At 41.6% G+C, this 227,563-nt stretch overlaps 1 protein-coding gene across 10 annotated transcripts; it reads left to right on the top strand.

Annotated features, from left to right (window-relative positions):
* Nucleotides 1-10,958: 10,958 nt before the first annotated feature.
* ABLIM2 (actin binding LIM protein family member 2) lies at nt 10,959-226,504 on the top strand (the record flags this gene model as incomplete). 10 transcript variants are annotated; one of them, XM_084625594.1, is made up of 22 exons in its annotated part: nt 10,959-11,302; nt 65,776-65,910; nt 83,521-83,704; nt 93,479-93,594; nt 103,184-103,310; nt 107,015-107,108; nt 140,167-140,254; nt 142,984-143,042; nt 152,303-152,380; nt 157,085-157,231; nt 160,767-160,799; nt 164,098-164,239; nt 166,670-166,768; nt 172,694-172,795; nt 173,441-173,494; nt 183,143-183,192; nt 183,862-184,009; nt 193,553-193,611; nt 199,874-199,928; nt 202,290-202,354; nt 202,512-202,592; nt 217,856-218,372. In XM_084625594.1, the coding sequence occupies 22 exons, from the start codon at nt 11,287-11,289 to the stop codon at nt 217,877-217,879; spliced, it is 1,956 nt and encodes a 651-aa protein (XP_084481720.1). In that variant the 3' UTR covers nt 217,880-218,372. The 10 variants fall into 10 exon arrangements, with proteins under 10 accessions (XP_084481720.1, XP_084481716.1, XP_084481719.1 ...); XM_084625590.1 differs by lacking the exon at nt 217,856-218,372 and adding an exon at nt 225,143-226,503 and having other exon boundaries at nt 10,960-11,302; XM_084625591.1 differs by lacking the exons at nt 10,959-11,302; nt 217,856-218,372 and adding exons at nt 57,342-57,490; nt 225,143-226,503.
* Between the last annotated feature and the right edge of the window lie 1,059 nt (nt 226,505-227,563).

Below are 227,563 nucleotides of genomic sequence, written 5' to 3'. Positions count from 1 at the left end.
GAAGCTGGGAATGGGCTACAGGGGATGGATTACTTGATCATTACCTGTTCTATTCATTCCCTCTGGAGCACCTGGCTTTGGCAACTGTTGGAAGACAGGATACTGGGCTAGATGGACCTTTGGTCTGACCCAGCATGGCCATTCTTATGTTCTTATGTGATACTTTCTCAGACAAGTGTTGTTTCTCTGATAGACAACCTTGGAGACAAATGCCCACACTTACTTTCCTCTCTTGAATTACTTCCAGATAGGAGAACTAAGGGCTTATAGTTAAAGCACTGGACTGGGACAGAGGAGATCCAGGTTGAATTTCTGGCTCTGCTACAGACTTCCTGTGTAACTTTGAGCAAGCTTCTGAACTTCTCTGTTTGAGAAGCAAGCTTCTTAACATAAATTCTATAAAATGGGTATAGTTTTTCCTCCCCTGCTTCTTTGTCTTATCTATTTAGATTACAAATTCTCCAGTGAAGAGATTTTGTCTTGTACAATGTACAGTCTAGAAATAGTTGGCCAGATTTACTGCTGGCTTAATTGCATTGTCTTCAGTGGAGTTACACTTCTTTCAGGCCAATATTGAATTTGACTCGTGCAAATAATGAATTCTTGCAAAGCTTCATAGGATATCTGGCTTGTCAATGGGCATGAAAGGTCCCAGAAGTCTACCTGCCCATTATCATACGATGATTTTTATCAGCTCACTAAAAATGCCTACTTCTCTCATTCAGGAGATACTGTAATATTTAATGCAACATTTAATTTTTCTACATTTAGTAAAAGTTGAATGACTGTAAATTATGGTGGTGAGGGTGTCATGTAATCTTTCATGATGGCTCAGAATAATGTTCTCTTACTTTAAATCTGGTTTAACATCTCTATGGTCAACTAAATTTCCAATAGTAAAGACACTACCTTTCCTTAGTAACTTTGACTTCACCAAACACAGCGGACAACTCAGTCCTTTAAAACATTTCTCTGCAAGTCTGCACTTGAATGGAATAATTCCAGCCTGTTACTGACCTCTAGTTGAAACTGCAAGAAAATAAAAGTATTGCAATAAACGTAGCAGGTCTTATGCTTCAATACTCTGCCCTGCGTCTTCCCGGAAGGTCTCATAAAATATTTCTAAGGGGAAGAAAACTAAAAAAAAGATGATGCAGTCTAAAGTTATGTGAAATTGAACAGTGGTGGTGCAGAATAATTGCCTTGCCTGTTAATTCCCTCAAAGACATCAGTAGGACGAGTAAACATATCATCTTCCAAAAACATCAGAAAAAACTAGCTGGCCATGAGATCTCCACATCTTCCTTTCTTGCATAGACAATGCCACTTTGTGCAGTAGGTTTGATGGGGGTTCTGTCTCAGGGGTCTTAAGCAGAAGAATTCTGGGGTGGGTGGAAGACTGCAAGGTCCAGGAAGGGCATCCATAAGTATGGATACTTTAGAGAAGCATCCAAATTGTTGGACACAGATTTGAACTCCAGTTCTGGAGCTCTTTATCACTAGATTTATACGGATTTTTTTGCTCGGGTGGAAGCTGGTTTATTCTAGTATGTAGCTTGTTGTTGTGAGGCTGAAACTGCATAATTCTTATTTCCTTTAGCCCTATAAACAGGGCAAGAATTAGGTAAATGTGTGTATGTCACTTGTGCATAAATCAGACCTAGTAATGCATTCCACATGTATGAACAGTAATAGGAAGGGATCCTGGTGGGGAACCACTTATATTTTTTATCTCATTCCTGAAACTCTCTAATCTTGGCAGTCTGTTGTCTGAGAATCATAGAATATCAGGGTTGGAAGGGACCTCAGGAGGTCATCTAGCCCAACCCCCTGCTCAAAGCAGGACCAATCTCCAATTTTTGCCCCAGATCCCTAAATGGCCCCCTCAAGGATTGAACTCACAACCCTGGGTTTAGTAGGCCAATGCTCAAACCACTGAGCTATCCCTCCCCCCCAATCAGTAATGGTTGGGATTCATTGTGGAGATCAGGATAGCTTATTTGCTGTTGAGGCTCAAGATTGTTCCCTGTATGAAATTGCTTCCCTCTTTCACAACAGTGTTTAGGATCTTTTCTCATATTTTATAATCTTCAATTCTATAATCCCTTATGTCAGTCATTTGATATGGTATTGTACTCGACTTCTACTGAAGAACTCTTTGCGGCCATGATACATGGAATGGATCCAGTTCTGCACTTGAACAAAAGGGGGAAAGAGTGGCTGGTCTAATGGCTAAGACCCTGGTCTGGAGTGTAGGAGCTGTGGGTTCAGCTCTGCCTTTAGACTTTTATAATCTCTCTCTGCCTAAATTTGCCATCTGTAAAATGGGAGGATATTTCCTTTCTCTCACCCTGTCTTTGAATATAATCTTTTTGGGGTACCACACCTACTGTAGTGGGGGATAATCATTTTTGTAATACAATTTTGTGTTCTGTTAGAGCAGTGTAAATTTGGAGTGTTGTAACTCCATTGCCTGTAATTGAGCTACTCCAGATTTGCACCAGCTCCCATTGGCCTGGAGCAGCGAATCGCGGCCACTGGGAGCCGTGATCAGCCGAACCTGCGGATGCAGCAGGTAAATAAACCAGCCCGGCCTGCCAGGGGCTTTCCCCACACAAACGGCGGAACAGGTTTGGGAACCACTGAATTTTAAGTAAATCACAAAGGAATTAATTTAGTTGCTTTCAACCCTTCACTCCCACCCCCACCAATTTTAATGTGTTGTTATAGTGCAGTGAATGAAGTAATACTAGTAATTGTAGAATAGATAAAGTATCATAATTGTACCAAGGTTCTTATACTGCCTTCACCCCTGTAGTGCCTGACCACCTTCCAGTAGTTCATTAAGTGAGGTAAGTAAAATTCAATCTCTCCTCATCTCTCAAGGTGGAGGGCTCAGTGTGCAGTGTAATGTTTAGGTTTGGAAGTGGTTGTGTTTGGGTTTGGTATTTAATTTTTTATATATCTGCATGTTGACCGTTACTGGAGACAGGACAAAGAAGTGCATCATGCACTTGGAGAGGACGGGGGCAAGGTATGTGATGGTCTTCAGTTCCTGTGACAGTTCATTCCACAGTCTGGGAGCAGCCCCTGAGAAAGCTCTGTTTCCCACACAGATGAGCTTTACCCTTGTGGTAGAAAGTTCCATTGTGCCTGAGGAGCAGAGCTGTTGCCTACAGTATTCACTCTAGAGTTTTAGGAGATCTTTTAGAAAGCCTTGTCCCGGGCCCACTGAGAATGTTGAAGATAAAGACCAAGACCTTCCAGGTGAGTCTTTAATCTATGGGAAGCTAGTGTAAGGAGCAGAGGACAGGTTTAATGTGCTCACAGTAGCCCATGATGTGGAGGGGGTGCACTACAGCATTCTGTTTTGGTTGGATTATCCAAAGAACTGAGGTCTTCATGCCTTGGCATACTGTAGTCTAGCCAGTGGCGGATTAGCCACTGGGCCAATAGGGCCGGAGCCCAGGGGCCCCGGCCAATTGGAGAATCCCTGGAAAAATGGGTGCCCCCGAGCTTCGACCCACTCTCCTTACTCAGCGCTCTAAGCCCGCTTCCCGGCAGGAGCACCAGGTGGGGCAGGGAAAGTCCCTGTGCCCCAACCCTGCTCCCTGGCAGGAGCACCAGGCAGGGAGGGGAAGGCCCTTGTGCCCTGACCCCATTTCCCCAGCAGGAGCGCCGGGGGAGAGGGGCAGGAGGGGCTGCAGTGGAAGGGGTGGGGAGGGGCCCCCCACTTGCTTAGGGCCCCCCACTTGGTCTTGCTCAGGGCCCCACAAACCCCTAATCTGCCTCTGAGTCTAGCCAGGAGGCAATGAGAGCATGTATAACTGAGGCCAGGACCTCATCTGCTCAAATAAGGTAGCATCTACTAGCCTTAGGTTGGACAGTGCTATGTGAGAACCTAGCATCAGCAAAGAATCTAGGATCTGCTAAATATGGTAACCAGAGTGATGCCAGATACAGAGTATAGGCTAAACAAGAGGAAATTAGGACACCTGTGCAGGGAAATGTAGAGTTAAACCTTCTGGTACAATGAAAGTCCAATAGACTATATTCCTATCCATTGGCTAAAGAAAATTATGGCTTCATATAAAGAGCAGTTTTCTAGTGAGTCATATTTAAGGGAGGTTGCAATATATTTACATCACACACACACACAAGGGACAGCAATGCAATTATAGGGTGGTATTTACTATAGAAAGCACAAAATTGCAATACCATAGTTAGTATGATAGTCACAAACATTTATTGACTGACTGTATTAAGCATTTGCTAAAGTTTTGCACTATCTTGTCATTGCCCTGTCTCGTCTACCATTACATTTATTCAAATCTCATTTTTTTCCCCAACATATGATGTTTGGCTGTGCTTCGCGGACCAGCCATTTGTGAGGTTGCTCATGTTCTTACTGGTATTCCCCACAGGTGAGTCAGTGGTTTTATTTTTCTTTGCATTTCTATTGGTCTTTCTTGCTTACTGTTCTTTCTTGTGTATAATTTATACATAGCTATTGGTTAATACCTGTTATGCTTCATGTCACATTAAGCAACTGCTTTGCAGATATTAAGGTTGGTTTGTTTTGACCAACTTTCTTAAAGCTGACTATTGACAAGATTGAATAAATCCTGAGTGTCCCCTTCTAACAAAGATTTATTTTATTCTCCTTAGTTGTTCCCTTTGATGTTGTTTTCATTCTTTCTGTTTTCAAAGTTTGCTTTGGAATTGTATTATGAGCTATAGGTCAAACATATTTAGATGCCTAAAAGGTAATTACGGCAGCTGGACAATGTCTTAAACTTATAACTGCTGCTGTAATATTTATATATGAATCACAGAAAGAGACGTGCTTAACAAAAGTTTATCACACAGATGCACTCTCCTTAATATTACACTCTGGTACTATTTCAGTGTTACTGTAATGTAGCCATAACGATGTAACTGTAGCTCATGAAAGCTTATGCTCAAATAAATTGGTTAGTCTCTATGGTGCCACAAGTCCTCCTTTTCTCTTTGCGGATACAGACTAACACGGCTGCTACTCTGAAACCTGTATAATGAAATAATAACTCATTATTCATAGACAAATTGATAAATTGTTGGAAATTTGTTGCCATATCCAGAAGCTTACAGCAATTAAGATCTTTGGCATGTTATTCTTTTGAGAGCAGTCTTATAATTTTGTTGATTATATTAACATCCAAAAGCTTCAAGAAGGATCAGAGCTCCATAATCCAAGATGTTAGACAGAAGGGCAGGTACTGCCTCTTCCCCAAAGAGCTTACAATTGAAGGCATTGTGTCCATTGGGAATTTGCTCTGATTCCAGCAGTTGATGGCCATTTTCCAATGTAGCTGCCTGGGATTTGTAATGGTGCAGCTACATTGGTTGCTGCTTATTGATTACTGGAATCAGAGTGAATTACCTCTATAGTCAAGGCCTATAAAGATAAGCAACACATGACTGGGGGAGAGTAAGACAAATATATTCAACATATGTCTTTTCAGGGAGATTTCTTCATGCAAAAGGAGAGATGTGGAAGAAAGCACAGATATTTGTGGAAGGTTCAGACAAGTAAGTGTCCAATCACTGATAGGGAGGAAGAGCTGGATTTTCAGACCCAATCATAGGGTCTTTATACAAATAAAACTCTCATTCCACTAAGCCACGAGATTCTTTTACATAAATGGCATTGCAATAGTTCTAAAAACATACCTTTTGTGTTCACACTGCTGCAAGCACATTTTTCATTCTGTCTCTGACGGCCTATTTGTTTAAGTCAAAAATGTCATTTGGATATGAATTCTGTACTGGCGTTCTTTTGCTAAATCCATCCCCAATTTCTCTACCATCAGTTTATGAGAATGAAGATTTCATTCTAAGCTTCATAAAAAGGTTCAAATATTAGGGAAAAGCAGGTAGATACATTCCAGGCCCAATACGAACTCTCCCCCCACCCACCCCTTATGTTTAATAGTACTTTGCTGGACTCCTGCCCAAAGAACTTCAGCATATGCTTAACTCTAAGGATGTAAATAGTCTCACTGATTTAGACAGGCATATTTGTGGGGTAAAATATCACTCAAATTGAGTAAGGCTGGTAGAATTCAATGACAAATATAAAAAATTGAACTTTATTAGGTTTAAAACAAAATAGTTTTCAAGTGATAATATTTACAACTCAGAGAATGTCAGTCAAGCTGAAAATAAAGAAGCTTTAAATAGAGATCTTTCAGTAACAGAAAAATTATATTGTTGTTGAATTGAACATAAATGGAGCAGTATCTCATTCTAAGCTCCGAATAGTTGTGATACAAAAGAATAATTGCCTTTCATAAAGAAATGAGAAAGTGATGATGCAGAAATTAAAAAATACATTAAAGGAATGGAGACAGATATGGAGAATGGGTTTCTCATCTAAATTACATTTTGTCACAAAAGGAAATGATTACAAACCACTGAATCAATAGTATCTTTATAAAGATGTACTAGTTGGAAAGGGGAAACAACTGGAGAGAATGTGAGGTGGGGATTTCAGGTAAAATTTTCTAAAGCACCTAAGTTCCATTTTCAAAAGTCACTTTTGCAAATGGGATGTGGGCTTCTAAATCACTTAGGCACTTTTGAAAATTTGACCTTTGATACGTATTTGGTAATGACCTAAACTGGAAACATTTTTTGAAACAAACATGCTAACAAGTAAAAGAAATACAAATTTTATTTTACCAATGGATTTATTGGCAAGACTGTTGGGCTTTTTATATTTCAAATAAATATTGTTGATTTTTCTATCAAGAAATAATATCCCCCTTATTAGTTGCAGCTAGCTTTTCTATAGCAAATCAATGGAAGGAAAAACAACCATCCAACATCTTTCTAGTTCACTATAATTTAGAAGTTTTGGTGATGGAAAAATTCATTAAACAAACAAAAGGGAAACCAAATTTCAAGACACTTTGATTGAATTCATGGGGGGGAAATAACTTTCCAGGAGCCTAACACACAGAGTTATGCCAGCTTCTCTGAAGCAGTTATGTTTGGTCAATGCAGAAATCTACAACCCACCTATTGGAGAGCAGAGCTGGATAAGTAACTGATTTTTCAGTTTGCTGGCAGTTCTGAAAAATTGACAGAAACAAAATGGGTTTGGTGCAAACAAACTGAAATACTGACAAATTTTGGTGAATCAAAAAAGTCAACATTTCTTTTTGAGTTGAACAAAAATGTTTTGCTTAATGTTGGTCACTTTTCAAAATTAAAGCAAAGGAAAAGGCTATATTCACAAATCAGGAGGAAGAGGTGATAAGTCCCTTTTAACCTTTAGCCCAACAGCTATAGCTCTTACCCAAGATGTATTAGACCTATCTGTGTTCACTTCTCCCCTCTGCTTGATGAAGAGCAGGAATTTGAACTTGCATTCTCCTACATGGTAGGGAAGGGTCCTATGATTAGGGGGCTGGGGCATATTACTTATGAGGAGAGGCTGGGGGAACTGGGATTATTTAGTCTGCAGAAGAGAAGAGTGAGGGGGGATTTGATAGTAGCCTTCAACTACCTGAAGAGGGGTTCCAAAGAGGATGGAACTAGGCTGTTCTCAGTGGTGGAAAATGACAGAACAAGGAGCAAAGGTCTCAAGTGGCAGTGTGGGAGGTCTAGGTTGGATATTAGGAAAAAATATTTCACTAGGAGGGTGATGAAGCACTGGAATGGGTTACCTAAGGAAGTAGTGGAATCTCCATCCTTAGAGGTTTTTAAGGCCCGGCTTGACAAAGCCCTGGCTGGGATGATTTAGTTGGGATTGGTCCTGCTTTGAGCAGGAGGTTGGACTAGATTACCTCCTGAGGTCTCTTCCAACCCTAATCTTCTATGATTCTATCCACTGGGCTATGGGATATCCTGGGCCAGAGGTCTCGTGAACTGTTATAAAGGAGGAGCTCCCTCATCCTCCTGCTGTCATTTTGTGAATGACTCCTAAGCCTGAGGGGAAACATTGAGACCAAAACTATTTGGTGAACTTCTGTCAAATTTGCAAAAGGTTTTGGGTTGACCAGAACTTCATTTTTTGGCAAATAAACTATTTATCTGATACTTTTTGTCCAGCCCTAATAGAGAGATTAACTTTTCCCTGTATGATACTGCCACAGTTGCAACAACAGAGATTCTTGGAGTCCCTTTCCTTTAAACAAAATGGTGTGGATGGTGCAGCCTTCTCTTTGAGGGGCCCTCTGGTTTGGCAGTTACTTCCCCCTTTGCCCAAAATAGCTTAAATCTGTTGACCTTTAAGTCATGTTACAAGGTCCATTTTTCTGTATTAGCCATTGAGTAGGGAAGGGAAGGTTAATGTTTAGAGAGACTTTGGTTGGGGGTTGTGAGTTACCCGTTGCTCTTAGCTGGATTATTTTTCTAAATAATAGTCAAAGGGTCCTGGAGTAATAGGCACTTTATTGAGAGAGAGAGAGAGAGAGAGAGAGATTCTTTTGTATGCTCCAGCTTCTGTGTGTGTCTCCAGTAATGCAGAGCCAGCCAAAACCAAATTTAGTACATCTTTGTGTCACTGGAGCAGTGCTGAGCAGCCAGAGTGTAATGCTGAATCTGACCATTTGAATTTTTTGTTATAAAATCTAAATCGTTTTTGCTTTAGCATGATGTGGTCTTAATATATTCAATACAGTTAGTTGCAATGAGCTATTAACATGTCTTAGTCACAAATATGAAAGATTAGTCAGCAGGGTTCATCTACTTGTGGGAGAGGTTCTGACCTCCTCCACCTAATATGGAAACTTCGCTGCCTGAGATCTCTAACTCAAAGCAGGTGCTGGGTTTCAAGAAGCCACACTAATATAATTACAGGTTTCAGAGTAACAGCCGTGTTAGTCTGTATTCGCAAAAAGAAAAGGAGTACTTGTGGCACCTTAGAGACTAACCAATTTATTTGAGCATGAGCTTTCGTGAGCTACAGCTCACTTCATCGGATGCATGTGATGCACTTCATCCGATGAAGTAAGCTGTAGCTCACGAAAGCTCATGCTCAAATAAATTGGTTAGTCTCTAAGGTGCCACAAGTACTCCTTTTCTTTTTACTAACATAATTGAGTTGGTAAATAGTGTAAACTTGGTCGTTTTCCTTTACTGTGTTTTTATTACAGAAATGTGAAAGTGGTACATTAAAACAGTAAGAACTCTGCATTTTCTTAGCAGCTTTCATGTGAATATCTCAGAGGTGCACGTACATTAACTAACAGAGCCTAGTAGGAAAGGGCTATAGAGAGGGACCACAATATGTGTCACTGGAATGCAGTAGCAGCTGTTTAAACTCTACAAAACATCCGAGGGGGAAAAATTGAAGAACAAACCATGCCCACCTAAAATAAGAGGGGGATTTAGAGCCCAGTTCTGCAATGTGCTGAGTGCCCTCAACTGCCTGAAGCGTTCTGTGTGGCTCGAAAGCTTGTCTCTCTCACCAACAGAAGCTGGTCCAATAAAAGATATTACCTCACCTACCTTGTCTCTTTAATCTCCTGGGACATACATAGCTACAACTACATTGCATATGATGAATCCAGTGGGAGTTAAGGATACTTAGCACCTTGCAAGTTCAAACACTGGGGGAGACAGAATCTTTTATCCGTTAGAAATTGGAGTGATCAGTGAGTTAACACTACTATTCTACAAAATGTGCAATGGATGTCTGAGGGCTTGCTCCTGGGAGGTGTTGAGCACCCTTAGCTTCTATTGATTTCAGGGCGAGGTAAGGGCACTTAGCACATCACAGGATTTGAGGCCCCTGTTGATCAAAAATAAGGGTCAGTACCTGGGTTGTATGAGCTATCCAAAAGATAAATTCTGCTCACTGTTACGCAAGTGTCCATGAGTAACTCTACCTAAAAATGGAGTTACTCTGGAATGATAGTGGTGTAACAGGGAGAAGAATTTGGCTCAGAAGGTAGAATGTTTTGCCTTCCTATTATTTTTCCCCTGTGGTGGTAGTATTTTTTTCATTGTTTACATTATAAATGAAGCACCCCTTAACAGTGTATTGAATCTTTCATACAAGCCATGTTCCAAGAGGCTTCTCAGGCTTGCTCTATACTACACTGTTAGGTTGACATGAGCTGCTTTGCGTGCAAGTGTCTTCACTGAAATTTGGCTCCCACTGCTGTAAGTGCCTCTATGACAACTGAAAAACACCACCTTCCCCAAGGGATGATAGAGTGGTGGTTGATGTAATGAGGTCGACACCATGTCAGTGCGGCCACTGCATTCCATTGACTATTCCTGCCTTTCAGGAGCTGTCCCACGCTAAGAAAACAATCGCTACAAATGTTCCAGGGGAGGACGAGAGCTGCCAACCTCAAGAGCCAAGTGTGCGCACCCACAAGCGATTGAATAACTGCTGCGGCTGTTTGCCCCCCTAAGGTAAGTCGACATAATTTTGTAGTGTAGACCTGGCTTCAGACGTGCTGAGCATAAATAAAGAGGACCAGCTTCCCAGCGCTTGGTGTCTACATCGTTTGCTGAGGTATCAGCCGCTGAAGCAGAGAGAGGGGTGCTCCCGGCATCCCTTCCACTCGCTCCCCCTGGAGTTTACAAGCTAGGTATTTTTATTTACTAGGCGGGATGCCGGATTAAAGCATGGGGGCTCTTAAACGGTGCTGACCATCGCTGCGGCTGCTTCTCTTAGAGGGTGTGGCCTTGGCAGAGAAGCCCAGTTCCCAGCGCGGCTCGGGTGTGCATCACAGAAGTTGGCATCGCAACGGGGCACAAGCCCACCAGCTGCCCCACCCGCTCCTTCTTGGGGCTCGCTGGCGCAAAGCATTGCGGGGGATGTAGTCCCTCGCCGCGCCTTAGGCGGCTGCTCTCTGGCGGAGCAGCCTACACTTCCCAGGGCCCCCCCCCGCCCCTCTCCCTCTGCGCCAGAGCTGTCAGAGAGCCGCGGTGGTCACCTGGCCGGGGGGCAGGAGCGGGAGCCGCACGGCGGGGCAGGGCTGCGCCGCGCCGGGCTTGCGCTCTGCCTTGCGCCGCGCGCGGGGCGTTTGCAGGGCAGCTGCGGGGCCGGGACGCCGCCGCTCTCGGGCAGTCGGGGATGCGCCACCAGGGAGCGGGGCGTTGAATGAGGCTGCGCTGCCTGGGGAGGCGGCGGCGGCGGCGGCGGCGGCTCAGGGGCGCTTCTGATGTGCACCGGGGGCAGGTGGCTCGGCCCGCCCCTGGCGCTGCGCGCACCATCCGCCCGGGCCGGAGCGGGGACTTGCGGCTCCCGGGGCGGCTGAGAGCAGCTCGCGCGGCCAGACCATGAGCACCGGCACAGGTAGGCGCGCGCCGGGGGGGCTGGCGTGCTCGGGGGCTCGCGGGGCAGGGTGGCTCTTGCTGCCAGCGTTTGGCAGAGTTGTCCCATGTTTATGCGAGAGGTAGACGAGCCCCCGGGGTTCTGGGAGTAGCGTGCAGGAGAGGGGGGCATCATGCGGCTAATTTCCTCCCCCCCCCCCGCAGCCTGGAGGTTTGAACGCCAGGAGGCTGGGTGGGGGGAAGGGGTGCAGGGCATTAATTGCGGCTGCTTCCAGTCGTTTCATTAAGCTACTGAAAAAAGCTTCTGCATCATTTATGTTTTTTAGGCGGAGATTTCCCTCCCTTTCGGCAGGTTCAGTCACGTTACAATGCAGCTTTTCTTCGCGGGGGGGGGGGGGGGAGAGCTGGTGCTGAAAAATATTCCCAACCGATTCCCCCCTCCAAACATCAAATGCGGGCATCCTCTTGCAAGCAGCCGGGTGAGGGTGGGAGCTTCTGCTGCGTCCAGTGCTGGATGCAAGGCGGGTTGCAGAGCCCAGCCGGCGCTGCGCTTCCTAGCGTGCTGGCAGCCTTGGTGTTCATCCACCCGCCGCCAGCCCTCGTGTGGGGGGCTCGTGAGGACTGAATCCCAGTGGTCTAGGTGCGAATCGAACTTTTTAAGGTGTGGTTTTGCTTTTTTTTGCGGTCACGATTAAAAGCAGGGTCTGTAAACTTTTGGCCAGCGGATACCGCAGTGTTGCTGGGAGAGGAGAGCAGCGCAGCCCCCTGGATAGATGGGCAGTGCGCTCAAACACACACACGCCCCTTGTCACAGGCCAGTAATAAGGAGCCAGCCGTACGTGTGTAAAGCCTGCTTGTTGTGAAGAAGAAAAAATCCGTGTCAAAAGAGCGTCCCCGTTCCTCCTACGTGCAGCTGCTTTCTGCAGCAGAAATATGGGTCAGATCTATTGCTGCAAACTCGCTGCCTACCTTCCCACCCTGCAAGTTGCTGCTGGAAAGTGAACACATATTTGCAAAGGGAAATGTATGGGTTTAAATTCTCAGCCTTTGCAGACCTGGCCCAGACTATATGGTAGTGCACAAGATGAAAATTGGAATGTCTTCTTGGGATCCACAGAATTATATAGAAGTCTGGGTAGCATTCTGTCTCATTCCATGCAATGAAGAAATAAATTGCAATGCATTATATTCACACATGACACCTGTTTAAAATAATATATGCAGCTTCATATAGTCAGATATTTGTGTGGAAGAATTTAATTTGGGAGTCCACTTGAAATGTTATTTTAAAAAGATTAAGCATTCACCTGCTTTGCATGGCACTGAAGTACGGGTTAGTCTGGAGCAGAGTTGATTGCAAAATGTTACACAGCTTTACCAGAAAATGTAGGTTTGCAGGGGGGAAAAAACCTTTAAGAGTTGATTGGGGGTATTTCACTCCTGAGGATAGCAATGACTGCTAAATATACATTTTTTCCCCCACAATAATTATATGTTGAATAGTTACAATTAGATGGTGACTCTGTATGTCAACAGCTGAGTCTAAAGAGGAAGGATGGTGTAGTGGTTAGAGCACATGTCTAGGCATTGGGTGACCTGAGTTCAAACCGCTTTGGGGAAGTCACTTAGCTACTCTGTACCTCAGTTCCTCATACGTAAATTGTGGATGATTCTTTCCTATAGGGGTAATGTGAAGATAAATACGTTAAAGAGTGTGAGGTACTACAGGAATGGGGTCAGGTAGGTACCTAAAATTCACAGAGAATACTACGGAATTCAAGGGATGTCTTTCCAGTTATATTAGTTGGTTTTGGATCAAGGGCACAATTTCATCTTTATAATTTTAATATAAATTGAATATAATGATAAACAAGTTTTATATATATACCTACGTGTGTGTGTGTGTATACACACACACACACATAACACTGCAGAAATGTCAGTGGACAGCAGCCTGGTGCAGATTAAATCTCAAAAATGTGTATCCCAGCCATATTGAAACAAACAAATTTCCTTAGTTATATTTAAAAAATCCCCAAACAAAAACAACCCTCCCAAAACTGACAGAATTTTAAAAAACATTTTTCCCCCTGCATTTCTCTGTCTGGACATGAAAACAAACAAGCAAGCTTATAATCAGTTTCTACTAATAATTACATTTCAAGCCCAAACTTTTCTCCACTGAAGTCAATTGTTTTTTTTTTACACAGGTATTAATAATAATCATAATCTATTTTTATAGAAGGGGAAAATGCTGCTTAAAGCATCTGCCCCCTAGCCACTACCCTGCTTCACAAAGGGGACAGAGATAAGAGTGGAAACAACTTCCGTTGCTTTGTTTGCTCCCCTTGCTCATTTCTACAGGATTAAGGTGCTCAGCAAAGGGGAGTATATATGCCTTTATGTTGTTGGACAATTTGTATGCACCCCTCAACACATCCTTTTGGGTGGATACTACCGAATTTCGTTTCTTCCCTATGTCAAGATGTATTAGCATTGTGTCAAGGCATTTAACTATTGTTCTTTGAAATGCTGGAATAGTTTTGTCACAACCTGTCAGTTGATGTTCATGCTGTGAAATGTAGACAGAATATTTGTTTTGGATAAAGCACACTTATTTGTTGTTACATGTTTTAGAAAAGGGCATGAGATGAAAATTTGTATTGAACAAATGAAGGTTTTTATCATGATTTTTAGAATCGTTTCCATCTTCTGAAGAGCAAATGTTTCTTTCACTGGTATTAGAAACCACATTGGTGCATCCATTTGGGAGACTATCATAATTTCATATTTCAAGTCCTTTTATGTGTAGAGAAGGAATAAAAATCTAAAATGCAACCAAGTTTGCTCCAAGGAAACATGAAACTGCTGAATTAATTGAGAGGATATGATTCCTGATGTGTAATAAAAAGTATCATTTTAAAAACACTTTATGGATTTTTTTGTATGGATTTTTTCACTATTTAGAAGCTGTTAATTTTAGACTCAAGCACAGTGGTGGCCATTAAACAGTCAATATTTGGTAACATGTGTCGCATGAGACGTGTTAAGTATCTGAAACACCATTGTGTGATGCCTGTTGGCAGATGCTGAGGTTTCAGTGGTGACCCTCCTGCCTCCCAGGACCTAGTTACTTTTGTTGACAAGATGAAGATGTGGTCAATCTTTATGTATTTTCAGTAGATGAACTAGAGGTGGTTATGTAGTGAAAATCCTGATTTATGGTTTCAGTTGGGGGGGAAGGGAGGGTACAGTTTCATTGGATCTCATTACACACCAAAAGAAAAATTCACCCCTGTGCAGAGCACCAGCTTAAGGCATATGCATCATTTAACTCTTCAGAATAGGAGGAGGTAAGTAGTTCATTGCACGAAGTCCTAGCCCATTGCACCAGGGTGAATTTTATCCTATTTGCAAGAATTTGGATATTCATGGCTGTAATCAAGAATTCCAAACTTTAGCATGCATTATTTTGTCGTCCTCTTGTTGTATTTTTAAAAGTTTTGGCTATGCAGTTTGAAAGGCTAAATACCATGTGATGTCGATGACAACACAAATAACAGGTAGCAAACAGGTAAAGTGAACAGCTCAGAAAACCCACAGACTGAAAATCATTTGGTGCATACTTCTGAATAATGAAAATAATTAGCAGAAGTTGGGATCCATTTACAAACTATTAGCTAATGCCCAATGGGGCTAAATTAGCGATGAATATTATTTGTAATGATTGATTAATTCATGCACTTCTAATATGGACACAGATTATTTGGGTGTTTTTCTTTGACCATTGTCTGAAAGGTTTGAGAGATTAGAGCTTTCTAAACTCCTGCAAGTATTGCACTTATGCTAAGATGGTCTGGAAGTCATAAAAATGACTTTTAGGGTTTCATCTTTATTTTTTCAGTTTACTTACACTGTTAATTTTGCTCAGTTTACAAGCAAATCTACAAGTTGAGTAGATTTTTTTCCCCCCCTCCTACTATGGTTCCCAGCACTGCAAACTCAGCCTGGGATCTGAAAATGAAATTGAGGGTTTTTTTCTGCACCCTACATCCTGCTTAGTAATAAAGTTTCTTGCATGGGAGCTTAGCTGATATCTTTGATGTTGTGTGAAGTCAGATTCTTCACAGCTTATACCACCATGGCTTTGGTTTTGCAATACTAGCAGCTGTAAAAAACTCATTGGTAAAGTAATTAACTATAACTCAGCTGCAAAGGGTCAAATTGTGTAGACTATTTACAGAGCTGTATGAGGCACATTGTTAGCTTTCTTGGATTCTGGTCTCATTCTACCCTAAGGAGATTACTGCACCCCTGGGGCTGCAATAAGCCCTGTAGACTTGCTGCAGAGGGATAGCAAGTACCAGTCTAGAGTCCCTTGCATGACACTGTTTCCCATTCAGTCTCCTTGGTTGTGATTCAGCATTACCTTCCCATCTCAGGATGCTGGAGATGCACTGCTTCCTTTGCTCCATATGTGGAAGTTATGAGCTTAGCCATGGCCACAGCTTATGGGGAAGGGGCAGAGTTGGTCAGTCACAAAGTTGTTTCACAGTGGCCCCTAGGGCAGTTACCCCTCTCCACTTGGAGTACGGGGTAGAGCTGTATAGTCAGTGAGCCCATACATGATGTGTGACTTCCACTCTACACCGAGGGGCAGGTGTAGATAACCTTCCTGAATGTAGACATTAATCTCTTGGCGACTTCCACCTTTATGTTCTACCCATGATTATTTTCAGACTGGGAGATCCACAAGCTCCTAGGCCAAGATTGTTAAAAATGGGTGTCTAAAATTAGGCTCCTAAATAACTAGCCTGATTTTCAAAGGTGCTGAGCACCCACTATCTCCCACTGAAGTGACTGGGGGCTGCTCATTGTGCAGCACCATTGGAAATCAGGCTAATTATTTAGGTGCCCTTGTATCAATTTGGGTGCCTAACTTTATGCACCCATTTCCTTAAAATCTTCGTCCTAATATCTATAGCTTTTGTGGTATAATAACACAGTAAAATTAATCTGGAAGACCACTGGGATTTTTTAATGGGTCACATGTCTGTAACAACCATCACCACTCTCCCAAGGCCTTTTGTTAGGTTTTATCTGCAGATGGCATTCAAAATATACCACTTGATCTTTCCTAAAGTGCGCCCCCCCCAAAAGAAGTATTGTGACGAGTGGCCCAGTGCTCCTGTTCAAGTGAATGTCTTTGAAATACAGTTTCACTACCTTGGGACCCAGTCCTGATTGTTTTGAAGTCAGTAGAAGTTTTGCCATTGACTTCAACAGGAGCAGAATTGGGCCCTTGTTCTCTTGGCAGAAGTTATATGTTGAATAGTTTTATTTAAGACAGCTGGAGTTTCCTTTTGAAGTAGAATGATTTCCATGTGAGATTTGCTCCATAAACAGGATTATAATAGACAGCATTCCATACCAAACATGAGACATTTAGTAACAGGCATTAACATTTTAGTTGCAGTTTGTCATGCTTATTTTCTACTCAATAATTTTGCTTTTGTTTTAGTGGGCCAGGGTTCCATGTATAGTCCCGGGGAAATATACAGGTAAAATACCAGTTAGCATTATATCCACTAGTAAAACTCAATATGGTTTGGTGTGCTTCCCAGTGTGAATGAAAATTATGTCTACAAAACTATTCTGAAAAGCAATTACGTTGCTGTTCAGTGCCACATTTTATTTTCTTACTGATGGTCTTCAAGTTAAATGACCTAAGACATGATCCTGGGAAGTGCTGAGCTTCTCCAGCTCCCACTGACTTCAAAGGCAGTAGGATCAAACCATGACTCCTTTTTAAAATGAAATAATTGGCTAGTTATGTGCTTCATGGAGGAAAAAAAATAGTAGAAGTGATTTGTTCCAAGTTCATATTAATTAGCTGTAAATTTCAGTGAGTAGGAGCAGGCGCAGGATTAGGCTCATGCTGCTAATCCAAAGGTATTTTAGATTACACAAACTTTTTGCCTGAATATTTACTTGATCCCAGATTTATCTGACCTATTTTAAAGTGAAAAATAAAATTCTCAAAGTCTATAAATACATACTATGTAGATTAGTGCAAGTGTCACTTACTGGTCAGTGAGTGTTACAGCCCCCCACTGGGCCAATCCATGGGGGATATGGGGCTGTCATCTCCTATGTGACAGGCAGGGATACTTACCCCCATCCCTAGCAGGGGCCGTGGTAAACTCATGTCCGCTGTGGTTTGGACATAGATGGGGCCTGAAACACACTCCCACCTGTAGATTACACAAGTTGTTAATTTTGGAAACATAGTGTTCAAATGTTAAAGACTGCTTCAGGGCCAGTCATTTTGGTCTTGTATGAGTCTTTAGTACATATTGAAACAAAACATCATAACAGCACTAAAGGTGGTTTAAACGTTCTAATAAATGTTTCCAAAATTGATATTTGCATTAAAATATGCATCTTCTTGATAACACATTGCAGTCTGCCAGGTAAATATAAGTACAGTAGAACCTCAGAGTCATGAACACCTTGGGAATGGAGGTTGTTCGTAACTCTGAACAAAACATTATGGTTGTTCTTTCAAAAGTTTAAACTGACCATTGACTTAATACAGCTTTGAAACTTTATTATGCAGAAGAAAAATGCTGCCCATAACCATCTTAACTAAAATGGAACAAGCACAGAAACAGTTTCCTTATCAAATCTTTTTTTTAATTTTCCCTTTATTTTTAGTAGTTTATGTTTAACACAGTGTTTGTTTGTTTTTGTCTCTGCTGCTGCCTGATTGCATACTTCCTGTTCCAAATGAGGTGTGTGACTGACTGGGCAATTTATAACTCTGGTGTTTGTCACTCTGAAGTTCTACTGTAATCCACAAAACTAAAGAGTCTCATCTTTCTGATTCCATGTTTACAGCCAATTTTTGGATGTGTATATCAAACCCTTCACAAATTTCAGTTCTGAGACTCAGCCCCATCTTCGTTGTGGAAAAACAGTGCCAGTCACTTGGTTGAATAATGTTACCCCTTTTGACCTGAGCAGTTAACCAAAGTTTCGGACTGTGCAGGTTGTTAGGAGGAGAAATTGATGACAGAGTCAAGCATCTTTGATGCAGTCTTGTTTGTTTACAAGGAATGTACAAAGTCCCGTTTCCCTGAACAAAGGAGCAATCCAGCAGAAGGAGCTCAGAGCTCTAGGCCCCTTCCCTCAAAAGCTCCCTCTGTAAGGATTTCTCACATTGCTGGTTCAGCCTGTGTTTGGCTTTCTGCTCCTTCTCTATCTCTGTTTTTGTGCATTTCTTTTGCTTCTTTCTGACTCTCACACACGTGTACATCTCTGCTAAAAGCCATACCCAGCCAAGTCCTTCTCCCTCATCATTCAAATTCCTGAGCAGCCTCACCTGTGCTTTATTTTGCATGGTGACATGTGCCTATATTTGGGGGTGTAGGCTGTTATTGTTTCACAAAGGACCTTAAGTGTTTCTTACTGGTATCTTAAATGAAGGGCAGTGATTATATTTCCCCCCCCACACCATTTTCAATGAGGTTTAGTCCAACCTATAACAATAGTATGTACTGCTTCACTTTTGCTAAAACATTTCCTTTTCCTTCCCAGAAATATCAATAAATCTGCAAATATAAACAAAAATCTGTTGACACAGTATTATGCTATTGTGAGCCCAATACTGCACTGAATCTGAGCGTTACCCACCCCACAGAAGCTACATTTTCAAGGTCGAAAGTATTAAGGACGTTAATAGTCACTGACCAAAAAAGAGGTCATTGCACCTATTGTATTCCTTGATGGTGCAGAAGATATCCAACAACCCTATTACTCAGCATTTGTTGCAGGGTTAAGGTTTAGCATTCATTCACTGAATCTTCTGGCTTTTTTTAGAGTAATGCCTCACTATTTTCCAGTAGTGTGACAGCATTGATTTGTCAAATGTTAGACACAACTGTCGGGTTGAAATACCAAATAGCTTGCTTCATATAACAAATCTGCGACTGCTAATCTTGCATATTTTAATAATGTCCAAGTCTTATGGCTGTTTGTGAACTCTAAAAGTTACACTTATGGAAAAGAGGCATCAAGATAAGCCATAAAATTCTTTCATGCCCTCCACCTACTCCGTCTCCATAGTGTTGTCTCCAGGACTCCTCCTCTGTAAATCAGTGTCAGGAGTCTGCACCCAGCCTCTGATTTTGTTGTCCTAATTTCATTCTCCCCTCTACAAATTAGTCCAGAAAAGAGACTCATTCCTAAAGGCCTGTAAAACCTAGTCATGTCCTTAAGGAATTATTAACAAAATACCCAATAAACTCAAATACCCCCCCATTAACAAAAATTGTGCAGTTAATAAGATGGCTGTTAACATCATCTGCGTGTGGTCCATTTAGTCTGTAAACTTTTAGGGACATGGATATTGCCTCTCTCTTCATCTGTGAATCTGGTGCGTTATAAACAATAATACTGTTATGTTTATCCCCGAACAAAACCCCCCCTAAGATAGAACTTTCTGTATGGAAATCCCTGCTATACTTTGCAAAATTTGCTATATTTTGCTACTCTTCTCCCACTAAAACTCTAAAAAGTAAAGTCTGGCCCATAATATGACCAAAAAAAAAAAAAAATGGTGCACACAAACGAGCAGTAAATGTGAAGAGTTTACTGCTGTAAAATCAATGGAGGAATCCTGGCAAATCTAGATATTCCACCCAAGGAGTTTAGTTTCCTTTCTGGATCCTATCTATGATGCTATTTCATTCCAAATAGAAGTCAAGATTGTATCTAATGTTGCCAGTTAGGTAAGGGGGGGTTACAGATTTGAAATATAAACAGAAGCCCCAGGAAAATGCTTATATTTTTATATGGTATAAAAAGTTACATGTACAAGTGTGCGCTATCTGCAACAATGCAGCCCCGCCAAGGAATCTCTGTTTAACATATATTAAAGCTCTCCCCATCAGACCTCAGCCAGCAGCTGTTACTGTCAATTGGGGAGTTGTTTAAAGTGGTATGTGACCTAATGGTCCAAAAAGACAACAAGGGACTCGGTCATTCTAGAAGCACTGACTGGGGCATGTTCTCCAAAATGCAAAAAGGCAATATTTACATATTTTAAACAAGGCTTTCTAGTACTAGATGGACGTGTTATTGCCCCACTCCCTGAGCACCACCCACATTTATAACTATGTGGGAAAGTAGGGGTCCAGGCCAATAAACTGGTTGAGTAGCCACAGAAGCATTCCTCATTCCCAATATCATGGTGACTAAGGATTAGCAGTAAAAGAGAGGTGAAGCCAGGGCTCTGCTGCCTGGTGCTGCATATCTTAAGGGCTTTATTGATCCAACTGAAATCAGTGGCCAGCTATCGAACCAGTTGCTGTGTATTTTACAACTCTGATATCTGCAATATCTAACATGGAAAATATTTCTGATAGATTCCAGGCCTGACTAAATAATGCTCCCACTTCTGCAGCCCTCAGTGTGCGTCAGCAATGTGAAAGCTTGGCAATGCTTTATTGGTGCGAAAATCATCCCAGACCTGGGGGCCTGCACATAGGTTCAGTGTACATATTATTTGTTAATTAATTTTGACTTGCTACATTGGTCAGTAGGTCAAGACACACTGGTCATCTTTGTTACAAACCCATAGAAATAACTAGATCCAATCTCTGAAAGATAAAATCTCCATTTTTTGGTCCCTCGTTGGCATCTCCCTCTTGAATAACCATGGGAGCACAGGTCAGCTTTACAGCTTGATATGAGGGTCCCCACTGATTCTGCAATGGAGGAAGTGAATGTCATGCTTAAGAACCCTCTACTGAATGAGGAGATTGCCAGAGTACCTCACTTGAGCTTTACTGCCACCGTTTCTCACACATTGTTATTCTATGTATTGTTGGTAGCTCGTATAAAGTTCTGGCTTATGAACCTCTCCCTAATGACTGACAGTTTCATGATTCCAGAGGAACATAGCTGTGGATGGAGGTTGTGGCTGTGGAGGGAGACCTAAGCTCTGTGAGGAAGGGGAGGTGGCTAGGCCCTGTCAAATGAAGGGCATGACGTTTCAGATTTGTACCAGGCTCTTTAGCCGCAGGGGAGCCAACACAAAGCAGAGTACCCGGGTAATGTATTCAGAGACCTGTGTTGCTGAGCAGACATTCTTCTGTATTGTGTGTCAGCTGAAGATTTTTCTGGTTATTAGGTTTTGCTCCCAGATAGGAGTTGCAACAATCGAGTGTGGAGGTCACAAATGTGTGGATTCCTGCATCTGATACAAATGGGGTGCTGTCATTTGGCCATTCGTAAATGAAGAGGGTGTTTTTTATAACTTTTGACATTTGGGCATCCCAATGCAGGGGAGAATCCAGGAGTCCTTTTCCCTAACTAGTGCTCATTCATCTCTCTCTCTCTCTCTCCCAGGTTTATTTTCCATATCACTGGGGTTCTCAAGCTTTTCATAGTGTGGCTCACATCTCCACCTATTTGCGTTAGTGGAGACCGTTTCCCCTCCCATTGGGTGATGAAATGGCATTCTTCTGGCAACTACAGCAGGTGCTTACACAGAAAAGGGATATTGGTAAAGTATTTAATTTAGGTATAGTTTCTTTTAATTGCGAATGAAAACGAGGAGGAGGAGACAGCAGTATAAGAGCAGCCAGCTATGCGTTGGTCTCAGATAGTTTGTGGTTTGGGAGCCGTTACTTATCATATCCACTCTCAGTCCATTTTCTCCCACTTAGCTTCCTTTGGTTCCCTCTCAGCCCCAATACCCCATCACAGTACCTCTGGTGCAGGGGAGATGAGCGGAAACACGGACATCAGCTTCCAATCTGGGCCAGTAGCCAACTGCATGCAGCTACAGCTGAGCTGGCCTTGATTCTGTGGGTTGGGTTGAGGTGAGAGCTCACTAGGACACTTCATGGGAGGAGGGGCAGAGGAGCAACCACATTATATGACAGGCCTGGGAGCTGTACTTGAGCTCACTCAGTCTGATGTCAATTTCATCAGCTCTGTTGCTTGATAGTTCCTTCCGCTGCCAGTCTACTGGGTTGTGTAAAACCCAGACAAAACACTATTTTCTGTTTTGTTTTTAAAGGGGGCGGGGGGAGGGGGAATATGGACAATCCCTGAAAACAGCTTTCAGGGAATCGCAGTGACTCTGTTCATTTATTATAGTGAGATTGTGGTGTTTGTTCACATTGATGCACAGTGGGATGTAGGCAAGTTGGTTAATTTTTTTTGTGGGGACAGGTAATAGAATAGGATGAAAACATTCATGGAAAATATTTTACTGGCTTGGCAAAAAAATGCTATAGGGATGTGTCCATAATAATTTACATGGTTAATTTATTTCCATCTACATTGGTACTATTGATCAATTTTGAAGACAGAAAGCTTGTTCTGATCTTACTTATACTAGTGTCAGTCAGGAGTAACCCAGCTGAATTCATGAGTTAGACTGGTGCAAAATTGCTGTGATGGACAATGGAATCTGGTGTCAGTGAAAATCAGGGCCAGTTTTGTTTTAATAAATATATTTCAAATAAACTGTAATTCTGCAGTCTTCATTAGAGACTTACTATCCCTCATACTAAACGATAGTTGAATTTCAGTGAGAACATAAGTGTAATTTTCAAAACAGATGTCTTGTAGCATTTCTTGTCTCTAAAACACAGTTTAATGCATCCGATGAAGTGAGCTGTAGCTCACGAAAGCTTATGCTCAAATACATTTGTTAGTTTCTAAGGTGCCACAAGTCCTCCTTTTTTTTTTTTCAGTTTAAACTCAGTTTATGTTAAGAAAGTCTTGAAAGTTATTTTCAGAACTGTAGTAGTGAACTCACTGATGAAGCACTTAGCAGCTAGTCTTAAATCCTATGATCCCCATAGGGAATGCCTGTTATAATACACTTTGGCAGAGCTTCAGAATTAAGCTTTGATAAGCTAAATTTATCTTGCGCATGTCCAGAGACCCTTGGGGAAACACAAGTGCGAATGATATGGAGGCCAACTTATCCAAGAAATTCAGCTACACACAAGAAGATTAATTTGACTAATACATGCTTATATTCCATCAACCTAAGGAAGCTCCTCAAAAATTTGATGAAGAGTGACAGCTGAGTTTGATTTAATAGCTATAATGATATAAGTTTACTTTTGAAATAAACATGTCCTGTTTAATGACATTGAAGCTGTTTGCCTTTGGGCCTGACTCATTCAAGGAGGTCTGACTAATATTACCAGTGTGATTCTAAAACAACTTACAGGAACCAATCCTGTAAACCTTTAATACTTGATGTAGTGCTTTCCATCATGAATAATCCCACTGATGTTCATGGGACTACTCGCTTCATGATAAACATGAAGTCCCAGCTACAGCAGCAAGCTCTGCTTGGGGCAGAGCCCCATTAAAGTCAGTGGAGCTCAGTATGGGGCAGAGGTCTACCCATATAGAACTCATTGCAGGATGGAGACCTAGCGTGATAGCAACTGTTTGCTGGATCAGGCCCCGAACGATTTTATCCCCAGCAAAGGAACCTAATTGCACCTAATTTCAAGCACCTAACTGCATTGTGGGTGATTATTTAAAATATATAAAAAATAAAATCTCTTTACCAATTTTTGATTGGTACTATACATAAATAAATAGTACTTAGTGTAAACCAGTTAAAGTCAATGCTGATAAATAAATAAATAATAACTGTGACAGGATCGGGCCAGATGGTTATAGGAGAGTAATAGAAAGCAGATATATTAGCCCCAGGCTAAGTAGGTCCCTTTTTCCTGGGTAAGGTAACAGGGAAGGTTCCAGAACAATCAGGAACCTTCTGGAGATAATTAAGACAGGCTGATTAGAACACCTGCAGCCAATCAAGAAGCTGCTAGAATCAATTAAGGCAGGCTAATCAGGGCACCTGGGTTTTAAAAAGGAGCTCACTTCAGTTTATGGTGTGCGTGTGAGGAGCTGGGAGCAAGAGGCACTAGGAGCTGAGAGTGAGAACGCAGACTGTTGGAGGACTGAGGTGTACAAGCATTATCAGACACCAGGAGGGAGGTCCTATGTTGAGGATAAAGAAGGTGTTGGGAGGAGGCCATGGAGAAGTAGCTCAGGGAGTTGTAGCTGTCGCACAGCTGTTCCAGGAGACACTCTAGACAGCTGCATTCCACAGGGCCCTGGACTGGAACCCGGAGTAGAGGGCAGGCCCGGGTTCCCCCCAAATCCTCCCAACTCCTGGTCAGACACAGGAGGAGTCAACCAGGACTGTGTCTTCAGAAAAACGGCCAAGCTGAGGGTTGCCGTGAAGCTCCAAGGCGAGCAAATCCACCAATAAGCGCAAGACCCACCAAGGTAGAGCGGGAACTTTGTCACATAACATAAAATAAATACTAAGATAAATGCAGATAAATCACAGATAAATACGACCCATTACACCTCAGTATTTTCACCTAGAAACTTGTAAAAATAGCAAATATTTTTGTGAAACTTTATGAAATAATTTTTGCAATTTCATTCCAAATCATTTTTTAGGCTACACATTTTATTTTTTTCTGTGAATTTTTTGCAAAATGGTAACTTCCGAAACTACTTTATGCATTGAAACATGTAGAAATGCAGGTGTTTCCATGCAAAAATTTAGCTTTAGCTAAAATTTCAAAAAGTTATATTTTTTTAAGAAGTTGAAAATAGGATCCTTTTAAAATGAAATGAGCCCATTATCATACAAAAGGTCCTGTTTTTAGTTTTAAAAACTGAACTTTTTGAAGTTTTTCACAAAATTTGACCAGTTTGGTTGAGCCAAACATGTATATCTCAGATTTCAAAGCTTGTTGTATTTTTAATGTAACCCACAAACTTATTTCGGATATTACTTTGGACAACATTCTCTTACAGAGATAAGCAAATATTACAATAATTTCCTGTAAATTTCACTGAAAATAACTCATTGCTCAGCAGCAATGCAGCAAATTATTCAATAGAGTGTATTCTAAATATTTACTGCTGTTTGTGTCATTTAATGTAAACTAAGCTAAAATATGCTGGAAAATTAAGTATTTTAAGTATTCATTTGAGATAGTTGGGTTGTACTTACTCAGCATCAGGAGACTGAAGATAAGGATTGGGGTATTTAAAATAAATGCTATGTATGAAAAGCAGAGAAACAGAAGGCTTCAGCTCCCATCTAGAGTAAATTCTATATGCTAAATTGGAGTAGACTATAATTAAAAGGACTGCTTTAGTGTTCTCAAGTAGTAGTTCTCAATGCATCTGATGAAGTGAGTTGTAGCTCCTGAAAGCTTATGCTCAAATAAATTTTGCTAGTCTCTAAGGTGCCACAAGTCCTCCTTTTCTTTTTTAAAGTAGTAGAGTAACATACTTAACTGTTTTGAGTATACCACATTTTCCACATCAGAATAAAAGAAATATCAGTTCAATTAACTAAGTCATTTCAGTAACTAAGTACTATAACAGTACATTGTATTAGTAGGTGAGGGAACCCAGGGCTTAATAATGGATTGAACAACCCATGTTCTGGGTCATTAGAGGCTAGATGCATGGAACAGGTGACCTAATATGCAACAGTTACTCTTCACATCTGTTTTTTTTTTCCTTCTGCGTCTAGGTTACTGCAGTGACTGGTGCTATATAAATACCTTGGTTAGATATTGTAGCTCCTCTAGATGTCTCAAAAAGGTTCATTGTTGTTTAAACAAAACGTGTGTCTGTCATTCTCAGCATGGACTCAAGGTGCTTTAATAGTATCTATAGGGACCTGACAGGAGTTTTTAAAATAATTATGATTTAATTTTATTTGTGCTCTACAAATGGGTATGAAGGCATGCACTCTGCCCCAGAGACCAGGACAATGTGCAATTGAAGAAGGGGAATGGGAGACCGTGCCAGTGAGTGGGCAAAATGTAGGACAGGTCTTGGTAGTTGCACAGGTATGACTACAGAAGAACCCCTATGAAAGTAACAGTTTCAAGTTGTCTAGTATGTTCCATGTCTCAACCACCATTTCCTCAAAAGTCTGGGAGAACAGCAAGGCCTTTCAACGTGCCCCGGTCAAGAAGCTCTGAATCTGTCTGACCAAGGGCACAAGAGTATTGCAGAGATGAGGGCTCCTTGCTGAGAATGCCTAGCCAGCAGTCCACTTCATATAAACACGTTGATGTGCCTCAACTGATCTCAACTGCAGGGAGACTTGGTTTCTCAGGACTCAAACCATTTAGAGCCATTCATGCTCTCAGAGGACAGGAGTAAGGTAGAAAGGCCTTTTTAGAAGAAGCCTGTTTCAGTGGCAGTGAAAGAAAGGGTGAGTGTGAAGGCTTCACAGAGGAGGGCCAAGAAGGTCATCCATGTATAGGGGGTACACATGGAAAACTATCTGGAGCAAGAGTGTGAGAAAGACACAACATTGTAAGCTAGCCTTGAGCCTCAGGAGGAGCAATGGAGCAACATGGGAAGTTGAGAGAGAGAGAGAGAGAGAGAGAGATCAGAGGGGAATATCAGAGGCAGGTTGTGTAAGGTCGCAGTCGCAGCTGTCAGCATCTTTATTTCCATTTATTTAGAGTAGAAAATACCTTGGAAACTAGCAGAACTAATTCCAGGAGACAGCCCCCTGTAATAAATAACCACTTAAAAGTCTCTGTAAGGTATTCAGTGGGCTGTTAGCTGAACACTGCTTCTGCACTAAAGACAATATACATAATAAAAGAGATCTGAGTTGCACATACCCAAAACACTGGATACCAGGGATAAAATCATGCCCCTATTGAAGTAAATGGGAGTTTCATCATTGATTTCAAAGGTGCCAGGATCTCATCCCCAATATTTTAGGGTATTGAGAATATGAACATCCAATAAACATTACCATTCAACCTTAGATACTGGTTACATTGCCCAGGACATCATCTTTCCAGCAGTACACTGCATAGAACATAGTAGGACAATATGATTTATTTAGTGGCTGGAGGAAAGCATCAAAACAGTTTAAAACAAGAGCTGAAACATTTTAAAAGCTACACATGACAGACTGTTCTGGCTCAGTGAACTGCAAGCAATGTTCTGCCCATCATTTCCTCATGATGGGGAGAGGCTGACTGTTTTTACCGATATTTGTTACATATCTAAACCTAGAAATATTCCAAATTATGCAACACAGAAATTAGAGTAAAAGGGCCACATTATCACTGGTTTAAAGAGGCACAACTCTATTTAAATCTGCTTATGCTAATAATGAATTTGCCCCTGTAATAGTAGCGCACATTTGGCTTTATTTTCTAGTCTACTTTCATGGGAGCCGGAGGGACTGAATTTCAAATACTGTAGTGGAGAAGCACCAGGACTCCCCTCAGAAGACTAAGTGGGGCTAGGAAGAAGACAGGATGGAATACAGTGCATAGGTCCATATAGCGCATTATGTAGGTCAATCACTGATTAGGGCACAACATTAGTCGCATATTTTATATCAGAAAAGTTAAAATATTTCAATCATTTTATTGTTGGTACTTGTATTTTTTACAGATTTGTACATTTTTCCTCAAGATTTGTCACTCTCCTGTGTAGTGTGAGGACATAAACCTTTGGAAACAGACAGCCTGCTCAACAAGAGAGAGTGAGAAAAGCTGTGGCTGCAGTGTAAAAATAAAGGGCTAGATCCTCTGCTGGGATAAATCAATCCATGGAAATCAATGCTCACCCCACCTAACAATCTGTTCTTTGACAAACTTTGTATCCCATGACCCATATGTGACAGAGCGCTGGCTGTAGCACCCTGGTCACTGAGATTACTGCCCCACAGAAAAGGCTGCAGGCTCAACTGGGAGCAACTGAACATTTCTGCTGGGGGATTATGAACACCTGGGTGGTAATTGCTGGGCTAAATGATACATTAGTAGTAATTAGGAGGATCAGAGGGGGAGAGTTCAGAGGGTGAGCTGGGCAGAAAAGTCTCCTCAGGTAGTATACACGTGTCATGTCTGTTTGCAGGAGAACCGAGGAATACCAGTACATGTGACGAAAGGGACACAGCCTGGGGGTGTTTATCACCGTGAGGTGACAGAAACAGGCAAGGCAGCGCAGCACACCGGGTAACCGAAGAAGCACTCTGTAATGCAACACTAATAAGATGACTGTGTCAGAATTGCCTATTTAAAATCTCAAAAAATCGTCTGTCAGACCATCCCCCAAAATCATGAAAAATCATGAGATTTTAAAAATGTAATAGGTTTGGGGTGTTTTTATTTACCCTCTGGTTTTTGAACTTTTAAGGGGCGGGGTGGGGGGTGTCACATTTTCAAGCTTTTCTGGGCAAACATGAGAGCTGGAAACATCACTTTCATGTAAAAAAATGAGTCTCCTGTGCTTTGGCTAACGAGAGATAGGTGAACTTTAAATAAAACACCAAATATTGCAAGACTCACCATATAATTGTGAGAACTGATAACACTACTGTATTTCAAAGAGTCACAAACTCCTGTTTGTGGAAGAGTCAGACAAGTTTCAAAATTCACCCAGGCTAACAGTGATAGTCAGTTTCCTTGTTGTTTAAATTGTGAGGCATCTACACAGTCTGTCAAGACTGGAAACTGGATATCCATACAGTAATGTACGTGCCTGAGAATCTGACTCATAGGACATGTGGATGAGTAGGATTGGCATTTACTCATGACAGAGTGTCAGCATGCAACTTTACTAAGATTAGGCTCTGAATGTTGTATATGCAGGATATGTATGTATGTTTACATAGGAGCCCTTCTTTCTGTGAAATTTTATGGAATATCAAGCTCATGCCAATTTACTCCTGGTACTTTATTTGTGGACTTACAGTAAAATCTCTATTGAAAAATAGAAATAGTCAAATTGAACTGTACTTCTCAACTCTTGACATGCTCCCTGCAGCAAAGAGATTGAAAATTCAAGGGAAAAATGTTTAAGTGGAAATAGGCACGTTTGGTATTTTGTCATGATTGGCAGCACAGCAGGGGCACAAAATAGCTCTTGATCCCTGACAATATTTGCAACAAAGAAACAAAAACTTAGTTTTATCTACTCAGGCCAACATTTTCCAACATGGTTTCCTAAAATTAGGTGCCTACATGGGGAATCTAGGAGTCTAAAATAAGTCTCTCTCTTCAGAAATGAAAACCATCCAGCAGCTCCTGAAATGACTGTCACTCTTGCCAACTGCAGAATCCATCTCTTCAGCTTAGCTTTTCCACAATTTCAGTTATGCCAGTATCCTCACCCCAGGCACGTACTACCACCCGTGCTGCTGATGCTACACTATATTTTTAGCGCAATAGCTTGATCAGAGCTAACATGGTTATGTCTCCTCAAACAGAGAATCGCACCCCCAGCTCCAAGTGTAGACAAAAGGATTTTTAGGTTCCGAGCCACATGATGGCTTTTAAAGTCCCAGCTAGATCGCTGGGTGTAGGGAGCAGAAGTGCACTTTGGCAGTGGCTGGACTTAATTCCATGTGTCATGAATTCATCAAACAGATTCAAGACTTTTCCACTTGCCTTTTTATAACAGATAATTAAAAAATCTAATCTCTTGTACAGCTGGCTTGAAAATAAGGCCAGTGCATTTCTGGGATTCTTTGTGTCTTTTGCAAACCAGAGTACACAGCAGCTTAGTTTTTGTTTAATATGTCATAATTACAAGTAAGCCAATTTTAACATCGTTTCTTTATTTAAAGTTTAAATGCGGAACTCTTATGAATTGGGAATAAAATGATATTTAGTTACCTAATAGATGTCTGTATATAACAATTCAGATAAAATATCATTAATATGACCTGTAGGAAAGTAATTGTCTGTAAAAAGATAATGCAGGAAAGAAGCTAATATATTGTTTCTTAAGATCCACTAGTTTCTTCCAGTTTCTGATAAGAAGGTTTATCTTTTGAAAATATTTATTTTTATTATATGCAAATATAATTAAAAGTCAGGATACCTTCCAAATAGTGGGGAATAGGATAAGCATAGAATCGTGACAATTTAAAAACAGATCTGGAAGAGCCTAGACTTTTTTTTGGTGTACAGTCACCTTTAAAAATAAATATATTTACAGTGGTGTATTAATTTTAAACTGATGGTTCTTAGTCTACTCTTTGTTATACAGATGTAACCTCACTGATTTAAGTGGGATTGCAGTTGTGTGAATGAAAGAAGACTTTGGCTCAATAGATCTAAAATCAATTAAAAGTTAATTTCTTTTTACATCTTTTTGCCTGTTTCTAAAAATTACTATACTTATTTTATGACCAGTTTTTTCCCCCTCTTCTCCTTGCCACTGCTGTTCTGACCTTCTGAAATATTAGGCTTCTGGTTCTATTCCTTCTGTAGGGCTCTAGCAGCGCAAAAGGGATGGCGAGCCACCTTAGCAGGGCAGCTGGGGATGCAGTTGATGTAGGGGACATTTGAAGGTAGTGCAGAAATATCGTAGTTGGGTCTATGCCACACTCTCTGCTCCCACTTCAGGCTGTAAGGGGCATTGTTGGATAGGCCAGAAGTCACGCGGGGTTGGGGAGCCAAACTACATTGCACTCCTCAGCAGGTGGAATGGTTCCTAGAGGACTGTTCTATCCAGAGCAACTTTGAGCAGCTAGGGTATTTGTTAGGAGAGCAGAAAGATGACTTGCAGCCACTTTCCTTCGCCGCCGCCAGAAACCACCACGAAGCAGAACTCAACTGGACTGATGGAATTGGCCAATAACTTTGTAAAACTTTGTTGCTGACATCATTATAGGCCTAATCCTGCTAGCTTTCCATGAGTAGTCAGACTAATCGTGTGAGTGAGGTGAGCAGGGTTTGACCCGCCCTTTGGTAAGAGCTCCATGTATGGAGCTGCACAGAAGAAGCGATTTGTATGTCACAAGAAGTAGTATTGGTCCTAGAAACCCAGGAACTGTGCTACATATTCTTGAGCACCATCTACTGGCATATTACCTATTAACTAAGTTTGTACATATGTAGACAACTCTTATTTATAGACCACTTCTTTGACACTATCTTGCCATAAGAATGACTACTACAAATACTTCTAGGTATAAGGAAAAGATGGATGACAATACAGAATGACTCTTACAGTGTATACCATTGTCCCTTTTTGCTCGAGTGACTATCCAATATTTGGAGACTTGTGAGTTGTTTCCATTAGGAGAAGAAATTGATGAGTTAGGAATTTCTTTGGTGCAACTTGTTTATTTACAAAAAATGTATACACAGTCCTGTTTCCCTTAACACAGTAGGAACAAACAACAAGAGGCAGTTTCCTTGTTCAGATATCCAAGCCTGTTTTCAGCCATCATTGCACAAATGAAGCTTTCTTTCAGGGTTTTAGTTTACTACCTGTGTGTCTCTGATTTTAGTCCTGGCTTTTCTGTCTGCTTTCTGTTGGCTTTTTTCTTCTCCCACACACAGCTGAAATCCAATCAATGCCACAGCCCCTGCATTTGTAATCAGTTGTCAGGGAAATCCCTCTTATTCTCCCGGAGTTAATTCTTGCACAGGCCTTCCATGTGGCCAGTGCTTTGTGTGGTGGCATCTGTTGTTCCATCTATCTTCAGAAAGCACCTTAATTGTTTCTCCCATTTAGCCAAAATAATGGGTTTCTAGCATGCTCACAAGCTTCAACAAAGTCAAAGATTGCCTATAGGTCAAGACATGCCTACTGACAACAACCATCAACCCCCAGCAGAACCATACAAAAACACGATGATGTGACTAATCTATGCTGTATTTATTCAGATGTTTAGATAGCTGAAATGCTTTGGAGGTTCAATTTAATATGACATTTATAAAGTAAATTGCTGTACTACACCACTAATTATCGCTAAACAGAAGGGGAGCTTTCCATTTGTTCAGATCAAACACATTCTGCTCTATTTCACTGTTCATTTTAATAACTAAAGAAAGTGTTTTGAAATGTAAATGGTCAGTCTTTTCATAAATGTTTTCTGTAATCTTATTCTCATTATAAAAGTAAACCCTTTAGGTTCCTAAAAGATGAATGAATCAGTCATCTGATTTTATATTTCAATTACAGGCCTGTCACAGGGCGTGGCTTCTCTACTGCCCTCTTTGCCTTCGCCAAACCCTTTTAAGTTCCCTCCAACATTTCCCCAACAATCCCTGTGTAACAGTCTATATATACAGCACCACCATGATTTTTGGCCTTCTCCCCAGGACCTAAGGGGAAAAGAGGTTTTCTTCCCCTGAGTCCTCCGTGTAACTGGGCTCAACTAGCTCTGGTCCCCCCTCCCTCTCCTCTTGCCACTTTCTTCCTGCTTCTTTATCAGCCTTGGGCAGATAAGGTAATTGGTTCCTTATTTCATCCAGCTGGCCAGCCTGATTGTCTAATTACCCTGTCAGCTTTCTCAAGGGGAGCTAATTAATATTTGAGAGATCAGAGTGCAGGCTCACTGTTCATCCCCTGCACTTAGTCACAAGGCCCTAAATGTTGTGTGAAGTAAATGTTGAACACTGTCATATCCATCTGTCATAGGTACTTACATAGCCCCATCACCATAGTATCTGAGCACCCAGTATCTGAGCATCCCATAGTCTTTATTTATCCTCACCACGCTCCTGTGAGCTGGGGAAGTGCTGCTGTTCCCATTTTACAGATGGGGAGCTGAGGCACAGAGAGACAATAGGTAGGATTCACAAGGGGGGACTTAGGTGCTGCAATGCTGTCACTTTTTAGGCGTTCTGCCACCTCATGGAATTCACGACCCTGAGTTAGGGGCGTGGGCTCCCTATACAATGCATGGGGAGAGTTAGGTGCCTAAGAATGGGATGCACAGAAGCCAGCAATTTGGGCGGGGAGTTGCCTATGCTAGCCAGTAGGAAAAGCCATGGGGAGGAGTGTGCCCGCCCCTCAGAGGGACTTAGTCACCTAACTCCAGACTGAGGCCATGTCTACACTACAGATTTATGTCAGCATACAGCCACTGCAGTTACTACATTGCTTGTGCATGTGCTCACCTGGCTCCTTGTGCTGGCCCTGCACCTTGTCAGGAGCACTTGTACTGATGCAGAGTGCAGTGCACCATTGGTAGCTATCCCACTGCGCAACTCGCCACTTCCCAGCGTAGGGTCTTTTGGAAAGTTTTTGCAGTGCCTGATGGGGCTGAAATGAGTTGCGCAACGGGGACTGGGAGCAGGGGTCAACTTCCCATAATGCATTGTTCTCCGTACCATAATTGCATCAGCATAATTTCCACACTTTTGTTTTTTTCCAAAATCCCGCAAACCTGCCTGTCCCTCCTCGCTGTCCGCCATCTCTGACGGAAGCATGGAGCTTGCACAACTCTGCACTATTGTCACGTGTGGTGCAAGCACAGGGTGTGATCCTGCAGTATTTATAGAGCTACAAGAGAAGCTGCAGGAAACATGATGATTCCTTGGAGGCTAGATTGCTCTGGGACATGGGAAAAAAAATCAAGGTTGTTGATGGTGTTCACAGAGCAGCTGGAGATAGTGGAATGCTAGTTTTGGGTCTGAGAAACAAGCACTGACTGGTGGGATCGCATCGTCATGCAGGTTTGGGACAATGAGCTGTGGCTGCAGAACTTTCGGATGAGCCAGGCGCCACTCCTGAATCTGAGCAGGGTGATCAGACAGTAAATGTGAAAAATCGGGACAGGGGGTGGAGGGTAATAGGAGCCTATGTAAGAAAAAGACCCAAAAATGGGGACTGTCCCTATAAAATTGGGACATCTGGTCACCCTAAATCTGAGTGCTGAACTTGCCCCAGCCCTTCAGCACAGGGACACTAAAATGAGAGCTTCACTGACAGTTGAGAAGTGAGTAGCGATCGCTGTGTGGAAACTTGCAACACCGGATTGCTACCAGTCAGTCAGGAATCAGTATGGAATCGGGAAACCCACCGCAGGCGCCATTAATCATCTCCTTCTACACAGGGCTGCGACTCTCAGCAATGTGCAGAACACAGTGGATAATTTTGCACCAGTGAGTTACTGAACTTCAGTGGAACACACACATCCGTATTTTGGCCCAGATCACCTTGACACGGAAGACATCAACAGAAAGGGTTACTTTTCTATGGTCATGCAAGTGCTGGTGATCACCGGGAATACTTTACTGACATCACTTTGGGCTGGTCAGGGAAGGTACATGATGGGTGAATCTTTAAGAACACAGGACTGTTGAGAAAGCTGCAAGCAGGGACTTTCTTTCCCAGGCAGTGGATTACCATTGGTAATGTTGAAATGCCACTAGTGATCCTGAGCAACCCAGCCTACCCCTTGCTCCCATGTGTCATAAAGCCATACACCAGCCACCTCAACAGCACCAAGGAGTGCTTCAACTACAAGCTCAGCAGGTGCAGAATGACCGTTGAATGTGCCTTTGGTCATTTGAAGGGTCACTGGCATTGTTTACTTACAAGATTGGACCTCAGTGAGAAAAATATCCCAGTGGTTATAGCTGCCTGCTGTGTCCTGCATAATATCTGTGACGCAAAGGGGGAAAAGTTTCCGTCAGGGTGGAGGTGGACTGACTGACTGCTGAATTTGACCAGCCACACACAAGAGCTATTAGAAGAGCTCAGCGTGGAGCTATATGGCTCAGGGAGGCTTTGAAAGACTATTTTAATAGTGAGCCAGAATAGTGTGTTTGCTGTAGTGTGCTCTACCTGGCCTTGCTCTTTTGCGGTCCAGTATGAATCTTGTAGTGATTGCTGCGTACGTTGGTGTATGTAACATTGTCAGTGCACCTATTAATATTGTCTGTGAATTATGTTCTGGGTTGTGTGACTCAATGCAGTAACAGGTAGTTGATCTCTGTCAGGCCCTCTCATCACCAGCCAGCATATGTTGTGAACTAATAAAGATGAATTATCTTCCAAAAAATAGAATTTTATTCTGTAACATGAAACAGAGAATTAAATAGAACATTTAAAACTTAATTTATTAAGGGAACAGAACTTATGAAGGGGAAAGAACAGACATTTCCATTTCAGGCACACATACACCAACCAGGGCTTTCACAGGTCAGTGTGCGTGATGCTATAATTGTCTTTAATGTCCCCCGGGGTGGACAAAAAAGTGAAGGAGGGGACTGAGGTTGGGGTGGGGAAAGGGAAGGAAAAAGGCAGAGAGCTGAGGGGGAATGGAAGTCTGGCATTATTTGGACCATCTCAGCATTCTTTATCCAAGTGTGTCAAGAAATAGAGTTCAAATTTCTTTGAATTCATATAATTTCTTTCTACGTTGATCAGCTATTTTTTGTTTTGTGGCTAACTTAGGACAGGCATACGCCTACTCCTCCATTTTTGACACATCATGTGCTTGATAATCATTGCAACCCTCAAGAACCAAAGTCTTTGTGGTGGAGTTAAACTCAGCATAGTAGGTACCTAACCTAGGATGTAATTTTCAGCTGCTGAAGTCAGGCACTATTTTCACCCCCTCTTTCCGTAGCTTGTGCCCCTTCTTTCCATAGCTGCCTGACTGTTGGACAGTATATGCACCAGGGTTCCCTTTTCTTTATTTCTGCACAAACAAACAAGCAGAGGACAACACCCTCATCTTGCACAACCTCTGTGGCATCCAGTACATTTTAAAATTAATCTTTTGCTGTATCAAATGTATCCTGAGATCCACAGAAGCATTTTTAACATTCCGTAATATGCTCTGCCATTGGGTTCTTTTATGGGCTATGATAACCCATGCCCCTTCCTGTACTTTCATGCAGAACTCCAAACCCAGTGAAGTTCATCGTCCTTAGTAAAGTATATATAATGGGCATGGGGAGTTTATGAAGCATTTCCAAGGTCCCCACAGTAGCTCTGGGACCTCTGGCAATATTAGGGCATCAGGACCAAACTGATATGTTAGTAGGTGTTTTAGTTGTAAGTACTGCCACTCTGCTGAAGGAGACAGGTGATATCATTGTTTTAGTATTAGAAAAGAGACAAAACCCTCATCCTTGACTAATTTACAAATCCATAGGATGCCCCATCTCAGCCAGGTCTTCCAAATTATAGGGTTTTTTTCCGCAATTTGCAAGTCTGGATTGCCCCAGTGTTGGATCATATTAAAGAAGTTCTGTATTAAAATCACAAATGAGTTTGATTCCCCAGAGTTTAAATTCCAGGGTATTACTAATTAAGAGGTCTCTTGGTTTTTGGTACTGTTTCTCTCCCTCTATGTGTGAAACTTGCAAGCTGCTAATTGTGTTAGTACATTCTAAAACAGAGTCTGTTCTCAAAACAATTCACAGAGAGAGAGAGACTCAAAGCAATACTCTAACAACAGAAACAACACCCAGAGACTCCCCGCCCTTTTGTTGTATTAACAATTGTGATTAAAATAGAGATAGAGGATGTATGTGGATGGATGCTTGGTGTGGATAATAACTGAATGATCAGGGAGGTGCCAGCCTAAGAATCCAGTGTCCATCGGCTGAAGAAGGCGTCAAGTGGAAATAACCAGAGGACCCCCGGAGGGCAGACTGGAATCCACCCAACAGCCGCAAGAATGGGAGAACCAAAGAACAAGATAACATCTAGCAGCACGGAGCCGTCAGGAATGTGCTATCTGCTGATTGATTCAGAAACAGCATGATGAAGCAATTCCCATAGACTGGCATAGGAAGAAATTCCTATAAAAATAGACTCTAAAAAGTGAGAACTTCGGGGTCTGATTCTGCAAACCAACTTCCAGGAGCATCAGATGAGCATCTGACAAAGCTCTGCTCCCTCCTCATGTCCAGGCCACCTGGCCAGTGGCTTGGCATGAGCAACTCTAAGGCTGGTAACTATGATAACAACCTTGCAGACAACCTGTGTGTGTGTGTTTGTATGAATGAATGTGTGAATAAATATGAGATTGAATGGAATGTTATAGCTATCATAGAATATCAGGGTTGGAAGGGACCTTAGGAGGTCATCTAGTCCAACCCCCTGTTCAAAGCAGGACCAATCCCCAATTAAATCATCCCAGCCAGGGCTTTGTCAAGCCTGACCTTAAAAATATCTAAGGAAGGAGATTCTACCACCTCCCTAGGTAATGCATTCCAGTGTTTCACCACCCTCCTAGTGAAAAAGTTTTTCCTAATATCCAACCTAAACCTCCCCCACTGCAACTTGAGACCATTACTCCTTGTCCTGTCCTCTTCTACCACTGAGAATAGTCTAGAACCATCCTCTCTGGAACCACCTCTCAGGTAGTTGAAAGCAGCTATCAAATCCCCCCTCATTCTTCTCTTCCGCAGACTAAACAATCCCAGTTCCCTCAGCCTCTCCTCATAAGTCATGTGTTCCAGACCCCTAATCATTTTTGTTGCCCTTCGCTGGACTCTTTCCAATTTTTCCACATCCTTCTTGTAGTGTGGGGCCCAAAACTGGACACAGTACTCCAGATGAGGCCTCACCAATGTCGAATAGAGGGGAACGATCACGTCCCTCGATCTGCTTGCTATGCCCCTACTTATACATCCCAAAATGCCATTGGCCTTCTTGGCAACAAGGGCACACTGCTGACTCATATCCAGCCTCTCGTCCACTGTCACCCCCAGGTCCTTTTCCGCAGAACAGCTGCCTAGCCATTCGGTCCCTAGTCTGTAGCTGTGCATTGGGTTCTTCCATCCTAAGTGCAGGACCCTGCACTTATCCTTATTGAACCTCATCAGATTTCTTTTGGCCCACTCCTCCAATTTGTTTAGGTCCCTCTGTATCCTATCCCTGCCCTCCAGCGTATCTACCACTCCTCCCAGTTTAGTATCATCCGCAAATTTGCTGAGAGTGCAATCCACACCATCCTCCAGATCATTTATGAAGATATTGAACAAAACCGGCCCCAGGACCTACCCCTGGGGCACTCCACTTGACACCGGCTGCCAACTAGACATGGAGCCATTGATCACTACCCGTTGAGCCCGACAATCTAGCCAACTTTCTACCCACCTTATAGTGCATTCATCCAACCCATACTTCTTTAACTTGCTGACAAGAATACTGTGGGAGACCGTGTCAAAAGCTTTGCTAAAGTCAAGAAACAATACATCCACTGCTTTCCCTTCATCCACAGAACCAGTAATCTCATCATAGAAGGCGATTAGATTAGTCAGGCATGACCTTCCCTTGGTGAATCCTTGCTGACTGTTCCTGATCACTTTCCTCTCATGTAAGTGCTTCAGGATTGATTCTTTGAGGACCTGCTCCATGATTTTTCCGGGGACTGAGGTGAGGTGAAGTAAACTATAACTAACTGCTTACTATGATTCTTTCTGTATTCACAATAAATGTGGTATTTTGCCTTTTTCCCTTTAATAAAGATCCTGCTCATTTTTATTTTATTGGTATAACACAAGCTAGGTGCTTTTGCATGAGGGTGAAGAAGAAATTAGTACCTCTTAACTAGAATAGCCCAGACCCTTCACGCAGCCACCACCATAGATACCTTATTTTTCTCCATCAGACAGAATGAAATCCCAAGGAGACCCATAGTGGGAATTGGATGTGTTAATACTCATAAATTTTCCACCATGTGAACATAAGGGTGTTAGCATGCTGGAACCAGTTTGATATCTGTGACATGATAAAAGTGTAATAGTAATTGTCTAGGTCTGGGAGCCAAAGCCCCCTTGGCTGTAGGTGGTTGGAGTTTTTTAAGAGATAGTCATGGGCATTGACGAGGGTCCCACAGAAGTTTCTTAAAATCAGATACAGGCTGCTTAGAATATAGAGGAGCCTAGGCAGAATATTCATTTTTATTGTATTAACCTTCCCCCACAGAATAAGGGAGAAAGAATGTATCACTAGTTATTTGAGAGAGTACAGGATCTAAATTTATCTTCATTGGTTTGTTAATTGGTCTTGGAACTTTTATACCCAGGTCCTTAACTGCATCTGTTTGCTGATGGAAAGTCCATTGAGAAAAAGCCCCCCTACATGAAAACTGGGAGATTTCCTCTAGTTCTGATTTTTCCCAATTTATTTTGTAACCAGAGATTGCTCTGAATTTTAGAATTAGTGACAGGAGGGCTGGAATGGTGGTTTCTTGTTTGGACATATTAAAAAGGGCATTGTCTGCATATAACATCAATGTATACACCCTGGAACCAAGTTGTATGCCTCAGCTATCTGGATGAGCTATTGCCAGAGGCTAAAGATTCAAATAAAAAAGTAATGGTGTCAGAGGCCACCCTTGCCTAGATAGGCAGAAGGTATCCGAAGTCACATTGCTGGTGGTGATGTGAAAGTTTAGGTGGGAATATAGTAATTGGGTTCAAGAACTAAATATGGATCCAAATCTAAATTTTTGCAAAGTATAAAAGATATACATCCAGCCCAGTCTATCAAAACCTTTTGCCTTGCTTATTTCTAGAATTAAGAGTCTAAAAAGGCATGTTATAACCCTGCTACATGATTTTTAAATCTTTGTCCAAGATTCATTCTTGAATCCTACAAGTATGATATATGTACCATAGTTCCATTTGACATGGTTTAGCTAGATGTTTGAATTGTTTGAAAATAATTTACCTTGTTACCCGTGTTTTGTGTTTACTGTGCGATAGTAGCAATAGTAGGCAGTAGTATTTAGGCAAAAGTGTGTTAACCACCATACAGACCCACAAAAGTAGACACTATCCCTACTCCAGAAAGTTTTTACAGTTTGAGCCTACAAACACCTATGCAGGTATTTAACTTTACCCAATCAATTGATTTCAATGTTACTGAAACATAGATCCCATACTGGCACAGATCACAAACTATAGTAAGAGACTTAGGTCTTCAGTGTGTAGAATTGAGAAGAGAAAGTCCAAAAGGATGAAACATAGTCTGGCTAAGGCACAGTTAAGAGAGTTAACTATCTACAGATACTTGACATATAGCATGGAGGGAGAGAATTATATAAGTTGCTACAGGGAAGTAAAGCTTGAAGTAATGGGTTAAAGTTAGTAAAGGAAAATATACATTAAATTTCAGGGGAAATGTTGTGAGTGCTGTATTTAACAAAGCCTGTGATTTTCATATATTCGTGTTACTCCTGCAGCTGTGACTTGAAGACAAACTCACAACGAAAATCGTAAGAGTTGACAATAGTGTGACAATAGCGTGACAGCGAGATCTGTAAGATTGTGGAATGGTCTAACATGGGAAATAATGAAACCCTCAACCCAGACGACTTTTGAAACCTAGTACAAAAAACGGAACTGTAGGGAACAATTGCACACAGGCTGTCAAATGGACCAAATTATTTGATAACTTTGCCCAACTTGTGTTCATATTTGTATGAAACCTGTATTCTCCTATGGTAAAGAATGAAAACCCATTTTTATTGTCACACCTAGATAACTCAGCTGCGGCTTTGATGATGTCAGGGCAGGACTCATGGTAATTAGTTAATGTTTGTACAGTATTTTGAAACTGCAAAGCACTCTGTAAGTGTTGAGAATTATTATCAAGTGAACTCAAGCCTCAGGTGCATAAAGTCAAAACTTACCTGCCTCCAAGCAACAGTGTGTTTTTTCACCCTGATGTAATTGTGACAAGGCGCATTTTACAAAGCCAGCTGCCCTGGGGTACAACTTAGTGAATTCAGCTTCAAAACGTGAATTAGGGCCTGCCAGCCTATTTAAGCCAGTGGAATCAGACACTTAGTCCCTGGGATCAGCACGGGAAGAGGTGTTAAAAGAGATGGAAAATGGGATTCATAGGAGCCAGTGATCCACAAAAGGGGTCTTGTGTGCTTTCTCCTCTTACACAAGAGGAACTGTTTTCCTGGGAGTGTGGCTGGTCAGTCAGTTACATTCCATCGTTTTCCACACCCTCAGAGGACCTCAAAGGATGTTATGTTTTCAATAGGAAATTGAATATTCTCTTCTTACAGAAAGTTAGAGCAGTTGACTGAACGTTAGACAATGTGCGTTTCTTAAAGAGCTTTTTTATGATTAGGTCCATGTCCAAGTTTTAAAAAAGCACAGAAAGAAAAATGACCTTTTGGAAGTTCAGATCTTTTCCTACAGTAAGACTAATGGGGGCGGGGGGGGGAAGGGAACGGCAAGATAGAGGCATCAACAGTGCTTAGCAGTGCAGAAAAAATTCCCTGGGCGACAGTGAATGTTGATTTCATTCATTGCAAAGCAGAACCATTGCAGCACTTTTCAATCAGTGAGAGCAACAGTGTCACTCTAAATAATGGAGAGAAACAGGATGCCAGAGCATGGAATTTAGCATCTGAGTCACCATGTACTTTATGAATGTTTGGATGGGGAGAAGAATTGTCTTTGATTACTTTCTATTTTAGAAATAAATACTGGAAACATGCTGCTGTGGGTGTAGATTGCTAAGCTTTTTGTTTATTGTCTCTATCAAAAATTATGGCTAATTCTTATTAAAGCCAATACCTTTGTGAGATATTTTATGAGAAAGACACCTTAGAAATATCTAAAGGCCAGATCATGTCCTACTGCTCCCTGGGTCCATGGTCTGGATGGGGGTAGGGTATAAGGAGTTCCCCTCCTGCACCCCTACAAAGCAGTCAGGCATGGTTGCTTCCTCCTGGGGCACATAGCACACCAAAGTGGGCAGGGAGGAGACAGAGCCATGGCTGTTCAGAGGGAGGAACTCCGTCCCCAGAAAGGAGTATAGCATTGGGTGAACTAACTTTGGGGTCCTGTGGCTTCACACTTCCCCAGATGTGGAGCTGTGTCCCTAGTGGTCAGATTGAACCACAAAATAGAGAGGAAGCATTTTGCCATATTTTATTTTTGAATTTTATGAAGCACATCTTGTAAGATTGGATTATTTGCGCAGAAGACTGATAAATTCTGACTGTCAGATTGGTATTTACTTATCAGCCATTCATGCCAACAGTGAAAAGATAATGAAGAAGGAAGGTTGAAATAGCGGAGGAAGGATGGACTTGAATTGGAAAGTCTTGCTGTCGGCCACAAATCCAGCAATAAATAGATTCATTGAGACAAGCTCAGGCAGGGAATTACATACACTGGCTCCTTGAACTAAGCAGGCCCCATCAAGATCGGATCTTAGATGGAGAGCAAGAAAAGGTTGGCTGATTCCAGCTGTCTTGGTAGGACAAAAGTCAAGGACTAGGATGATCCGAGGAATGGAAAACTTGTTTTATGAAAGGAGACTCAGGGAGCTTGGCTTGTTTAGCCTAACTAAAAGAAGGTTGAGGGGAGATATGATTGCTCTCTATAAATATATCAGAGGGATAAATACCAGAGAGGGAGAGGAATTATTTAAGCTCAGTACCAATGTGGACACAAGAACAAATGGATATAAACTGGCCACTAGGAAATTTAGACTAGAAATTAGACGAAGGTTTTTAACTATCAGAGGAGTGAAGTTTTGGAATAGCCTTCCAAGGGAAGGAGTGGGGGCAAAAGATCTATCTGGCTTTAAGATTAAACTCAATAAGTTTATGGAGGAGATGGTATGATGGGATAACATGGTTTTGGTAATTAAATATTCATGGTAAATAGGCCCAATGGCCTGTGATGGGCTATTAGATGGGGTGAGATCCGAGTTACCCAGGAAAGAATTTTCTGTAGTATCTGGCTGATGAATCTTGCCCATATGCTCAGGGTTTAGCTGATCGCCATATTTGGGGTCGGGAAGGAATTTTCCTCCAGGGCAGATTGGAAGAGGCCCTGGAGGTTTTTCGCCTTCCTCTGTAGCATGGGGCACGGGTCACTTGCTAGAGGATTCTCTGCTCCTTGAAGTCTTTAAACTACGATTTGAGGACTTCAATAGCACAGATATAGGTGTGAGGTTTTTTTTGTAGGAGTGGTGGGTGAAATTCTGTGGCCTGCGTTGTGCAGGAGGTCAGACTAGATGATCATAATGGTCCCTTCTGACCTAAATATCTCTGAATCTATGAATAGTCACTCATATTTCCTAGCCATAAGTTATTGTGAGCTTAATATGCTGCTACCAAAATATTGAATCAGATCTGTAGGCTTATTGGCAACTGGCACAGAATGAAGGAGTCTGGAACTTCCTTGCCCTTTACACAAAATAGTGATGACCTTTATCTGTCTATATGATCTATGTATATCAGACTATCAAAACTTATATAGAGGATAAGAACAACCTGCAGCATAAGAAAAACTGGTTAGCTGAAGCCCTCTGGGTGCTATTGTAATAGAAATAAAAAGAGAAGCTTCTGTGGTGGGTGGAAAAAAACTTTGTTCTCAAAGACAAACCACTGAAATGGCACAGGTTAGGCTCACTGTATTTTTTCCATGTGATGATAGTGCTAATCTGATTCAGTCTCAGTGAAACTAAATGCCATTTAGATTTTTCAAGAAGGGTCCCTAAAATAGAATACCCTTTCCTTGTGTTCGGACTTTATTTTCTTTTAATACTTATTTGGTCTTATAAAACTGTCTCAAATACCAGCTCCTCTTTCCACCAACCATATGTTACAATGTTCCCTCCTGGTGAACAAAATGCAAAATATATTCTTTCTGAACAGCGTTTATCAGTGTTCTTCCTGAAATATATCATGCACATAAACATTTTTTCAGTGAATCCGATAAAGTTGGTATAATAGTAATTCATTTCTGTTTTTAATGTCACGGAAATAAGTAGAGTTACAATAATATAGAATTTGGTCTAGGATTTTGATCTAATCCTGCAACAGACAGAAATGGAGCAGTATTAAAATATCACTCATATATATGAAAAATAGTGTGTATCTTGTTATTATTAGGCTAAATCTGCTTATTCCTGGGCTTTCTGCTAAGGGTTAATATGAAGTTTCTTTCTGTCTAGAGTTATTCTGGTCTGACCTGAAATTGATTCAGCTTTTGAAGAGGATGTCAGGTTGCAAAGTGAACAGAGCAAAATTCTTTCCCATCTGTTCAAAGAATTTGCTGTCTGGGCAGTTTTAAATGTTATCTGCTGCAGATAAATGGAGGTTTTGGTTACGGAGATCTGCAGAAAGTAGCACAGGAGTTCCAGGTTCAGATCTGATGCTTATGTGAATATTACACATTTCTCTGATGAAAGTACTTTTGAAGGACAGTTGATTCCTGAAATTGTATAGCCTGTATGTGAAAATGAAAACTATGTGCTGATGTGTTCTATAGGGATAAACAATAGCTTCATTTGTACATATATAATAAAATTATAAGTGTGTATTGCTCCTGGTTGTATGCAGTCACAATTTCATTGAAATCAATTAATTTGTACCCACTTATCGCAAGGCTCAATTTATTTCCAACATGTTTGCAAGTCCAAGACAAGCAAGCAATTGAAGTGACTAAGTGAATGCAACAAAACAATGGTTAATCCCTTCATTTATGTCAGAATTAAACACAGAAATAAAACCTAGGAAAAGATCAGACCCACATTCTTGACTTTTTTTTTCCAAACTTTTTCACTGCAAACTGTAAAAAAAGGGCACACACTTCTGGAAGATGAGATTAATGTTTGTAGTGCCTGCTGGTGCAGCATAAATCTGACATTTTATACGGGTTTAGTGGCAGATTAGCAAATGTTTAAATAGTGTTTGGGGCAGTTCATCATGACTTAGCTAGCAGTATAAAAACATTCTTCAACTTGATTTTATTTCTCTTTTGCTTTTGGAGTTACTATAACACATAGGCAGTATTATTGTTTTGTTTTCAGCTGGGAGAGGATGAAGAGCTTAGCCATGGAAATTCCCTCTAAACTATTTTTTTTTTCCCCTGGCTCTAAATGTTTGTTCGGTTCCTAGCCAGGGAATGTGTTTTTTTCCCCCTCTGTTGTCTGACCTCCATTCAGTAAGACAGATGGGAGCAAATACACATAATTAGCATGAAAACAGGGCCAGGACTGAAGATTAGAGGAAAGAGAAATGAGGCACACAGCCCTTTTTTCCCAAGCTGGAATCAGTCCTCCACATAAGCAAAGGACATTTTCATGGAGAGGCTGAGGTGAAGTGCAAACTATCCAGGCACCATGTTCCCAACACAATTTAAGGCAGCATTAATTTCTGCTCCATGGCATATACTGCTCTCTGTATGTGTAGGTTAGTGTGCTTACCGTGCAGCAGAACAGAGAACCAACAAGAGAGTGACCACCAAGTCAGCTGTGCTGCTAGGAGCTACATGTCTTAGGACAGCAAGGAGTCTGCTGGCACCTTAAAGACTAACAGATTTATTTGGGCATAAACTTTCATGGGTAAAACACCACTTCTTCAGATGCATGGAATGAAAATTATAGATGCAGGCATTATATAATGACACATGAAGGGAAGGGAGTTACCTCACAGTGGAGAACCAATTTTGACAGGGCCAGTTTGATCAGGGTGGATGTAGTCCACTTCCAATAATAGATGAGGAGGTGTCAATTCCAGGAGAGGCAAAGCTGTTTTTGTAGTGAGCCAACCACTCCCAGTCCCTGTTCAAGCCCAAATTAATGGTGTTAAATTTGCAAATGAATTTTAGTTCTGCTGTTTCTCTTTGAAGTCTGTTTTTGAAGTTTTTTTGTTGAAGTAAAGCTACTTTTAAATCTGTTATAGAATGTCCAGAAAGATTGAAGTGTTCTCCTACTGGCTTTTGAATGTTACCATTCCTGATGTCCGATTTGTGTCCATTTATTCTTTTATGTAGGGACTGTTCGGTTTGGCCAATGTACATGGCAGAGGGGCATTGCTGGCACACGATGGCATATATAACATTAGTAGATGTGCAGGTGAATGAGCCCCTGATGGTATGGCTCATGTGGTTGAGTCCTCTGATGGTGTCACTAGAGTAGATATGGGGACAGAGTAGGCAATGAGGTTTGCTACAGGGATTGGTTCCTGGGTTAGTGTTTCTGTGGTGTGGTATGTAGTTGCTTGTGAGTATTTGCTTCAAGTTGGGGGGCTGTCTATAAGTGAGGACTGGCCTGCCTCCCAAGGTCTGTGAGAGTGAGGGATTGTTTTCCAGAATAGGTTGTAGATTGTTGATAATGTGCTGGAGAGGTTTTAGCTGGGGGCTGTACGTGATGACCAGTGGCGTTCTGTTATTTTCCTTGTTGGGCCTGTCCTGTAGTAGGTGATTTCTGGGTACCTGTCTCGCTCTGTCAGTCTGTTTCCTCACTTCCCCAGGTGGGTATTGTAGTTCTAAGAATGCTTGATAAAGATCTTGTAGGTGTTTGTCTCTGTCTGAGGGATTGGAGCAAATTGCATTAGGGACTGGGAGTGGCTGGCTCATTACAAAAACAGCTTTGCCTCTCCTGGAATTGACCCCTCCTCATCTATTATTGGGAGTGGACTACATCCACCCTGATCAAATTGGCCCTGTCAACACTGGTTCTCCACTTGTGAGGTAAATCCCTTCCCTTCATGTGCCATTATATAATGCCTGTATCTGTAATTTTCACTCCATGCATCTGAAGAAGTGGAGTTTTACCCACGAAAGCTTATGCCCAAATAAATCCGTTAGTCTTTAAGGTGCCACCAGAGTCCTTGTTGTTTTTGTGGATACAGACTAACACGGCTATGCCCTGATACTTGACACCATGCAGGGCCTTAGGACGGATATGCAGATGACCAGTAATCTATAAAGTTGGGTCACAGTTCCCAAGTCCCTCAAGCTCCATGCAGTTCCATGCCATGACCATCTCTTTCCACAAGACCACTGAGCAGAGAGTGAGTCAGCATTTCCACACCTTTATCCTGGGACTCCAATTACATAACTTTTGTACTTTTGCCATGGAAAGGAGTTATTTGATTCCACATTTTTATGTGGTTTGCATTGTTAGCATTTGCTATATTAGGACATATTGCAAATGTTAGTCTGTAGCTTCAGGGCTTTGTGTGGCTTCCACATAGGCTTTTACAGACAAATTACTGGATGGTATTAGTATCTTTCTGTAGTTCTAATATTTTGATTATTTCAGGTTCACCTTGACCTCTGTGGAGACACCAATTAGTAATTTAAAGAGATCATGCCATTTTACCTCTATTTCTAATTGGTTCCTAAAAAGGGAGAGCTAATAATTCCAGAAACTAGTCTGTTTGAAACTCATGCTTATACGGCTGGAATACTGCTTTATTTAAACAGCTATGAGGACAAATATTTCTAGATTTTGTTTCTTCGTACTTTAGTGTGCCCATAGGCATTATTTCACTTAAGATGGAGCTGAGGGAAAATAGTAGCCACGGCAAAATAGGGAACAGTTTAAACTTTGTAGCAAAGTAATAAGAAAATACAACTACTGAGATCAGAAATGGTTTATATTTTAAAAATTATTAGGGCGTGGAGTTGCTCCCATTGGAACAATGAGATTTTTGCCATTGATTTCAATGGGAGCAGACTTGAGTTTGCCCAACATACATACTTGGCCATTTCCTCAACTAGAGTAAATCAATGTTGCTTCAGTTACACAAATTGAGGATCTGGCCTGCTGTTTTTCACATCCGATGAAGTGAGCTGTAGCTCACGAAAGCTTATGCTCAAATAAATTGGTTAGTCTCTAAGGTGCCACAAGTACTCCTTTTCTTTTTGTTTTTCAGCTGTATCCCTTTATAAAGAAAGAAGTTTTGCAAAACAAGCAGTGTGCTGTGTCCTGACTTTGCATTTGTCACCAGGTCTCTTAATCCACAATTTTTCTGATTTATTGATTGATTTGTGTGCTCTCTTAAATTAGTTTCTAGAAAAAACCCTTGAGGGGGACAATGCAATTAGATGCTTTTTGTCTGTAGAATCTGGTACTTACGAGCATCTGCTATTCTTGGGGCATGGGTAGCTCAAAACAGCAGAATTACAGGAATATCTACATAACATTCAAGGACAGAAGAAGGCTGCAAAGTTTATTTAAGTCCATCTGATTAGTTAGCTAGTACCTTGTTTTTTATTGTCTATTTAAGGGTCCTGACTTGCCATTGACTTTTTTTTCAAAGGCAAAACTCCAGTTGACTTAATGTGTGTGGACCAATGGAGAGCTAGCATCTAGTTCTTTATGAATAATCACATTTGCTTCTTCAACCGTACCCTTTAACCATCTATTCTGCACATTAATTTCCCTCCATGTAAAAAACATTCTCAAAATAGTCTTACTGTTTTTACAGAGCCTGCCACCTTTTCTACACCCTTCATGATCACATATATACCAAAGTCATACTGGTTTTTAACGGATGCAGATTCCTAAATTCTTTGCTTACTGTGTAGAACTTTGAACATCCCAGCTGACTGCCCATGTGCTCACTCTGGCTCTTCACTATCTCGCTTATAAAATGGAATCGAAGTCTGTGCTCATAACTATAGATATTATTGCACCAGTGCTTTGAACAGTGCCATTGCAATCACTTATGTTATGCCTTCCATTAACACATTACATCCCATTAGCCTGTTAGCTTTGCTGATTTACTGCCAGATATTCAGCAGATGGGTTTAGTTTCTCTCCTGCTATTGCTGTCAAATCCTTTCCCTGATTAGTGTCTTGTAGTGCCTGACCTTTTAGGAAATAATCTCTTTTGTTAATTGTTTCCCTTATCCTCATTACTTGGCACTAAATTGCTCTTGTCAGCCCATAACCCCATTTGACCAGGTCTCCTTTGATCCAATCTCTTTCCTATTTTGTACTGACTATCCTTCTCAGTTTCATAGGTTCAGCAAATTTCTCCTTGCAGCATGTGCATTTGTGAGGGTTGTTGATATGCTGTATGTAGCATCAAAATAAAAGGCTCTCTAAAGGCTAAGCACGCCGTAACTTCACCCTATCATTTCTTCCTACTGAATCACTTTTAAGCTAGGTTGTTTTCTTATCCTATTTAGCCACTCAGTTGAGTAAAAGGGCATTCAACTCTCCCCTCCTTCACTCAGCCAAGTAAGACCTTCTTGGGTAAAGTGTGGAGAACCACTCCTCCTCTCTGTTTACTTCCCTCTGCACGTGAGTGGGAGTTGGGAGTTCGCAGAGTATTGGCTCCATCCACCCTGCTTGCCAGCAGAGCAGGGTCCACATAATGGGCAAGGTAAATGCACCCTTAGGGGAACTGCAGTAGGTTCCTTTTTCCCCAACAGTAATTGCGGATCAGGTAAGGAATTGTGACCTGCTGAGTCACAATTACTTCTGAGGTCAGCACAGCCCCTTACTCAGGGCAGAGAGTAAACTCTCAATCTAGTCCCAGATTTTAAGATCTACTGCTTCATAAAATTATGATGCAAACTATGGTATACTTACACTGGGCCCCCATATTGCAAAAGCCACAGGTGATTTCAGTTTTCTGTAGATGAGTGGTATGCAAATTATAATTAACACAGTTCCCATATGTTTCATTGTCGTGTACATGACGAGGAATGCTTCTCTGCAGGTGAATTTTCAGAGCTTACCTATTTGGACAATCACAGATGCATTTTTCCCTTCAGCATGAGTGCTCTCTTCTGTGCAGACTGGCTTTTGACAGGGTCTAATTGTTCTGCTATGGTATTTTCAACCTACTCTAGAATGACTAGTAACTTTCAGATGTAAACTTTCTTGGCCTAGTCTTCAAGGGACACTGTTACTATTGTTGGACCTAACATATGACTTGCAAGACTTTTACAGTCAGTCCATGTGGGTGGGCTTTTAGCTTGTATGCCTAAGGACTAAGCTTATTGGCAAGGTTGAACACCACTTTGCAAGTATGGTAGGATAACCAAATGGATCTAAGCTCCAGAATAAATAAGATCCTTGTCTGATGCCCTCAAGAGAGAAAGTATAGTCTAATAGATAAGTCACTGGGAGTCAGGAGACCAGATTGTGTTCCTGGTTCTGCCACTTACCTATTCTGAGACGTTAGGCAAGTCACTTACCCTCTCTATGGCTGTGTTTTCTCTACCACAATTGTCCATCTTGTAAGCTCCTTCTGTCTCCTGTGTGTGCACATGTCTAGAACAATGGGACCCCAGTTACTGAATGGTAACTATAACAATGATAACTAAAGAGGAAAGATCTTACATTCCAGTAAATCAAATTGAAGATGGGAACAGGAACCAGCATAAAATGATTAAAGAATTAGAAAACATGCAATAAACTCCAGGAATTCAATCTGTTTAGCATAACAAAGACAAGGTTAAGGGGTGACTTGATCACAATCTATAAGTACCTACATGGGGAAAAATATTTTGATAAAACAGGCCTTGTCAGTCTAGCAGACAAAGGTATAACAAGATCTAATGAGTGGAAGTTGAAGCTACCCAAATTCAGATTAATAGAGGTAATTAACCAATGGAACAATTCACTATTGGGTGTGGTTGATTTTCCATCCTTGGCAATTCTTAAATGAAGATTATTTTTTTTTTATCAGGGATAGGGCATGTTCACATATGCACACATACATACACACACACACAGAGGCAGGCCTATGACACTTCTATTCATTTATTTAAGTGTCAGATTATCTTTAATGCAAGAAAAGAGCAAGGGAAGTAAAACTCAAAATGATAGTGAATCTGAAGCAGTGCAGTGACTATGGAGGGAAATGACTTAAAGAGCACAGAGAGAAACACCTAATAAATACAGCTTCAATGTGTTCTCCAGCTGATACAGGGTGAAATTCACCCCAGAGCTGAGGCTCTGTGAAAGGCACCATCAAGATCTGTGGAAGAAGTAGCTGCATCTGGTGGGAGGGACTCTGCAACAGTGTGCTGTGTAAAGAGTATACACACCAGTTTTGAATAGGCTGGAGAGCTAAGGAAGTTCATGAAATCCACGGCTACACAGACTCAGCTGCTTAAAAAGACACAGCCTCCTGCATAAGAGGACATGGGGGCTATTTATTGCAGAGGTGCTATGACTTAGCTCTGTTCAAAAATACCTGATAGAATTTCTTTTATTTCTTTTACAGTGGGGAAAACAAGCTTACTTGTTTCGCTCTCCCCCAGCTCAAGTGGTGAAGGAAGTTTGCTTTAGTGTAAAATAACTAAGCAGGGGCCAAGGATGGAAAACTTCAGTTCACAAATGGATATTGCAGAAAGCTCTGAACATGTGAACACAGGGTTACATTATATTTTGAAACCTTAATTATTCCCTATTTTTGTTGAGATGGGGAATTGCATGTGGTGAGTGTGAAAGATATAATTTATTCAGAGGTGAAAGTAATAATAAATTCTTACTGGCACAGGGTCCGGCTCCTTGGGCGGAAGGGGCAGGGCTGGGGGGGCACTTTAACATCATTCCCCTTTTGGCTCACCTGTCGGCAGCCCGACCGGTAGGGTCCCTGCCGACAGAGCTGCCAACGAGGGTGGGGAAGGGGCAGCACTTTAACCTTGGTGCCCCTTCTCCTCTCCCACCCCCCCGTCGGCCATCCTGCCGGTATGGACCCTACCAGCAGGGCCGCCGACGGGTGAGCCAAAAGGCCGGCAGCACTTTACTATGGGCTGCATACGGGTCAGTACCGGCTTCTTACCGGTACACTGTACCGGCCCGTACCGGCTCACTTTCACCCCTGAATTGATTTCAGAACAGACTTAAAAAAACCCCTACATCATTTAAAACCACTGCTGCCATGACAAGGAGTTCCCATCAGTCAATTGCATTTCAGTGTCCTAAATTCATTGCTAAACTGTCTACTGATACTTTTGCAAAAAAAGAAAATTAAGGCAACGAACTGAGCAATGTAACCTTGGTTAAGTGAATCCTGCAACAAAGATGGGTAAGGGATACAGCGAGGCCATTACTGCAGTGCCCAGGATTTGACTGCAAATTGGAAAATGAACTGAGTTGATTGTCCTTTTTTGCAGTGTTGATTATATGGCAGGTGTTCATCATACCTGTAAGTTGCTATCATTTTTAATGTCAGGATGTTAAAAGTGTCTGGCTTGGTTGGTTTGAAAAAGTCTTTTCAATGAGTGAAATCAGTCTAAGTTCATAACCCTGACTGCTTGCTTTTATGGTTCATCAAATGCAGGAATGTTGTCCCTGTGTCTTGAAGAACTTTCTTGTTTGTATCGTTGGCACTGTTCTTTCCTATCAAGTTCAGCTGAGTCAGTGGCACATCTGCCACACCTGTGCTCCTGGAGAGTAATAACTTCTGTGGCATCGCTTTCCTGAAACCGCACTGACAGCCCTAAAGCTCTTGAAGTATGATTTGCCTTTGCAATAGCCACACTGTGAGATTGCGGGGGAGGCTCCAAGATTACATACATTAAATGCTGTTGTAAGTAGAATTGTAAATACAAATTAGCTCATTATTTGACTGCACCATACATAGTATAATATCTAAATACAGGTTATTTACTTACAGTTCAGACTTTTGATAGAGAATGAAGCTGACAGCAGAGGGAAGAGCTGTGATTTTTTTCCTGAAAGCTCATACACGTTTTCTGCCTATTAATTTTTGTTCTTTTGAGTGTTGCTCTTTAGCAGAGTGATTTCTGCCAAACTGAAAGTGTCTCAGGGAAAACTGAATGGGCCAAATCCTGGAACCCTCTGCAGTGTCCAACCAGAGTGTCTTCAAAGTGACTTCAAAGGGACTACTCATGTGAGTAATGGGAGGAAGGATATGGTCCAGTGCCGGTAGCACATAAATATTTAACACAATAAAGTCATACTGCCTTAGAATTTTAAAGTCAATTACATCAGCTGCATTTACTACCTGCTAGTGTGTATATAACTGGAAATTATAGTTTAGAAATTGAATAATTCTAAAACCAAAGAGATGAGGTAAATTATAAATGTCATTCAGCTGTTCCTGGCAGTGAGTTCAGTTACTTGCTGTGTCAATCAGAAGCAGAAGTGGTCTCAAGCTACAGCATTCTGATCTGGTCCTGAATCTGGATTTTGAACACCCAAAAATTCTGGGTAGGAGGTGGGATTTTTGGATCTGCTGCTCTGGTTTCAGCCCATTGTCAGTCAGAGGCTGGCTCAAGTTACAGATGACAGGTCAGTCTTGTTTCAGTTTACTGAAGTGTTCACCACTGAGAGATTGATTTACAGCAAGACTTTCTTTATCATTATTGTAAAAGGAAGCTTACAAGAAGTGGAAGCTTGGACAGATGACTAAGGAGGAGTATAAAATTATCGATTGAGCATGCAGGGGTGTAATCAGGAAGGCCAAAGCACAATTGGAGTTGTGGCTCGCAAAGGATGTGAAATGGTAACAAGAAGGTCAGGGAAAGTGTGGGACCCTTACTGAAAGGGGGAGGTAATCTAGTAACAGATGATGTGGAAAAAGCTGAAGTACTCAATGCTTTTTTTGCCTTGGTCTTCACAGACAAGGTCAGTTCCCAGACTGCTGCACTGGGCAGCACAGTATGGGGAGGAGGTGAGCAGCCCTCAGTGGTGAAGAACAGGTTAAGGACTATTTAGAAAACTGGACATGCACAAATCCATGGGGCTGGGGGATGCATTGGTCCTGAGGGAGTTGGCTGATGTGATTGCAGAGCCATTAGCCATTATCTTTGAAAACTCGTGGTGGTTGGTGGAGGTCCCGGATGACTAGAAAAAGGCAAATATGGTGCCTGTCTTTAAAAAAGGGAAGAAGGAGAATCCGGGGAACTACAGACCTGTCAACCTCACCTCAGTCCCCGGAAAAATCATGGAGCAGGTCCTCAAGGAATCCACTGTGGAGCACTTGGAGGAGAAGAAGGTGATCAGGAACAGTGAGCATGGATTTACAAAGGGCAAGTCATGCCTGACCAACCTGATTGGCTCTGTGGATATGGGAAAAGCGATGGAGATGATATATCTTGACTTCAGCAAAGCTTTTGATATGATTTCCCACAGTATTCTTTCCAGCAAGTTAAAAAAGTATGGATTGGATGAATGGACTATACAGTGGATAGAAAGCTGGTGAGATCGTTGGGCTCAACGGGTAGTGATCAACGGCTTGATGTTTAGTTAACAGCCGGTGTAAAGCGGTGTGCCCCAGGGGTCAGTCCTGGGGCCAGTTTTGTTCAACATCTTCATTAATGATCTGGATGATGGGATGGATTGCACTCTCAGCAAGTTTGTGGGTGACACTAAGCTGGGGGAGAGGTAGATATGCTGGAGGGTAGGGATAGGGTCCAGAGTGACCTAGACAAATTGGAGGAGTGGGCCAAAAGAAAGCTGATGAGGTTCAACAAGGACAAGTGCAGAATCCTGCACTTAGGACGGAAGAATCCCATGCACTGCTACAGGCTGGGGACCGACTGGCTAAGTGGCAGCTCCGCAGAAAAGGACCTGGGGATTACAGTGGACAAGAAGCTGGATATGAGTCAACAGTATGCCCATTTTGCCAAGAAGGCTAATGGCATATTGGGCTGCATTAGTAGAAGCATTGCCAGCAGATCGAGGGAAGTGATTATTCCCCCTATATGGCACTGGTGAGGCCACATCTGGAGTATTGCGTCTAGTTTTGGGCCCCCCACTACAGAAAGGATGTGGACAAATTGAAGAGAGTCCAGTGGAGGGCAACAAAAATGATTAGGGGGCTGGGGCCCATGACTTATGAGGAGAGGATGAGGAAACTGGGCTTATTTAGTCTGCAGAAGAGAAAATTGAGGGGGGGATTTGATAGCAGCCTTCAACTACCTGAACGGGGGTTCCAAGGAAGATGGAGCTAGGTTGTTCTCAGTGGTAGCAGACGACAAAACAAGGAGCCAGGAACCCTGGCCGGGATGATTTAGTTGGGGTTGGTCCTGCTTTGAGCATAGGGTTGGACTAGATGATTGCCTTCGGCCTCTTCCAACCCTAATCTTCTGTGATTCTGTGATAACAGTTGTTCTATTCCCTGCAGTCAGTATTGGACTAACAAAACAATATGCTTTACTCTGTTTCCATTAATAACTGATGAAATCATGGATATTTCCTGTAAATAATATATCAAAGGGAAACATTTTCAAGGGGCTTCTCCCTTTGTTAGAATTTCTCATTTCCATCTAGTGCACTGGGATTTCTGCAGTATCTAAGAACTATCAGCTGTTCCTACCAGGACATCAAGAAATGTCCTTTTTCTCGATCACACATTCATAGATTAAAAGTCCAGAAGGGACCACTGGGATAATCTCGTCTGACCTCCTGTATTACAAGTCATAGGATTTCCCTGAATTAATTTTTGTTTGAACTAGAACATGTTTTTAAGAATAACATCTAATCTTGATTTTAAAATTGTCAGTGATGAAGAATCCACCACAACCATTGGTAATTTATTCCCAGTGGTTAATCATAATTATGTAGGTACTGTGTATATATGAAGGATGGGGGTGTTGTTTTGTTTTTAGGTTTTTTTTTAAAGGCTATTCATTCATTCATTGATAAAATAATGTCTAGAAACTTACCAAGACAGATTGACCTAAATAATAATGGCATATATTTTGTCCTCTGGAATGTCCTCTGGAATGGTGGTTGAAGCATGAAGAGACCTATGAATCTTTAGCGCATCTGGCACGTAAATATCTTGTGATGCCACCTACAACGGTGCCCTGTGAATGCCTGTTCTCACTTTCAGGTGACATCGTAAATAAGAAGCAGGCAGCAATATCTCCCGTAAATGTAAACAAACTTTTTTTGTCTTGGCGATCGGCTGAACAAGAAATAGGACTGAGTGGACTTGTAGGCCCTAATGTTTTACATTGGCTTGTTTTTGAGTGCAGTTATGTAACAACAAAAATCTACATTTGCAAGTTACACTTTCACGATAAAGAGATTACACTACAGTACTTGTATGAATTGAAAAATACTATTTCTATAGTACTATTTCACACATAGTACTATCGATTTCTGGTTGCCAGACGATTTTTGAACACAACCTCCCTCTAGAATTCTAGGAATTATAAAGAAAAAGCAACCTTTACGGCAAGATGCCACCACTATGCTAATATTCAGTAGTTAGTTACTCCGCTAGCAGCTCCATTTATTTCAGAGGGACTACTCATGAAGTAAGGTACTGCTCATCATGAGTAAGGGTGTCTGGTGTGTGTGTGTGTGTGTGTGTGTGTGTGTGTGTGTGTGTGTAGAGAAAAGGGAGTTCTACCAGCTTCCCTAGCAGGCCCTTTATACCAGGTGGCTCCCTAAAGAGTCTGCTGGAATGGAATGGCACGGAGTACTGCTTGAAGAGTTAGTTATGCATCCTGCCCCCTGAGTACATTAGGGTGGTTCCTACTGGGTGTTGGGAGGTAGATGTGTACATGTTTGGAAGAGGCAGGGATACTGGCTAACAGGAGAGGTTTTGCAGGTTTCCCATTCATGCCAACAACCACAGCCCATGTTGTCTTTGTGGCCATGAATTTCACAAACACAACCAGTCCCAAACTCAAGTTGATTAGAGGTTTAGTCCAAGTGTTCTGCTCCTCTCTTTTTACTTGGAGCTCATTATCCTTGTTGTTCTTTGTCTGCTGTAGAGAGTGATCTTGGTGGATACGCACAGTACTATGGTTTGCATAATGCTGTGCTGTTATGAGTTGGGTGAAAGCTTCTTAGTGGTCAAGTTAAAACCTTGCTGAGTTTGATGAGGGTGTATGTACCCTTCAGTTAACTTAACTGTAGGAACAAGTTAGTCACAGGCCCCCACCTGAGACAAAAGGGTTATGTGAATGCACTGAAGAGTTTTGGACTGTGTGGACGGAAAGGCTTTGCTGCGTATTGTTTTGGATCAGGGTGGGTAGGTGTGTGTATGTGTGGATAAAAGGTAGACCATGGAGGGCAGGGAGTAACACAGACAGCCTGAAGGAGCAGCTGTAAGCATGATGTATGGGCCGGGGTGCAGGCGAAAAAGTATATATATTTTTGGTGCTGTGAGCAAAAGAAGCTGTTTCCTGCTCTTTGATTCCTTCTGTGTTCAGAGACACAGGACTTTGTACATTCTTTGTCAGTAAGCAAAACTGCATCAAAGAAATACCTGACTGTCACCAATTTCTCCTCCTAACTGGAATGACCAACTAGATCCTGAATTTTTGGGTCAAAAAAGGATAACAACACTAAGGCCAATGTATATTTGGGCCTGTTTGTAAGAGATGGATGTCCTGTGAATGTGGGAATTTTGAGGTCTCTGTAGAGTTCTGTTTTTACTAGGCAGTAAGTTCTTGGCTATAATCCTGTTTATGTGTGGGAGCTGCAGGAGTCAGATGACCCTTGCCACATTTCTCTCAGGAAGGAGCTCCAGTGGGAGAGCCCAGCTGCAGTTTCACTCGGCTGTTGAAGTACTCTTCAAATTCACGTGTTCAACAGCTGCTTTAACTGTGCTCCTTGCAGATTATAGGTACTTGGAGTGGTGATATGCCTGGCAGTAGTTCTTGTGTCACCGACTGAATTAATGCTGGAATGCCGGATGATACAGGTACAGTGTGACGACTCCACATTTGGGGGATTTACACAAGAAATGACTCGCCTCTCATATGGAATTTTCTGTGATTAAATTGTTAAGTGGATTGTCATCAGAATGTACTATTGCATGTAAGTGTTGCAGAGTGCAGAAGGATGGTTAAATGTGAACTGCTTTATTTTAAATTGTACTAAGTATTCTTGTTAATTGGAAAAATACTGAGTTACAAATTAGCATGACTGTCATTCTGTTAACTACGTTTCATGTTGGTAGTTGAATGGGTGATCCATTTTAAAACTCCATGGCTTTAACATATTAGATGTTTTTAAATCTCATATTAAATCCTATTGATGAAAAGTGTTGTACTTTATGCAGCTACATTGGGAGTGCTGTTCAGTATCCTTATGCAGTGCAAACTCACTAAAATGTACAAATCCACAATTTATGTTGAAAACTAGCAGAGGGTCGGTCATATGAACTGAAATGATGAATGTTAAAGACATTTATTTAATCATAAATATAACAGGCTTGCTTGCACTAGCCTCCTTGCAGTGTCTTGTGTATCTTGCATGTGAACATATTGGCAGATTTGAAACTGTTTGGCACTGAGCACTTTGCATTGTATCTGTGTCTTACTGTGTGTGTTTGCACGAGCCTATTTTGCATTGTGCAAGGTAACCTCTCTCCCTTTTTTCTGCCATCTCCCGTGCAAGGTATTCAGGAATCAGTAGTAGTGTCACATGGTGTTTCAGGCTTACAGTTTTAAGAATCTGGTCTCCTATGCCAGACAACACTGTAAATCTACGACTTGATTTTGATCCTTCGGCAGTACGGAATGAGACTTCAAAACCTTCTGTTAGTGCCTTTGGAAGAGATACTACAGTCAATTATTAATAATAAATATTTAATATATCTACATAGTGCAAAGATAAAAGATTGCTAATCTGGACTCTTGGATTAATACATTAAATTACTGTATTTTAGTTTTAGAAAAGAATTGGAGACTTCATTGAACATGAAGTTTGTTTGGGCTTTTTTCTACGTAATTCATTGGACTGCAAAGAAATATGTCAGATAAACTGCAAAACAAAGGATAATGCTGCTTGCTTCACTGCGGTGCAGTGTAGGAACAACTGACAAGAATTCCTTGGAAGAACTGTACCCAGCACTTCAGAAAGTACACTACTTGAACGTCAGTATAAAAGATCTCTTTAGGAAGTCAGTAGTTAGTATACAGCAAAGTAGTCAGATTTCAAACCCCCGGAGAACTGGATGCAATTTTGAGGTCTTTTTGTGGATGGGTCATTGCCAAGTGGACAAACTTCTCTAACCCTTTATTTTACTGTCAAATTTAAGATGAAAAAATCTTTTGAGGGGTCAGTTAACATGAGAGGGTTATCTTGAAAAAGACTGTGAACATAAACCTCTAGCTGATGGATATGTTCTGGGGCTTGAAGGGGAGGGATGGCGAGGCCTGGAGGAGTCACCACTCTGTGATCCCTTAGCCCTTCTGTCTTCCTCCTCCCTTCAGTGGAGAGGGAAAGGAATCACAAGGGCGATGAAGGCTGGAGGAGCATCTATGCAGGGGCTCTGCTCTGCAGCCCCCTGCAGGAAAGTTAGAGGGACATCCCCAGTACCCAGCAAAGTTCCAGAGGGTCTCAAGGATTTTTAAAGGAAAAATCTATTTTGGGTGCTTATCTGGCCGCCATTACCAGAGTATGCACCTCACAGTCTCTAATGTATTTATCCTCACAACCCTCTGATGAGGTAGGGAAGTACTGTGTAGTACTTTGCTTTGCAGATGTGAAATTAAGGCAGAGAGAGGCTAAGAGCCAGATTTCCAAAGGTAATTTACATGTCTAAAGATGCAGATAGGCACCTAGTGGGATTTTCAAAAGTGCAAGGTGTTTACTTTCCATTGGTTTTTGTTTTGTTTTTTGGTGTTTAAGACACCTAAATAACTTTTGAAAATCTGGACCTAAGGAACGTGCCCAAAGTCACACAGGAAGTCTCTGGCAGAGCTAGCAATTGATCTGAGGTCTCTCACGTCCTAGGCTAGGGCCCTAAGACATTTGTCCTTCTAACGTTTAATGAATGACTGGCATTCCCATCTCTCATTTATCTGCTTTGCACTTTCTATGCGTCCAGGCGTGTGCAGTAGTAGTCCTCACTAGAGCTGCTCATTGGTGTTCAAAGCTGGGAGTGCCGTCTGTGTCTGTTTTGTTGTTCATATTTTCATATGAACTAGGGAATGGCCATTGATTCTTTCAGACCTCGGTCATTGCTTTGCCAGATTATCCCATATCCCCTCAGCTGTGGCTCAGCCATATTGTAAATCAGTACCTCAACTGCTCTAACAACGTACTCCCTCCTGTTCATCTTTATATTTCCAGTATTGAGGTGTGCACAACTCAGTGCAGTATTCCAGGGTCAGCCTTATCAGGGCCATATAGATGGTCATCATATTAATAGTTGTATGTGAGTGAAAATCTTACTTCTTTTCAATGAGTCACTGCTAATTCAATAAACCTTATTTAATACTAGAATTAATTGGAGCATCACCTCACTCCTGCTGGGTGCTCAGTAGGTAACCTGTGATTCCTCTGGCTGTCTTGAGTTTTCGTATCAGAAATATGTTGATACTGGATTGTCACAGGACATCTCCATTGCTACCCAGTGAACCTCACTGTCTGGCCAGTTCAGATGGTTTTCCAGTCACAAATACGCACACTAGGCTGTTTATCTTACACCAATGTGTATATTTATTTCCCTCTTACATAGTAATACTTGTGCAATACACGCTTACAGCAAGGTAGGCTTCCTTACAGCCCTCACTTCCGAATCCAAGGTTCTCTCTGAGCTTCCTCCTGAGCTCCTCTTGAGCTCCCCTTGCTTCCTGTTTCCTCCCCCTCATATTTTCCCCAGTTACCTTGTTAGCCCAGTGATTGCCACCCAGGTGCTCACAATCCACCCCCCCGAAAATGTATAATTGTCCTCAGCCTTCCCCAGGCTGCAGCACTGTCAGTGATCAAGGTGTCCTGTCACATGGATATTTAGCAAGAATATCAGCAATAAAGTTCCCGACACCAGATAGTGCCCATGTGGCAATGCTATGGAAATGTGTCCTACTCTTACTCATTTCTTTATAATCTGTTGTTTTTCTTGTGGGAACATACATGCAATAAATTCTTCGTTGGGCTTTGAAGAAGCAAGTAAGGATGCAGGAACCTTCAGTGACTTTCTAATATGGGTAGTTATAATCTGCTTCCTCATCCAGACCTGTGGAGGTACCAGATCCAGGCACAGCAGAACATCAGCAAGATTTTGGGCTCCATGCATGCTATCGTCACCAACACAACAAGGGCTCCCTCTATATTTCCATTCAGCAGAGGCTATTTTCAGTGTAGAGTAAATAAAGGCGAATTTCAAATTTCATTCAGTTCAGTAATCTAAGAAAAGTACGTGATCACTCAAACTTTAAATGAGAACTTTAATCAGGACGATACTACGCCAAATGCCCTAATATACTGTATAATCATTAAACTCCACAAAGGATGACAGCATATTGCTAGCAAAATATGTTGATATTTTGAAGCTAAACTTTGACACATAAAGACAAAAGTAAAATGATCAGAATTACTATATAAAGAGACTAGATTCAAAATGTTATTGAAATGCATGTAAGTTAAAAATGTATTAGGACTTGAATAAAAGAAGCGTTCTCTAGTCTGAAGGAGTTATTTCTCATGTTCTATCATTATGGTATTCCAGATGAAAGAGACAGTGTTTAAACTATATGAAGAAACATAAAAGCGGCAAAGAGTCCTGTGGCACCTTATAGACTAACAGATGTGTTGGAGCATAAGTTTTTGTGGGTGAATACCCACTTCGTCGGATGTATTCACCCATGAAAGTTTAGGCTCCAATACATCTGTTAGTCTGTAAGGTGCCACAGGACCCTTTGCCGCTTTTACAGATCCAGACTAATCCGGCTACTCCTCTGGTACATGAAGAAACATAGTTTTATTATGACCTCACAGAGGTTACATTTCTACTCTGATCCACAGAGAATGTTGGGTGAAACACTGATCAGTTTTAATGTAGTAAATTAATTAATTCCTTTTGAATTGAGAGGAAAATAAAGCACCCTGTTAGTTTTTGTTGTTTGTTCATTCATGCTTGTTTAACATGGTTATTTTTGAATGTCAAATGCATCCTTGTGAGATTTAAAAAATGGAACGCAAGCAAAAAGTTATAGTTGTTGTACAGTTTGTTGCATATCTGTGCTTTAGGCTAAATATAATTCTTTACTTTTCATTTCCACTCATGGCTTGGAAACTGTTGTTAAACAAGATATGCTAAGACATCAAAAAGATGGCAAGAACATGCCAGATAGGTTCCCCCCGCGCCTTTTTTTTTTGAGTCCTACTGTAACAAAAAAGGCTTCTGTGTTGATTTCCAGATACATTGCAGGTTAGGTATTACAGGGAGCTATGCAGAGCCCTTGGCCCTAATGCACGTTTCTGAATCAATGCTAGCATTCAAGGGAAACCATCTGCATGCAGTAAGTCTTGCTGCCCCAAAGGAGGTGGGACTGTAAGCATGGGTGCAGTTGACAACAACCTTTCCATAGTGTTTCTTTTTAACAAACATGACATGAAATTTCCGTGTAAGCATCCAGAGTTCAAGCAACAGCTACAGCCAATTCCAAATGAGGAAACCCTTTCATAAAAATCTATAGTTATTTATGAGACAAGATGTTCATAATTTTCACGCAGAGGAAACATCTGCATGGTTGGCTGCATTAATGTCTTTCTGCTCTGAAAAACTGCTACATAAAAAGTTACTTGCACAAATATTTGGAGGATCGGAGCATTAGAGTAAATACAGGGAGACAACTTTTAGCCCTGAAATAGTTATAAAGGAAAATTAAGGGGTAATTGGCTGATAGCACTTTTACTAAATCTCTAAAAGGAAATACACCAAATTCCCTTTCACAGTTAATTTATTGGTCAATCTGAGAGGACATAACACCACTGATTTATTTTTATTTTTAAGTTGCATTTGTTTTCTTCTTGTGAGACTGTACGGAAACCGGAAACCTTTTTAAAGCTGATTTGGAATCACTTTGGGGGAAAAAAACGCAACTTTAGAATGATGTGCTGAATCCCCCGAGTAAGAAGAGGGACATTCAGTATGTAATTTACTCTCCCTTGTTCACTCTATTAGTTCCCTGTATTAATCTGTTGCTGGGTGGAAAAGCTACTATGGGTGTGGCGAGTCATGATTCAAGCCTGTTACAATTTGATTTAATAATTCAGCCCAAAGACACTGTTACCTAACATATTAAAAAGTAAAAATAAAAAATGTACTGTAGCAAAATAACAAGAACTAGAAAGTTTGTGTTCAACATTTCATACAATACTTTGGAATGCCTTTTTGCATAAACAACCTAATAGGTGAGGTGCAATTTCTATTTTATATCACAAGATGGCAGCAAATTTTTAATTTGCTCGATATTTTGCTAGCCTAAATGAGCTCAGTTCTGCAGCCTTCATATACTTGCATCTCTTGTGGAAGTCAATAGGCATTTGCTTGCAGAAGGACAGCAGGATTAGAGCCTTTATTTGTTACCATGATGCACAGGATAAAGACCCTTAGAATACCTTTTTGACACTAACCTAGCAACTCTTTTTAACCTGGAACATACACAGAATAAAGAGTGGGTGGGGAGTTGCTTTTGGGGGGTGGGGTGTTTGTTTTTATCACAATAAGATTTTACTTAGTTTAAAATGACATTTACCTTCAGTGCTGACAATCTTGAAAGTTCCCAATGTGCTATTTACTAAACGTAATAAAAAATATCTTTGGCTGGAAGTCACAAAACGTAGAAAAACGAAGTTTGTGCATGCATCCCTAGCATATTACACATGATTTCTTTTAGATGTAAACTTAAAGCTTGATCATGAACATCCTTACTCAAGTGAGTAGTCCTTACATGAATACTTGTGTGAGGCTTTGGCTTTTAGAGTTGGCAGGCTTTGGCTTTTAGAGATTAGAAATAGAAAACACCTGTTAGATCATCTCTCTTCCAGTGCAGGATCCTTCCTCCAGTATTAAGTATTTGCAGTACAAATGGCTAGTCAGTTGCATGTTTCATAATAAATGCCCTGCTCAACATTTTGATATATACTGCTGGGAAAGCACAACAACATCTTACCTTTGTTTTTCCTATTCTAAAAGGGTGACTGTGTCTGGGAGTCTGAAGAAAGTGCCTGGATAGGTTGTTTAGCATAGAATCTGATTTGTAAGATTACATGATACTTTATATGAGAATAAGTATTTTAACCATCCTGGATCAATTCCAACATAAGTGGTTGTAATCTTGCTTGCCAGAAATTCTGCCATAGGTTCAGTTGGCTAAGTCCCATTAACTTTTCATGAGACGTAGGCCCCGAGAGAGTTAGGCACTTGTGAAAATTTTATCCTGGTCTTTATTTTGGCAAATTTTGTGATAGAAGAATCCATATTTGTTGTATGTGGCTATGATGAGCAAAGTTACTATGTAACTGTCTTACTTTTCTGCCACAGAGTTGTCAATGAAGTTCTGATTGGAGACTCTTTATCACTAATGATGATGTAAGGGGCAAATTGCACTGTGATTTTCCTCCCCACACCCCATTTCAATTTGAGTTTGCAAACTATTGGTTAGAAGCAGTCATATTTTGACTTCTCAGCTGAGAACATTTGCTCTGGATGTCAATAAGTGAGATCAGAGCTCCACTCACCAAGTCATATTTATTATAGTTATTCCTTTAGTGGCTTCAAATGCATTTTAATGTAGTAATAAATTAATCACTATCTTGGTGCTTCAGTGCCACATACAGAAGAAAGCGTCTGCTGACTAAGCACAGTTATATAAGTACCAAGGTTACCAAGCATGTACCAGACCAGAACTCTGTAGTAATGTCATAGTGCTTAACATTCTTTAAAATTCCCAAAACTTTCTGTGTCTCCTGGCTGGAAATTTGCGATATACAGTATATTGGTGTTTTCCAAACTGTGGGATTAACATGGGCGAAGGACTAGCTGGGAGCACAGGCCTCTTAGTTCTTCTCCAGATTCTCAGCCTTAGTTTGAAAAAAGTCTGTCATGGTTACAAAGAAACCTTCAAACATAAAGTGCCACTGATGTAGAGACATCTCTCTGAGTTTGCAGAACCCACGAAAAATAGCTGTGAGCCCATTCATAGCAATGGGTGCTAATGTTGATGCTAATGATGGTGCTTTATATGTCAACATTTTAAGCTATTTCAATTCTCATCAAAGCATGTAACAAAGGGGAGGAAGGGTCATCTGAAGATCTATGTCAGTGTTTTCCAAAGAGTTGTGTTTAGGGGGATGTGGAGGGAAGACTAGCCATGAGAGGGAACATGGAGGATGTATAATTAATATGTGTAAGCTTTTAACAGCGCATGGTGAGGTTGCAGGAAAAGGAGGAGTGCATTTGGTTTTATTTTGCTGAGGAGGAGCTCAGCATTCAAAAGTTAGAGAAACCTTACAATATCTTTGTAATATCTTCAGTATCTTTCATTGCATAATAATATTGTAATAAAAGTGGAACCAGAACTTAGATCCTCTGGTTCTAAAAGCATAATCACTTACCAGTTGAGCTAAAGGAAAATCTTTTGTAATTTCTTACAGTCTGGGGTGGAATCAGGTGCTTGAGATCCTATGAGACATTAGTTTCAGCAAATAATTTGTAACTAGAGCTGGTTGATTTGATTTTTTTTGTTTTTTGAAATTGACAGAATGTTTAAACTTGTAATTAAACAGTGTGATGCAAACTGTTGAAAAAAAAAAGGCAGTTGAATTTTCAAAAAAAAGTTTTACCATTTTTTTGTACAGTTCTCTTTATACAACCCTTGATCCAAAATGTTTTTGTTCAAGTTGGTTGTGAAATTCATAAGCCATGTACAATTCTTTTGCATTATTGCAGTGGTAACCTATATGGAAATGAAAATCAGCAGTGATGCTTACATTTGTGAGCAGACTGTTTACACTGACATATAACTTCAAAGGGAATTCAATTAAAATAAAGTTTTAAAAGACCACATCAGGAGCTGGCCAATACCAGAAAGTGAGACCATTTTGGCCCAGGTGTCATGTTCATGGCATGTTTTGACTGAAATGTCAATTTTCATTATTTGTTTCTCTGACAAGATTATCATTTTATCTAATTTGTCCACCAGAAGTTTTTAATCTACTGTATGTTCTTATACAACTTGTCTTTCTTTTCAGTTTCTCAACCACAGGCTGTACATAGCAACCTGGACAAACCATCAATTCTCTGCAATAACTGTGGAAACCCATGCAAAGGGGAAGTTTTGAGAGTTCAGAACAAATATTTTCATATTAAGTGCTTTGTTTGTAAAGGTAAGTGTTTACTATTTATTACTGCTGTTATTGATTTTATATATATATATATAAAAGGATACAGTAACTCCCTGGAGATTGTGGCCCCATTGTTTTGGAAATGGCACAGAACTATAGTACAAGACAGTCCTCACATCAAAGAGTTTATGGTCCTAAGACCCTGACATGCAGTGAGTTCCAAGTGCAAGGGTTCACCCAGATGGAGCTTTTTGTAAGACTGGGGCCTAAATAGGGACAAGATGGGAGAGGAACACAGCGTAGGGGGAGGAAGTCAAGGGTAACAACAAAGAAACACAAGATTCCATAGATTAGCTATGTCCAATTTGCAGGATAACTTTGTAGACTTTATGGGTCTGTTTTGTTTTAAACATATAAGTGAACAAATTGATAATTAATCTTTAATAGGCCATTTGCCTAGCTATTGCCAGTCAGCAGTTTACTGCAACTTTACTTCCAAACACCACATACAAAACAGGTGCTCTATTCTTTAGGCTGTAAGTTATAGAGGCCCCAACTTAGATCTGAAACCCACTGTGCAAGGCAATGTACAAACTCATTGTAAAAGACTATCTTCCTAGAAGAGCTGACAGATTTAGGGTGAAAGGGGAAATCAAAACACAGAAAGATGAAGTGAATTGCTAAAGGTCACATGCTGGTTAAAGGCAGAGCCAGGCTCAGAACTCATGTCTCCTAACTCCTAGACCAATTCTTTATCCACTAGGCTATGTGTGCAGTTTGTTTAATTTTTAATTCTGCTCAAAATATAGATGAGCGCATTTCAAGGGCCCATTAAATGAGTATCTCCTTCATATTGTTCCCTCTGTCAAATACAATTACGTCTTTACTAATCCTGTGGAACAAAGCTTACAGCATGTAATATTCAATACCTGGATGAATCTTTAATGAAATAGTGAGAGTATTAGATATTATAATGTGACTTAATTCAGTTTGATGATATATCACTCTGTGGAAGGATTATACAGGAAGACATGTAAGCAATAATACAGTGTTCTAAATGGAACAAATATTTTAGTTACATACTCAGAGCTAGAGGAATAAAGGTCAGAACTTAAAGTATTTAAATTGGACTAAAATCGGTACATAATTTTCCACGTTAATATAATTATAATATGCATTAAATAGTAATACTACTATGATAAATTTCACTTTCAAAACACTTTTCAGGCATTAACTAATAAGTAGGCTTAGAATAGTTGTTGTTCAGAGTGAAATTCTTGCCTCTTACATAAAGCCTCAGTAATGTATGTGCTCTACACTGATGAAATCCAAGGCCTTACCCTGGAGGCCCCAGTGCTGCAGTAGGGAATCACAGCAGACCTTCACAATCACAACTCGAGCAGAAAGAAGAACCAGTAGTGATTGCTATCGCTCAGTGTCTTCATTGCACAGGCGATTTCCATGTAATTTCCATGGATCTACTGACACTTCCACCTGCCTGTTCCTAATGCTCTCCTCAATCAGTTCATAGCTAGTGCAGAACCCATGTCTCAGTGGGATGCTGAGACCCCCTTACATGGCCACCTACATCCCTAATCCCACCTCATGCAAGTGTAACGCCAACAGACCTTGGTCGTCATCGGGCAGGATTGAACCGGGGAACTCTGAAGCTTAGTCCTGGTCTACACGAGGACTTTAGGTCAAATTTAGCAGCGTTAAATCAATGTAAACCTGCACCCGTCCACATGATGAAGCCCTTTTTTTTTGACTTAAAGGGCTCTTAAAATCGATTTCCTTACTCCACCCCTGACAAGTGGATTAGCGCTTAAATCGGCCTTGCCGGCTCGAATTTGGGATACTGTGGACACAATTCGACGGTATTGGCCTCCGGGAGCTATCCCAGAGTGCTCCATTGTGACCACTCTGGACAACACTCTCAACTCAGATGCACTGGCCAGGTAGACAGGAAAAGAACCGTGAATGCGGTGCTTGTTTCCTGAGCCCAGAATCGGCATTCCACAGCATGAACCTGCCCCATTAGCACCATGATGCATGCATTGGCAGGGCCCATGCTTTCAGAGAAATCTGTGTCCATGTCCTGATCACTCACGTGACCGCGCTGACGTCGCCTCCTCGCCCGGTATCGCTCTGCCAGGTTCTGGTGCTGCATATACTGCTGGATAATGCGTGTGGTGTTTAATGTGCTCCTAATTGTCAAAGTGAGCTGAGCGGCCTCCATGCTTGCCGTGGTGTGGCATCCCCACAGAAAAAAGGCGCGGAACGATTGTCTGCCATTGCTCTGATGGAGGGAGGGGCGACTGACGACATGGCTTACAGGGTTGGCTTACAGGGAATTAAAATCAACAAAGGGGGTGGCTTTACATCAATGAGTATTTCAGGCAGGACTTCACGGAGGGTTCCAATAAGAAATGGTGCACCTAAGTAATTGTTCTTATTGGAACAAGCAGGTTAGTCTGGCCTCTGATTGATACGTGGCTAGATTTACCTCGCTGCACCTTCTCTGTGACGGACTGCAGTGTGACCTAGAGAAATAAGTGCCCTGATGCGGGAGTGGGGGAAGCAAATGAGTACAAAACAAATCTGGTCTATTTCTTGTTTTGATCCACTCCATCTATCTTTTACATCTTTGGCTGGCAGCAGACGGTGCAGAAGGACTGCAAGCCATCCACATCTCATGGCTGCTCGGCAGAAGATGGTGCAGTAGGACTGCTAGCCATCCTCATCTCTTGCCTGCCTAGCAGAAGATGGTACAGTAGAACTGCTAGCAATCCGTATTGCCTGCCTGCTCACCATAAGACAGTTCAATAGGACTGACTGCAGGACTAAAGAGAATGACCTGGTCATGTCACTTCTAATGTAGTCCCTGCACCCATGTCTGCCCAGGCGCTCCTGGCCGACGTGGCCGGGAGCACCTTGGACATGATGATGACAGCTACCAGTCGTACTGCACCGTCTGCTGCCACAAGGCAAGGGGCTGCTGCTGCTGTGTAGCAATGCAGTACCACGTCTGCCAGCACCCAGGAGACATACGGTGACGGTTACCTGAGCGGGCTCCATGCTTGCCATGGTATGGCATCTGCACAGGTAACTCAAGAAAAAAGGCGCAAAACAATTGTCTGCTGCTGCTTTCACGGAGGGAGAGAAGGAACGGCGGCCTGACGATATGTACCCAGGACCACCCGCGACAATGTTTTAGCCCCAGCAGGCATTGGGATCTCAACCCAGAATTCCAATGGGCAGCGGAGACTGCGGGAACTGTGGGATAGCTACCCACAGTGCAACGCTCCGGAAGTCGACGCTTGCCTTGGTACTGTGGAAGCACTCCACTGAGTTAATGCACTTAGAGCATTTTCTGTGGGGACACACACACTCGAATATATAAAAACTATTTCTAAAACACCAACTTCTATAAATTCGACCTAATTTCATAGTGTAGACATACCCTTAGCAGACCTCACACACACACACACACGTCTCGGTGTCACTAGATGGGTCAGAATACCACACCCAGAAGGTGTGTGAGTTATACAAGGTTACTGTGAGTGTTTTGTGGTGTATGTAGGCGACCTTCTGCCAATGGGTGAATTTCACCATAGGTGATTTATCGCATTGCTAGAGTGTCCTGAAATCAGAAGAAAACATGTAATGGTACCTTATGACTGGAGTATTTCAGATGTCATGTACAATTCAGAAAACTCTCAACTAACAGACATTGCTGCTGAATTGTAACTAAATTATAGTTGAAATAAACTGATTAGAGAACAGAACACATGAACCTGGGCTGAACCAATTGCCAAAACCACCCTAAACTGGCAGTTTTCCTTGTGGACAGACCTTCAGCTGGTTTAAATTATCATAACACCAGTGAAGACAATGGAGGTATGACACTTTACTCCAGCTGATAACCAGTCCCTTGGTGTTTAGACCCTTCAAATACTTGTAGACATTTATCATATTTTACCTTAGTCATCATTTAGCCCAGCTTATATCTATTTAGGTCTTTTAATCTTTCCTCATAAATCAAATTTCATGATAATTTTGTTGCTTGTTTGTGAACTCCTTCCAATTCATTGACATCTTTCTGGTGTCTAGTTTTTCAGAACTGTAGACAGTATTCTAGTGCAGACTTACCACTTCAGTATGGGATGGAAGGTAAAGGAACCATTGGCTATAGGTAGCACAGGCTAAATAAATAATTAAATAAATAAACTTTACACAAGTTGTTAGGCCAACTTCGAGTGGTTATTTTTAATAACGTGACAAACTCAGTGGATGAAGGGAACACAATAGACGTGTTAGGATTTAATAAAGCATCTGATAACATTACTCACAAAATCATACCTGAAAAAGCTCATTCAGGTAGCTTTGGACACGAACACTGTCATGAAGATTGTAAACTAGCTAAAAGCCCATGAACAAAGGGTATAACTGAATCTATACTGAGTTTAGGGGAGGTGTGCAATGAGGTACAGCATGGTCTTATCGAGCTACTTTTTTTAATGGCAGATGATGTTACATTGGGAGGAGTTACAGTTACTTGTGAGCACATAAGTGATATATAGAACCAATGTATTTGATAGAGTGTTAGTTGTGGGCAAGGGAGGGTAGGAGGTTTGAGTGGGGTGGAATGAGGTATATTCTGCTGCCTGGCTTACTAGCTATCAAAACAATTGAATGTAGTATCATATTGCTACATGTTATCCTTATGTGGATTGTGAGTTTCATAAATTATCCAGGTGCCAACAGCTTGCTTATAGACATCTTTTGTTTGAAATGACACATATAAATATATAAAAATAATAAAACTGGCACCAAAGGTTCAAAGTCCCACCCTGTCTCTGTCAAGTTCCCCAGATAAAGCTCCGCTATGTTCCAAAACAGAGAGAAGTGTCAAGAAGATAGGGTGGAAAAGCTAATAATCAGTTAATGATTTCTCCGACTTAAAACTGTGAGGAAACAGATCCAGGTTAAAGATAATAATAACAATGCTATGAATGCCAGGAACTCTCAGTAAAATCAGTGGTGTCAGTAATATGTTCCAGACTGATGTACTGAAGATGCAGCAGCATCTTTTGTAGACCAAGTAAAATATCTAATTTCTGCAGCTCAGCCTATCAGTCTGGAACTACGGAACATCTGTCTACATGTCCCTTGCACTGGGCCCAGTACCTAAGTCTTTACTCTGTTTTTACTCCGACAGAGTCCCATTCAAGTCAGTTTTAATAAAAGGATAATCATAACAGGATTTAAACTTTGTGCCATTGAAATATAAGGCAATGCTGTTTTCTTTAGGCTGTAAATCCTTTGGTTAACAGCTATGAGAATGCTGTTTTATTTTTTTCATTAAAGCAGTAGAAAAATATGAAAGAGAACGACAAAACATGATAAAATATTGACTATTACGGCTATATCCGTTTTCTAGTTCACTCCTAGGGCATCTGTCACAATAGCTTTTCATACGGTATGTGATGTTAGAGAAATTCTGGTCATCTGGGCCAACTGCAGGACAGATTGTTAAAGAACAGGGCACAGACACCAAATTGGTTTTGAGTTCTAACACTTAGATTTCACCAACCAACTGTACCAAGTGCAAACTCCTGAAGCACTTTAACAGCCTTAACATGGAGTCACAGACAGTCCCCTTGGGTACTCCAGTCTGTCTTGCCCCCGGGGTGAGTGTATCTCTGTGGTAGGTGATCCCTTACACCAAGAATCACAGCAATATTCAGGTTACTCCTAATCCCAAAGGACCAGTCACTTACTGCAGGTCAGTTGCATTTCAGGTCTCACACCAGAGACAGTGCTTTTAGCCAATTCTATGATAAACTATATGAAGATTTATTAAATAGGAAAAGGAAATTAGAGAGTTATTTACAAGGTTAAAGCAAGCAAACACAGATACACAATTGAGTTACAGTCTTAGGTTTTCAAACGTCTATCGGCTTCTATAATCATCAAGCTCTATTTGTCTTTTTGGGCTAACCCAGGCTAAGCAGCTGGGGAATCTCTTGTTTATGCCTAGAAGCAGCTTGCTGACCCAGCATCTCCAAGCAGCACAGAGATACCTAGTTGCATTTTATTCCCCTCCTGCTATGTGATGTGAGGTGCAAACTCATCTGATGGGACGAGTTCACTTGCATGACTCCTGTTTACAGGGAGCAGAGCAGAACAACAATAAGTTTTAAGTCCTTTTGTTGACAATTCCTCAATCCAGATGTGGGGATTTCCAGCTGTAAGAACCACTCATAGCCTGTCTGGTATTGATGGGTCTCCTCCTTCAGAAGGGGCATAATTTCTGTTGAAGAGCAGCTCTTCACACTAATTAATATCCCTCTTCAGTATGGCGATTCACACAGTCACAAAGGCTCACAATACAACCGTTCAAATATTACATTACAACATGGAGCACAGATATTACAAGTAGGATTAAAGCATGCAGCATCTCACGAGCATTCAAATGAATCTAAACACTAAATTCTTTCTCATAATTCTAATACCTATTTTATCAATATCCACCCACAAGTGAGCCAGACAAATGACAGCTATGTATCTGTTTGTGTCCAGCTGAGACACGGGGACCTTGGCATGAGCTGGCACTTGGCCTGCCAGTGTCATGGTGCCATTACAGTACCCCGGACAACTTAAGTTTGATCCCATACAGATAATAAAGATAGGGATCATCTTTATTTTGGCTCTCAATGTTTATGGTATGATATCTTTCTAACAATTACAGCATAACATTGAACTGCATCAAGCATTACTATTTAGGAAATTGTTCAGGTGCATATACAAGCCCAATGTATCCGTGGTGCACAGAAAATTTGGTGATGACTGGCATAGATTTGACTATAAATTAAAAAGAAACAGAGGGCGTGACTCTTCTGCTTTAAATGATCAGCTCTAGCATGCTGTGGAAGGAACAAATCCACACAACTTCCATGAACGCTGCTCTGTAAACTTACAGTGACTGTGTGTGGAGTCCTGCCGTTTCCCTACCAAATAAATAGGGCCATGCAAAACCCTACTATAAAGTTACACAGATGTAAGTGGAATGTGCTGTGCATTGTTTCGCTGTCCTTAGCCAGGTTTCAGTCAAAGACAAGGCAGTGAGCTTCCAGCCTGAACCTCAGATGTGGAAAAACAAGGCTGCTATACAGGATCAGCTTTACCATATATCCACCCATCTTTTCTTTAGGTCTTGCTGCTCAATCTTTAATCAAAACCTATTGGACCCTGGATTGCTATCGTGCTGTATGTGCCTTGGAAACAGTAGCTCTGCTCCTCCATGGTGAAATAGTCCGCTCTTTTGTATATGCATCCTCCTAGGTATTTATCCTTGCACGCTGGGTTTAACTGATCAAAGTGGGTTAGATCCTCAACTTGTGTAAATTGGTGTAGCTCTGTAAGCCAGTGTGCCTGTTTCACATTTGCACTAATGCCTCCTTTATACAACTGTGGCAGTGAAAAGGGGGTCTTGGAGTGGGTATTCATTACAGCTTCACCCATGTTAAGGCCCCTTTAACGTGACTGGAGTGATGGAAAGCACCCTTAGTGTAAATGGGAATTGGAGCCAATGATTTTAACTGCATTGGATTCAGATGAGAAGATGGGCAGAGCTAGGATAGAGAGTATTCACTAGAGAAGGAAATAATTAGAAGGTATCTGTAACTTGGTAACAGGGCGTAGTTTGTTTATGACATCAAACCCATCTGCTGGGCTATAAATAAGCATGTTAAAAGCTCCCATGTGAAATGTGAGGGATTTGCATTTGAACATAGTGTAAAACCAAAGAGTCTCAGGTTGCAGGAGAGGAGCCATTTACAAAAAACTTGAAAGTAAGATTAAAGCCCAAAACAAAGTTAACAAAGCAGGTGTGGTTCATTACCTTGCATTCTTGGTGACTGCCCTGGAATATCCGTAACTGCTGTTGTTCCATAGACAACACCAGCAGTATGTTCATCACTGGCTAAATCCTTCGGGCCCTGTGGGGCCCCGAACGTGTTAAATAGATATACCAGGAATAAGTGAGCAGTGGACATGGCACTCTCACAATCTGTCTTGAAGAGTTTAGTGGCTTTGGGCCTGATTTACCACTCTGTCGCACCAGATTTACAGTGGTGTGACTCTGTTAATTGATTTCATTGGAGTCATGCCAGTGTAAAACTGATGTAATACAGTGGTCAATCAGATCCTGTGCTGGGATTTTCAGATCATTTTTAGACCATAGCTTTTTAAAAATTCTATAATGTATATCAGGCTGAAAGCTTATTTATTTCTCTGATTTGCCTTGTTTCTTTCCTACCTTCACCTTCTTTGTCATAGGTTTTCTTTACTAGTGCACAAGTAATTGTTGATGATGATTAGGTACAGCGTTCAATATAGAGCCCAGCAAATTCTAGTCATTACTCAAGTAATATCACAAAACTCCTGATCTGCCAAGCACTTAAGCATTTGCTTAACTTTTAACACATAAATAGTCCAATTCAAATCCAACTGAAAATTAAACACATGCTTCAGTGGCTTGCTGGACTGGGACAATGGACTATGTGTAAAACTTTCATAGGTAAATACATAAAAAAATAAGAATGTCCATACTAGGTCAGACCAATGGTCCATTTAGCCCAGTATGCTGTCTTCTGACAGTGGCCAATGCCAGATGGTTCAGAGGAAGTGAACAAAACAGGGCAATTTATCGAGTGATCTGTCCCCTGTCATCCAGTCCCAGCTTCTAGCTGTCAGAGGTTTAGGAACATCCAGAGCAAGGGGTTGCGTCCGTGACCGTCTTGGCTGATAGCCATTGATGGACCTATCCTCCATGACTTATTTAATCCTTTTTTAAACCCAAGTATACTTTTAGCCTTCAACATCCCCTGGCAATGAGTTCCGCAGGTTGACTGTGCATTGTCTGAAGAAGTGCTTCCTTGTGTTTGTTTTAAGCCTACTGCCTATTAATTTCAATGGGTGACTCCTAGTTCTTGTGTTATATGAAGGGGTAAATAGCACTTTTTCTCCACACCATTCATGATTTTATAGTCCTCCATCATATCCCTCCACAGTAGTCTTTTTCCAAGCTGAACAGTCTGTCTTTTTAGTCTCCCTTCATACAGAAGCTGTTCCATAACCCTAATCACTTTTGTTGCCCTTCTCTGTCCTTTTTCCAATTCTGATGTATCTTTTTTGAGATGGGGCAACCAGAACTGTAGACAGTATTAAAGGTGTGGGCATACCATGGATTATTATAGTGGCATTATGATATTTTCTGTCTTATTATCTATCCCTTACCTAATGCTTCGTAATATTCTGTTAGCGTTTTGACTGCTGGCCCTTTGAGCAGATGTTTTCAAAGAACTGTCCACTTATGTGTCTCTTCATTCTATTCCTTACTACAGTTTCAATTTGCCTAATACTAAAGTTAGGTTTACTGGCCTGTAATTGTCAGGATCATGTCTGGAGCCTTTTTAAAAAATCTGTGTCACATTAGCTATCCTCCAGTCATCTGGAATGGAGGCTGATTTTAATTAATAGGTTGCATACCACAATTAGTAGTTCTGCAATTTCATATCTGAGTTCCTTGAGAACTCTAGGGTGAATACCGTCAGGCCTGGGTGGCGGTATCAAAGGCAAGGGAAGGCTCAGCCTACCCAAACTGCCTGCGTGGCCCTGGCCACGCTCCACCTCCAGACCCCCTCCTCTTCCCGCCATGGTTCTTCTTTCCCATGTGGCGAGCCCTGGGCCAGTGGCACCAGAACATGGGGAAGGGCCAGGGGGCCATAGCCCTCCTACTTTTTGAAAGTGAAGAGGCCTGACCTGTCCACTTTTCGTCGGGGCAGACCCCGCCCGCTTCCCCTTCTCTTCCCCCTGAGGCCTCACCCCCAGGCCAGGCCAGCATGGAGCCTGGCTGGGGAGCCTGGGCAGCTTTGGGGAGCCGCGGCGGACCCTCCACCTGCCCAGGGTGTGGGGGGGCTGAAAGCAGCCCCTTGCTCATGTCCCCACCCCTTGGATTCCCCAGTCTCCTGGGGCAGGAGGAGGGTCTGTGACTCCATGCCAGCTGTCCATGCAGCTCTTCCCGACCTCGCTCCGGCCGGGGGGAAGGGCCTCGGAGCTACAGCCCGGTGATGGTAAGAGCCGTGCAGTTGTGGGACATGGGACGGGGGCTGCTCTGGCCCCCCACATCGCGGGCAGGTGGAGGGTCTGCGGTGGTTCCCCACAGCTGCCCACCTGGCTCTTAGCATGGCTGGGCGGTGGAGCCGGGTCAGGAGAGCTGCATTGGCAGCTGTGGGGAGCCTGGGTCCCTCCACCTGCTGTGGGGGGGGGGCCTGGGACACGGGCAGTGGGCTACCTTTGCCTCCACCTCTGGTGGGGGCCCCCTGCTCCTCCCCACTTTTGGGAGGGTTCTGGCACCCTTCCCCTGGGCTGGGGCTAGTGGGGGCCGGCCTGCAGCCAGGAGCTCTCGGCGGTTGAAACCAGTGCTTGCGCTGCCCGCCCACCTGGCGCACCGGGGCTGGGGGCCGTGCTGCCCACCCACCCGGCACTCCGGGGTTGGGGCGGGTACACTGCGGTGCTGGGGGAGGCTCTGGGCTCCAGCCGGGGAAGGGGGGCAGGAGGGGTAGGGCCCTGGGCTGAAGGTGTGGGCCAGCCAGGAGCTAGCCTCCCCAAGACTGCTGGTCACTCACTGCCCATGCCATCAGGTTCTGGTGATATATTACTGTTTAATTTATCAGTTTGTTACAAAGCCTCTACTATTGGCACCTCAATCTGGGACAGTTCCTCTGACCTGTCACCTAAGAAGAATGACTCAGGTGTGGGAATCTCCCTTGTATCCTCTGCAGTGAAGATCGATGTAAAGAATTCATGTAGCTTCTCTGCAACAGCCTTGTCTTTCCTGGTCGCTCCTTTAGCATCTCAATCATCTAATGACCCCACTGATTATTTGGCCCATGTGCTTGAGGGCCAGATTTTTAAAGGTAGTTAGTTTCCTAAAAATGCAGGTAGGTGCCTAGTGGGGTTTTCAAGAGCATCTAACCTTGTTTGCAAGGGGAGTTAGGTGCCTAGCCTGTGTAGGAGCTCTTGAATATCCAATAGGTATCTATCTGCATCTTTAGGTGTCTACATCCCTTTGCAAATCTGGCCTTTAGTCCCTGAGGGTGGATCTACACTGGAAAAAATATACCCTACAGTTGCGAGTCTCAGAATCTGAGTCAATTGACTCAGGCTTGCGGGCTTGTGTTACGGGGCTAAAAATAGCAGGGTAGAATTTACTACTCAGGCTGGATGCTGGCCTCTGAGACCTTCCTCCATCACCAGCTTTCAGAGCCTAATTTAACTCGAGGAGGAACATGTACATTACTACGTTTAGCCCCATAGTGTGAGCCTGAGACAGTTGACCTGGACTCTAAGACTCACTGCCAAAGCGGGGGTTTGGCAGTGAGTCACTTCAAAATGAAAAGTCCAAGATTGTTTTTTGAGCTGGCTGGTTTGTAAAAAAACAGAGAGGAATAGCGAGAGGAATGGATATCTGTTATAATCCCCAACCAGTCCCTCGTTGCCGACCCCACAATTTGCCCGCCTGGTTTTGACCTGCCCTGTCGCCAGTGGTCCCTGTCGAACAGGTTCCGGACCTGGCAAGGTCTCTGTGCAGCCAACCAGTATCGCTGGGGCCTTCGTGACAGCCCTTTGTGCAGCTGCGGTGCAACACAGCCGGTGACGTACATTGTCAAGGAATGCCTGCTAACTAGGGTCAGCGGTGGCCTAGAAGAACTGCATCACACCAATGAAGATGCCATCATTTGGCTAGACAACTATGCACACGAAAAATAAATGTAAAACTATAATGAGAAATGTTGCTATGTTTTTACCAACATTTGACAAGCATTGACCGGTGGTTGACGTTTTTTGAAAATACATATTCATATTTTGACCAGTGCTAATAGGTTTCTTGTTGGAGGTCATTTTATCTGAAGTTAAAAGATCCTGTGGTACCATGGAAGTTTTACTAGACTTGGAGCTGAAGTACTGTGTATAAATAGCTCGTAAATGACAAGATACCAGAATTAATGTTTCCATTCACTAGGAGGTGAAGAATCTTCGTGTGGCTGACAATATATTCCTTAGAGAACCCCCCGGTCATTAAATTATTTTTAATTTTTCTTCTACATTTATCGTCTTCTCTAATTAGTCTCCTCTGTTGTTTGGGGGCATAAAGAACATTCTGCAACTTCTCAAATGTCTTGATCAAATATCACTTATCATATAGCTATTCTAGCTGGCACTTTGTTAAAGGGGGCATACACTTCACCTAGAGTCTGCTGGATTGAATTTTAAGAACACCTGCTGCATAAATTTGTGTGATTAATAAAATGCAAAGGGGAGGGTGGGGCTTGCCGTGTAACTATATGTGGGAAAAGACTATCTGCTTGAAAGCAGAATCCAAACATTTTATTCTTTGAAATTCACAAATGGATTAGTTTAATTTTAAGAGGTAAAGTTTCTGTTTTGATAGGGTTTTTCTTATAACTTCCTTAGTTTCCTGTTAAATGTGCATCAAAAGGTGTATAGCAAAACTACGGTTGCTTAATGTAGTCTTCTAAACTTCTACACACTTCATAAAATGAGAAGCATACACATCTCTCCTTAATCTTTCACTGTCTAGCTTTTAGCTTATGTTACATCTTCTTGGTCCATGATGGAGGTTTGAACCTTCATTATAGTAAATTAAACACATATAGAACAGTGGGTGGGATTTTCAAAAGAACTCCGACTTGGCCCAACTCTTCTCCCATTGGAATCAATGGTGTAAAACTCACTGACTTTGTGGGAAGTAGAATCATAGAATCATAGAATATCAGGGTTGGAAGGGACCTCAGGAGGTCGTCTAGTCCAACTCCCTGTTCAAAGCAGGACCAATCCCCAACTAAATCATCCCAGCCGGGGCTTTGTCAAGCCTGACCTTAAAAATATCTAAGGAAGGAGATTCCACTACCTCCCTAGGTAAAGCATTCCAGTGTTTCACCACCCTCCTAGTGAAAAAGTTTTTCCTAATATCCAACCTAAACCTCCCCCACTGCAACTTGAGACCATTACTCCTTGTTCTGTCATTAGCTACCACTGAGAACAGGCTAGATCCATCCTCTTTGGAACCCCTTTTCAGGTAGTTGAAAGCAGCTATCAAATCCCCCCTCATTCTTTTCTTCCGCAGACTAAACAATCCCAGTTCCCTCAGCCTCTCCTCATAAGTCATGTGTTCCAGTCCCCTAATCATTTTTGTTGCCCTCCACTGGACGTTTTCCAGTTTTTCCACATCCTTCTTGTAGTGTGGGGCCCAAAACTGGACACAGTACTCCAGATGAGGCCTCACCAGTGTTGAATAGAGGGGAACGATCACGTCCCTCGATCTGCTGGCAATGCCCCCACGTATACATCCCAAAATGCCATTGGCCTTCTTGGCAACAAGGGCACACTGTTAACTCATATCCAGCTTCTCGTCCACTGTAACCCCTAGGTCCTTTTCTGCAGAACTGCTGCCATTCGGTCCCTAGTCTGTAGCGGTTCATGGGATTCTTCCATCCTAAGTGCAGGACTCTGCACTTGTCCTTGTTGAACCTCATCAGATTTCTTTTGGCCCAATCCTCTAATTTGTCTAGGTCCCTCTGTATCCTATCCCTACCCTCCAGCGTATCTACCTCTACTCACAGTTTAGTGTCATCTGCAAACTTGCTGAGGGTGCAATCCACACCATCCTCCAGATCATTTATGAAGATATTGAACAAAACCGGCCCCAGAACCGACCCTTGGGACACTCCACTTGATACCAGCTGCCAGCTAGACATGCAGCCATTGATCACTACCCGTTGAGCCTGACAATCTAGCCAACTTTCTATTCACCTTATAGTCCATTCATCTAGCCCATACTTCTTTAACTTGCTGGCAAGAATACTGTGGGAGACCATGTCAAAAGCTTTGCTAAAGTCAAGGAACAACACATCCACTGCTTTCCCCTCATCTACAGAGCCAGTTATCTCGTCATAGAAGGCAATTAGATTAGTCAGGCATGACTTGCCTTTGGTGAATCCATGCTGACTGTTCCTGATCACTTTCCTCTCCTCTAAGTGCTTCAGAATTGAAGTAGTTAGGATAGTGGTGAGTTCTTTTAAATATCACACCCATTATTGCTAAGTAATGATAAGAGTTGGGTGGAAATGCACAAATTCAAAGACATTAAAATTTCTTGCTGATCTAAGATAAGCTTTAAATACACAGGGTCAAATTTAGCCCTCAGTTAGATGTGTGCAATCCCACTGAAATTAGGTCCCTTGGTTCAGATGAATCATTCAAGTTCTGCTTTTGAGAGTCAGATTTTCCAATCAGCTAAGGCCACTTTAGATTCTATTGAATGCTTGTGAGTTGCTGCCTGCTCTAATCTTACTTGTCATGTCTGTTCCATGTTGTACTGTAATATTTGAGCGGTTGTGTTGTGATCCTCTGTGATTGTGTAAATTGCCATGCAGAAGAGGGATATTAGTGTGAAGAGCTGCTCTTCTACAGAAATTGGTACACCCCTTCTGACCCATCAATGCCAGAGATAGCCAATTCTGTTTATATACAGCTTAACTCTCTGCCTACATCAGGTTTCTCCTCCCAGCCATATCCCTATAGCTTGGGGCAGAGTGTGATTGGGTCTATGGGGAAGGGGCGTGATAGAGTGAAGAAAGAAGGCGATGAGAGAACTGCTCAACAAAAGCCACCACCTCTCAGTAGATCCATTATTTGCCACTTTTTTCTGGGAATCATTGACACAATGGACCATCTGTCATGTCAGTGTATAGTTAGAGCGAGTCTTTAGTTTGCAGATCTTTTACTGTGTTGTAACTGGGTACACAAAACTTCTTTCATGAAAAATTAATCTGTGGAATGGTATATGACTGCAATATTTCCTTTCTAAAGGCTAAAACCATGATTAGATTACAGAACTGTAAAATTCAACACCTGGACGCACAACACTTTGTTTTTAAATTCTTTTTAGCTCCTTTGTAAATTACAAATTGCCATTGTTTGTTTTGGTTTTAAAGCAAGAAAGCAATCCTGAATGGAGGCCAGATTTTTATATTTTTTCCCCAGTGGGCTGTTGCAGCAGCCTAGAATAGTCAGTGTGCAATGTGCTCTGACTACATGCTCTCCCCGCTTCCCTTCCAATATACCCAGTGTGCTGCATGGGAGGGGCTTGTGTAGGGCTATAACACTGTCCTTGAGCCACTGGGAAATCCTCTTTGTTCTGGGGGAAATTTTGCAGTGCCCTTCAATAGAGCCGGCCTACAAGGTACACAGGAAACACACAGATCAGCTCTTCTTTTACACTAGGGCACCTGAGTCTTAGACTCTTTGTGAATTTCACAAGACCTTCCTCAACCACTAAGATAAGGTATTGAGGGAAGAGTAGCAGCCGTGTTAGTCTGTATCCACAAAAAGAAAAGGAGTACTTGTAGCACCATAAATAACAAATTTATTTGAGCATAAGCTTTCGTGAGCTACAGCTCACTTCATCTTCTAGCAATTTTAAAATGTAACATTAGCGTCATTAATTTAAAAAAGTCCAGAACGGCAGTTCCTATTCACACCTTTAAATCCGTATTTGATTTATGCTTCTGTCACGCTACTGTATACATAACAGAAAGCTGATGTGTAGCTAGCCATGCGCTATTGCTCAAAAAATATGTTCAGGAGTGATATATACTTCTGAATGAACTTAAAAGTTAGAATGAGGATTTCATTGTTGACCTTAAGTGAGACAAAGAACAAGGCTAATGTAAATCAATCAATATACTGTAAATGCTGACTTAAAAATTAAGCCACACTGGATAGCTCTGCTGTTAATATTACATGCACACAACTCAGTGAAGTTTATGAGCATCACCTGCACTTTCCTTCTGTGGGCTGTGTGACTGGTAGCATTGCCTGGGTGACACACTTACCTCTTCCATCCTTCTTACATCTTGAATTTCAGCCTAATTTGACCTTGAACATTGTAGGTTATTGCAGGTACTGCTCCTAAAAGTAGTTCTTCCAGAAGTGGCATCAGAGCACGTGACAACAAGGATGCTGCGGTGACTCAAGATAGGTCTGACAGTCCTCCTAGCATAAGAACCAGTTTGAACATCTCCCCTTTCTCTCAACCAAATCCAAGCCTTTTTGAAGGTTCAGAGCAGACATTCCTCTCTTCCTGTGATTTCAAGCAGACAGCTTTTGGCTCTCTCCTTCCCCTCCTCCCCTGTAACCTCAAAACATGATCCTGGCTCCGTCCCTGTTTGTACTGATGAACTGGCGGGAGCTCCTGAGGTTGCACATGCTTTTTGTTAGCAGGGCCAGCCTTAGGCTTTGCGAAGGAGAATCTCAGCTTGTTTTGTTTTTTTAAAAATGCCAGTCTCTAATCCTTTTCCCATGCAGTCGTAGCCATGGAAAGCTGAACTGATTGCTAGAGTTGCAAAAAAACAATCGGCTGGGCTCCACTTCTGCCGCAGGCGGTTTGGGGAAGGCTGGCCCTAAAGATCCCTCTCATGCACACGCTTTGTATGTAGTGTGTATCAGTTACATTGAGAGTGCCTTCCCAAGACGTCATCTTGCTCACTCTCCCCAATGTCCTTACACCATCCTTGTACACAGGAACACAGGAATTGCCGTACCACAGCAGACCAGTCGTCTATCCAGGTTGCTGTTCTGTCTCTGTCATTTGCCAGTACTGGATGCCTCATAGGAATCCTGTAATGGGCAGTTATGGAATAAACAATAGGAAAAGTTTCTAATCTCTAAATTACTGACTGGTTTTTGCTTTGGAGAATGAGGGTTTAAATCCCTTCCTTTTGTAAATCTTGTTGACGGCAATGGTGGGTGTTGCATGTGGTGGTCAAGGGGCATCTCCTAACAGCATCCCAAAGTAGCCCCTCATCTAGAGGCTTATCTCTCTGCACTCAGGCCATGTTTATGCTACAAAATTATGTTGACCTAATTTATGTCTGCATACAGCCACTGCAGTTATTAAACCACTTGTGTGTGGGCACAGTTGGCTCCTTGTGTTGGTGGTGCGTGTCCTCACCAGGAGTGCTTGCATCAGTTGTATTGTCAGTGTGGGGCATTGTGGGATGTCTCCTGAAAGTCAGTAACAGTTGATGTAAAAGTGCAGTGCCTACCATGACTCAACACCGCTCGGGGAGGTGCTGATACCAAATGGGCATAGAGAGGCATTTATGTCAGCAGAAGCCAAATTTAAGCGAAGACACTTCCACAGGTAGGTCAACACAAGGCAGCTTACATCGACCTAAACCTGGAGTGTAGACCAGGCCTCAGGCTCTCTGCTGTGATGTTAGTTTTTCTATATGGAATAAAACAAGCTTATTTATTGTAGATCACAGATGAAAACCATAAGCGTAGCAACCTTCTGACTCATTGGTGTCTTGTGTTCAGGAGCCCCAAATATTAAGATGCCTGTGCTTGAAGATCTGATATATATATATATATATATATATATATATATATATATATATATATATATATATGTGCTGATCGTGAATGAAGATTCATCTTATTATAGATACAGTTCCACTCTTTCAGTCCTCTAAATCTTTTCCATTTCTCTCCATGTAGCTTGTGGATGTGACCTGGCTCAAGGAGGATTTTTTGTGAGACAGGGAGACTACATCTGTACTTTGGACTATCAAAGACTCTATGGCACACGGTGCATCAGCTGTGATGAATTCATTGAGGGGGAAGTGGTTTCAGCACTGGGGAAAACCTACCACCCAGCCTGTTTTGTGTGTGCTCTTTGCAGGTATGTGTTCCAAATAAAAAAAATTATTTTTAGACTATAAAAAAGTATATTTTGAAAGAGACAAAAGCCAGGAATCCACGGGGAGGCTCATAAGCAAAACATCTTCCATAGGCCATCAAGGAGGTACCCCTCTTATTCATTTGGTTCTACCATTCTGCCCCCGTTACATTTATGGGGTTTTGAACTGAAATAGTTCAGCTTTTCTACACCATCTACTAGTGCTACTTAATAATTACTTAATTAATTATTGCAGCGACACTTTTAGAAGTGTTTACTAATTCCATGTGCCACAGTGTATCCAACTTTGAGATATCTTATTCCCAGTTTGCTGAGGTACTTGGGATCTGCAGCTGCTGTTGTAGTCAGACCTCTTTTCCCCAGACACGACTGCTGCCTGACCTCTCTGGTGTCCACTGGACTGCCCTAGAATGTCACTCTGCTGCAGTTACAGTTAACAGACTGTGAAAATCAATACATTAAAACGTATTTACGAAAGCAGATGAATACTCTCAGAAAATATGGAAATCAAAAATACACAGTGAAGTCTTGATCCTGCACACATTTAAACATGGGAGTAATGTTAAAAACGTGGGGTTCATATACCTGTGAGCAGAGAACAAGCACTGGTCTGTGTACCACCATAACCTCCAAAATAGATGTTCAGTTGAACTTCAGTAGCCAAAAGGCCTAGTGCTGGCCCTCTTCGCAGTAGTGAGTTTTACTCATGAGTTCCATTGAGTTCAATGAGACTATCCACATGCATGTATTTGCAGGATCGGGACCTAACCCTGTAACTGAAGTTTTTTGTGGGCGGTGCTAGAGTAAGACTGATACTGAATTGTAGCTTGATTCCCTTTTGTGCAAATAACTAGATGCCTATATATCAATGGTTTAAGACTTTAGTGAGAACTTGTAAGAAATACCGTTTTATAATAACAATTCAAAGTAAATGGAAATACAGTATTATTCTTTACAACTAATTATGAACATTTACTGATAAGATAAGAACAGAGAAAGCCTTATGAAGAGAAAAAACAGAGAAAACCAGAACAAAAACAGGCAATAATATCAATCCAGATATAACTGAGCGGACAGATTAAAGCGAAGTCACTTTTAAAACCCTCCTTCCATTGAATCCTGTCTCTTTAGATTTATCTCATTTATCCCAAACCATATTCTCTTTGGAGACTGTAAATAAAAAGGACAAAAGGGAAAAAGAAAAAGAACATCAGAAAAACTTAGAAAGAAACAATTTGTATCTCCAGTCTATTATTAGTAACATAAATAAGTTCAAAGGGTGGATGGAGGATATCACACATTTGCCCTGAGCCTTCTCAGTCTACACATACATTAATGGCTCCATCTATAAACAAACCTACTAGATACCAAATTTCTGGTGCCTTTCTTCTTGGCACCAGTGTTATTCAGACCCAGAGTCAATTAAGAAAAGAAGAAAAATTCCTTGAGATTATTTTCTCATCAAGTAGGATTGACTTCTGAATTAGGATTTTGTTAGGATTTTGTTTATAATTGAAACCTAAATTATTTACCAAGCTGTACTTAGCCCTTTATTGTGGTCTGGATATTTACGGTTCCAGCTGAAACAATTCCCTGAAAGTTCAGAATAAGCTTCTACAATGAGTAAACTACTTAACTTCTTGCTCCCTAACAAAGCAAACTGAACCACAGCACTGAGAAAACCATAAATATAATCTGCTACATAGATTACTATTAAATGCAGACATTCAAAAGTGGAATTGCTCTTTAAAACATCAGATCTCTACACGACAGTACTTCACCCAAATAAATTCTGTCAACCTCCCTGCTCAGTTCTTTATCTAGCATACCAAATGGTTGGATTAAAAAGGAGTCAAGGCAAAACGTTTATTTGGCTGAGCCTCCCAACTGCTATTGTCTCAACAACAGCGCAAGCTTGCTATAGTCTTCCCCTAGGATGGCACTTCACCTCATGTTGCCTCCATCCAGTTCAGCCCTCCAAGTTGCAAGCAGGAATCAATTAGCCTTCACCGGCAAGGTTCTAGCATCTGCTTATCAAGTCGGCCAACAGAAGAACCCTGTCGTCCTGTTACATTAGAAATACCAGGCCAGATCCTCAGCTGGTGTAAATCAACATAGCTCCATATGGCCCAGTCTTTGCAAACCAGGCATGCTTTATACTTCCTGTAAGAAAGAGTGTCTTTATCAAAACACCAGGAGACTTTCTTCATCAATATTTGATTTTCTACTAAAGCTCAGTGAAAGTAATATGAAGTAGGCAATAAGTATAGTATATTCAAATAAAGATGGGTTTTGGTGTAAAAGAAAATGGCTGGAAATAGAATAATTTTTCAACAAGTTGATTCAGGGCCAGGATTTTAAAGTCATCTTTACCTTCAGAAAATCAGATCTCTTTTTAGAAGTCTGATTTTGAGGGCACGCTGCACTCCTTCAAGATGTGTTCAGCACATTCCAGGATTAGTCATCAAATAAACAGCTTTATAATCTGTGCTCTCTGTAACTGCTAAAGTGACACATATTGTTTTAATTGTTAATACGTTGAATAGCAAACCAATGATTTTTGAACCAACACTTCTAATAGTGGCACTTCCAACAGTGTTTTCTCAGCTTCAGAAAAGACAAGATTATAATAGCAAGCAGTGGGATGTGGAAGCATTTCACTCAAATATTTCTCTCAAATAGTAAAAGCAGGTAGTAAACCAAAGCAGATGTAAATCAGAGCAAGGAAAACAAAAAGCAACGGACAAAAAATTTGGTCATATGCTTTTTCTGGCCCTGTTGACAATGCTGCTATTGGAATATCTTGTCACTGGATGTCCCAGAACAGGGGCTGGATTATCTGTTGCTCCCCACTTTTGTGTTGATAAGCCTTGGCTTCTCTATAAAGCAGGCATGTCAGTAAACTAAGTCTTTCATGAGGTATCCAACTGGGATTAGTATGTCACTACCATGGAGTGCTGGTACTTCAGTGAGTAGAATAAAATGAAGTAACAGACATTGTATATGTGAAAAGTGAGAATTAAACCTGAAATAGTGCAGTAGGTAATACATTGGCATGTTAGGGCTTTGAGGACATTTAAAGGTTGTAGATTTGGGTCCTTCCAGGCTCAGGTTTTTTACTTGGTCCTTCCATAATGAAAAACAGTATAATGGAATTAATGTCTTGCATCCTTGTTTCCTTATATCTTGCTCTGACCACATGGCTCTTAATTACACAAATGCAGGTTCTAAATTGCATATTTTCTCTGACTGCAAAAAATGATGGCTTATGCTATTGCTATAGTCCAGTCCAACTATTCCCTGCTGATGTTATTGCCTATAACTAGGAATGAATGGAAGAGTAAGAGAATAAATTCAAACATTTGCAGAACAACTGATTCCATTGAATTCCAATGGTGTCTGAGCAGCTTTATTTTTATGGCTGCTCTGATAAATATATCTGGCTCCAATCAGTAGCTCTCAATTCACTTTACAATCTTTTAAGGTATTTATCCTCTCAACCACCCATGTGAGGTTGGGAAGTACTGTTATCCCGATTTTACAGGTGGGGACCTGAGGCACAGGGAGGCTAAGTAAATTTTTCAAGATTGCACAAGAAGTCTGTGGCGGAGCAGCGAATAGAACCCAAGTCCTAAGCTAGTGCCCTAACCATTGGCCCATCCTTCTTTCCATTAGAAGGGGCTGTAGGCCACTGAAGCTCCCAAAGACATTTCCCCTGAGGGGAGGAGGCAGGGCATCAAGCTGTTAACAGTCCATAGTAAAAGCTATGTCATCTGTGCCACTAGAGGTTGAGATTTAGTGAAGCCGTTCAAAAGATTGCTGTGGGGCAGGGCTGTGAGACAGAGCATTGAGAGAGGCCCCCAGGGGGAGGGGATCCCAAAGACTTATCTCAACCTCTGCCCCTAGAAAAGAAAGACAAAAACACTACCTGTGGTGATCTGTATTCTCTCTGTGAAGACTATATGTATATAGTCACACTTCCTCCATAAATACTAGTAACTAAAGTCGTGGAAGACAATGCTTTCTGTGGAGAGAAAAGAAGCAGTTAACTTGCCCTTAATTGGAGGATAAACTATGGTGCAGAGACCCAGGTGCAAAGACAAAGACAAACAATTCCATGTATGGTTTATAGGACTCTGAATTCTGAGTCTTCACATCTCATCAAAGATTAGGAAGCCCCTCTGTAGGTGTATAATAACAACAGAAATGGAACAAAGCCACTGTGGAAATGAATAGAGCCAATGTTCGAGATGGGCCAGATGTGCAGTCACTCATTAATCATTATTATTAGTGCCAATCCAAATGTAAAGCAAAAAAGAGGTTTCCTTTGTAAATTAAGTAAAGAATGCCCTCCCTGAATTAAGCTGTTAGACTAATACTACCTTCTCCGCCTTCAAATTTCTCCTCAAGACCCACTTTTACTTCTAATACCTACAAGAAATTAACCAACTCACCATGAGTAGGCAGAGGGGCAGTTAGACATACACAATTAGGCAGCAGTGCACCTTGTAGAATGGAGTCGCTTGTTTTTGTTCATAGAAAATGAGTGAACCAACCTGGGGCAGGGGAGTTGGCATGGGCCTTGTTTATAATGTTCTGCTGTTTCTAGGAAAAGCCAATTCTTTTTTTATGGGAGCAGGAGACCATGGGAGGTTTGAAGTCAAAACTGAAGCTATCCGGAGCATAAAACGTGCTCATCGTGCCAAAATCATACTGAATTGTAAAAGGGCTTAGCTCCCATTCAGGAAGCTCCCAGCTGCTGAACACTTTTACAGATCTGGCTTCTTAATTTGGGTGTCTGCATAGAAGCTGTTGGATGCACTCTTGGAAAATCTGGCCATTAGTTTTTGTATGGGCATTGCCCATATTTCTTACAGAAATAAAGATTTTTCTGGAGTTCAGGAAGCAAAGGACTTGTGTATTTGGTGTGTGTAGTGAAACACCCAGATATTTAATTAGTTTCCCTATAAACTACTTGCGTGATGCATGCTAAGAAATAAATATTATTGTTTGCTGTGCCTCTTGGGGAGAAGCAAGAAGCCTCTGTCACTTGCATAAACTGTGTACCCCTAGGTACTCAGGCTAAATATGCCCAGCCACAACTGGCTTGATGGCTTAGGGGTCAGCTTCAGTGCCGGACACTAGCGGTGCCCTGCCAATGGGGGAACTATGACTCCTTTAATTCTGAGGTCAGACTATATGATCACGTTGGTCCTTTCTGACTTTATAATCTATGAATATCTGGATACCTGGTGCATCCTGTGTCAGGCAGTCTTCGCTGCGTTCTCATAGTTCCTTTCAATCAGCCTGTCTAGGATTTAATAATGTACAGAGGCCTGTAGCAAGCAATGTTTGCCTCATTCGTTCCCAGTATTCAATACCCTGGGCCAAATTCTGCCCTGACTAACATCCTGTGCAACAGCTTTCATGTCTGTGTGGTTGTACAAGGCATAAATCAGCACAGGATTTGATCCCTGGAGTCTTACTTACTATTAAGCCTCCATCAGAAATGTACGTTGAGCAGTGCTTGAGTTTGTGTTGAGGGGGAAAATAGAATAATCTATGAAGTTGGTTTAAAACCAAAATCCATTGGTAAGGAAAGTGACAGTGATAAAATATGCTAATAAAAGACACTACAAGTCATCTCAGAGTGTTGCATGGACCGAATCAAGAATCATTGGCTTAAAAATATATTTAACCCCTTGCCTCACCATGAAATCACACTGAATGCTTAAGTGCGAATAACTAATGAAATCCTGTAGCCAAAGGCATTTGGTAGGTAAGAGTTGTGTGGAACTGTCAAGAAACAGCATATCTGCATTTGTGCATAACCTACAGTTCTGTACATGTTGCGGACTTTAAGCTAAAGAGCTCAAAAACTAAAACGTTGCTAACTGACCTTTATCTCTTTCTCATGAACTATCATGCTTGCTGGCTTGTAAATCCATGAGCCTAGTTGCTTGTGAAAGAAAAAAGATAGTCAGGTATTAAAGGGATACTGTCAAAGATGGTAGATATCAAATTTGGGCTCCAATTCAGCAAGGTACGTAAGCAAATGCCCAAGTTTAAGCAAGTGAGTTTTGTCCCATTGAAGGCAAGAGCCTTACTGAATCAGGGCCTTGCTGCCCACCTTTTCCCCTTTATATCTGCAAACTCCTTTTTATGTCTTCTCTCAACTTTCAAACAATTTTGAAGGCTTTTTTTTTTTTTTTTTTGGACGGAAAAAAAATGGCTTTCTGTATCTTTGTCAAAGTCCTACAGAGCTTCGTTGTTTCCTGCTTTTCAACCCCACCCTTGAAGTCCCGTTGCTTGTCCACCATCCTTCGGCTCTGAAGAAATGAATGAAACTTCTTTTGGAGATTGTCCTCACCCCTCTTTAAAGGAAGCCTGCTGTCATTAGTTACTGCACTTTAGAAAGTTTATAAATATTTACTAAATTAGAAAAATATATATATATATATATATGGAGTGTTTCTTTGTAGGAATTTTTCAAACCAATTTATTTATTATACATGCCTGCTACTACCTCCATAACTGTAACTGGTGCTGATGCCACTCAGAGAGACCTGCCATTTTACTGAAACTCCCAAGCAGAAAGTTCAGTTAGATGATTTAACTTTGTTTATGGTGTGAAATCATGATCTCCTTAAGTCAATGGCAAAGCTCCCATTGTCTCCAATGGGGCCATGATTTTGCCCCGAAAATGTAGCTGTTCATATGAATGCAAGAATAAGACAGAAATTTTTTTGTGTAATTGTAAAATGGGTTCTGTTATCTTTGTTTGTTTGTAAGGGTGGGGGGTTAATTTGGAGCAGATTACCAAGGACTGTAATAAATTCTCCTTTATACAGAGTCTATAAATCAAGCTTGGATGTCTTCCTAAACAATATGGTCTACCTCAGCTAGAAGCTAGTGAGTTTGATGCAGAAAATCTGGGCGAAATTCTTTGATCTTCGTTTTACAGGAAATTTAATTAGAAGATCAACATGCTGACTTCTGGCCTTAATGTCTGCTATTTTATTAAAATAATAAAATTATATAGTGGATTTCACATTTACAATGGTACTGCAGCTCAGTATTTGAATTAAACTAAGGTACATCATTTTACAATTAAGATGGCACCTTTTTTGTAATTAGTCATTCCTTTGCATTATATGTAAAACATGGAGATGTGGTTAGTGATTTCTCTTCCTATTAGATGCACTGTTTACAATATTTTCTTATTATTTCATATTGGTATTGCAGCACGTCCTAGGAACCCCAGCTAAGATCATAGCCCCACTGTGTTATACATACTATACAAACACATAGTAAGAAACATTCCCTGCCCCCCAAGAAGGTTTTTATACTACTCTGGGAGCAAACCAATCTGTCTACTGTACTTAGCAAGGAGTGTATATAAAGCCTTTATATGGAAAAAAATCTTTCAGAGAGCCTTTTATATTCTGTTTCATAATTTGTAAAAAAAATTTGGGGTGGTGGTGAATATAATGCAGAATTTTCTTAATTATATTTCAGTGAAATACACCCCTCAGATGGAATTCACCACTGGGCAGAAGGTATGCATTATGCCGATGCACCACTTAATACCCACTACAGTTATATTTTGATGTTTCATTTGGGATTTAGTGGTACATAAGCCTTCTATGAGGTGAATTTCACCCTGATAGAAATGTGTTATAAGCCCTCTTCATCATTCCCTGCAGTATAAAGTGATTTTCCCAGCTCTTCCTTCCCAAACCTCTCTAGTTTCTGTGCACAAGCAATATCTAACAAAGGTAGCCTTTTAGTTGACAGGTTTCAGAGTAGCAGCCGTGTTAGTCTGTATTCGCAAAAAGAAAAGGAGTACTTGTGGCACCTTAGAGACTAACCAATTTATTAAAGCATAAGCTTTCGTGAGCTACAGCTCACTTCATCGGATGTATAGAATGGAACATATAGTAAGATAGATATAGATATATACATACAGATAAGGTGGAAATTACCATACAAACTGTAAGAGGTTAATTAATTAAGATGAGCTATTATCAGCAGGAGAAAAAAACTTTTGTAGGGATAATCAAGATGGCCCATTTAGACAGTTGACAAGAAGGTGTGAGGATACTTAACATAGGGAAATAGATTCAATATGTGTAATGACCCAGCCACTCCCAGTCTCTGTTCAAACCCAAATTAATGGTATCTAGTTTGCATATTAATTCAAGCTCAGCAGTTTCTCGTTGGAGTCTCTTTTTGAAGCTTTTCTGTTGCAAAATTGCCACCCTTAAATCTTTTACTGAGTGGCCACAGAAGTTGAAGTTTCAGAGTAGCAGTGTTAGTCTGTATTCGCAAAAAGAAAAGGAGTACTTGTGGCACCTTAGAGACTAACAAATTTATTTGAGCATAAGCTTTTGTGAGCTACAGCTCCTACCGGTGGACATCAGGAATCAAGGAATCATAACATTCAAAAACCAGTAGGAGAACACTTCAACCTCTGTGGCCACTCAGTAAAAGATTTAAGGGTGGCAATTTTGCAACAGAAAAACTTCAAAAACAGACTCCAAGGAGAAACCGTTGAGCTTGAATTAATATGCAAACTAGATATCATTAACTTGGGTTTGAATAGAGACTGGGAGTGGCTGGGTCATTACACATATTGAATCTACTTCCTTAAGCTAAGTATCCTCACACCTTCTTTCAGAGTAACAGCCGTGTTAGTCTGTATTCGCAAAAAGAAAAGGAGTACTTGTGGCACCTTAGAGACTAACCAATTTATGTAGCTCACGAAAGCTCATGCTCAAATAAATTGGTTAGTCTCTAAGGTGCCACAAGTACTCCTTTTCTTTTCACACCTTCTTGTTAACTGTCTGAATGGGCCATCTTGATTACCACTACAAAAGTTTTTTTTCTCCTGCTGATAATAGCTCATCTTAACTAATTAGCCTCTCACAGTTTGTAACTTCCAAGGTATCTGTATATGTGTGTGTGTGTGTGTGTGTGTATAATATGTTCCATTCTGTGCATCTGGTGAAGTGAGCTTTAGCTCACGAAAGCTTATGCTCTAATAAATTTGCTTTTAGTTGAGAAGATGTTAATAGGTGGAACCATTTAATTAAATGTAAAGAGAGCTCTAGTTCAATGGAAAAGAAACTTTATGCACTTGCATCCGGTTCTTTAATTGTGGTATATTTCCTCCAAGGAGTATTTGCAAGCATTTGATTTCTGAATAAATCGATTCAGCGGAGAACTTTGATATGATCAGAGCTGGTCAGGATTACATTTTTCAAAAGTTTTTTTCAAAAAGAAAACTCATAGCTTTCTTCAACATTTTAACAGCCTGGTGTAGTCTCTGCAAAAGCAATTACACTTGTATATATTTAAAAACAAATGATTCTAGCTCTCCCTCAATTCCAAGACTGATATTGGTGGTTATCAGTCACCAGTCCCCGCGTTTCCAGGAAACACTGGACTTTGCCTTGGCTTTTGAGTATTTTCTCCTGTCTTGGGCAAGTTTTCTCTGCGTAGCTTTAGCTTATGCATCGAAGTTGCCAGTTTGCTACTTACCTTTGATATTTTAGCCTCCCGGTGATGATGATTGGATGTGTGAACGAAAAGTATGTGTGAATGAAAAGTATTGGATACGTGAATGAAAAGACACACACACCCAGCTCCCTCCCCACCAAAAAATGATTGGTTCCTGTAAGGAAAGTGATGTCTGACCTCAGTAAGGGAAGTGAGGATTTTCTGTTTGTCATGTTTTCATTTTTCCTGCTGCAGGCTGCCTTTTCCTCCTGGGGACCGGGTGACTTTCAATGGGAAAGAGTGTGTCTGCCAGAAGTGTTCACTGCCCCCTGCTGGCAGCAATAGCACTTTCCTCGTCCAGGCCCTGCGAAGTAAGTAGTTCTTTTTAGAAACAATCTATTTGTCGTTTAGTGAATAAAGCCAAGTGGCTGTACAATTCCCTTAACTTACAGCCTGTAAGGAGTTACAGGTAGGAACCTGCCCTGGGAAGAAGCTATAAAAGCAAAAGGGAATCTACCATACTGGTGGATACCTAGGGGAAAGGGCTTATTGTATCCCCTCCCAACTAGCTGGAAGCTGGGAAACCTCTTTTGGTTGTTACCAGTGACCTTTGTTACTTTGATCCTGTCTTAAAATCTTTATATTACTAAAGTTGACTTGGAGGAAAGAGAATTGAACTGAACTAAAGTTCACTGTCATGGGCCCTGACATAAGTTGGCTGAAGTCATTGTAAACCAGGAGTGAATCTAGCCCATCTTTTCTACAGTTCTCATTAAAGATAATTGGAAGACACACATTTAGTGAATGGGAGTTGGATCGGGCCCAAGGTGCCTGGCAGAACAAGTTCATTTAATTATCTATAAATAAGTCAACATGATTGAATCTACCATGCTGTACATGTCATTGAGAAAATCTCTTAGGGGCCAGCCCTTACACAGTGCTCACTGTACTGTCATGAGTAGGCCAAAACACTGCTCGATTGTAAGGGTTTGCAGGATTGAGCATGAGAAACAGTGTCTTTTTGATGCAGTCTGGATTTGCCTTTTTACTTTTCAGACAAACTGGTTTTACAGTATGCCTGCCTGCAGAAGGGGTTCACTATTGCCATTTGCAGGATATTATGCAGATCTCAACAAACGTGATGTCTGTAAATGCAATAGGCCAGCCAGCAGTCCTGAGCGTTCCATGCTGGTTATTTGTGAAACCTTAAGTATATCGCTTTTTTGTGCAATTGGGAATTTTGCCAAATCCTGCCTCAGTGACCGTTTACCTGATTTTGCCCACTGTGGTTATTTCTGTATTGTTTTAAAGGGCACAGACCATCAAAGCATATTCTCTTTTGATATTAAATCTTTCCTATTGAATTGCCTTTGTATTTTGATTTTTCTCAATGTTTTTGCCCAAGGCTGACCCTCGGGGTACTATGTGTGTGGCATGGATCTATGATTGCATTAAAATACTGCTGTTTTCAGATCTTTTCATTTCCATTTCCTTTATGACCATTTATCTTTATGTAAAGCATATTTCATATGCTGCTGTCAAATTACCCTCAAAACCATATTTTAATAGGTGACATATGGTAGATGCAGTTGCATAAACTTGCATCGCTTACTACTTTTTATTTGTTCTGAGCTTCATTTCGTTTACCATAAATCCTGTAGCATTTTACTGAGCAGTGACATCAGCTGAACACAGTGTGCTGAGTGACTTTTACTCAGGATGCTGTGATTCTCAGCAAACCTCCTTGGCAATATATTCTGGGCCAGACCCTCTGCTTGCAGAAATCAGCACAGTGCCATTGATTTCAGTGGAATTTTCTGCTTGTAGAAACTTGGTGAAAGGGATGTCCACCATTCCTCTGAGTACTTTTCCAAATCCCTATGTGGACAGTGGTGGTCTCCTCCTGCTCCAAATAAAATCTACCCAGGCTGTGTAAAGTCAAATTTACCCCCTTTCCTGCTGTTTGGCTTTTCTGGTAACTCAAATTATAACAGAACATAAATTTTAGCCAAAGCTTATTCCCCAGAATTGGCTGTTCCTAGTATTTACTGCAGGGTCTGTCCATTCTTGTTTCTAGTTCCCTCTGACCGGAGCGTCGTCTCTCCTTTCCATATCTTGATGGAGTTCAACATGCCATGTCTTTCTCAATAAGCCACCAGAATTTGCATAGCAGTTTTTAGTAGGGGTCTAGCTCTTGCTGAAAGGGTTGATTGACAGAACAACCCTAATCCCCTAGGGTTCATAAATCCTGCCACCCTTCTCCTCCTTTTCACTCAGAATTCATGTTTTACTTCCCGTTTTATTGAAATTGCTTCATGTTCCATAAACTGAGTGTTTTACAGTAATTGTTGAGGTTTAGGACTGTGTTGTACCTTTGACGTCCATGGATCCTAGGAGCACATTCCGGGGAAAATTTGGCCTTTAAAAACAAAAGTGTCCTTTCCTTGACTATATCCTCAAACATGTGCAAGTATTAAATATCCAAATATAGGCCTGAGCCAGCTCCCATTAAAGTCAATGGGAGTCTTTCCACGAACTTGACTTTGGGAGTTGGATCAGGCCCTATATGTTCAAATTTTCAGACATTCTCTATCGCAGGGAGTTGGTCTTAGACCCCAGTGGATACTGTGAGGCCAGGGATCAGGTGATACCTTGAAGATCACCTGGTCTTCATAAGAGCCAGTAAGTACATTAGTTGTTAGTGAAAAATTCAGGGAATAGGAAGGCTCCTGCAGGAGTCCCTGGATCAGGGGACAGAACCCATTTCATATGTGACTCTCAGGTAGATGGAGTGTAAGAGCTGCAGGGAAATAGAGCTTCTGGAGTGAAACCTTCAGGGAGCAGGCTAGGATGGAGTGTAAGAGCTGCAGGGAATAGACAGGCTTCTGCAGAAGACCCTGGGTCCGGGGAAGAAACATGAGTGAGATGCTGAACTTGTGTTAAACAGTTTTATTTAAAGAAATAAAACTGAAGTTCTGAAGGAAAGAAATTGAAATCCTGTGGCTGGAGAGTGTACTTTTGTGCACAAGCTGGTGAGGTAGCCTGCTGGCTTTCATTGCCCCTCACAAGATCTATTACACACCAGTCATTTTGAGAGTAACAAAATTGGAAAGAAACAACTAGGGAAAACCACAAAAACAACAAAAGTTTGAAAGTTTTATAATCCCATGTGTTACTTTCATATCCTCCACTTGATCTTATAGTTCATATTGTAGGGAAATACAATCTAGGATGGAGATACTATACGGTGGGTGTATAACTGGTTGGAAAACCATTCCCAGAGAGTAGTTATCAGTGGTTCACAGTCAAGCTGGAAGGGCATATTGAGTGGGGTCCCGTAGGGATCAGTTCTGGGTCGGGTTCTGTTCAATATCTTCATCAATGATTTAGATAATGGCATAGAGAGCACACTTATAAAGTTTGCAGACGATACCTAGCTGGGAGGTGTTGCAAGTACTTTGGAGAATAGGATTAAAATTCAAACTGATCTGGATGGTCTGAAGAAAATAGGATGAAATTCAGTAAAAAGAAATGCAAAATACTCCACTTAGGGAGGAACAATCAGTTGCAGACATACAAAATGGGAAATGACTGCCTAGGAAGGAGTGTTGCAGAAAGGGATCTGGGGGTTGTACTGGATCACAAGCTAAATATGAGTCAACGTTGTAACACTGTTACAAAAAAGGAAACATAATTCTGGGATGTATTAGCAGGAGTCTAAGCAAGACATGAGAAGTTCTGCTCCATTAGGCCTCAAGTGGGCCAAAAGAAATCTGATGAGGTTCAATAAGGATAAGTGCAGGGTCCTGCACTTAGGACGGAAGAACCCAATGCACAGCTACAGACTAGGGACCGAATGGCTAGGCAGCAGTTCTGCGGAAAAGGACCTAGGGGTGACAGTGGACGAGAAGCTGGATATGAGCCAGCAGAGTGCCCTTGTTGCCAAGAAGGCCAATGGCATTTTGGGATGTATAAGTAGGGGCATAGCAAGCAGATCGAGGGACGTGATCGTCCCCCTCTATTCGACATTGGTGAGGCCTCATCTGGAGTACTGTGTCCAGTTTTGGGCCCCACACTACAAGAAGGATGTGGACAAATTGGAGAAAGTCCAGAGAAGAGCAACAAAAATGATTAAAGGTCTAGAAAACATGACCTCTGAGGGAAGATTGAAAAAATTCGGTGTATTTAGTCTGGAGAAGAGAAGAATGAGAGGGGACATGATAACAGTTTTCAAGTACATAAAAGGTTGTTACAACCAGGAGGGAGAAAAATTGTTCTCCTTAACCTCTGAGGATAGGACAAGAAGCAATGGGCTTAAATTACAGCAAGAGCGGTTTAGGTTGGACATTAGGAAAAATTTCCTAACTGTCAGGGTGGGTAAGCACTGGAATAAATTGCCTAGGGAGGTTGTGGAATCTCCATCATTGGAGATTTTTAAGAGCAGGTTAGACAAACACCTGTCAAGGATGGTCTAGATAATACTTATTCCTGCCATGAGTGCAGGGGACTGGAGTAGATGACCTGATAGGAAAACAGCTCAACATCTGCTGTAATAAAGATGTGTATATATATAACTGAAAAGGAAAAACAACAGGAACTTAGTCAAAAGTCTGATAACAAATATTATAAAGACAACCACTAGATCAAGTAGTAATAGAGAGATTGTAAAAAATAACTTGGAAAATCTGAGCGAGAAAGAAGGCAGCATGCCATTTGCTTTAGCTACTTCTCCAGCATTTAGTAAATATCAGGAAGGAGCGATTCTTTCCAAAATGGCAGAAATGGACAAACATATTCAGAAATCTGTTAGCTGAATTTGAAACTGAAAGTCCAGAATGACAAATTGTAGTTATGCTTCATAAGGCAATAAATGGCACTTAGGATTCACTGTCTAAAAAACAACTGAAAGAGTTTCACCATGAAAAAGGCTTAGTGTTTTAACATAAGAATGGCCATAGTGGGTCAGACCAAAGATCCATCTAGCCCAGTATCCTGTCTTCCAACAGTGGCCAATGCCAGGTGCCCCAGACGGAATGAACAGAACAGGGAATCATCAAGTGATTCATCCCCTGTTGCCCATTCCCAGCTTCTGGCAAACAGAGGCTAGGTACCCCATCCCCGCCCATCCTGGCTAATAGCCATTGATGGACCTATCCTCCATTAATTTATCTAGTTCTTATTTGAACTCTGTTATAGTCTTGGCCTTCACAGCATCCTCTGGCAAGGAGTTCCACAGGTTGACTCTGCGTTGTGTGGAAAAAATACTTCCTTTTGTTCATTTTAAATCTGCTGCCGATTAATTTAATTTGGTGGCCCCTAGTTCTTGTGTTATGAGGAGTAAATAACACTTCCTTATTTACTTTCTCCACACTACTCTTGATTTTATAGATCTCTATCATATCCCCCCTTAGTTGTCCCTTTTCCAAGCTGAAAAGTCCCCGTCTTATTAATCTCTCCTCATACAGCAGCCGTTCCTACCTGTAATAATTTTTGTTGCCCTTTTCTGAACCTTTTCCAAGTCCAATATATCTTTTTTGAGATGGGGTAACCACATTTACTCATAGTATTCAATATGTGGGCGTACCATGGATTTATATAGAGGCAATATGATATTTTCTGTCTTATTATCTATCCCTTTCTTAATGATTCCTAACATTTTGTTAGCTTTTTTGACTGTCACTGCACGTTGAGTGGATGTTTTTAGAGAACTCTTCACAATGACTCCAAGATCTCTTTCTTGAGTTGGAACAGCTAATTTAGACCCTATCATTTGATATGTATAGTTGGAATTATGTTTTCCAATGTGCACTAGTTTGCATTTATCAACATTGATTTTCATCTGCCATTTTGTTGCCCAGTCACCCAGTTTTGAGAGATCCTTTTGTAGCTCTTCGCAGTCTGCCTGGGACTTAACTATCTTGAGTAGTTTTGTATCATCTGCAAATTTTGACACTTTACTGTTTACCTCTTTTTCCAGATCATTTATGAATATATTGAATAGGTCTGGTTCCAGTATAGACCCCTGGGGGACACCACTATTTACCTCTCTCCATTCTGAAAACTGACCATTTATTTATTCCTACCCTCTGTTTTCTATCTTTTAATCAGTTACCACTCCATGAGAGGAGCTTCCCTCTTATCCCATGACAGCTTACTTTGCTTAAGAGCCTTTGATGAAGGACCTTGTCAAAGGCTTTCTGAAAATGTAAGCACACTATATCCACTGGATCCCCCTTGTCCACATGCTTGTTGACCCCCTTAAAGAATTCTAGTAGATTGATGAGGCATGATTTCCCTTTACAAAAACCATGTTGACTCTTCCCCAACAAATTATGTTCGTCTATGTGTCTGACAATTTTGTTCTTTATTGTAGTTTCAACCAGTTTGCCCGGTACTGAAGTCAGGTTTACTAGCCTGTAATTGCCAAGGTCACTGCTGTAGCCCTTTTTAAAAATTGGCATCACATTAGCTATCCTCCAGTCACTTGGTACAGAAGCTGATTTAAATGATAGGTTACAGATGACAGTTAGTAGTCCTGCAATTTCACATTTGAGTTCCTTCATCACTCTTGGGCGAATACCATCTGGTCCTGGTGACTTATTACTGTTTAGTTTATCAGTTTGTTCCAACAACTCCTCTAATGACACCCCAATCTGCGACAGTTCCTCAGATTTGTCACCTAAAAAGAATGACTCAGGTTTGGGAATCTCCCTCACATCCTCAGCCGTGAAGATCGATGCAAATAATTAATTTAGTTTCTCCACAATGGCCTTATTGTCCTTGAGTGCTCCTTTAGCATCTTGATCATCCAGTGGCCCCACTGGCTTCCTGCTTCTGATGTACTTAAAACATTTTTTGCTATTACTTTTTGAGTCTTTGGCTAGCTGTTCTTCAAATTCTTTTTTGGCCTTACTAATTATATTTTTACACTTCATTTGCCAGAGTTTATGCTCCTTTCTATTTTCCTCATTAGGATTTAACTTCCATTTTTTAAAGTATGCCTTTTCGCCTCTCAGTGCTTTCTTTACTTTGTTGTTTAGCCATGGTGGCCTTTTTTTTTTTGGTTCTCTTACTATGTTTTTTAATGTAGGGTATACATTTAATTTGAGCCTCTATTATGATGTCTTTTAAAAGTTTCCATGCGGCTTGCAGGATTTTACTTTTGGTGCTGTACCTTTGAATTTCTGTTTAACTAACCTCCACATTTTTGTGTAGTTCCCCTTTCTGAAATTAAATGCTACAGTGTTGGGCCGCTGAGGTGTTTTCCCCACCACAGGGGAGTTAATTATATTATGGTCAGTTATTACCAAGCGGTCCAGCTATATTCACCTGTAGACCCCAGTCAGGATGATAACCCTTTTGTGCTGAATACTATGCAAACACAGACAAAGATACAGTCCCTACACAGAAGAGACATTGTGAATGGCTTTTTCTTTTAGTGTCCTGAGTTTGAATTCTGTCATCAGTGATGGGCGTTGTTGCAGGAATAGTTTAACTTAGAAACGCAGGCATCTTTTCTCCAACCCACATGATCTGACCTTCCTGTAGCACAGCCAGCAGTAGTAACCACTGTGAAAATACCTTTAATTGAATTCATGTCTTTTTTTTTAAGTTGGTGTACTAGGGCTTGAATCCAGCATTATGTGAACTGTCACAGTATGACTCTGAGTGCCAACCTCATGGAAATCTTCCTAAACCCAGTGGAGCACCCAGAGAGGATAGGACTGGGAGCTGTGAACTTCTGTCTCTGAGGCTTTGGGAAAGACCTTTTCACCTTTCTGCCTAGTGATAATTGCCTATTGCCTACAGCACAAGGATGGTGTTATGCATTAACTGATGAATGTTTGTAAAGTGCTATGTGACAGCCACCATCTTGGCCAACATGCTGGGGATTGAACTGGGGACCTTCACAACTAAATGAAGGAGCCACTACAGCTTTAGCTGAAGCTCCATAACTGGGGAATGTAACAACTCGTGTTGTCTGTGGGTTGGCACCAAGAGGGACTTGTAACACACACTTACCAGTGGGTTACACTTCAAAGATGAGACATGTTCTATGAGCATACTGTTATAAGTATTATTGTGATCCCAGAACTAAGCACGAGCATTACGCTTTGGGTATATTGGAGTCCTGTTACCACACTCTCAACCGTGAAAGTAGTCCCCTCTGAAAATAAAAACACACCACTCATGTATCTTCTCTGCCTCTTAAAAAATTCTACTCTGAGCACCACTGCTTCTTGAATCCATTTAAATCCATAGAGACATTAGTGTTTTAATAGTACTGACCTGAATACAAGATAACTGGGAACATCTAGTCCTCTTTTAATTTATTGCACTCCTAAGCAATGGAAGCTTTCATTAGTTTGAGACTTTTATGGGACTCTGAAAGTAGTGAATGAGGAAGAGTACCTTGTATTTTGCATGCTAATTAGAAGTGACGGTGTTTTTCTAGGTTGGTATCATTCATGAGATTTGCCCTGGGAAGAGCTGAGAGTGCTCTCCAAGGCAACATGTTTGCCCAGTTCCATTCTTTCGCAAATTGTTTTTCTTTTATACAGCTCTTCATAGTGATTATCTACTTATATGTTTTTTGTTGCTTTTAAACTTTTATGGCAAGTTTCATCTGCTCCTAGGGACTTAAAGCAAAGTTTTTCTTATTTACTCAGTGTTCAAACTGAGCTGGTAATATCAGAAGAGGGCTGATTCAATATAAATCTTCTTACTACTTCACTTAGGGTTTGTCTACACATATAATGCTGCAGCGGTGCAGCTGCACCGATACAGCTGTGCTGCTGTAGCACTCAGTGCAGAAGCTACCTATGCCGTTGCCGTAGGTACTCCACCTCCCTGAGAGGCGGTAGCTATGTCAACAGGAGAAGCCCTCCCATCGACTCTGGTGGTTAGGTCAGTATAACGGCATCACTGTGGATTTTGCACACTCCCAAGCAACGTAGTTATACCGACGTAAGTCTGTAGTGTAGACCAAGCCTCAGACAAAAAAAAATGCTTCGTATTTTTCTTCCAAATTTGAGTGATGAATTTGCCTAGTGGGAATTCAGTGGGAGCAGCTGGATACTCCGCACTTAAGTAAATCAGATTATTTAGGTGCCTAAATAAGGCCTTGGAAGCTTTAAAAACCAACTTTTGAAGTCTTACCTGAATCTTTGTGCTGGAATGAATGAGTGTAGGTGGGGTGTGGTACTACTTGGACATAGTCTATTTTGCTAATATTAATAAGTTGTGTGAGGCTGTAATTTTTGTATATGTGCTTAGAACTTTGTTATTGTTGGTAAGTGCATTTTATAAATAAGTAAAAAAATATGTAGTTAGTGATTAACTTTTACATGTGGTACATTCTGTGTTACCAACCCTCATGTTTTGTTAGTGAGCCTTATGAAACTTGGTGTTTTTTCTTAAAACCCCAGCTCCTGGAGGCAAGCTATTACATGAAACTTTCAGCTTTCCTATTCTAAATAAGTTTCTGACCCTCATGGTTGCAGAAAAAAGCCTGAAAACATGACCCGAGTGTAACCTAAACACTCAAAAAACAGGGCAAATAATAAGAACCTGAAATTTATTATTTTTAAAAATTGGATTGTTTTTCGGACAATTTCATGACTTTGAGGGGACCTGACTTAGAAGTTTTGAAAAGCTTGGAGTTGGCAATACTGCATATTGTATACATACACTGCAAATGTATTAAAGTACCTTCAAAATCCACCTCATTAGAAAAACTAATGTTTCTTTTAAGTAGTCACCCTGTCAGTGATATTATATCTATCCAACTTGCCACCCCAGAATGAAGCACACATGGGTGGGCAGCAGGTAATGAGATTCAAAATTTCCTGTGAGAACACTAATGGATATTTGTCTTGCAGTAACCTGTACTATTGCACACTCATGATCAGTTACGCATAAAGCATATGATTAATTTTACAGAGGATTTTTCTTTTACAGATTGTGGGGGCTGTGGTTCAGAAATAAGAAATGGACAGTCGTTGGTAGCTTTGGACAAATATTGGCATTTGGGCTGTTTTAAATGCAAGACATGTGGCAAACTTCTGAGTGCAGAGTACATCAGCAAGTAAGTTGGAATGAGAGAAGCCAACCAATCCTTGTACTCTCTGGCAAATTTTCAGCATTTGTTAGCAAAAAGGTGTTTGTTTAGCCTGTGGTTGCATGTTCTTAAGACTGTACTTGCATTCTTTGGTAATAATAAAAGCATAGATTTTTCTTTCTCAAATTTTCAAATTGTTAGTGAAAGTGAAGAAATAATACTGCTAGCTTCAGCCAGGCATACTGGAGAAAGGGTAAGTGAAATCTTCTACCCAAAACTTTGCCTATGCACCTAAGTGATTTAGGACCACAATATTTAGGACCACAATATTCATGGGTCTTATGCTGCTATGTTACTTTGGTGCTATTGCAAATCCAGCCCCTCAGTCCTTACCTAGACCAGTCCTGCTCTTCTAGTCCTGGCCCTCTTTTCAGCAGACTCTGCTATCCGTGTTTGACAAATTATGCTTGTGCTGGGATGTGAACAAAAAGATTGTCCCTTCCCACAGTGTTTCCTACTAGGAAGAATATCCTAAAAATGTTCATTAAGGTGATACATTTCTGGTCTTTGTGTCACTCCAAATCCTTGTGATCACAGAGGATTTGACTGCTTATACTGAATTTAACAGCTATGCTGAGAGGCATCTCAAAGCCAGTTCAAGTTCCACTGAGGCCCTGTTTTGAGGGCTTAAGTGGGACATAGTTCTTTTACTGGTCTTCAGAAGAGGGGTTAATTTCTCCCTAAGAGACTGAGGTACATAATGAAATGATTTGCCCAAGGTTACCTGGGATGTCTGTGGTAAGCTTGGGCAAGTCACTTACCTATGTGTTTCAATTTCTCCATCCGTTAAAATGGTAGGAAATATTTGCTGCATCACCTGTGTTAGGGGATTAATTTGCTAATGTTTATAAAGCATTCTGAGCTTCTTGGAAGGAATTTAGGTACATGACTATCCTTTCCCCTCAACATGACTAACTTATAGTGCAGAGGTGAATTAGGAGGTTAGAAGAGGGTGACATTTACCTAACTCCATAGTTAAAATGAAGCAAGATTACTGTAGGACTAATTCTTTCTAATATTTTCTGTTCACCAAGTCAAAAATAGTTTTTTGAAATACGCAAATGAACAGTAATTTTGGAATGTGTTTATTCGATAAACAAGAAAGGCTTCTGGTGAGATTAATTGCTAAAAGTCTAGTAGTAATATGAAATGACTTTTTCCTGCCATATGGACACATAAAATATGCAGGGGGTGGGTTTGAGCAGGCTGTATTCTACCATTCCGACTCATAAATACCAGAAATATGTTCACCTCTCAGGGTTTATCTTTATTTAATAAGAGAAAAGGGCCAGACCCAAGTTGACTAGTGATTAAGTATTTCGTGTCCCCTTTTATCAAAAATTCCAATGAGAGTGGGTTGAAATATGGAGGGTAAATTGTAAAAGTGTATCCTTTTCTTGTCAAAAATCTTTAAGTTTTGTAATTTTTTGAATAGCTCTAATTCCAATTCGGGTGTCATAAAGTTTGCATATGTCAGAATGCAGCTTGTTGTTTTTACTGTAAGGAGCAAGGTGAAATGTAGTCATGGGTTGAGCTAAAACCCCACTGAGATTGATAGGTGTGAGCTCACCCTTCAGTTAACATAACTAACTATGCATAACTGTAACTATGCATCTGATGAAATGGGCTGTAGCCCACGAAAGCTTATGCTCAAATAAATGTGTTAGTCTCTAAGGTGCCACAAGTACTCCTGTTCTTATAACTATAAGCAGAAGCCCCTACCTAAGACAAAAGATGAGTGTGAACCTGTCCAGGAGCTTTTGGCTGAGAATTGTTTTGGGTAGAGGAGGGTAAAGGGACAAAAAGACTGAAAAAGACAAGAACAGTGAGAGAGAGAGAGAGAGCGCAAAAATCATAGAAGCCTACTGTGCCCACAGTGTGAACCTGGAAAAGCTAGACAGCTTTTGGGTCAGTTGCCTAAAGAGGCTTGGGCCTGTAAGTTAAGAAACTGCTCCTGTTGTTCTTTGTTTCTCCTGCATTTGTAGAAGGAGGATTTTTTTATATTCCTTGTAAACTAATATGATTGCATCAAAGAAAATACCAGACTCCATCAATTTCTGTTTCCAAGGGGAACATCCACAGCGCCCTGAACTTTGACTAGGCGCTCAGGTCTAAAAGGGGCAAAATTGCTGCAGTTTAGCTCCATGCATGCCTCCCCTAAATTAATTGATTTTTTTCCTCCTCTTACCTACATTCTGGGTATGTCTACACAGGAAAGAAAAACCCATGGCTGAGTCAGGCTCACGGGGCTCGGGCTCTGGGGCTGTTTCATTTCCCTTCTGGACTGAGGCTGGAGCCTGGGTGCCAGCCCGAGCTCGGAAGTCTACACAGCAATGAAACAGCCTCAGAGCCTGAGCCCTGCAAGGCTGAGTTGGCTGGCACGGGCTATTCGGGGGGGGGGGGGTTCTTTGCTGTGTAGACATACTCTCTGGGGCTAAAACTCTTCCCTTATCCATGCCATTCTTCATTTGGTATGGATTTTGCACTATATGTTTGACAGAGAAGAACATCTTAAGCAATTAGTGTAAGGCCCGTAGGCTGTGGAGGAACCTTCAGGGATTTGTCTCCAAACTTGCTATGGGGATGAGAAAGTAGGAAGCACAAAGAGTAATAAAATAATATCTGCCTACCTTACAGGGGTTTGGCGAGAACAAATGTAAAATGCATTGAAAATGAAAGGAGCTTTGTGTTACCTCATGACATTGTATTGTATAAAATAGCTTCTATATATTTCACACACAAACACTCCCTAACCTGTGAAAATAAGGCTGTTTGGTCTTAGTTTAGGTGTAGCACAATGGATGGAAATGATCCAGAGATTTGCCTCTTGTATGAGGTTATTTTAAACAGTGGTTGGCACTCTTTACTGTAGATCAGTTAGGATCCAAGTAGATTTCTGTTGAGTTATTTGCAGTGTAATATAATCGGTTTTCATTAATTAGGGTAACATAAATGGCTAAGATTTATTTAGAGCCAAAAGCTGAGATTAGAGCTCCCATTGCATGTCTTTGTAAGTTTGGATTGTTCATAATTTTAAATCCTGCAAATAAAACCACCCAAAAATCTGCTGTTTACTGCATGCCTTGGGCATATTTCCAAGACCTTTCTGTCACTTAGATTGAGCTCTGCATAGTCACCTTCTACAGAGAAGACATTGGCATCTTGATGCACTTTGAAAGTTCCTAACTCAAAAGAGTGTCCATGGAATTAAGCATTAGCAAATGAGCAATTATTCCTGTGCAGTTCAGGCTCAAAGTGAGTTTAGATGACAATAAAAAAGGATAGAAAAGTAAATGGAAATTGGGACTGAGTTATTTCTCAGAGTGGGAAACACATGGAATAAGTTAATGAGAAAGTCCATCAAAGTAAGTACTGTAATATTTGAGCGTAAGAGACGTTTGATCTTATTATGGAGAAAGAGGGAACTGCTGAATACAGTGAGGAAGAAGGAAAGTGGGATTGAGATCAATTTGGCAGAGTCAGATTTGGATGAGCCAAGTGTAATTTCCTGTTCATCAATTATTGAGGTCTTTACCACATTAATAAATGGGAGGGAAAAGAAGTCTGTAATCAACCTCTCCTGAAATGCCAACAAGGTTTAGCTGTGTAATCTGCTAGCGAAACCATAGGCATCTTTGAAGCTATCCAAGTATTGTCTGTTTTTTCTCTAGGGATGGCATTCCATACTGTGAAATGGACTATCATGCTAAGTTTGGCATAAGATGTGACAACTGTGAGAAGTACATCACTGGAAGAGTGCTGGAGGTAAGAATATTCTGTCAAGCAGACAGACATCCATTCTCAAAATTTGAGAGAACTCCTTTGTTTAGGTTATTCATATGCAAGAGCTAAATGTTAACATTTTTATTAACTACTTTTCTCTTCCCATTTCACTTCCAGAACCATTGTGTTAAACGTTAAATCATTCATGTAATTTTTTATGAACCATCAGGAAGTATTTCTATAACTCTGTGCACACCTCTTTGCTTGATGCTTTGCTAAAATATATATTTTAAATGGAGTATTCTAAGTTATTGCAAGGTGGCAAGGCAGCAGAGTAAAGGTCATATGGGGGCTGTCTGGCATGTAACAATGTAAGTGTGTTGTGAAGTTATAAATTCCATTATTTCATACGCAGTTATCTGTTCTGTATTTTTCAGAGTTCACAGTGAAGCTATTGGAAAACTAAAATGAATCTTTCAGTACTTTTGTCTCTGGTCATAAATGAGCCATGTTGTAGTTTCACCAAGCCTGTTCGTTGTTCTGAAAAAAGTTTGGGAATATGATGTGTGTGTGCATATGCTGTACGCAAAAATCTTGTTATGGGCCCCACATAACTAAAGACCAAACTGAACCAAGATTAAATTCAAAACAAAGTCTTTGGTTCTGGGTGGATGGTTATCCAATTGATCTATAAAGGTGTGTTTTTCTTTCTGTTCCTCTGCCATATCTCCAGTTATATGCAGTCTTGTTGTAGCCATTTTGGTCCCAGGAATTAGAGAGACAAGTTGGGTGAGGTAATATCTTTTTATTGGTCCAACTTCTGTTGGTGAGAGAGACAAGCTTACACAGAGCTCTCTCTCACCAATAGAATTTGGTCCAATAAAAGATATTACCTCACCCAACTTGTCTCTCTACTATCTCCGGTTTGTTCACTCAGCACTGAAGTCAGGAGGAGTTCTGCCCATCACTCAATAGTGACCCCCTTCTGGTAGATAAGAACGAGTAATGAAAGGTTGTGAAGGAAGTCTCCTTCTTCCAGCTGAGGTGCTCATGAGGCAGAGTTTCCAGTATCCAAAATAGGCGCTGATGGTTCCAGCAGGAAATATACAGTACTAGTACTTGAGCAGGAAAAAGTGTTCCTGTGCATTATATATACTGCATTGTCAAGCAATATATGTGTTTTTTCCCTCCAGCAAATCTTCCCCATCCTTCTGAACAAAGAAACTAGAATTTACTGCACATGAATTAGCAGTGCTTTTCTTGCATCTTTGTTAATCTGGCACACACATGTCTCAGAGTGTACTGACTTGCTAGCCAGCAGAGGAGAATTCCTACTTATTGCCCTATGGCAGTAGTAATATATATTTTTTCCATAACAGGATCAGTGCTTGAACCACATCCACTCTTGTTACCCCTCCTTGGTTGAGTTTGTATCTCTCTCCATGGCAGGTTGGGGAGAAGGGTGACAGAACAGACCCCTGTTTTCACACCCAGCACACTATTGTAATAATCTTTGTACAAGGTATGCTATGTAAAGTATCATTTAAAAACTCAGAATTTGTTGGTCAGTATTGTCCTGATAAAATGTGAGGCAACATTGTATGTGAAATTACAAGATTTCCCTGTATGATGTTATTAACACATGTTCCAAACCCCACAGTCCTACCCAAGCAGTAGTCAGCAAACAGGTCTGTCCTAAACAAAGGAATGTGTGCTTGCCTTAATTTGCACTTAAGCAATAAACAGAGTCATCAAGCAGGAAGGGAAAACAAAGAAAGCTCAAACTGAAAAAAGCCAGCAGGGAACATCCTTCCACATGGACTGTTTGCCTCTTGGTTCTCAGCTGGAAATGTTTTTCAAGTGGGGGACTGGAACTATAAAAAGGAGGGACAAACACCCCCAGGCACATACACGCCTTCTGTCTCTGGCATCACACCTAAGAAGACATAGGACCTCTGTGAGGGGTGGGCGGTCCTGACCTAAAGGGTTTTGTCAATAATCTTGCTGGAAGCATGTGGTGAGAAATTTTGCTTGACTCTAATATAGTTTAAGTTAGGCATTTTATCTTTATTTTTTTTAATCATTTCTGACTTTTATGCCTCATAACTTGTACTCTGTTAAACTCTCTCTCTCTCTTTGTAGTTAATAAACTTTTTTTACAGTTTTATCTAATCCAGTGTGTTTAAATTGAAGTATCTCACCTCCGTCCCTGGAAAAATCATGGAGCAGGTCCTCAAAGAATCAATCCTGAAGCACTTGCATGAGAGGAAAGTGATCAGGAACAGCCAGCATGGATTCACCAAGGGAAGGTCATGCCTGACTAATCTAATCGCCTTTTATGATGAGATTACTGGTTCTGTGGATGAAGGGAAAGCAGTGGATGTATTGTTTCTTGACTTTAGCAAAGCTTTTGACACGGTCTCCCACAGTATTCTTGGCAGGCTGAAGTTACACAGCGACACTGAGGGTGTGACTTGCGTGTGGGAAGGCTGTTTGTGCGGAGCCCAGGAGGGAGCTATTTCAGCAAGGCATTGCAAGGCACCCAGGGTTGCAGGGCAAGGATAACACAGCCCCAAACTGGTCTGAATTGTAGCCGGGTATGTCACAGGGGGTTGTTGGACAAAAGTGGCACCACCTGCTTCTTGAATTCGTGTTGGCTCTGCAATACATAAAGGTCTTTTTAGGGCCTGATTCTCTCTCAGCATCGGTGAAAAGTGAGTTTAAATTTCTTCTGTTCTCATTTGATAGCATTTTACACCCAATTTTCACAGAAGTCAATGATGACACAAGGTGCCAGGCAGTTGAGAATCAGGCTCTTAATGTTTTGGTTGATGAGGAAAGGTTGAAAAGAGCCTTTGATGTATAGCAGCAGCAGCACTGGTTTTGGTAGACTGGGAACATGGGTGCATCTACCTCTTGCAGTTTGCTGATGAGAGCAGATACATCAGGATGAGTCCATTCTCTGGCACTATTTTATTGGCACGTATTGGCCGTAATAAACCTGAGAAAGTGTCACACTTTTAAGATGTTCTAGGAGTTTTGCCGTGATCAGTTGCACGTGGCCTTTCCAAAGAAGCTGTAAAAGTCCTTCCTTTTGTTTTTAGTTTCTGTTAACTTTTTGGGGGGGTGTGTGTTTGTTTTGTTTTGTTCTTTTGTTTTTAAAGTGCTTTAAAGAAAATACAGCAGGGCTGATTTGCCTCTTGTCGATATCAGTGTAAATCTTGAGTAATTCTGCCAAAATCAGTGGAATTACACTGGTGACAAAAAGAAAAGGAGTACTTGTGGCACCTTAGAGACTAACCAATTTATTTGAGCATGAGCTTTCGTGAGCTACAGCTCACTTCATCGGATGCATACTGTGAAACTGCAGAAGACATTATATACACAGAGACCAAGAAACAATACCTCCTCCCACCCCTCTCTCCTGCTGGTAATAGCTTATCTAAAGTGATCATCAAGTTGGGCCATTTCCAGCACAAATCCAAGTTTTCTCACCCTCCGCCCCCCCCCACACAAACTCACTCTCCTGCTGGTAATAGCCCATCCAAAGTGACCACTCTCTTTAAAATGTGTATGGTAATCAAGGTGGACCATTTCCAGCACAAATCTAGGTTTTCTCACCCCCCCCATCCCCCTCCAAAAACCACACACACAAACTCACTCTCCTGCTTGGTAATAGCTCATCCAAAGTGACCACCAATGTGATATATGCCATCATGTGCCAGCAATGCCCCTCTGCCATGTACATTGGTCAAACTGGACAATCTCTACGTAAAAGAATAAATGGACACAAAACAGATGTCAAGAATTATAACATTCATAAACCAGTCGGAGAACACTTCAATCTCTCTGGTCACGCAATCACAGACATGAAGGTCACTGTCTTACAACAAAAAAACTTCAAATCCAGACTCCAGCGAGAAACTGCTGAATTGGAATTCATTTGCAAATTGGATACTATTAATTTAGGCTTAAATAGAGACTGGGAGTGGCTAAGTCATTATGCAAGGTAGCCTATTTTCCCTTGTTTTTTTCTACCCCTCCCCCCCCCCCCCCCCCCGACGTTCTGGTTAAACTTGGATTTATGCTGGAAATGGCCCACCTTGATTATCATGCACATTGTAAGGAGAGTGGTTAGTTTGGATGAGCTATTGCCAGCAGGAGAGTGAGTTTGTGTGTGTGGTTTTTGGAGGGGGGTGGGGGGGTGAGAAAACCTGGATTTGTGCTGGAAATGGCCCACCTTGATTATCATACACATTTTAAAGAGAGTGGTCACTTTGGATGGGCTATTACCAGCAGGAGAGTGAGTTTGTGTGTGTGTGTGGGGGGGGGGGGGGCGGAGGGTGAGAAAACCTGGATTTGTGCTGGAAATGGCCCAACTTGATGATCACTTTAGATAAGCTATTACCAGCAGGAGAGTGGGGTGGGAGGAGGTATTGTTTCATGGTCTCTGTGTATATAATGTCTTCTGCAGTTTCCACAGTATGCAGCCGATGAAGTGAGCTGTAGCTCACGAAAGTTCATGCTCAAATAAATTGGTTAGTCTCTAAGGTGCCACAAGTACTCCTTTTCTTTTTGCAAATACAGACTAACATGGCTGTTACTCTGAAACTGGTGACAAATACTCTTGAGAAAGGAGATGGGGGCCTAAATGCTTTAAAAAGTAAGGGAGAATGATTCTTGCAGTACCTAAAAAGCCCAGGAATCCCAGATGAAAAAAAAACAACAGGCACAGTGTTACCAGGAAGCAAGCAATGGATTTGAACAAGTAAATTAATCTACAGAATCTTTGCAGCAATGATCATAAATAATATCCTCAAAAGATCACATTTTTCCACGAGGATAAGATATTTTAAAAATTCCTGACAAAAGGCAGTAAAAAAACATGAATACAAAAGAAACCTGAATCCATATCCAATGTAAACAGCCTTGTATTCTGTACTTCTGATGTCTGACTGACCTAGAAGTAGCACAGATATCTCAATTCCAGTTTAGTATCTAATCGCGTTTGTTTTCCCCCGCCTATATAGATGATCTGTCATGTGTTTACATAGTTCTTAGATAGATACAAAAATGAAGCAGCCAAGGCTGCTTCTAACGTTTGTCATCTTTGAAAACGTTAGCAGCACTTCCGTTTTTTTCAATACTCTTTTGTTTTCTTTTTATGATCTTGAATATATTGTGAGGATTCACAAGTGTGATCATGGACAATTGCTGCTAAATAGGGGAAATGCAGAATAGTTTCCCAAGGGAAGTGCTGGAAGATATCACTTAGGTCATACTAAAATTAGACTGGACAACCTACTGGAAATGTACATTAGGGAACAATCCTGCACTGACAAAGGAAAGGACTAGATGACTTTAATATAATTTTTTCCATGTCTGATTTCTGTGGTAATTAACAGTCAGCAGGACAGCTGTTTCCATGCCTAATCTCTGTGGCCAGATTATATACTTTAGTCTCCCTCTCCTACAGTTCTTGGTCCATGTTAAGTATTTATTCAGAAGAGAAGGAAGAGAGAGATTAGTAGTGCAAACTGCTGATAACTTATAATATTATAGTTGTTTTCTTATGCTGGAAGCCAAATATCATGCATGATTTGTTTACTTAAGTTCTTCCTGTGGCCTATTTTCTGAGGGTCAAATCCTCATTCCCTATGTAAAGTCAGAGCAAAATGGATCTCGGACAGGATATCTCTGTGTAGATAAGGGGAATAGACTCCCCCAGGATGTGGAGTATCAGAGCAGCCTGTCTGTGTACTGCCTTCACTTTTATGCAGTATTGTACGGGTTGTTGTCGCTGATTGCAGAGGTCTGGGCAACTGAAATGGCCTATTTGTTCTGATCTCACCTACTCTGCCTCATCTCACCCCCAAAGCTCCCTTTGAATGGTTGCACAAGAATCCACAATAGAATTGGTGTGGCTGTCGCTAGGTTTGCCAGGTGGCTGGTTTTCAACTGGAATGTCCAGTCGAAAAGGGTACCTGGCAGGGATCTACTGACCGGACATTAAAAGTCCGGTTACTGCGGGCAGAGGGGGAAGAGGCAGCCTGTCACCCGCCCCGGAAGCGGCAGTTGCTGTGGCCGCACACATGCACCAGCTTGGGCAGCAGGCCGCCCCTTTGAGAAGCATGGTTTGCAGGGCTGAGGCAGAGGACAGAATGCGGGGGCCCATGGCGAGCAGGGTAAAAGGCTCCCAGTTGAAATGAAACATGCCCCAGGAGGGAAAGAATGTGACCTGTCTCACCAGCCAGCACTTCCCCCGGCCACGCTGTCAGGCAGCACTGGGGCGGGGAGGGCTCAAGTAGGTGGGGGTGGGGGGCTGCCGGGCAGATAGCTCAGAGGGAGGTGGGGGGCTGCTAGGCAGGAGGTCCCCATCCTAGCTCACCAGCAGGGCTGCCTGGCTGTTACTGTGTGGCCGCAGCGCTCTTCTGACCTACACTGCCGGGCAGGCTGCTGGAGCTGGGGTTTGCAAGTCCCTTGGGGCTGCTCATGCTGGAGTTGCGGGGGGAGAGCAGCAAACGACAGAGGAGAGAAGGGAGAGGGGTGAGTAGTGAGCAGAGCATTGAGGGAAGAGGCGGGGCAGTGGTGGGGCCTTCGGAGAAGAAGCAGGACTGGGGTGGGGCCTCCAAAGAAAAGGCAGAGCAGGGGCAGGGCCTAGGGCAGTATTCTTCATTGCAAGGCCCGCAAGCCAGTGGCAGCTTCCATCAACCCTAAGTGCGCTCCTTGTCGATCGCGATCTCCGGCAATCTCTGGTGCTGCAGTGGGGTTGCTGCTAAGACAGGCTCCCAGCCCCACGCTATACCCAGAAGTGGCCAGCATGACCCCATGGCCACGGGGGAGGGAGGGGCGAGGGGAAGCAGAAATCTCTGCGCGCTGCTCCTGCCTGCAAGCACCGCCCCCACAGCTCCCATTGTCGGGAACAGGGAACTGTGGCCAATGGAAGTTGTGGGGGCGGTACCTGCAGAAAGGGATAGTGCGCAGAGCCACATGCCGCCCCCCCCAGGGGCCGCAAGGGTGCATTGACCCCTTCTGGGAGCAGTGTGGGGCCGGGGCTGCCTGAAGTAAGTTCCGCCCCCTTCAGTGAGCAAGTTCTGAATAGCTCTTCATCATTAAGACCAGGAGTAGCATGAATATAGGAGGCCCATTTCTTTTCCACCACTCAACCTGCAGCCTCCCGGGGCCAGCCCCCCATTCCCTCTCCTGCACCACAAAACAATGCCCCAGCCCTGAGCCCCTTCCCAGAGCTAGCCAATAAAAAGAGAAAGGTAAGTGCTTTGGAAGATGAAAACTGAAAGTTTCAAGAAAAGTGGACTGACGAGGTTTGATTTGTGCTTAATGAAACATGCATGAAGCCTGTTTAATTTGTCAGCAGACGTGTTCAGCTTTTAAGCGCAGCGATTTAGAACGCCAATACACAACAGCGCATGCAGATTTCAGTGAAAATTACCCACCTGGAAGTAACCTAAGAAAAAGGAAAATTGAACAACTTGCTGCTTCACTACAAGGCCAGCAAAAAATAATACAGAGATCGAGGTCTGTTGCAGAATGTTTGACAGGCATCTTTTGAAATTGCATGGATTTTAGCAAGACATAAAAAGTCATTTACTCACACAGAGATCATTAAAGAGTGTTTTCTGGCTTCTGTGGAAATCCCGTGTGCAGGTTTCAATAGCAAAAATGCAATCCTAAAGCAAATAAAAAGGCTGCAACTGTCGGACACAATCATAATGAGAAGGGTGGAGGAAATTGGAAAAGAAATCCGACAACAGTTAACTGCAGATGTTTTGGCAGCACCATGTTTTAGCATAGCATGAAAGTACAGATATATGAAAGTATAAATATATGTGACATCTCACAATTGTGTGTTTGGGTTCGTTTCCCCAAAGAAGAATTATTCTGGTAAGAACTGCTGTGTTTAATATCTTTGAAAGGTCAAACAAAAGGGGAAAACATTTTGACTGCCCTACTCGATTTTTTTGCTGAGAATAACTTGGACTGGACAAAGCTAACTTCCGTGTGTACAGACGGTGCACCAAATATGTGAGGGAAGGAGACTGGATTGATTGGCCAGATGATGAAACGAAAAGAAATACCCAAATTTGCCATGTTTCATTGCATTATAGACCAAGAAGCAATTGTGGGTAGACTAGAAAATAATGAAATGCGAAGTGTCATGCAGTTGGTTGTAAAGGTGGTCAATTTTATTGTTTCAAGAGTGCTGAATCACCGGCAGTTTCGAGCATTACTGGAAGAATATGAGACAGAATATGGTGAGCTAATGATGCACAGTGAAGTGAGATGGTTATCTTGTGGCAGGGTCCTTGAAAGATTTTTGGGTCTCCTTCCTCAGATTCGTGAATTCCTTGAAAGCAAGGGGTAGAAGGAGAAAGACTTAGAAAATCCAGAGTGGATAATTAAGGCATTTTTGACTGACATCACTTTCCATTTGAATGAGCTAAATCTCCAGTTACAAGGGAAACAGAAATGTCCTAGTAACATGTTGCGTGTTGTAACTGCTTTTCAAAACAAGATTACAACATTATTCATTCCCATCGTGCAGTTTGTTCACTTTCCGAAATTCAGAGCAGTGAGCTCAGAAAATCCCGAGCTTTTGAAACACTTCAGTTACAATTCATTTGTACAAGTATTGGGAGAATTGAGGGTGGAATTCAAGTCTCGATTCAAAAATGTAATGGAGTACAAGGAGTTTTTTAATTTAATTGAAAACCCCTTCCATGTATCAGTGACATCTCTGTCACCAGTTATCACAGACATTTGTTCTGACCATGCTAAACTGAACAGTGAAATTGTGGAACTTCAGACAAATGGCATCATGAAGTCTGAACTTAAGACAGGTGTTTATAATTTCTGGAACATGGTCCCTGATACACAATACCCATCTCTGAAACATTGTGTGCAAAAAATGCTGTCATTTTTTGTCAGTACATATACTTGCGAATCCACATTTTCAACAATGAATATTGTGAAAAGAAAACAGAGGAATAAATTGACCAACGAACGTTTGGACTGCTTTACTACGATTGTGATGACAGATTACAAATACTGCATGAACAAAGTCAAGGAGGAACAGGCACACTTTCGCTCATCCAGCTTTTAAAGTAAGTGTTGCATTGTTCTATTCTTAAAAAGTTTACTCTCATAGGTGCCTTTTTAATTTCATACATGTCAAGGGAGTGTCAAGGTTCCTCCCCCACTCTGAACTCTAGGGTACAGATGTGGGGACCTGCATGAAAACTTCCTAAGCTTACTTTTACCAGCTTAGGTTAAAACTTCCCCAAGGTACAAACTATTTTACCTTTTGCCCTTGGACTTTATCGCTGCCACCACCAAACGTCTGACCGGTATATTACTGGGAAAGAGTCCATTTAGTAACATCTTTCCCTCCAAAATCCTCCCAACCCTTACACCCCCTTTCCTGGAGAAGGCTTGATAAAAATCCTCACCAATTTGCATAGGTGAACACAGACCCAAACCCTTGGATCTTAAGAACAATGAAAAAGCAATCAGGTTCTTAAAAGAAGAATTTTAATAGAAGAAAAAGTAAAAAGAATCACCTCTGTAAAATCAGGATGATAAATACCTTACAGGGTAATTAGATTCAAAACATAGAGAATCCCTCTAGGCAAAACCTTAAGTTACAAAAAGACACAAAAACAGGAATCTATATTCCGTTCAGCACAGCTTATTTTCTCAGCCATTTAAAGGAATCAGAATCTAACGCATATCTAGCTAGATTACTTACTAAGTTCTAAGATTCCATTCCTGTTCTGTCCCCGGCAAAAGCATCATACAGACAGAGAGAGAGGCTTTGTTTCTCACTCCCCCCAGCTTTTGAAAGTATCTTGTCTCCTCATTGGTCATTTTGGTCAGGTGCCAGCGAGGTTATCCTAGCTTGTTAACCCTTTACAGGTGAAAGGGTTTTTCCTCTGGCCAGGAGGGATTTTAAAAGTGTTTACCCTTCCCTTTATATTATAAATATATTATATATATAGACTTTGTTTTAGTTACACGACTGGCTCTGTACCATTACCTTATTAAGGAATAGTAAGCAATGTGTTAATTTAGTAGTTGATATGGCTCTCACATTGAAGTTTTTTTGCCCAAGTGGCCCCCACTTCAAAAATAGTGAAGAACACTGGCCTAAGGGAAAGAGGCAGGGTGGGGCCTTGAAGGGGGAAGAGGTGGGTGGGGGGTCCGGTTGTCAGACATTGGAAAGTTGGCCACCCTATCTGTCACCCTTTGGTTTCTTCCCCTCCCCCACCCCCACCCCCCACTGCAGAGATCACTGTGCTGTTACTTGAAAGCTTTTGCACATCCATGCTGGGCCTGGTAAAATTAGGCCCTTGCAATGAATAAGAAAAGGCAGCAGTGTCCAGTACAGTATCAGGGCTGCCCTTGTGGAAATTGCCGTGTGGTTTCTGTATGCATTTGTTCCAAGCTGCTATCTTGATGTGGAAGCCCAGAGTGGATGGAGGTTGCTTTACAACAGCTGAGTTTGGTTTAAGAAAGGAGTGCTAGAATGGTAAAACTGCTTAGAAAAAAATTATTTATTTTAGTATCTGCAGAATGGCCTTGCTCCCAATACAGCAGCAAACGACATCAGGGAAGAACACAGAAAATAAACATTATAATCCCAAGCTGTTAATTTTTAGAATCAGCCATTTTGTTTCTGTCACAGTGCAGAAGGCTTCTCTGTGTTTTGGCACCAAGAAAATGTTGGTTTCTGTTTTTATGTCCCAAGCAGCTATTTGTGAATTTAATACTTGAATTTGCACTAATAACGTATCATAAAGACAGACATTAAACATAATTAAACTTTTTAAACAATACACAGTGTTCTGTATCAGGGTCTAATCCAAACCCCATGGAAGTTGATGGGTCTTTCCATTCGCTTGAGTGGCTTCTCCTGTTCCCAGCCAGAATAGGGGCAGATTCTCCATTCTGACCACATTATGCTTGGTACAAGAATGGAAGGCTGAGGGTCAGCAGCAGCTTTGAGAAGCCTTAAGATTACTCAGAGTCCCAAAGTGCCATTCTAGCAGCAGGGGATTGTTTGGATGCAGTAGTGTCCTGCCCACATCTCTGTTTGCCCTGCCACAATCCCTGACCAGATCTGGAAGGTGGTGGCATAGGAGCAGCTATGATGGTGCTATGCCACTGGAAGATTCAGTCATACAGCGGGAGTCCTCTTTTTTTTTGGATTTGCTGGAAACAAGGCAATTGTGCACTGCAGACCAGAATAAATAAGATGTATTGTATTATGGCCATGAATTTGGCTCATAATGCTCATTCTTAATTGGGTGACAATTTGACAAGGTCCTTCACCAAAGGCTCTTACGTAAATTAAGTTGTCATGGGATAAGAGGAAAGATCCTTTCATGGATTGAGAACTGGTTAAAAGACAGGGAACAAAGGGTAGGAATAAATGGTAAATTTTCAGAATGGAGAAGGGTAACTAGTGGTGTTCCCCAAGGGTCAGTCCTAGGACCAATCCTATTCAATTTACTCATAAATGATCTGGAGAAAGGGGTAAACAGTGAGGTGGCAAAGTTTGCAGATGATACTAAACTGCTCAAGATAGTTAAGACCAAAGCAGACTGTGAAGAACTTCAAAAAGATCTCACAAAACTAGGTGATTGGGCAACAAAATGACAAACTAAATTTAATGTGGATAAATGTAAAGTAATGCACATTGGAAAAAATAACCTCAACTATACATACAATATGTTGGGGACTAATTTAGCTACAGCTAACCAAGAGAAAGATCTTGGAGTCATTGTGGATAGTTCTCTAAAGACATCCACTCAGTGTGCAGCGGCAGTCAAAAAAGCAAACAGGATGTTAGGAATCATTAAAAAAGGGATAGAGAATAAGACAGAGAATATCTTATTGCCCTTATATAAATCCATTGTACGCTCACATCTTGAATACTGCATACAGATGTGGTCCCCTCATCTCAAAAAAGATATACTGGCATTAGAAAAGGTTCAGAAAAGGGCAACTAAAATGATTAGGGGTTTGGAACGGGTCCCATATGAGGAGAGATTAAAGAGGCTAGGATTTTTCAGCTTGAAAAAGAGAAGACTAAGGGGGGATATGATAGAGGTATATAAAATCATGAGTGGTATGGAGTTCGTGAATAAGGAAAAGTTATTTACTTGTTCACATAATATAAGAACAAGGGGCCACCTAATGAAATTAATGGGCAGCAGGTTTAAAACAAATAAAAGGAAGTTCTTCTTCACATAGTGCACAGTCAACTTGTGGAACTCCTTGCCTAAGAAGGTTGTGAAGGTTAGGACTAGAACAAAGTTTAAAAGAGAACTGGATAAATTCATGGAGGTTAAGTGCATAAATGGCTATTAGCCAGGATGGGTAAGGAATGGTGTCCCTAGCCTCTGTTTGTCAGAGGGTGGAGATGGATGGCAGGAGAGAGATCACTTGATCATTACCTGTTAGGTTCACTCCCTCTGGGGCGCCTGGCATTGGCCACTGTCGGTAGACAGGATACTGGACTGGATGGACCTTTGGTCAGACCCAGTATGGCCATTCTTATGTTCTTATGTTGGGTGAGTAGAGTCAAATAAGATGTGTATCAACAGAAAAACCCCCATCTATGGGCTATCTCCTCTTCTTTGGGATTGTTGATGCTTTAAGAAGCAGTTGCAAAATACTCCATCTCACTGAGAGGAGCGCAAGTTACTCCTGTGCTCTGTTTAGTGAGAAGAGCCAAACAGCATTATACACACACACGCACAAACACTTTTTTCATTGCTTCATTCAGACAAACTTCTGTTGATTTCAGGATTTGTTCCCATAATAGGAAGAAGGAGACATCCTAGTGGAAGCAAGCTGTGCTGGTTCCCCCTCCCCCCCCGCCCATGTCTGCCCTAGCCACTGGACTGTGGAGTGATGTTTGCCTTTTCTCTGGACCAGTTAATAATTAATTATTCAATTGAGGTAGCCCCACATCAGAATTTCCCCTAACCCAGACTTCAGGGCTCTCATCTGAGAGGTGGCAGATCCCTGTTTAAATCCTGTGCCATGTCAAGCAGAGGGAGGACTTGAATCAGGTCCCCCACATCCTGAGTATCCTAACCAGTAAGCTAAAGGCCTCCTTTTTCCCCTCCAGCTACCCCCTGCTTTGTGTAGAGTTAAGTAGTCTCTGACCACTCCTGCCAGATTGAGCCCAGTATGTGAGTAAGGCACTTCTCCAACTATCTTCCTCTGGTTCATAAGAATGGCCATACTGGGTCATATCAGTGTCCATCTAGCCCAGTATCCTGTCTTCCAACAGTCTCCAATGCCAGATGCTTCAGAGGGAATGAACAGAACAGGGCAATTTATCGAGTACTTCATCCCGTCATACAGTCTCAGCTTCTGGCAGTCAGAGGTTTAGGGTCACTCAGCGCATGGAGTTGCATCTGTGACTATCTTATCTAATCACCATTGGTGGACCTATGCTCCATGAACTTATCTAAATCTTTTTCATACCCATTTATACTTTTGGATTCACAACATCCCATGGCAATGAGTTCCACAGGTTGACTGTGCATTATGAAGAAGTAGATCTTCATGGTTTTTTAAACCTGCTGCCTACTAATTTCATTGGGTGACTTCTGGTTCTTGTGTTACGTGAAGGAGTAAGCAACACTTCCTTATTCACTTTTCCACACCATTCATGATTTTATAGATCTCTGTCAACCCCCTTTCCCCCCTTAGTCATCTCTTTTCTAATCTGAACAGTCCCAGTGTTTTTTAATCTCTCCTCATATGGAAGTGGTTCCATACCCCTAATCTATCATGGATTGTCCTGGGAATTAAGCAGAAGCGAGGTGTCCAGACACCTGGAGTGAGGCAGCACTTTGCATGCCTAGAGGCAGAATCATAGGCTTGGAAGGAATGTTGTGAGGATAAATGTATTAAAGATTGTGAGGCGCTCGGATACCACAGTAATGGGAGGCCATATAACTACTTTAGTTTGATAGCAGGGGTGCACAATAGCATGATAGGCTGAGCTAAGTGGTAATAGAGCCTCATGTGTGTTGCCAGTTATCGAGAGGCAAGTCCGAGCCTCCTCCAGTGGTAAACACTACAGATGGATTGCTTTGTCATTCATCTGAATAAACAGCTTAAGCAGTTTTGCATGGATGCATTTGAAAGGGTTTACCTGGACCTGTTTGCACCACACCCCAATCCTTCTCTGATGATGATAAATCCTTCTCTCAGCAATGGGTCACTTTGTTTTCCACTCTGGATTAGCCATCTATAGATTCCACATTATTCACAAATACACTTAGGGCTCAAGTATGCCCCGCAGTAGGTGGTGTACATTGTCCTGCAGTGTCCACATGTGTCCCGTGGCTGTAGATGGCTTCCTAAAATATGCTGTACTCTGGCAGGCAATATGTCTTTCATCAAAAGGAGTTAATAGTTACGTAGTAAATCTATATTGTTGGTTTTTTTAAACATTAACGAATTCGGGAAATCAAAGCCATAAGGTCTAATAAAAGAAGAGAAGAAATGCATGAGTTACCAAATGGTGATGAGACAGGAAATGTCTGAAGTTGCAAAAGAGAAGTAAAAATTATAATCAAATGATTTATACACTAAAGAAAAAATTCCCCTGGCTTGGTAGCCCAATGTTTTTGCTTTGCTGTGAGCCTATGTTGTTTTAGTTTACAGTCTAGTTTGTAAATCAAATGCTTTCCCCTTTTTCAAAATCTTTGTATAGTACTGAGATGAGACTAATTCCCTACAGCAGGGTGTGCAAATTTCTGCCTGCAGTGTGGAATAATGGTTTATTCTGAAATGTCTATTATCCTGCTGTTTCACTAACAACAAAACCTAGTGATGTGTAAAATGTACTGGAGGGGGTTATAATACAGATGATAACACTGAATAATGAAATAATAAAAGCAAAGGTTCTATATGATCAAGGCATTTCCTATAGAATGGCCAGCCTTTGAAAAGCTGGCAAGAAAGGCAAAAGGACTCAAGTGTCAGAATTAATCATCAGTTACAAACTGCTGCCAAAGCCAGTTTTCTCTATCACGAGAGAAGGAAGCAAAACCTGTTGGGGAAACGATATGTCTTAATAAATCAGCATTAGCTTTTGCAAGAGGAAAACAGCTAAGGTAGGAAATATTAAACAGCACTTGCAAAGAGCATTATGTACGGAGGTTCAGTGCATTTTGCAGTTCGGGAATGATCCTTTGGTTTTGGTGTTTTGGGGGCTGCTGGTTTACAAAACTGTGTTAATCTGTAGTGCGTTCCACCTGAATTTGGCTGGTTAAGTGTACATTGGTACTCAGAAGCCTTAATTTGAATATTATGATCACAATTCACAGTCACTTGTTGCTTTTAAACAGGCTTCATCCAAACATAAACACATAAATAGCAATGAAAATGCCTTTAATCATGGCTTTAGCCTGTTCAGTGCTTTAGCTAATTCTGCTATTTTGGATTTGTTCATCCAGTGTTTCTTTTTCTTTCATGTATTTTTAGTAGTCTCTTCCTTCCAGGATCCAGCACTATCAATATGCATTATCTTTTTCTGTAAGGTGACATAAAAAACCATCAGAACTGTCGAAAACCTGCTGAATGTTAAAATGAGCTTTTGCATAACTGTTACCCTACACATCAATTACGTGTTTTGTTTAGCAAGCAGTTTGGCTTATAACATTTACTGATATCTTAATCGTCTACATTTTTTAACCAGTGTGCTAGATGCTGCTGAATATTTTGAATAACATGAAACTATATTTGAAACTTAAGAGAAAATGGTTTCAGAGTAGCAGCCGTATTAGTCTGTATCTGAAAAAGGAACAGGAGTACTTGTGGCACCTTAGAGACTAACAAATTTATTAGAGCATAAGCTTTCGTGAGCTGCAGCTCATCTGATGAAGTGAGCTGTAGCTCACAAAAGCTTATGCTCTAATAAATTTGTTAGTCTCTAAGGTGCCACATGTACTCCTGTTCTTTTTAAGAAAAAATGGAATCTCCATGAGAATGGTCATTGCAGTTCTTTGCAGTTGCTTGCTTTTGTTTTACATGTGGTAGAGGTCACTGATTAGAGGTCTGTGCACTATTTTGTGTGTGTGTGTGATTGGTACATGGTTTGAATTGTGGGGACAGGTGTATATCATCTGCTTTGCATCATGCAAAAGTGATGTATTATGACAAATTAAGACAGTTCTGCTACAAAATGAATTATTTCTGGTTTTAGTAGCCGCCTTGTTCCTTCTAACTTTAAATATAAACTGCTTACAGTTTACCAGGTAGGCTGCCTTTCTTAGCTCTGTGTTGCTGTGGTGATGCATCAATATTGTCAGAGCATTTAGTGCTTCTTTCCACTTAATGAATGTCTCAGCTAGATAAAATTTAAAATTGGGTATTTTTAATCCCTCGCCCTTCTGCTTTACAAAATTCCCTTCATTTCTGTTTGGCATCTGACTGACTGCCCCTAGAGTCAGCAAGGCTGCTTCACTGCAGTGCCTGGCGACGTAGCAATGGATCCAGCCAACACTGGAACATCCTCCCTCTAACTCTCTGCAGTAACCATGGCCGTGGTGTAGCATTAAGCTTTGTTTTGCTTTAACTTCAGTTAGTGGCACTTGGTTTTGTTGATAAAATATCTCCAGTATGTTGTGATCCTCTGAAGTATGTATTGTGTATCTACTGCAAGCAGGAAAACAGGCTCCGTGGGGTAAAATATTGTATGTCTTATTCTGATTTTCCTCCTTCCAGCCTTCAGTCTATTTTTGTTTTATTTAGGTTGTTTTTAAACTAAAATAAGAACTTTGAACTTACGCTTTGCTGTAGCAGCGCATTAATGCAACTGAAACTGGAAACTTGCCACTGGTTGGCAATATTATTATAAAGAAGAAGTATTTGTATTACGGTCGTGCCACAGAGTTAGCCCCTGTACAGACACCTAGTGAGAGACAACCCCTGCCCTGAAGATCTTGCAGTCTAGATCAGGGGTTCTCAAACTTCATTGCACCGCGACCCCCTTCTGACAACAAAAACTACTACATGACTCCAGGATGGGGGACTGAAGCCTGAACCCACCCAAGCTCCACCAGCAGCGGGGGACAAAGCCAAAGCCCAAGGGCTTCAGCCCCAGGCAAGGGGCCTATAACCTGAGCCTCACCGCCCAGGGCTAAAGTCCTCAGGCTTTGGCCCCGGGTGGTGAGGCTTCGGCTTTGGCCGTGTGCCACAGCAAGTCTAAGCCAGCTCTGGCGACTCCGTTAAAATGGGGTCGTGACCCATTTTGGGGTCCCAACCCACAGTTTGAGAACCGCTGGTCTAGATCGACAAGGCAAATAAAGGGTGTGAAGGATAACAGAGGCACAGAAAGGATAACAGATAAGTGACTGTGGGCATGTCTATATTGCAAACCAAAACCAAAAAAAACCCAGCCCTGCAGCAATGAGTCTCAGAGCCAGAGTCAACTGACTCAGGCTTGTGCTATGGAGCCATGGTGTGGGGTGAAGGTCTCAGTGGCTAGGCTCCAGCTCAGGCAGGAAGGTCTACGTTGCAGTTTTTAGCCATGTAGCATGAGCCCTGCAAGCTGCTGTCAGTTGACCCAGGCTCTGAGGCTGGCTGACGTGGTTTTGGGAGGAGTTTTTTGGTTTTGGGGTTTTTCTTGTTTTTATTTTTGTTTTGTGTTTTGTTTTGGTGGTGGGGTTTTTTGTTTGTTTTGCTGTTTTTTGCAATGTAGATGTACCCAGACCTAGCAGCCAGAAATCGTACTTCAGGCCTGCTGACTCCCATTCTAGCCTCCAATCCAGTGCTCCGTGCTGCCTTTCCAGTACTGTTCAATATTATTTCCTGTTTCAGTAATTTCACTCTGCCTCCCGAAAATTAATGGGCTAGATCCTCAACTGCACTGGAGCAGAGCTTGGCACAGCTGAGGTGAAGAAGAAAAAGTGACTCTCTGCCACCTTTATGCCTTGTTCCATCTTGGATGTGGCAAAAGTTAGAGAAGCTGGCAACTCTAACTTGCTGCAGCTTGTATTGGCCCCCAAGAGGATTTTAAGGAAAGCTGCACAACAGCCCTGGGGCCAAAGCCTCTGCTACATTGAGGTCAATGAAGCTGAGGCAATTTGCACTAGGAGAGAATCAGGCCCATGGAATTTAAGGGTGGATTGGGAAGAGGTGAGAGCGATTCGTTAGCAAATGGGAAGCAGAAGTCTATTCCAGGCATAATGGGTGGCACGAAAAAGATGGAAAGCCAAGAGTGGGAGAAAAAGACAAAGGTTGTAGGTCATTTATTGTGAAATATATGCAACCGAGCGACAGAACCAGTAACTTTATCCAGACTATTTTAATAAATAGAAATATGGGCCAAATTCAGCTGTGATATAAGCGGACAGAGCATAATTGACTTCATCCAAGTTACACCTGCCTCCACCCAGGCTAAATTTGGCCCTGCGAGTCAAAACTTGGCCCTCGAAGTCACAAATTAAGATCTGAATTATATTTATACTATTTTCTTTTACATAATTCCTTTAACCGTTGTTTTCTGTGGCTGGTACACAGTGAGCTACTTTCTTTAGAAGATAAATCTCCCCATTTGTACATCTGTCTCTGCACTCTATACCTGGAAGAATAAAGAAACTGTGGGAGGCAGTAAGTATGACTCAGATGTATCCACCGTGGGTGGGAAAACTCAGAGCTTTGCAAAGCACATGGGGATGAGCCAGAGCTCACACAAAATAAAATAATTGTACATGTGAGCTCGCTGAAGTGGTGCTGCAGGTGCACATGCAGACCATTATAAATGACAGATTCTTGGCTTAGTGTGGGTTGACAGATGACTCCAGTGAAGAAAGGGAGGGGGAGTGTCAGATTCAGCACTGTGTTACTCCACTTTAACGCTGGTGTAACTCCACTGAAATCAGTTCAGTTCCACTGGCATAAAGCTGGAGTGACACAATGGTGAATAGGGTCACTGAGGCTATAGAACAGTTAGTAAGAATTGCTCCTCCACATATTTCTCCTGGTACCTACTCTTTCACAGATTTTTCCTCCTCTGATTTATTGCCTACTGTACAAAATAAATAGTTCTTAGAATTATAGGACTGTAGGGCGGGAAGGAGCCTTGAGAAGTCATCAAGTCCAACCCCTTGCATTGATGCAGGACCAAGCAAAATCTAGACCATCTCTGACATGTATTGGTCCAGCCTGTTCTTAAAACCTCCAAGGATGGGGATTCCATGACCTCCCTTGGAAGCCTATTTCCGAGCTTAACTCCTCTTATAGGTAGAAAGTTTTTCCTAATCTCTAACCTAAACTTCCCTTGCTGCAGATTAAGACCATTACTTCTTGTCCTTCCTTCAGTGGACATGGAAAACAGTTGATCACTGTCTTTCTTATAACAGCCTTTAACATATTTGAAGATTGTTGTGAGGTTCCCCCTTCCCCCCCCACACTGTTCTTTTCTCAAAACTAAACATGCCCAGTTTTTTTAACCTTTCCTCATAGGTCAGGTTTTATAAACCTTTCCTTATTTTTATTGCTCTCCTCCGGACTCTCTAGTTTGTCCACACCCTTCTTAAAGTGTGGGGCCCAGAACTGGACTCACTACTCCAGCTGAAGCCAAGTAGAGCGGGACTGTTACCTCCCATAGCTTATATACAACAGTCCTGTTAATACATCCCAGAATGATATTAGCCTTTTTCGTAGCTGTATCACATTGTTGACTCATTCAGTTTGTGGTACACTATAACCCACAGATCCTTTTCTGCCGTACTAACATCTAATTAGCCAGTTATTCCCTATTTTGTAATCATACATCTGATTTTTCATTCCTAAATGCAGTACTTTGCACTTGCCTTTATTTAATTGAGTCTTGTTGATTTCAGACCAATTCTCCAATTTGTCAAGGTTGTTTTGAATTCGAATCCTGTCCTCCAAAGTGCTTGCGACCCCTTCCAACTTGGTATCGGCCACAAATTGTATAAGCATATTCTCCACTCCATTATTCAAGTTATTAATATAAATATTGAATAGTACTGGATTCAAGACTAACCTCTGTGGGACCCCACTAGATACACCTTCCCAATTTGACAGCGAAATATTTTGTAGCCACTCTTTGAGTATGGTCTTTCAACCAGTTATGCACGCACCTTATAATCATTTCATCTAGATCTCCTTTCCCTAATTTGCTTATGTGGGACTATGTCAAAAGCCTCACAACAATCAAGATATCACATTAACTGTTTCCCCTTTATCTACTAGACCAGTAACCATGTCACAGAAGGACATTAGGTTGTTTTGGCATGATTTGTTCTTGACAAATCCATGCTGGCTATTTATACTATAAATGTTTACAGATTGATTATTTAATAATTTGTTCCAGCATCTTTACAGGTATTGAAGTCTAGCGTTCCTCTGATCCTTCCTCCCCCTCCTTAAAAATAAGTACAATGTTTGCCCAACACAACTAATTGGGTGATCTTACACCACTTCAAATACAGTAGAAGCCATTATAAATGTTTGCTAGTCTAGCCAGTACCACCTGCAAGTTATTGGTTGATATATAAGGTTGTTGCATTCTAGTTTGTGTGACTGGAGATTCCATGTGGCTTCAAATAGGGTTAATGTCTGGGCATAATCCTCTGCTCTGACCAGTGGTAGATATTCACCCCCCCATGCACCCACTCCCTTAATTGCAAATACAATTACAAATGGAGAGCAGGGAATGACCACGTCTGAGTGGCCAAGGGTTTACATGTAAATCTGTATATTTGGAGAGGGGCTTAGCTATGCATCCCCCCCAAGGCTCAGTTCCCACACTCATTGAAATCAATAGTAAATGTGACTTCAATGATTGCAGGATCAGGACCCAAAGTGTTAATCCTGCTTCTAGGTGGAGTAACTTGATGGGCCTGCAGCAGCTCACGTATTAATGGAGAATGATCTCCCTATGCTACTCATCACTTTTTATCTTACACGCTTCTCTGCTCAGCACTCCATACCTTTACTATGGAGGATCAAGCCTATTATCATAAATATTTTCTGTTCTGAGAACAGGGGGAAATGATGGTTATCCCGGGAATTGTAGGTGGTGTGAGCTAGCTGATCACATGTCTGCATTTTAGTGGTGAAGGTTGGAAATTTCTGTCTCAAATAATAGTATAATGAGTCTGAACCTCTGCCTAAGTTTGATATGGGTTAGAAGATGGTCTAAGAATCACATTAAACTATGTAACAAAACAGCTGTTACTTCTAAGATGCTGAGTGTCAGTTCCTTAGCTGATGTAAATCAGCGTGGCTTCATTAAAGTCAGTGGTGCTTCACTAACTTATGCCACTTGTGAATTTGGCCCTGTGAGTCAATACAGTTTTGATAATGGCTTCTCTTCAATTACATTGGATTCCTAGAAGTTAAGTGCAGCATGAGATTCAAAAATGATTAGAGTTTATACAGAAAAGAAACCAATGTGTTCAAAACACACAATTCAGCTATCTTGGGGGGGAAAAACAGTTCACCCACGTAAAGATGTTCTATCTATAAAAACAACCATTTTAGAAAAGGGACAATGATCAAATTTAAACAAGACACAGTGAAAGGTGCATATTATCTTATAGGCTAGATGATGCATGTTTCAAGGGGTGATTTTTAAAAATGATATATCTATTTTATTATGAATAGCTTCAAACTTTTCTTGCACTTATTTCAATCTGTTTTGTGTACGTTTGATTTGTTCTCTATCTTTGAGTAGATAACATCTATTTCAGTGTGGCATATATTTGCACACTTTCTGAATTTTAAACCTGAACAGCATTCTGTCTATAAGCACTATGTAATCAAATGAAACTTGAGAAGAATACATTTTCAGATGAAAAGTTGAGTTTTGTTTTGGTCTGAACTATTAAAAGGAGACAAAACCAAGAAAAAAGAGGAAACCCAGAATCTATTTTAGGTTTTATACTGCCACCCATCACCATAGCGTCTGAACTCCTTCCACATAAAATAGCAGTAGGAAGTCGCTAGTGGACTTTATGGAGTCTCTGCTCTTCTCAAGATGGAAACTCTGCTTCGGTTAGGATTTTTAACTGGTTGGTTGATTTGTTTTCAGATGTTTTTAGGAAGGGAAGGTCTTGTGTAGAAAAGAGCCAATATTGGAGCACCAGTCTTGCTGTAGTGGAAAGGCCTTTTTGAAGACGAAGGTTTTGCAGTGTATCTTGAAGCTGTTCTGGCTCTGGGTTTGCCTGATCTTCTCTAGATGTTCATTCCTTCTACCTAGAGCTTTTTGTCCCCAGCTTTGATGGGCTTTGTTATCTGCATTGTCCTAGAGGAGCTCAGCTGCCTCAATATTTCATATGTCAAAATTCAATTACTGCAGACTAACGCCTGTAATCCTTCCTCGAGCAGTCAATAGGAGTCTTGCATTAGCAAAGACAATAGAATGTGAATCTACCTGAACAGATAAGATTCAGCACTACTGGTACTCCTCTACAGCTACCTACATTTGTATTATGTCAGCTGAAATGTAAAATATGCAACACTGTAATGGAATCATTGAATCAACCTGAATTCTCTTCTCGTTTCTATGAGCTTGCTGCTCTCAGCAGAAAAAGATTTCAGCCCTTATTAGTCATACCTATATTGTTGTTAGTTATGGTCAGTGTTCCCTCTAATTTTTTCCATCTACGTGTGGAATGAATTTTGTTATGTGCACCATATCGAGGTAATGTGCGGATGTGCACCACGATTAGAAATGGATATTTTTTTTAAAAAAGTTAGCGTAGGGACAATTACTCCAGCCAGGACAGTTTAGGCATTTTAGAACTCACTACTCAAAGAATTAAATTTAAGTGTGTAACCCTTCTGCCAGGTCAAGTTGATAGCAGCAAGGGCCGGGTTCAATACACAGGGGTTCCCTCTCATCAAAGCAAATGCAAAACTGGCTCGAGCCCCCACCCAGTGACCTGGGAAAATCTTACACACCCCATGGGTGCCTCAAAGAGGCCATACTTCCCCTCTTGCAAGCACAGAGTCTCGGTGTAGCAGAGAATCTTTAATAACATGAGGTAAACGACATCAGCATTAAATTGGGAAAACACCACAACTAGTGTTCATTAACCAAACCATGAGCAAAGACTCACCCCAACAAATTAGGCCACATCCTTTCCCTCGGGTTCTTGAGTCCCACAACCCAAACGTCTATTGAGTCCAGCAATCCAAAAATCACCCAAAGTCCAAAAAGTCCAGCCCCAGAGTTCAAAAGTTCATCTGCAGAGTGTTACTCCCCAGTCTGGGTAAAAATGTGCCTGTGTAGGCGGGAAAGAGGTAAGGGGCACCTTACGTGACCTGAAGCTGACTGTCCCACAGCTCTACAGCGCTCCACTCCGCTTGCTGTCTCACGAACGGCTCCGCTCCGCTCGCCGTCTCACGAATGCTCCGCCAGCCTATCCATGAACAGCACCACTGAACTCTAGATCTTCAGGCTCCCCCCTACTTGACACAGCGCTCAGTGATTTCAGCTCGCAGTAATTTTAGCTCTTTAGTGATTTCAGCTTGTAGTAGTGGGAGCCTTAGTGCTGGTGCACCATACGGCCAAAGTGAATTCAGCACAGTACCTGTAGGGAGACTCTTAATAGACCCAAAATTAGCTCTGATATTCCACAGTGGAGAGAGACAGAGGTGCAATTGGTGTTTCAGGCCCTCACAAAGGGGCCCACACCACCAGGTACTAATACCTGTCTCAAGCCTCTCTCAAGTCACAGTTTTGGAACCCATGTCCCTTGCCGAGTGAGTGCTACTTAGTTGATGGTGAGTCTCTCCATCATACAAAAGGCCAAGTACAATTCCACTGTCCTTGATTCCCATAATCAGGGTAATAACAATTTATTCTTCCTGCCCCAATAACAGAGACACTGGGGATCCCACATCAGCCAAAGTGACCATTTGGGCAGCTGTGGCCTCATTCTAGGCGGGGTGGGTATGCCTATGCAAATGAGATCAGCCCCTGAAGTTCTTTTCCACAACTTGCCACACCTCACCACCAGATGTCAGGGTGGAGCTCATCCTGACTCTGCTTACAAGCGTAAGAGAGAAATAAAAATTATGAAATGCATAGATCAGTCAAAAAACTAAAATAACACACTTTGAAAGAAGTAACAAGAACAACAACAATACACATATGGGTTGGGAGGTGAGTGTGAAATCCAGTATGTGTGTGTGAGTGACAAAGATGTGTGTGGCCCCTTTAAGTATGATGATCCCACTTTAAGTACACTGCCCTTTTAAGTAGATCAGCAAGTTCAGACGCAGCAGCAGCTGCCAGAAAGCTCCCTCCATCTTGAGGACTGTCCTGTCTCCCCCACACCCTGCTCTGTGGAGATGGAGTACAGGAGCTGGGGGAACGGAAAACCCTGACATCAGCAGCCCTCTACCTCCCCCTCCACTCTGCGCAGCAAGCAGGAGGCTCCTGGGAGCAGCTCCAAGACAGAGGGCAGGAGCAGCACATGGCAGTGCGAGGAGGAACACATGAACTGCAAGGCACTTGATAGTGCAAGTTCCCAGCCACACAGCTTACAGGGAACTTAGGTTATAGTCATGGGGGAAAAAGTGTACTAAAAAGATTACGGACTTGTCTTCATGGTGCGTTAGTGTACATCAGCTTCAGCATAAATTCTCATGCCCACCAGCTTGTCATCCACTAACTTTCTGTGTGGACCCTGCTGGCATGCACTAAAAATTCCCTGATGCACTTTGACATAGTACTGGTTGAAATAGGACAACATCAGTGCACCCTAAGGAACTTTCAGTGAGCATCACCTAGTGTGCACTAGAATTTATAGCCCAGCTGGTTTGCATTAACGCACAATCTAAAAAAGCCTTAAGTCACCTTTCCATTGTCTGTGCCTGGGAAACAACTCAGTGTATCTGGGATCTAAACACATGTAGTCGGGTCTCACCCTTTAATGCACCCCTCATGTTGGGTGTAGTGCTGTAGGTGAGCCTGCCTCAGTTCCCCTCACTTAGGGTATAAACAAGTCCAGCCAGGCTTTCAGGTTCTAAAGAGAACCCTCTACAGGGTCTAATTTATTTAACAGAAAAGAACAACCTCTGGGTTAAACAGTCTTATGTCCTGGCCCTTTAGCCAGGAAGCACTCTCCGGCTGAATTCCTTGTCTGGAGCTTGGGCCTCGGCAGGGCCTCCTGTCACTGCCATTCTTCCCCCGACAGTATGTTTCTTTGCTGAGTAAATGTTTGGTAGCTCCTTGGGAGGTCCCACACCCAGTTCCGTCTCCTTGGCTGCTTTTGTCCCTCCCTGGGAGAACTTTCTCTCTGGGACTGCTCATCTTTACATCAGCCCCTTCTTTCTAGAAGCACCTCTCCTTGGGAGGAGCTTCCGGGGAGGCTGGCTTTCCTGGCATAGTTTTGCTGAGAGTAGCCCTTCCTGTATGCCTGCCTTCTGAAGCTCTCTCGTTAGGAATCCCCAGAATCCAGGAGCACCTTCTGGACTCCCTGCTTGGGGGGGCTCACTGGAGAGTTCCCTTTCTCCAGGAGCACACCTTCTAGACTCCCTGATCTGATGAGCTCTTCTGGGAGCCTCACTCCTCAGGAGCTCCCTATCTCCTTGGCAATGCCTTCCCTAACTAAGCTCAGGTAGCCTTTTATTAGATCCAGGTGCTTATTGACCAATTAACCGTTAAGTGGCCACCTGGGACAGTCAGTTACCCTCAGGTGGACCTTCAAAAGGCAGCGGCAGGCAGACATGAGCCTGATTCCCCTTAAAGGGCCCGTCGCCCTGTGACACAACACCGTGGGCAAAATTCTTCCCTTGATTTAGGGCCTAATCCTCTGAGGTGTGGTGCTCCACTGCAATAAGAGTTTACTTCAGTCGGAGTTATAGCTACAGGTGAGGGCATGCCAGTGATTCATATAATGTCATTATAATAGCTCCAGTATTACCTTTATCCATCCTTACACTTTATCCATCTGCTACTGCATATTTAGCAGGTGTTTTCACTGAGACATCCATAACGATACCAAGGTCTTTTTCCTGAGTGGTGACAGTTAATTTAGAACCCACTGATGAGTAATTCAAGTTACTCTTTCCAATATGCATTTTGCATATGTCAACATGGAATTACATCTGCCGCTGCATCTAGTCTATTCTATGCTATTCCTTTCTAGTCTGTATTCAACACAATTTGTTGTACTACCATCATCATTACCTTCAAGTAGTACATTAAGTGACGTAATTAACATTTTTCATATCTGATTAATTATTTTTCTCGCCTACTCCCCAAGGGAGAAATTGTATGAGTAGGGTAGGCATTTTGTTGCTTTGTTTGTTTTTATAAATTAGATGTGTTGAGCTGTCTGGAGTAGCTCATGAGCATGAGTGCCAGCCGCAGGCAAACTGTCAAGAAGCAGGGCACAACCCCCAAATTGGTTGTGAGTTCTATACTTAGATTTCACCAAGAAAGTAACAAGTGTGAACTCCTCAAGTACTATAGCAGCCTAACCATGGAATCACAGACAGTCCCCTCGGGTACTCTGGTCTGTCTTGCACCCAAGCAAGCTTGTCTTTGTGATAGATTGTCCCTTACACAAAAATCACAACAATATTCAGGTTACTCCCAGTCCCCAAGGACCAATTACACATCACAGGTCAGTTACACTTAAAGACAATGCTTGTAGCCAATCCTATAATAAACTAACAAAAGATTCATTAACTAAGAAAAAATTAGTCATTTACAAAGTTAAAGCCGGTCAACAGACACACAAATGAGTTACAGTCTTAGATTCCAAAAGGTAATAGAAACTGCTGCGATATGCAAGTTTTCTGTGTCCTTTAGAGCTAACCGAAGCATAGCACCTTGGGGATCCCTTGCTTATGCTGAGAAATATTGCCCTCTCCAAATTCCAAGCAGCATAGTGATGCAGTTCCTTCTGGTCAGGAACTGTGTCACTGTACCAGCATTTTTATTCCCTTCCCTTAGACTTTAAACTGATGGGACAAGAGTTGGTGCCCATCTCCTCTTCCTGGGCACAGGGATAGGGGCAATCAGCTAAGCCTTTGTCCTTTGATGTCTAAAAAGGCTCATTTGTTTTCAGTGGGCCTTCATGTGTGCAGGACCAGCACTTTACACTGATTAATGGTTCTTTCCTGTTTGGTGTGTTACGCAGTTACAGAGGTTTACAGTGCAAACACTCAATATAACTTTTTACAATGGGATACAGATGTTTATAAGTGAGATCAATATATGCAGCATCCTACAAGCGTTTAATCAAATCTAAACACATTCTAACAAACTTAATATCAGTTTTAAAAATGCTAACACACAGGTGAGCTAAACTGGTTTCCAGCTATGCACTTGTCAGTGTCCAGTGAGGTCTTGGGGCCTTGGTGTAATCTGGCACCTGGCCTGGTAGCGTCACAATATGTACCCTGTGCTGTGCATTTATATTAAAGAAAGCAAGATCAGAAAAGTGCTCCATGCACTTGGAGCAGAAGGCGATGAGATTTGTGGTGGTTTTTAGTTCCTGTTGGAGTTAATTCCACAGCCTTTCACTAGCCCTGAGAAAGCTCTGCCTACTGCACATTCAAATTTTTTATATTTACACTGAACAGTTCGTTTGTGCCTGAGGAGTGCAGTTGTTGACCATATTCCTCTTTAGATGATCTTTTAGGAATCCTGGGCCCCAACTATTGACTGACTCAAAAATAAAAACCAAGCCCTTGACTCTCTGTTCTATAAGAAGCCAGCGTAGAGAATGAAGGACAGGTTAGATGGGCTCATGGTAGCCTGTGTTGCCTAGGAGAGACATTGCCATTCTACATGGCCTATTGCCCTCAGACTAGGAGGATTTAATAAATGCTAGTCCCACTTATTCCTGCATGCACAGGTTGCTGGAGTAGGGTATTAGAGGGTCAAGCTCAAAAACAATAAGGGATTCATGAGAACAACAAATTGTCACTTACACGCATTGCATGTGTGTTTGTTGTCCCAGTGTTGCCCATTTTATAAAATACAATCTGGCAAACTAAGCTTCCAAACTGCAATGAAGAAACAGCCATATGGTTAGGAATTTGTTTGCCACATTAGACACCCTCACATCAGTGCAACAAACAGAAATAAGGAAAATCACAAGGCCATCTTTTCAACTTAAGCTGATAATACACACAATTTACGTTTTAAGGTCACAAAATTTCTAGGTTCTGCTGGAACTGGTAGTCCAGCTTTGGTTCAAGATGTGGCATCTGTTGAGCAAAGTCTTTTTGAGGTAGTCCTGCCTCTGCCTCAGGCTGCTCTTGGAGAAACTGGTGGTGCATTTTTGTTATCCCTTTTCTCTAATCAATAGGGCAATAGATTTACACTATAAACCTCAACTCCAGCAGGTACACTTTGAAGTGTCATAAAAATACACAGTGCTTTTAATCATTATGGGGCAGATTCCTGATTAATATAACTTGTCATAGCTCCAACTAAATGGAGCTATGACAGCTTACATCAGATGAGGTCTGGCCCTATATCTCTAAATGATTGCAAGGATTCTTACGTATGCTGAACAAATTATGATGGGCCAGATTCTGGGACACTTATTTTGCAGGCACTTTAGTACATTATTCAGTGAGTATTTCCATCTGTTTCGGTGGGGCTACATAGAGAGAAACATTCTACTCAACACGAGTAAGGGTGAATCTGGTCTGATACATACCTCACACCGTCTTGTCAACTGTCTAAATGGGCCATCTTGATTATCACTACAAAAGGTTTTTTTTTCTCCTGCTGATAATAGCTCATCTTAATTAATTAGCCTCTTACAGTTTGTATGGCAACTTCCACCTTCATATATATCTTCTTACTATATGTTCCATTCTATGCATCCGATGAAGTGGGCTGTAGCCCATGAAAGCTTATGCTCTAATAAATTTGTTAAAGTCTCTAAGGTGTCACAAGTACCCCTGTTCTTTTTCGTTAGAGTTTAGTTATTGTACATGTAAGTGGTCTGAAATGATGGACTTAGGTTGTCTTTTTAAAATTTTTGGAAATCAATTCTAGTTTAATGATGCTGCCAAGTTATCATTTCAGAACTTTTTTAAACAGTTTCTTTGGGGAAAAAAGTCATTGAATTCCCCTAGATATTTTTAGCCAGGGTTTAAATTGTACCTGCTAGACCAAATCAATCAAATTTACTGAGATTTTGCTCTGCATTAGCATTTGCCCATATAATACCAACCTCCCAAGGGAAATGGTCCTCTTTTTTTTTTTTTTTGCTTTTAAATCCCAACTTTAGGTTTTTCTGATTTACTTTCTGTGTCCATCTATGCTAAACCTATGGACACAAACAAGCAATATTAGACCTAAAGGCCTGATACTAAGTGCTGAATGCCTTCAGTCCCTAGGGTTACAGGAGTCACTCAGCATTTTGTAAGACGGAGCACTAAAAAAGAAGTAGAAGGTCTCATTAGTGTAACTATAGGGACCTCCATCGGCCAATTTATTATTGTATATTTGTGTATATACAAAGTTCTGTATGTTTTTGTTATAAAAGGTATAACATTAAAAGAAATACAAATATCTGAACTGAAAAAAGCTAAACTCTATGATCAGATATTGTGATACCACACCGATGAAATAAAAAAACAGAATTGACCTTTATATCTGTTCAGTAGCTAAGTGATACATGTAATGTCACTACTCTGCTTATATTAGTGTTTTCTCCAGATGACATTGTTCAGCAAAAAGGTCTACCACCTGACAGTGCCATTGTCTTCTTTTATACCTGATTCATTCTATGGCTTAAATTGTCATTTTGCGTCAGGAAACATATTTTTAAGGGCTGTTATTGCACCTCAGAGTTATAGTAACTCTCTTCTATAGACACAAGTCTTCCAAACATTTCAGTAGCACCTTCCTTATCAGTGTTGATGTAATTCTCCCATATCCGCTGAAAGGATCCAAAGCATTCAGTTAATGGATTGTTTTCTTTCTTAGCACTAGTGTTACACATCTGTATGGTAATAGGTTTTCATGGGTTAAACAAGGCCTACATTAGTGAAGTAAAAAACAGAGACTATTTAAACTTGAGTTCATCAGACCCAAGTACTGAGTAGTTAGAAAGCAACTACTGGACCAGGATTATGCTTTGTGGTACATTTGCTGAACCCTTCGACTTTGTCAGTTATAAGTAATCAGGCAGATCCTCCACCTAGTCACAGTTACATTTCTAACAGCATGCCATTATTAGCATTGATTAATTATTATTGCCTGGATGCTGGAACTGCACAGAATAAAGAGACTTACAGACCATGTTGTAATGTAGTACTGTAGAAACACTTCAACAGCAACAATACTTGATACTAATTGTATTAGTTTTCAACCACACTTTCCCAAGGAAACAGGATATGAAACACTTTACATAGAGCCAAATCATGTGCTCACTCCTAATTCAGAGAAAACTCCGTCTGAACTCATACTTGACTTCAGCAGACTCACAGACTTTAAGGTCAGAAGGGACCATTATGATCATCTAGTCTGACCTCCTGCACAATGCAGGCCACATAATCCCACCCACCCACTCCTGTAACAAACCCCTGACCTATGTCTGAGCCATTGAAGTCCTCAACTCATGGTTTAAAGACTTCAAGGTGCAGAGAATCCTCCAGCAAGTGACCCATGCCCCATGCTGCAGAGGAAGGCGAAAAACCCCCAGGGCCTCTGCCAATCTGCTCTGGAGGAAAATTCCTTCCCGACTCCAAATATGGCAATCAGCTAAACCCTGAGCATGTGAGCAAGACTCACCAGCTAGACACCCAGGAAAGAATTCTCTGTAGTAACTCAGATCCCACCCCATCTAACATCCCATCACAGGCCATTGGGCATATTTACCGCTAATAGTCAAAGATCAATTAATTGACAAAATTAGGCTATCCCATCACACCATCCCTTCCATAAATTTATCAAGCTTAGTCTTGAAGCCAGATACGTCTTTTGCCCCCACTGCTTCCCTTGGAAGGCTGTTCCAGAACTTCAGTCCTCTGATGGTTAGAAATCTTTGTCTAATTTCAAGTCTAAACTTCCTGATGGTCAGTTTATATCCATTTGTTCTTGTGTCCACATTGGTACTAAGTTTAAATAATTCCTCTCCCTCCCTGGTATGTATCCCTCTCATATATTTATAGAGAACAATCATATCTCCCCTCAGCCTTCTTTTGGTTAGGCTAAACAAGCCAAGCTCTTTGAGTCTCCTTTCATAAGACAGGTTTTCCATTCCTTGGATCATGCTAGTAGCCCTTCTCTGTACCTGTTCCAGTTTGAATTCATCCTTCTTAAATTTGGGAGACCAGAACTGCACACAATATTCCAGATGAGGTCTCACCAGTGCCTTGTATAATGGTACTAACACCTCCTTATCTCTACTGAAAATACCTCGCCTGAGGCATCCCAAGACTGCATTCGTTTTTTTCACAGCCATATCACATTGGCGGCTCATAGTCATCCTGTGATCAACCAATACTCCAAGAACCTTTTCCTCCTCCGTTACTTCTAATTGATGCGTCCCTAGCTTATAACCAAAATTCTTGTTATTAATCCCTAACTGCATGACCTTGCACTTTTCACTATCAAATTTCATCCTATTACTATTACTCCAGTTTACAAGGTCATCCAGATCTTCCTGTATGATATCCCGGTCCCTCTCTCTATTGTCAATGCCTCCCAGCTTCATGGCATCTGCAGACTTTATTAGCACATTCCCACTTTTTGTGCCAAGGTCAGGAATAAAAAGATTAAATAAGATTGGTCCCAAAACCAATCCCTGAGGAACTCCACTAGTGACCTCCTTCCAGCCTGACAGTTCACCTTTCATTGTGACCCATTGTAATCTCCCCTTTAACCAATTCCTTATCCACCTTTCAATTTCCATATTGATCCCCATCTTTTCCAATTTAGCTCATAATTCCCCATGTGGAATCATATCAAATGCCTTACTGAAATCAAGGTAAATTAGATCCACTGCGTTTCCTTTGTCTTAAAAATCTGTTACCTTCTCAAAGAAGGTGATTAGGTTGGTTTGGCACGATCTACCTTTTGTAAAACCATGGGGTTTTTTTTTGTAAAACCAGTAGTGTTTTGCCTGAGTCAGGTCTGCTGTACTCGATGCATAATGTTTCATGTGGTCCATGGCAAAGCCTTTTTTTACACTCGTACTTCACTTGTCAATATTTAGTTGTCTCCCTTCATGTGATGTAATTGAATGGGTCTCTTTTTGTGGATTGCTTCTCTGTAGTTCTCCCCTGTACTTTACCAACTTCTATCCTCCGCCCTTTACTAGGATATAGAGTAACCTCTTTGAAAAGTGTCTCCCAAGGAATGTTTCTGTCCAACCCATGTGCTCCTCTGCACCTGTCGGCTATCTCCCAGTCCTTAGTTTAAAAACTTCTCGGTGACCTTTATAATTTTATATGCTAGCAGTCTGTTTCCATTTTGGTTTAGGTGAAGGCCATCCCTCTTGTATCAGCTCCTCCTTTCCCAAAAGGTTCCCCAGTTCCTAATAAATCTAACCCCCTCCTAACACCATTGTCTCATCCACACATTGAGACCTCGTTGTTCTGCCTGTCTAACTGGCCCTTTGTGTGGAACCGGAAGCATATCAGAGAACACTATTATGGAGGTCCTGGACTTCAATCTCTTACCTAGTAGCCAAAATGTGGCCTCCAGGACTGCTCTCCTATCTTTCCCTATGTCACTGGAACCTGCAACCACTGGCTTCTATCAACAGTTTGGAGTATGTTATGGTCAATTCAAGTCAATGGGAATTTTTTCATTCATTTAAATGGGGTCAGATCAGACCTACTATCAAAACTATATTTCATTTTTAAAGGTGTATCTTCTGTAACTAAAATCAGCATTGCGGTTTTAATAACTTGATTTAACTGATTAATAATAATTTACTTAATTAAAAGTTTGAAAGAAAATTACCTGTAATAAAATATTTTCTTCAGAAACATAATATGAAATCTGAAGGTGTAATCACTGAATAAGCTGCAGTGCTGTCTAGAGTTTGCATTATCCATAATTACCTTTTCTTTTCCCCAACAGGCCGGAGAAAAACATTATCACCCAGCTTGTGCACGATGTGTCAGATGCAGTCAGATGTTTGCAGAAGGAGAAGAAATGTATCTGCAAGGTAAACAAACAAAAGTTATTGTTAGTATTGATCCTTAATGTATTTATTAAAACAATATCTTGCATTTATAACACAGCCCCCTCTAGCATAAACATCTGGGCACAGCCGCTCTGGCAGTACATTTTCATGGCAAAACAGAAAGAGAAACTAAGTGGGCAGAGGGAACTAGCAAGTTGATGTATGAACCCAAGATTAATGTTTTTTACCCAGCTTGGTTCTATAACCTGCAAGTATCAGTAGTACACTTAAATCGTTCTTTGTGTTTATTCTTTAAACAGAGAAAATTAGACACTACCTACATAAGATTTGCTGTTACATTATTTAAAATCACAAATGCCGCTATTCTAGTGTCACATTGATTTAGAGCAAATTATAGTAGTTCACTGAGTGCCAATGTGATCCATGACTTTACTCACTGCAGAAGCCAGGGAATGTTGTGATTCCTTGGTTAATGACAAGCCAATTTGCTCAGCAGTAGTAGGAATCTGTGAAATCCTGTAACAAATCAATGCTAAAACCAGTCTTGGAGATGATACCAAACCACAAAATTTGAATTTAGATTTCAAACACTCCAGTTGTGTCTGAATCCAGATTTTCAGTTTAATCCTTTATAAAGACATTAAAAGATGGATGTTTGCTGATTTTTGTTCTGATTCAAACAGTCCCAAAGTTCAGAGTTTTGCTTTTGGACCCATCTTGTTTTCTGCAGTTACTGATATATTCAGTATAGTTATCTGTATACAGCTTACCTCTAAATTCTGAACATACTGATGTTATGTTTGACTTTTCAGATTTTACTTTGTTTTTGACTCTTAAGTTTCTGTGCTAATTTTCTCTTTCTCTCTCCCTTTCTCTTTGTTGCATATATGTTTATCTTATTTAAATTTTAATTTTCACCCCCACAGACACCCAGTCCTCCCTCTGAAAATGCTCTTCATGAAACAGCACTGAACAGTTTTACCAGCTCAATTTCATTAACCTGCAATACCCCAAAAATACTTTCTCCACAGTATTTCAATGATCTTCATGCCCAGAAAGTCTGTGAAGGTCACATTATTGTAACAGCATTGCTTCCTGTTCCTATTTGGAACATAAATATAAATCAACCCTGATATCCTGTTCCCAAATTATTAAATTAATGTAGCCAAATTCAGGTGAAATATTCCAGACCAAATGTGGTGCATAGGGACACAAGATTGTCCTGTCTTGGAAACCTCATTGACTTGGATTCTGCACGTTTGGGTTTTTTTACTATTACTGTGCTACTGTTTATAAAACAGAGGTAAATATAAAACATAAGTAACACAGCAGCACTTCATATTATCCTTATTTGAGATAATGAATTTGGCCTGTAGTCTGTTTCCTTAAGGAAGCTCACTCATGCTGACATTTTATTGAAACACTTGCACCCTTTTGATTGTTTATAGGTGATTTGTTGTTGTTGTATATATCAAGCAAATTGCTCTGGTTCAAATGGTCGATTCTCCTGTTCTCTGCAGATGAAGCTTTTCCATTTTTCTGTTTGATAATGTGCTTGCTATAGCAGTTATATTGCTAGTTTAGTTATTGCTCAGAGAAAACCACACACACTTATTTAGCTAAAAGAAAAAGACCATAACAGTCTAGCATCTTGTGTTAACTTCATGGACATAGTTTTTAAATTTAAATTCTCCAGGTAGAGTTATGCTCTTTTTTGAAGTTTGATTGCTAATATGTTACAAAATAAGACTACTTTGTGTAGTTTTTTTCTAATGTCTACTGCACCATGGCCTTCTGGTTTCAATGTATTGTATTTCTAGGCTGGCTTCATTCTATATTTGTTTGCTGTTCTCTTTGCCTTATTCCTGTGATACTCAAACTGTGGCTTGCGAGCCGCAAGTGGCTGTTCAATGTGTCTCCTGTAGCTCTTTGCAACACACGATATTAAAACACTGTGTGATTTAATTATTAACCAATCAGGATGCTTTACTATTTTATTAATCAATCCAAGTTATCAACTTGCACTAAATTATTAACTTGTTTGCTGTGAGAATATGTATATATATATATGTATATATAAACTAAATATTTCCCCATCGAACTGTTTAAATATGAATACTACTCTAGTAAATGAAACAATGAATTCACACTACTGTGGCTCTTTTGGGTAATGCTGATTGATAATTTGGCTCCTGAACCACTGAGGTCTGAGTGTCACTGCCTTATACAATCTCCCTGAATTAATTTCGTGTGGTAGTATTTAACTTACGTCCCACTTATAAGTAGGGAATGCAAGATGAATGTTAATTTCATGAGCAATTAAGATAGCAGGCCAGATTATCTGCTAATGTAAATCAGCATAAATCAATAGAACTATGGCATTTTACACCAGCTGAGAATCTAGACCAAAGTGTGTACATTATTCGGAGGATAATGAGGAACATAGAGAGTTTTTTTGTTTGTTTTGGTGAGTAGGGGGTTGTTATAGTTTAAAGAATTTTCAAAGAATTTAAAAAAGAGCTAAGCCTGTTTAATGATTTCTGAGTATCCCAAAGTTGTCATATTTTGACTTAGAAACCATGGGTGAAATCCTAGCCCTGTTGAAGTTAATAGCAAAACTCCCACTGACTTCAGTGAGGCCAGGATTTCACCCTGGTTTCTATGATTATTGGAGATCAGTGTTCTGCCCTTCATGCTGAAAGCTGCATTTACAGGACAGAATTCACCAAAGTGCTGGCTTTTATTTTCAGGTACTTCCATCTGGCATCCAGCCTGTAGACAGGCAGCCAAGACTGAAGAAAAAAGCAAGGTAAATGAAACATCTTTTAAGCCAGTTTTAATTTATTACATTGTCTTATTGTTCTACTGGCCACTGAGATTGTTAACCACAGTACTTTAAATGACAATACAATTGGCGCAGTAGTAATTTATTTATTAGAGTCTGTATTTTAGCTAGTCGGTGATTAAACCTATCCTTTAAGGAAATTCTTGGCCTGAGGTATATGAATGAACTCTTTGTCATTAGATTAGTATGTAACGAAAGATTAGTGCACTGGCAGCCTCTCTGTTTAGATGGCTATAAATAAAACATCATTGGAATCTCGCTATATTTTCCTTACATAAAAATCTCTTTCTAGCACCTTTTTTTTGCTTTTTTAGAGCTGTCACACTTACTCAACCTAATTTAACCTCTGATATTAAATAAATACTAACTACGATGATTTGTGTGGTGGAAAGGGGATGATCTCTCTCTGTGTGTAGTGGAAAGAAGAAGGAGTTCTGGGAATCTTAATAATTAAAAGAACAGTTGATGGATGAGCTGACTCTGAAAAATGGAAAATTAATCAATAATTAGGGACATGGTCTGTCTCAAGTAGTGGGACTGAGACACCACCGTCTTGCTTAATGGAGTGAGGCCAAATGTGGGGTCTTTTGGATTGTTTTCTCTAGATGCATCAAGCGGTGGTCTTGTTTGAAAGAGCTTTGATTTGGCTTGAGAAAAATTATACTCCAAACGCATGGGACAGGACAGGACAGAATTCAGGGCAGCAACTATGAAAGGAGAATGCCCACACATCTGGTGTGTTAGCAATTACATCTCTGACCGAAGTACAGCTTTGAAAAACATTATTTTCGGCTTCATCCTAAAAGGTCATGGCCCCATGTATTGTACCCATGTATTTAGGAGAGGTAAATGATTGCTCTGATCCATCATTTTGGAGAGCTCTGAACTCAAGTGAGTGTTTAAAATGTAAAGTAGCCAATTAACCTTTTGCCTCATAAATTTCAGTCAATAGCAAGTGGTATTTCAGGATAGAAAACAAAAACAAAAAAATTTCCAAATGACCTTTTTTGACAACCAAGTATTTTAGTTGGTAGAAGAGCTTTTGATTCAGCATAACAGTATATCCTACATTTTCAGACTTGCACCTCATTTTACTCTCAATTCATTAATGGAAGTTGCTGGCTAAAACTCCATGCAACTTTTTGAAAATGTAGAGACTGATAAATTTAGGAGTGGGATTATATGATGGGGCGCCTGTGATAGCAGGGAACTGGACTTGCTTACATAGGATGTGCTTCTAGTAGGGCACCAGGAAATTTGTGCTTCTCCAGCCCCCGCCCTCTTCCCCATGCCCCCGCCTCCGTCCCAGCTCCACCTCTTCCCTCCCCTGCTCTGCCTCAACCCCGCCCCCACTCCACTCCTTCCCTAAAGCCCCAGCCCTGCTCCGTCCACACCCTCTTCCCCGCCCCAGTCCTGCCCCGACTCCCCTGAGGACTGCAGCAGGGTCGGGCCTGCACGCAACGGCAGCAGGAAGTGCAGCAGCCCAGCCCCAGTCGTGCTGCTGGGGAGTGCTGGGGTGTGGTTCCCCGCTGCCCCCCAAGCCAGCCCCACCCCTCACCATGGAGGCCTGCCCGCCTGCCCCCCCGCGGGGGGGGGGCCTGCATAGGACCCCAGAAGAGCTAGGGATGGCCCTGCTTCTAGTCATATGTTCCTATGTAGTTAAATATTTTTTCCTCTTTAAAAGAACAGTAGACACTGTTGTGCTGGCCAGGTGCTAGCTGGGCTTCCCCCTAAGGCACAGAAAGCACCCTCTTAGGACTTTGTTTAAAGACTGACGGATTAGCCACACATCTCAAGTGCTATGCAAGTGCCCCTAATCTTGAGCAGAGTGAAAGAGGCTCTCTATGAGTAAACCTCATAAAAGTCAGGGCGAGTTTTGCTTCAGTAAGAAATACAGAACCGGACCAAAAAGTTGTTTAGCACTAACTCTCATTTACTTTGCTTTTTGTTTTAATTTACCAGCGCCTTTTTATATAGGAGAAACAAAAGAGAAGGAGGGAATTTTATAAAGGGTAGGGGTGAACCGTTAGCACAGCTTGTGAAGGTGACTGTGTGGGATGTGGCAATTGATTGACATTCTAGTACAGGGGTAGGCAACCTTTTAGAAGTGGTGTGCCAGGTCTTCATTTATTCACTTTAATGTAAAGTTTCGCATGCCAATAATACATTTTAATGTTTTTTAGAAGGTCTCTCTCTATAAGTCCATACATTATATAACTAAACTATTGTCGTATGTAAACAAGGTTTTCAAAATGTTTAAGAAGCTTCATTTAAAATTAAATTAAAATGCTGATCTTATGCTGCCGGCCCGCTCAGCCGACTGCCGGCCTGGGGTTCCGTTCACCTAGGCTGGCAGCAGGCTGAGTGGGGCCTGCGGCCGGGACCCTGGCTGGCCCTACTGGGATCAGGGAAGTGGGTGGGCAGGCAGCCAGAACCCCAGACCGGCAGCCTGTCGGTCTGGAGTTCCGTCCGCCGGCTCCTGCCAGCCCAGGCAGCTGCCGGCCCCGCTCAGCCCACTGCGGTCTGGGGTCCTGGCTCTGTCCCCACAGAGTAGGTACCTACCTTCTCCCTGGTTCTAACCATTCTCTTCCTCTCTCCGCATTGAGATGAGGGTGGGAGTGTGCTGAGAACAGGGCGGGGGGTGAAGGAGCAGGCTGGGGGTTGGGGTGCAGGGTCTGACCAGGAGCTAGAATGAGGGAGGGGGCTCAGGGTTGGGGCAGGAGGTTTGGGTGTGGAGTGCTTACCTGGGCAGCTCCCATTTGGTGCGAGGGGTGCAGGTGGGAATGTGTGTGTGTATATAGGAGCTCCCGTTTGGTGCTCAGGGTGGGGATGTGTGGGGTGCAAGAGTCAGGGCAGGGGGCTGGGGGTGTGTGAGGAGGGTGCAGGAGTCAGGGCAGGGGACTGGGGGGGCTGGGTATGTGTGGGGGGTGCCGGAATCAGGGCTGGGGTTGGGGGGGTGCAGGGGTCAGGGCATGGGGCTGAGGTGTGGGGGGGTGCAGGGGTGAGGGCAGAGGGCTGGGGGTATGTGAGGGGGGTGCAGGGGTCAGGCCAGAGGGCTGGGGTGTGTGGGTGGGGTCAGGGCAGAGGGCTGGGGGTGTGGTCTGGGGTCATGGAGGTGCTCCCAGCCCCCTGCCCTGAGCGGCTCACAGCAGGGGGCTGGAGGGAATATGCCCTGATTCTACCCCCTTCCCTAAGGTCCCCGGAGCAGAGAGCGCACTGCAGCTCCGCTTTTACCTCTCCCCTCTGTAGCAAGGGCTGTCAGCTGATCGGCCGCAGGGAGAGAGAGAAGGAGCAGCAGGAACCCAGCACGCTGGGGGAAGAGGCCGGGGGGTGGGGTGGGGGGGGGTAGCTTGCCTGCCCTGCAAGGAGAGAGCGGGGGGCGGAAAACAGCGGGCCGGGCAGGATTTTTAGTGGCATGATACTGTCCGGGTCCGGCAGATAGCAGCATGCCATTAAAAATTGGCTCGCATGCCATGTTTGGCACACATGCCATAGGTTGCCGACCCCGTTCTAGTAGATGAAGGAGAGCATCCTCAGGGTGATCGTTTTAAAAGAATGGTTATTTTCTATGTACTGAGCACAATAAATGTATGTGAAGAAGGCAGAAAGAGTATCAGAGGGGTAGCAGTGTTAGTCTGTATCCACAAAAACAATGAGGAGTCCAGTGGAACCTTAAAGACTAAGAGATTTATTTGGGCAGAAGCTTTCGTGGGTAAAATACCCACTTCCTCTTATGCATCTGAAGAAAGAGTGGGTGGACGCATGCTCCAGGGCTTTAGAGAAGAAAGAGTGGAGGGGAAAAGGTTGGGGAGAAACAGGTGGAGCTGAGGGATATTTTTTTCCTCTAAGAGATATAAGAACAAGCTTGCATGCAGACAGGAAGGAGCCAGAAGAACAAGAAAAATTGCAAATAAGGGAGAGGAAGGGCAAGAGTCATCACAGGAGGGGTGGGGTTGAAGGCTGGCGGATAGATGAGTGGGCAGAATGCTGGAAGCAGGGAGCAAAAAGGTCAAGTATATAGAGGAGCAAAAAGTAAAAGGAGCAGGAGTACTTGTGGCACCTTAGAGACTAACAAGTTTATTTGAGCACAAGCTTTCGTGGGCTACAGCCCACTTCATCGGATGCATGCAGTGGAAAATACAGTAGGACAATTTTATATACACAGAGAACATGAAACAATGGGTGTTACCATACACACTGTAACGAGAGTGATCAGTTAAGGTGAGCTATAACCAGCTGGAGAGAAAAAAACCTTTTGTAGTGATAATCAAAATGGACCATTTCCAGCAGTTGACAAGAACGTGTGAGGAACAGTAGGGGGGAAAAATAAACATAGGGAAATAGTGTTACTTTGTGTAATGACACATCCACTCCCAGTTTTTATTCAAGCCTAATTTAATGGTGTCCAGTTTGCAAATTAATTCCAATTCAGCAGTCTCTCGATGGAGTCTGTTTTTGAAGTTTTTTTGTTGTAATATTGCGACTTTTAGGTCTGTAATCAAGTGACCACAGAGATTGAAGTGTTTTCCAACTGGTTTTTGAATGTTATAATTCTTGACGTCTGATTTGTGTCCATTTATTCTTTTACGCAGAGACTGTCCAGTTTGACCAATGTACATGGCAGAGGGGCATTGCTGGCACATGATGGCATATATCACATTGGTGGATGTGCAGGTGAATGAGCCTGTGATAGTGTGGCTGATGTGATTAGGCCCTATGATGGTGTCCCCTGAATAGATATGTGGACACAGTTGGCAATGGGCTTTGTTGCAAGGATAGGTTCCTGGGTTAGTGTTTTTGTTGTGTGGTGTGTGGTTGCTGGTGAGTATTTGCTTCAGGTTGCAGGGCTCTCTGTAAGCAAGGACTGGCCTGTCTCACAAGATCTGTGAGAGTGATGGGTCGTCCTTCAGGATAGGTTGTAGATCCTTGATGATGCACTGGAGAGGCTTTAGTTGGGGGCTGAAGTTGATGGCTAGTGGCATTCTGTTATTTTCTTTGTTGGGCCTGTCCGGTAGTAGGTGACTTTTGGGTACTCTTCTGGTTCTGTCAATCAGTTTCTTCATTTCAGCAGGTGGGTATTGTAGTTTGTAAGAATGCTTGATAGAGATCTTGTAGGTGTTTGTCTCTGTCTGAGGGGTTGGAGCAAATGCGGTTGTATCGTAGAGCTTGGCTGTAGACAATGGATCGTGTGGTGTGGTCTGGATGAAAGCTGGAGGCATGTCAGTAAGTATAGCGGTCAGTAGGTTTCCGGTATAGGGTGGTGTTTATGTGACCATCACTTATTAGCACTGTAGTGTCCAGGAAGTGGCTCTCTTGTGTGGACTGGTCCAGGCTGAGGTTGATGGTGGGATGGTTATAATAGTATCAACTGAGAGGATTGAGTTTTGGAGGAGAGAAGTGGGGGCTAAAAGTGACAGAAATCAGAGCTTGATAGAGAAGAGATTTCAAGAAGAGTAATGGACAATGCAGAGAGCAAGGGAAGTTTGTGTGAGCAGATACTGATCAGAAAGGGGGAAAATGGAAATGGGAGAGTATAGTATCGAGTAAAGAGCGGGTCACAGGAGTGACTGAATCGGCTAGTAGAATTAACCGCATTGGAAGGAAATCTACTGGGATTGCTCCTCAAAATGAGGAGCCAGAGGTTGCCTGCAAAAGGCAGGAATTTAATAGATCATCCTTCTCTTAGGGAAACAAGATAGCATCTTTAAAGTCAGAAAAGTCACCAACGGAGGTGCCCAGCTGAGTTTTATTAAATATATTCTACCCAATTTTTTGTGCTCTTAATTTAGTCAAAGCAGATTTGACTATGTACACACAGACTGGGGCTTCATTCAAAGCTCACTGAAGTCAATCAGAGTCTGTACATTTGACCTCAAAGGAATTTGGATCAGGCACTTGTTGCATGCTTAATTCCTTTTCCGACTAGAACTGAACTTTAAACTCTGCAGTACTGGAGCTTAAGCAAAAACCTAATGGCAGTTGAGGTAAGAGGAGGCCGTAGAGTATATGGGTTACATGTTGGCGACACTTTCAGGCCCCTTACCCAAGTTGGAGAAAGATGTGATGTACCCAACAACACAGGTTGAGAAACTTTCAAATACAGAACTGTACTGCCACTATTATAGGGTCTTTTATGTCACCACACTCTCCAAACATTATCTAATAATACTCTACTTACATACCTGTTTTTGGAGTCTTTTTAGCCGTGTAATGGAAATATCCAATGACGCACACCCTTGTGCTGATGTCCTGGTGAGAAAAGGCTTTCAGTATAAATTTGAGAAGTAAACAGGGTGATGAAACTCCTCTAAAGCACTTCATAATCAGCCAGATATTCCAAAATAGATCGATTGTTTCTTTTTTATATAACTGTTTGTTTAGTGATCCGTTACTGACACTGAATAGTGCCTTACTCCACAAGTTGTCCCAAAGTAATGAGACTACTTGTGGAATGAGGCACTACTTAGTGTGAGGAAGGATCTCACAATCTAGCTCTTAAGACATATAAGAAAATCATAGAAGCGGCAAAAATGCAATATTAACAATGACAAATAGGAATGTATCACTATTTTGGTAGAGACACATTATATAGAGCCATCAAGTATTTTCTCTTTGGTAAGGTAATGTCATGTTAGAGATCAAAGATTTATTGTAAAATTCTTAATCAAATTCTATAAATTATTTAGTCAGGGCCTTTTTGAAGACAATTATACTGGATGATTCCTACAGACAACTGTGAAATTAGACCCATTCTGTGGTTGTACCTATAAGGTAGAAGCTACTATCAGTAATGAACAGGGATAGCTCGGACAATAACTAGATCTGACAGCTTAACACTACTAACAATATGTCACCCCCAGACAAGACATTTCTGGCTTTAGGAATACTGTGCATGACTATCACTGTACTCATGGCAAAATTCACATCCACTTGCAGTCAAGCACAGGTTTCTCCATACAAGCAGAAAATATTTTATGAGGAGCTAAGGTACATGGCTGAAGGATAATGTAGGGAATAAATGTTATTTTCATTCTTTTATCATTTAAATGTGGATCCCACAGGTTGGTTTCAATTTGAATAACAACTTCAAGATCATTCATTTCTAGTTGTTCTTGTGTCTCGCTGACCTTCTTTTTTGTTTATAATTGATGCTACTTCTCACAATAAAGGAAACTACCAAAAACATTGCAGTAAAGTTCTGTCATGACTTAGATGACATTCTAAATGCAGTAACTAGTTTAAAAAAAACAGGGAATACGTGCCATACTAAGATTGGCATGAATATTAATCTGTTGTACTCAAAATAAGAGAGCAAAAGAGACAGAGTCCCAGATCCTCGAAGGTGGTTAGGCCTCCAACCCCCATTTTTCCCTGGAAAAATCATGGAGCAGGTCCTCAAGGAATCAATTCTGAAGCACTTAGAGGAGATGAAAGTGATCAGGAACAGTCAGCATGGATTCACCAAGGGCAAGTCATGCCTGACTAATCTAATTGCCTTCTATGACGAGATAACTGGCTCTGTGGATGAGGGGAAAGCGGTGGACATGTTGTTCCTTGACTTTAGCAAAGCTTTTAACACGGTCTCCCACAGTATTCTTGCCAGCAAGTTAAAGAAGTATGGGCTGGATGAATGGACGATGAGGTGGATAGAAAGTTGGCTAGATTGTTGGGCTCAACGGATAGTGATCAATGGCTCCATGTCTAGTTGGCAGCTGGTATCAAGTGGAGTGCCCCAAGGGTCGGTCCTGGGGCCAGTTTTGTTCAATATCTTCATAAATGATCTGGAGGATGGTGTGGATTGCACCCTCAGCAAGTTTGCAGATGACACTAAACTGGGAGGAGAGATAGATACGCTGGAGGGTAGGGATAGGATACAGAGGGACCTAGACAAATTAGAGGATTGGGCCAAAAGAAATCTGATGAGGTTCAACAAGGACAAGTGCAGAGTCCTGCACTTAGGACAGAAGAATCCCATGCACCGCTACGGACTAGGGACCGAATGGCTAGGCAGCAGTTCTGCAGAAAAGGATCTAGGGGTTACAGTGGACGAGAAGCTGGATATGAGTCAACAGTGTGCCCTTGTTGCCAAGAAGGCCAATGGCATTTTGGGATATATAAGTAGGGGCATTGCCAGCAGATCAAGGGACGTGATCGTTCCCCTCTATTCGACATTGGTGAGGCCTCATCTGGAGTACTGTGTCCAGTTTTGGGCCCCACACTACAAGAAGGATGTGGAAAAATTGGAGAGAGTCCAGTGGAGGGCAACAAAAATGATTAGGGGACTGGAACACATGACTTATGAGGAGAGGCTGAGGGAACTGGGATTGTTTAGTCTGCGGAAGAGAAGAATGAGCGGGGATTTGATAACTGCTTTCAACTACCTGAAAGAGGGTTCCAAAGAGGATGGCTCTAGACTGTTCTCAGTGGTAGCAGATGACAGAACAAGGAGTAATGGTCTCAAGTAGCAACGGGGAAGGTTTAGGTTGGAGATTAGGAAAATCTTTTTCACTAGGAGGGTGGTGAAACACTGGAATGCGTTACCTAGGGAGGTGGTGGAATCTTCTTCCTTAGAAGTTTTTAAGGTCAGGCTTGACAAAGCCCTGGCTGGGATGATTTAGTTGGGGATCGGTCCTGCTTTGAGCAGGGGGTTGGACTAGATGACCTCCTGAGGTCCCTCCCAACCCTGATATTCTATGATTAATTTCAATAGAAGTTAGAAATCTAAATACCTTAGAGCATCTGGGCCTGAGTCTTTTTTGCAGTCTGTCTGCTTTATTTGCAGTGCTCTAAGTGCTGTTTGCTGGCTGCCAATTAATTACCTAGCACCATGAGACATTGTGAAAAACAAATACGAAAATTTGACAACATACACATAGGGACTCAAATTCTTCCCTTATGCACCCACATGACCCCAGCCTCAAAGCTGCTGTAACTGCAACAGCATTAGCAGCCCTCTGGGACCATTCTGGTAGCCCAGGATCACACCACTGGGGCTCATTCTGGTGGGGGGAAGGTAAATGGTACATGAGATAACTTACTGACCTGCGCAAAAATTAATTATTTTGATGATTGACTAGTGCTCTTTGATGTTTATGTTAGTTTTAGCTAGAGTAGACCATAGCATTTTATTTTTAAGTTGCAAAGCTGAGCTTAAATGAAAGACCTTTTACACTCTTTCTTTCTTAGGAAGCCATGGATAAATTTCCTTTTGATTTTTGTCCTAGGAAACTAGAACTTCCTCTGAGAGTGTTATTTCCATTCCTGCTTCAAGTACATCAGGTTCCCCAAGCCGTGTGATCTATGTAAGTATCCCCTTCTGCAGTCCCTGCTATAAGACAGAAAGAAAGGTGTACCACTTTTTACTAACTGTTGTTTAACAAATTCTGTTATTGCACAGAAAGTTGATATCTTCAAAACCTCTTCATTTGTTGATTCTTGCAAATCAGAATTGACGTTGTCCCATTAAATCTTTTGAATACCATAGTTAAAAATAACAGGATATTGGCCATTTTATTCTTTTCCTTTGCTGTATATTTTTAGGTCTTAGATTACCACTTAGATTTAGATTGTACCAAACATGCAAAGTATCTACAAAGGAAAGAAAAGTTCAAGTAAACAGCAGTCTCAAAGCAGATTACAAATTTAGACTTGAACACTACTGATTTAGCAGATCTAATTTTGACATGGTGAGATTTTTACAAACATAGGTCCTGATTCTGCAATTGATTGCATGCAAGTGCACCTCTGCATGCACATGTTGCGTTTCCAGGATCACACTCTTTCTAACCTGAAAGGAATTAGGGACCCGCTTCTAATGTCAGTGAAGTCAGTGAGAGATTTGCCTCTGAGTTCAATGGGAACAGATTTGGGACTTTTTACTAATAATGCAGTTGGAAGGGTCTCAGGCGTGAACATGATATCCTAAGGATATAAAGAACCAAGAGGTTCCAGCTGAGAGAGTAGCTGTAATGAGTATTAAAATAGTTAAATAAATGCTGAAAAAGCTTCTATTGCTTAATTTTTCCAGCCCATGGTGGGTGTTACTCTCAGTACCTGCTGTGACAGCCATCTGGAGATCATGTTCATAAGCACGTCCTCAAGGTCACAAAACGGTCAAAGCAGCAAATATCAGCACAGCTGGCACTCGCCAGGCCTGTGCCTCTGGGAACGCTGCAGGATTCCACTTCCTAACCTGCCTGTCCCATGCAGTGTCCCTGAGGCACACAGGTCTTGCTCATTGCACACTAGCAACCCCAGAGCGAATAGCTGCAGACAGCAGGTTACCAATTTATAACTTGACGTTTATTATACGGAGCGGAGGTGTCTGTACTTATCACACAGAGACCAACAGAGAGATACCTTGGAGCCAAAGGCTGCTGTCTTTCCTGAGGTAAAATTTCTATTCCTATGAATGGGAATTTTGCTTGACTAAAGCCTGTGTGAGGACAGTAGGGTTTGGCTCATGTAAAGGTGCCTGCTGGTATTTCCGCTTGCCTTTCTGGCAGGAACTCCATAGGGCTGCAGACTGACATGTTTTTGAAACGTTGCCTGTAATAATGGCATGGCCACAACCATCATCAGCACGGACATATTCACTGTACATTGGGACTGTTCTCTCCTAAGCATATTTTCCTTGACTAGATGTGAGATATTTCTCTAGCCTTATGCCTTTCTCTTACTTTTTTACATTCTTCTATTTATTTATACCTGTAGTGGCAAATATGTAGCTGTGGTACAGTACTTGCTTTCAAGCATTTTTCTTGAAGCATATGATTACTTTAAGTATATTTCATGGGCTGCTAATAGTCTAGGACAAACCTCTGTTTTCATTCTCTGTCTAAACTATGTTTTTCAAAATGTCTCATTAAGTCAGTATCTGTGACATAGCTATTTAGGGGGAGTTGATACTTCAAAAGAAGCAAGCTTGCTGTGTCAGTCAGAAAAAAAGATTCCCCTGGGGAATGCCACGTCTCTCATTCTCACATTATTAATTGTCAGTAAGCTCTGAGATTGTATAACTCCCATGTAGATATCCAGGAGGAGAATTCAAACCAGTTGTTATTGAATTCAAACGTTATCTCAGGGTATTCCCTACACACTTCTTACAGTGGCGTGTAGAATATATACACTGCATTTCTCCCTAGCACAGGTATAAATAGCAGTGTGGATGGTGAGGCACTGATTAGGCCAGTAGAGTAAAGACACGCTTGACCCCTGAGGGTATGTACCCTACATGGCTCTTTACACACCCAAGCAGCGTCTCCCCCATCTACACTGCTGTTTCTAGCCGTGTATTGTCCTGCTGCTGGAGCTTTCCATTGTCATGGGTAGCTGCACCCTGCAGTGAGGACACAGCCTTCTTCTCCCTGCAACGTACAGCTACATGCACCCTGCACGCTGCCGCCAGTAGTGTGCAGTGTAAACATACCTTAAAGGAGTAGTCTCTACCACTCTCATACTCCCTTCCAGCAAAGGATTTAGCATGGCATGCATATATTCCACTTTACATGCAAAACTCAACTTAGCCTGAACAACAGAGCTGTGACCAGTACCTCTGTAATGTGTCAGAGCAGAAGGATGGCATGAAAGAAAGAGTACAGAGAGAAGATTGGGAGGTTAGAAGCTGTGAACTGATAGTTCTCACACTTTTGAATGTGTCACATTAAAACAGAACAGTAAATCTTAACTATTTAGGGACATGGGGCTATATTATGGCTTTTGAGGTACAGTCCTTGAGGAGGTGCACATAGGCCATGAAGCAGTGAGAATCCCCAGACGTGTTGTAACTAAGACTGGATGCCCGTGGAGTCCCTGAGCTACCTGTTAAAAGAATGCAACAAGCACCATCCCTTCCCTAAACACACATACTTCCCTTCCCCCTTTACTGACACTAAACTAAACTTCACTGGTTTCTTGCACTCACAGAGGGCTCGATCAAGTGCCCATTGAAGTTAATGGGAATCTTTCCATTAACTTCACTGGTCACAGGATTATGTCCAGAGTGAACTGCACTCTAGTGCAGAGGGTCCCACAGAGCACCCTGTGTACCACTTAAATACCGACTGCCTTCTGCATTAATGTCTTTGGTGGTGCGTAAGTACAAAGTACATTGTTGGGGTGAATTTCACAGAGAGAGAATTAGGTCTGAGCTCTGCTCAGAGATACCTGAACCTGGAAGACTGCTTTCACGCTGCATAAAGCGTCACTCAACATGTCAAATTTTAGCATACTAGGAGTGGAAATCATAATACACAATTGTAAAATAACATATTCCAAAATAATTTTATGTGAATCGTTTAGTACTTCTGAACAGTGGGGATGATTTTTGAAAAACCTAATACTCTAGATCATTAATGAATCTTATTTATGTTGTATTTTAATATCTATGCCTTTCAGCTTGAATCTGAGTTTTTCCCCCACTATTTTAAATATCACCCACACTGTTAGAATGGGTAATCATTTTGAACTGAATGATTGCAGAAAATAATGGAATGGTTTTAAAAGGTATTGAGAGCAGAGCTGAGCCATGTTGTCTGTAACAAAATGTGTTTTCATCCACATTTCCTATATTTGGATGGGCAGCGTAGAAAGAATTATACTAAAATATAATATTTTCCAATGAGGCTTGGTATCTTTTGGTTCATAATCAGGAATGAGGACTCTGTGAAATAGATAGTGAAGGAGCTAAAGGTGGGACACATCTGGAGTAGTGTGTTTAGGATCAGTTACTCATTGAGATAGCTTTATGGAAGGAAGAATAGATATTTGTTTACCCCAGACTCCGGATATACTCACCAAAGAGAAGACCTGGAGGTGGGGAGGGGGGAAGGAGGGTTTGAGAAGCAGCTAACAGCTGTAAGGGTTAGATTACCTGAGACAAAATATATTCTGTGTGAGTCAAAGCAGTGGGAAGAAATGTATTTTCTCTTTCAATTGTTTTAAGTGATTTTTAGGAGGATGGTTGTTTTCCATTTTATCTGCAGTTTCTTCCTTTCGTGGATATTGTTCCTGGGATTTTGTTTTATACAGTGTTCCTGGAATTTTATAAGGTGTTTTGTATGTTTGCTCCAGTACAGAAATAAATTCTTCTTTTGTTCTGTGTTCTCCAGGGTGGTATTGCATACAGATAAGATGTATAAAAAAATAGAGAAATTGCTTGCTTACATTGATCCACCTCAAAATCATGCTCCATCCAAACTGAGGCATAAGAGGGGTCAGGGCAACCCACTCTGAGTTGTGTAGCTACAGCTATGGAGCGTTGTGAAAATCACAGGTTTTGCGGAAGACTTATAGCCAGAGTCTCAGCCCTCGTTTAAACTGGTTTGGCTTCATTGGATTCCATGGAGCTACACCTGTATTTACAGGCCAAGGATCTTAGTTTGGTGCCTTTCAAATATAAATCTTGATCTTGCAAAGAGCTCCATGGAGGTGGAGCCTAACTTCAGTTGCAGGGTAGGGATCGTACACTGTAATGCAATTTTACTGCAGATCAGTTATGCGGGAACTGTAGGATAGAATAAGCAGCTCTTTTGAATGGGAGAAATTACTGACTAGCAGCATTTCAGCATCTGGACAGGGGATAGTTAGTATTGGAAATTAGTTTATGATTATTCATTACCATCTGTAATGAAAAAGAAAACAAACACTGCAATCCAAAATCACCTTAGAAGAAATGGACTTTTGCCTGGCCAAGGATTGCAAGATTAGCCCTGCTGTCTCTTTGCATAGCTAATAGTCAGCAGGATGTAAATGGAAGAAAACTAGGATTATCCAACATTACAACTATACACTAAACTTGAATGGCAGAGAAGTCATCAACATATATAAAGAAAACAACCATGTGCATTTAAGATCTTGTGGTAAGCACTGAAAAGATATTTACATTCTCAGTCATAAAAGAGTTAAATATTTATTGGTTCTTCTGCCTATATGGGTCTGTCCTTTTCTGATTTTATCCTGATCACATTCCTTCTTATCTTTACTGCTTTCTTTCCTCCTTTTCTTAGGCAAAGCTTGGAGATGAAATTCTTGACTACAAGGATTTGGCTGCTCTTCCTAAAAATAAAGCCATCTATAACATTGACCGCCCAGATATGATCTCCTATTCTCCATATATCAGTTATTCTTCAGATGACAGGCATAGTTATGGGGAGGTACTGAAACCTACGATTTTTTTAAATTTGTGAATCTAAAAATTAATATGCATCATTAAACACATCACTGTGTCTAAGTTGTTAGACACACTTGCAATTTTTGTAATTACTTTGTAAACTTGGATTAATGGGAGTTATTTTATGCATTCACAGTCACTTGAATTGTTCACAAAAAAAGTGGGATTTACATTTCACTCTTTAGTTCATGGGAAATAAAAGGATAGCTTTTTGTGATCAAATATTTTTTAAAAACAAATGAGATTAATAAAAGTATGTTTTTCTGCCAAAGAAATAATACTTGCATGTGGTAGGAAACAGGAACCATTGCTAATTATAACACAAAGATCAGAAGCCAAACCAAATACCCTTCGTACTTTTGTTATATGCAGCATGTTATTTTGGTAACAAAAAAAGGTATCATTTTTCTGTGCACAAATGCCTTTCAACCACCTCGTGATAAGGTTAATTTTCATGCCATGCATACATATTGCCCTTTCCATTTGCAGAGCTAATGTCATAACATTTTTGCTAATGTCATTTTATATTAATGCTGTTTTATGTGAAACATATTTTTACATAACTCCTGCCATAAAAGGTAGGGTTTCTTCTTCACTCATGTCTGCCTTTCATTTCCTTTTCTAATTTCTTTTATAGGTTTAGATTTTTTAAATTAAAATCTCTATGAAAAATTAATTGCTGTGAACACTAGCTTAACTTGGTTATAAATAGATGGGTAAAAATAAATGCTTGAAATAATAGCAATAGAATAATAAAGTCCTAAATTCTGCGAGCATTTATGTTTGTACGTTATGCACATGACTCTTAGTTCTGTTCAAAAGGGCACAAGTAAAGGTACTGTAGGGAACAATCCGGCATTGACAGGGAACTATAAGCACCGTAACTGGCCTTTTCTGCTTTGTTTCTACATAAGAAGATTTCTTCAAGATTTACAAAATGCTGACCTCTCCCCGAATTCTAGACAAGCTCATTTAGCCCTTTTCAGTTTCACATCAATTCCAAACAAAAATATGACTTGAAGGATAATTTCTATGCTCCTAATAATAATCCACCTGGGAAATGGGCTAGCAGCTCTGGAACCATCGCTTCATTGCTGCTGTTCCCCGTGATCCCACCTGCTGGAGGTCTTGCTAGTGGGAATGATGTTGCTACATTGACAGTTTGGCTTTCTAGCATCTGCCCAGGTATTTTAAGGGTGCCTATGAATAGTGGTGATGAATGGGTATTTTGTTGCCAACCCATAACTAAGATATAACCCTGAATAGCCCTACATGAGTGGTTCAGCAGTTGAATCACAACATATTCAACATGAAAGAATTTGCTCTAATGGGAAACTGGGACTCTTTTTATATGCATCAGACTTAGATTAATTCATTCAGCATCTTAACCTAATTTTCTCCTCAGGATCCAAATATTTCCAGTATCACATGCCCAGATTCTGCCATCCTTGCTCACAGTGGATAGCACCTTATTCCATGAACTGGCCTGCTGAAACTGTGGAGTAAGGTACTGTTCGATGGCAGTAAGGGTATCAGACTCTTCCCATTAAAGAGGGCACTGAAAGGTGTAGATGGAAGGTATAGTACAGAGGTGGCCAAACTGTGGCTCGTGAGCTGCATGCAGCTCTTTTACAGTTAAAATGCAGCTTGCAGAGCCCCTACTTCCACCCCCATTCTCCACCTATCAGACTGCGGGGGGGAGGGAGAGCTTGGGGCTTCTGCCCTGTGGCAGTGTGGGGGGTTTAGAGGCTTCTTCTGCCCTGCAGGGAGGTGTTCTCAGGGCTTCAGCCCCATGGGGCATGTCAGCCAGGGCTCAGGGCTTCAGCAGGAGTGGGCTTGAAGCTCTGAGCCTCAGAAGGTGCCTCCCGAGTGGCTGAAGCCTTGGCAGGCGCTCTCCGGCTCTCAAACTTCTGAAGATCGGAGGGTCAGTAAGTTTGGTGACTCCTGGTATAGTAATCTAGGAAGAGAGTGAGTGTTGTAACAGAAAGCATAATAAAGCAGTAGGCAGAAGAGTGTGATTTTAATAATAAGCATGAGAATATGCATAAAATCTGTAAATCCCTTGTAGGCATTGAATAAGATTAAAGGTCGTATCCTGGCTCCCCTGAAGCCAGTGGCAAAACCCACATTGTCCGCAGTAGGGTCAAGATTTCACCTTCAGTGTAGCCTGGGTTACTGAAAAAACACAGGGCCCCTTAAATTTCTTCCCATAGGGAGCAGTTCTTGCTAGGGGAATTGGGGAGGTACTTCATGTGTGGAGCCATAATCTGTTCAATGACACCTTCATTCACCATTAATCATTTGACATGCTATCACCTAATGGTAGTCCTGCTTTTTACCAATACAACAATGCCATTCCATAGCTTTCGTTGCCTTATAAAACTGATACCACTTGTTCTTTCCAAGGTTAGGATGTGAGTTGTATGTCCTTGTCCCTGCAAACATCCATGTGTGCCCCTTTACCTGATGGACATTATGCATCCTTAGCTATTGAAAAGGGTTTTTAAACAGACTCCTTTTAGTTTCAAGACCAAATAAAATGTTTTTAAATGAATAGAAACATTTCTGTGAGTGCTACAGTTATTTTTAGACTGGTGTTAGCCAAACTATTTAGTCATAAATGCCCTTATAAACTGAGCTGTCAGTCAGAACCTTCTGTTTCAGAGATGATATGTAGAGAAAACAAAAGAGCATATAAAATGTTTCTAAAAGTTTCTAATGCTAAAATTCTTCGCTATCAATATTTCCTTGTAGTGTTTTACTCAGTTACATTTGGGTATTATTAAGTTACCTTAAACTAAACCAACTATGCCAATGTCAGCATAGTTTAGTGCTAGGCATAAGTAACATGTATGCTTAATTGCCTGTGACTTAACTAAGATATTTTAAAAATAGGGTCTAATTATGCTCTGTTGTACCAGTTTCTTTATTGGCTTCAATAAAATTACTCTGGATTTACAACAGTGTAGCAGAAAGCAGAATTTCTCTCTCAATTGTGAATGAAAAATGAGGGAACAGCAAAAATTAGTTGCCAAGTAAAGATGTTCTTTATTTAAAGATTAGGGGGGGGGAAATGTACTGATATGTTGAAATACTTTAAAGCAAAGATGGGCTGAGCTTCAAAATTCCAATCCAAACTTCAGCTGTATTTAGACAGAGGGTTTGGCATAGGCTTATCTCTGTTTTAAAGTGGTTGCTTTAAACAAGGGTTTTTTTTCTATTAAAGGTGCAGTCCTTAGTGTAGGATTCAATAGAGTGCAACCTGCCCATGGGATTCTCTTTTAACATGAAATAATTTTACAGCTGTGTAAGGAAGATGTTTCCATTTTACTCCTCATTTTTATTTAAAAAATCTAACTTAGTATTTTTGACCTACTTGGTGGAGGTCCTGTTTTAACTGTATATGTCATATGTGTTACACATGGATGTTGATACCGTTAACATAGCATTTCTCACAAATAGCATCCTGCATGAATTTTGTATGACTAATTTGTTACTTTGTGTGTTGCCGTTTGCAGTCACCTCAATTGCTCTCTTCAACACCTACTGAGGTAATCCCCAGTGCCTTTGTTCTTTTCTGATCTGTTTCATGATGCATTAAACTTGTTTATAAAGATAATCACCAGAGCCTGAAATGGTGGTGGTTTGCCCCCTGCGTCTGCAGAGCCATGTTATCTTTATAAAGAGGTTTATTTAATACTGTTACTTATACCAAACAACTGCTGTGCTTCTATATTGTCATCTGAATGCATCTGTCTCATTGGCTGTCATCTGCATTTCTACTTCAGAAATAGTTACTTCACAAAATAAAGTTTAGATGATCATAACTTTTTCAAATGTTACCAAATAAATTATATTCTGAATTGTAATCTGCTTTTACATTTACAACTAGCATTTTTAATTACTTGGACTAGGGCCTTAATGTGCCTCTTTCTGTCCACTTTTTCCCCGGTTCAACTACCTGTATATACATGTAATTATATTGCCTATATGTATATAGGCACACAGCTGATCTGTATAGTTCCATTGACTTTAATGGAACTATACCAATACCCAGGACCATCATTGTTAAAGATGCCAGTTCAAGAATTACCACTTTGGAAGCAGCACAAGGACATCACACCCAAGAAATACCACTTTCAGGAGCAGTAATTCCTAGTTTATGTAGTTGGAAAATAAATACAGCAGGCCTGACTCATTACTCCATTACACCAGTTTTATGTCCTCATAACTTCACTGACCTGAGTGGAATTACACTGTTGTAAAATTTTTGTAATAAATTGGAGATTTGGGCCCAATAATTAATTGATAGTTTCCCTTAAATATCAAAAATTGCAAACTGTCACTAGAACTGTTGGTTCAGAGAAAAAAGTAGAGTTCTCAATTAGAAATGAAATTTATCTGATATTTTTCTTTTAAAAGGAATATATCACTCATTGTGTTCCACAGATTTAGCTTGCTGTTTCTTACAGAGACAAAAACATGCAGAAACATGCATGAGATAGTCAAAGTGGAAATACCAGTGTTTCAGAAATACAATAACTTCACTTACTGCCCATCTGTTATGCTGCATAATAGTAAACTCCAGAGGATACATTGGTACTGTTCTTGGAACTGCTGTGATTCACAAAGTCACATGAATTCTTTAAGGATGTTCAGATATGCCCACAGTTTGCCCTCGCTCTGCAGAGTGTATTTTCTGTGCTAAGGATGGTACTTGTTACTTACAAAGCTATTCAGCCTGCTTAGAAATGAGCGGCGCTACAGGACTTTTCTCAATATTAATAAACTGCACTGTCCTGTCCACTTTTTATTTAGCTCATTAAGTGACACTGTTTTGGTCTATAAAGAACTGTACTTATTAAGATTCTACTTCATAAAGATTGCCTTCCAAAGACATTATGCTCTTTTGCCTGGAATACATTATGCAGAAGTAAGAATGTAGATGATATGTAGCTAGTTAGGAAAGGACATGCAGAAGTATTTCAACATGACCATGGGATTTAAGTGAACATGGAGTAGTTGGTGGCAATCAGAAGTGAAGGCTACGAAATGCCTACAGTGTGCTACCTGTTTAGGCAGGCATAAATTATTCTCCCTTTTTGTTTGGACAATTTTGAATTCTTATACAGGCGTTTAAAAAAAATTGCAGATAGCTCTTCTCTTAAGGGCTCGGTTCTATCTTCAAATACATGGTCGTCCATTGCCATGTACCGTCATAAAAATCATTTGCTCTGCATGACCATGTTTTTGATGGCACAATAGGCCCCTAAATCTCCATGTCATGCTCTTTCCGGGTCAAATCTTCAAATGCTTATTCAGACCCTGATCGTTCTTTACTTTCCCATCCCGGAGATACACCTGGAGGGAATCCATTGGACACAGATCACCTTCCATCCATGTGGAAGGGAGCAAAGGTGTCCCTTTGGCACTGCAGCCTCTCTTTTGGCCCTACAAAGGGTATTCTGTGAGTCTGGGGTCTGCCCGGGGGAGAGAGAATAGGGAATACGTTGGCTAGGGGGAAAGGAATTGATGGCTGAACTGGGGCCAATGATACATGTTGTCCCCACTCTGGACCCTGGAATAATATTAGGACTCAGGACAACTCAGGGGACAGCTGTGGCCAGGAGTCATCCTGGCTGTGTTTTTGTGATGGAGCGGCACTGCCTTAAACTTAGGAGAGGATGTTGGGGCAGGGTGGAAGCAGATATGGAGATGCAAGGCCTCCATGTGAATGTTCCTGGCCATCAGCTGGTCCCCTAGAATTCAGACAGATCCCTGGGGATCTCCCAGGTTTGGAGGGTGGCTCTGTGACATTCCGTAGAGGAGCACTCTCTCCCCCTCCCACCCCAATGATGGAATATTGGGGGAATAATTCTGCAAGGGTATCTCTCAGGACTCCCTCCCACAGTGTTTTCTGCAGGAGAGATTGATCTGAGACTGTTTTCTTTTTAATTCAACCTTACTCAGGTAAATTCTGATTTTCCTATATAAGGACTGAGAAAAATGAATTCCAAAGTGATGCTAGTTATCCAAAGGTGATTTCTACATAATGGGGGCTTTTGCTTCCTAAGAAAATAATACTTTTTCAGTCACCAATTTGTAATTTTCAGTCACCAACTTGCTACAAAACGAATTAAAATCTCGGCAGTGATTGTGGGAGAAGTGGCCTAAGTCTGCAAAAGGGAACAGCCCTGTGAGGTATATTTGCAGGAATTAAAGTATTTAGGATATAGGTTTAAATAGAAAGTGGTAATGCTAGAACATTAAATCTAATGATACATATTCATACATAAATTGATCACCTGAGTATTATAGAATGTGTTTTGCTTATAGTACAGCATGTGTTGTACAGAGAAGGCACAACAGATCTGCATAGCATAATTAAACAGATGAGGCCTGATTCTACACTGTCTGGCACCTTGTCTGACTATTTGCACATGTACATGTACAAAATGAATGTAAAATGCTGTCATCTTACATTCATTTTGCTTGTGTTTAAACAAATAAAAGGTACAAACAAATTGGGAATTCTGCCCATAGTGCTAAAACAACATTTCAGATATAGTACATTCTTTTCAAACTGTGTTTTCATTTTAGACGCATTTCTTATATGCTGCCTCCCATGTTTATATGACTATTCTCTGATATGATGTCTGGCAATTCCGGAACTGCTCTAATCATAACCGATTTTAGATGTTTATGGTTGTATTCTGCCCTCATTTCATTATGATTGCACGGAGCATGAAGACAGAATTGGGCCCTTTGCATATAGGGCAAAAAAACAACAATGGATATGGATAACTTCTGAATATCTTGTAATTCACTCTGTCTTTGCTATTGATTTAGGTTTTCCCCCTTTCCTCTCAGGGCGACCAAGATGATAGATCTTTCAAACAGTATAGGACATCAAGTCCTAGTTCTACTGGATCTCTGGGTTATGGTCGCTACACTCCAACATCCCATTCTCCTCAGCATTATAGCAGACCAGGTAATCGACAAGCAGGCTCATTTAATCTCTCTTTCCCCTCCTCCCCCTTTGGCCTATTTAGTAACTGTAGAAGATACCAAGAGAAAGGTTTACAGTGTGGAAAGCAATTCCAGCCTCCCTTTTCAAGTGTATTACAACATGCTGGTTAATGTGAACAGAGGTGCCCAGGGGGACAAACAAACAAGTACTTTCGATTATGCACATGTGGTGATTTTTTTTTTTCATAAAACTTAATAGGCATCAGGAAATTATGTGTTGGTGGTAGCTGAAAACAGAAAATGTAATGGAGTAAGGTCTTAATCCTGCCCCTAGCCTTACCGATCATGGGAATCTAAACAACAAAACCACAATTATTCCACCACACAGTGTGGGAAGCGGACATGCAGCCAAGAGACTGCACAGCTGCACTTTGTACCCCCTTTCAACTGCAGAGTAATGTTTCATGGTGGTTCTCTTCGCTGCTTTGGGTGGGCTGAGGACCAGGCTGGAGGAGTGGCCAGTTTGCTGGTCAAAACTCTCCTATAGTAGTGGCTGCAGAAGCCTCTTTTACGCCAAGGGTCACGGTAGCAGCAGTGATACGCCTCTGGGCCCCTTCTGATTTTTGTCAGGATACCCTGCGTTTATAGTGGGGCTTTTGCAGGATTTGACCCTTTAAAAAATAGGTAATAAAGCTCCTCAATAAAGAGTTATATAATTTCCTGGGTCACTCTATCATCTTAACAAAAATATTGATGAATGACTGGGGCCTAAAAAGTGTTTTACTACAAGACCAGAAACTCATTGTGAAAATCAATAAGCTTTCATTCAAATGGAAATCTTAATGCAAATGAAAGTTTTATGGGTTACAGAAATCATTTACAGAAGATTGTGTCTCATAATTCATACAGTCTTTGATGGGGATGGAAAAAAGTAAAGTATCGAAGATCTATTGAGGAGAGTAAATTAGTCTCTGCTGAGACTCTAGCAGTTCCATCAGGATTCTGCTTGGTTGCACGCTATGGGAGTAAGATGGGGAGGGGAAGGAAAACAAACAATTCCCAACCCAAAGTGAGCTATAAAGCTGTACAACTTTGGTGGGAGGGGGAGACTGCAAGAATTTTTAACCTGTATTTGTTGTTTTGACAGTATTAGCCCTCAGAGCGAGGTGTTGCAACAAAAAAGGGCTTCAGTGGGGCTCCTCAGATGCTTAAAGTTAGGCATGTGCTTAACAATGCATTTTCCTGCATTGTGGGCTTGATCCTGTATCCTTTAAACTAATAGCAAAATAGCAACTTCAGTGGGAGCTGGACCTTGCCCTAACAAAGTTCCTAGCAAAGAAAGAGATGATGTATCTCCCCATTTCATTCCACTGTGACCCTTTATAAACACGTCATCCCTTTTGCAGCTTTTGAAAACACTGATTTTCCTCAGTGTGCTTTATAGTAAGGTTTTGCTCTTCTGGAATATTTTCTGATGTTCCACCTATTAAATTCATAGGTTCCAAGGCCAGATGGGATCATTCTGATCATCAGGGCCAGATTTCCAATTAGGCACAGTAGGCATGTGCCTAGGGGTGCCTAAAAGTTAAAAGTGGGTTAAAAGTTAATACATACCACTCTCCTACAGGCAGCCAGGCTCCTGGCATGGGCTGGTAGCCGCCCAGTTGGAGCAGAGTGGGGTGGGCCAGAGTGAGCGTCCAAGTCAGTCCGTCTGGGGGGTGCTGTGAGCTGCGGCTGGGTGGGGAGGCTGCTGAAGTAGCTGGGAGTGTCCCAGCCCCTTCCTAATCTCAGCCACCCCACTCCCTCCGCCCCATGCCGTGGAGGAAGAGGGAGGGATGTAGCCAGCACCCCATTCAGTTGCACGGGATGAGCCGGAGCATGGCTGCCATGCTGGGCTGCAGGAGGGAATGGAAGACACTTGGGGACCGCTCACTGTGGGGAGAGGAACAGTCCCCCCCTTACGCCTAGCCTGGGGCGGGTGGGCTGTGCCCTGGTTCAGGCTGGGAGCGCTGTGCATGACGGAGGGTCTCGTGCCTTCCCGGGGAGGCTGTGTTTTTTTATTTATTTATTTATTTCATTTTTTACGGCAAACACAAAAGTCAGCTGTAGGCAGGGGGGTGCTGAAGATGTTGTGCCTAGTGGCATGTAAGGTGTAAATCTGGCCCTGCTGATATCTAGTCTGACCTCCTGTGTAACCCAGGACATAGTTATCAGTTGTGTGTTGTTCTCTTTCCATTCATGGAAAGTCTCTGTCCCTTACCAAACTGTGTACTATGACCTGCGTTATTTTGGAAACAAGAAGACAGACTGGAGCTAAAATATACTTTCCAAATTCGTATGTCATCAAGAGAAAACTGCTCCTGTGAGAAGGATGTTGTTGCTAGGAATATTTTGTGGCTTTCAGTAAGTGAACAAAATAGTTTATTTTCACTTACTCTTTGTTGCCCCCTAGCTGGTACTCAGACTCTTGGTACCAGTAGCTGCATCTCCCTGCCCCAACACCCAAGCCCTACATCTGCATTCAGACATCATTACATCCCTTTCTTCAAAGGTAAGGTCCAGGAATGCCGACTGTGCTGTGATAACTGTAGACCTCTCCAAATGTGTTTTGACTTTCTTTGTGCAAGCATGGCTTCCAACAGGATAGTCTGTCTTAACTTTGTGTGAGTGCTTTCTTGACATACCATGTAAGTCTCTGGGACCTGCTGTGTTTTTTTCAATCAATGTTCAGTGTTTTTTCCAAAGGGAAAAAAAAAATCTGAAGATGGGGGAGGGGAGAATAATTGTAAATTTTGTTTATTATCGTTTACAGAAACATTTAACCTTGTTTCCATGTTTTAGTGAAGCTAACTGGATATTGGAATAAGGGACATTAACACCCTAGAGGATCAAATATCCATCCATCTTTTTTACAAAACATTTAGAGATCTAGTCCATTTTTAATACTGTTAACATCTATTGGGCCAGATCCACAGCTGGTTAAATCAGCATAGCTCCACTGATCAGCTGTGAATCTGGCCCATATACTTTAAAGCACAGAAACTTTATTGTTATTTATTTGAATAAATTAATGCTCATTCCTGTCAAACTATTTCACAAAGGCACATTAATTGTTAATGTTCTGCATGCTGGAGACAGGCCACTGTGATGGGGGAATCTCTGGAACCTTTGAGGCAGAGTGTACTTTTGCTTGGCATGTTGTTTAAACGTTAGAGAGGAAGGCGGGGTGTTGAATGATCACAACAATGTCCTTCCACTAGGATTAATGTGGGGAGGAAGGGGAAGCAAATGGGCACAAATCACAAGCATTTTCAGTTACTTTTGTATCCTCTATCTTTGTGTCCTATTTGAGTTGAAGAAGCAAAGCTTTGTCATCGGAGCAGTGCAAAGGAAAGGATGTGACTCCCTGCAGGTGCATTGTACATTGGTGTAAATAAGAGCAGAATCAGGTCCATACCCTGCAAATGTGACCCCCAAAAGAGAATTCTGGAGAAAAATAATAAGTTTAAACAAAGTGATGCCATTTTAACAGACAATCTACCTACAAAGATTCTGTCCCCCAACTTCTAGGAGGGCTGAAGCACATTCTTGTATCACATGAGTCTCTGCTTGGATACAGTTTTATGTGTACTGTAAAGCTGGACAGTTTTATCAGAAGTTGATGCATTTAGCTAGAAAACCTCTCTGTGTACTGCACTGCATGATTACACAGTGTGGAATGTTCTCATTTGAAAGTCAATTGACAGTTGCTCAGCCGCACTTCTATTTGATCACACTTAAACCAGTATATGTTCACGGCTACCTGTCATTGCCATTTGCGGCAGCAATTATTTGTTGCTGTTGTTTGGAAAACAATCCATCAAGCAGTAGCCTGTTGTTACAAAATAAAAATTAGTAAAACAACCAAAATAATAATATTTTGCACTTCTGTAGCACCTGTTATCAAGGAGCTTAGAGCCCTTTGCAAACATATATTAACTAAGCCTCACAACTCTCCTATGAGGTGTCGGTAAGTATTTTTATACAATTTACATATGGGTTAAATAAGTATTACATAGTTTCCCCTTGTTGTACATTCAATTAGTGTCACAGCAAATAATAATAAAAAAGGAGATCTGAGATCCCCAAGTGCCTTGTTCTAAATACTAGGATGCCCTCCTTCTTTATCTTGATAAATGTTTGACGTTACCTTCCCTGTTTTTAAAAATGTAGGCAACGCTATGGAGAGATCATAGTGAGAAGAGCAAAAGTCATGGAAATATAGATAAACTATTGTCAAATGCCATGTGCTCAAAATAAGATTTTTTTTTTTTTTTTTTTTTTTTTTGCCATTTCAGTTCAAAATAATTAGAGATGTGCTTGGCTGATAGACTTGAACATGTCTGAATGTAATACACTAGTTACAGTACTACACCTGAACTTTTTAAACTCAAAATTAACTCTCCACATTTATTTAATAATATTTTTCTTTAAACTTCTGAGTGAGAGAAACCTCACCACACTAATAGGCTTTTCTCTTGACTATGGGCTTTGCCATAGGCCCTCACTGACAATTCACTGGGTTGGCCCTTTTTTTAGCCATAAGAATGTTGTCACTGAGTTTCTGCTTTCCCTCTTTACCACCCAGAGTTTATCTTGGCGGGTGTAATATGTTTGACCCTCCACTATCACATTTACTCACACACAAAAGTCCTCAAATCATTTGGATATGTCTAGGCTTGGTGTTTTTTGTTTGTTTTTAATCAGAAAAGTGACTTCTGTGACAGCCTAGGTAAGAATGCAGCTTTACTTATCTCACAGTTAGTGCCCATCACAATTCAGAAATGTAAAGATTTTCAAAAACACTTGGGATTGGTCTAACTATGCTCCCATTGATGCAATGGAGTCAGTGAGAGTTAGGCCAATGCTGAGAGCTTTGGAAAATCCCACCTTCACAGTGCAGTGGAGAGTGCCTTGCCTTTTTTAATTTAAGAACCAGATTTTTCAGGACATGTCCTTTTTATTCCACTTTAGTACTCACTGGCTTTGAAAGCTTGGAAAGAATCATTGCTGTTTTCAAGATTTCAGATAAAAAACAAGTTCATGTGCTTAACATATGGATATATAAAATGACCCAACTTCAGAAATAATTTCTGGAATCGCCATTTTTGGGCCAGTGGTGACAGTGCGTGTTGCAGAGTTCCAGGGCAGGAAGGATTTTCAGGCATATTGCCCTTACAATAGCTTTCTAACTGCTTTATGAATCTGCAAAATTCTTGCCAGACCCCCCATCCTCTAAGACAAAAATACAATTCTGCAGTGTCAATGGCTAGATTGGAAATGTAAGGGACTGACAATAAGCAGCATGCTGCTGAGAATGAGGAGCTACAAAAAGACATTCTATTCTTCCTGACCAGCCATGTAACGGCATGAGAGAGGACGATGTTTTGAGGTCTGGTCATTACAGTGCAAACATACTAGGTTAAAAGGGCAGCCTGTCTTGTTAAGAGCCAAGAGACATGAGTATGTTTCTGTGGTTGGTACTTAAGTTCAAAGTAAGCCTTTCAGGATTCTTTCCAAATAAATTAAAATGAAATCCAGGAAAGAGTTCATGATTCTATTTTTTCATCCTGCTAATGGCAGAGAACCAAAGCAAAACTTTGTAAAACTGCTCTCTCCAGTAGTTGTATATTCTATGGGATCTGACATGGAGTCTTTACTCAGTTTTTACCCAGGGAAACTTCAGGCAAGAGACAATTATATAGGATCTTAGGGGTTGTTGTAAGCTAGATAATGGGACCTTTTACTTTGCCCTTCAGTTTGATTTATTGCTAAATATTCATAATTTTGCATGTAAATTGCAAAATCCAGCTACACTCTCTCAGAATCAGTGGCAAATTTTTGACATAATTTTAATAATTTAAATGGTGGATCAGCTTGTATGGTATAATGTGCCCCAAGAATAGCTTGCCTCCTTCTTTTCTTTTAATAGAAATCTAGGCCGTGATCTTAAAAACTACTCCACACAAGTGGATCCCACACAGAGCAGTTGGCAGAATTGCAGCCTTCAGTTCCATGTGTTTGCATTCCCTGCCTCTGTCCTCTCTTCCCAAGTTCTCACCTCCTGTTCCATGCTTCCTTCTGGTCCCTTGAACGTAACAGGAAAATAATGCCTGCCTGAAAGATTTCTGTCTCTGTTTATGATTCCCAGAATGATGGGGCCCCGATCCTGTCTGGTGAGGCTTTTATCCACGTGGACTATTTTAAGTGCCCAAAGTATGTGATGTATTAAGGGCCATGCCTTCCAGTACCCCAATTATAAATGTTTAGTGATACAGGAATTTTGAGCAAGCAAAGGACAGGCATTTTTTGAAAACAACATAACTTTAAAACGCCCTTTCTGATTTTTTCGCAACCTTTCCAGGCAAACTCTACCCTGGGATGTGACATTCCAGGGGGGTGGTAATAACTGGGATACAATGGGGTGCATAGACCTTAACCAGGAAGCAGCTATTTCCCATGCCATGCTCCCACTGCAAGGGGGTCAAGGAGTATAAGACACTCCCTGGCTATCTGCATTGTGTGTAAAGGGTAGAGGTGTTTCTACGGGGCTGCTACTCCCCATCCACTGCATAGGTGGTTAGTAGTGACAGGGAGTGGGTGAAGTGCAGCAGGTGAGCTGGCATAGAGGGGGAAGTAATCTGATCCTGGTAAATGGATGGCACACCTATCTTTCTCCCTGGAGCAGGATGGGAACCAGAAACCAAACTGTGATTCTGTCAGTCACGGTTTAGCTTCTGGTTTGCTCCTAGGGCAGCATGTTGATACTTGCCCCTTACTCAGGGCTTGCAGTAACTCCACAATCAAGCCCTCAGTTCTTGGTAGTACTTGAAGAATATCAACTAATGTTGTTCTAATTTCAGTCTCTGAACTATGCAGAATACTTTTTTAAAAATTGTTACCATCTTATCAAGTCATTGCTACCAGAGAAACAATGGCAGTGACTCCTAATTTTGTAGTTTCAATGATCTTCATTTAAATCCGCACTGTACAGGGAAGTAACACTCCCACAATAAAATGGATTAATTAGCAGGAATATTCATGGGATGCACAGCACTCTCCTCTGTTCTCATGGGGCCTTCTCCTGCTCCTATTAAGGTCAATAGCAATACTCCCATCAGCGGCAGGCCCATGGTTAAAATGATGGAATATATGACATTCTCTGGGGCTGTATTTAATGTCTCTCCAGTACTCCTCAACAGAGGCTACCCAGCTTTGTGAATGGTTAGCAATCCCCTGTTCCATCCCCAGTTTACCAGATTTTTCACCTTTGCTCTGGGCTTTCTACTAACTCAAAGTTACCCATAAACCCCTCTCTCCCACATGGCAGTGCTAAATGATACATCTAAAGCTATACTCTGGGCTGCTGGCCTTTCTTCAAAAGAACTGCTGTATTGTCATCATTAATATCCATTAATTCTGCGCTCCATCCTCTCTAAAATGGTTACTGCAAATTGTCAGCAGCTCTGTGTTTTGTAAAAATATCATGTTTAGCTACCAGTTGCTTAACAATGCTACACATGAACTGGATTTTACAAGTCCCCAAAAAGTGCTTTACTTTTTCGTTTGCCAAGCAGCATTATAATGCCATAGAGTACGCCCTGAGGATTAATTGACAGGAAATAAATGGAGTATTTGAAGAGTATTTTACAAAATAAGAGTATAAATGGGTACGGATCAATAGTATATTCTGTACCTTTAAATTCTGCCAAGTTGGCTATGGCATTATAGATCCATGACTTGATAATCCAACCCTGTCTGCATATAAATAAAATCCTGTGGAGAGTTATCGGGGGGAAAGTTAGAATAAACCTAGTACAAGATCTCAACAGCAGTCTATTTTGTAATTTATATATCCAATAAGACATGACTCAGCTATAGCAGCTGCTTTTTGGTGCAGTCCTGCTTTGAACTAACTTAACATCACTGAATGATTTCACTGATGGTTTTAAGGGCAGGCTATAATTTAACACCATAACCTTAAACTTTGCTAAAATTCCCTAATATATTTGCTCAGTTAAGGCTACGAAGGAGCCGTTTGAAAAAAAAGGACCTACAGATTCCTGAAGCTGCTTTTGTTTTATCTTTTTAACAGCATCACATTCTGAGAAGAGAATGTTAGATTTCAAAGCAGAGCTACAGGGCTGATGCTTGTACCTGATGTTATCCATCAAGTATGCGTTATTGCTGATATAGCACACTCCAGTTCCTAGATCTGTTTATCGTTTGACCCACTGTTCGGTATTGCCTTTGCTAAGAGAGTCACATCAGAAACCAGACATGGTGCCAATAAGGAAGTTGAGGTTTTACAAAGAACTATTTATTTTAAAATGTTGGATTAACAAGTCATTTTGAGTAAGCTTTTTATGCTTGAAGTACTCTACTTTGCTTTCCATTTTTTTTCTTTTATCTGCTTTCTTTGCTCTTCCCCTTGGAGGCAGTGAAAGTGGTCGGAGCACTCCAAGCTTATCCATGTATTCAGACAGCAAATCTTCGCCTTCTGCCTATCAGCAGGCTCCTAGACATTTCCATGTTCCAGGTAGGCATTCACAGCTTAGTTTTTAATCTTCAATTAAAGATGGCATATGTTCATTTTCTCCTAAATTGTCAATGGATTTTGCATTGCTTTGTGAACTGTAGAACAACAATAACAAAAAACCTTATTTCTTCTGAAGAGTGAAAATATGTTAGCTGTTAAACATGATCTCAGAAGTGAATGAGTTACACGCTTCACATTTTTCTGTGTATCAACAAGTTTGCACTAGGAGAAGCCCAAAGAGACAACTTTATTTTATGTTAAACCTAGAAGATGTTGTTGTCTTAAATGTTACTGCTGGTTGCACAGGCCTGTTCAATTTACGGATATGATGTAAGGCTGAATTTTTTAAGTACCCATCTACTAAATGAACTGATGGGTAAGGAGCCATATTAATGTATCCCTTTAGGATTGATAGAAAATTTTGGGCTACCATGCAGCCCAGAATGTTTTAAGTGTGTACTAATGATGAGAAATGTTGCATTGTATTGTAATAGCAGTTACTACACATTAAAATGAATGAATGGTCTCTGCTCAAGTGATTTTTTTTTTCCTTTTTTTTTTTTTTTTAAGAATTAAACAGAAGAAGCACAGTCTAAACTGCTTGCTTACTCTTTTGTTCTTTCCTTTTTCTTTCCTCTTTCTCAGACACTGGAGTAAAAGATAACATCTATAGGAAACCCCCTATCTACAGACAGCATGGTACAGTCTGCTTTTCTCGGCTGCAGTGTTTTCTACGCATGCCCTTGTTAAGGAAGTGCATATTTACCACTGAACTAGTTGTGCTATTGTATTCTCATTTAATTATGCCAGAATCCCTATTATCTAAAAACAAAAAGGAAAAGAATTAAGTAACACAGAAAATTGATAACTCTCTGCATAACATGAAGTCTGAAGACTCAGTAAGTGGCTGGCATAGTGATGTCTTGCTGTACATTATTAATTTAAAGCTAATACTGATCTTAAAGCAATTTGTTTATTATCAGAATGATACAATAGTATGTTAAATATAGTACATTACTATACTGCTTTCAGGTGATCCTGGGGAATATCTAAATTTTAAGGTAATTTTTGCGTCTATATTACAGCAAAAAATAAACTTTTAGGTTCATTGATATATGGTGCATATTGAATATCCATCTTTCATCAGCAAGATTTTTTTACTTTATCATAATATCAGAACAATTCTTTAATGAGGTTATATCCGCTGAGGACAAATTCCTTTTTAAGGCAGTAACCTGACTGAAGATGGCTTCTGATCTGCACCATACAATTGGAACTGAATGGGCAGACCCAATTGCAAGATTGGCACCTAAGTCACTAAACAACAGAACTATACAGAAAATGTTTTTGTGGCACATAATAATCTGACACAACACATGACTTCGAAAAGAACTGTATAAATCATGAATGCTTCAAATGAAGCAGTAAAATAGAAATTCCCCATGTTTCTTTTCAGGGAGAGCATTGACTCTTCTGGTTTGTATCATGTTCTGCCTCACACCTGACTGATTTAAGGATGTGGAGAAATAAATAAATAAATAAGGGCTTCTCTCTGGATGCTGCTGATTCATAGATTCCAAGGTCAGAAGAGTGTGATCATCTAGTCTGACCTTCTATAAAACACAGGCCATACAACTTCCCCAAAATAATTTCCTTTGAACTAGAGTGTATATTTTTTTTAAATTTCAGTCATGATTTTAAAATTGCCCGTGATGTAGAATCTACCACAACCTTTGGTAAATGACTCCAACTGTTAATTACTCTCACTGATAAATATTTATGTCTTCTATATTAAGTCTGAATTTGTCTAGCTTCAACTTCCACCATTTGGATCTTGTTATACCTTTGTTATTTACTCCTTCTCATAATACAAGAACAAGGGGCCACCAAATGAAATTAATAGGTAGCAGGTTTAAAACAAACACAAGAATGTATTTTTTCACGCAACGCACTGTCAACCTCTGGAACTCCTTGCCAGAGGGTGTTGTGAAGGCCAATACTATAATGGGGTTCAAAAGTGAGCTAGGTAGATTCATGGAAGATAGGTCCATCAGTGGCTATTAGTCAGGATGGGCAGGAATGGTGTCCCTAGCCTCTGTCTGCCAGAAGCTGGGATTGGGTGACACGGTATGGATCACTTGATGATAACCTGTCTGTTTATTTCCTTTGGGGCACCTGGCATTGGCCACTGTCCGACGACAGGATACTGGGCTTGATGGACCTTTGATCTGATCCAGTACGGCCGTTCTTATGTTCTTTCCCTGCTAGACTGAAAAAGCCTATTATCAAATATTTTTCCCCATGGAGGTACTTATAGACTTTGATCAAGTCACCCCTGAGCTGAATAAATTGAGCTTCTTGAGTTTGTCATTGTCAGGTATATTTCTAACCTTTTAATTGTTTTTATGGCTCTTATCTGTGCCCTCTCCAAATTTTTCAACATCCTTCTTGAATTGTTGACACCAGAACTTCATAGCATATTCCAGCAGCAGTCACACCAGCACCAAATAGAGAGGTTAAAAACCCTCTGTGCTCTTGATTCCCCCTTTTATACATCCAAGGATTGTGTTAGCCCTTTTGGCCACAGTATCACATTGGGAATTCATATTCAGCTGATTATCCACCATGATCCCCAAATCTTTTTCAAGAGTCACTGCTTCCCACGAATAGAGTCCCCTATCCTGTAAGTTCTTAGTTCTTACATTCTTTGTTCTTAGATGGATACATTTACCTTTAGCTATATTAAAATGCATATTGTTTGCTTGTGGCCAGTTTATTAAGCGATCCAGATTGCTCTGAATAAGTGACCCCTTTTCTTTATTCTTTTCCACTCCTCCAATCATTGTGTTGTCTGCAAACTTTAGCAGTGATGACTTTACGTTTTCTTCTAGGTCATTAATAAAAATGTTAGTGTAGGGCCAAGAACCATCCTGCAGGACCCAACTAGAAATAAACCTGCTGGATGATGATTTCCCACGTACAGTTACATTTAGATACCTATCAGTTAGCCAGTTTTTAATCCATTTAATGTGTGCCATGTTCATTTTGTATCATTCTAGTTTTTTAATCAAAATGTCATGTGGCACAAAGTCAAATGCCTTATAGAAATTTAAGTATATTGCATCAGCACTATTGCCGATATCAGTCAAACTGACATTGAGTACAGTGAGTCAGCGTGCACACATTCTCCATAACTGAAGTGTCTGATGCTAAGCAATTGCATAGACAGGTTTAAATCACTGACATTTAAATAACCTATTAGACTGTTCTGGTTAAGCTTCAGAACAAAGCAAGGTCCAGTGGTGCTTTAATATGCTTTATCACATACAAGGGTCACCTCGGTGTCAATGAGATGGAATCCATTTATATGAGCACTTGGCTTTAGGATAAATAGCAAACATTAAAGTCTATCCAAAGCCTTTAATTTCTCCTCCTCTGCAGAGCTACAAATCATTGGTAATAAATAGTCAAAAAAAGCAAAAAAGCTACTGACAAGGCAAAAAGGTCTGAATCATTAGAGAGAGTTTTGGGAAAATCACAAGCAAAACAGAAAGCCAAATCCTCAGCTGTTGTAAATCGGGATAGCTTCATTGACTTCAGTAGAACATTGATTTACACCAGCTGAGGATCTGGCCCTAACATCCTGTTCCCTGAGCATGTCATCCTTAATTATTTTATAGCTACCTCTAGTTTGCCAAAATGACTCTGAAAAAGGGAGTTTTTCTTCATGGCCATATGTTTTCTATGTCAGCCGCCATGCTGATGTACACAACCAAGGCCCAGATTTTCCTCTGTCAGTTTTATACTGGTGTAACTACACTGACTTCAGCAAAGTTATTCCTGATATACATTGGTGTGAGAGGCCCTGTATGTTAATATGCAGGTCAGTCAGACATCTCTGCGGATACCCTGAGGAGATGTATTTTAATCTTTGTTTTACATATAAACAAGGTTCTGAAAAGGAGTGTAGAAAATGGAGGCTGGCTGGGATTCTACAGGAGTGCACCTACTAATTTATTCTAAATGAAAACAAAAATTGAGAGTGATGAAGTATCCATTTCTGTGTAGAGGCTAATGGAAACAACCTTTTGTTCCCAGCAGAAGTTGTGTAAATCTTTTGCTAAAGAAGAAACACATTAGCAACTGATGATTCAGCTTCTTAAGCTAAAGGGGCATTGAAGTAGGACATTCAGGAGTTGGAGCCAGAAAACATTCTCTTGTTGAAGAAACCAAGTTTGAACAAACAAGCGCAAAAATGTTCTCTAAAACAAAAAGTGCAAGAAACTCTTCCAAAACATTTGACTTTGAAAGGTCTCAATTACAGCGGTGCCCAGCAGATTTGTTGTAGCTAAGAGCCTCTGTGTTCCTGTTATAAACTCCTAGATTCAGAATAAAAATGAGCTGGGAAAATGTCACATGCATGATTTCAGGCTGTGAATTTGGATGGGAAAGCTGGGGAGGGTGGTATTGCATTTTTCTTTTTTAGTATCTTCATATTTTCAAAACATTTGATTCAATATTAAACCTTTTAAAAAGAGTTTGGCCTTCATCAATTTTATCACTGATCCAAACAGAGAGCTCAAATGGTTGAACTTGGGTTCCTGGAGTCCATATTTAGACATCCATATAAAAAGGACCTGATTTTCAGAGGGGTTGAGTAGCCCAATTTTCACAGAAGCCAATGCTCAGCAGCTCTACAAGTCAGGTCACTTTGATGTAGGTGCCTTAATATAGATTTAGGTGCCTAAGATTCAAGGAACGCTGCATGTGCAGACCCTGGCATTCATGCTTTGCTCCATTGACTTTGACTGGATTCCTAGCAAGTGCTGGGGTCTGCCCACTGGAGTTCCAAGCAGCATCAGACCCTATGTTTGAATATTTTGACCACTGTTTTCAAGGTTCAGGTTAAAATGTATGGATTCTTTGCTTAGAAATATACTGTAAGATTAAGCTCCTCCTGTTCTCTGTTAGCATTTCATACAGCATTAATCTTGACAAAAGGCTCATGTGGGACCGCTAAACACTGAGGATGGAGTGGAGGTCAAAGATAATCTAAGCATAGCCCAATATTTAAACAAATACTTTGCCGCAGTCTTTAATAAGACTAAAGAGGATCTTAGGGATAATGGTAGCATGACAAATGGGAATGAGGATATGGAGGTAGACATTACATATTTGAGGTAGAAGCGAAACTCAGACAGCTTAATGGGACTAAATCAGGGGGCCCAGATAATCTTCATCCAAGAATATTAAAGGAATTGGCACAAGAAATTGCAAGCCCATTAGCAAGAATTTTTAATGAATCTGTAAACTCAGGGGTTGTACCGTATGATTGGAGAATTGCTAACATAGTTCCTATTTTTAAGAAAGGGAAAAAAAGTGATCCGGGTAATTATCTGTAGTATGCAAGGTCTTGGAAAAAATTTTGAAGGAGAAGGTAGTTAAGGACATTGAAGTCAATGGTAAATGGGACAAAATACAACATGGTTTTACAAAAGGTAGATGGTGCTAAACCAACCTGATCTCCTTCTTTGAGAAAGTAACAGATTTTTTAGACAAAGGAAACGCAGTGGATCTAATTTACCTAGATTTTAGTAAGGCATTTGATACCGTGCCACATGGGGAATTATTAGTTAAATTGGAAAAGATGGGGATCAATAGGAAAATTGAAAGGTGGATAAGGAATTGGTTAAAGGGGAGACTACAACGGGTCCTACTGAAAGGTGAACTGTTAGGCTGGAGGGAGGTTACCAGTGGAGTTCCTCAAGGATCGGTTTTGGGACCAATCTTATTTAATCTTTTTATTACTGACATTGGCACAAAAAGTGGGAGTGTGCTAATAAAGTTTGTGGATGATACAAAGCTGGGAGGTATTGCCAATATAGAGAAGGACAGAGATACCCTACAGGAGGATCTGGATGACCTTGTAAACTGGAGCAATAGTAATAGGATGAAATTTAATAGTGAGAAGTGTAAGGTCATGCATTTAGGGATTAATAACAAGAATTTTAGTTATAAGCTAGGGACGCATCAATTAGAAGTAACGGAGGAGGAAAAGGACCTTGGAGTATTGGTTGATCATAGGATGACTATGAGCCGCCAATGTGATATGGCTGTGAAAAAAGCTAATGCGGTCTTGGGATGCATCAGGAGAGGTATTTCCAGTAGGGATAAGGAGGTTTTAGTACTGTTATACAAGGCACTGGTGAGACCTCACCTGGAATACTGTGTGCAGTTCTGGTCTCCCATGTTTAAGAAGGATGAATTCAAACTGGAACAGGTACAGAGAAGGGCTACTAGGATGATCCGAGGAATGGAAAACTTGTCTTATGAAAGGAGACTCAGGGAGCTTGGCTTGTTTAGCCTAACTAAAAGAAGGTTGAGGGGAGATATGATTGCTCTCTATAAATATATCAGAGGGATAAATAGAATCATAGAATCATAGAATATCAGGGTTGGAAGGGACCCCAGAAGGTCATCTAGTCCAACCCCCTGCTCGAAGCAGGACCAATTCCCAGTTAAATCATCCCAGCCAGGGCTTTGTCAAGCCTGACCTTAAAAACCTCTAAGGAAGGAGATTCTACCACCTCCCTAGGTAACGCATTCCAGTGTTTCACCACCCTTTTAGTGAAAAAGTTTTTCCTAATATCCAATCTAAACCTCCCCCACTGCAACTTGAGACCATTACTCCTCGTTCTGTCATCCGCTACCATTGAGAACAGTCTAGAGCCATCCTCTTTGGAACCCCCTTTCAGGTAGTTGAAAGCAGCTATCAAATCCCCCCTCATTCTTCTCTTCTGCAGACTAAACAATCCCAGCTCCCTCAGCCTCTCCTCATAAGTCATGTGTTCTAGACCCCTAATCATTTTTGTTGCCCTTCGCTGGACTCTCTCCAATTTATCCACATCCTTCTTGTAGTGTGGGGCCCAAAACTGGACACAGTACTCCAGATGAGGCCTCACCAATGTCGAATAGAGGGGAACAATCACGTCCCTCGATCTGCTCGCTATGCCCCTACTTATACATCCCAAAATGCCATTGGCCTTCTTGGCAACAAGGGCACACTGCTGACTCATATCCAGCTTCTCGTCCACTGTCACCCCTCGGTCCTTTTCCGCAGAACTGCTGCCTAGCCATTCGGTCCCTAGTCTGTAGCTGTGCATTGGGTTCTTCCGTCTAAGTGCAGGACCCTGCACTTATCCTTATTGAACCTCATCAGATTTCTTTTGGCCCAATCCTCCAATTTGTCTCGGTCCTTCTGTATCCTATCCCTCCCCTCCAACGTATCTACCACTCCTCCCAGTTTAGTATCATCCGCAAATTTGCTGAGAGTGCAATCCACACCATCCTCCAGATCATTTATGAAGATATTGAACAAAACCGGCCCCAGGACCGACCCTTGGGGCACTCCACTTGATACCGGCTGCCAACTAGACATGGAGCCATTGATCACTACCCGTTGAGCCCGACAATCTAGCCAGCTTTCTACCTACCTTATAGTGCATTCATCCAGCCCATACTTCCTTAACTTGCTGACAAGAATACTGTGGGAGACCGTGTCAAAAGCTTTGCTAAAGTCAAGAAACAATACATCCACTGCTTTCCCTTCATCCACAGAACCAGTAATCTCATCATAAAAGGCGATTAGATTAGTCAGGCATGACCTTCCCTTGGTGAATCCATGCTGGCTGTTCCTGATCACTTTCCTCTTATGCAAGTGCTTCTGTACCAGAGAGGGAGAGGAATTATTTAAGCTCAGTACCAGTGTGGACACAAGAACAAATGGATATAAACTGGCCACTAGGAAATTTAGACTAGAAATTAGATGAAGGTTTTTAACCATCAGAGGAGTGAAGTTTTGGAATAGGCTTCCAAGGGAAGGAGTGGGGGGCAAAAGATCTATCTGGCTTTAAGATTAAACTCGGTAAGTTTATGGAGGAGATGGTATGATGGGATAACATGGTTTTGGTAATTAAATATTCATGGTAAATAGGCCCAATGGCCTGTGATGGGCTATTAGATGGGGTGAGATCTGAGTTACCCAGGAAAGAATTTTCTCTAGTATCTGGCTGATGAAACTTGCCCATATGCTCAGGGTTTAGCTGATCGCCATATTTGGGGTCGGGAAGGAATTTTCCTCCAGGGCAGATTGGAAGAGGCCCTGGAGGTTTTTCGCCTTCCTCTGTAGCATGGGGCACGGGTCACTTGCTAGAGGATTCTCTGTTCCTTGAAGTCTTTAAACTACGATTTGAGGACTTCAATAGCACAGATATAGGTGTGAGGTTTTTTTTGTAGGAGTGGTGGGTGAAATTCTGTGGCCTGCGTTGTGCAGGAGGTCAGACTAGATGATCATAATGGTCCCTTCTGACCTAAATATCTATGAATCTATGAAAGCACCTCCAGGAAGGGGATGATGTAATGGAATGCTAAACTGTATTATACCCTTCAACCACTAGGCAGTGCTCTGTGTAATATACCTTATCAGCGGTACCATGCAGTACATTAAAAGATCTTATAGTGAAGTGCATCTGGTGTGTATCTCTGAGAAGGAAGTTCTGTGGCCAGTCCATACCTGGTACAGAAGCCTGACCAGCCCTGCATCCTATTGTGTACAAGGTGCACATGACAAGAGCTGTCTTTCAAACTTCTTTTCCACTTGCCCTGTGCTGCATGCATGGGACAATATAATGTTCACCGTTTCCAACTTTTAGGGGTAGGAGTTTCACTCCGCTACATACTGATACAAACATAGATCAAAATTTTGCCTTTATGTGGGGGTTTAGGGGGTGCAGAGGTATAGCAGCTGAGTGCTAATGGCAGATGCAGTCTGCCCAGGAAGGGCAGAAGCTGTATGAAATATCTGCAGACATGCTGGGTCAGGGGCCGAAGGCTAGGTAGGGAAGAGTTGCTGCCACCCCACAGTGACCCTTATGACACCTTTTAAAAGGTGCATCCATCAATGTTTTAAAACGCTGAATCTCACGGGCCCAAACTGTGGCAAGTTGTCTGTGCAATTTGGCGTGTGTATGTCTGCAAAATCTGCTGGTTGTGAAATCATTTTTGGGGTGCAGATCAGTATCATTTACAGGCACATCTGTACCTGTCTGGAAATAAAGGGCACAAAATGGCCAGAAAAGCAGGGGGAGAGGAGAATGCTGGGACCTTCTAGTGGCAAGATTTTTTTTCTCAGCAGACTTGGTAACTCAATACAAAGTACTACATAGTGGCACGTTAGTGTCAGCAAAAAAATTTCAACAGACAATTCTTTAGCAAATAGATAAATTCAGAAAATACAGGCTGCACTTTGGTTGTCTTTTTCTGCAGTAGTGTTGGTAATTGCAACCCTTCTGCAGACCCTGCTCTCGCTAATGCCATGATGTTGATTATTAAGGGCTGGACTGAAATTTTTGTCTCTGCCTTGTGTCAGGGTAACACATAGCCCAGGAGGAGCCTGGGGAAGGAATTGTGACTCAGAATGTGACTCTGCTCCTGATGGTGAAATGATTTACTGCAGCCCTTTATAGGGGGACAGCTAACTCCCTACCCCTAACCCTCCCACAGTGGTTTAGCTTTGCTGGCTGACATTTTGAGGTGGCGGATCCATTTGCTGTACCCTCCCTGCCTATCTCCTGGGGGAGAGGAATGAGGACCAGGTGTAAAACCTGCTTATATCCAAGATACCATGTGGAGAGCATTAACATGGCAACAGAGGAAAGGAGGGACTTGCTCCCCTGGACAGCTGTGTTAGGCTGAGTCACAATCTGTTTCTAAGGCTAGGTCTACACTACAGCTTATGTAAGCATAATTTATGTCACTCGAGGGTGAATAAATCACCCCCCTGAGCAACATACGTTACACTGACGTAAGTGCCAGTGTGGAAGCGCTGTGTCAGCAGGCATGGGGGCTGGACTAGTTCAGCTGATGAGAGAGCTCTCTCCCGTCAGCCCAGAGAGGCTACATTAGAGAGCTCACAGCAGCACAGCTGCATTGGTGGAGCTGCACCACTGTCAACTCTGTAGTGTAGCCGTGCAATAAATTATGGTTTTTTTCCCTTCAGTCAAGCTCAAGAAAGTAGCATCTTTCCTAGAAAAATGGTACTTTAAAATGCTTGGAAGAGTAGATTTTATGCATATACTGTGTATTTACAGCATTAAACCATTTTAATAATTTCATAATGGCTTAAATGGGTCGATGATATCGTACCAGTACACTTCCAACTTCTCATATCCCTTTGTTTGTGTGGATCATTTTATTCTTTTAAGAAACCTGCAATATGATGACAGTCAAAATGGAAACAAATGATATGATGCTGTTTTAACTCTTACAATGCATTTTATATTCTAACAGTAAGAAGATCAGAGGGGGAGGATGGAAGTTTTGATCAGGACAATAGGAAGGTAATGACCAGAATGCAGGAAAAACATGCAGGGTGTTAATGTTTCTCAAGGGTACCATTTTAAAATCTCTCTTATTTTTTAGATATTTTATTTTTATTTATCATTATTCTAGTTAGTTAATAGCAGCAAATGTGTGTTTGGTCCTTCACAGAAGATATACCAGTCTTGCACCTCCCCCAAAGTGCTTACAATCTAAATTTTACAAGTGATGGAACTAGTAGGGGAGGCAAAAAGTAGGGAGAATTGAACTAATGCAATAAGTGCATGCATTTACTCAATCTAGGCATGCTCCTTGGTGGTTCAGTGGAGGTGTTTTTATTCCATGTATTTATTTTAAAATGAGAAAAAGTAATAAAGTAACATTGATTCACTTGTGGGCATTAATAGCTTAATTTTAAAAAATTCACATATTCTGAAACAAGGACAGAGTAACAGCGGTAATTAAGAGGAAACCCATTCTCAACTAGCTGGATCATGTTAAGTATCTGATACTAGAACTTCGAACAGACAGTCCCATGATGCATTGCATAGGATCTGTCTTCCACTTTTGTGACTGAGTGGATGATTGGTATAAAATTACAATAAATAAAAATTGATCATAGAATTCCCATGTGGGGGAATTTGCAAGAATAAATCCAAACGTTAAAAGTTCGGTTTTGTTCTGTTCAGCTAAAGACCAGTTGGCTGATTCTGAAGGGGGAGACAGACACCAGAGCTAATTCTCCAGATTTGGATACTCAGTCACTATCACATGGTCCTGGAACTGACAGAGAACAACTCCAGCAAATGCAAGAGAATGCAACCACCGTATATTCAAGTAAGTATTTACTTTACACAGTTAGTCGTGGATGTAGGATTGCAGCTTGACTGAGAGAGACAGCCATGCCACAGGCTTCTCTGCACATTTTCATTCTTTGCCTTGGGCCTCCACCCAAACAGTCCATATATGTAAATTGGAATAGCCAGCAGATCATTGTTTTGAAATGCCGCTCTCACTAGCTGTCAGTACTGAAAGTGTTCTCCACATTCTCTTCATTTAACTTGACAGGAAGTGGGGGAGTACAGGGACGTAGTCATCAGGAATAAAGGAACCTACATTTTGCTCTTAGTACATGAATCACAAAATGATAGATAACTTTAGAGGAAAATACCTTTGAAGAGCAGCTGTCCTAAGAGAGGGTCCCCTGCTACACCGTGCTGGAGATACAGGTCAACTGGGGTAAACAATTTGGCGAAGCAGTTTTTTCAAAAGCTTTCATCCCATTGCAAGGCACATCTGGCAGCAAAGGTAATGTGCCAGTCATTGGTAATATGATAGCTGGTTCCATCATCTTTATATTAAGGAAATTATGACTCAGCAATACAAGAGAGGGGGAAAAACTGATGCAGCAGAATCTGTCACTAGAGTGAACCAAGTGGAAAGAAACAAGTAGTTTTGGATCCTACTGAACCAAAGCAAGGGGATTTCCCTTCTCAAATACCATCAGACTTTTCCCACACAGGGAATGTTTCACAAATGCCCTTGTACATGTGAAGCTGTTTCTGAATGCCACAAACTCCTCACATCCAGAAGCAACTGGCAGAAATGAGCATAGACTATGCAAATAAATGGTGTAGGCACATGCGCCATGAGAAGGCTGACTGATGGGTTGATATGCCGCTTATCTATACGTGTTTTGAGATAACAGGCTTTATTTGAAACCCTTATGAGGCAAAAACCTCTCCCATAAAAATGTCTGTAACATACAGTAAACTTTTTTTCTATACAAGCAATGTACTGTAACATAGGTTTCTCCATGTGACATAGGTTTCTACCATTCTGCTTCCACTCACTCATTTATCTTATATTTTCTAATATCACACACACAAATTCAGAGCCACAGAAGTCAGAGATAGAAAAGACCCTGTGGGTTATGTGGTGACCTCCTTGCTGATGCAAGTTGTTCCTTATGTTACATTTTTAGATGTTTTGCCCAGTGTAGTTTTCAGTGTACCCAGTGCGGGTTTCCACCACTTGTCTCAGAAGGCCATTTAACAGCCAAATTGTTCTGGCTTTGAAAGTTTTTTTCCTGATATTCACTCTCTTTTATTCCCTTCCTTAATTTTATCCAGTTACTCCTAGTTCTATCCCCCATGCTGTCCTAAATAATTCCTTTCCTTCTTTATTGTTTACACCTTTCAAGTGTTTGTAGGCTACCGAGTGCCCCACTGATCATTCCTTAGCTATTCTCCCTTTCACATGTGGATGGGGAGCGAAGAGAACCTTAGCCCCACCCCTATACCCGATGAGCTGGTCAGTGCAGTTTAGTTGGCACAGCAAGGGAAATTATGTATTTCAGGTGTAGGTCTGGCACAGATTATTTCCCCCACAGAGCAAGAGGGGACTGCAGGTGACTCGCTGAATCACAGTCTGGTTGCAGATCTGCTTCTGGGGCAGTGCAACAATGCCTTGGCCATTACAGAGGTCTTGTGGCAAAGCCACAATTGAACTCTGTAGTAACTAGACATCATAGTAATGATTGCTCCACCCTAGTTCATTTTTTTTTCTGTCTGGTATTAATATTGTAGGCTAGGTGTCGAAATGTCTTAGGGCTTGTATGCCCACTGAGCTCTCTTAGTGGGAGAGATTTTATTCATGGATACCATTTCATGCATCACCTTGTCAAGTTGAAAAAAAGGCTAGGGCATTAAGATGCTGAACTCACCTTCCCCTCCAACCCTTGTGTATAATTTGGAAAGTGCTGAATATCCAAATACTGGTACGTTATCAACTCTATTTGGTTGTGTATGCGTGTGTAAACATTTATCTGGAGAGAGGCATATATTTAGTGTCAGTAATGATTATCTCTGTTCCATGCAAAACATTTCTCTCATTCAAAAATCATGGGCACTTTGGGCACCAATGGTGTATCAGACCACTTCATGTATTGGTGTGATCTGTTGTATTCAAGACTCAATCATTGTCCAAAGTTTTGTTTCTCTTTTCTTGCTTACATACATGTCTACATAAATATCTTGCTATATGTAACTGAGATATACATCTGTATATTATGGTAGGCAGGTTTAGTAACTGGTGTTTATAACATTTCAGAATAACATAATAGTAACTGAATATGATTCCTCGGTGCATTTAAACTTTTTTTTTTTGAAGGTTGATTGCTACAAATAGCTCTTCTAAGAAAATCTGTACTGATTTACAAAAACACAGTGTCTGTAAATGGTTCGACATAGATTTCTGGTGCATTGTACTGCCACTCATTTAACATGAGAAGTTAAAGGGAATTCAGCAGTTACTATTTCCTGAACCACAGACATTCTTGAATTTGAGGTCTGAGATAGTGCAAAAGAAGCTCTACAAATGATTGTATAACCTACTTCCCAGAGGACCCTTCAATGCTTAGCTTGTTACTATTATTACTTATTCCTTGTATTGCGGTGGCACTTAGAGGCCCCAAAACAGAATCAGGGGTCCACTGAACCCTGACATAGTGAGAGACAGTCTCTGTCCAAAAGAGCTTACAGTCTAATCTAAGGCAAGATGAAACATACAGTTGGAGGTGATAAAAGAAGAACAAGAGTAACAGTGTCAGGAACACGTGGATACATACACTCGCTGGGCATAGAGTTAGTTAAAAGACAATACTACTATCAAGTTTCTGTAGTTTTCAATGTTTTAATAGTTCCCTTTCTTCAGTGACATGCTGGTTACCATGTAGCAGGAAGTATACATTGTGCATATATAAAGCTTTTTTGCTTTGTGGTTATATTATTGGACCAGGACTTGGGATACCTGGTCCTGGTTCTAATCCTGGCTCTGCTTCTGGCCTGTTGGGTGACCCTGGACAAGTCGCCTCTCTGTGCTTCAGTTTCTCCATCTGTAAAATTGGCTCTTGTGTAAAGCGCTTTGAGATCTGTGATTGAAAAAAGCTATATAAGAGCTAGATGCTATTATTATTTTCTTGTGGTGTAAAGTAGTCGTGCCCTATATTTTCCTCTCAAATAAAGCTGTTGAATATTTTGGCTGTCAAATATACATTCACTTTTTTATTTATCATCTATAAGTATAGATTGTTTCTGTTATTCTTTACCATAATTCTTCATTTTAAAGACCAAAGGCCAGATTTGCAAAAGTATTAAGGTGCCTAAAGATGCAGATAGGCACTTCTGAAAATCCCGTTAAGTACCTATTTGCATTTTTAGACACCTAAACGCCTTCGTAAATCTGGCCCCAATTAGCCTATGCTGAAATGTAGTCTCATCACATTTCAAATTAGCATGAATGGCATGAAAGGAGCCATATCAATTTACAATATAGCTGATGAGTCTGTAGTATCTTCATTGGTAAGAACAGATTGTCACATATCAGTCAAAAAGAAAAGGAGTACTTGTGGCACCTTAGAGACTAACCAATTTATTTGAGCATGTTTGGTTAGTCTCTAAGGTGCCACAAGTACTCCTTTTCTTTTTGCGAATACAGACTAACACGGCTGTTACTCTGAAACATATCAGTCAAGTACTCGAAAACGGAAGCATTTAGCATATGATGTTTGCAGGTGTTACAAGTATGTTGGCTAGTTCAGTCTAGATTGTTTCATTCAAAGAAGAGCAATCGGGAATAAGGTAATATACCTGAGAACTTCCTATGGAATGAAGACCTGGGTGAAATGCTGTCCCCGGTAGAAGTCAGTGGAAGTTTTCCCGTTGACTTTAATTAGGCCAGGATTTCACCCCTGGAAGTTTTCCAAATGGCCACAAGATGTCGCCTGTACTTTACTTCTCTGATTTTCACACACAATTCATCATGTTCATCCTGAAATGAATGTTTGTCCTCATTAAAGTTTAGGATATAAAACTCCCAAACTGTTAAGTGTTAAAGAAAGTTTGTTAATTCTAAACTGTTTCCTTTAACCCAAAGTCTTTGGTGCTATAATATTCTACCATTAACCAGGAGCATGGTGGGAAAGTCCCACTGGAAATTTCACAAATCAGAAGAGGCCACCTTTAGAAGCAGGAAACAGCATGAGACAGACCTTTGATCCCCTCTGACACTGCAATTCCTATGGTCCTAAATAATTTGAATATAGGACTTTACACCTTTTCATTATTCCTATTTTAACCTATCCCTTTAGATATGCAGTAAAGTCAAAATATTTTGAGATAACACTAAACCATGTCAGCCATCTACTCAGTGTCACTGCTCTGCAGGGCAGAGAGGTCAGAGGAATTGGTCTCCCCAGCAGTGTTCTTCACTAATCTGTTTGATAGGCCAGGACAGGGACTGTAATTTTATTATTTGCATGTTCAGTGCCTAATGCAGTGTGGTCTGGATTCCTGATTGGGGCCTTTAGGTGCTACTGCAATACAAAATAGTAGCTAATAATAAATAATGCACTTTGTTCTTTAAGTAGGAACGTGGAGTTTGCCATATTGGATCAGCAAAAAGAAAAGGAGTACTTGTGGCACCTTAGAGACTAACCAATTTATTAGAGCATAAGCTTTCGTGAGCTACAGCTCACTTCCTCAGATGCATATCGTGGAAACTGCAGCAGGCTTTATATCTACACAGAGAATATGAAACAATACCTACTCCCACCCCACTGTCCTGCTGGTAATAGCTTATCTAAAGTGATCATCAGGTGGGCCATTTCTAGCACAAATCCAGGTTTTCTCACCCTCCACCCCCCCACACAAATTCACTCTCCTGCTGGTGATAGCCCATCCAAAGTGACAACTCTTTACACAATCTGCATGACAATCAAGTTGGGCTATTTCCTGCACAAATCCAGGTTTTCTCACATCCCCCCCACCCCCATACACACACAAACTCACTCTCCTGCTGGTAATAGCTCATCCAAACTGACCACTCTTCAACTTTAAATCCAAGTTAAACCAGAACATCTGGGGGGGGGCGGGGTAGGAAAAAACAAGAGGAAACAGGCTACCTTGCATAATGACTTAGCCACTCCCAGTCTCTATTTAAGCCTAAATTAATAGTATCCAATTTGCAAATGAATTCCAATTCAGCAGTTTCTCGCTGGAGTCTGGATTTGAAGTTTTTTTGTTTTAAGATAGCGACCTTCATGTCTGTGATTGCGTGACCAGAGAGATTGAAGTGTTCTCCGACTGGTTTATGAATGTTATAATTCTTGACATCTGATTTGTGTCCATTTATTCTTTTACGTAGAGACTGTCCAGTTTGACCAATGTATATGGCAGAGGGGCATTGCTGGCACATGATGGCATATATCACATTGGTGGATGTGCAGGTGAACGAGCCTCTGATAGTGTGGCTGATGTTATTAGGCCCTGTGATGGTGTCCCCTGAATAGATATGTGGGCACAATTGGCAACGGGCTTTGTTGCAAGGATAAGTTCCTGGGTTAGTGGTTCTGTTGTGTGGTATGTGGTTGTTGGTGAGTATTTGCTTCAGGTTGCGGGGCTGTCTGTAGGCAAGGACTGGCCTGTCTCCCAAGATTTGTGAGAGTGTTGGGTCATCCCTTAGGATAGGTTGTAGATCCTTAATAATGCGTTGGAGGGGGCATACTAATCCACAGAGTTCTCCCTACCAACACTACAGAAAGAGGGATTCTAGGTGGACTCCTCCTGAAGGTCGAAACAGCAGACTGGACTTCTACATAGAGTGCTTCCGCCGACGTGCACGGGCTGAAATTGTGGAAAAGCAGCATCACTTGCCCCATAACCTCAGCCATGCGGAACGCAATGCCATCCACAGCCTCAGAAACAACTCTGACATCATAATCAAAAAGGCTGATAAAGGAGGTGCTGTTGTCATCATGAATAGGTCGGAATATGAACAAGAGGCTGCTCGGCAGCTCTCCAACACGAGTTTCTACAAGCCATTACCCTCTGATCCCACTGAGAGTTACCAAAAGCAACTACAGCATTTGCTCAAGAAACTTCCTGAAAAAGCACAAGATCAAATCCGCACAGACACACCCCTGGAACCCCGACCTGGGATATTCTATCTACTACCCAAGATCCATAAACCTGGAAATCCTGGGCGCCCCATCATCTCAGGCATTGGCACCCTGACAGCAGGATTGTCTGGCTATGTAGACTCCCTCCTCAGGCCCTACGCTACCAGCACTCCCAGCTACCTTCGAGACACCACTGACTTCCTGAGGAAACTTCAATCCATTGGTGATCTTCCTGATAACACCATCCTGGCCACTATGGATGTAGAAGCCCTCTACACCAACATTCCACACAAAGATGGACTACAAGCCGTCAAGAACACTATCCCCGATAATGTCACGGCTAACCTGGTGGCTGAACTTTGTGACTTTGTCCTTACCCATAACTACTTCACATTTGGGGACAATGTATACCTTCAGATCAGCGGCACTGCTATGGGTACCCGCATGGCCCCACAGTATGCCAACATTTTTATGGCTGATTTAGAACAACGCTTCCTCAGCTCTCGTCCCCTAAAGCCCCTACTCTACTTGCGCTATATTGATGACATCTTCATCATCTGGACCCATGGAAAAGAAGCCCTTGAGGAATTCCACCATGATTTCAACAATTTCCATCCCACCACCAACCTCAGCCTGGTCCAGTCCACACAAGAGATCCACTTCCTGGACACTACAGTGCTAATAAACAATGGTCACATAAACACCACCCTATACCGGAAACCTACTGACCGCTATTCCTACCTGCATGCCTCCAGCTTTCACCCTGACCACACCACACGATCCATCGTCTACAGCCAAGCTCTGCGATACAACCGCATTTGCTCCAACCCCTCAGACAGAGACAAACACCTACAAGATCTCTGTCAAGCTTTCTTACAACTACAATACCCACCTGCAGAAGTAAAGAAACAGATTGATAGAGCCAGAAGAGTTCCCAGAAGTTACCTACTACAGGACAGGCCTAACAAAGAAAATAACAGAACGCCGCTAGCCGTCACCTTCAGCCCCCAACTAAAACCCCTCCAACGCATTATTAAGGATCTACAACCTATCCTAAGGGATGACCCAACACTCTCACAAATCTTGGGAGACAGGCCAGTCCTTGCCTACAGACAGCCCCGCAACCTGAAGCAAATACTCACCAACAACCACATACCACACAACAGAACCACTAACCCAGGAACTTATCCTTGCAACAAAGCCCGTTGCCAATTGTGCCCACATATCTATTCAGGGGACACCATCACAGGGCCTAATAACATCAGCCACACTATCAGAGGCTCGTTCACCTGCACATCCACCAATGTGATATATGCCATCATGTGCCAGCAATGCCCCTCTGCCATATACATTGGTCAAACTGGACAGTCTCTACGTAAAAGAATAAATGGACACAAATCAGATGTCAAGAATTATAACATTCATAAACCAGTCGGAGAACACTTCAATCTCTCTGGTCACGCAATCACAGACATGAAGGTCGCTATCTTAAAACAAAAAAACTTCAAATCCAGACTCCAGCGAGAAACTGCTGAATTGGAATTCATTTGCAAATTGGATACTATTAATTTAGGCTTAAATAGAGACTGGGAGTGGCTAAGTCATTATGCAAGGTAGCCTGTTTCCTCTTGTTTTTTCCTACCCCGCCCCCCCCCAGATGTTCTGGTTTAACTTGGATTTAAAGTTGAAGAGTGGTCAGTTTGGATGAGCTATTACCAGCAGGAGAGTGAGTTTGTGTGTGTATGGGGGTGGGGGGGATGTGAGAAAACCTGGATTTGTGCAGGAAATAGCCCAACTTGATTGTCATGCAGATTGTGTAAAGAGTTGTCACTTTGGATGGGCTATCACCAGCAGGAGAGTGAATTTGTGTGGGGGGGTGGAGGGTGAGAAAACCTGGATTTGTGCTAGAAATGGCCCACCTGATGATCACTTTAGATAAGCTATTACCAGCAGGACAGTGGGGTGGGAGTAGGTATTGTTTCATATTCTCTGTGTAGATATAAAGCCTGCTGCAGTTTCCACGATATGCATCTGAGGAAGTGAGCTGTAGCTCACGAAAGCTTATGCTCTAATAAATTGGTTAGTCTCTAAGGTGCCACAAGTACTCCTTTTCTTTTTGCGAATACAGACTAACACGGCTGTTACTCTGAAACCTGTCATATTGGATCAGATAACTGGTCCATAGAATTCAATATCCTGTCACTAATAGTGGCCAGTACCACTTTCTTCAGAGGAAGGTGCAAGAATCCTCCATAATGGACAATTATAGTATAATTTCTTCCTGATCCCATGAATCAGTAGCTAGTTTATACCCTTTTTTTTAATGAACCCTGTCTACTGTACCTGTGGATTTTCACATTACTCCTATAAATGCCTTTATCTTTCTGGCATCCTGCCAAGCTTCTGGTCACAATGAGATCTTGTGGCAATGAGTTCCACAGGTGGTGCAGGCACCTTTTTCCTTTTATCATTTTAAAATATTTAGCTTTTCAGTTCCATCGACCATCTCCTCAGTCTCATATGAGAAGGAAATGTAAATAGGCGTGCCCAGTTTATTTTCTCTTACACCATTCATTGTTTTCTCTACCAATAGTGTGTCCCCTCTTATTCATCTCCTCTCTAAACATACAGGACTAGATCTTCTGCTGCTGTAAAGTGGCAAAGAACTAGTGAACTACAGATTTATACCTTCTAAAGATCTGGCTAATAGTTTAGACTGATTATTTAAGAAGGAGGTTTGAAAGTGGCAGTTTAAAGAGATCAGAGCATCTCTAGTGATGCCAGAGAATCTGAACAGTACCTGAAGATCATTTTACCCACCGCTGAAATGCAGTCACCTCGGGGAGAAATTAAATAACTATTTAACAGCACCTAACAACACTATTCACCAGTTTAAGACTGAAAATAGAAAATACCTTTTCCAGTTGAAACTGTAGAGCAAATTTATAGATGGCAAAAAGCTGTTCTTAAACTGGAATTTCACCAGGACCATAGTCTTACAAAAGGTGCCAGGAACACAAGTTGACAGAACCTCTGAAATAATGGCATGTTTATTACCATTCTGGGGTAGTAGCTCAGCACTGAGCCAGAGAGAAGGTTACCTCTTACTGAGTCCTCAGTACCACTCTCTACTGCACCAAATTGTTCCTTAGAGGTCTTCCCCATCACCGTCTGCGAAAAGCATGCAGTCTTCTGAGATATCGGATGATCCCCTCCTGACGTGATATGAATTATAGATGCGGACATATTTCTCTTTTTAAAATCCTCCTGCAAGACTGAGATAAACCATACACAGCTCTATGTATCTCAGAGACCGGGCAAAAGTTCTTGCAAATTGTTTCTTGTATTCTCTGCTTGTTTTTATTAATTTGATTGTAAAGGTTTTTGCAAAAATCTCTTGATACATATTGTGTCTTTTACAGGATTCCCATATGCCAAATCTGCCTCTCTTCCTGGCTACGGAAAGAACGGATTGCACCAGGTAGGTATTAGTATAGAATGTGTTACACTTGCTGATATTGTACCATAAATACAGCTTAGTAACCAGGTAGATAATCACAAATAACATAGAGCTCTTTAAAGATTTTTGGCTATCAGCTATGCATAACATATTCATATGCCAAGGGAGTTCAGCCATGTCTGTCTTCAACAAGCAGTCAGCCAGATTGAGGCTTCTCTTTAATTGTGTGTCCCATGAGCATTAAGAGTCCTATTTTTCTCCGAAAACAAACACAGATCCAAAAATGTAGTCTTGATATATTAACAGAACTCAGTAAGTGTTAAATCATAGAGAAAGGCTGGCATCTATTTAAAGCAAGCTAGCTCTCCTATGTTAGAAGAAAGGGGGAGCAACCCACAGATGGGTTGCATTTCCTGAAGTGGGTAATCTGATTTTTTCCAGTGTTCATATATGTAGGTTTCCCAGATTTTGTTTTATTTTCTTTTTTTTTTGTCAAAAAAAAGGGGGAGGGATCGGGGGAGGAGGAGCGAGAGAAGAACAGGTATCTAATGATAGTTATTGTAGGTTCTTTAAGGCAGTGACTATCTTGTTGTTTTGTGTTTGTACAGCACCTAGCACAATGGGTTCCTTGTCCACGATGGGGCTCCTAGGCACTACAGTAGAACCTCATAGTTATGGCCACCAGAGTTACAAACTGAGCACTCAACCACACACCTCTTTTGGAACCGGAAGTATGCAATTAGGTAACAGCAGAGACAACCCAAACCTCCGAATACAGTACAGTGATCTGTTAAACATAAATACTAAAAAAATAAAGGGAAAGCAGCATTTTTTCTTCCACATAGTAAAGTTTCAAAGCTGTATTAAATCAATGTTCAGTTGTAAACATTTGAAAGAACAACCCTAACGTTTTGTTCTGAGTTACGAATAACCTCCATTCCTGAGTTGTTTGTAACTCTGAGGTTCTACTGTACAGTTGACAATGATAGTCATTACACGAGTGTCTCCAAAAGGAAGTTTGAAAAGAGATACAGTATGTGATCTAGGCTGTATTTTATTCAAGACAAGAGAATGACCTCCAATTAATCATGGGGAGCAGCAAGAATGCAAGTGCCATAGCCTGGCTGAAATGTTGAATATGTTTGTATGCATTTTCTGAAATGTACATCCTGTTAATATAAAATGACTAGCAGTCTTGGTGTTGATCCTAGCATCTGACACACTGAATTCAACCCCAAAGAGAACGGTGGTGTTGTGCCATGTGCAAGGTCACGCCGGCTTGGGTGGAGCAGTGTGCTCTTCAAAATGACATCCCCATATGATACTGGACAAAACCACATCTGGTTTTGCCTCAATACCAGATGGGGAACAAAACATGCAAAAAGAAGGCTGTCTGGTTTAAAATTGGACAAATGGCCTAAATATAAAAACATTAGAATGGCCATATTGGGTGAGACCAATGGTCCATCTAGCCCAAAGGTCCTCAAACTGTGGGGTGTGCCCCCCCTGGGGGGGTGCGGAGGAATGTTCAGGAGGTTACGGCCGAGCCTCCACTCCTGGGTCTGCCCACAGCTGTGGTCCCAGCCTCGGTCCCCTTACCCATAACTGCATCCTCCCCTTAAGCTGCAGCCCTGCCCCCGGCTCGGGGGAACGGGAAGGGTATTTGGACAGGATGCAGGGGCAAGACCCTGAAAAGTTTGGGGACCACTGATCTAGCCCCATATCCTGTCTTCTGACAGTGGCCAGTGTCAGCTGCTTCCGGGGGAATGAACAGAATGGCAATTTTGAGAGATCCATCCCCTGTCATCCAGTCCCAGCTTCTGACAGCCAGAGGTTTAGGGACACCCATAGCATGGAGTTGCATCTCTGTCCATCTTGGCTAATAGACATTGACGACCTTTCCTCCAGGAACTTATCTAATTCGTTTTTGAACCCAGTGGTACTTTTGACCTTCATAACATCCCCTAGCAGTGAGTTCCACAGGTTGACTTTGTGTTGCATGAAGAAGCACTTCCTTTTGTTTGGTTTAAACATGGTGACCCCTAGTTCTTGTGGTATGTGAAAGGGTAAATAACACTTCCCTATTCATTTACTCCATACCATTTGTAACCCTTCTGCTCATCAGAGTTAGCAGCAACAAGGGCTGGGTTCAGTATCTAGGGGTTCCGTTCCAATAACACAATGCAAAACCAGCTCAAGCTCCACCAGCCATCCCACAAACTGCTCCGCCAGCCCCCCCCCCCCAACTACTTAACACAGCACTCAGTGACTTCAGCTGTTAATAATTTTAGCACTTCAGTGATTTCAGCTTGTAGTAGGGGAGCCTCAGTGCTGGTGCACCATTGGCCCAAAGTGAATTCAGTCCAGAAGCCTGTGTAACTAGACTCCTAATGAAATCAAAATTAGCTCCGATATTCCACAGTGGAGAGAGAAGGTGCAATTGGTGTTTCGGGCCCTCACCAGGGACCCATCCCACCTGTTCCCAATCTCTCTCAGTTCACTGACCCATGACCCTTGATTAGCAAGTGCTGCTTAGTTGATGACGAGTCCCTCCATCATAACAAAAGGCCAAGAACAGTTCCACTGTCCTTGATTCACATAATCAGGATAATAACAGTTTATTCTTCCTGCCCCAATAACAGAGAAACTGGGGCTCCTACAGCAGCCAAAGTGAGCATCTAGGTGGGGTGGGTGTGCCTATGCAAATGAGATCAGCCCCTGAAGTTCTTTTCCCCAACCCACCACAACTCGCCACCAGATGTCAGGGTACAGCTCATCCTGACTCTGCTTACACATTCATGGTTTTACAGACCTCTATTAATTCCCTCCCTTAGACATCTCTTCCCTAAGATCAGCAGTCCCAGGCTTTTTAATTTCTCCCCGTATGGAAGCTGTTCCATACCCCTAATGATTTTGTTGCCCTTCTCTGTACTTTTCCCAATTCAAATATATCTTTTTTGAGATGGGATGACCAGAACTGTACACCGTATTCAAGGTGTGAGCGTACCATGATTTTATAAAGTGGCATTATGATATTTTCTGTTTCATTTGTTACCATTTCTAATGGTTCCTAACATTCTGTTCGCTTTTTTGACTTCCACTGCACATTGAGTGGATGTTTTCAAAGAACAATCCATAATGACCCCAAGATCTTTCTTGAGTGGTAACAGCTAATTTAGACTCCATCATTTTGTATGTATAGTTAGGATTACTTTCTCTAATGTTCATTATTTTGCACTTATCAGCATTGAATTTCAACTGCCATTTCGTTGCCCAGTCACCCAGTGTCATTAGATTCTTTTGTAACTCATTGCAGTCAGCTTTGGACTTAACTGTCTGGAGTAATTTTGTATCATTTGTGAATTTTGCCATCTCACTGTTCGCCCCCTTTTAAAAATAATTTAGGAATATGTTGAACAGCACACATCCTGTACTGATCCTTGGTGGAACCCACAATTTACCTCTCTCCATTGTGAAAACCATTAATTCTTACTTTTTGTTTCCTATCTTTTAACCAGTTACTGATCCATGAGAGGACCTTCCCTTTTATCCCATCCCTGCTTACTTTGCTTAACAGCCTTTGGTAAGGGACCTTGTCAAAGGCTTTCTGAAATTCCAAGTACATTATATCCACTGGTCCACATGCTTGTTGACTCCCTCTAAGAACTCTAATAGGTTGGTGAGGCATGATTTCTCTTTACAAAAACCGTGTTCACTGTTTCCCAAAATTTTATGTTTATCTATGTATCTGGTAGTTCTGTTCTTTACTACAACTTCATCCAGTCTACCTACTACTGAAGTTAGGTTTACCGGCCTGTAATTGCCAGGATCGCCTCTGGAGCCTTTTTTAAAATCAGCATTATATTAGCTACCCTCCAGTCATCTGGTGTAGAGGCTGATTTAAGCAATAGGTTCCATACCACGGTTAGTAGTTCTGCAATTTCATATCTGAGTTCCTTGAGAACTCCAAGGTGAATACCATCTGGTCCTGGTGACTTATTACTATTTAATTTATCAGTGTGTTCCAAAACCACCTCTATTGACACTTTAATCTGGGACAATTCATCAGATCCATCACTGAAAAAGAATGGCACAGGTTTGGGAATCTCCTTCACATCCTATACAGAGAAGGCCGATACAAAGAATTTATTTAGCTTCTCTGCAAAAGCTTTGTCTTGAGTGCTCCTTTAACACCTTGATTGTCCTGTGGCCCCACTGATTGTCTGGCAGGCTTCCTGCTTCTGAGGTGCTTTAGGAAATATTTTGCTATTAGTTTTAATGTCTTTAGTTAGTTGCTCCTCAAATTTTTTCTTGGCCTGCCTAATTATACTTTTACATTTGACTTGCTTCTTTCTATTTTCCTCAGTAGGATTTGACTTCCAGTGTCTGCCTATACATAATACTTTAGTTAGGGAACCAGTAGTTGATATCTGACTAATTTGTTGGTAAGAATTATTCTAATCTGAGGCAACAGGGAGATTAGGAAATTACTTTGAATTAGTAAAACTGGGGAGTTCTTACAGCTACTTAGACTGTAAGCTTCTTGGGGCAGGAGCTGTCTTTTTCTTCTGTGTTTGTAGAAGACACCTAACACAGTGGGGTCCTGGTTTGTGTGTGGGGTCCTGGTTTGTGGATCTCTTGTGTGGACTGGTTCAGGCTGAGGTTGATGGTGGGATGGAAATTGTTGAAATCATGGTGGAATTCCTCAAGGGCTTCTTTTCCATGGGTCCAGATGATGAAGATGTCATCAATGTAGCACAAGTAGAGTAGGGGCATTAGGGGACGAGAGCTGAGGAAACGTTGTTCTAAGTCAGCCATAAAAATGTTGGCATACTGTGGGGCCATGCGGGTACCCATAGCAGTGCCGCTGATTTGAAGGTATACATTGTCCCCAAATGTGAAATAGTTATGGGTAAGGACAATGTAATAGAACAGTTTACTATTCAGAATTAAACCATGCAGTAGACATTTGTGACCAGCCGGTGGCAGTATTTATTCCATCTATGCAATGCGAAAGTTGAAACGCACATGTAAACTTCGTGAGTTGAAAAGGTCGTGCACGGTCAAGTCCTTTAGGCCAAAACTGTGGCATTCTTTTCAGCATAGCTGTTCTCGGTTTGGAATGCAGGCTTGTACCAACTTTTGAGGTTTGTTATTTTTAATCAATTTTCCCAATGCTGAATAATAAAATAAAACCAAAAAACGGGGCCTTGCAGGATCTGTAACCATGGCTGTGCATGTGACTCATCCCCTAACAGACAAGAATGAACCTCAGGACTTAAAACAAAAACACTGGTTTTCCAGTGTCCTGTAATGTCAATCAACTCATCATAGGACTTGTCAGCCAGAAGGAAGACAAAGAATGCTGTGTCCTGTGCGCACAACTCTTATTGAGTTTATTGGCAACTGCAGCTGAGGGCAGAATTTGGGCTGGGAATTTTTATTTCAGTGGGATTTCGGTGCCTAACTCTGTTAGTCTATTGTGAAATCTCCAGTCTTCGCCCATAGTGCCAGGTCTTCAAAAACCAGGTCCAACACACCTGTTGGGAGGGAGGGTGTAGGTGACTTTCTGTTACTTTTTCACCTCTTTGATCCTGGGGGATGCTGGGAATTGGAGCTCAAGTTAGAGCAGCCTCAGTTACCTGTGGAGTGAAGCAGGGGGGATACATGAGGGATCGAAAATCTGGCCTTAGGTGTCTGTCTATCTAATCATCTGCTTGATGCTGCCACTGATCATCGTAGAATCTGAGCACCTTCAACATAAAATAAATAGCAATAGTGCAGTCCCTCATTAATTTCAAGGAGTCTCTAGCACTTCTCTCTTTTAAGGGATGAAACTCTCCTTGTGGGAGGGGTTTTGGGTTCAGTATTTTTAGTAGAGGTGCAGAGCAAGAACGGGAGTGTCAGTGTTAGTCTCTTATGGTGAAAGGAGTTTTTCATAGAGGAAGGTTTTGCAGCATTCCCTAAGGCTGATGCGCAGGCTCTGGATTTGTGTTATCTCCTCTGGAAGTTTGTTGAAAAACATACATCCATAGCTGAAGACCATTGATTTGACAATGCCTGTGTTTCTGTTTGCACAACTAGCTCTCTGCATTTGTACGCTGCGTTATTTTGCAGCTGCTTCAGTTGCCTGCTTTGAAAAGATAGACTGTGTTATAACAAAGCTAAAAGGATTTGTGCTTTGATTATGCAGGTAGGCTTTCTTATTTTCATCTACAGTGTTTTACCTACTGTTTTGTTTGTTTTAGTTTCTTGCTACATTCTTTGTTTCCTTCTCTTTCAGACTGCAAGTATGGGCCAATATGAAACAGACCAAGATGCCAGTTGGGGGATGAGAGGTACTTTGAGTGATGATTCTCAGTCACTCCTATCTTTCATGTGTTTTGCCCCTTGGAGGGGTTTGTTAACATGCTGTTACTACTGTTACCCTGTAAGATCCTCTCATGGCTCTGTTAACGATGGCTAGATGGTAGCACAGCCCAGCAATTTGTCTATCACAGAGAATCAGCTGCTGTTGTTCTTTATTTTTACCTTATTGAGAAGGTAAAGTGTAGAGTGCTACCATCATACATTGGATCAGACCCAGTACCTCCCAGCACTGGGCAGTGGCCTCCATTGTGCTCTTTTGTTAGCCAGTGATATTCTCATTCCAAAGGCAGAGAGGAAATTCAGTCCAAAATCATAGAATCTTAGGACTGGAAGGGACCTTGAGAGGTCATCTAGTCCAGTACCCTGCATTCATGGCAGGACTAAGTATTATCTAGACCAGCGGTGGGCAAAGTTTTTGGCCCGAGGGCCACATCTGGGTATGGACATCGTATGATGGGCAATGAATGCATATGAAATTGGGGGTTGGGGTGCAGGAGGGGGTGAGGGCTTCATCTGGGGGTGTGGGTTCTGGGGTGGAGCTGGGGATCAGGGGTTGGGGGTGCAGGAGGGTGCTCCAGGCTGGGACCAAGGGGTTTGGAGGGTGGGAGGGGGATCAGGGCTGGGACAGGGTGTTTGGGCGGAGGAAGGGGTCAGGGGTGCACGCTCCGGGCAGCGCTTACCTCAAGTAGCTCCTGGAAGCAGCAGCATGTCCTTCCTCCAGCTCCTATGCGGAGGTGCGGCCAAACGGCTCTGTGCACTGCCCCGTCCATAGGTGCTGCCCCTGCAGCTCCCATTGGCTGCAGTTGCTGGCCAATGGGAGCTGCGGGGGCAATGTGAGGAGCCCCCTGGCTGCCCCTATGCGTAGGAGATGGAGGAGGGACATGCTGCTGCTTCCGGGAGCCGTGCGGACCCTGGCATATGCAGAGTGGGGCAAGCCCCGGACTCCACTCCCTCATTGGAGCTCGAGGGCCAGATTAAAATGTCTGAAGGGCCAAATGCGGCCCCTAGGCTGTAGTTTGCCCACCCCTGATCTAGACCATTCTTGACAGCTATTTGTCTAACCTGCTCTTAAAAATCTCCAGTGATGGAGATTCCACAACCTCCCTAGGCAATTTATTCCAGTGCTTAACCACCCTGACAGTTTTTAGGAAGTTTTTCCTAATGGCCAAGCTAGATCTCCCTTGCTGCAATTTTAGTCCATTGCTTCTTGTTCTATCCTCAAAAGTTAACAAGAACAATTATTCTCCCTCCTCCTCGTAACAACCTTTTTGTCTAATCACCAATCACAAAGTGTGTGCATGGTGCTTAATGGCTATATTACAATGGAATTTAAACCTTAGCAGGATCCAACAAGCAGTATCTCTCCGCATTAACTTCCCTTATTATGAGTCGACCTGATTGTGATCATGATGAACTAGACCTGGGGTGGGCTTTTCCAAAGAGCTCAAGTGGGAACTTCTGCTCTTAAATCACGTAAGCTCTTTTGAAAATCCCACCCTTAGGCTTTGCTCTAGGGCTTTGTGTTGATCCTTAATTTATTCTCAGTATCTGAGTAGATAAGGGAGCACAGCTTTAAAGAAAAGTTTCGTCTTTGATTTTAAATATTTTCGGCAATAGCGGTTCTACAAAAGTCTCCCCACTATCCTGGTGGTCCTTCCAAGCATCAAAGTACTATGGGGATTGGTGGCCGTGTGGTGGTATATCCAGCAACATTGACCTAACTAGACTAATCTCATGCTAATTTAGGACCAGTAATCCTAGAAAGAACAGAAAAGAAACCCTCATTATTCTCACTGCAGTCATTCTTTTCACTTCAGTTGGTCCAAACATCGGGTGTTGTCACTTTGAAACGTTCTGTTCACATGATGATTTTCATATGTTCCAAGATTGTAATGTGTCTAGTGATCTGTATGTTTTAATGATTTTCAGTAAAGAGCAGGAAGGGAGGAGCTTTCAGACAAGAGGCTGAGTTAACTCACACACAAGCCACTTGAGAAGAAAGATTTCCAATTTCCTCCATAGGTTGCTTTTGCTAAGGACGCCCATTCTTTAACCCCATGGCACCAGGATGCAGACGCCTCTGTCATCAGCCTTTGATGCAGATTACCAGCATCGTTGTTTCAGCAATGGATAATGTTAGGGCCATACAGATCACCAGGGTCAGAAGGTTACCTGTAGATAACTGTACATGCAGTTATCCAGCAGCTAGTCAAGGAACTGAGAGAAATGCAGTCATGTGAAACATTCATCTCTGCTAACTGTGCACTAATGCAATCATGAAAGAACCCTACGTATTCTAAACTATCAAACCATTTCCCATTTTCTTACAGAATACAAGGTAAGAAGTGCCATGCCAACACTGGGAGAATGCTCAGATTCACCTCTTCCTAGCAAGGTTAAATGTGTTCCTTTTTCCTTATTGTGTCCATGTGAAATATGTATGTCAAATATGGATACAAGTATGTACCATTTAAATTTGTAAGTTACACACGTTGCCATACAGCAGAAACACATTTTGCTAGAGTTCATGCCTTTGTTACTTTTTGTAACAGATTTATCCTTATGAAACGCTTATTGTAACAAACCGAATTCGGGTGAAACTGCCTAAGGATGTGGACAGGACCAGACTGGAGGTAGGAAACCATTTGCTTTTGAAATCCTTGTTCTGTTCATTCATTAGCTGACTTAGTTATTTCTACTGTTGCTCATTGGTGTAAATGAACTCGGGAGAAGTCATATTCTCAACAGGGGTAAATGGGCATAGCTTTTTTGACTTCATTGGTGCTAGACCAGTTTACACCAGCTGAAGAGCTGGTCCGTAGAGGTTTGTCCATTAACCAGATGTTGGTTGTTTCATAGCAATCATTTATTTGGGCAGCAGTGCTTATCAGTCTACATTGTTCACTGAGAGCCCTATCCTGTGAAGCGCTGAGCAAAATATGTCATCCTCTTAGCATCCTCTGAATTGAGTGGAATTTGAAGGAACTCAGCCCCTTGCGGGATTGGCCCTGGGAGATCTCACTCATTTTCAAGTTACTGATCTCTTAAATAAATGAGTTAGTTAATATAACATGAGTGAATATTGCAAGTGAAAGACTACCGATTAAAATGATACGGGCATTTTCCAGGGATGGTCTGTGCCTCTCATTATTTTTGAAAAAAAAGAGTAAGTTATTTAGTACTTTGATTATTTGTACAAATTGAGTACAAATATTCTGATAAAATTGACAGAACGGGTCATGAATGGAGAAAAAGAAAAGTTTACAAACTTTCAGGGCATTTATACATGGTGACAAAATTGAAGATCTTGAGAGTGAAAGAATTTGCTCTAATATATCAAATATTTAGAATTCCAGGAGTGCTTCCCATAAATAAAAGGCCTGAATCTGCAATCTCTTTATATAGAGAACAATTTCTGAAGCCAATAAAAGTTCTAAATGTGGAAGTCTTGTGGGGTGAACCCAAGTCTTGCTCAGTTTAATTAGACATATTAATCAACATGGAGACTTCATTTCACAGGCTGTAACTGTTACTGGTTTAAGGGGGCTGTTTTATAGAATTGTGTGCATGCAAATCTCACCTGCAAAACAAAAACAAAGAAGTGCTTGAAAATCATAATGTGAATGTATATTTTAACTGCATTATGTCAGAGAGTAAGACAAACAGAATTGCTATTACATTTTGGGAAGTGTTGGCTAGGCTCTGAATCAGTCATTGGGGTTAGATTATTAAATCTCATTTTTAAGTACCACATCCAATTTTCATTAAATGTAAGTTGAAGCTGCAAATTGCCACCCAGGCAAATATGGAGGTTTATTAAGTTTCCATCTGTGAAATCACTCTGGCAACTTCTCAATTATGACTGTTTTGTTGTTAATTAAGGGCAGTGCTTTATTTCTAATGCATGCTAATCAGGGACATTCTGTATGTGCATGCTGTTGAGCTCCGCACTGCTAGGGACTGAGCTTCTGAACAAAATGACATTATATGGACCAACTGCCATCCCCTCAGGAGGGAATTTGGTATATTCTAATTCACCTGATAGATCTAATAATCACTCAACTAGCCCTGAATGGATTATTTTTGAAGTTCCTGGAGAGCCACTGGCTACCGGGTGGTACCGCAAGAGATCCAATGTTGCTGGACAATTTCTTGGGTTTGATTTTATTACTTCTTAGATCAGCAAGAGCTGGGAGCTTTAAAGAGCAGCATGCTCAGTTCTACGTGTGTTGCTTGAGTGTCTTTCCAGTCAATTTAGAGTGTGATATTGACAGGCTGCTAATAGAATCCCATTTAGCCTCCCCTAAACAGAAATATGTTGATCATGATAGATGCCATTAGATGTGAAAGGGGCAGCCAGTAGATGAGCAACAGGCAGGGAAATGGAAGATTTTTCTCCCCGCCTTAAAATAAAGACAGTAGGAATAATTTTTGCATTTATATCTGATTTGTCTATATCCCAAAGCACTGCACAAGCTAAATATATCTATAGACAATATCAGAGAAACGCAGCCATTCCTGGGTGTTGAGGGTGACAGCCAAACAGCACCCTTCACAAATGTGTGGGGAGAAGACTTTTTGACCATGATACTATTGCAACTCACTACTCACAAAAAGTTCCAGGGGATCTTGAATATCCACATTGAGCAGCCAGGCCCTTGGCTTTTAAGATCCTATATAAAAGAACCCCACAGAGTAAAGTGCATGTTACTAAATTACCTATCCTGAACATATCAAAAGTCTGAGTTTATCTTGCTAGAATTTGAACCTGTGTTTCCATGGAGTCTAGGGATCTGATCCTGCTATCACTCACTCTGCTGTAAATCAGAAATATCTCCTTCAAAGTTGATTAAGTCACACAGGTGTCAGAATCAGGACGTGAGTGAACCCTAAACCATGAAACCTCCCCTTTGGCTCCGTGATCCATAATATCAACAAACCAATCTTACCATTAATGAATTACTGAACAATTAATTTCTAAGGGCCAGTTCCTGAAGTCCACTGTCAGCCAAAATTCACTGCATCAATGGAAGTTTTGTCTGTGTAAGGACTGAATAATGAATTCAGGATTTGACGTAAATGATTAACTAATTATTGTAGATTAATTTTATGATTAAGTGGTCATTCAATACTTGTGAAATAAAAATTCAGTGATTACCAGCCTTAGTCCTTGAAAAAGGTTTTACGTGTAAATGGGTTAACAGGAAGGTCAAAAATATAATATTTGCCAATAAAAGGAGAGAAAAAGCCATTAATCTTTAAGCAAAAAAGAAAGGAAAACTGTGAACTAGTTGCAAGTTCCTGATTAAAGACTAAACAAGGGTAAATTTTTTAAAAGATCCATAGGTATTTATTGGAATTGGTGTTTGTTCTTCAAATGCTTCAATGCGCTTCTTGTTTGATTATCCAGCAGGCAATATTGATTTGGTTGTAAGAAACAGAATGTCTTAGATGTGTGCTGTTTTACGCCCAGGGTATAGCAAAGCACCAGAGGCGGAATAAAAAGCAAGAAGAGTCCAAGAAAAGGAAAAACACATCTGGACACATCCTATACATTAAAGCATTCTTTTATCTTTTTTTCACATTAAAGAACACAGTCTTTGTTTCAACTCATCAGGCTGGTCTGAATAGCAGGCACTGCACTAAATTGCCTTTTTTAGACAATGTATAGTTTGCTTTGGATGGATAGTGTATGTTCTGGCTGCCATTATCAATAACTCATACATTGTCCTCCGCTGGGGCTGCTGTTTGTTTAACATTAAAGTTGCTCAGCCTGCTTCACACCAGGCGCAGGCCTGTGCCTAAAGTCCCGAAAAGCCCAACCACTTCAAAGATCTCACAGTGAGTTCCAAAAGAACAATAAACAAGATCTGCTTTAAACCTGCAGTAGGAAAGCGATAAGGGGACCAGACAACTGATCCTCTCAATTGCTGCGCTATGTTAAAACGTGCATCTGAGAAAAGGAGCTCTTTGTGCAGCATCTTGGAATTATTAGGGACTGGTAGTTTTAAAAATAATTCAATTAGCAGCATTTTAATAGGATGATAACGACTGGCAAAATAGAGGTGATGGATCTGCACATTCAGACCGTATGCAAAGCTGAGTGACAAGAGCAGACTGATGGCAGCTTTTCTTTTCTTTTTCTGTATTAGAGAACTGCTGGGATTAAACAGCTTTGCACAGAAAGTCAGTTCATCATTATTTCTTCTCATAGCAAAGGTGGAACCCTGTGACTGAGTTACAAAGAAGGGCAAATGTGGTGCGTAAGCTCAGTAGGTTTTGGGGATGGAGGGAGACCAGCACCCAGGAAGCCCCTGACCCACACCTTCACAGGAGCAGAGCAGGATTCCAGTCAAACACCATAGGAGCAGGAAGAGGGGGCTGGGTAACATGTTTGGCCCCCCTGCAGCATCATAGGGGTGATGGCTAGAACCCCAGAAGCAGAAAATACAGGAGAGTACAGGCTAGAGTGCAACACTGCAGCAATGTTAGTATTTGCTGCAGTGTATTGCCACCAAATTGGCAGGATGGCTCTGAAAACCCTCCTCTTGTCTGAGTTCGCTCCCCTCCCCCATCTGTTGTAAGGGCTGGTGTGGGTGGCAGCAGGAGTAAGGGTAGATAATCCATCTATTCAGCAGTCTAGCTCAGATTATATCTTCTAAAACAACCTACATTTTCTAGCGTCCCGGCTTTCCTGCAGTAAAATAACGAGGCCTGATTTTTATCGCACTTGCACCGCTGTAGATCAGCACTAGCTCCCAGGACATCCGTGGATTTGCAGCAGAGCAAAACTGGCGTAGGTGAGAGGAGATTCAGGCCCCATTGTGTTTTCTGCTAAAGGTTGGAGAGGCAAACGATCTCTCCTTGTCCAGTGGGATTAAGGTCTGTAAACTCACTACTTCTGATCCCTTTGACAGTCTTCAATATGGCTGATGCCGGAGATTCTGAACAAGCAGCGTTCGTTGAGCAGTTCTGACTTAAATTGACTTTAATTCTTTTTTAGGGAAGAGGAATTTACTGTTAGTTTTCAGTTATCTCTGGTCGATGCCATAGAAATCAGGAATTGTTCATCTCTCCTCAATTGTGAGGGGAAATCTGTTGTATTGGATATTTCCCAAATGACCAATAGAATCTAGTGACAAAAGTTAGTTCTTTAGGGTCCAGTTAAGAGAAGTTGCAATGAAGGGCATGTTAAGAAGGATAACTGCTTTGGGGTGGGGCTTTCAGAAGGGTTCAGGGTGTGCCTTATTATGTTCCCATTGTGACTGATTTTGAGAATCCCACCTTTCTTGTTTAGGAAATCTTTTTTAAGTTATATTTAAATGTGTGCTTTTCAATGTATGGATTTAGCCAGAGATTAGATAGGTGCAACTGGGAATAAATGTAAATAAATGCATTAAAATAACATAAATTCTTTCTTCTGAGACACATACATCTGAGAAGCATAATTGAGGCCTTTTATTTTTCTTTGTTTGTTCTAAACCAGCAGTGAGGCTGATGTAGCTCAGTTCCTGATGCTTGCAGAGAAGACATTATTAATGCCAACACTGAACTAATACACTGACCTATTAGAATTGCTTAAAGCAAATGACCTGCTGATGCACAGATATATTGCAGGCTCTCTGAGACCTTGAATTCAAATTAATGGGCCAGAGCCTCAGCTGCTGTAAATTGACTTCAGTGAGGTATGTAAATTGACAACAGCTGAGGAGCTGGCCCAATAATTTTTGAGCTATTTCTTACCATATTGACCTTTATTCTAATTTAAGATGAATGAAGCAGCATTCTCAGGAGTGATTCTGAAAGGAAATGTGGAGAGAGATAGGAATGAGCTTAAATAGTATTTCAGTACAATGAAGTAGTAAGACAGCATTGGCTTGTAATAGTATAATTTTGTTTGGAGTTAATTTTTAATACACAGTGCTTAATACAGTAAAAATAATCCTGGTCTCTATATTCGCATCTTTCAGCCGCCAGTATTTGAAGTTTGTTTGTATTTGTGCTCAACAATGACACATGGATTTAAATTATAAAGAAGGCTGACTTCATAGAATAAAGACAGTCAAAGTGAGCGTATGTAATTCCAGTTATTGAACAGCTTTTTAGACTTGTCTTCCTACTAGATCAAAGCATATTGATTGTCACACATGCATATTCTTGCTGGGGAAAAAAATCATACCTCTCAAGTGGCAAAACAGAACAGTGCACATGGTACATACTTGTATAATCCTTAAGGGTCAGACTCTGCAACCCTTGCTTACTCACGTGAGTAGTCCCCATTGACTTCAGTGGAGACTGTTTACAGGAGAGTTACTAAAGCTGTATCTAAACAAGTAAATTCCAGCAATTTAGGTAAATTGTTTTAGAAGCCAATTTACTTAAATAGGCACAACCTCCTTGTTTAGATGCTCATGTTTTTGGTTGAGTGCCCCAAAACAATTTACTTTAAATTGATTCCTTACTGACTTAATTAAATTGCTACCACTTTTTTTGTAGACAAAGTCTTAGTCTAAAGATTGTAGCATATAGTCCTAAAATGTTGCCAGTGCTGTAGTTTTGAAAGAAAGGTAGTTTGTTCTGCAGTGTTAGTAAGATTGGTAAGAAGAATAAGTTTATTACAACAAAGTTGTAGACATGCATGTTCTAGAGGAGACATGCCCATTTTTGGAGAGCTTACAAGCTCAAGTTTCTAAAGACTAAAAGATTCTGTATTGACTACATAAAATTAGCACATTCATTAACTGTTACATTCCCAAAGGTTTTCCTATCCAGTCTTCTTTATTGATGGAAGCCATTCCTCAGCTTGGAATGAAACAGTTTTTAAAGATTATATAATCTAATTAACTTTTTGGCATCTTTAAATATTATAGCATTATTTTTTAAAAAGTCAACCTGAACCTTGACAGCAAGGAATAGATTTTCTCACTCTGTAGTTCTCTAGAATAAGATATTCCAGGTCACCTCTGTGATTTATGAGGGGCAAGATTTTTTAAAATGCATTTAGGCACTTAAAGATGCAGATATAACACCCATTGAAATAAAATGGAAATCAATGAGTGTTAGGCACTTAATCTTGCTTAGGTGCTTTTGGAAATCCCACTAGGCATCTGTCTGCACCTTTAGGCTCCTTAGAGTTCCTGCATAAATCTGAATGGTGGGCTCCTAAGTCAGTTTGTTACTTTTGGAAAATACCCTGGTTATTAATTTTTTCTTCAAGTGATGGTCCCTATGAGTACGTGGGTTCGCATGTGTGCCATGCATCTGAGTCCAGAAGTTCTTCAAAGCAGTGTCGGTCGGCGCGCACCCATGGTTCCTATCTATACTACACATGTGGGTATGCATGCGCCTGAGTCTGGCTGTTCTTTAAAGCAGTGTCCGTTGGCCCACATATGCAGCAGCTCGCCTCGTGCTCCCAACCAAGGGTACAACACCTCTCCAGTTTCTTCTCACAACCGCATGGCCTGAGTTGGAATTGTGTCCTCCTGCACTTCGTTGCATAATCTATATAGAAACCATGTGGAATTAGTTATTTTCTTAGATTAGTAGTTAATAGTTAAAGAGTAGTTTATACTATAGCATAGAGTATTTTTTTTTCCGCAGTTGGGGAAATCTCCACCCCCAGCTCAGAGTCCTGGAATTCAAGAATTGCATCTTGACCTCAATCCTTCTCCATCTGTGACAAGCATCAATGCTGCATTACTGTCTGGGTGAGGCGCATATCTCTGCAAAGTGCCGTGTCTGTTGCTCCTTCACACCCAGACCTTGAGAAGCCCAAGAGCTTCGCCTACGGAAGCACCTGTTGGAGAAGGCTATGAGGCCCCTCTCTGATCCGGGCCAGGGAGACCCCCCTCCCCCCGCTGTACATGGGCCTCAACTGCATCAATACATTAAGATAACGTGCCTTGGAGAGGAGCCATCACAACTAAGCCCAAGGACTCTTCTTCCCGGGCTCCCCATGAGAGCAGAGGGCTCTCTCATGGGCACAAGAACAAATCCCCGGTGAGGACCATCCATAAGAAACATGCTTCTTCCCTGACCCAGTCCAGGTCAGGTGAGATGTCGCGAGTGGAACCTAAGGAACTGCCTCAGATGAAGAGCCCCAGATCCGAGGGCAAGACACATAAAAAGAAAGATCTGTTGGTCACCTCAGTACCAAAGCATAAAGATAGACGCTCGATGGTTCTGACTACCAGTGCCAGATCCAGAGTCAGTGCCACCTAATCCATCTGAAGACTGTCCAGTTGCTGCAGATGCACTGGATCCATCAGACTCATGTGAACCCCTCAGATACCAGGGCATACAGAGACTTATATAACACCTCCCTTACCCACAGCCTCCATTTCTTTCCGGCCTGGCCCTCCCCAGGGATGTCCTTACTCTGGAAGAGGAGCCTTCATCACTGTCCCGGGAGCTGTCTCACCTCTGACCATCCAGCAGGAGTGCCCCTACTAGTGCAGCAGTTCTTAGATTCAGAAGAATCAGAGGAAAAGGCTACACTGGTGTCTCTGCAGCGGCCGTTGAGCCCTGATAGACAGTCAAGGGGTTACTCTCACCATTCTGCGAGGTACGCCGCTGGTACCAATTTCCTTGGGGTCCCCCACAACCAATCAATACTTATTACTGGCCTTACTGGGATCCGCAGGATCCTTATGGCAGGCGTCTGGGGCCCCTCAGGAGTTGTACTGCTCCCTCTTGTCAGCCGGTTCTGTCAGTATACGAGGAGCAAGAGGTGGAACCGGATCCTCAGGTACCGACAGGTTCCAATGGGTGCCTCTTCATCTTCCTCAGATGAAGTGGTCACTCCTCCTTCACCTTCTCTGCCAAATGACAATCACCAGTACCAGGAGCTGTTACGAAGAGTGGCCAGTGATCTACAGATCCCATTAGAGGAGATCTAGGACCCTTAATACTGGCTCCTGGGCACCTTGAAGCCCCAGGGACCGAGTAAAGTTTCTCTACCCATCAGTGAGGTCATTACTAGAACTGGCTAGAGCAGTATGGCATGCTCTAGCATCTTGTGCCCCTACACTGAAAAAGGGACAAGTGATGAGATGTTGTTCCTGCAAAAGGGGCTGAATTCTTATTCTTTCATCCTGCCCCCAACTTGCTAGTAGTGCAGGTGGCTCCTGAAAGGGCTAGATCATGCTGTCAAAGGGCCACCCTGGCAAATAAAGGCTCTAAAAGACTTGACCTCCTGAGGAAGGAAATTGTCTCCTCCACCGGGTTCCAATTTTGTGTCACTAACTACCAAGCATTGTTAGCAAAATACGATTTTAATATCTATTTCAGGCTTGTGGACTTCACAGACAAGCTTTCCACAGAGGACAGGGTGCAATTTCAGCCCTTTTAGATGAGGGGAAGCTAGGGGCAAAGGTGGCACTCCAGACTTCAGTGGATGCTGCAGACACAGCTTCCAGTGGTTTGACTGCTGATCTAGTCACAAGGAGGAACTCCTGGCTGCAATCATCAGGGTTTCCCAGGGAGGTCCAAAACACCATCCGGGACCTCCCTGTTGTCGAGTCAAATCTCTTTTAATGAGCAATCAGATGAGTCCCTGCACTCACTAAAAGACAAGATTGACTCTGGGTTCCCCGGGGATTTATACTCTGGCCCCAGGAGGAAACACCAGAGGCAACCCTATAAACCCAGGCCACCCCCTCCTCCTGCAGCTTATTACCAGTGCATAAGCCACTGCACAAACATCAAAAAGATTCAGAGGTCTCACTTCTCAGCCCCCTGTATTTCCTCAGCCTCTACTCATTCTCAGTCATCAGCCAAGAGCTACTTTTGACATATTGGTCAAGACCTGTGTACCACCTCATCTTACATTCTTCACCCACAAGATCACTATGGACAGCTGGGTTCTAGAGATTATCTGCCAGGGATACTTCATTCCCTCCTCACAAACCCCCTTTCCAATCCCTCTTCAGGGACCACTCTCACAAGGTAATTCTTCAGTGGGAAACAGAAAGCCTCTTACTCCAAGGGGCAATAGAGTGCATCCTGCCTTATTACCGTGGAAGAGGATTCTACTCCCCATATTTCCTAATTCCCCAGAGAGGCGGCGGGGGAGACCCCTCCTGGACTTTTAGCAACATGTGACCTCCAGAAGAAGAAGGGGGAATGTCCAGGTTCCAGCAACGCAGACACAGGTAACTAACCGCTTTCATGTTCTCTCCACAGGTACCATTGTGGAGAGTGGACCAGATGATATGTCTGGGGGGAGAAAGCAGAAGGAGACTCTGCTGGTTGGAAGGCATGAGATGCACTGTCCTGAGATTGGGGGTTCCACGACCACCACTCCCAAGAGAAGGAGGCGGGTAGTGGTGGTCAGGGACTCTCTCCTCCGGGGGACTGAGTCATCTATCTGCCGCCCTGACCGGGAAAACCGAGAAGTCTGCTGCTTGCCAGGGGCTAAGATTCGCGATGTGACGGAGCGACTGCCGAGACTCATCAAGCCCTTGGATCGCTACCCCTTCCTGCTTCTCCACGTGGGCACCAATGATACTGCCAAGAATGACCTTGAGCGGATCACTGCGGACTACGTGGCTCTGGGAAGAAGGATAAAGGAGTTTGAGGCACAAGTAGTGTTCTCGTCCATCCTCCCCGTGGAAGGAAAAGGCCTGGGTAGGGACCGTCGAATCGTGGAAGTCAACGAATGGCTATGCAGGTGGTGTCGGAGAGAAGGCTTTGGATTCTTTGACCATGGGATGCTGTTCCATGAAGGAGGAGTGCTGGGCAGAGACGGGCTCCATCTTACGAAGAGAGGGAAGAGCATCTTTGCAAGCAGGCTGGCTAACCTAGTGAGGAGGGCTTTAAACTAGGTTCACCGGGGGAAGGAGACCAAAGCCCTGAGGAAAGCGGGATACCGGGAGGAAGCACAGGCAGGAACATCTGTGGGGGAGGGCTCCTGCCTCATACTGAGAATGAGGGGCGATCAGCAGGTTATCTCAAGTGCTTATATACGAATGCACAAAGCCTTGGAAACAAGCAGGAAGAACTGGAGGTCCTGGTGATGTCAAGGAATTATGACGTGATTGGAATAACAGAGACTTGGTGGGATAACTCACATGACTGGAGTACTGTCATGGATGGTTATAAACTGTTCAGGAAGGACAGGCAGGGCAGAAAAGGTGGGGGAGTAGCACTGTATGTAAGGGAGCAGTATGACTGCTCAGAGCTCCGATACGAAACTGCAGAAAAACCTGAGTGTCTCTGGATTAAGTTTAGAAGTGTGAGCAACAAGAGTGATGTAGTGGTGGGAGTCTGCTATAGACCACCAGACCAGGGGGATGAGGTGGATGAGGCTTTCTTCTGGCAACTCGCAGAAGCTACTAGATCGCACGCCCTGATTCTCATGGGTGACTTTAATTTTCCTGATATCTGCTAGGAGAGCAATACAGCAGTGCATAGACAATCCAGGAAGTTTTTGGAAAGCGTAGGGGACAATTTCCTGGTGCAAGTGCTAGAGGAGCCAACTAGGGGGGGAGCTTTTCTTGACCTGCTGCTCACAAACCGGGAAGAATTAGTGGGGGAAGCAAAAGTGGATGGGAATCTGGGAGGCAGTGACCACAAGTTGGTTGAGTTCAGGATCCTGACACAGGGAAGAAAGGTAAGCAGCAGGATACGGACCCTGGACTTCAGGAAAGCAGACTTCGACTCCCTCAGGGAACGGATGGGTAGGATCCCCTGGGGGACTAACATGAAGGGGAAAGGAGTCAAGGAGAGCTGGCTGTATTTCAAGGAATCCCTGTTGAGGTTACAGGGACAAACCATCCCGATGAGTCGAAAGAATAGTAAATATGGCAAGTGACTAGCTTGGCTTAACGGTGAAATCCTAGCGGATCTTAAACATAAAAAAGAAGCTTACAAGAAGTGGAAGGTTGGACATATGACCAGGGAAGAGTATAAAAATATTGCTCGGGCTTGCAGGAGTGAAATCAGGAAGGCCAAATCGCACCTGGAGCTGCAGCTAGCAAGAGATGTCAAGAGTAACAAGAAGGGTTTCTTCAGGTATGTTGGCAACAAGAAGAAAGCCAAGGAAAGTGTGGGCCCCTTACTGAATGAGGGAGGCAACCTAGTGACAGAGGATGTGGAAAAAGCTAATATACTCAATGCTTTTTTTGCCTCTGTCTTCACTAACAAGGTCAGCTCCCAGACCGCTGCGCTGGGCATCACAGCATGGGGAGTAGATGACCAGCCCTCTGTGGAGAAAGAGGTGGTTAGAGACTATTTAGAAAAGCTGGACGTGCACAAGTCCATGGGGCCAGACGAGTTGCATCCGAGAGTGCTAAAGGAATTGGCGGCTGTGATTGCAGAGCCATTGGCCATTATCTTTGAAAACTCGTGGCGAATGGGGGAAGTCCCAGATGACTGGAAAAAGGCTAATGTAGTGCCAATCTTTAAAAAAGGGAAGAAGGAGGATCCTGGGAACTACAGGCCAGTCAGCCTCACCTCAGTCCCCAGAAAAATCATGGAGCAGGTCCTCAAAGAATCAATCCTGAAGCACTTACATGAGAGGAAAGTGATCAGGAACAGTCAGCATGGATTCACCAAGGGAAGGTCATACTGACTAATCTAATCGCCTTTTATGATGAGATTACTGGTTCTGTGGATGAAGGGAAAGCAGTGGATGTATTGTTTCTTGACTTTAGCAAAGCTTTTGACACGGTCTCCCACAGTATTCTTGTCAGCAAGTTAAAGAAGTATGGGCTGGATGAATGCACTATAAGGTGGGTAGAAAGTTGGCTAGATTGTCGGGCTCAACGGATAGTGATCAACGGCTCCTTATCTAGTTGGCAGCCGGTGTCAAGTGGAGTGCCCCAAGGGTCAGTCCTGGAGCCGGTTTTGTTCAATATCTTCATAAATGATCTGGAGGATGGTGTGGATTGCACTCTCAGCAAATTTGCGGATGATACTAAACTAGGAGGAGTGGTAGATACGCTGGAGGGTAGGGATAGGATACAGAGGGACTAGACAAATTGGAGGATTGGGCCAAAAGAAATCTGATGAGGTTCAATAAGGATAAGTGCAGGGTCCTGCACTTAGGATGGAAGAACCCAATGCACCGCTACAGACTAGGGACCGAATGGCTAGGCAGCAGTTCTTGGAGAAGGACCTAGGGGTGACAGTGGACGAGAAGCTGGATATGAGTCAGCAGTGTGCCCTTGTTGCCAAGAAGGCCAGTGGCATTTTGGGATGTATAAGTAGGGGCATAGCGAGCAGATTGAGGGACGTGATCGTTCCCCTCTATTCGACATCGGTGAGGCCTTATCTGGGGTACTGTGTCCAGTTTTGGGCCCCACACTACAAGAAGGATGTGGATAAATTGGAGAGAGTCCAGCGAAGGGCAACAAAAATTATTAGGGGTCTGGAACACATGACTTATGAGGAGAGGCTGAGGGAACTGGGATTGTTAAGTCTGCGGAAGAGAAGAATGAGGGGGGATTTGATAGCTGCTTTCAACTACCTGAGAGGTGGTTCCAGAGAGGATGGTTCTAGACTATTCTCAGTGGTAGAAGAGGACAGGACAAGGAGTAATGGTCTCAAGTTGCAGTGGGGGAGGTTTAGGTTGGATATTAGGAAAAACTTTTTCACTAGGAGGATGGTGAAACACTGGAATGCGTTACCTAGGGAGGTGATAGAATCTCCTTCCTTAGAAGTTTTTAAGGTCAGGCTTGACAAAGCCCTGGCTGGGATGATTTAATTGGGGATTGGTCCTGCTTTGAGCAGGGGGTTGGACTAGATGACCTCCTGAGGTCGCTACCAACCCTGGTATTCTATGATTCTATGAACTCAGTGTCTTTATTCTAAAACTGAATTTCCGGATGATTGCACTGGCATCTATAATCCCCTCTGTTCCAGAAGGGGTTCATAGTTCTTGACATGAAGGACACATATATTTCCATGTGGACATTCACACAGGAATTTCCTGCATGTTATAGTAGGCCAGGAATACTTCCAGTTTTGAGTCCTCCCCTTTGGGCTGGCTACAGCACCCAGAGTAATTACAAAGCTTTTCTCTATGATTGCAGCCCAGTTGACATGCCAGGACTATACCTGGACGATTTGCTCCTGGTAGGCCAATCTCATCAGGAGGTCAGGTCAGTGACAAGCATTCTGATACAACTTTTAACAGCCCCAGGTATTTGCATAAATGAAGAAAAGTCTGTTTTGTGACCCACAACTTTTCAGTTGGACTCGATTTCTGCAGGAACGTTCCTCCCCTCAGAAAGGTTTCATGCACTGAGCACCCTGATTGACCACATCACTCACAGATCACAAGCCACAGTGCACAAGTGCTTCTCACTGTTAGGCCACTCAACCTATCAATGAAGCAAGGACCATATCAACTCCAGACTGCACTTACGGTACCTGCAAGTACAAGCAAGGACCATATCAACTCCAGGGTAGTCGTTCCTCCCAGAGTTGTCTCCTCTCTAACTTGGTGGTCAAAACAGGAAGAGGTCATGATGGGAATACCCTTCAGCCCTCCCAGCCCCAGGGGCATCACTGGGATGGACACCTCCCTTCTGGGGTAGGCTGCTCACTTGGACAATCACACTGCTCAGGGTACCTGTACCCCATGAGTAGCCTGGCTACATATAAATTTACTGGAACTGAGGGTGGTCTTTCTGCTTATATGCTTGCTACATATTCAGATAATGTCAGACAATATCACCACTGTATAAACAAACCGGGAGGAGCGAGATCTCCTCCCCTCATCCAGGAGGCAGTCAGGCTTTGGAACAGGTGCATCAGGAACTGTGTCATAATACAAGCTGTGTACCTTCCCAGTATTGACAGCTCCTTGGCAGGCAAACTAAGCAGAAGCGTCTCAATAGCCTATGAGTGGGAGATTCATGACAGAGTCCTGAACAAGATACTGTATATATATACTATCTGTATTCCACTACCTGCCCTCCATCCTCTTTGCTTCAGATCCTATTAGATTGTGGTAAGAGGAACTGGAGAGGGGTCGACCCACATTGCCTCTTATGCCCGTAGTTGGGAGTACGAGGCGAGCTACTGCACACGTATGGACCAACGGGCACAGCTTTGAAGAACAGCCAGACTCGGGCGCGTGCATACCTCCATGTATAGTATGGATAGGGACCACACATCTCGAAGAACTTCCAGTTACAGTAAGTAACCTCCACTTACATGATATCATATGTTGTTTGCCTCTTCCTGTTCTATCACAATGATGTTAAAGGTTTTCATTGTATCCACTTTTAGAACAATGGTGTGTTCATAGATTTCATTTCTGTAGTTAATTTTATCACAGATGTGAGGTCATGTTAATTTCTGCAGTTAATTTTATCACAGATATGTGGCCATGATTTGTGAGTCTCACAAGCAAACGTGTGCTTAGAGTACCTCATTTTAAATTTATCTTTTCAGTTTTATCATTTAAATTTATCGGTATGTATGTATTTCTTTGGTTTTCTTGGGCTTTTCTTTTGAATATCATAAAGAGTTAATGAAGACACATTATTCAGTCATTCCTATGGAATGCAATTGAAAAGTGTAACTCATTTCACTCTTGTCTGTGCCTGTTAATTGTTGGTTTCAGAAGGATATACTAAAAAAATAATTGTTAATAAAAAAAAAACAGGAATGCAACTGAGCGAATGCTTTGCACAAGACTTTGCCTGCCAGCCGACTCTGGCAAACAGAAATCAACTGTTTATATATGGGTGTGACCTTGTTTGAACAGAATCCACATAGTGATTCAAACATGTATATTCCTCCTAAAAGTGCTTACTTGGATCTGCTTTAAGGATAAAGTTTTCTGCCCTAGCTTTTATTCACTCATGCTGGGTTCTAGCCACTTTTCAAGAAAATGTTGGAATGTTGCATGTGTTGAGATCAGAGAAATGGTTTATCGTTTCAGGCTGGAGTTTTCAAAGGAGCCTAAGGAAGTTAGGGACCCAACCCACATTGAAATTCACAAGTGGCATGAAGAGGACACAACTCATTGACTTTAATGGAATAGTACCCTTTTAAACTTGCAGAAAATGTGTTTGCTTATCCTTAGTGTATGCTTAGGCTGCTATCGGTGTTGGGTATTTCTTCATATCAGTTTTCAGAGGCCTTATGAAGGAAGCCTTTGTCAGATGAAAATTATTCATTTGGAATGATGTGAAGCATGAAAAAATGCAATTCCTACCAGGATGGGAACAGTGTGAGAAGTTCACAGCGGGTAGGTAGAAGATGCTCAGATGGACACTATGAAGCCCAGACCCAGGACAAACTAGAAGACATGTTTTAGGAACAAGCTCAAAAGCCCTGTTAATTAAATGGCAACTTTTTGGATCAGGTCTAAAGAGCTCAAGTCCAAGTTTGCTGAGATCGAGCCTCTGAGCATCAGCTGTCGGTTTGGAACCACGCGTGAGCATTAACATTCATACTAACAAAATAATAAACGTCTTTGGATTCCACAATTTAACATTATCTGCCTTTTTTAAGGTAAAGCAGTGGTTATAAAACTTGAAGTGTTAAAACAAACAGTCTTCTTTGCATGCACAGTACACACTTTCCATACATTATCATAACATTTTTAATTACAGATCCCATGCAGGGACCAATTATGTAATTCCCAATAGGAACAAGTTCATTTTGTTGAATAATAATGTGGTTATCGTCAGAGTTACATGATGCTATATCACTGGATAGGAGAATAGTTCCACTGAGTGAAATAATTCCTATTTTTTTAATCCCATATTAGAAATCTTTAGCTTCTTGGGTAATTGCCTAATTAGGGGGAAATAGTATAGGCTTAGTGGTGCTGCAAATGGTTTTGCTAGAGCCTTGTGATACATCACAAGGGGTTACGAGACGTCCCACAGTAACATCACCGAGTAAAATGGAGCTCCTCTGTAATCTCATAATGTCTTGAGATATAAGGCAAGGCACATCCAAAGAGCCAGAGGCCCTGTGCAGGGGGCTGGAAGGGCAGGAGAGAGGTCATACGAATCCTCTTCCTATTGCACATCTTGCACCAGGGCACTCAGGAACTGCTCCCTCTGAGCCTCTCTGAGGACACAAATTGCCTAAAGGGGGCAAGAATAAGGCAGGGCCATGGTTCCATCTACCTTTCCCCATCTGCTACAGCAGCAGCTTGAAGATCTGGCCAGGCATGCTGAAGGGGAGTAGATTGTGTGAGTGAAGCGTTCTCACTCCCCAGGGGTTGTGGGATGCTGCCACTCCACTCCATGGCTAAATGCCAATGTCTAGCTCGGTGACAGCTGTAGTCACCAGTTATAGCCGTAGTCAATGGAGTTATTGTATATTGTGATATCTTTTAACATTCCTTAGAAGGCAGCTTGTGCCACCACTTAAGCATTTTTTCCAATCACATAATTACTTAATAGACTGAAATATTTATCAAGTGTGCAGCCTAATTACCCCATAGATGAGAATAACCCTGAATGCTCCCCTGGGAGCCTAGCACATGGCTAATTAGTTTTATAATTAGCCATGTGGTAGGCTTGGAAGAAGCATCCAGGAAGCCTGCTAAGCCACAAGCAGCAAAGTAGAGAGGGGGGAAGGTTAGACAACTCTTGTAGCAGCAAGGTAGGTAGTCGGTAAGGCAGTAGAGTGAAGCACAAAAGGGCCAGATGGTGTCCAAGTAATGATGGTTGAACATGATAAGGTTAGGGCCAGGGTTAAGTCATGGGGGGAAAGTTATTTTTAACCCAAATTCCTTTTATTAGTGAGCTATTTAGAATGGTGAAAGTTTTATTATCTTTACACTCAAGAAATGAATGATCACCTACCCAGGACAGAGCAGCAACTTACTCACGTTGGAGAGCTGAAATGAAAGTAGGCTACTTATGTGACTATCTGCTGTCCCATGTTCGTGAGGGGCTGACAGTCTGTCCCAGATTTCTCTGACAATTTTTTATATTGGGAGCTGGATGCTAGCACAGGGCCAGATTCTGCAACTGTTACTCCCAGATTCTGTTGCTCAGAGGTTTGGGAATGTCAATAGCAGTCCTGGCAGAGATGGATTAATGGGCAGAGTGCAGGTGATATGATCAGTGTGGTCCCCACTGAAATGAAACAAAGCAACTGTTTAACAGCATACTATATAAATATAAATAATATTTTAGAACAAGTGTGTCCAACTGAAAGCACAGTATGGATTCAGGTTGGCGTAATATAAAGCCTAGCTCTAATTTGTTCAGGACATGGGAAATAAACAAACAGAAATAAAATTATACTTTTGATGACAACAAGTGAACAGGACCTTGTTTTTTCTCTTCTTAAATTCATCCTCTCCAGCCATGCAGTACTTTGCATTACATTGGATTGTTGGTTCACTATTGACTGACAAGGATGTATAATACGTACTGAATTTCTAGTACCTGTTCCCTTGAGATCTCTCATCTAATTACTGACACAGCAAAAGCCTGCTTTGGTTGTGCAAGCTGACATGACCACAGCTTGAGGCAATATGGGTGTAGGTTAATTACAGCCTTCCTTTACCATAATTTATTCACATTAATGTGATGTTGCTAACTATTAGTTTTGAAGATCTCTGGATTTCATTACAAGCACAATTCTTCTCAAACAAAACAAAGTTAACTGAACTAAATAAACATTATAAATCTATTTAAACTGCTTTGTGTTTTTTTTAAACAGGCCACAGAAAAACAGAGACAAGCCTCATTAATTTGCAGAGAAAAGCATCATTTAAAACATTATTTATGACTGTTTGACTGTGCAATTAATTACCTTTCTTCTGGCAGGCAATGTAATGAGCCCGTATCTGTAATACTCACTTTAATGAGCCTGTATGTTGGAAAATGAGGATTTCACATTGTAATGCTTGCCTTCCTCCTTGCTTTAAAGAGATTTAGCACAACTTTTAATTAATGATACAGTTTCCAAAAGTGGTTGGCGTTTACTGTAATTCTTGAGAATAAGCTCTTGTGTTCTAATGCTTCCTCTGTGTGTGTGTGTGTGTGTGTGTGTGTGTGTTAATGGGGGTTACTAAATTATGATAGCAATATTTTGGTGACTCCTTTTTTTACAGTAGCATGAACTACTATACTCTAGTGTTAATATAGACAGGTTTCAGAGCAGCAACTGTGTTAGTCTATATTCGCAAAAAGAAAAGGAGGACTTGTGGCACCTTAGAGACTAGCAAATTTATTTGAGCATAAGCTTTCGTGAGCTACAGCTCACTTCATTGGATGCATTCAGTGGAAAATACAGTGGGGAGATTTATATACATAGAGAACATGAAACAATGGGTGTTACCATACACACTGTAATGAGAGTGATCACTTAAGATGAGCTATTAGCAGCAGGAGAGCGGGGGGGGTCGCGGGGGAGTGGAAATCTTTTGTAGTGATAATCAAGGTGGGCCGTTTCTAGCAGTTGACAAGAACATCTGAGGAACAATGGGGGGGGGGGGCGGGAGGGAAATAAACATGGGGAAATAGTTTTACTTTGTGTAATGACCACTCCCAGTCTTTATTCAAGCCTAAGTTAATTGTATCCAGTTTGCAAATTAATTCCAATTCAGCAGTCTCTCATTGGAGTCTGTTTTTGAAATTTTTTTGTTGAAGAATTGCAACTTTTAGTTCTATAATGTGCAGGTGAACAAGCCTCTGATAGTGTGGCTGATGTGATTAGGCCCTATGATGGTGTCCCCTGAATAGATATGTGGACACAGTTGGCAACGGGCTTTTTTGCAAGGATAGGTTCCTGGGTTAGTGGTTCTGGTGTGTGGTTGCTGGTGAGTATTTGTTTCAGGTTGGGGGGCTGTCTGTAAGCAAGGACTGGCCTGTCTCCCAAGATCTGTGAGAGTGATGGGTCATCCTTCAGGATAGGTTGTAGATCCTTGATGATCCGCTGGAGAGGTTTTAGTTGGGGGCTGAAGGTGATGGTTAGTGGCGTTCTGTTATTTTCTTTGTTGGGCCTGTCCTGTAGTAGGTGACTTCTGGGTACTCTTCTGATTCTGTCAATCTGTTTCTTCACTTCAGCGGGTGGGTATTGTAGTTTTAAGAACGCCTGATAGAGATCTTGTAGGTGTTTGTCTCTTTCTGAGGGGTTGGAGCAAGTGCAGTTGTATCGTAGAGCTTGGCTGTAGACAATGATCGTGTGGTGTGGTCTGGATGAAAGCTGGAAGCATGTAGGTAGGCATAGCGGTCAGTAGGTTTCCGGTATAGGATGGTGTTTATGTGACCATTGCTTATTAGCATTATAGCGTCCAGGAAGTGGATCTCTTGAGTGGACTGGTCCAGGCTGAGGTTGATGGAGGATGGTTAAGAGGTTAAGAACAACGGCAGCTCCAAGCAATCAGTTCTTTACACTGCTGTACTCCCATTGAAATCAGTAGAGTTACAGTGGGAGAATGCCAGTGTGGAGAATCAGACCCTTAGTCTCACAGGCCTATGCTCTTAGAAAAACGTGCACTTTTTGGTAAGGGCACATGCTCTGACTCAGAAGGTGGGGAAGGGAGGTCAGGAAATTTACAACCAATGTGCATCTGTACAACCACCTCTGCCCTCCATGGATGCCCTGAGATCTGCATAATTTTCCCCTCGATCTCAGGGAATCTGCATATTTTAGTGGGCTTTGCCTCCTTGCCTTTCAAGAGAAGGCAGCCCACCCCAAGAACAATCTGAAGGAAGCCAGATTGTTTAGTTTTCTAATCTTTATGCCGGTTTTTCCCATTTGATGTCAGCATGGCCCTTAGATTGTCACTTTGGGAAAGGGAGTCAGTCTTCCTCTGTATTCGGTACAGCACCAAACAAGCTGCGAGTGCACAAAAATGTCATTTGTCACTCCGTGTGCCACGGTGCAGTAGCCAGTGCCAGTGACATAAGATACAATAGCAGTGATCACACAACTCTGGTGTTTAGATTAATAAAAGATTGCGAGCATGTATGGGATAAAAACGATACCATTAAGCAATATTTTATGATACAACTGAAAATGACTAAAATACTGCAGTTCTGACAAAACCAGCCTGCGTTTCTTTAATGGTGGCTGAGTCGCACAAAACAGGGTTGGAATTTTTAACTTGCTTTTCACTGAGCCATTCCTACAAGGACTTCAGAGTCATATCACAGCCTTATAAAATACACACACACACACAAGTTTACATTCTCACTCCCCCTCAGACATCAATTTTCAATTCCCCTTCTTTGGTTTGGCTATTGAGGCCAGAGAATTTCATTGAAGATAATTAATGTTCAAACAGCTGATGAGAGAGAAAATTCACTCCTAGATTTCTTTGGGACTTGTTCTCCCCAACTTCATTAGTGAAGAGCATTAAGTTCTCAGCTATAGGTAAAGTCCAACAAAATTAAAATCATATGTACTGAGAAAAATATGAATAATTTGCCATAACCTCTCTCAGTGGGTCTTTTCCCTTGGTATTTAGATCCTTCAAACTCTTGTAGACATTTATCATACACCCCCTTAGTCATCATTTGGCCAAGCTGATACATTGTTAGGTCTTTTAATCTTTCTTCATAAATCAAATTCTTCAGCCCCATGATTAGTTTTGTTACTTTTATCTGAAGTCTCTCCAGTTTGATGACATCTTTTTGGGAGCAAGTTTTTCCAGAGCTGCAGACAATTTTATAATCGCTGCTGCTGCTAGGGGGGAGCCTGGGGTAGGAGCTGGTGTTCATGAAGGGAGGGGCCTGGCATTGCTGTGGTGGAGGGACTTGGTGATCCTGAGTTGTAGGGGATAGTGCTCCAGTGGGGTGTGGGAGAATAATGCTGGGCTGAGGGGCCATGGGTATCCAAAATGGGGGTTGCAGCCAGGTTAGGCTGTTGGTGTGCCGACACTGTCATGCTGACCACTATTGTCTCATTGTTTCCTTGTACTCCCCTGTCTGTATCTTTCTGTTGTCTCTTGTCTTATACTTAGATTGAAAGCTCTTTGGGGACCATCTTCTTGTTCTGTGTTTATACAGTGCATAGCACAATGGGGTCATGGTCCATGACTGAAGCTCCTAGGTTACAGTAATTATTATTAATACTATAATAATTATTACTAATAATAGCAATAACAGGCAGGGGGAGGGAGGGTGTTCCCTTGCTCCCTTTTTCCCAGCCACACAATACAGAGTAGCAGGGTTGAGGAGCACAAGTGCAGGGGGCTGTGAAGTTAATCAGACCAACGTTTCCAAAAAGCGGCCTTTGATTTTGTAAACCTTTGTTTTGGGGAGCACAGCTTGAGACACTGAGCGGCTGATTTTCAATGTGCTGCACTCCCTCAGCTCGCAGTACTTTCAGTAGGAGTTGGTGAAAATTGGGTCTCAGTTGGGTACCCAAAATTGTCACTCTTGGTAATTGTGGATTATATCAGTTTTAGATGGTATAATCTCTACTTTATAGATGCAGTGAGCCTTAATATTTGTAAAATGCTTTGACAGAATTGAGTCCAAAATAGCTAATGGAGAATCTAAAAATTATTTTTCATTTATAGTTGAACTGTACACCTTTAGTCTTTGCAGACTTTTCTGTAAATATAATAATTAGGTATTAAGCATAACTTTATCACAGAGGTCCCCTATGTTAGCCCTATTGGCAGTATTATTTTTGTAATTCTCTCTTTTTTGCTCTGTATCTCAGTTTATGCTGAGAAAACTGGAAACATCAAATAAAAGCCCAGCTCATGTCATTTCAAATCTGCCTTATCCAACATCTCATTGTGATATGATTCTAACCCCATGTAGAAATACATTTTGCATGTAAGAGCTTAGCAGCATGGTCTCTCGTTTGTTACAAGGCTACTATTAGTGAACTATGATGGTGTCTGTTGGACTTATTATATAGATCAAGGGAGGGAAATCCAGCTCTGAAATTAAATTGATAACAATCTCTTTAAATTCCCAGATTGGCTTAAATAGGTCTCAGTATGTTCTATCATCAAGTTATATGTAGAAATATCTAAATCTCTTTCCCAAAGCCCTGGCATCTACTCAGTGGGAACTGTATTGGAAAAGTTCTCTTTTTGTACAAGTAAGCCACTGCTGTCAATTTCATTTCCCAAGAGATCTTAGCTTATTTAATTTTGATGCAGTCTTTTACAGAAGCAGTTCGGGAATTCAAATGAAAATCCCAGTACATTGTTTCATAGTGCAGGAAAGGGAGAAATAGTCCTTCTTTATGAAAGCACTTACCGTATCTTTGTATTTTCTTTTTCAAGAGGCACTTGTCCCCTGAAGAGTTCCAGGAAGTCTTCAAAATGAACATTGAAGAATTTGATCGTCTGGCACTTTGGAAGCGGAATGACCTAAAGAAAAAGGCCCTGCTTTTCTAACCTCGCTCAGACAGAAAAAAAAACAAATGTGGTTAATCAAAACAAAAATTGTCTTGCCAGCACTATCATATGCAGTTACTGTTGAACCATTGTCCAGCTTCATTGTGCTAGTGTATGTGGGAGGGAAACGACGGAAAAGATTAAATGGTAGTGCATTGGTATAGAGGTAATTTGCTGACATTGCATGACTGGCTGGTTCTGTCAGTAGCTCCTGGTCCTAGCCAGTTTACAACATACAAAGATCTAGCTTTAGATTAATTGTTGCTTGTGGTCATTGCTTGATGCAAAAGGAGATTTTAAAAGGGAAGAGAAAGAAATGTAGCTGTGACAAAAGAAATCCACCTAACATTTCATTTCAATAAGTTTTACAATAATGATGAAACTTAGAAATCCCATGACTAATGAACAGTTCTCCTACGGGGGGGATAATAGGCTATTTTTTAAAAAATGTGGTAAAGGCCAAAGAAAAGCATTTCAGCAAGTTGCAACTGTTTTTGTGTGGTACATTTTAGGAATGAAAGCAAAACTATCAAAGCACCTTAAATCTAGTTCTTACACTTTAGATGGAAGTTACTCTCTAAAAGATCACATACATCTAAATGGTAACTAGTTATGTTCAATTACAACACAAAGAGATTTTATTTTATTACAAAGTATATTGTGACAAATTACAGTTATAATGACTAAAGCATATAAAGAGACCTACTAAGAAAAGTTTTATGTCCCATTCATCAGGAAAACTAAAGCCTTATACAAAACTGGTTCAAGGGTGTAAAGTACCAGTTACTTGTGTTTTCCTAATCTTTTGGGGATTTTTTACATTTCGTGCTGATAAAAATACCATGAAATCTTAATTCTCTCTCTAGCTACATATAAAATAATATTGTTTTGTAAATATATGTTAAAGCATAAAGGCATACTTATTTCCTCCACTCTTTGGCTTTATACTTTTTAAGCCTGTAGAGCTATGGTGGCAATTCGGTAGCTGTGGAATCGTAGCGTTCAGCATAAAATATAACAAAAAAAAAAAAAAACAACAAAAGCTTGATGTACTCTCTCAATAATTATCAAATGGTAACCAAATAGATCTATTATCAAAACCCTTGTTCATTAATATTTGCATGTTTCTGTACAAATCAAATCAAAATCCTATGTATTATTGGTGCACCTTGAAACTTTATCTTAAATAACAAGTAAAGTTAACAAAATCTACATGTTTGATATGAGCATTAGATATTAAGATCTTTTCCAGCTGAAAGACAGTATTAAATTTAATAATTTCATATGGTCAAAAATACAGTTGCTGATGAAGAATGTTTTTAAAGTGAGTTGCTAGTTTTATGTGATACTTTTTTTTAAATGCTCTTTTAGTACATTTTTCAGCCATATGTCAGCATTCTGCATTTTTACTGTCTTGAATGTTTGTACTCATCTTCTACATCACTCTGTCTTTTTGCATTTCCTTAAAGTAACTTTAATATATGCACTGCTTCACACTAGTTCAACTGGTCCAGTGATGGAGAAATTGTAGCGTTGAACATGCCTTCTTCCAATTAACATTCAAAATTCATGCTGTTGGAAATAAATATTTTCTCATGACCTAAATGTTTTGTCTGATAATACGTATGTCTAGAGAAATCATTAAAAAGGAAAACATAGCTTGATACATGTGCTAATCGTTTTAATGTATATAATTTCAAGTTGTAATGTTGCTATAGGTCTTTTCATCCCTTGATACTGACATGTAACTCTCATTAAACTTACAGGAACATAACTCCATGTTCACACATTGAGGAGAGAGGATTACTCATCATATTTAACACAGAACTGAATTCTTCAGAGTTTTCCCACTGAAGTCAGTTGAAGCTATAGATTTGCATCTCCACCCGTTGGGTGAAATTCACTCCTGTTCAGAGTGCCCACCCAACCCCTTTGCACAAATCCTCAAAATAGGGGTTAAATGGCACTTATGTAGTGCCTGGGCCCCTGCATGCCTTCTATACTTGTGTGAATTTCACGCATAGTGATACTGTAAGTCTTTAAATATACTGCCTTAATAAGCATTTCTGACACTTTCATTACACAGCTACCCTGCACATATATTTTAGTAAAGATGTTTTGCGTACCATATTGGTTAATCACTCAGTTTCCAATGAGCCTCTGACTCGTTCACAATAAGGCCATTTTACACAGACAGAACTGTTAAACCAGACTTATTGTGATGGAAGTTATGTCTACATTGCAATCAGAGGTATGATTTGCAGGTTATTTAAACATACCCATGCTTTAATCTAGCTAGCTCATTAA

This window comes from Lepidochelys olivacea (assembly GCF_965140295.1).
Source record: "Lepidochelys olivacea isolate rLepOli2 genome assembly, chromosome: 4".
NCBI classification, from domain to species: Eukaryota; Metazoa; Chordata; order Testudines; family Cheloniidae; genus Lepidochelys; species Lepidochelys olivacea.
The sequence above is the reverse complement of the archived record's forward strand: the minus strand, read 5'-3'. Positions and strand labels throughout refer to the sequence as shown.